This window comes from Mytilus californianus, unplaced genomic scaffold (genome assembly GCF_021869535.1).
Source record: "Mytilus californianus isolate M0D057914Y unplaced genomic scaffold, xbMytCali1.0.p SCAF_7, whole genome shotgun sequence".
Classification (NCBI taxonomy): domain Eukaryota; kingdom Metazoa; phylum Mollusca; class Bivalvia; order Mytilida; family Mytilidae; genus Mytilus; species Mytilus californianus.
Genome location: NW_026262723.1, coordinates 92,307,524 through 92,595,881, shown reverse-complemented (window position 1 = coordinate 92,595,881; position 288,358 = coordinate 92,307,524). Strand labels below are relative to the sequence as shown.

The window sequence follows — 288,358 nt, the reverse complement described above, 5'->3', positions numbered from 1 at the left end:
CACAATAATTAGCAAAAAACATAAAAAAAAAATTTGGCAGTTGATATGTACAGTTTGCAAATTTCAGTGGTTAGGAAACCAGGCAGTTGTCTCAGAAAAATACAATTCATATATATATATAAACACAAAGCTGAAAACACAAATCTTGAATTAGGAACCAAACTGAATTCTCTCTGTATGTAAGTAATTGTTTGAGACATCAATCAACTTTTTAATGAACCAGTCTATCCCAATTTGAAGAACTTTATCTCTACTTTCACAAATTTTGAATAGAAAAGTTTAAAATTCATAAGCATTGTCAGACTAAGCATTAATCATGGGATTTTGGACTTTAGGGCTTCTAAAGCATTTTTCACTCCAGTTCTAAGTTGGATGTTGGTTTTGAGGACTGTGTCATGCAGTGTCATCTGCATGTAACTCAATTATTTTTCATACTGCCTTTGTTTTGCTTTGTCAAAGTTTTTAGCTTCTAATTATTTTGAAGAAAAAAATCATTTAATCTTGTGAACCACAACATCAGCAACAATCGTTTGAAAGAATATCATGGGTTTATGTTGGTTGCTATTCCAACCAATAAGGAATGGTCTTATTTAAGATTTTGGCAAGTTTAATTTTAAGATATTCACTTAAATGACTGCAGGGACTTTCTCAAAATAAGCTACTTTCAAACAAAGAAGAGTAAAAGTTTTTACTTCCCAAGATTTTAGTTTTTCTTGCATTGGTGAGTAGGGGAGCACCTTATTGGAACACTGATATGTATTGATCTATAGTTTTCTTGTAGTACTGGGGTTTGTTGACAGTGGTCTAAGTAGGTCATTTGCAGTGCTCACTATATAAAAATAAGGAGATGTGGTATGATTGCCAATGAGACAACTATCCACCCAAGTTCGAATGAAGTGGATGTAATCAAGTAGCCTGTCAACACTGATGTTGTGAGTTCAAACCCACTTGTGGCAACATGCATTGGAATCTGATCTTAATTAACTAGGATTGCCAGTTTTCTTGCAGCTGGTTGTTGATTCTCTCAGTTTACTCCGTCTTCCTCCACCGATACAAACTCCCATCATGATAAAACCTTGAGTACTGATAGTGGCTAAAAACAAGTATCAATAATTTAAACACGTTCAGTCTTCCATCCATCACCCTGGACCATGGTTTTAACTGAATTTGTCATTTAAAGGATTTTAGCTTATAGGCTTTGTGGCACTTCATTCTTGCATCCAGTCTTCACCTAACAATGTCCAACAGTCAAATACTTAGCAGCTTTCCATCAATTTGAATTCTTCAATTTTGATTCAAGCATGTGTAATAATCATAGTTTTATATGTATTAAAGGAAAAGTCTAGGAAAACAATGTGACCCATTGATCATTAAATTCAACGTTTTTGCCATGGCCATTATTGAAATGTGTGCAATTTCTCAAGAATTCACAGTGAGTTGCAGCTCTGGATCAGGAACATATATTTTGACTAAATATATATTGTTAGATATACTGTTCCAAGTCTGGATATTTGATTTATTTTGCATTTTTAAATTATTTCCCCTGCAGATTTAGATTTTTCATTAATTTTAAAGAAGTCAAAAAGTACATTTTGAATAAACGGCATTCATTAAAGAGAATTAACAAAATATACTGGACTAGACCATGCTTTGTAGATGATGTAAGCCATTCTGCCATAAGAAAAGCTAGGATATGTGATTATGTATACTGACATTGCATTATTTAGGCTATCATCACCAGAGACATATTAATATGACCATTTCAACTTTCCAGCTTGTTTAACAAAGTAATTTTGGCATGCAACATGTTTGACATGTTAATATTTCTTTGTTTGATATGATCCATGACCTAGTTTGAGTATCTCATTCATAGTGAAGGGAACAAGATGTAATTTGGAAATTCTGTGAAGAAATGCCATTTTTTTCTGAAAGGCCAAAACATTTATAGTTGTGTTTCCTGCCAACCTGCCTAGCATAAGTTTTCATGCTTTTTCTTACAAATTTTATGGCATTTTTGGTAAAGCTCAGTTAAAAGAAGATACATTTTACCTACCTACCCATCCTATTTGTTCTGCCAGGAGGCAAGTTTCAAGTTAATTTATGAAGTATATTATTTAGCCTTCATAAGAAAAAATATGTAGGACCAGCAATGGATATATATAGTCTAAGTTAAAGAAAACTGTTTTAGAAATTTTACATGGACAATATATAGGAAACAAGATATATATTCTCAACATTTTATATTGACTGTATTTGTTATGTTGAATGAAGCATGTTGGGGCATAATCCTGTTACTTCTTCCTACATTTTATTGCCTGGTCGTCATTTCAAAATTTATACTGATCTTACATTTGAGAAAATATGCCTGATGTCAAGAGCTGTATATGCTCATAGCTTATGCAATCATTTAATGTCTCCATAATGTTCTGCCACCAAAAAAGGATAATTGACTATTCATAGTAACTTTATTGAAGAAAATTGAGAATGAAATGTCTTCAGTCAGGCTTTTTTGTTTTAAAGTCTTAAATGGCTATATATGCATCCTGTTTGCATGTGATGTCTGTCTGCCTGTCTGGCTCACAGTCCATCCATTTACTGTGCTACATCAGTGGTCACTATTGAATGTGGATAGATTTGGAACATCACTTGCAATGTCAATATAAAATTATAAATACTTGAAAATTTCAAGCAAAGTTACAATATTGTTTCTGGTTAGGGTTACATGTAGAGTTAAATGTAATCCTGTAAGCTTGTTAGCACATTAAAAATCTGACTCAGAGTGTCAGTCTAGTACAAAGCACGGTTCATGCTTATTTCAGCATGTCCGCATGTCATCGGGGTTTTCACTGGGTTGTCTGATGTATACTCATTAATTCAACATCTTTATTTTATAATATACATTTTGATAAATGAACATTAAATTAGCATAATATTTTCTATTTAAATTTATAGATGAATGCAATAATACTTTCTTACTGTTCCTTTTTTGTGGATTTCTGAGCGCCATTATTTATATTTGTATCTAAAACATTAGCAGGCCGGATTTGTCTTCAATCAGTTTATCTGATTTGCCATCTAGTTGAAGGTCTCTAAATAAAATCAGAGATTTTTCTTAGATTTGTCGGAGTGTCTTAAAAAAAACACCCAGCTTTTTAAACAAAAGTTAAAGTTGAAACATAAAACAGGAGCGCAAAAACAATTGTGAAGTATGTACCAACTTCAAAACAATATTTGTCATTCTTGCCTCCGGAAGTAAGACAGCAGGCCAACATATGCATATCACAGATGATTATAATTATAAAGAGCCACTTAAGCCTCTTATAAAATCCTTTTATATCTTTATTCTATTGGTAAAGTTTGCTTTTGACCAGAGTTATTGTTCTTATTTTCTTTAAAAATCAGTATGTTTCAAGACAATAATAAAGTACAATTCCACTTGACCAGACATTTGGAAATGTAGGCAATGCTGATGTTCTTATATCTGGATCAACTGGAATCAGTCCAATGCATTGTTGTATGCTTCTACAAAGGGACACTGTCCATGCTATTAAAGGGAGTTGGGAAGTGCAAAAAAACAAACATCCTAAAGCAATTTATAGATCATAATTTCTTAAATTTCAAATAATTGGTCAAGCTGTACATTTATGACCTGCAAAAGCGCTTGAGATTAAGGTCAGTCTGTATACTTAAATCAAAGCTTTTCCTGACGGACCTGTTAAAACGTTGAATTTACAATGTACTGGTAATACTAACAGGCCGAGATAGCAAGACTTTGTTTTGAACCCCCTTCATGTATATCTATGCTTATTCCTTCATACAAGGGAAGTTCAAAAGGAAGCTGGTTGCTGTCTGTTATATTTGTTTTGTCATAAATCAATCTGTTTTTGTTTTTGTTTGAATCGGTCCACATTTTGTCATATCTTGGCCTTTTATAGCTAACTGTACAATTTGGGTTTTTCTTGTGGAAGGATGCGCTGTGAACCAAAGGTTCCAATCAAGGCGATTGGACTCTGTTGGAGCTAATCTCATTGGCAATCATATCAAATCTCCTCATTTTGTATTCACTGTACTGGACTTCACAATTACTATATCTCCTTCTAGCCAATAGAACCTTAGCCACGTCATAAGACAACCAATCAGAATAGATATGATTTAAGTACACAATGTAATAATTTCAAGATGACATGAATATGTAAAGTAACATATAGCTTTGCACTGTGAAGCAAAACAAAAATATTGGTATATAAGAAACAACTTGGCCAATATGCACTTAACATATCATTGCCATTTATGTTAAATGTTTATTTGCTCCTGTGAGGCTCGTTTATTTATGTTAAAATTCAATTTTGTTTTAGATCATTTATAAATATTTTATTTTAAAGATTTAATTAATTTCATCATGTGATTATAGTGTTTACTGAGCGTAACACATTTCTTAGCAAGTAATAACTATGAAATCAGTCAACAGAAAAATATATATGTAGTATACTTGAACAATGGATTTAATATACATTGATTTTTGTGTGTCATCATGTAATGAGAGTATTGCTGAAGAAAAAAAATCTATTCAGATGTTATAAAACCTGCTAAAAAGTTTAAATGAGATCACTTTTCAAATATAGAAGAAAAGGGTTTAGAAGACTCAGAAGGCAATACTTCATTTCTCATTTTATTTGCTTTCTTGGCAAAAACATTTTATAGACATGATGTTAGGTACAGATCACTTCAATTTTTCTTCCAAATTTTTAAATAATCTCTATAAAGTAAAAGGAGGTTGATTGGTCAGATAAAAACCATTCTAGTGCAAAGATTCCTGTTTTTTATTTCATTCTCTATCCCCTGGTTCATGTGAGGACACATTTTGAATGTAATATGGCTTCTAGGATATAGGTCAATTGAAGAATCATGGTCAGTAATTAGATCAAAGAAGACATGATTATAAAGTCATTAAAACAAGTATTAAATTATGAATATTTATAATTCATGAGGAAATTTGTGTGGCTACATCAGTACCCCTCTGGTGAAAGGTGAAAGATCAAAGGTCTTGACACTGTGACATAAATGACCTTAGGTCAATTGTACCATTGTGAAATATAAGGACATTGTTAATATCCTACACCTTATTAATAAAGATACTGATTTAATGACTAATGTAAACCTCTTCCTTAATATTTAACATGTACACATTACAATGTACACAATTTATATAGCTCCTTATATGTAATACATGCCTTAGATGATTCTACTAAACTAAACCTACACAAGTCATTTTAAAAGGGAAATTTTGTTCTTTCTCACAATTATATGTTGAAAAGTAAAAGTACAGAGTTTTAACCATTAAAAGTTTTTGCTGCTTGGTTGATTCTTATGTTTGATGCCAGAGGACTATCACAAGCTATGTACGTTAGTACTTTAGCACCAGGATGTACATATGAATATTGGTTTAGAGAAATCAGCATTGATCATACAACTCAAGACAAAGCTCATCTAGTACAAAGTCATTGAAGGCATACATGTATACTGCTGCTGCTCCTGCAGGTTTGGTTCTATATGGGCACTATGGCTTCTTCCACCAATAAAAACTGACTGCTGCTGCTAAAAGTGGAGTTAAACACCAACAATCAATCGATCAATTTAAACACCAACAATCAATCGATCAATTTAAACACCAACAATTAATCGATCAATCATACAGCCAATAGTGCTGAAAGTGGTGTTAAACACCAACAATCAATCGATCAATCATACAGCCAATAGTGCTGAAAGTGGCTTAAACACCAACAATCAATCGATCAATCATACAGCCAATAGTGCTGAAAGTGGCTTAAACACCAATAATTAATGATCATATATTACTGGTGATAAACATTAACAAATAATAATCCTAACTGTCACCTAGGCACCCAAAGTTTGTTTCAGTTAGTCTATAAAAGGAGACCTTGAGAGCCAATGATTTTAACTGACCGTGACCTCATTTTAACATTTCAGTGGTCCTGAGAACAGTATATCTAATATACATGTTCCTGAGTGGTCAGATAAAGTTATCAGGATAGGATCTGCTGGACTACCTCAGTGGTCAACAATATTTGGTTATTGAGTTGTGACAAGTTTATGTCTGTCTGACATAAAGGGTCTTGACCTCATTTTCATGCCTCCTGATGTTAGGCAGGCTCCTGGAAATATGTCAGAATTATCATCAAAATTAGTCTGACATCCATTCTAGTGGGTGGATAAATATTGGTAACTCACCTGTCCAAATGGCTGGTAAACAAAAATGGGAGATCCCATATTGTGAAACCAAACTAAATTAGTAAATATTTCATTGTCACCATCATTTTGATTTCACCTTAAATATTGTACCTGCTTACATTTTATTTTTAAATTTTATTATGACGAACACAGCAAAATTCTATGAAACATTGCGATTTTGTGTTTTTTTCTTCTGAACATGTGCTATACAGGCTGGATGCGGACTTGAATACTGAACTAGTTTTGGGGAAAACAGGCATTTTTCTGGATTTTTACCAATAACAGATTTTTCCCCAAAATTTGACTAAATGTTTGAATGTTTTTGGTTGATTTTGGTGAAGGTACAGTTTATAGGATTAGATTTTGTTCTTCACAATATCTACTTGTAATATGTGAATAGTTTAACTAAAGTATTTGTCTCCCTATAATATGTCATGTGACCTTGACATTAAATGATCCATTGTGCAGTTTAAGTTTCAGAAATATGTGACAATGTCATTAGTGCATTACAAGACCAAGATATTAACAGTTGCAATAACTATTGTGGTCTCATGGTACCTTGCTGCTTAAAGTTTAGGAGGTTGCAGTTTGATCCCTGGCAGTATTAAATCAAAGACTTGAATATTCAGATGCAGAGACAGATCTTGAAAAAGGCCCACCCAGCAATCTTGGGAGTTTTTTCAATAAGAATAAAGAATATAGACTCTCAGTAAGATCTTTGTGTGCAGGTAGGGTTACATATCTTTCTGTAGACTGATATCTTGTAAACTATTAATTTTACATTCTCGTCCTAATATGCATGTTATATTTGCCACTGGATATTTAACACCGATCCATCCATCCAAATTTGGACTGATGAAAAAATTGATGAAGTAGACCTTTTTCAATGAACTGATCTTATCTTAAAAAATTTCTATGATGGAATCTGTTTCCAGTTGAGTAGATTTTGGTATGTTTAGGTATATATTGACCTTATAAGAACACAGTACTTTTATTACTACCTATTGGATTAAATAACTCACTAAGTAAATATGGAAATATCACTCATATGAGACAGATATAACTAAATAAGTGGACATGGTCATTCCATTTAAATATTTATCAGGTGTGGACATAGAATTTCAATAGAAATTTGATTGGGAAAATGAAGTCAGTATCAATAAAAAGGTAATTGTCAGGTGATACCAGGTAGATAGCACACCTTTCCTATTTGTTGACTCATGGTTTATTGTTCACATTATGGTACAAGATGGTGGAATGGAATTTTTAATTAATGAAATTGAAAAAAAGTTTAATGAAGGAATATTTGAGATTTTGATAGTTACCAAATGTCACGAAAATTTAGATTGAATTAAAAGTGGTATATTGTTCAATGTGGGACAATATATATTTCTTTGTTAGCTTTGGGATGAAAGCAGGTCATTTGTTTTTTCACCCTCTTTTTGCAGAGACAATTAAAAATTTACAAATTTAACCAATATTTATTTTAGAATTCTGCATCATTTTGAAATTTCTTTGTCCATGCAAAATCTTCGAGAAACGATAAACCTCTTTTCTTGAATAAGATAATTTAAAATGTGTATTCAATTTGTTGGTTAGGGAAAAAATTGTCATGTTTGTCAGTTAGTTTTCAGATGTATTTTTCAGATACATGTGCATAGTTTAGTTCATACAAAGCATGTACATTTTGAGGTAACAAGCTGCTTGAAATGATAGTATTTTCGTCAGGAGGCTAGTGATGTTTGTTGGTGTTTACATCAATTTTCCTCTCATAGAAGTCAGAGAAAACTATTGGTAAGGTAGATTTCATAGTGTCATTTATTATGATGGAATACTTATTGTCATGTCAAGATAAACGGGTCGAGTATTTTTATATGATATTATTGCTGCAGCCTACTACAACAATGAGCAATCTTATGTATTCATGTATACATGTATTAAGTAAAAGAAAGGATATTTTGAGTTTCATTATTAGATCCATTGACATATGAACATTCTGTGGGATCAATGTTTGGTCTATTAAGGTCAAACTGTGATGTGTATCAACATACCATCGTTAAGTACCTATTAATTAAAAATGTCTCTGTGTGGCAGATAACCGTCCTGTCAGTGATATGCACCCGAGAAAAAAAATTGTATTGAAGAGGTTACTAAATAATTTGTAAGCTTTCAATTGATCGAGATAAAGTAATGATTGGACCTTTTTCTTGTGTATCTTTGTCTGGGGGTGATATTGTTTACCTTAGGTGGATAATAAAGAACAATGTCACAGGTTATGTTGGTATATATGATCCCCTTGGTCTCATTCATCGGGTGACTGGTCAAAGTAAAAAACCTCATATTGTTGTAACTTTAAACCTTACTTTGCAAATGGAAGTTTAAAAGATGATCAAGTTTCTTGTAATGTTTATTTTGTTAATAGTTTTTACTGGTTATTGACTAAAATTTGATATTTCGTGTTGGACTTGAAATGTTTGAGTAAATAGCTTAGGCCGCTAACAGTTCTGTATTCTCAAATATTTAGCATTTAATTCATTGGCATTTTCAAGTTTTCTTTCTGCAATCTTGTTATTGGGTCTGCAAATGTATTTATGTGGAGCTATAAATACTCTCCTGTGTATATGAGAGATATAGGGACCCATTTTGGTAAGACATTTTCTACTCAGGTTTAGATAAATTAGGACAAGGCCTTCATAAATTTATCTGAACTTCTTAACAAATATGAATTGCAAAATAAAAGGAAATGAATCAAAACAGTTTCTCTTCCAATTTTTCAAGCCAAAAAAAGGTGAGTTATAAAGGGAAAATGCCAAAATTTTAATTACTCTTGATCAGAAATTTTGATATTTAAAAGATATGTAATATGAAATTTTAACCATGATGAATAAATAAGCATATTGAAAAAAAAAAAAAAAATCATAAAAATAAATCAGCTGATGAAGAAAAAAAAAATAACTAGTCTAAGTGCAAGTTTTAAGGACTTCTTAAGTTTGTTTATTGCTTAATATCAAAATCACTATAAAAAAGGAAGTCACCCAATCATAGCGTGTGACTGTATCATGTAGAATTGGAGGACTATGTTTAGAAAGTGTACTATGTGACATACAGGATAATGGTCCATTGATTAAGTATTGTTAACTTATAATTAAGGTGGAGATGCACGAAGCTTATTGTTTATTTCCTCTCTAAACAATGGCCAACACCTAAGATCAATATAACTACACTGAGCACAACATGGTACAAGGGCTAGAAGTCTATTTCAGAATCTCAAGATCTAGGAAATCATGTCATGATCCGTCGGATGATCACTTTCTGTCTTGTCCTTTCCTTGTTCCTGGTCATAGTTAAAAAGAGCAAAAAAACATCCAGGCTTTATTTGATCGGTCAAAATGAAAGAAGCGGCAGCTTGTTTTTTACTGCCTGACAATAATTTAATGTTTATAATGGATCTCTCTTTAAATGGTAAGGGATTGGCATGGAATATTTACTTGCATGAAAATTTATGATGTGGATCATTTATATTTGCGCTTTGTGTGTTTGGACTTTGAACAAAGATTTTTTTCTCGGTAAAATTTAAACAAACCAATTTCATTACAGTATATTCAAATGATGTGTATAGGATATACAAAAAGGTGCATTTATAATATGTTTATTTGAAAAAATAATAATAAATATTACAAATTTCATCGATTTTTAATGTACTTACTCATATAAAGATTTTGTCATGCCTGGTTAAATTTTTGTTATGCTTAATTTTCAAAATTTTCTAGTGATTTTAAACATACAACATACAACAGATGTAATAAATCAAAAATATAAGGAGCTTACAATCACCTTCATTTCATGACATCACATGTACATTTTTTACTCAATAAGTCGGCATTCATCATTTCATGGCGGTTACAGGTCATAACATATTGTATAGATACCTGTCTATTGTTGAAAACTGTATGTGTGGACTCTTAGATGTCATTTGGTTATATTTTTTTGTTGGGTTGCTGTCATATTCAACTCTCATTTACGTTTACCCCACATCCCCTGTTATTTATACTAGGTTCTGTTATTAATTTTCAAATGTGTTCATATAAGACTTAATTTTGTTTATAATTTTTATTGTTTGAAGATTTTACTTTGAAATTTTATGTTTCATGATTTTTAAAAAGTTTTATCTGTACACTGTATGTAAACTTGTGTTTTTAAAATATTTTTTTGTTTGTAGTCTTTAAATGTTTGGAGTTAATATTATAAAGAAAAAGAGATGTGGGGTATTCATCAATGTGACAGTAACAAAACATGATAAAAAGACAAGCCTTCATTGTCTATAACATTGGTTAGAGCTTTATCTTATTCAGTTGATAGACGAACAAGATCGACAAAAGGTCTATTCACATCATTTAGACTATTTCAATACTAGAAGAGAATGTTTCAATAGTGCCAAGTCAATAAACTCTTTAAATACACATGTAAGTAAAACTTAATGCTGGATATCTGCCAATGTACCAGCAACCCAACAACACAACAAGGCAAAAATTTATATTGAGCTCTGGTCGGGAATTTGTTTTGGTTGGATTGGGAAATACTCTTTTTTATGCCCCCGCCGTAGCAGAGGGGCATTAAGTTTTACCCTTGTTCGTTTGTACGTCCCAAAGTTGGTTTCAGTTCTCTAACTTAAGTTTGCCTCCATCAAATGTTATGAAACTTATACAAAATGCTTATTACAACAAAACACAGATCAAGTTTGAATTTTGGTGGCATCACTTTAACCATTCTTGAGTTATGCCCCTTTACAAATGGAAAAATTGCTGAATTATTTGTTTCAGTTCTCTAACTATAGTTTGCCACAACCAAATGTTTTGAAACTTATACACAATGCTTATTACAACAAAACACAGATCAAGTTTGAATTTTGGTGGCATCACTTTAACCATTCTTGAGTTATGCCCCTTTACAAATGGAAAAATTGCTGAATTATTTGTTTCCGTTCTCTAACTATAGTTTGCCACAACCAAATGTTTTGAAACTTATACACAATGCTTATTACCACAAAATACAGATCAAGTTTAAATTTTGGTGGTGTCACTTTAACCGCTCTGGAGTTATGCTCCTTTACAAATGGAAAAATTGCTGAATTTTTCGTTTCTGTTCTCTAACTTAAGTTTGCCTCAACCAAATGTTATGAAACTTCTACACAATACTTATTACCACAAAACTCAGATCAAGTACAAATTTGGGTAGCATCACTTTTCCCGTTCTTCAGTTATGTACCTTTATAACTTTATATGATATGCAAGCGGGGGCATCATCTGTGTCCCATGGACTCGTTCCCCTTTTATTTTAAATTAAGAATTTGTTTCATGTGACATATGCTTATACTTTTATTCTGTTTGCTTCTCTGGACATATTTGATCACACAGTTAAAAGATTATTTTTGTCTTGCATAAGATGAGCATAAGTTTAAAAGCTTATCTACTAATTTTTTTTCACATTGTTTTAAAATCACAAATATTTTATTAATACTGACCAAACGATTTAATGCGTGCTCGTACATGAAAATGAAGCACAGGTCTATTGTCATTAAATTAAGATTTCCTTCATCAACACAGCAAGGAAATCAATATACAGGTACTAATTAAAGAGACCAAGTGATCAATATTACCTGGCTATGTCACATCAAAAGAAATTTTATCACCTGTCAGTTTCACTCTGAGTACCACTGTCATACCTGAAGAAATGTGGGGGTTATGCAAATTATCAACATTTCATTGAAATCTTATTAATTCAGTGTTATCAAAAGAATTTTCTGTGGTTTTATTTGATTATCATAATCCATTTGTTTTTTCTTCGTTTGTTGCAGAAATCTTTTTGTTTGTGAACACATTCTTGTATGCTGATTAAGACCGAGGTTACAGATGTGATTCCTTTTCCTCTTGACAACTGATATGCCGATTAATATGCTTCAAACCAAAACATGATTGTCTCAAATGTACATGTAAAAGACCATTTCATTTGCCGTTTCTTGGAATGCAGGGGTACCGTACCTTATGATGTTTCAAAATCTTCAAAGTTAAAAAAAAATCGTAGCTTGTATTGAAATCTCCTCAACCCTTACAAGATTTTTGCTGTATTGAAATTTCCAACTGTTGGAAGCAAGATCATATTGTGCTAGGTGCTCTATTTGTTAAATAGATACATGTATACCAAACTCAAATAAAAATCAGTGTTTGTAAACAAGCAGAATGCAAAACTAGGATGATGGATGGTATAGGAATGTATGTTAAATTATTTCTCACTATGGAGCTTGCTTAATTCAATAAATATCAACTTTTATTCTCAGTTTCTTTTACAACTAACCGATTATTTAAAACGGTCAGTCTCATATGGTAATATAGCTCCTAACATTTCTACCTATTTCTACATCCCTGCCTCCCTGGGTTTAAAATGTTTGGCTGAGTGTTAAATCCAGAAAAATGAAGCACAAAAAATTATAAGTGATAGTTTCCTTTAAAGTAATAAAACAATTGGATATATGTATTTTTGTTAAGCAAACTTCAGCAACATTTTTTTTCCTTTTCAAAAAGATACTTTAATGAATTTCTCCTGAAACATCAAAAATGTTTTTTGAATACTGTTTCAGCATATAAAACATGTTGCAAACAAATTCTTTGCTCTTTGAATTGTAAAAAGGTGATTAGAACACCAGTTGCCAAAATTTGTTAAGTAGAAAATAATATTCTTCCATCACATTATGGAAAAAAGGTATAAGAAAAAGGTGTGAAACTTTGTTTCTAGAATATGATAATTGGTTTAGACAACTAACAGCATGCCCCTCACATACATGTTCATAGAAGTAAAAAATATGAAATAATTAAAAATTGTCTATAATAAATGTATATTCTAATTATCTTGAATTTGATTTAAAAAAAAAAGTATAAACAAAGTTTAATGTATTAATGAAACAAATTGACTGAAAAATTCCTCTACATGTACCTAATTGAACCTATTGTCTCAATTTGGCTCACACAAGGCAAACAATTGCCTTTAAAAATAACAGTTTTAATAAATGTACTTATAATAAATTTATATCTTCAAAAGAAAATAGTGGAAATAATATTGAAATATTTGTTCTTTGTTAGATACATTAGTTGTATAGAATGTCATATTAACTGAGAAAAAACAAATAATTAAATATCATTACTAGTGAAAAAATCAATCTAGTTTTTTAAATAATAGTATCAGCTTTGAAATTGAAATATCAGTTTTTTATAAATAAAACATTCACTAGTTTCTTTATTATTACTCTCTACCCATTATGCAATCATAATGCAAAATTCTTGAAAAGATGAAAAACAGCAAATCAGTTTGGCTCCAGCCATCACCACTCATTTGGAAAGCTTGTGTTTCTTTGTAGTTTGAAATGTTCTTTGATCTTGCCTTTGATCTAGTTGTTTGCTAACTCTGATGGCCACACATCTAACAAAATTTGCTGCTGAAATACAGATTAGATGATCACAGAGTTTGTATTCTTGGCTTTATGTTTTTTAGGGTCATGGGTAAAAAGTAAGGGAGTCGACCTGGCATATTGCAGTCTCATGCATTGGTTTTGCAGTTTTTATTGCATAATTAGTTATGTATTTTAAAGTACTTATTTCGCGCTTTGATGTATACAGTGTAAAGTTATCTGTATATATCATTGAGAAACCTTTCCAAGTGGTTGATAGAATTAGGAGTCTACTTTCGGTACAGCATGGGGACAATACAATTATAAGGTAAGGAGAAAATATTGTTATATATTCTTGTAAGAGGGGGAGAAGATGGGGACGCAATTTCAAGGTAGGATAGACTTGTACACTTTTTCAGAGGTTTTCTCATAAATTGTAGGACTGTTGAATGTTTTTATATCTATAATTTCATTAGACTTGTACACTACTGTTGGTCCAACAATCTTTGAAGTTCCAGGAGTCCAAATAAATGTATTTTGTGTTGATAGCCTATTACAAAGAGTAATATTTCACACGTTTGTAGTAGCAATATTTGCAATGGGGCGATTCTTATTTTAACATTTGTAATAGAAACGCTCAAACGGATAATTTGATATTTCTGCATTTAAAAAGATGTGAAATTTTTCTTTCTCAAGTCACAGAGCTGACACTTTCAAAAAAAGATCCTCATGTCGAAATTTTTGGCAGAGCTAATATATTGAAATTTATCAAATCTGTTGAGATATAATGTTAATGAAGGGAGTTTCATTTTATTTGTTAAATGTATGAAAGGATATGTTTTGGGCAGCCTCTACAGATTTAGTGATAAGACATCTTGAGAAAATAACGAGGGGTTGGTCATTTTTGGGATATAAGTTCAGACGAGAAAAATAAATTTTTCTTGCCATTGAGATTTATCATCAATGGTTTAACTTTCATGTTTCTAAAATGTTTGTTTAAATATTTAACTTGAAGGAAGCTGCGAATGATTTAATGATTTACTTAACTCAGAGTAAAAAACATATAAATTCAAATCATATGCATATTGCTAAAATTGATGTTTAAACAAATAAAAATGGATTAAAGGTTGCCGAAAAATAAATTATTTATATATGTAACTCAATAGAAACCTCTGATTTTATCGATGGTACAGTTATTATGTAAGATTTGAATTTAAATGAAATATGAAATTGATTGTCAAGTTGCTGTTTTATTTGTAGTAGGGTTAGGGTAGAAAATGGTAATGCTGGTTAACGATAGGTAAAATAGAAAGGACTGGTCATTGTACATTTTCATCGAGTTCAAGAAATACTTTAATTATTTATATAATAACTAAAGTCTTAATTATTTGTTTGCATTTTTTCAAGGTATATAAGAAAACATACTTTTTGTAATTAAAAAAAAAAGGTGTTTTTATGATGCTAATATTGAAATATATGCTTATACATGTTATATTGATATATATTCTATCAAACCTGCATACTTGAAATCTATCAGTGGGATCTATAAACAGCAAAAATATGCTATTTCAGTGACTGAAATTTGATACAGATTTAACTATTTTTCCCCTTGGCAAAAGTTTACAAATCATGATTTGCATTTAAAATTGAAACATTATTTCGTAGGTCACAGATATCTTGCAGCAAGTCAGACTTCAAACGATTCACACTTGTGAATTTAAATTCATTAATTGCAAGAAATATTGGAGTTTGAATAGGGCACAATTGGACTGTGACATCCATGAAAGTATATTTTTCGGAACATTAATAACAACATTAATTTTTTGTGTTGGTTTTATATGACTCAGTTATATGAATTCACCTGACTTGAGGGGAAATGTGTGGTAAAAGATTAATATGAATTCAAAAGACCACTTCAGGGCCTTTTTTGTTATATGATTTATTTCATTCAAGATTTTTTGTCACGGTATAAAACAAAGAAGAAAATTACCTCCCTAATATAGAAATGATTGTATTCTTTGTATATAAATTAGTTTACGTTTTGATTATATTTTTTAATAAAGATATTTTAGTAACAGTATCTTGAATATAAATTCTACATTTTGAAGGGAAATATATTTATAAATAAAAGAATGTGTGGTTGGTTCAGAATGTATTACAATATATGATTACATATAAATATCAGGATATATGTTTAACTACCATTTTTATATGAAATATATTTGCACTTGAATTAAATTTGTAAATAAATCTGTTTAAAGTATGAACGCTATAAACACAATTTTCAATAATTTAATTTATATTCAGATAGAAAGGCTCTTCATTTTGAATTATATATTTTAAATTAAGAACGAAAGAACATAGATCTAAAACATTCAATTCATAAAAAATGAAATATGTATCGATTCCTTTTCTCTTATTCACATTTCTTTCTAAAATTTTAATTGTTGAAATAATAAACACAGTTTTGAAACCAAATAATTAAAAATGAGTGAATAAACTATTCAATACCCTAATAATTAAAAAATCATCCCAACTCTTCCAATAATTGCATATTATGTGGATACAAAAACTAGATTTAATGTTGAGACATAACTCTTTTAATAGTATTTTGCAATTATGTAGGTATGAAAAATATCACTACTTTGGGAAGTAATTTGGAAAACACGCAATGACCATATTTTATTTAAAAGATAATTTTTTTTATAAAATTTTTAGGATTTATTACATTCCTTCACAATGTTTATTATCTTTCCTATACAGGAATTGAGAGCCATGAACAATAACTTTCATGTTTGAGATTGATGGTACACCAAGTACACTTTTAATTATCAGTTTTAGAGTATATATAACTAATAGTCTATAAAATCCACCAGACATAATCAAATATTTATAAATATTTGTCTTTGAAATAATAAAAAAATATACAAACCATGTTCAGGAAACACTTTTTTTTTAAATGAGTACTGATCTATTGGTTTATTGCAAAAATTCCTAAATTAGTTAAAAGCTGGATTTTATAAATGATGGAATAAAGTAATTTTAAAAACATGATTTTATAAATGTCAGATTAAAGTAATTTGTACAACTGTTTTGAATAAAATATAATATATAAATTGTCAAAGATGATATTTAGTAAACATAGTATAAAAAAGTGGCTGCATTTTAACTGGCTGCGTTGTAAGGGTCTTGTCCTCTTGATCCACAGAGTTCATCATCTTTATTGTTGAGGAGTAAGTTTTTTGTAAAGGTAAACAATATTTTGTATAGACTGCATACTATAAATGGTGTAGGTTCCAGTATCCTAAAGTATGTCTTGTTTAACATGGTTGTTGAAATAGTCCCGGCATCATCAATGGTCAATTCTGTTGGATTTTGTTCATAAAAATGATATTTGTAGTCCAGAATTTTGTCTAGTACTATGGTTATGAACTGTTCAGAAAAAGTAAATTAACAAAAATACCTAACTCCAAGGAAAATTCAAAATGGAAAGTCCCTTATCAAATGGCAAAATCAAAAGCTCAAACGAATGGAAAACTGTTCAGATTGTTTCTATCTTTAGTTGATATAGTAGATTATCAGGTGTTTAATCCTGTTACAGTCAGTTTATACTCAGACTAGCTTCCCTATATGTTCATTGTTATGATATTTATATCTTAAAGACAAAGTTTAGGGTGGTACACAGGACTTATCCTGTCTGGATGTTTATCTGTCTGCCTGTGACACATTTTTATCTGATTTTTCTCAGAAACTCCTAGCTCTTCATCTGGTTAATTATCATGTGACACCTTTTCGGTTCCTTTCCATGTTCTTCTCTACTTCCTGTTTGCAGAAAACTGGTATCTTAAAATGACATGCACATATATGAAATTTTCTTTACATTTTATCACGTTTACAACCTGCATAGAGGAATAGAAAAGTTTGGGGATTACGGAAGGAGTAGGTTGATAAAGGGTCAATATTGGCCCCCATTAATTTCATAAAACTTAATTTCAGTAATAATAGACCAGTAAAACACTTGATGAATATCTAACAAATACAAAATCAACCAGCTCTCACCATTACAACAGAAATGATGTCATAATTTTTGTGCCCTCTTCTAATGAAAATCAGAATTTTAACTAATTTTTGACTTGATAGTTAGTTTCACATGACATTGGCCACATGCATGGACCAGAATATTTTTTAGTTCACCCATATATATGAGGGGCCTGATGGGTTATTTTCGTTCTTCGTGATCGGCACATTTTCGCTATCGTGATCCGTTTTTCTACAGATTTTTTTTTTTTTTATATTTTCGTGATTCGTGATCATGGAAATTTATTTTCTGTGAATCGTAATTGACAAAAAAATCAACTTGTGAATCGTGATGAGACCCCCCCATCAGGCCCCTCATATATAATTTAAAAAAAAAAATATTTTGGTGGTACGGTGTTGCCAATGTTTTTTAGAAGGACATATATATATATATACACCCTTAATAGCATTTAAACAGGGAGTATGGCTTAAAACTGGCAGAATATCATACGTTTGAAGTTGTGAACATCATCTAAAACAAACAGTATGGTAGACAGGAAAAACTTCTAGATTTTCTAAATTTACATATTTTAGATCATAGATACAGGTTAGATACATTAATTTAAAGTCCAATTTTTAAGACCAATGTCAGCTTTTCTGGCCCAATTCCTTTAGGGTTTACTGCTAATACCTGCCAATCCTTGTTTAAAAGAATGCATTATTTATTTACATATTCCAATGAAAATAACACAGATATTGTAGAGCACTAAAGTATTATTATGATAACAGAACGTCTAGTCTGCAAAGCTAATTTCAATTGGTTGGATCATTAGTTGCTTAGTATGAAACAATGATATAAAAATTTTTATTTACATATAAAAAATGATTTTAAAGATGATTTTTTCATTAATATTAAAATTTTTGCTGTTCAACATAGCTGCCTACACACACAATACAAATGACCCTTTATCATTTTTGTTGAAACAGGATAAGATTATGTACCTTTGTTGTCAATTCAGGAAATTAGGAAATTTTTTTTTTATATATTTCTCTTAACATCTTGAATGTAATAGGCTGTTAATTATTTCAGTTTACTAAATATTATTGAAATAACTTCAGTTTACTAAATATAATCGAAATAACATCAACATAATTAATGTTAAAATGCATTTTGCATTGTTTCAAAGTGTTGATTTCGTGATTTGAACAGAATGTCTATTTGTTTCCTTTTTGCAAAACTCAATCATCATCTATTTTGACTGACAATGAAACAGTAATACTAAAGAAAAATAATCCATAGATAGAATATGCCATTTTCAAGGGCAATTTTGTTTGGGAGAATAAGATATCAGGATGTATTCCTTGATAGCAACAGTCTGTGCCAAAAACTTGTATAACTACTAGCATGAAAGCTCATTTCAAGAAAATACTTCTATATAATGCCTAATCGAGTTATTGAAAATTTCACTAGCATGAGCCAATTTTTACAAAGGGCAAGTGGTTTCTGGCACAGACTGTGACGATGATACATCATGCATGCACTAACCATGAATTCAAGGGTAAACGATGTTTCCTTAGGGTCTCTATCTATTTGAAATAGATTTGTAACAGACAGTTAATTGCAATGATTCTTGTCATTTTAATTGAAATGGTCAGTAATTTAACACTAGTTATATCATAATTTGTTGCTGGAAAATAAGTACATCTATGCTTATGTTTGTGAAAAGAAACATCATAGAAATCCCATTGTATAATAGATCATGTCATTTATGAGAATATAAACAAAAAAATATAACATTGAACTTCTAAACCTGTCTATTTAGTTAAAAGTGGTAAAACAGCTAGAACTCTGGTCAATTCAAAAATAGGGAAAAGAATTTAACAGAAGGACTTTCTGACACACCCTTCAAATACACAGCCGTGCATGATTGTGTCCCTCTAGTTTAAAAAACATGATACAGGTTGAATGTACACACACCCTTCAAGTACACAGCCGTGCATGATTGTGTCCCTCTAGTTTAAAAAACATGATACAGGTTGAATGTACACACACCCTTCAAGTACACAGCCGTGCATGATTGTGTCCCTCTAGTTTAAAAAACACGATACAGGTTGAATGCAGGTACACAGCCGTGCATGATTGTGTCCCTCTAGTTTAAAAAACATGATACAGGTTGAATGAAAGTACACAGCCGTGCATGATTGTGTCCCTCTAGTTTAAAAAACATGATACAGGTTGAATGTACACACACCCTTCAAGTACACAGCCGTGCATGATTGTGTCCCTCTAGTTTAAAAAACATGATACAGGTTGAATGTACACACACCCTTCAAGTACACAGCCGTGCATGATTGTGTCCCTCTAGTTTAAAAAACATGATACAGGTTGAATGTACACACACCCTTCAAGTACACAGCCGTGCATGATTGTGTCCCTCTAGTTTAAAAAACATGATACAGGTTGAATGTACACACACCCTTCAAGTACACAGACGTGCATGATTGTGTCCCTCTAGTTTAAAAAACATGATACAGGTTGAATGTACAATGTGTAACATATAATGAAAAAAAGGCAGACCAATAGTACCAAGTGATTGTAGAAAGTCTGGAAGATAAATTAAAAATATAACTTCAGAAGTATTTGCGTGTTGTCTAAAGATATTTTTACCAACACCTAGCCTAAGTAGCTCAGCTATGGAACAGTTTACATGCAGTTTGTTTATTTGATCAAGTCAGTTTCAGCCCACTTCTAAAATTGGTCTTAAATTTTCAATTTCAGGAAAAACAAAATGGAATTTTTACTCTTTTTATGTTAAAAAAATTTGGTTTAAATGATTTTTATCAGCGTTGTTTTGAATAATTATTATATTCCTTAAAACCTTCCAACCAGATAAATTCTGCTAAAAACTACCTGTCCTGTAGTCCCCAAAATTGAACTGCTAGCTCCATGTGAAGGGTTAGTTGTATTCTTAACCATTGGTAGTCAGCTTTAAGTTTATCAAATTATATGGAAGATGAAATTGCTAGATTGTTTTTTTTGTGGATATATATATAAAGTATGTGGCATTATTTAAAACTATCCACATTGGAAAAAAAAACCAAAGAAATTCACAACAACAGGTCACATTTTGCCCAAAACTACTGCCATATGGAATGCTATAACATGCTCCTGTTTAGCAAATGTGAAATATTTCAAAAGGGAACAACTAACAGCCTGATTAAGTCAAAAATGTATTGCATAAAACCTTGGTAAAAGTTTGTGAGAATGATCCAAGCTAGTGCACACCCATCATTATTTCATGTCTGGTTCACAGGAAAGACAGTTACTACCTAATAACATGCGAATCATTTGATCTTTTGTATGACATATAACCATCAGAACTTTATTTGAATTCCATAGAAAAAATAAAAAAATCTAGTTTTGTTGATTGGTTCCATCTGTTAGGGTAATGTATAGTTTTGATCTCGGCCATAATACTTCTGCTGGATTTTTACATGTGAATATTATTATATTCTTTTTACTTAATCATATTGGTTTCATAAAACCTTCTCCGACTATTGTAATTTTACAAACATTTTGTCACCCTAACAATTTTCTTGTCCAAGATGATGGCATTTCTTTATTGGTAATATTATTTAGGGAGTGACAAATTTTTGATGGAAATGGTGGGAAAAGGGAGACAAATTCATTACAAAAGCAAATGATACAAGGGAGGTAACTTCAATGTTTTGAAGAAATAGAAGTTGGTTCCCTTCAATGACTTCAACTATACAGAAGGAAATGTTCTGAAAATGTTGCAGGAAGAAAGAATCATAGAATTTAAATCACCATATGTCCCAAATTAAGATTCAATGATAGTAAACATTAGGACATATTGACCTTGTATAAATATTAAAACAAATCAGATCAAGTTCTCTTTGTTCACAAGTGGTGGCAATACAAACTGATCAAAAGATAAACCTTTCCTTCATTTGATATTTTTAAGAATGTTAAAAACACATGTTAAAAATGACCATAAATTTGAGGTCGTATTTATCGATCAGCTGTTTGCAGCATCACCAAGTAATTAGTTGGATAAAGTCAATAGACTAGTTATTCCTTAAAGATTTTCTCCTGAGATCAAAAACATAAGATCAAAGGGTTGTAGTTAGTCTTTAACAAACCATGATATGTATATAATTTGGGGTCTTGTGTCAGAATGTTTGTTTGAATTGCAAGCCGCAGGCTGTTGAGTTTTCTTTGAATATTTTGCTAATTTCCCATCGGTTGTATAACTTCATAGATTGAAGCTTGATCGGTAGAAAATTTGAATCATATTTGAATTTCCATGATCTATTATAAGACCACCCAGGACATAATGATATTGGTGTAAAATTCACCATCTGTTTTACAATGCTAAATTCTTCAGCTATCAATTTTGTTGAATTTGATAAATTTAAAATTGGTTTATTTACAGAATTGCTAGAACAGCATTTATTTTTGGTTTAGATGCAGAATAACGAGTACAACATTTATTCTTTATTTTGAAACTTAATACATGCATACTTACATAGTCCAAAGGTTTTATTTGATGGTTCTAACTTTTATTTAAAGCTGAAAAAAAGTTGACTGCTTGAGGTAGATAGTCTGTTTTTCGGTCTTTACTGTATGTACTGTACAAGACCAAATATTTTGAAACTGTGTGAGAACAATTATTTTGAAAATCTGGAAGGCAAGTTATGTTACTCCTGACTCAAATTTTTAATTGTAAAAATTAAAGGTGCTCTTGTTGACAACTGTCTGGAATTAGAACTCTTGATAACGTTTGAAACAAGGTCTGAAATCGAACTTTTGCTACTTTTGATATAATGTCCAAACTTCCAGTTCTAAATTGATGACAGAATGTTTTCTTTTAGTTCATTAAACTTAACTTATAATACAGCAGTTGTTACCAAGATAGTCATCAACATATGAAATATGTTACAAAATCAAAGATTAAACCTTAAGATAGGTTTCTGATTTATGACATAAATATACAATGTTTAATTACAAATGAATTTCTTGGATTTATGTCATTTTCTGACCTAATTACATTAATATACAATGTTTGGTTTCAAATGCATTTTTTTTTTAATCTAACAAACTGACCCTTCTTTTTAAACAGGTTTGTAACTAAACACAACATATTTTTTGGCCTTGCTTATGTTTATTGGAAAACAGTTTGCTAGGGTATGGCACGGAATCAGGGTCAAAAATACTTATTTATGTATATACATAATTCGATTTACGAATATACAAATATAATTACGTTTAAACGTAAATTGAATTACGTTTATACAGAAATAATTCCGTATACACAGACTTTTTTTACCCTGATTCCGCGCCATACTAGGGGGACACTTGCAAATGAATTCTTATTGAGGTCTCTTCAAGTTTTGTATTTTCACCTATGCAGTGGTTTGACTTGAATATAAGTGATTTACAAATGAAAGGAAGATCATAGAAAAATCCTTGTTCATTTAAAACAAAAAACCGTTGTCACTAAGCAAATGATTTTGCTTTGTATATGAGTTAATGTTGAACAAATACTAGTATTACATTTACTTTTATTTCTTCAGCTCACACCTTACTATAAATATATGAATTTGTCAGCCAGTCATAGTTTACTGGCTATGACTTGTTTTACCTCTCGTGTTAAAAATTATGCATTACATAATATTTTTGTCCTGTTCTGTGGATTTGGCACACATCTTTCTGTTTGTTATAAAAGTTGGTCATCACAAAACATTCAGTAAACATTGTAGTAGGATAAGACTTGACAGATTAATTTAATATGATGTGTGGTTGTGCACTATCTAATTTCTTTTTATTACTTTTGCATTTTGTAGAAAAGGGGGGGGGGGGGGGATTGAGAATATACACATGGAGATCGTCATACATGTATGTACAAATTTCATATGGGGAAGTTTGTAAATGTGAAATTACAAGCAGTTAATAACATTGCACTGAATGGAACCAAGTGTGGCTTTGATGTGAAAGTTCCCTGCACTCAGATAAATTTCTTCAGAGTTACTGCACTTTGAAACTTAGATAGGACAAAAGTTAAGGTAGCCTTAGAAGTGTGTAACATTCAATGGTTGTTAAATTATTTGAAAGGTCAATAATCTGAGATGTGAATTTCTTTGAAAGATGGTATCTCCATCTGACAATTGTCACTTGACCTTAAATTAATCTTGTGTTCGTCTTTTTAGTTCTGTTAAAATGACATAAAAATGACATAAATAGCCAAGATAAAATCCTCCAGTCAAGCATATTGTAGGTATGATTAGGCCTCTGTTTTCTTGTATTTTTTAGGATTCATATATATATATATACATTTAAATATTATATTGCATTTTGTCTTTTTCAGGAAAACCTCCAGTACAAGACAGAAATGCAGGACCTTTTGGTTATGGAATGCCTTCTTATCCCCCATACTCAAACGGATCTCCTGGTCTTGTAAGTTTACAAAAACCTGATAGTCAGGCCCTTTTGGTTATGGAATGTGATCTTATCTCCTGTACTCAAACAAATCTTCTGCTCTTGTATGTTTATAATATCGTAATAATCAGGACCTTTTGGTTATATCGCAATAGTGGGGACCTTTTGGTTATATCGCAATAGTGGGGACCTTTTGGTTATATCACAATAGTGGGGACCTTTTGGTTATATCGCAATAGTGGGGACCTTTTGGTTATATCGCAATAGTGGGGACCTTTTGGTTATCAATTGCCTTCTTATCCCCATACTCCAAATCCCCTATGATTAAATAATTTTTGATAGAGGTACTGTACTATATAACCTTTAAGCACGAGTAAGGTGGGTACTTATTTGTTTTCTGAGAAAATATCCCTAAGAGCTAGTCTTATTTTGATCCCGTCTAAAATGCTTGACCATTTTCAACTGATTTTTGTGTCCCCTTTACGGAGTAAAAAGCGAGACATAGGTATGCTGTTTCCAGCGTCGGGGTCAACAATGTATTAGTTTGTGATAAGTCTAGTTTATGATGAACCACTAGTGGTAGGTCAATGATATTTGGTATGCAGTTGTATTAGCATTGGCACATCTCATTTCCATGGAGATTATTTGGCCCTGCCCCCCTCAGTCATGGTCTATTGACTTTGAAACTTTTGCTTAGTTTACATGTATTAGTTTGTGATTAGATCAGTTTAAGATGAACTGCTAATGTTAAGTCAATGATATTTGGTATGCAAATTTATTAGCATTTGCAAGTCTCTTTTCCATGGAGATTATATAGCCCCACCCCCTCATCATGGTTCATTGACTTTGAAACTTTTACGAAGTTTACAAGTTAATGTTTGTGTTTAGGGAACGACTTATGATAAGTCAATGGTATTTGGTATGCAGTTGTATGAGCATTGGCACATGTACTTTCAGTCATGGTTCATTGACTTGAATATTTGCATAACTTACATGTTAAAGTATTGCTATTTAATTTCAACATTTGCATTTTATACTATCAAAATTGCAAAAAGGCGAGACATATCTCTGTGTTAACAGTTTATTATAGTTTGTTCTTAGGTTGTGCTGTAACACCACTGTCCCAGGTTAGGGGAGGGTTGAGTGCTCACAAACATGTTTAACCCCGCCACATACATGTAGTTCAGTAGTTGTTGTTGGTTCATGTCTGTCATATTTGTTTTTCGTAAATTGTTTTGGTATAAATTAGGCCGTTATTTTTTTCAATTGAATTGTTTCATATTTTTCATGTCTGGGCCTTTTGGAGCTGACTGTACGTATGGGTTTTTCTCAATGTTGAATGCTGTATGATTGCCTATAATTGCTTATACCCACTTCAATTGAACTTGGGTCACTGGATAGTTGTCTCATTGGCAATCATACCACATCTCCTTATTTTTATATTGAAATATTTGTCATTTGAAGCAAAGTTAACACAAAGATGGATTTATACCTGCAGATGTTCGCAACTCATTCTTAATAAGGATCTGATCTGCAATGAACAAAATAATGTTCCTTGGGCACATAAAACTTCCCTGAAATCTGCTCAAAGTAAGAAGGTAATTATATGCTAAAAAAATGTGCCTTGCTTTGTCTTAAATGGAAATCAGCAAATAACTAAAGAGATTCCTTCATTTAAATGAAATAATTAGCATCTTGGAGGTTCAAGAAAAGTAGTCCATGAAATGCAGAAATATACTCTTGGGGTGTTAGTGGAGTCCTGAATACAAATTCTTTCTACTTTGAGAATATCTGCCTAAGTACTATGTACATGTATTTTGAAGCTTCTCCAGTTAGAACTAGATGAGTTTAAGGGAAGAGGCATTCAGGTTTTACACATACAAACACTAATGACCATCGAAGCTTATTATCATAATTCTATTCAATATTTATCAGGATTTAACACCAGTTTCAGTGACACTAGCCACAGGCAGAGTTTCTGATTCAATACATTTGTTGGGCATGATAATACTTCATTACACTGCAGTAGGCGGGCTGTATATTCTATGGAGAAAATCCTGAAAACATTGTAATCAAACAGATTAGGTGTATTTTATAAGATGTAGTAGTATTTTCTACTTAATTTTCCATTAAAATAAGCACCTACTTGCTCACTGTATTGAAATTCATATTAACATGTCAAAAGATAAGACCTGCAAAATTGTGGCTTTCAGCCCTTAAGTAGTTATGATATTTTATCCAGTGGAGCTGTCATTAATCTGAAGCTTTGACATTCATTAAATATAAATTGTAGTGGTTCTTCAGATAACAATGTATTATGATAAATTGCAGCACTTGCTGAAGAAGAAGCAGTTCTCAGTCAAACTGTCTTTTCATGGAAAATGTACATACATGCTATTTTGCTACAGTAATTGATTTTGCAAGACAATTTTGTTATATTTGATGTTGGGGCATCAATGCCCACTACTTTAAAAAATCTTTGAAGTTGTTTGAGGTTTTATGAATTCCTGTCTTGTCCTTATTTAAGTTCACATGTATTTACAACTGTATTTTAAAAGTGCAAAAACTACTGGACTAAATTAGCTGCAATAAAAAAATCTTTGTCTTTTTTGGAACTAGTTGACAACCAAATGATTTTAGTCTCTGTTGGACTAGTATACCACACATATTTGTTGGACAAGGGGACAGTAAAAGCTGATAGTCAAAAAATTCACCATTTCTGTTTGTCCAAGTTAAGTGTCAAACCCCCTTTAATTTGTACTGTGAGTTTGACAGTTGAAAACCTTGTAGTTTCTACTGTAGACAAATTGATACCCAAAATGTTTAATTACAAAGGGTGGTTACCCTTGGAAAAACTTGTTTTGGCTAATATCCTGGCCTACTTATTAACCCTCAGTCCAATTAAGTGCTGGGGTACAGTTTTTTGTGTCCTCCTCAGAGAGTGGTCCTAATGGGGAGCAAAAATATCATTGGAAGAAAACCTCCCTTGCTAGAGTAGTCTATGGAAGCTAACAGTAGGCTATTCTGGTAAAAAGTGACTAACATAGTGAATTTATACCTTTTTTGACTGAACATGGTCCTCAACCTAAAAGTAGCAAGTACACTGTCCTGATCTTCTGAAAACACTTGAAGTAGATGTAATTTTGCATATTCTTGACTCTTCACTGCCTTGACATGTGTGAGTGCAAAAAGTTCAGCCCACCCCACCAAACATGCTTTTTTTTGACAACTCATATTTCTAGGTCTGAATTTATGTTCCTTCAGTCCTTAAAAAACACTCAATGCCATAGAAAATAAACTTACACTTGATTCAGATGTAGAGTCTGTGAAATGATATCAGACAAGATTCCCTTTAAAACTATGGAACACTGCGGATGCAAAATACAGGAAGATGACACCTAAGCCTGTCAAATGAGGGGACCTACATGAGAAGGGTTAATGCTGTTCCAAATTAAAGATTAAACTCCCTTAAGCAAAGTTTACCTCAGAGATTTTTAAGTGTTTGTTGGTCCCTTTTTGTTTTGAAGCTAACAAACTTATTTGTATTTTGTCTTCCCAAACATTTGGTCTTCAGCTTAACAGTTGAAGGATATTCAAAAAAAGTTGTTTACACTGAACCTGGTATTACAACAAGCTTATGTTGCTATCATTTGGTTGATACCACTGCTTCTGAACTGTAGGGTTCCATCTACCCATTTGCCAGTTATTTGTTTTAAAGTTGAGTTAATGCACAATTAAAAATAAGTAGTTTTTTATGCCCCCGCCGTAGCGTCTTGTCCGTCTGTACGTCAGTACATCCCAAAGTTGGTTTCCGTTCTCTAACTTTAGTTTGCCTCAACCAAATGTTATGAAACTTTTACACAATGCGTATTACCACAAAACACAGATCAAGTTTGAATTTTGGTGGCGTCACTATAACCGTTATTGAGTTATGCCCCTTTACATTTTTCGTTTCCATTCTATAACTTTATTTTGCCTCAACCAAATGTTATGAAACTTATATACAATGCTTATTACCACATAATATAGATCAAGTTCGAAATTGGGTGGCGTTACTTTTACCGTTATTGAGTTATGCCCCTTTATAAACATAAAAATTGCATAATTTTTCGTTTCCGTTCTCTAACTTTAGTTTGCCTCTACCAAATGTTATGAAACTTATATACAATGCTTATTACCACATAATACAGATCAAGTTTGAAGTTGGGTGGCGTCACTTTTCCGTTCTTGAGTTATGCCCCTTTATAAACATAAAGATTGCTGAATTTTTGGTTTCTGTTCTCTAACTTTAGTTTGCATCAACCAAATGTTATGAAACTTATACACAATGCTTATTACCACAAAATACAGATCAAGTTTGAATTTTGGTGGTGTCACTTTTACCGTTCTAGAGTTATGCCCATTTACAAATGGAAAATTGCTGAATTTTTCGTTTCTGTTCTCTAACTTAAGTTAGCCTCAACAAAATGTTATGAGACTTATGGTAGCAATACACAGTTAGAAAAAAAACTTAAAATTGACACTCATAATTTTTAAACACCCTCTTTCCCTTCCTTTCTAACAAATAAGGCTTAATATTTGTGTTATGCATGTGTATATTTATAGAAAGAAAATCTTCCATAGATTTGATTTCTAATGGTTATAATGGTGAAATATAATCTCTTTTGGGTGTAACCATGGCAACAATCTGCATTTCTTTGATACAAAATATTGCAAAAAAAGGGGGTGAACATGTCACAAAAGTCTCCAAAATTTGGTCCAAAGGAAAATTTCAATCAATTACAGTGATACCTTTCCTGAATCCACAGACATATATCTATCAAGAGGTCTAAAAAAAATCATATGCATTTCTGCTCGTTTTTCCATAAAATTGAATTGAAAAGATCGAGCGCAAAATCTTTGTTGATAAACACTACAATAATTTATGGACCTATGGGCGGTACGGATAGGAAAATACGGACTGTCAAACAGAAAAATGGCCTATAAAACATGCTAAAAACAATCTAAATGTTCATATAAACCCACTAAGAAGTCTATATTATTCTTCAATTATCTCAAAATCAATTTTATTGTACAAAAACTTTCATATTTAAAAAATTCACCATGACCATAATGCGAAACTAAACTTCTAACTGTGTATTGCTACCTTAAGGATAAACATTTTTTTTTTCCAATTCCATTTTAAATGGATTTCTGTGTTCTGCTAGCTTAAACGAGCAAATTGGCCTGCTAGTTTTGAAAATTGGTTCAGAAATAAATATTTTATGAAGGTTAGCAGTTGACACTGAAATGCAACAAAAAAGTGATTTGGTGAAACATGCCATGTCAAAGTGTAAATTCTCCTTTTTTAGTCAAATTTCTAAAACTATACCTTCTGTGCTTGTCTTTTCTTGTTTAAAAACTTAAATTAACCTTAACAGTAGACAAATTTTACAAGTTAAAGCTATTTTAAGGCTTTAGAATGTCAATTTTGTTGTGTATTAGCATACCAAAGCCTTGGTTTAAATTTAGCAAATACTGAATTAATTTATAACAGCGGGAACAAATTTAGACTTAATTCATGCTAAATTGTGACTTTATACTTGCTAAAATAATAAAATTGATTTAGTCGCATGAAAAAATATAAAGCGTTCCCTTCTGAGGTTTCTACATAACGTGCATTGTTTCTTTTCCAAGGTGTAGCCAATAAAGTATCAATTTATGACCGAACCAAGTCTTTGTGTCAAAATGTCTATATTGGTTGCTAAGGACAATAAACAACAAAACTAACATATATTGTCATACTAAAAGATGTTTCCCCCTCAGAATTGTATCTATAATCTAAATATCAATAGATTTGTGGTTTGATTTGTCTAAAAATAAGCAATTCTGTGCTTTGTCAAATGCCATAAGGTAGCAATACACAGTTAGAAAAAAAACTTAAAATTGACACTCATAATTTTTAAACACCCTCTTTCCCTTCCTTTCTAACAAATAAGGCTTAATATTTGTGTTATGCATGTGTATATTTATAGAAAGAAAATCTTCCATAGATTTGATTTCTAATGGTTATAATGGTGAAATATAATCTCTTTTGGGTGTAACCATGGCAACAATCTGCATTTCTTTGATACAAAATATTGCAAAAAAAGGGGGTGAACATGTCACAAAAGTCTCCAAAATTTGGTCCAAAGGAAAATTTCAATCAATTACAGTGATACCTTTCCTGAATCCACAGACATATATCTATCAAGAGGTCTAAAAAAAATCATATGCATTTCTGCTCGTTTTTCCATAAAATTGAATTGAAAAGATCGAGCGCAAAATCTTTGTTGATAAACACTACAATAATTTATGGACCTATGGGCGGTACGGATAGGAAAATACGGACTGTCAAACAGAAAAATGGCCTATAAAACATGCTAAAAACAATCTAAATGTTCATATAAACCCACTAAGAAGTCTATATTATTCTTCAATTATCTCAAAATCAATTTTATTGTACAAAAACTTTCATATTTAAAAAATTCACCATGGCCATAATGCGAAACTAAACTTCTAACTGTGTATTGCTACCTATACACAATACTTATTACCACAAAACTCAGATCAAGTACAAATTTGGGTAGCGTCCCTTTTACCTTTCTTCAGTTATGTCCCTTTATAACTTTATATTACATGTAAGCTGGGGCATCTTCTGTGTCCATGGGACACATTCCCCATTTTTTTTTTATCCATGACAGCATTGGTATTTTATAGCTGACTGTATTGAATTGGTTTTGCTCATTGTTGAAGGCTGTAGTTTGATATATAGTTTATTAATACATCCTTGTCATTTGGACTGTGGTGGATAATTTTCTAATTAGCAATCTGACCACATCTCCTTATTTTATAAAGATAATTATCTTTAAAACAAGGAATTATTTGAATCTGGAATAATTTTGAATTCTGGAAAATTGAAAATAAATGTATGATGATAACTAACCTAACTAAAGAGGGCTAGCCATGCAGGCATGGCTAAGGTTAAGTTTACCTTCACTGATATTTTAGTATGAAATAACTAACCCCGTTATGCATGGCTAACCCTCCTAAATTGGGTTAGTTTATCATATATTTCTTATCAATTTTCATGAATTCAAAATTATTCCAGATTTGAATAATTCCTTGTTTTAAGCTAAAATCATCCTTACCCCCCCTTTCTCTCAGTTATTATAGTCCTGTAAAGGACTTATTATGGTATACCATGGTCTGATCATCTATTATAGACCTGTAAAGGACTTATTATGGTATACCATGGTCTGATCGTCTATTATAGACCTGTAAAGGACTTATTATGGTATACCATGGTCTGATCGTCTATTATAGGCTTGTTAAGGACTTATTATGGTATACCATAGTCTGATCATCTATTATAGGCCTGTAAAGGACTTATTATAGTATACCATGGTTAGATTGTCTATTATAGGCCTGTTAAGGACTTATTATGATATACCATGGTCTGATCGTCTATTATAGGCTTGTTAAGGACTTATTATGGTATACCATGGTTAGATCTTCTATTATAGGCCTGTTAAGGACTTATTATGGTATACCATGGTCAGATCGTCTATTATAGGCCTGTGAAGGACTTATTATGGTATACCATGGTTAGATCGTCTATTATAGGCCTGTAAAGGACTTATTATGGTATACCATGATTTTATCGTCTATTATAGGCCTGTAAAGGACTTATTATGGTATACCATGGTTTGATCGTCTATTATAGGCCTGTAAAGGACTTATTATGGTATACAATGGTTCTATCGTCTATTATAGGCCTGTAAAGGACTTATTATGGCATACCATAGTTCGATCGTCCCTTTATCAACACTTCCTGCAATAACTGAAATTTACTTTGAGTATACTGGGATCAAAATACTCAAAAGTTTTATACTGTTGGTGAAAATGACACAATTTCAATATGCCAAAAAATATGTATAATGCACTTTTGATGCAGCCGTTTACTAAAATATGTATTTGTGCCGAAACCATCATCAGGTGATTTTTACCTAAGTTGTTTGAATCTGTTGTATTTAAAAACCCTTTAGTAAGTCTTAATTTATTTCAAAAAAATTTTCATCTTAAGGATAGCTGATGAAGATAATCACAGATACATGTGATGTGCAGTACAATATAGCAAGTAGTAGTTTGAATTCTTATGCTGTTAGAAATTGATTTTGACCTGTCCACAACAAACATTCTAGGAACTGTTTAGTTAACATACACATTTTTTGGGGTGCTATGAAATATACAGTTGTAGCAAGAAAAGCTAAATGGTGAAATGTTGAATTGTTGCAAATCATTGAATGAAATAATTCATGTAATTATATTTGTTTGAAGTGAAAAGGGTAATCACATTTCAAAAGGTTCACTACAGACTTGGTATGGCACAAATTTCTTTGTTGGAAAAAAATATAAGCCCCTGTAAGAGGTGTAATATGATTATTTGTTTTTACTCACACCCAACATAATTAGATTTGTCTCTTAAGACAAGACCGATTACCAACAGATAAAGACCTTGTGTAATGACTTCAAGATTTGCAATCTCCTGTCTGAAACTAATGGACTAAGGGAGAATACTCTTTCTTTCTTCAAAGTTTTCTTGTGAAGAAAGCAATCTTTTGGAATAAGGGAGGAAACTCAAACTGTTTTCAGAATAACTAAGAAAATAAAACATAAGAATATAAAGAGAGATAACTCTGTCAGTCTTATAACAATTATGGTTTCATTAAAATTGTACCAGAGGAAACCAGAATTGTTATAACTAATAAGAAAAGTTAAATAATGAAAATTGCAAGCACAAATGGTTTTCAATACATTTGTGATATTACAAAAAGTATTTTGTTTAAAGAAAAAAATTAAGCTGTAGGTTTTTATTAAGGCTGACATTTATTATTTAGCAAAAAATATATTTGGATACAATCTTATTGATTTTCCACAAGCTGAAAAAAATATCAACAAACATTTATTTCTTATATTATGATAAAATAACTGTAAATTCCTGTGTTGGTTTATGCCTACTTGTGGTTGTTTAGAAAATAGGAGGGAGGGGGGATGGTGATGAATAGTAGAACTCTTAAACATATTATTTTATGTTTGTTTGTTGTTTTTTTTTTTTTTGGGGGGGGGGCAGAAGAAATCTATTGGGTTGAGAAAAAAGTTAAAATTAGTGTAGTATTAAAGCTAAGCTACTTATTATTAATTTACGTATCTTGATTGCTTCATGAAGAACATGCCACTGTCATCTTTGAATTTGTATGATCTTACAAAAAGAATATGCAATCAATAAACTTTATAGGGCAATACTCTATCAATGAGGAGCATTATGTATTCTCATTATATATATATATATATAATTTTCTCAGCCTTTGGAATTGCAAGATTTTAATTAGATAGTAGGATATTGAAGTAGAAGTCATCGTTTATAGTTATGATAATTTTTTGTATGACTTTATAATGGTAAACCATTGATTTTCTCTCTATCCTTCCGAAGGTTGACAATAACTAGAAATACTTTGCTCAAATGTCATGAAACATGTATGGAATACATTGTATTTTAATCTGAAAGAAAGCCCCTTTTTGGTTTGGCTGTTAGATTTTAGTAAATTTTGCACATGTTGCTCACACTCTTTAATTATGCTAAGGACAGGGTGTGATAAGGGTCTTATTCTTCTTTCTTATTTTTCGCTAAAATTTAAACTTATAATTCAAGATTTCTATTTATGTCTTTTCATGATGAAGTAATACAAAATTAGAAACAGGTAGTGAATGATCTACCACTTCACAATAAATGTAGATTCAAATGTCATGGATAAGGCTCTTCTGTGTGTTTTTGTGAAAATTAATATATTTTAGTCAAATTATCAACTACTATTTGGACCAAAAAGTATGAATAATTTAGAAGTGCCTGCTAAATAATTTACCACAATTTTTTTCTTTATGAACAGCACCTCATAGGAAATATTTATTTTGTACTTGCATGTGTGCAACTTTTCCTTTCGGATACATAAATATATGTCAAAAAATGCTTCTTTTTATGCCCCTGCTACTAGGCGAAGGGCATTAACTGTTACCCTTGACCGTCCTTCTGTCCGACCTATTTTCTTTCTTACTCTAACAAGTTTTCCGCGTCCAAATTTTTTATGAAACTCTTACACATTGCAAAGAACCAAAACTCATAGAAAGATTTTGAATTTGGGGCAATGAGTCACTTACCATACTAGAGTTATGCCCCTTTATAACTTGGAAAATAGAAAAGCTTGAGTGTTTGGCATTCTTGTCCGACACATTCTATTATTTTTTTAAAAAAATTTGTAGATGTTTTGGGAGAAGTCAGCTACCTTTTGATTAATAATGTTTAAGATCTGTTAAGTTATTTCATTCTACTTGACCTCAATATTGCATGATTAGTTAGAGGCAAAATTTTGCTGGTCCACAGGGCTTATACCTGTAATAAAAGTTTCACTAGCCCTCCTTGATATTTAGAAATCATTGGTCTCAAAAATTAAAATTCTATCTACATGAATACCATACATACATATAGTCAGTGGAATCTGGAAAACCAGCCCAAAATAGAAATGGTAAGGGAAGATGTATAAGCATGGATTATTGAATGGAAAACCTCACCAATAAGATAATGATCAACATGCATCTGTTGAGGGTTTCATTGTTTTGAAAGGAGGAACATATTTTTTGTTGCTTTGTTTTGGATAGTTTTTTTGTTTTTTTGTTTGTTTGTTTTGGTTAGTTTTTTGTTTGTTTTTTTTTTTTTTTTGGGGGGGGGGGGGGGGGGGTATTTTTTAAAAGCTGTACAGAGAAACAATCTTGGACATTAATTTTAAGAAGCAAAAAATGTTAAAGTCAATAAGGTTGGACACTGAGAGTAGGGTAGGTCTGGAAATCTGGAAATAGGTTTACACATTTTTTTATATGCAGAAATGACTAGCTTATGGTTTCTGTCTTCATTTTTTACTGATCTTTTTATACCCTTACTGGACATTGTCAAAAGTGATCCTTATGTCCATCTATTCTTCAATCTGTTCATCACACTTTTGGTTTTTCGTACATAATGATTAAAAGTGATGAAATTTATGATGTTGTTTTTTTTAATGTGAAAACACGCCAACTTTAAGATTTACATTTGTCTAAAATTCAACATTTAAATTTAGCTTCTATTATTAACAAAGCTATTTAGTACTTATTTTTATTTAATAGAACAGCTATAATTGTTTGTTAATTATGGATTCAAATTACTTCTATTGTTTTTGTAACAATCTTGTCACTGATATAATTATAGGTTTATCATTATAAAGATATTATCATTTCAAACTAATAACCGATGAATAACTTTTTACTGTAGGAATTTTCATAGTTTAATGTGTTTATCAATATGTTCAGCACGCATGACAATATCCTCTGTCAGGTGTTTGGTTCAGCCCTCAGTCCATTCATAACTGCTCATCCCCTACCATTGTAGACCAATTATACATTGGCTTGCTACAAAATGTGGGGCTGTTTCGCTATCAATCTGTCAAGTGTCATAGCCTAGCAACTGGCATGATATATTGGTTGAGCCGTCAGTTAGGGTCAGGGTCAAATAGCTTATACTACTCTCTAGACTTAGTCAATCAAAACACTACCTGGTGAATACACATGTTAGAGATTGTACAGTGTATAATGATATCTAAATAGTAATTAGTGGTGATCAGCTCAATACACTGTGATCACAGGACTTTAACTGAACTGACGGAAGGACAGCATGTGGAGTGATGTGGGAACCCCCCTCCCGACCAACATCCTCCTCTTCCTCGCCACCCACCCTTCATAGGCCAATACCTCTACCATTGAGTGTAGCACAAGAAAAGGACTATTTATTAATAAGGACTAAAATGCCTGTCTGTATTTGGCCAGATACATGTCTTTTAGGATGTGCTCTTGCAGATGTTGCGGTGAGTACTTTTTATCAACGTTAATAAATTATTTTTTTGTAAAATTTGTTTATTTGTATAAATTTTATGAAATTTCTATCAGTTTTAGTTTTGTTTAAGGAAATAAAAACCTATATTTAAGGATTTGACAACAACTATTTAACAAAAAAATCCAAATTTTTATAAATTTTCATCTATTGAAAAGATTGGTGATTATAAAGATGAAGAGAATAAAAACATTTGTTATTTAAACGTTTTAAAGTGGACATAAGATTTTTTTTTTATTTGTTAAATAAATGTAGCCATGTTATACAAAGTGAAATATTGTAACATGTTTTATGTTGAGTTATTTATTCTCATTTTTCAACATATTTTGTATTTTAATATATACAGCTGACTAAAGTGCCATATGTCACAAAAAAACTGGGAAAAAATATTCATATGAACAGAAAAAAATGGTTTTATGAAAGGTTTATTTATTTGAAATAATGAATTAATTAATAATTAATAAGAAATAAATGTAAGAAAAGATATATATGATAACAAATTGATTTTCTCATCATCAGAATTAAACAACCTTTGTCACCATCCCTTGAAATTTGAATAGAAAATATTTGTTTGACATGCAATTATTCTCAACTGCCATGATGTAGGTAGAAATGACAGAAAAAATAAGTTTAAATTTTGACAGAATTCATAGCTCATTTTATCACCGATAGCAATCGGCCATAATGAGGGTGTCATTTGAGCTATGATGAAAAAATAAGATAATTGTCTCAAGTTATATCATGATATCTAATTCTACAAGAAGATTTATGTCGGCTTTCTGTCTAACCTATTGTCTTCCTTTAGTTAAAATACTGTTAGATGAGATTGAAAGATAGGATAGAAGGCTTTTAAAAAATGAGATGTTTCAGTATAAAACAAAATGCCACCCGAGAGGAGCCTAGTATTGAATATTCTCTAACAAGTGTCAAACATTTTATAATGAAGTGAAGCCTAAACTTGCATTGGGTTCTATTGTGACATAAAATCACTTCACCCCTTCTTTTTATGTTTCTTTGACATGAGAAGGCTCTATTAACCCTACAATCATCATTTGCAACCTCTCCACAGGTTTAAAGGTATTATGATACCTGGCATTTCCGTGTGTCCCCTTATGTTCCTTTGGGAGAACAGACAAAAGATTTTTATCATTATTTTCAAGTGTTGGATTGTCCCATGTCTTGACACCCAAATTAAATTTACACAATACCAGTTTTGTAAGGAAGTCTGGTATTGCATACTTCCATAAAATTATGCTTTAATCAGCCAATTTTACCTTGTGAAATCAGTACACATTAATTTTTCTATCAGATCTCTGAATGGGCCCCTGCACTCATTTTCTTTGATAGACGTGTGTCACTTTGGCTCAGTCTACTTTATAGGGGAGAACAGGATAGTATGACTGAGCAATTATGTTGATTAAAATTGATAATTTATAATTATTTATCATTTTTTACAATCTCATTATAAAGATATGTTTACTAGAGATTATTTTCACCAAAATCTTTGTTTATATGGCTCTATAAATAGATTTCTCTCGCCAATATATTGTGTGGTATGTATACTGATATCCACATATGCAGACTGATCCAAATGCCAACAGTTTTCATTTTTGTCATGCTCACTGAGGCTGACTTGTAACATCAATAAAAGTAAACGATTAAAGTGCCACAAAAAATATTCAAGTGAACTTTAATAAACATTCCCTATGTATAAAAATTTGAATTGTCTTACTCATATCAAAGAATATGGCCCTTCAGATAAAGTAAATCAAATATTTGAACATTAATAATTACCTGTACACCCAATCTCACCTTTTGTCCAAATATTTTAATAAAGAGTTGTAATCAATTCGCTAGAAAAATTTAATTGTGGTATTTTTTAACTTATTTATTCTTGATAAAAAATGTAGACAAATAAGTACAAACATTTGACATTTTGCATCAAATGGTTGGATCATGTGAAAAATATTGACACGTCCCTCAAAGGAGATATCACTTTTACATGAAACAGTAATAAATTTTATGAAAAAAAGATTATATTAAATTTACCTAACCCATGTATGTCCAGAACAAACAAGTAATTTATTATATCAAGTAAAATACAGTGACACAAGCCATCATATTTAATTATTCATACCTCATTTTATTTTATTTTCAACAATGTTTCAATGCATCATGAAATAAAACATTTAGGCAAGATACCAACAATACAAAATACCATATTTTTTTTAACCTGAATTTTGTGATGAATGTTTATTTTATACCTCTTATTATTAACATCTCCCAACAAGGTATTAAAATTTAATACTAATATCTTTTTCCTATCAGATATATTTTTGATATCCATTAAAGGCAGGCTAATTATTTCATAAAAAAGAGATAAAAATACTAAGATGGCTAAGTGTTACAAAAAAGATCATGCTCTTCTTGAAATAAAAAATATTTTCTTACAAGTTACAGAAGTATCATATTTTTAAACAAGGATATTGTCATTTGACGAAAAAAGATCAAGACATTAAAAAGACTATATCAATGTCTAATTATATCAGGAAAGGAAGCAATATTGCAAAAAAATGTAAAAATATACATGTTTCAAGACAGTATGGAAAAAAAATCCTCTATTAAACAGATTTATTTATGTGGTTTTGCCTTTTGCTGGCATCCTTGGAAGTAGAAAAAGTCTTTCTTATGGTTGAACATGCAGCTTCCAGTTGTTCTCCAAAAGTCTTTCTGTGACTGTTGTCAGGTAGGCTGTTTATAATGTCTTACTACTCATATCTGTTTAACAGTTTTGAATCTCTAGATTTCTGCCATAACGAATATTTTGGCATAATTTTGAATTATTATTTTGACTTCTTTTTTTTTTAAAACTTTTTAAGAACTAGCAGACATCTTGACTATGATCCAAACAGACATGTTAAAAATAAACTTGAATCTAACTTCTAATATGAACTAGCAGATAGCTGAATCTAATATGAACTAGCAAATAGCTGGACCTTTTAATGAATTGACATGTTTATAAAAGAGTCACATGTCTTAACTGCTATTACAAACCGATATCTTATTTTTACTATGAACAAGTATATTAGTGTCCATTATAAACAACAGTATACATTGAATCCTTCTGATGGACCAACTTGTAACTTATCCACCTAATGAACTGTACCACCAGGCGTTTCTTATTGACAGCTGAGGTATCTGTACATCATAAATACCCACAGGTCCTTGACTTCTTTATGGACTGCAAGGGACACTGACGTTATTGGAACCATAAGATATCTTGGCCTTATGGACTGTCAGATCTTATACATCTTAAAAATTCACAGATATCTTGACTTTTTGATTGCGAGGTATATTGATGTTGAAGGAACCACTAGGTATCTCCGTTTTCTGACCATCAGGTATATTGATGTCAAAAAACACCAGCTGACATTTGTATTCTTTTTGGGCCACTGGAATCTTGAAAGTCTTTTGAACCATCAGATATCATGGCTTCTCATATAGACCACCAGGTATTTTGACATTATCTTGAACTTCTTGGTTGGACTTGGGTATATCTTAAGTAGACTGAGGAAGATGATAAGTGAGAGAGGCAAGTGTTTAAAGCAAGGGCACCTACAAGGTTTTTTTGTTGTTGATTAGTTGTGTTAGGGGTTTTCATGGAGTTTGAATGACAGAAAATTGATTTTCTGTTTACTATATGTTTTATAAGTTCTTGACAGTGGTAGCCCCAGGGCATTTTCTGACTTTTTTTCTATGGTGTGGGAAAATATGGAATGCCCAAATGGTAATCAGCATTTAAACAAATTAGGACGATCTAACTAGAGCTGTACATCCAGGATGGAGGCTTTAGTATCATGTGCTGGAGAAAACATTGAATCTGCATATCCCTTTAACCCTGGGTGTTGTGAAAATGTGATAGAAATAGATCTTGGAGGTAGCATTGTTTTTCTTCTCACTGTGTGCCTTACATAAATGCTGATAATCAGATCAGAGAAAGAATGAAAGTAGGAAGTGATGACTATAATCAAGGGTTTTTATTCCCTGTCTTCCGTAGTAAGGACAAAATGTTTTCCATATTAACGACTTTGGTGGCCAATATTGTTGTAAACATAGGCGGTCAGTGTATACATAGTATATTAAATGAAAGGGTCAAGGCCCAAACAAACTGACAACTCTTGTGATATTGAAGTTTTTTTGACATTGTATCTTCATGTTTGCTACATAGAAGTTCTGTCATTATAATGAGAAGAACACTGCTTACAGACTAATTTTAGCTTTCTACTTAATATCTCACAGTTATTTAACCACTTAGGTGGTCAATTTAGACCTTTGTTTTACAACATATCATGAAAGGAAAGGACGCATTCACCTTCCCCCATGTTTGGATTATGACAATTCTGACACGTTTCTTGTCTTGTTAAACACAAATCTCTAATTATCGAGTTATGTTGTCACAATTAAAGCACAAATGGAAGCTTTATACCTACAAGGGCTGTATGGGTTTTCATCATTTCTCTGTCATTAATTACAGCTTGTTGCATGCAGTACTACACGAAACATTAAATACAATTTGATCCAAAACTTATAGATTTAAGTTTCATCATTTTAGATACCTACCTAGTAAATCGATAAAAAAGAACAAAAGATGAATAGAAAAATGAAGAACAGGATTCATCAATTATTTCTAAGCATTGAATTCAGATCAGTGGAAATGATGCTTTCCAAAGGAGGGAAACACGTCTAATTCTTTTGTTTTATACACTGTCATTGTACAACACTTGTATAAGTATTGTTCTAACAGAATTTGTAAGCAGACATGCTGTAAGCTTTCAATAGTAATAGATTGTAAATTATTTTGTATGAACAATCCAAAGTTTTAGACTGGAAGTTGTTTGAACATGACCGATTACGTTAATTATTTGCATGAAAATGACCAATTAGGTGAATTATATGCAAGTTCCTCTGTCTTCTTCACTTTTTGTAATTGACAAACGAAAGGACTAGTCCTTGCTTTATATATTCACATACAGTTAAACTGATTTGTACATTTTGTCATATAATAATTTCACACACATTTGAAACATTTTCATTGTAGGCCCTTTTTACAATGAGCCATTTTTAACTGAAATTAAATGTATGAATTGAGTTACAATTAAATCAAAATTATCTCTTGAGACAAATTAATTATTTAAAAAAATATTTGGCATAACCCAGTGATTAAGTGTATACCTTTTAAGGAATAGCTCTTTGAAATGGAAGGAGTTGGGGTGTCTTCATGAAATCATAAGAAAAAAAATGCCAGTACAGATATTTTTTTCGTAAAGTATACTGATTTTCTAATTTTACGATGAAGGAACAGATTATCTGATTGTGAAGATTTCTAAAGAGCCTCTTCTATACAGGAAAAGGACAAGCTTTATCCCCCTTAGTACAAGAAGCAAACTTCGACGAGAAAACCAAAGAAAGAACTCTTTTCTTTTTTTTCTTTCATATTAATTTCAACTTCCGTTGGTTTTCTTTATATCAAGATAAAAGTGTTTATTTACCAGGAAAACACTTGAATGTCTTAGAAATGCTTACAGTTAAACCTTACTTGTTTTTGTCTAAAATGAATTTCATTTTATAAATATATTATTCACTGTAGAAGTGTGTGAAATGATTTCAAGCGGATTTGAATTAAATTTGATGCCATCACTAAAATGACTTTATACAATATATGTATAGTACCATGGCAGGGTATAATATACAATGATATTCATGTTTCTCTTTAGATGGGGGATTCACAAGGTTGATTGGATGTATGGTTCCCTGGATTTCTCCCTTCAGACAGTAAGACCCATGCTGAGGGAATATCCTTTAGGTTGTCCAAGATGCATAAATTTGTATCTTGCCCATTGGGAATAAAATTTGATGTCCTTAGTAGCAAGAGTGCAATTCTCTCTGCACATCAAATAACATTTGCTGGTCCATTGGTGGCCTGTTGCAAGGCAAAATGTTTGACCTTGCCCCACATACTCTCTTTTTCCAGTGGCTGTCTAAATCTCTAATGCTTTTCAACACAGTTGAGCAATTTTTGTGAACCTACATATATGATATGTGAATAATCTAATTTCTGAATAGACAGGAAATATCTGCAAATGAATGTGAAACAAACAAAGAATCAATCGTTAAATTTAATAGGTTAAAACAGATCTTTGTAACAGAAATGCATGAATATATATGTTTTTGCATTTATATGGCTTTAAAAAATATATAATACAAGGAGAGGATGAACTGTAGGGAAAACAGTAAAGTATTCAGTAAAGTGAGTCAGTAAATCAAGTAGGTTCCTTGTTCATACGGAAAACCTATTGTATTACAATTAACAACTGTTTGCTTCCTACTTTTTATTGCATAAAAGGATGCTGATTACAAAGGCAAGTATGACATCTGCAGATTTCTTCATTAAAAATTATGAAATTTACAAAAAAACATATACCATACTCATGGATTGCTTTATTTTTCAGGGCAGCAAGTTTCAGCCGCCTTTGGCGGGATTGATGATGTACAATAATGAGCATTTTGCACAACCCCCACCCGCACATATGGGCATCCCTCCAGTTCATATAGACCCTAAATCTGGTAAGTTTATTCATGTGATTGTTTTATTAAGATTTTACAGGTTTGGTGGAAATGTTTAATTTTATACAATACAGGTGTTTCATAGAATTTGTCAATTTTTCAGTGTTGGTAATTTGAATGAAAAAATCAATGAAAATTAATGGAAATTGGATAAGCTATGTACAAATTATAAATGCTTTGTAGTTTGTCAATTGGGTTAAAACCATACTATGCCATGTGGAATTACAAAGTTTTTCTTTTAACAGTAAAAATATATGCTTGGTTTCTGTCTCGTAGACAAATATGTATAATCTGACAGTCTACCAGCAGTATCAAAAGAAAAGTATTTGAAAAAATAAATTCACAATGTTTTAAGAATACAATTTTTAAGGATAAATTTTCACCTGTTACCAGATTTAGATATGAAAAAGGCAATGCCTAAAAATGAAATTTAGCAATGGTTTGTATTTGGAAGCAAGCTAGACATAGGCACCTAGTAAGATCTTTAAACATCCATATAATGTTGAAAATATAAAACTTTACAGTAATGATAATTAGCTGAACATCAAAAAACTAGTTTAACCCTGCCACATTTTCCTATGTATTTCCCAAGTCGGGAGCCCCTATAGTGGTTGTTCAATGTAGTGTCTTTAATTTTTTGTTTTGTCAGAATTTAGTTTTGATAGCAGATATTTGATTATATAATTAGTCATACAATTTGGTTTTGGGGTGATTTAAAGCCAGGTTGTCACTATCAAATTTAACTTAGTCCAAGAAGTCTGTTGTCACTATCAAAGTTTTCTATAAAAACATGGTCAAAGAAAAAAAACTGCACTGTGATTGGATAATTCCCATCCAAATCCATTCAGGTTTCAAGAAAAATAAGATGAGATTCTTTTCCATCAAAGTCTGTCAAAGTTTTTGATCAAAGTTTTCTTTGAATGTTGCCACTATAAAAAAAATCCATCAAAAAATTTGACCTTGAAAACTTTGATATTGACAATGGGCCATAAAGCTTTTACATGTATATTATCTAAGACTATGTTGTCTGAATGTCTTTCGGTTATTTTTTGTTTTTTGGGTTGCTGTCTCATTGACATAAACCCAACATTTCCATTTATTCATTGAAAACCTTTATGGTGCAATTGATCAGAAATTATGATAAAATTTTAAATTTTGTATTTTTCATTATGTCAATTTACATTAATATATTTACAACAGATTGCAAAAATTTATTGAAATTCCATTATTAATGTGGAAATGGAAGCCAACTTCAGTTTAACTGAATATCAATATACCGGTACTTCTAGCTGTCTGCAGATCAGTAATGACGCACCATTATAACCTGATCATCATTCAGGAATAATAATTGTGGTCAAATTTCTTTTCATTTCAAAATATCTTTTTTATCCACAAGCTTGTGTATATCTTATTGCACAAATAACAAAGTGTTTTATTGTAATTTGATGAACTGAATCCATTATTTTAATGAGATTTATCAACGTGTCATATTTTTCCAATCAAGAATTCAGAATCACAGGTAATTCTTTGTCTCCCACTGCTTTTTGGTATTCAGATGGGAGAAAATTTTAAAATTTGAATTGCAAAATTTGGAAAGACAATGACAATTTTTATGCCTCCGCCATAGCTCTGACCTTAGTTTCCCTTGACCAAATGTTATGAAACTTATACTCAATGCTTATTTCCATAAAACACAGATCAAGTTCGAATTTGGGTAGCATCACTTATACAGTTCTCTAGTTATGTCCCTTTATTACGTTTTATGCAAGCGGGGCATCATCTGTGTCCCCTGGACACATTCATCCTCCATTTATTTTTTTATTGAATTTTAGGTAGCTCATTTCTTAATCTCAATTATTACTTGGTTTGTAATTATAACTTGCAGACAATTTAGTAAACAACAATATTTTCCTCCATAAACAATTTCACAAGTTTGGTAAAATAAAGAAATAGGCAAAAAATATCAATGTCTATATTGCTATAATTGATAGTGAGACCATTAAAGTAAGATTAAAAGCAATAAAATCAAAATTTGTCATTATATGAAAATTTGGAGTTCAGCCCTGTGGTTTCTTCCTACATATACATGTACAACCAAATATGATAAAAGATGAATGATTATACTTTGGGGGAGTACAAAATGAATGCTAACAAATTATTTTTATGATGAGATCTCATAATATTGGACCTAAAATTAAAAATCGTAGATGTAAATAAATATAGATTTACCACTCCATCAAGTATGATGTGTTATTTCTACACTGGAGACAGTTGAAAATTTGTATTTGAAACATGAGGCTTGCTGAGAGTGGAGAAATATCATATTGAACAAGATTAGGTGGTTAAATTTGTTTCTCTTATGTTTCTTTCCAATGATCTGCAAAAAGATGTGTTCTTTTTATTTAACATCATCAGGCATGGTAGCCTTTTTCATGAAGTCACAATAGCAAATTCAGGGGAAAGCAATAAAATTTGACTTTATAAATTGAATTTTTTTTTTACCAATGAAGAATTGTGATAACACGAACCACACATTAATTATCAGCTATGAATTACAGAAACATCATTTATTCATTGTATTATGTTTTGAAAAATTTGGCACATTGAACATTTTTATAGTTTAAATATTGAATTTCAAAACTCTTTACTAGAAATGGTGATCAGATATCCTTGTCTTAATTATATCCTTTCTTTTCTCCAAATCAATATTATGCAAGAAGGTTACTGATTACTCCAGTGGAAGTTAAGACCAATTAAAAGTCCTATTTAAAAAAAACAGATAATGCAGTATTTTTTATAATATAAAAGATAAGAATAAAAGAAATACCATTAAAACAATGGAGTAGTAGAAAATCTTCTGGAAGTAAAAATGTAAATCATGAATAATATCCATTCCGTAACATTTCAGTTAATACATCATGGAGAAACATTCATGAGAAATTTATATTTTCAGGTTTACCCAGACCCCCTGTGTACCCATATCCTGGATCTGGTCAGTTTCCTCCTAGTCTTTATGGACCAGACATACCAGTGCAATGGTAAGTAGTTAAAGTCTTGTGTACCCAAACCCTGGATCTGATAGTTTCTGGTCTGTTTTAAGTTATTACAGTCATTGGTAGCCATAATTTCAAGGTGGTTAGTTTTTCAAAGCCCATATGGATGACACATTTCAACAGTACATAAAATATAGTCCAAAATCTGGTAAAAAAAAACGGTGAAGTTTCACTCCTGTAAGTATAAATTTTATAATTCTGTTTATAAAAGTAAAAGTCCAAAATCTGGCAAAACCAGGGAAGTTTCAGTCAAGTGGTAGCATTTATGAAATATAGTAAAAAAAATCTGGATTTAAAACCATTGAAGTTTCAGTTATTAGTATTTTATATAAGATATAGTCTGACTTATGGGTAGTAATAAATATTTGAAATTAAGTCCTAAATCTGGCAAAAATTTAGGAAGTTTCAGTTTTCCATGATTTTGTTACAATGGCTCCCAGATAAGAAAAGACAATTTAATTAACTATTAATTATCAGCTGTGTATTTACAGGATTATAGTAACACACTTGTGCTGAAAATTGTTCATTAAAAACAGTAAATTTGCTGTTTTGACCTAAACCACCAGTTTATTTGGCCAATTATGACGAGAGTTATATTGGCTATTACACAGTAATAAAACGATTATAAAATGGGGAATTATGGGATAGCAGTGTCATAATCTAATGTCCAGCCTACCATTCAATGATCATTAGCTGGGTTTATTGTAGACAAGTGGAAATCTGATGTTTTTATGGACCATAAAACGGATTATGATGCTAAAGTTCAGAGGGCACTTATTATTTTGAAGTATGCATGGTACAAGTCCTATATTGGCTTCTTGTAAATGAGAATTTTATGTTTTTTATTGCACTGAAAGAGTTGAAGATTCTTTTAATGGCTATTGTGGGCTGTTACTGTTGCATTTTAAATGGGAGTAAATGCATTTGATAATGATTGTTGTGGAAGATTTATAGCAGTTCAAATAATTCTAAAACAGCAGGATGATATAATGATGTAGAAAAAAAGAAGAAAACGGAATTTTATGATTGCTGTTGATAAAATAGATATGAGCCAAGTGTTAGATTTGTAGTATTCAACTGGTCAAAATAACCTGAGCTGTGTTTGTAATGTTTTGTCAAACATGAAAAATACATTTCATTTTTAATGTTTTCAGTAAAACTATCACTTTGAATTACTGCAGAAAATCTACACATCTTCAAACCATATATGAAGAAAATGTGCATTTTGAAAGAAAAAAAATTTAAATGTAGTTGTTTTTCATTTTCCTTCAAAATATATAGTCATGACAACTGAAATTTTCAGACATTTGTCATAAAAAAGACATTTAGTGAAAAATCTACATTGCTCTTCTGTGGTGAAATTTCAGTTTTGACTAATAGATGTCTAGTAAAGTTCTTTGTTTCTTTACATAGATAAATGCATATTTGTTTTCCTCAATTATGACATGAAATGGTTAATTTTGGAATTTGCCAAAAAATAAATAAAAAAGGTTCTCATATATTCAAAGAATAAGTGAAAGCACTTTTCTTGAACAAATAATTGAACATGATTTATGAATGGAAAGAAGGATCATACAATTTGATAGGTACTACCTGAGACAACTAGTTAACTTTTTATACATTGTGACTTAGATGGAGAGTTGTCTCATTGGCACTCATACCACATTTTCTTATTTATATCAGGTACTACAACAGCGGTACAACCTGCCAAATGGGGAACTATTCCCCAAATGAGTAACAATCCCTCATTTGAGTAATCATTTGATAGTGCTAAAAATGAAATATTCTTAACTGGGTCTTTTTACTTAAAATGGCACAAATTTATAGAAAATGTAACAACTCCTTCCAAAGAACCATATTTTAAAAAGTTAGTAGCCTTTGAAGTAGCCTTTGAAATAGTCAATTTTTTCGAAGTTTTCATAGGCTTGTAAGTTCTCAGTAAATCAGGTTAGGGCTATTCATCTTTTGGAAAATTTGCTGTATTTTTTATGAATATATGCCATTTTAAGTAAAAAAACTCAGTTAAGAACATTTTTGTTTTTAGCACTATCAAATGATTTATACTCAAATGAGGGATTGTTACTCATTTGGGGAATAGTTCCCCATTTGGCGGGTGGTTGTACCCAAACCTGTACAAGGTTTGGGCAGTATTCATGTGTTAAATGTCATTGTGGTTTTTTTATTGGTTTACTATATTATGTGAAAAGTCTACAGTGTTATTACTCTTCTGTGGTGAAAATTACAGTTTTGACTAATAGATGTCTAGTAAAGTTCATTGTTTTCTTTACATAGATAAATGAATTTGTTTTCCTCAATTATGAAATGAAATGATTACATTTTCATGCAAAGGCACCTTTGTTTCATAACCATTCTTTCATAAATAAACATTCAGACATCAAAATAACAAATTAAACTAACCATCTGAAATCTGAAGTGTTTGCTATTTTTTTTAATAGTTTTGTGTATCCAGAAGTAAAAAAAGTTCAATAATGATTCCTTTTAAGTCATAAAAATTTTGGCAGAACTTTTGATCAGTTTTGGTTGTAAAATATTTTGTGATAAGTGCTCTAGAAAAATGAAGTCAACAGTTCAATCTCATGCATTCTTGCTTTCTACATTAGGATATCATATGGAGAATTTTTAAATTGTACAGATAAAATTGCCAGAACTGTTGTACATACAAAATTGATAGAAAACTTCTTGTGACCCTTCATTGCTAGGGTTATACACTGGAGATTCTATAGCAAGGAATAGGAAAGCACATATTAACAGAATCATATTTTTTTTTTCAGGCAAAGACCTCCAGGGTATCCTATTACCTCAGGTGCCTTTTCTGGGCCTTACCCACCCTCATTATCTAGTTCATCATTTAGATTTGGTCCACCAGGACTATTTCATCCTCATCATGGTTTACATCATCCAGGCATGCCTCATCCAGCCTTAATGTCACCCGGACCAAAACAGGAGCCACAAGATAATCATAGGTAATGTATCCTGAATGACAATGCCTAGACATAATTGTTTATGGCTAGATCAACTGTCAATTCGTAAATTTGAAATAAGTTTTCATGGAGTAATTATTAAAGAATGTATGCAGATATAAACTGAAAAATTTAATTCACTTTTGAATAATGCAGACTGTAATTTGATTTGAAATCTGAATTTGGGAGAAACAAAAATTATAGAATTACTTTGGGTTTTTCCTGTTTGCTGAATTTCGTATTTAACACCACACTTGCATCTGAAGGAAGGAGAAATGTTTAATGTCAGCAGAACAGCAACTTCCAAAATTTGTTTTGACAAAATTAAAGACAAACTTCTTATTGTTAATCATGTTTTTGTGATCAGACCAATTAACATGTGTCAGAACATGATATTTACATTTTTAATGGGAGGTGTGACAAGTGTCACTGTCGTTTAAATCATATACATGCTTTTATGTTCAAATAATTGTTTTATATACATGTAAGTACACGGAAAGAATCATTGTATAATGAATGAAATAAATGTTTAGCTTTTATTATGGTTCACATAGAATAGAGTTTTAAAATTAAGGACATTATTGTTATTATACTATTGATAAAAAAAAAGAAAGAGAGAAAAAAAAAGAAAGGTTCTCATACATTTAAAGAATTGGTGAAAATATTTTCCTTGAACAAATAATTGAACATGATTTATGAATGGAAAGAATCTAATAGGTACTACAAGGTTTGGGCAGTACCCATGTGTTCTATGTTTTTTTATGCCTCCGCCGTACCGGAGGGGGCATTAAGTTTTACCCTTGTCCGTCTGTACGTACGTACGTACGTACGTACGTCCCGAAATTGGTTTCCGTTCTCTAACTTGAGTTTGCCTCAACCAAATGTAATGAAACTTATACACAATGCTTATTACCACAAAACACAGATCAAGTTTGAATTTTGGTGGCGTCACTTTAACCGATCTAGAGTTATGCCCCTTTATAAAAGGAAATATTGCATAATTTTTAGTTTCCGTTCTCTAACTTAAGTTTGCCTCAACCAAATGTTATGAAACTTATACACAATGCTTATTACCACAAAACACAGATCAAGTTTGAATTTTGGTGGTGTCACTTTAACCGATCTAGAGTTATGCCCCTTTATAAAAGGAAAAATTGCAAAATTTTTATTTTCTTCTAAATATCAAGTTTATATAATATATTTTTAAAATTGGAGTTATCTTCCTTTGACCATGATTATAGTTGAATCAACTACAATCAATGCTTTATACAATGCAATGTTTAATTTTGACTACCACTGATAAAACACAGATCAAGTTGAATTTGGGTAGTGTCACTTTAACCATTATTGAGTTATGCCCCTTTATAAATAGAAAGATTGTAAAATTTTTTAGTTTCCATTCTGTAACTGAAGTTTTCCCCAGCCAAAGATTGTGAAACCTATACACAATATTCATTCCAACAAAACTCAGTAAAGATCAAGTACATTTTTTTTGTTTCAGTTCTCTAACTTGAGTTTGCCTCAACCAAATGTTATGAAACTTATACACAATGCTAATTACTACATAATACAGATTAAGTACGAAATTAGGTGGCAACACTTTTACCATTCTAGAGTTATGTCCCATTATAAACATAAAAATTGCTGAATTTTTTAGTTTGTCTCATCCAAATGTTGTAAAACTTATACACAACCGTTCTAGAGTTATGCATCATTACAAATAGAGAAATTGCTGAATTTTTAGTTTCTGTTCTCTACTTAAGTTAGCCTCAACCAAATGTTATGAGACTTACACACAATGCTTATTACCACAAAACTCAGATCAAGTTCAAATTTGGGTAGTGTCACTTTTACCGTTCTTCAGTTATGTCCCTTTATAACTATATGATATGCAAGCGGGGGCATCATCTGTGTCCACATGTGGACACTATCCACATTTTTTTTTAATGATTTACTATGTTATGATATATGGCAATAAATTGACACTGTTTAACTTTCTGCTTTTCTATTACAAAACACACAAAAAATAAGTAAAAATCTCTCCTGATATGTACATTGAACCAGATTTGTCCTGGTTTCAGTGGTTATTAACCCTGATATCAGCTGACATTTATAGAAATTTCCTACAGAAGTTCATAAAACTTTTTCTTGACATTTAAATAAATTCTCATTGATTTTCAAATTCTAAACAGGATTTTCAAATTCTAAACAAAAGCATTTTCACAATAGTTCATGGATTACACATGTTTTTTTGTGCAAGAAAGTGGCTTACTTTGAATGATGCCCATACTTCGGTCAGTTTTAGATCTCTATCCCTTGAGAACTAATATATTTGAATTTGAAAAAGTCTTATGATGTTGAAAAGCTTCTTTTAGTGTTAGGATATACAAATACAGAAATTGTAAATTGAAATAGTAAAATACTGCTATTGTTGTGAAATGTTCCATATCCTAGGTTAATGAAGATTTATCAGAATACAAGGATGCTTTCCAATCAGAGAGAATAATTTTATAGAGATGATCAGTATTAAGATTCAAGTTTTCAATAAAAAGAATCATCTTAAGGAATAATAGTTGTAATACCTTGTAGGAAGAATGTTGTTGATTTGACAGCCTTTTTTTATTTTCACAATAAGACATCCAAAATCAATATAAACCATGTATTTTGGATTAATTTTGAAAGAAAGAAAAATCCAACGAAATAACCCAACGAGTTTTGCATTTTAAAAAGTTCAGCCAGAAACAGGACTTTAAATAAAAAAAAAATAGTAAGAAGTATTTATTTCATCAGGATAAAGTATGATACAAACTAAAGTTTTGTAAAAAGAGTGAAATAAAAATAGCCTGATGCACTATGAGAAATCTACCTTCCTGTTTGCGGTCAATTGAAGTATATTTTAAGGAACTAAAATATTGTATTTTTATCTCTTATTAGGAATATGCACGATCAAGGCCCACCAGAAGAAACCGCAGCCCAGAAGAAAAAAAATCATATTAAAAAACCTTTAAATGCCTTTATGTTATTTATGAAAGAACAAAGGGCAAAGGTTGTAGCAGAATGTACTTTAAAAGAATCGGCAGCAATTAACCAAATTTTAGGTAGAAAGGTAAGGATGAAGTAGAATTACAACTAATGATAATGTCTTGGTCTTCCTTTATTAGGGATTATCATAAGGACTGCCCACAGCAAGAATCGCAGAAGAAAAAAATATTATGTTAAAATGTCAAATGCATTTATGTTATTTATGAAAGAGGAAAGGCAAATGGTTGTGAAAAAGTGTACATTAATAGAATCGGCAGCTATGAACCAAAATTTAAGGTTGGAAGGAACATACTGAAAGAACTTCCAGTATTTTTTCTGTAATTTTTCACAACAAATAATTTTGGTGGCAGTATATTAATTTAAGGTTGGGAGGAACATACTGAAAGCACGTCCAGTATTTTTTCTGTAATTTTTCAGAACAAATAATTTTGGTGGCAGTATATTAATTTAAGGTTGGGAGGAACATACTGAAAGCACGTCCAGTATTTTTTCTGTAATTTTTCAGAACAAATAATTTTGGTGGCAGTATATTAATTTAAGGTTGGGAGGAACATACTGAAAGCACGTCCAGTATTTTTTCTGTAATTTTTCAGAACAAATAATTTTGGTGGCAGTATATTAATTTAAGGTTGGGAGGAACATACTGAAAGCACGTCCAGTATTTTTTCTGTAATTTTTCAGAACAAATAATTTTGGTGGCAGTATATTAATTTAAGGTTGGGAGGAACATACTGAAAGCACGTCCAGTATTTTTTCTGTAATTTTTCAGAACAAATAATTTTGGTGGCAGTATATTTTTCAAAAGCTGTGTAAAATTATGTTGTTGTTTTATATTATCTTTAGAAGCATGTTTAATTTACTGTGAAAAACTTAACACAAGTGTTCTATGAATTCATAAAAACTTTCTCATCTGTGGAGACAACAGGTTTTGTTGACATGTTTTTAATTTATAGATAAATAGGCCAAAGTGTAGAAGAAGTCACTTTTTCATATCAAATTGTCATTATAGGACACTGATATTTATATATGGGTTTAATGTGATAAAGAAAAAAGAGGTTTACAAGTATTTGAGTTCGATTAATTGTTCTTCACATTTTCTGTGGACCAAAATATTATAAACATTCAATGAGATTTTGCACACAAACATAGAATACAGTAGGTTAATAAAAAACATCTTTCTACAAAAATGAAAAGTGATAGATTAATTTTGACAAATAGTTGCTTGTGAGATATTTCAAGTTCATGCAAGTATGGACTAGATATTGACATGAGTGCTGTTGCTCATATAGACAAATAAAGTGGTAAATTTTAAGTTGATACTAGCATGTGCTTGATGGTTGGGGGTTAAAAGAAAAACATTGGAAAATTGAATAAAATCTATGCATTTTTCATAAAGATAGGTAGAAGTGTTTTTTTTTCATGAGCTCATAACGGCAATGGATCCTAAGCTACATATTTTTTTCTTTGTAATACCTCAACATTTAAATATTCATGAAAAGTAAACATTAAAGTTAAAATTGAAGTGAAAAAATAGGCCAAATGGGTCCCATTAATGCAACAATGTGTAATTATAACAGAATATTGTTGATGGAGTACAGAAGATCTACTAATGTCCTCCCATGTGTCTGTTGACACAAAATTTTGTATTTTTGCAATTATGATTACTGCCAGTAAAAACAAAAGAATATTGTATTTTTTATGATTGGTCCTGATTTAATTCTAAATCAATTTTGGCTGTTACATTGCTGTCAGATTTGAGAGTTATTATAATGTCTGTTTCAGTGGCATGCCTTAGATAGATCTGAACAAGCCAAATATTATGAAATGGCACGGAAAGAAAAGGAACTTCATCTGCAGCTTTATCCTGGTTGGAGTGCTCGAGACAACTACGCAGTTCATACAAAAAAGAAACGAAAAAAGAAGGATATCCATGGTGGAGAAAACAAAGGTATATATGTTTTTATGTCCGACACTGTTGTGGTAGTGGACTATTTTCACCAGTTTTTGCACCTTCATATACAGAAACTGTTGAAATGCTAAATAAGATATTTGTTCTACACATATTGTCTATTACAGTTTCTCATTCTCTATAATGATCTATGAGTTTTAATGCACACGGAAACATTAATGTTTAGAATTTGTTAGTTTTACACACTAAGAATAGGAATAGTCCTTATAAATGTTGTTGTTTACACTTTACCCCACTCTCAATGATTGTGCGAATATAAGAAAGGAGATTAGTTAATTGTTACTGTAATCTTGAGAACAATAATTTTGTTTCCAAGACCATTAATTCATTTTATACATTTAGTCCAAAGGAGGAGAAGAATACTGAATTATTACATTTTCAGTTCTTGTGAATTTCCTAAAAAATCCAGATATATTCTTTAAAACATCTAGTAAGATATGCCTCATTATTATGTTAACTTGAGTATACGCTCATCTGCACTGATTTTAATTTGTTTTCTTTAATACTTAATATCAAGTTAGTGTGGTATAAAGAATACTGTAAATTCAGAAATTACTGCAAGGTTTTTATTAATTTGAAAAATACGACTGGGTTATTATCACAATAATAAGAAGTCACAATCTGATATCTGGTACTTATATCTGTATGTAGCTTTTCCTGAAATCTCAATAATTAATCATGAATTTTGATTGGTAATGTTAAAATATCATTTCTGAATTTACAGTATGTAAGAACAAATTAAAATACATTACCAAAAAGAAAACTTCAAACACCTTAAATAATGTTTTAATATTTTCTGTTGTGTATGTATATTAGATATATATAACTTAATACTGTATCTTATTCTTTTCTATTCTTAACTAATTCTGAACTTTTCATCTAAATAATTATATAAATCTAAGCCACATTAATTTCATTTAATTGCCTTATGGGAACGAAGATCAAAATCTCCCAAGAATTGAAATACAGTATTAAACATTGTGCAGTAAAATTTGATTTTTTTCAAATTTAGGCTGCTCGCCCATAAGTCATAAAATGAAATTGATGTGGCCAAAGGATGGACAGGAAAGTTATTCTCCTCAAGGTAAGATTAATGTTGTCAGGAGTTTATATTGACCATGATATTTATGTCGTCATACTCAGCTAATTCTGTTATTTTGTTGCTTGAAAGAAGTGCTTGTAGAATACTTAATATAAGAGAGACAACTCAAATTTAATTGTCAAACATTGAAAGAAAATTTTTTTATGGAACATTTTATAGCTTTTCTTCTTTAAACTCTCTATCTTATTTTTAGATATGTGGGTAACAGATTGTTCCAGTGCAAAAAAATGTAGGGCCCGATATGGTGTAGAGCAACAGAATCAGTGGTGCAAGCCTTGTCGGTAAGTTACCCTTTTCCTGGTGAAGGGTTTGTGGTTTCTTGAGAAAAGTAAAAGGCTTTATTGAAATGTAAATTGTGACATCTTTCTTTCCTCAGAGATTTTTTTTGTTGCGTGAATTTTTACATTTTATTTTATGATTATGAAAAATGTTAAAATTTTAAATTGAAAATATTTGACAGCTGAATTCTCTGAGGTATTAGAAAGATTTCACTTTTACATTAGTTTCAGAGAGGTGATCACTTGCATGGGATCAGGGATCAGGTCCCAGATATTTCTGTTTTACAACACTAATATAACATTTTGTTTGCAGTGACTGGCAGTATGTGTTTTATCTGTTGTATGACCTTCATTTGAATGGATCTCTTCACTGGACTTTTTCTGCAGGGTCATGTTATCTATTTTTCAGATCTTCGCTTGAACAAACGTCCGATCCGACTGCTGACATTAAACAGAGCAATTCTCCGGAGGTACAATAACACTATGTATAAGGTACCATGTCAGCATGCTACGCCACGGAATGCTTAACATTATATATTGTTTGCAAATTCATAATTGCTTGAATTTATTTTGAGAAATTCCATCTTCACAGGAAATACTTTTGCCATATTTTTGTTTATTTGCTTATTACTTTAGTTGCATTTTTTTGTTTTTTGTCAAATAAAAATTAAAGTAGCAATTGCATGTTGCTATGGCAATAGAGCAACAACCATTTTAAGCTTGTGAAGATGGTTGTTTAAGCTCTGTAGCTTGCTGCTTATTTTATTTACACACTAGACATGCTTCAACCTCATAATTGCCAGATGCTTGAATTGATCCCCTAGCATGAATTAACCCTTTCATCCCCATATGGATTGTAATAGAAATCCATTTGGGATAAAGGGGGGTGAAAGGGTTCTAACAGCTATGATTGTATGAGTCAGGTAGAATAAAGGCCTGCATAACATGTGCATAAAAAATGTTTGAAACATTATAAAAACCCTTTCACCCCTTCTGATTTACAATGAAACAAGCATTTTACACTGTTACTCTTTTTGTTTCATTTTATTGCAAGGGGTGGCAGGATATCAGACTAATGGATTAATCAATTGTATTTTCACTTTGTTTTCAACATAGATGATAAAAGTATTTTTGAATTTATATACACACCAAATTAAGTTTTATTGCATGTTAATTTCAGATAATAATCCAGATAAACTGACCAATGCAAACTTTAAGGTCATATGCAATGGTAGTGACATAGTTACTTTTCAAAATATTTTTTTCTTCATATTTAGAATTACTACTTATTGAAAATTCAAAGAAATCAGTTCACTACAGTTTTTATATTTTCTCATTCAATTTTCGGTATTTTTAACCCATTTTTTCGAATCGGTTAGGATCTGGGCTCTGGATTTTGTGAGCACCTACTCCCTGTTTGCTGATACTTCCAATTGCAAGTTGGAGTATGCTTAGTATTACAACATGTGCATTCTTCTGTGTATTGGCATTCTTTTCTACTGTTCTACTACTAAGAACATCTGTTGTCTATATAAAATGTCTTTAATGAATGTATCAAGACTGGACAATATAACAACATTAAGTACTACCAACTTTTGTCACCCATATGTTAATATACAGAATATGTTATACATTGGACACAGCTATTCTTCTTTTTATGTCTCTTTAAACTGATGTAAGCATCAATATTACTTCACTATGTAAATGCAGGTTTTTTTCCTAAATTTTATGCCTCTAATAATATTTCTTAATGGTACATATGATGTTTAACATAAGATGGAAATAGTGACACATGTAGAAAAGATAAAGTTTATTTTCTTGACCAAGGGACAGTCTGAAAACCTATGAAAGTATTTGTGTTTAAAAACCTTTGCATATGATCTTTAGTTGAAATAGAAGAGAAAAAAAATGTAAAAGAAAATGTCGCATGAAACAAAAACAAAGTGACCTTACAGTGTAAAATTTATTTCAGAAGTTAATATATATATATATAGATTTAATTACAGGCTTTGTTTTACTACTCTACTTACATACACCATCTTTGAAGTTTTTGTGATATGTTACTGATCTGGCTCTGTTTACTTGGCTTAACCTGAAACTATGTTGTCCAAATGTCATAGCTGATATTTTATCATATGTTGGAAATGGTCAATTATATGTTTTTGATGTCGATAACAAAGTCAATAATGATTCTACCTTAAATTATTATATTGTATTACTTTCAATAACTTCAAATAAGTAAAATAAGGTTAAATTTAAAAGGCTGAACTTTATATATATATGACCACAAAAAATTGGTGTTGTCTGCTTACTGTTCCCAATCATACATTTTAATAATGGCGGATGATTAGCATTTTAATTCAAGGGTGATTAAAAAATTAAGCCCAACTAAGGAATAGTGTTGCATAAATTACAAATACTATATAAACTAGTCTGATTTTTTTTAAATTTGAATGTTGACCTTAAGATATTTTATGTTTTTTGTACGTTGTTAAGCTGCTGTCTCTTTGATATATCCTCACATCCTTTATTCATATTTTTAAGTGGCAACATTTCAAATGAAAATGCTATAGATCCTCTTTTTAAGTTAAGTGGCCTTGAGGGCTAAGTAGTTTAGATAGCTGTTAGGCATCTTTCTTTACACACTGGACTAAAACATCAAAATAGAAACAAAATAACACAACTTGAATATCCCTAAATCAAATGGTTAAGATATTGTAGTGATAATGGCATATTAGAATATAAGCAGTAGAATGCTAGTTCATTTTATACATTTCATCTGTAAACTTAAGCAGTTGTATCATTCTAAATGAAAGATGAAATAGAATATTTTGTACAACAGATAGCCAGAGTAATAGTCCTGCTTATTAGTTCATCTTTCACCTTTTATCAGCTTGTACACCTGAACCTAGCCTATATAGTATATGCTTTATCTGGCTAGATTTTAGCTTAAGCTATATATTGTAATATGTAGTAAATTATACTATATGTATATTTAAATATATATGTAGAGATGCTTTTCTTTAATTTTAACAAGTTTCAAAATAAACTTTTAATGGTGAAATCATACAAACCGTCTACAAATCTACTTTTATGAAACCCCTCACATTTTTAATTCAGAATATAATACCAGAATATTTTTTTGTGTTGGAATAAAATTTTGCTTTGATAATTGCATAATACATAACGTTAAATATTTTTGTCTCAAATTTATTAACTAATTGAAACTTTCTTTGAAACATTTTTTCCTTGTAATTAGTTTGAACTGTTTAAGTTAACAAAATAAAGAAAAAAATCGAGCACAGGGGGAAAAGAGAGCATGCAGTTGAATTATTAACATTAAAGATAAAATTTAAATTATATTAATGGTTGATAACATTTTGTATTCTGATTTCAGACGGAAGAAGAAATGTATAAGGTATTTGATGGGTGATGAAGGAGGGGAAACTGATGGAGATGAGGGCCACATTAGTGACAGCAATCGTACTGGATCATTGCATGACAGTGATTCAATGACTGGTAGTCCCATGCATTCGGTTACGAGTGACGATGCCTTTTCTACACCATCCAAGTCTTTCTACCGACATTCTCCCTCGCCTTTAGGTGTAGGAAATTCGGACCTTGACTTAACGTTAAAAAGCGATCATACTCATATTGACATTGAATCAGGGGAGATTGATGTGTGTTCACAAGATAATGACTTGAATATTACACTCACATCAAGTCCGCTGAAATCCTCGCCATATCGTAATCACATACCGGTCACATAAAGGGATCAATCTTCATTCACCTATTTGTACATAATATAGACAGTGATTCTGTACAGCATAATAATGATCTCCAATTTCACCTCATTAGTTGTGATCAAAAGTACACAAAATTTGTATGGGATGTGTTCAGTTTATCATCGTGTTGGTGTGCGCCAAAGGACGCTTTGCCAACATTTCTTGTGCCGTCTGTGATGTCAACAAATAACTTCATTTGTACCTCAAATCAGTTTTGGCAATTACTATACCTCTTTGTCAGAGGTTTAACTACTGGTTAATATTTACAAAATGGCATTTTGCCCCTTTTTGATTCGAATAAAGTCTTTGTCTCAAAAACAAATACAGGAGCACCACTTAATAAAACTTCATTGGCTAAATAACTTTTTATTTAAATTTTGAAATCAAAATTGATATTTGTAGATTAAATTTTGATGATGAATTACAAAATGATATATCTGTTTCAAAATATGGTAATTCAGTTCATAAAGAAGTAGAATTTAAAAAAAAATCTAAAAGTTTAATCATTTCTGGTCAGTTGAATGTAGCTGCCAGCTGTGTGCTCCCTTCATGCCACTTTTTATAGAAATTTGGTTGTATTAAAAATATTTTATGTTTTGAAAAAAGAATTATTCTTGTTATGTAATGTTAATTTGGAGAATTGTATTTGAAAACTTGTATTTTAGTATTTAATTTTTTATGATGAAATCTACAATTGAAATATTTTACTTATCACATTTTCATTGTTTTTGTTTTTAATGTCCAGTGTTATGTTTGAAGAAAAGTTTATATGAATATAAAATATAGAGTATATATAATATTTCATCCGGTTAAAAACAAAAAGTTACGAGTGACCAGCTCAGTACTCATTTTACATGATCTTACTCTCCAAAGTATTTTTGAAAGGCAGATTTTAAAATTAAGATTCTTTTTAAGTAATGAATTTTATTTTTAAATATTAAAATGATAATTAGTATAGTACTGCCTTATAAAGTCAAAAAACTTAATTGGTTGTATAGAATTTTCAGTCTAAATAAACTGGTCAAATATTGTTGTTATATTACTTAGGAGATACTGGACTACACAAGAATTGCAATGTGGTATAAGCTGCCCATTTATAATTGGTGCAAATTTTTTACATTTATTTTAAGGGATCTAAGATCATTGATATATATTTATTTGTAAAGAGCTTTTGTGTGTGTATTTGTCTCACAATACAGATATATATTTGTAAACTAGTCCTGCCGAAGTGAAAATTCTATTTGAATATTTGAATGTCTTTTTCACTTCTTTTGCTATAAGGGTGATAATTTCTGACATTGTGGCAAAGCATTTTACACAAGCACCTTAATTCAGTGATGGTATACAACTAGAAACTAATATTATGATTTCAATTAATATAAAGTTAAATACCGGGGTAATCTGTTCAATGCATCCATCATAGATGGGACATTTTATGGTATAAATGTATACTGTTTCCATCCACACATTATACAAAAGTTAGAGAATGCTTCTATCAAATTACATATTTGTATAGAATATTTGAATATATGAAAGAAAACCCCTTTTGATTTTAGAATTGTTTGGTTTCATTGCATAGTAACAGGCCTTTAACCATTAGCTCTTAAACAAATTTCACATATCCTTCAGTATGCTTGGATCAATTTACTGAATTGATGAAAGTAAGTTCCCTTCTGCTTTTGTGATATTTTTATGCCCCCGCCATAGCGGAGGGGGCATTAAGTTTTACCCTTGTCCGTCTGTACGTACGCCCTTCTGTACGTCCCAAAATTGGTTTCAGTTCTCTAACTTTAGATTGCCTCAACTAAATGTTTTGAAACTTATGCACAATGCTAATTACCACAAAACTCAGATCAAGTTCAAATTTTGGTGGCGTCACTTTGACCGTTCTAGAGTTATGCCCCTTTACAAATGGAAAAATTGCTGAATTTTTCGTTTCTGTTCTCTAACTTAAGTTTGCCCCAACTAAGTGTTATGAAACTTATAAACAATGCTTATTACCACAAAACTCGGATCAAGTACAAATTTGGGTAGTGTCACTTTTACAGTTCTTGAGTTATGTCCCTTTATAACATTACATGCAAGTGGAGGCATCATCTGTGTCCCATGGACACATTCCCCATTTATTTCTTATTTGTCATATCAGAGATATGACTATAACTGTTAGATTTAAGGTATTGTTTCACATTTCTACCACAAGCTTTACCATTGTTAGGTTTGGTTAAAGCAAGCCCCCTTTTGATTTTGAAAACTTTATTTGCTCCTTGAGAGTTATGGGACTTGCACAGTCAAAATTTAAGCAATTGTGATAGAGCCTGACTTTTGATTTGATGCCTTCTAAAATATTCCATTTTATTTTTGAAACAAATTAAATACCAATATGATGTGCTCCTGGCACAGCTGTTTATATTTTTAAAGGCTTCGTTGTCTTTAGCCCTTACCATACTTGAAAGGACAAGGTATTATTTATACTGACAATTTTCTTTGATAACATTCCATCCTCTGATTACTTCTCCTTGTTTGTACAAATTATAAATGTATTGTGATTCAGATCGTATAAACGTGTAATATTGTGTGATTCCAATGTGTGCATGTGTCTGATGAAATGAGGAGGATGAACATGTTTGATGTAATATTTTGCTCCTACATTTATAAATGATGTTAGAGTGTTTTCTAGAATATAGATTTATTTTTGGTCAGTTCTCCATCAAATGGTCACATACTGTTAGGATGTAGAAATAACAGTATGGTAGCTCATAATGTGCATGAATGTAAATTTTCAGAAAATATTGATGTGAATTGAGTATCATGTGCCTAATTATTATAATTAATTATCGTTGTTCAAAAAATATTATTGAAGGAGATTAAATGTGGCTTTGTCTATTTATTTCCGATTTTAAAAATCTTTAACAATTAATTTCAAACCTTAAAATTTTTAATTTTTTTTTTAATTTTGTTAAATAGAAAAAGAACCTTTAATTTTTTATTTCAAAGTAGCCTTAGAACAAAAATGGAAATTAAATGATTTTATCCACAACTAGATTTAATTTTATTTTACTAAGTATATAACAAATATTTTACTACCAATAAATAATTGTTGCCAATGATTTTCTTTTTAATGTCAACAAAATTAAATTTAGCATTGTTTTTGTTTCTGTTGCATTTTTTTTTTTAGAGAACTTTATATTCAAACATTTTATTAAATAAGTAGATATTACTTATTATTTTTTATTGTTCTACAAATCTACAAAAATATTGACGTACAATAAAGATCCTACTGACGGAAGTTAGATAGATGTGTCATGTGTTAACTTACAAGATGGAGACATGTATGAGAACATTTTATGCCATTGATCATATTATTTATGTTTCTAGCTTTATTGTATACGTTCCTCATGTTCACCATGTGTTATAGTGCTAATTTCAGGGATTCCTGATTCAATGTATAGCGTGCACTGCCAATACATTATTTATATCATGCTTTGTATTTATTTTATACACTGTAATATCATTGTCTTGCATCATTAAGCAATTTTCAGCTTGTTTTCTATGACAGTCTACTTTGTGTATCTAACCTGCATCAGTAATTTGATTTTTAATGATTATTTAACATTTATTATGCGACTTCAATTCAATTTAAAACTTTTAATATGTGTATTTATTTCCAAAGATGCAAAATTTTTTTTTATTTTGAAACAATTTCTACTTATATGATGTCATCTATGGGTGATATGGATGTCATAAGTTTTCCTTAAAACAAAATCTACACATTGGAAAAACATTTATTGAAATAACTACAGAAAGTTCTGTAGTATTAGAATGGAAGGTTATTTTAAAACTTCAAGTACCTAAACCAATTAATGAGATCAGAATTTATAGTCAACATTATTTCTGCTAATTTATTTTGCAGATGTGTATGTTGTATGATATGATATTTCTGTATGTATTGTATTGTCACATACATATTAGATATAAAATTAAATTGAAAATATTAGTGTAAATCTGGCCTACAATGAACTCTGTACTTAATTCAGAATGCATTTCTATAAGCAATCCTAAATCAGAAATGTTAAAGGTTTTATTTGTATATATTATTTACTATATTTATCCTTATTGGCTTCTAAGCATTTCAACTTTTCTTAACTGTGAAAGAGATTATTTCATTGTATAATCTTTAAAAAGTTATCTAAAAACATATAAAGAATTTTGAACTTTTTTTTCCAACAGCTATTTTTGTACTGCAATCGTTCCTGATATCTGTATTTTCAAATTCTAATGTAATATTTGATTTATATAAATCTTATATAAAATAGAAAATTTGGTAAAAAGGGATTTGTAAGTTCCAAATTACATAATATTCTGTAATATTGATAAAACGTTCCTAACTGAAAACAATTATCTAACTAACAAAATAATCAATTTCAAGTAAGCATTCTAGGTTCATCCTCCCACCTTTCAATTTTGTTTTGTTTATTCATGTTTTTTTTTTTCCATTAATATTAAGTTGCACAATATTTGTGTACAAAATACACGTGTTAATTTACAATGAATTTTAAGCGGGTCTTTATTTTCTTATGGTGCTTTATTTAGATTAAGCAATGGCTGAAATGTTCTTTGACATGTCTCATGGACTATAATTTTACTGTGTATTTTCTATGTTACAGCATTCTTGTTTCTGTAATAAACCTCAGTTAAATACTTATTTCATTATTGTTTATTGCCTAAAAACAAAAGAAACATGTTCCTATTGTTTATTTTCCTATCCTTGAAGATAATGTCCTATTCCAATTGAAGGCCAGAGAACCTCTGGCTGTCTTTTGTTTGTTTCAAGCTCACCTTACCGTATTTGCAATGTGAGCTATTGCCTTCACTTGGCTCTGTCTTTTTAACCTTTAAAAAAAATCTTCACCTCTGAAACCACTAGTGTTTTGTTCCAACAAGGAAACCTCGGAGTACAACAAAAATTTGGTTTCCAGACAAAAACTTGAGCATAAGTCTATGGATTGCTATGAAATTGTACCACAAGGTTCCATACCATAAAAGGAAGGTTGGGATTGATTTTGGGGGTTATGGCCCTAACCATTTAGGAAAAAAGGGCCAAAAACAAACTTTTCTAATACAGTTCTTTGTATAAATTGCTTATTTTTAACCAATTTCAATGGGATTTAATTCAAAGTCTTGAATTTGTGAGGTTCTTTGATATGCTGAATCTTGACATGTATTTAAATTTTTGATGTTTGGTGGCTTTGGCCCAGTTTTTCAAGTTGGTCCAAATCGGGGTCTAAAATTAAACTTTGTTTGAGTTCAACAAAAATTGAATGTATGGGTTTTTTTTGATATGCTGAATCTAACTGTGTGGATTTTGGGCCCTTTATCAAATTGGTACACATTGAGGTCCAAACGATCCAAAATTAAGCTTTGTTTGATTTCATCAAAAATTTAATTCTTGGGGTTCTATGATACCCGGTATGCAGAATCTTAACCATGTACTTAGATTTTGGATATTGGATCATAAAAGGTAATTGTCCAAATTCAAATTTTAAAGTTCTTAGACCACATTCATTCTCTGTCCAAAACCTATGCGCTATACAAGCTGAAACCCAGCCTACATCTATTGATTGCAGATGTCCATCTTAATTACAATGCTTGAGCAAACATTTATACAAACAAAGCAAGCAAGGAAAAAAGCTCTTAATCACAATCCAAATTCAGAGCTGTATCAAGCTTGAATGTTGTATCCATACTTGCCCCAACTGTTCAGAGTTCGACCTCTGCAGTCATATTAAGCTGTGCCCTGAAGAGCATTTTATTGTATCTATTAGACACACAATTTATGTAAGCGTATTTGCCTATTATCCTGAAAACATAAATAATTATCTAGACATCTATAAACAAAACAAATGGCAGAAATTTTTAGTTGACTCCTTATTCCTACCTATTATTTTGGAAACTATAATAGAGAGAAACGGCCCCGAAATGACAAATGTAAAACAATTCAAACTAGAAAATTAACAGTGATTTATGTATTAATCAATTAACGAAAACAAATATTTTATACAGCAACAAATGACAACCACTGAATTACAGGCTCCTGACCTGGGACAGGCACATACAGAATGTGGCGGGTTAAACATGTTTGCGGGCCCCAACCCTCCCCTTACCAGGGACAGTGGTGTAACAGCACAGCATATGAAGAAACTATAAAAATCAGTTAAAAAGGACTTAACTCATCAGATCTATACAAAGCAGAAAAACAAGCAACAAAAGCAGACTGGACATGGCAGGGTATTTATACATCCCCACAACAAAATAGACATTAAGTACAGATCTGAGAGTCATCACAGTTACTGACAGCTAGTTCAAAGCCAATAACCACCAATAAAAAAAATCATGTATCAAAGACTAAAATATCAATCAGCACACATCCAACATCCAATGGATTTAGTGTAAAGACATCATTAATAGTCAGAGAAAAAATATTACCTTGTGCAATGCCAACATACAGGTAAACTGAAATATCTAAATCTAGGAAAGGACAGTTTTTTTCCCGTTTATATTTGATTTATTAAAAGTCAGTTTCTTTGGGTAAATTTCAGTAGATTTAGAAAATTCTTGATTATTTAAGAAAAAATATTGTCAAGATAAGTGTTGTTGAATTTTTTAATTTAAATGCAATTTAGATGGGTCTTAACTGAGTTTGGCCATAAACTGTGATTCATAACGGTACAAAAACAAGTCTGCTATTAAAGGGGCGCAATTGGTGCCCATAGGAATATCTATAACCTGTTGATACACCATATTGCCGAAACGTACATAAAAATGTTTTCAAGGAGAAAATTAACAGCTTCAATCAACTCATCATACCTCCAGTAAGTATAAGGGCCTTGATGGCCAAGTGGTCTAAATAGTCTAACTACTGTATCACTAGCCTGTCAACACTGAGGTTGTGAGTTCAAATCCCGCACATGGCAGGTGCCCTCGACTACAATCTTATTTGACTAGGATTGTCAGTTTTCCTATCGAACGTCATGGTTCTCTCCTGGCATTCTGGCTTCCTCTAACAACTAGAGGCTCTCAAGAGCCTGTGTCGCTCACCTGTATTTACTGATGCTTTGGAAATCATGTAAAATAAGGTTAAAATCATAATTAATAGTATTAGATATTAGATATTATAATGATATCTAAGATAATAACAAAAAACTGCAAAATTTTTGTAAAATTACTAACTCAGGGGCAGCAACCCAACAACGGGTCGTCAGATTTGCTCTAAATGCTTTAGTTTCAGAGATATAAACCAAAAACTGCATTTTACCCCTATGTTCTATTTTTATCTAAGTTGGCCATGATGGTTGGAAGGCGGGGTCATCGGACAAATTTTTTAAACTAGATACCCTAATAATGATTATGGCCAAGTATGGTTAAATTTGTCTCAGTAGTTTCAGAGAAGAAGATTTTTGTAAAAGATTACAAAAATTTACGAAAAATTGTTAAAAATTGACTATTAAGGGCAATAACTCCTAAAGGGGTCAACTGACAATTTTGGTCATGACAACTTATTTGTAGATCTTACTTAGCTGAACATTATTGCTGTTTACAGTTTATCTCTATCTATAATAATATTCAAGATAATAACCAAAAACTGCAAAATTTCCTTAAAATTACCAATTCAGGGGCAGCAACCCAACAACAGGTTGTCAGATTTGTCTGAAAATTTCAGGGCAGATAGATCTTGACCTGATAATCAGTTTTACCCTATGTCAGATTTACTCTAAATGCTTTGGTTTCAGAGATATAAGCCAAAATCTACATTTTACCCCTATGTTCTATTTTTAGCCATGGCGGCCATCTTGGTTGGTTGGCGGGGTCATCGGACACATTTTTTAAACTAGATACCCTAATGATGATTGTGTTTAAGTTTGGGTGCATTTGGCCCAGTAGTTTCAGAGGAGAAGATTTTTGTAAAAGTTTACGGACGACGGACGAAGTGATGAGAAAAGCTCACTTGACCTTTCAGGTCAGGTGAGCTAATAAAAACTGACAGCCACGAAATAGAACAATAGATCAATAGTGCTGAAAGTGGCATTACACACCAATCAATCAGTCAAGTATGTATATCTAGCATATTTACCTTTCTCATTTCTCATCAGGGCTTTAAATGAGTTGCAATCAGATTTTTCAAACGACCATTTAATCAAATAGGAAAACTATGTTTGATAAGATTGTGTGGAAGTGTAGAATAAAGAGTTGAAAAGACATAACTGTCAACAAAATCAAAAGCACATAATAAAGAAATTTTTACACTCCATAAATAGTTAATTCAACCATTTTCATATGTTTTATTACAAAAGTAAATGTAAATAAGTCAATATTGCTGAAATAGTTGGTAGACTACTTACAGTAGTTTTTGTCCTTAAATGTCGATTTTTTTTTACCCAATTTTTTATATTTAGGTAAACAACTATAGTAGGTAAAGAGATATTGTAAAATAGTTCAAATAATCAGCAAAAAAGAGATTTTAGTCATGAATTTTATTCTATGTTTCGAATTTTGGTGTGGTGTCCATTTCGCTGAACTAGTATGCATTATTGGTTAGGGCTAGCAGAAGCTGCCTCCGGAAGTAAAAGAACGTTATTAAAGTCAAAGAACAATGCCATGGCTGAAAGAGAAATTACTAAAATTCAAACAGTCCAAAAAACATCCAGAAAAACTAAAAGTCCAGCAAAATAGCCCCACCAAAAACTTGATGTAGTTGTATGATTGTGTTCTTCAACTATAAAATTGACTAAATACAGGACAATACAGTAGGTAGGATTTCTTTTGAGAGTATTTGTGTCATACATTTTTTTGCTTTTATTTCATTCTCAAAATCCAGTGGTTTGATTAGAATTTTTAGATTTGTTTTCTGTATACTAGGAGTTATAGATAACTGGATAAGTGTGACATCTGTATGAACCTAGGGTCTCCTACTGATCAAGGTTTTAAAATATTTTGACCTTCAGAGATGGAAACATTTATAAATTGTCCAATTCAACATTAATTCTAGTGTAACCTCAAACTAAAATGTAAGGCATTGATTTGCCAACCTTCAAACCTTCCACTATAAAGCACTGTTGTGTTAAGTAATCATGAAATATGGCCTATACATGGTCTAATCGCCAATTAGCCATGTTTTGTCAGCCATAAATCATTTCTGATTTTTGTTTGTACAACCTAAATACGGAGGGAAGGGTTTTTTTATTCCTAAAAACCCAGCTGTTTTTATGGCTATAAAAAAACCTTTCTAACTTTCATGTGTGTCTTATATCATTTTTTTTATTGTCAAAAAGCTAGTTTCTGGTTGATGGTTAATTTTGCTGTGGTGTCCAATCAAGTCATTTATCATAAATAAGCAGCCATTTAATTGACTGTTTGGCTGTATTGATTTGAATTGCAATGGATGTGGTATGGTTTTTAACATAGAATCATAGATATAGAAGGCATGAAATTAATGAACACATAGTTTACCAAACTTCAAAGATCTTTAATTTTCCATATATTGAGCATAAAAAATTAATCAAAACAGACAAAATCAATTTAATAATAAATATTATATCATTTAACCATCAAACATTTTATTGTGACACTTCACTGTAAGCTGAAAAGACAAACATTACAAAGGCACTTCACACAAAATATATTACTGTATGCAGGTTTTATATTTATATTATAATGTCAAATCTAAATATATAATCAGTTCATTTTCCACATCTACCATACAATAGAATAGATAAATACATTTTCATTTAAACTTGTTTTTATGCGACTTCAATGGTCAAGCTGTATTGCGTTTTTACTAGCATACTGGTATTCTTGTACTAAATATCTAACATCTTTAGTATATGATTTTAAAATCTAATCTTTAAATGGAGACAATTTTTCAAATCCGAGATAAAGCCTTTTATTACATGTTTGATTAAATAGTTAATATTTTACCATATCAATATTTTCATTGAAAAAAAGATAATAAATCAGATTTCAACACTTTAAGCAACAAAAAAAATATAATTAAAAATAAGCTTGTAACCAAATAATAAAAGTAATGCTTAATCAAAATATTCAGGTTTGCAGTAATGAAAGGTGTACAATAAATTATCAATTTAAAAGGTTAAAAGATAATAAAGTTTGATTATAAAGAAATTGATTTAGTTCCTGCATCAAAAATCCAATGCAATATACTTTTTGGCCAATAGATTATAGGTAAATGTTTAAATCGTAAGACTACATTTTAAATTTCTTCTAAAAAATTAATCTATCACTAAACTTCAAATTAAGAACAAAACTGAGATTTATTAACAAACAATAGTTGGCTATGTGGTAGGATAAATAAATAAATACTTTCTTCCTCTACTTATCACATGATCCCTGCATAGTAATGACATTGTATTGATATTACAAATTACACTTTCCATAAACATCGGTAAAATTATGCTGCAAATTTGGTGGGTCCTTTTCAGATTACATACAATAAAGGATTTCTTAGTACAAAACATTCCTATTTAAAGTACACACATGATCAATTCAATAAGTTTCAATTTGAAAAATTTTGTAAGGAATGTTTTTTGATTACACATAATACTGCACATATACACATAACCCTCACAAAATTAACAATCTATCTAGACAAATAATAACAGACATTAATGATCTAATGCTAAATAAGTTGTCATGTGGCTGAAAATTGTAAAATTTCCAAAAAGTAATTGCTAAATATAAATCAAAATGACAAATTATATATAGATAAAATGTTCACAACTAAATCCACAGATATGTTACTAGTTTGACAAATTAAAATAAGTAGAGATAAAGATGAGCTGGCTTTAAGAACTATGTAGAATGTCTCTCACAATTTTACGTAGTACCATTTGTCAACTGAAATTAAAAAAGATTATATAAGCATCTTCATCCTCTCTCTATTGAAAATTCTGATTTTTAAACACATGATTATCCTATTAATGCATGATTAATACCAATTAAGAGCGAAAATTATTTTGTTTTCAGATTTTTATCTTTTATATTCATAGCTAATAATAAATGTATTCTTCCTTATTGTTTTTTTTTTTGTCTCTGTCATCTTTTGTTGATAGTTATAGTCAGTTTAATACCATTGTTTCTTGCAGTTTCTGCAGTTCATGAATTCTTAAATTTGTGCACATTGGAAATTTGTATTTGATTTGGTTTTGTACTGAACCATGAAACAATTAAATAACAAGTGAAACTGCGAGCTACTGCTCACTGATGATACCCCCAGCCCAAATACTTGACGGTAAACAGGAAGTTATTGAGTGATGAATCTGAAAACGCATCACACGGTATATAAACCATGAGTCCAAATTTCAGAAATCCTTGTAATGTAGTTCCTGAGAAAAATGTGACGAAAATTTTCAACTTGGATGTTATGTGTAAAATGATGTAAGTGTTCGGTAAACAGAAAGTTGTTGAGTGATGAATCTGAAAAACGCATCACACGGTATAGCTGACTTATATAAACCCTGAAACCAAATTTCAGAAATCCTTATGATGTAGTTCCTGAGAAAGATGTGACGAAAAATATTCATGGGATGGATGGACGGACTGACGGATGGATGGACAGACAGAGGTAAAAAAGTATACCCCCACTTTTTTAAAGCGGGGGTATAATTATTAACAATCTAGTCATTGAATATTAACACTTTCAAAGTATACTGTAACACAGATTGACAAAATTCATTATGAAGGGGAGATAAATCTTATTTCTAATGTTAATCAGAATCAGTATTGCAGATTTCTGTCTATGATATTAATGTTTAATTATCATCTGAACTATATAATGTATCCTTCAAATTAACCTTTATACACAACCACTAACGTAATCCTATTGTATCTTATTGTATAAGGAATCAGAGACAAACTGGTGACATAAATAAATTACTAGTAATAAATGCATTATGCATACCTGTATCTGATATATCTTTTGCTGATCCTGGCTCTGCACTCTGTAAAATACATAAATATTTCTGTACTTCATAAAATCTTATGGATAAATTCAGCAACAATTGCAATTTATAAATGACCACCATTTAAAATAATTTCATTCAATAATTTTTTAATCCAAATTCCATATTTTCATGATATCAGAGTCTTAAATTTTATCGCAGACTACACGATTCGTCGGACCGTCGGACAAATCCGGTGAATAATGGATCGGTCTGGTAAAATTTTGTTGAATTCCGGTCCGAATGTCAGGTGTTGTTTATTTCATGGATTTTTCAAGCATTCTAGCAAAATCCCAAACGATCTCAAAATTAATTTTCATCTTTATTATTCATAACAGTTATGTTTATTTTGTTCAACTGCAAGCTTTATGCCGAAAATCGCCAACAAGTAATGTGTAAATCCGGGAAAAAACATATCTGACTGACAAAAACAACAATGGCTGCCATCAACCGGAAATGTAGACAATACCGGATCAGATTCTGGTAACGGATAAGGCTAATTCCGGGTTTGCCGATCAAATACATTAAATAAATAAAAAAAAATTCAAGCAGGTAACAAAATACAGCTATGAGTATGAAATATAAACACTAGAATTGAAAACCAAAAGATATATGAAAAAGAAAGAAGAAACAGGAAATATTTTATACAGAAATTCTAAATTATTTTTAGTTCACAAATAATTTTCATGTCAAAATCCAATAAAATGTGACATTACTTTTCTTTGTCACTGAAATGCATTCAAGCATTTGTGCACAACTTTCATCAAAATATACACTCTTGTCACACGATTTTGTTTTTGTGCATTTTGGAGAGGAGTACGGCACAACAAGTCATAAGTTTGTTGTATTTTGTTGGATAATATACAATTAGATGTAAAAAAAATTGGTCTGGTAAAATTTCATTCGGTCTGGTAAAGCTAGGTTGTTTACCAGACCGAATGTCCTGTAAAAATAAAATTCATTCGTGTAGTCTGTTATCATATATCTTGATATCACAGAAATGCCTCATTCATTCTAACCATCAAGCTAATTGTATAATCGTTCATCCTACATGTATTACACAAAGTAATTTATATTAATTAGTCTATCAACAGTGCTGTTTTTAAGAGCAGTAGAAAGGTTCCAAGTTGCAATGTTAACTTGAACACAGTGGAAACTGTCAACAAATCAGTAACCTGCTTACTACTAACACCTGACTATAAACACAATAAATTCTGTCAACTTAACCTGTCTAATTTGAACAAAATATTCATTTCCAAAGGGTAAGGCTTAACAAGGTACAAATAACAAACCTTTTTAACAATTGCTTCAGCATCACTTTGTTCTATTTTAAATGGACTGCCTGCTACTGTTGTGTTTTCACTGAAATAAAAGAATTCACCACTTAATAACATCATTACTCATTCAATAATTTTAGAATCTGTTAGTTTAATGCTTTAACACTAAATATAGTAGCAAATCAAACTTATAATCAGGGTCCGGAATTTTTTTAATGCTATTTCAATTAATTTTTGAGGACTTGAAAACTGGAACTTTTCTTTGGTTCAAACTGTCAAATTCATATATAGTACAAACCTAACAGCATAAACAAATGTATTAAAGATTTTGCTGCATGAACTGAGTGAAACTTGTTTTCCTATTAAACAGTAACTTGTAGTACCATATTATATCACCAATATATACTTACCATGCTAAATCATTACATTCTACTTGTTTTCCCATTTAACAGTAACTTGTAGTACCATATTATATCACCATTATATACTTACCATGCTAAATCATCACATTCTACTTGTTTTCCCATTAAACAGTAACTTGTAGTACCATATCATATCACCATTATATACTTACCAGGCTAAATCATCACATTCTACTTGTTTTCCTATTAAACAGTAACTTGTAGTACCATATCATATCACCATTATATACTTACCAGGCTAAATCATTACATTCTACTTGTTTTCCTATTAAACAGTAACTTGTAGTACCATATCATATCACCATTATATACTTACCAGGCTAAATCATTACATTCTACTTGTTTTCCTATTAAATAGTAACTTGTAGTACCATATTATATCACCATTATATACTTACCAGGCTAAATCATTACATTCTACTTGTTTTCCTATTAAACAGTAACTTGTAGTACCATATTATATCACCATTATATACTTACCAGGCTAAATCATCACATTCTACTTGTTTTCCCATTAAACAGTAACTTGTAGTACCATATTATATCACCATTATATACTTACCAGGCTAAATCATTACATTCTACTTGTTTTCCTATTAAACAGTAACTTGTAGTACCATATTATATCACCATTATATACTTACCAGGCTAAATCATCACATTCTACTTGTTTTCCCATTAAACAGTAACTTGTAGTACCATATTATATCACCATTATATACTTACCAGGCTAAATCATTACATTCTACTTGTTTTCCTATTAAACAGTAACTTGTAGTACCATATTATATCACCATTATATACTTACCAGGCTAAATCATCACATTCTACTTGTTTTCCCATTAAACAGTAACTTGTAGTACCATATCATATCACCATTATATACTTACCAGGCTAAATCATCACATTCTACTTGTTTTCCTATTAATCGCTGCCATTGTTCATTACATTCCTTTATCACTTTTTCTGAAAATGCCTAAAAAAGTAGAACTTTTATTATTGTAAATTCTCCTTAAATGAATACACAAATGTCAAATGAAATGTTTTATGTTTGTCAAGCTTTCCTTGCATAATAAAATATTTGAATTGCAATAGTCTAAAATAATCCTATTTGTGCATATCAATTGTAATACATGGAATAACCATACTGACCACATCCACCATTTATTTTATACTTTGGAAAGTTATTGCATGGAAACAATAAGAGCCACCTGCCCAAGGTACTATCCCAATTAATTATCACATTTTGCTATCAGAAAAGACTGTCTATTTTAATGCTATGCTAAAGTGAACTCAGATTCATGTCACCACCCCAGCCTTGGTCAATAGCACCAAATATGTTCAGCGCTACCTATTTCAACATATGATATTGATGCAAATTCAAGCAATAATGCAGTGCAAGGTGTAGTCTGGACACCATTTAAACATATGCAATTATGCATCAGAAAACATCTGGACTTTTAAGATATAATCATAAGACAAGATCATGAAAAAGTCAAAGGCAACAACTGTGTGAAGTAAGACCAATTACTGTGAAGTGGGAAATTTTCTCAAGTCTATTCTTATAATTTCGATAAAATCACGGAAATATCACCTTTTATAAATTTGATCTTGGAGTTGTACAAGTATTCGAGACTAAAAACACGAAAATAATACCTGACAAACAGGCTTGATGATTGAAATCATGAAACTTAAACTCCACAAATAAATGGAGAATGTGTCCCTATGGACACAGATGATGCCCCCACTTGCATACAACATAATAAAGGGACATAACTCAAGAACGATAAAAGTGACGCTACCCAAATTTGTACTTGATCTGAGTTTTAAGATAATAAGTATTGTGTATAGGTTTCATAATGTTTGGTTGGGGCAAACTTAAGTTACAGAACGGAAACTAAATATTTGCAATATTTCGATTTATAAAAAGGGGCATAACTCGATAATTATTAAAGTGACGCTACCAAAATTCAACTTGATCTGTGTTTTGTGGTAAAAAGCATTGTGTATAAGTTTCATAACATTTGGTTGAGGCAACTTAAGTTAGAGAACGGAAACTAAAAATTTTGCATTTTTTTCCATTTATAAAGGGGCATAACTCGAGTATGGTTAAAGTGACCCCACCAAAATTCAAACTTGATCTGTATTTGGTGGTAATAAGCATTGTGTATATGTTTCATAAAATTTGGTTGAGGTAAACTTAGTTAGAGAACAGAAACTAAAAATTTTGCATTTTTTACATTTATAAAGGTGCATAACTCTAGACCGGTTAAAGTGACGCACCAAAATTCAAACTTCATCTGTGTTTTGTGGTAATTAGCATTGTGTATAAGTTTCATAACATTTGGTTGAGGCAACTTAAGTTAGAGAACGGAAACTAAATTTTGCATTTTTTTCCATTTATAAAGGGGCATAACTCGAGTATGGTTAAAGTGACCCCACCAACATTCAAACTTGATCTGTATTTGGTGGTAATAAGCATTGTGTATATGTTTCATAAAATTTGGTTGAGGCAAACTTAAGTTAGAGAACAGAAACTAAAAATTTTGCATTTTTTACATTTATAAAGGTGCATAACTCTAGAACGGTTAAAGTGACGCACCAAAATTCAAACTTCATCTGTGTTTTGTGGTAATTAGCATTGTGTATAAGTTTCATAACATTTGGTTGAGGCAAACTCAAGTTAGAGAACGGAAGTCAATTTTGGGACGTACGTATGTACAGACGGACAAGGGTAAAACTTAGTAGTGGAGGGGGCATAAAAATAAACTCCTTTACACAAAAGCAGACTTTCCAAGAATGGCATGGAAAAGGTTATTGAATTATGAATAATTGAGATATAAATTTAAATCATTTTGTTCTTGTATATTTTTTTATCATATTATTTTATGGTAAAGTCACTAACAAATTTTTTGATATAATACACATATAACTAGTACTACACAATAAACCTACCCTATTTTTACATTCTCCATTAAATCCAAAATTATTCTTGGGTTTACCATCTGGCATCTTATAAATTGCAAACCATTCGTTTGTAGCCTGAAAACGAAATACAGAACTGTAAATTCGGAAATTAATTGAGTGATTTAAATACTGTGCAAAAATTGCAATCATCAAAACTCCCATTCTAATTTTAACTAGTAATATTTTACCTCATGTACAGGAAAAGCATAACATGAAATGTTTGATGATTTGCCCTAAAATATCCACATGTATTTAGTCTTGATAAAATCTACTCATAGCAGTTATCAATGAATATAAGTAAAAAAAGCTTCAAATCTAGGCAACAGATAAGTCACTGCACACATTCTTATATATGGTATTTTGAGTAGAGTACCGATTTTGTTTAACTTTTACCTGTGTTTTAATATCTAAAATTAAACAGTTGAGTAGTAAGTTCAAAATAATTGAAATATCAAACAGTAAATGAAAGTATGTACAACATATGTACGGTCAATTGTAAATAATCACACCTTTGTTCTTTGGTCTATGGATAGTTGTCCCATTGGCAATCATACCACACATTCTTTTAATAAAAAAAAATCTAGGAGGAACTGTTTTGGCAGATGAAAACATAATTCTTTACTTCATATATAGATGTTACACAGGTAAAGGAAAGTTAAGGAAAGACACAACAAACACATTTAAAAAACAAAATCTTGTCATAGCAAATACACTCAAATAGACAGTGCTAAAAGAGATAAAATACTTATATCCACGTATTTGAACTCTGGGGGATAGTTGTTTTATTGGCAATCATACCACATCTCCTTTTTTTAAATGGAATTGCAAGTGAACTCACAAAAAAAGTTTTATTTTTTTTGGTTGAAATATGTAGGAAGAGCTGATAAATATAAGTACCCTATTTTCCAAGCCCACCCAACTACCCAAATTCAAGAATACTGTAAGCTGGATTTGCACTTTGTGAAACAGGGCTAAGATTCAAGAGCTCAAACCTTTACCTTTATTTAGAAACTTTTATCTTACTTGTAAATTCCCTTTTAATGCCAAAATCATAGATTTTAAATAGAAGATGTGATTAGAGTGAAATTTAGTTAAAAATAGGCTACCCAAGAGGTCAGGAAATATTCTATTGTTGACAAAAAAATTTTTTTTTTTTATCAGAATTCAATGCACATTTTGTGTTTTTGTCCAAATCATATTTTACTGAATTTCACGCAACTGAAGACAGACCTCCAGAATGTGCCCTAACTAACAACTTTTTCGCAAGGCAATACATAATGAAGTTGTCTTTTAGATTCATTTGTATCTAAAGCCTCCCGCTTTTTGTCTATTTTCAGAAAAATAACTTTATTTACATCTGTTTGAACAGTTGTAAAGAAGGGAAGGAGATCAAGTCAAGGGAGGAACTATCACCAAAAATCAATAATGCAACTGTCTAAAATGCCTGAATTTGATTGTAAAATCATATTTTGAGCTTGGATAAAAATCAGCAAGGATAAATTTCTGACCAAATATTATACATAAGTTCACTAACATTCAGGCATACCAAACTTGATGGCAAGAATTGTTGGTTTCCACTGCACCAGTAAATATTTGAAAGCCAGATATGCATTGTGCCAATTAATATGAGGATTAAATAAAAACAATTTGATGACCTATTGACCTTCAGTCAGACATTGAAAGAGCATTTACACCAAAATTTCCTAAAATCTGTGAAAAATTTTGCTATGATGGTTTAAATCTTTAAGTAAATAATCGCTACACATTGAATATTTAAAAAAGTTTACAAATAAAGATAAATCCTTCAGAATACAAAAAAAATGTTATCAAACTTGAATTTTGCATCCATACTGAAGAGTTAGAAGAGGTTAGGCCTTCTTAAACTTAAACATTTTTCAAAATTTTGGTTCTTTTTATTTTACAGTTGAACAAAAATTTTGGTCATGTTAAAAATGCATTTTTATCATGGAGTAAAATTAGTAGATAAAATGAGGGTTGTATAGGTCTTTTTAATCTATATTTTTTCCTATTGACCCACATAGCAAGAGTTATGGATATTTTCTCTTAAAGGAATTGTCATGATCATACATAATTCTAAACTCATAGGTTAACTATTTTTCTCCTTTCCTTTTGACAAGTTCTAATACAAATGCAATTTTTAATATATTATTCAAATCAACCCTTATTACACACCCACAAATCAAATCCTGCATTAATTCATTGGATAAAACATGACAGACAAATTGTTGAATATTTCCCCCCTGTACAACCCTCTAACAGAGTGACAAACTGGGTTACATACTGAGTATTTCCACCCTGTACAACCCTCTAACATAGTGACAAACACAACAATCAAGTGTATTTAGAAATGTAAAGAAGAGGTAATACAAAATGTCTACCCAAATAACATACAAGACAGCAAATGGCATTCTGAAACAGAAAATATAAAACTCTTTTGTCTCCATATCCTATGTTCACGTATCAGTGGTTTAATTGCTGTCTCCATATCCTATGTTTATGTATCAGTGGTTTAATTCCTGTCTACCATATTTGTTTTTAGCATAAGTAAGGCTGCTTGTTTTCTTTATTGAATTATTTCACATTTTGTCTAGCCAGTTTCTTTTATAGCTCATTAAACAATAGGGGGTTTAGCTCATTAGTTCATTGTTAAAGGCCATACAGGGCTATAGTTGTTTACATCCTGATCCTTTGGTCTATAGTGGATAGTTCTCTCATTGGCAATCATACCACATCTCCAGACAGTAAGGGATGGCTTGGTCTATAGTGGATAGGTCTCTCATTGGCAATCATACCACATCTCCAGACAGTAAGGGATGGCTTGGTCTATAGTGGATAGGTCTCTCATTGGCAATCATACCACATCTCCAGACAGTAAGGGATGGCTTGATTTATAGTGGATAGGTCTCTCATTGGCAATCATACCACATCTCCAGACAGTAAGGGATGGCTTGGTCTATAGTGGATAGATCTCTCATTGGCAATCATACCACATCTCCAGACAGTCAGGGATGGCTTGGTCTATAGTGGATAGGTCTCTCATTGGCAATCATACCACATCTCCAGACAGTAAGGGATGGCTTGGTCTATAGTGGATAGGTCTCTCATTGGCAATCATACCACATCTCCAGACAGTAAGGGATGGCAGAGCAATAAATACTAATGTTCTGAATTGAGCAGATGAGAACAGTTCAGTTTTAATGTCATTTTTTCATACAAACCTTTAAAAATCCTGGCATAAATTTTTCTACATCATCAACATCTGTAAAAAAAATAACAAATGGTCAATTTTAACATACCAAAATATATGAAATAATGAGGAAGCATTCAAAAGTTAGGTTATGGACTTATGGCTTTGCTCTGTTTCATTAATATTCAATATCTGGTTATTGCAGGTGTTTCATTTACAAAATGTAGATGACAAACAGAATATACCTTTGGTATACAACTTGCAAAAAATGTGTGTAACTTAGGAACTGTTAAATTATATGTAATTCACAATCGTCACACGTGATATGAACTCCTATTCCCTGAGCTATCAGACAAAGGAGATATAGGGCACAGATAGGGAATACGAGCCCATATCCCATGTGAAGCCCAAGTAACAATTATTTTATACTAGAGCGTCCAGATTTTAACTTTGTTTACCATTTTGAAATTTTTTACTAACACAGGATATGGGCTTATATCCCCTGTCAAGGTAACCAATCAAATTTCATGATTATCTGGGATATTTCACTCCAGTATCATATAAGATATTCCCTATTGAACAACTTTTTTGACTGTCTTACCATTTAAATCTTTGGCTAATGGATCTGTGACATCTATAGCTATTATTTTCCAATCTGTTTCACCTGAAATGTAAACATATGAAAACTTACTTTTCTTCTCTCAACATTAAAGTTCAACTCCCTCTTCTTCTCTCAATATTAAAGTGCAACTCCCTCAACACTTTCACACAAGTTTATATTTTGTAATGTAATAGACCCTTGATCAAATTGAAAAAAAAGATTTCAATGAAAGTATGACATTTTCTAAGAAAAGAGCTTGGGTATAAGTCAAAGAGACAGCAATCCAATGACAACAAGAGTGCACACGCTGAAATGTCTCGCCTTCTTTACTAACCATTGATTTTATGTTGATAGTCCTAAATATAAAGCTTAACTACAAGTAACACATAAACTTAACATGATCCAAGAAAATGAGGTCAAGGTCAGATAAACCAAACGAGAAATACATGTACACCTTACAATCATTCAATAAACCAAACATAGTTGACCTATTGCTTATATTTTCTAAGAAACAGTCTTAACCAAGAAAACTTAACATTGACCAATGAACCATGAACATGAGGTCAAGGTCAGATGAACCATGCCAGACAGACATGTACACCATACAATCAATTTATGCATTAAATATAGTTGACCTATTGCTTATAGTATCTAAGAAACAAACTTAACCATGAAAACTTAATATTGACCAATGAACCATGAAAATGAGGTCAAGGTCAGATGATACCTTCCAGACAGACATATACACCTTACAATCCTTCCATACAACAAATATAGTTGATCTATTGCTTATAGTTGAAGAAAAACAGACCAAAACACAAAAACTGAGAAATGAACCATGAAAATGAGGTCAAGGTCAAATAAAACCAGCAAGACTGACATGTACATCATAAAATATTTCCATACACCAAATATAGTTGACCTTTTGCATATAGTATTAGAAAAAAAGACCAAAACTCAAAAACTTAACTTTGATCACTGAACCATGAAAATGAGGTCAAGGTCAGATGACACCTACCAGTTGGACATGTACACCTTACAATCATTCCATATACCAAATATAGTAGACCTAATGCTTATAGTATCTGATATATGGACTTGACCACGAAAACTTAACCTTGTTCACTGATCCATAAAATGAGGTCGAGGTCAAATGAAAATTGTCTGACAGGCATGAGGACCTTGCAAGGTACGCACATACTAAATATAGTTATCCTATTACTCATAATAAGAAAGAAATTAACATTACAAAAAATGTTGACTTTTTTTAAAGTAGTCACTGAACCATGAAAATGAGGTCAAGGACAATGGACATATGACAGACGGAAACTTCGTAACATAAGGCATCTATATACAAAGTATGAAGCATCCAGGTCTTCTAGCTTCTATAATATAAAGCTTTTAAGAAGTTAGCTAACACCGCCGCCGGATCACTATCCCTATGTCGAGCTTTCTGCGACAAAAGTTGCAGGCTCGACAAAAACAAACCAAAAGACATTTATGTCATGTTGAATTATAATATAGTAAGTTGAAAACTGAATTGTTCATTGAAATGCAAACTATGAAATACAAAACATATACTATGCATTAAGTGGAATAATAAACAGTGACAGATTTATCGAAGAACTAAATAGTCATTTCGTCCTCGATACAACTAAACATAGAAGTGCAGGAGTGGGGATGTCAGCAACACTTTTTGTTCTTCTATGCAGTGTACTAGAAATATGAGGATATTACATCCCCTCTCCTTCTTTAGGAACAATATAAAAACTGGTCTATATTAGTGGTGTATACCTCTCTTAATCAAACTCAAACAGACAGAGACTATTCAATAAGAATTATAGGTGAATCGGTGATTTCTAATGTAAATAAATCAACATAAATTACACATCAACTTTTTTGCCTGAAATATATTAGCTAAATATATAACTAAATAATCCTTTAAAAGTGTTTTTATGTTGATTAAGATTTTGAACATATTTATGAATGAAATTGCAGATTTTTTTGTTGAATGCTTCATTTGAAAATTTGAAAGAAAACCCACAAATCATTGTCTAATAACTATTGAATCATTAATAAATTGTGTAACAGCTGTTATGATTTGCAAACATTTAGACCAGTTTTATGATGGCATTTGTGATTAATACAGCTCATAGATGTTCCTGAATGAAACAAATATGTTGACTGTTATCCAATAGAATGACTTTAAAAAGTATAATTATATTCTAATGTAATAAAATAAATATTGATCGAATAAAAAAAACTATAAATTAGAGATAATTATTACATGATTATGGAATAACATTTTAGTTTGCAAAACTTATATGTGTAAAGTTGACAATAATGCACTTCCTGCTGTTAAATGAATCATAGTAAAACTTTCATTTGAAACATTGCTAACATATTGCAGTTAAGGGAAATAACTCCCACAAAAAAAGGACAGCCAATTTTAGTTAATATAAGTTTTCCACTTAATTCAATGCTTTACATAACTTTCATTAAAATCCCCCTTGAATGCCATTATATTTTCACCGATTAAACCCCCCCTCCAAAAAAATCAAAGCACTGTAAGCGCTGTAGGCAGTTAACCAAAAACCAAGGCAAACATAATTATGAAAACTGTGGCTATGTTGCTTCATTTTTTTTAAGATTTAAAAGAACAAACATTAAACATTCATATATTGTGCATTTATGTTCATTTTATGAATTAATTATTAAGGCAAATAATTCATATTTTATCAAGGTTTTCAAAAGCAACGCATATATCAAGTATATTTTTAATGGTCATGTGTCTGCAGTGGTACAAGTTCGAAATGATTGCAGTTGTTCTAGTTGATAGTTAACGTTGGTTATTAGTTGACTGTTAGTAGTTCAAGTTGACTTAGTACCAGCTTGTAATAGTATGCATGGACTTGCTTCCCTGGAAAGAAAACTGAGTTTGTGTTCTACAGTGCAAAAGTTATGAGACACAAATCAGACAAATGTTTACTACTACGGGGATCAAAGGTGAGGTCTGACTGACCTGCCCATAGTAAATGTAAATGACCCCCGCCTTCACCCCAAGTCCATGATGTCTAAGTTTGGAATAAAATGACAGATGATTATAATAAAGTTGGTCAAACATTCTTGGGCTTGAAAGATATGTTTTCTTTAAAATGAGCCATATTAAAATGAATTTTTTTATAGAACCAGAAATTATTCAAAATATAATTAAGGTAAATTCTTTAAACCTACTCATTTTTTGCATCAATAAAATTTTATAATAAACAAGAAATAATTGTAACAGAATGCTGTTAAGAAGTCTCCCAAACAAAGCTCCCATAATTATTCATTCCCATGGTCGCCTGACATTGGGCAAAGTCTAGTACACATTGATTAGGTCTAGTAAAGTGATATGCATATGTGATGCCTATGAGATTGACCTTGTATGTCATTCAAATCTGTTTGAAATGACGAACAGGAATGAATATGGTTTAGGAGTTGGTATCTCAAACTTTTACAAGTTCTTAAAACACACACAAGAGGGGATGGGGTGACCTTAGGGACTACCCCTATATTTCATTTGATTTTTTATGTTGTCCCATACATGAATATATATATGGTTTAGGGGTGGGGATCTCGGCCGTTATCAAGTTTTCAAACAGGAGGGGGTGGGGTGACCCCAGTGACTTCCCCTATATTTCATTTGATTGGTTATATTGCCAAATACATGAGTATATATGGTTTAGGGGTGGGGATCTCATCTGTTTCCAAGTTATCAAACAGGACAATATTTCATTTCATAAGTTCTGCTGTCCCATACATGAATATATATGGTTTAATTTAGAGGTCGTGATCTCGACTGTTTCCAAGTTCTCAAACAGGAGGTGTGGGGTGACTGCAGGGACTCCCCTATATTTCATTTGATTTGTTATATAGTCCCATACATGAATATATATGGTTTCGGGGTGAGGATCTTGACCGTTTCCAAGTTCTCAAACAGGATGGTTTACAGTGACCATAGGAGCTGCCTCTATATTTCATTTGATTTGTTATATTGTCCCATACATGAATATATATGGTTTAGGGTGGGGATCTCGACCGTTTTCAAATTCTCAAACAGGAAGGGGTAGAGTGGCCCCAAGCACTCAACCTATATTTCATATGATTTGTTATATTGTCCCATACATGAATATATATGGTTAAGGGGTGGGGATCTCGACCGTTTCCAATTTCTCAAACAGGAGGGGTGGGGTGACCCCCAAGGACTCCCCCTATATTTCATTTCATTTGTTATATTGTCACATACATGAATATGTATGGTTTATGGGATCATTATTTTTTGTATGCTCCAATGAACAAATTATGTCTTTAAGAGAAAGGTATATACCTACATATTACACACAAAATCCTTCCCAATTGAAACTTACTGGTCTATTATCACACTGTAACGTGCCACTGCTAACAAAAGTGTGCATGTTTCTAAGACATATTGAAAAAATATTTTCATAATACAAAGCATGTTACAATAACTTCATATCCACGTTGCAATTAAGAATTTTGCAAACAAATCAACCAAATATGGTTTATTTCAATTTTATTGTATGATATCACTTATTTATTTATTGTGTGTCTTGCTTGTAAATGTATAAGTATATATGTAATTGTTAATGTATAATTGTTATCCTCTTGTAGCACCATACGTGTGCTTAAGTCAGTTTAAATAAATTATCTTGTCTTGTCTTGGGATCTTGACCGTTTCCAAATTCTCAAACAGGAGGGGTGGGGTGACCGCAGGGACTCCCTCTATATTTCATTTGATTTATTATATTGTCCCATACATGAATATATTTGGTTTAGGGGTTGGGATCTCGACCATTTCAAAGTTCCCAAACAGGAGGGTTGGGGTGACCCCAGGGACTCCCCTGTATTTCATTTGATTAGTTATATTGTCCCATACATGAATATATATGGTTTAGGGGTGGGGATCTCGACTGTTTCCAAGTTCTCAAACAGGAGGGTGGGGTAACCCTAGGGACTTCCCCCTATATTTCATTTGATTAGTTATATAGTCCCATACATGAATATATATGGTTTAGGGGTGGGGATCTCATCCGTTTCAAAGTTATCAAACAGGAGGGGGTAGAGTGACCCAAAGGATTCCACCTATATATCATATGATTTGCTTACATTCAGGTATCATATAATCTAGTTGCACTATTTGTGAAAACAAAGTAAGAAACTTCCAGCTATTTTAACTGACCCTTCAAAATTGAGAAAAAAATTGCAGTAATATGTTTACACTTTAAAAGCATCTTACATGCATTATCAACATTTATCACTGATAAAGAAGATTTATACTGTCACCAGGAACATATATATTGTTAGATATACTGTTCCCAGCTGTCACATTGTATTGGATTTTGACATTAAAATTTGTCAAAAAGTAATTTTGAGTTTCTGTATCAACTATTTTTTGCTTTTTCTTTCTTTTACATATATCTTTTGGTTTCCATTTCTAGTGTTTATATTTATTTACCATGCATAGATGTATTTTGTCACTTGCCTGAAATTGTTTTTTTGTAGTTGATCATCAAAACCCGGAATTACCCTTATCCGCTTCCGGAATCGGACCCGATATTGTAATTGTCTACACGGCATCCATTGTTTTTCAATGTTGTCTTTGTCAGTCAGATACGATTTTACTCGAATTTACACATTACTTGTCGGCAATTATCTGTATAAAGCTTGCGGTTGAACAAAATGAACATCGCTGTCATGAATAATAAAGATGAAAATACGTTTTGAGATCGTTTATTTAGAGACTTTGGTAAAAAGGTTTGCAAAGTTATTTTTAATTTCTTTCAAGTGAAAGGTCCGTCGGGCGTAGCTAGTAACCAAGTCGAGAGTCCGATTGCAAAAGTGGAAGGTCGCGGACCTCGGACCACCGCTAATTTGAACCCCTGCCTCCAAATTGAAAAGATACGAAAATTTCGTCTTCTAATTTGAAATTGCCGCCAACAGCATGAACAGTTGAACTTATTAATAGACTACTGACGTAGTTGTACCACGTATTGACGACAAACAATATTCCTACGATTTTTGCCATTTGGGAAATCTAAACTACTTGTCTTTAAAGATTTTCGGCGATTAAATATTTCATACAATTGTTCTTGGACATCTTAGCCAAAAGCACAGGGGATAATAAACTACATAAGGATTCCTAATGTGCTCTACTTCCTATGTGCAACTTCAAAACTTTTGGGTGGTTCGACGATCATTTAAGGTTTTTTCTGGTCATATTTTTGTAATCCAGAATTAAAAGTATGAAAAAACTATTCAATTAGTTATAAATAACATTATATCCAGCTAGATAATAACAATGGCACGTATTTCAGCATTTATTGGGTAGAACACAAATCTAGGGTGCTCGCATAAGGCAGCTTAACTGCCTAAAAATTACAGGTCTCGCCTTGTAAACTTTCCTGAGCAAAAGCTTATGCATTAATTTTATATTGTACAGAAAGATCAAAATCAAAATTTGCATTATGGGTGTAGGAATAAGAATAAACTACATAAATTAGGTCATCTTATTCTGCCAAACCCAACAATCAATGTGCTTACAAGCACTAAAGAGAAAAGGCTGCTTTCATTTTTCAATGTGAACTTAAAAGTATCTGGCAATGGAACACATTTTGGCAAATAATATCTTTTGAATTGAGTTATCTTACTTTGTTCATAGTTGAACACTATTTTTATAACATATTCATCAATATGCCATGCAAAACTTATGTGATTTTTAATAGAATAGTTTTCTTGACAAGTATGGTTATTCAAATACACATGATTTTGTAACTTGAATATCAGAGTATAACATATCATCAATAAATTGCATGACATTGGCTGGATTGGATATAAAGAATGTCCACCTCACTGCACTATGTTGTTTTAACTATCAAAGGTAATGATAAACCCTGGACGATATAGATATCAAACCAGTGGCTTTTCATGCAATCTTTATCCCAAAAAATAACCCAATCACCTTAACATCACAGAACATAAAAAATGCATAGGCTATCTATTATTATTACCTTCATCAACTAAACACATGGTACCTAGAACCTTCACTTGTATCACAGCCCCTCTTGGGTGTACCTAAAAAAATAGGTTTTATATTTAATGACATACATGTATAAAAATGAGAATAATAAATCTGTATCACATATCTTATCAACCAGGACATTTTCCTTTTTAAGTCTGGTCCAATTTATCAATAGATCTGTAATTTATATGGGGCAGCTATCTCATGAGACCAAACATAGATTGCCTACATTTTGGTTGGAAGTGATTATAGTATATGTTGGTGTGTAAAAATAAGATGCTTTTTACTCATCATTTAAAACTAGATCTTCAGCTTTGTGTTACCTAGAAAATACCATCAGACCTTCATACCTTATATCCTATTTCACAGACATCTAATGGATCTTTGTCTCCCTTTGTTCCAGTTTCCTCTGTTGTATGGTCTGGATCTTCCCATGTCTACAAATAAAAGATTCTAGTAAACCATGTTTCCATTACAGATTGTTTTAATCTATCAAGATAATCTTTTCAATTTGCTTGATCGGTTAAAGGTTTAAATTGTCAATAAATGAACCAACTTTTTTTTTCCTGTATTAAAAAGTGGATTTTGGTTAGCTTTTTTCTTTCAATGCAACTGTACTTAATCATGTAACACTTCAATGCATAACTTCCTCCTGCACAAAACCATTTTTTATTTATCCAATGTTAAAAAAAAATCCAGTTATTTGCACAAGTGGCCTTTTGATTAACTGCATAGACAAAAATTGCCATTTTTAAATCCTCCTTGCATGCATTCACATTTTCAGTGCAGATAACAAATACATGTCCAAGAAGATTACCAACTATCAAAGTACACCTTGTTAGGATATTAGCTTTTATCAATGTAAATAAAACGAGACAAACAGAATCGTTACTTCACCTGTGGGAAAGCTCCGTAATTCCAGATATAACCATGATGTGGGAAAACATTCTTTACATAGCGTAGTGCCCCTTTCTTCACATCTTGTCTTATTGGATTTAATTTTTCTTCTTTATTTATCTGTAAAATAAAGATAAAATGTTACATGTTAATCTTCCTACAAGACAGGTTTAAATGGTAATTAGGTTACTTATAATGTAGTAAATACATGTACTGATAATTGATTATTTTAAGAATACTTTTATCCAAAATTCAAGAACAGTAAAAATCAATACAAACATATAATATTATTGATTACATTGATTCGAAACTATAAAATTCTCCTTTCAGTCTGAAATAAGTAAAACTGATCTTTTATTCATGTGTGATATATTTTCAATTGATGAATTTTAATATTTTGGTTTATTTTGGTCAGTGTTATTCCCTTATAATATATAATTTCCTTTGTTCAAGAGCATAGTACACATGTATAGCATATACATTTTTGCATTTTTGCAAGTTAAATACAAAACATTTGATGTTCTGCTGGCAAAATATTTATTTTAACAGTCATCCATTTTTGTTTCATTGTTACCTGAAAGAGATTTTTTTGCATATTGCACTGAAAATATTTATTTAAAAATTGGGAACATCTATATTTTTTAACATTACAAGAGAACTACTTGCATCTTTTTTGTTTGTTTTTGTTTAAAAGGTAAAATCAAGTTCACACATGTACAATTATTTAACAATTTTAACATTTTAAAGATAGTATGGAATGCAAACCTTAAACTTCCTGGAAAATTAATAAAAGTTCTGAACATTTGTAAATATATACTGACAGAGTAACATGTATCTCCAGTAATTTCAATAACACAATGGCATGGGGTTTGAAGTAGCACTGTTTTCCTAAAACTATAGTACCACATTTATAATACATTCCTGTAAAATCTATACAGATATAGTAAAAGTGGTAAAAATTATAGCACCATGATACAAAGGTCTCTTTACACATTGAACCAGATGTGCACTTCAGCAGTTTGTTTTTATATAAAAAACAAAAAAAGGATCAAATAGTATTCAGGCCAAAAGGTCTATATGCTTTAAAATTTAATCAACACATGTGTCCTACCAAATCTAATTTCAAAACATATGGGTAAGTAAAAATTTAGAATTTGGTATAAAGTACACATGTAAAACTGATATATAAAATTTAATGGAAATAAGAAGCCAATGGGAGGCACTAAAACAAAAGAATCTAGAAATCTTATTTCAAGATTTTTGTCTTAACTTAATCTGTATATTTGTTTTCCTGTCTGCTATTTCATACATTAAACATGATTCAGACCATATCTTACAAATGTACTACAGATCTTGTGTACATATTAATGTCGGGATAAGCTTTCAACCTATCAAGTTATTCTTAAGCACAGAATGGGTTATGGTAACCTTCCTGGTCTAGTTCATTTTTAGATTTATACACTATCCAGTAGTATAGGGATTTAAAAACTTGAAATATAAAAATATGAAGATGTGGTATAATTGTAAATGAGACATCTCTGCACCAGAGACCAAATGATGTAGAAATTAACAACTATATAGGTCACAATACGGCCTGATTTATGTACAAAACACATACTACATAGTAAGATCTAAAAGGCCCTGAAATGACAAAAAGTAAAAATCCAAGAGAAAACAAACGGCCTGATTTATGTTAAAAACAAGAATGTGTCCATCATGTCCATAGTACACGGATGCCCCACTCGCACTATCATTTTCTATGTTCAGTGGACCGTGAAATTGGGGTCAAAACTCTAATTTGGCATTAAAATTAGAAAGATCATATCATACACATTGTCATAGGGAACATGTGTACTAAGTTTCAAGTTGGATTTCAACTTCATCAAAAACTACCTTGACCAAAAACTTTAACCTGAAGCGGGACAGACGGACGGACAGACCGAAAAACATTAAGCCCCTAGATGGGGCATAACAATAAACGAAAAACATATACGATATATGGCAATAAACAACAACCACTGAATTACAGGCTCCTGTCTTCAAAAATTGCCTTTTTTTTTTTATCCTATACATGTACCATTTACCTTCCACTTAACATTTTTGAACAAGCAAGTTTAATTGGCATTTGGAAAAAAATATATATATCCTTTTTACCTGATACCATTACCTACCTCCATTTTAGCATTAGACCACCTAGGAATTTCCACCACCATGTTGAGAATTTTTTTGTCTGCATCAGCATATAATGGAATGTCATGGAAAGGAGAGATAATATTGCCATTTGGTCCATCTGGAATTAATGTAATCAAATATTTCTTGTTTATAAAAAATAGTTTTGATGACTGATGTACAATTTATTTTTTTATGATCTATGTGAAATTAAGATTGTCAAACATAGATACATAAGCTGAAACAAATGTCATTTCAGTTACAAATAATTTAAGATGTGATACATGTAGGATTGTTACAACTGTAGCTTTATATTAGACAAACTATTGAACAGAAGGATAAAATACATGCATTTTTGTGTTCTTAAAATAAACTTCAAAAAATTAAAAGGTTTTTAATACAACCTTCTATTGTGTTGTTAAGTACATGCAATACTCTGGTTATGTGGGTTCATTTACCTAAAGGAGGAAATCCCAACTTCTACACTTTTATTCCAAATTCCTTCCTTTAACTATTCCAAAAGTGAAATGAAGAAAATGTTATATTTGTCATGAAAATTCAAGTAGTTACAAATCTTTATATTGTAAAAAATACTTGTAAAAATTCAAACTGTAAAATTAATTGTCACTTATTCAATATAAAAACAAGGAATTTAGACAGCTTCCTAAGACATGGACAATTCAACAGTTAAAGGAAGGGGAGTTGAAACAGTTTCAAAGTATATTGTAGTTTAGTTTGATTTTAAGATATATGTTTTAGATTGAGATATCATTTTTGAACAAGAATGTGTCCATAGTACACAGATGCCCCACTCACACTATCATTTTCTATGTTCAGTGGACCATGAAATTGAGGTCAAAACTCTAACTTGGCATTAAAATTAGAAAGATCATATCATAGGGAACATGTGTACTAAGTTTCAAGTTGATTGGACTTCAACTTCATCAAAAACTACCTTGACCAAAAACTTTAACCTGAAGCTGGACAGACGGATGGACGAACGAATGGACGCACAGACCAAAAAACATAATGCCCATCAATGGGGTATAAATATATTGATTTAGATTGAGATAACATCTTTGAAAAATATTAAACAAAACATTCATTTGTAAGTTATAGTGCTTGTTTACAATAAACAAAATTTGAAAACTGGAATATTTTGCAATTTTGCAGAAATTTTTAGACATACAATGTATGTGCGTGAAACTATGGTACTGAAATAGTACAATAATTTCAAAGAAATGAGAAAAAAAATCCAAAATTATTATGGTGTTTTCAGTACTTCAAATTTATAGTGCTACAAAAGTATGCATGGAAAAAATAGCTCCATACATGAGGGTAATAAACTGCTTCGCTGAGCGCAGCTGGATACGCCCGCAGAGGTCCAACCCTGAACAGTTGGGGCAAAAATGGACACAATATTCAAGCTTGATACAGGTCTGAATTTGGATTGTAATTAAATATTTGACATATTATAGGTTTCTGAATAAATGTAGTCAAAAATTAAAGATTTCTTGCTGTTGTGCAATACACTGTGCTGTTGCGCAATACTTAGTAAATCTGTTGTCAGACTATAAACAAATAAAATTCAATTAATTCTCAATGTCATATTAAAAATTTATGAAAATGTAAAGAGAGCTTACATCAATAGATATAAACAATTCACCAAAGTTTCATGAGAATTGCTGACAGCATTTTTGAGTTATTGTCCGAAAACTTGAAAATCCCCCCTTTTTTAATGAATAAAACCCTATAACTCAGAAATGTAAGATGTAAAATTTAAAAAATTCTAAAGGGAGCTTACATCAATAGATATAAACAATTCACCAAAGTTTCATAAGAACTGTTGAAAGCATTTTTGAGTTTTTGACTGAAAACTGGAAAATCCCCCTTTTTTTATGAACAAAACCCTGTAACTGGGAAAAGTAAAATCTAAAATTTATAAAAATCAAACGGGAGCTCATGTCAATAGATATAAACAATTCACCACAATTTCTTGCAAGTTGGTGAAAGCATTCTTGAGTTATTGTCCAAAAACTGGAAAATCCCCCCTTTTTAATGAATAAAACCCCATAACTCGGAAACGTAAAATCTAAAATTTATAAAAAACGAAAGGGAGCTCACGTCAATAGATATAAACAATTCACCAAAGTTTTATGCAAATTGGTTAAAGCGTTTTTGAGTAAATGTCCGACATGTTGACGACGGACGGACGGACGGACGGACGGACAGACGGACAGCGGTATACCATAATACGTCCCGTAAACGGGCGTATAAAAAATAAATTGCATGTCAGCAGTATTGTTTCACATCAAATATTTATTGACTTAGTATTATATGCCAAAATACATCGAGCTTTACACTGCCAAACTTTGTAAGATTCCCTTATATACCAATTATAGTTATCATATAACACTTTTTTTTAGTAAGCGAGACATGCAAATGATAAATAAAATATAGATTTTTAAGCACTCGCTGGACCAGTCCCTGCTCAAGAAATATTGCACCCTCTGCCCTTGTGTGATGCCACTTTCCCCTTTTCAAGTAAAAAAACAACTACAAATGTATTTCCCTCTTGAAGTCAACCATTTACCAAATGTCTTCAAGCTAATTTCAGAAACCTGCTTTAAATGTGACATGTGTACCTGTTCATTAAGATAAATTTCTTGGATTTTGCTTAATTTATGACCCTCACTTATCCCCAAGCCCTGAAGCCTTCGTCTTCAAAGGGATGATATTAAATTTACAACAAAATATACATCGTTGGTTTATTTCCTTTTTAAATTTTTTTTTAGTATTGTTCAAATTCAATTTTATTTCACCTGAGAATAAACCATTACAGTAACAGTTGTCTCAGTTTATGTCATTTATAGTTATACAAATATTTCTCCACTCAAAAAATAAGGAATTACCAACTAAATATCTAGCACTGATGCATATTTATAAATTAAGAGAAAAAGTTCAGTGAGGAAAACTAGTCTGTTTATGATTTTCATTGTTCTCATTAAATTTTTTTTAGATCTATTCACCTTATACCTATTGGGATTCTGTTTCCTGTCTGATTCACTGATTTGGTAGCTGCTGAACCGTCACTCTTATGGTCCATGTGATAATTTTGTAAATTTGCAGAGCCACAGCTACTGATTTGGCCGCCCACTAACTGTTGTTTGATGAGTGGCTAAATTGGAAAATCACTTCAGACAGGATTCTAATAAGGGATAATATTAATAGACCTTATCGCGATATGGAAATCTGCGCCGCTTGACCTGAGAATCTGCGCCTCTTGAACTATTGACGTCATACAACAAATCACTTTTCCATTGTGGCATCGAAATTTTCTATTATGACATCAAAATTTTACGGGAACCTGTGATGTCCAGTAAAGGCGGACAAATAGTGATAAGGTGTATTCAACTACCTGTTGCATGCTATAGTATATGGGAACAAAAAGTACAGGTTCAAAAATATAAGTTATAACTGATATAATTTAGTTTTAATCTTACTTTATCTCCTCAATTCTAATGCTTTATTTTTTTAAAAACCACGGGGTGTTTTTAAGTGGGACAAAGCTAACACTGCATATTATTATCAAACTGTAAAACTTACTGAAAAACATTCGGTACTCCAAAGAATTCGGACATCCTCGCTCAGTTACACTGTAAGACATCGTTGCAAAGGCTGACTTAGAATAAAATATGCCACAGAAAGGAGAGATACGTGTCTGCTGTAGGGGTAATTTTAAGGATCTTTGAAGTATGCAGCAGTTATTCAAAGAAACCGCTAGTTTGGCAACTTGTCTCACACGTTGCATCGAGCGGAACTAATGACATCTAACCAGTGACATGCGCATGTGCTTGTCCGAACGATACATCCAAAAACCATTTAACAAACACAAAATGAATGAACTACAAAGTACAATAACTGTTTTACGTTGATTTAGAACCAAAATTAATGTCTCAAATGCGGATCCAGGATTTTGAAAAAGAGGGGCCCAGATAATTGGAGTGGGACATTAAAAAGTTTATGCATATCACGTCTCCTTATTTTTGCTTGATTTTTAAAAAACTTTGCGTATTAAGGGGAAGTAACTCAGAAATAGTACAATTTATAAAGGAAACTACAGGAAATTTTTCTATTTTTAATGTAAAGGCAGGAAAAAATTGACGGTGACCCCATTTTTTTTTTCATTCAAAAAGCATATAATAATAGCTATCTTCTCATATTTTATTTCAAAATTCTATCGTTTAGTTTGTCTTCTATTCACATTATGATGCTTTTTCTCTGTATAATTCATACAGAATGTGTCATTTTTTCACCATTTGTAGCTTGAAAACAAACTCGGTGACCTAGCACTTTGATTATTTTTTGAACATATCACAATATATACTACATTTTGACAAATTATGAAAAATTTCTATCAGTTTTAGTTTATACTCCCATACAACCTTAAGTCACCTCGGCCTATACAACAGAGGGATTCAGGTGTGCTCAGCCTGTATATAGTTTTAATTGTACATTGGAGATTGTTTTATTGTAAATAACTTTGAGAAGACGAGCTGTGTTGCCCGGCACTGCGCAAATTTTTCGCGGGACCATGCATACATTCATGGTTGAATTAGATTCCTTACTTGGAATAAGAAGAAGCTTGATCACTTATCAATAAAATGGTTTAAAATAGTCTAATTTACAGCAGAGATCTTAGAAAGTTGTAATAGACGGTAGACGGTTATATTTTACCACTTTTTACGACTGTTGCTCTATATGAGGAGAAATCGCTGCTTTAAATAATGAAACAAATTATAAATTACAAAAGCGTGTAGCAAGAATTATTCCTAATGCTGAACATGATGTTCTATCATTAAAACTATATTTCGAAAACTAGTTTGGTTAACAAATCATAGTAGAATAGAAAATCAGAAGGAAGCTCTAATGTTATTTTTATGAATTTTATATATATATGTGACATCTTTACTCAATGTGACTGCTAATTATACAAAATATTCTTTGAGATCGTCAAATAAAGGAAATGTATTTGTCCCAAGACTCCATTCAAATTTCATGAAGAAAACTTTCTATTATACAGACACCACATTATGGAATTCTTGAACATCTAGTATAACAAGCGAAAACCATTGATACATTTAAAGAAAAGTAGTTGTAGCATATTTAATGAATAAATAAGAAACCCATAGAAACATTTTATTTCCGACAAAATGTATATATAGCGTAGATTTGTTCAATGTATATAATTCATTTCATAATTATTGACTGGGGCTCCAGCTAGGAAGATTGGCTTTATTGCTGTTACGCTGTGCTACCCTCTAGCTTAAAATAAAGTACTTACTTATTTACCTTTTCACTTACTTACTTCTTAACTTAATTACTAACTAACTTACTAATAGTTCAAACAACGATCAGAATAAAGTATACATTTTAACATGATTTTGATAATACTGTTAAGGTATGTGAAAATTAAGATCAAACTATAAACTAGGACCTTATAAGGTAGTGCGGATTATCCCACCATCTTGAATCACAAATGACTGCAAATGATCGGCATTTATTTTTTTTAAATAGGCAAGTTTTGCTTCAGAAATACAATTTTTTATAACATTAAGAAGATGTGGTATGATTGCCAATGCGACAACTCTCCACCCGAGACCAAATAACGTAGAAGTTTACAACTATAGGCCACCGTATGGCCTTCAACAATGAGCATGAGATTATATTGGTGATACCTATTATTTTAATTTTTAGTAAATTTATTCATTTTGTTCTGTTGCAAAAATCTTGCACGGTAATTCAATTTTTTGAAATCATACTTTAAGAGCTATATTCTCATATTTTATTTCTTAAATATTAAAAATTCAATCAGTTGAGTTTTCTTTTTAGTTACGGTGTATAATCCTTACAAAATTATAGAATTTTACACAACCAGTAGCTTAAAAAAAGCTCGGTAATTCATACTTTTAATAAGGGCGGATCCAAGGCGAGGCGGCATAGATGACCCGCCCATAATGGCTAAAAAGTTGCGTTATCTTAATTATTTGATAAATTTTTTAATGCCGTGCCTTGCCCCTACTTACCCAGCAATTTTAGAAAAAACATTTTCGTCGGACCACTTTTTCAAATCCAGGATCCGCTACTGTTTAATTGAATATATTTTTTAATAGTATTTTTTGAACTACAGCTTGACAAAGTACAAACAAATATTTTTTGTTTATAAAGAGGGTGAATATATATAATGAAAAACAAAAATTCGACGAAAACTAACAACACCTTGACAGAAATGAATTTCGACGAAAGACAAAAAGTCCACAAAACACTGAACAGAAATCTAAAGTTTGAAAACGAACCGGAGGTGAACGCAGGTTATCCGACAGGCTAAGCAGTTCCTGTTCCACTAGTGGCAAACTAAAACATCGTTTTGCTTTATATGGCAAGGACAAAACGGCGATAAGTTGCATTCGGCGATGTCACAATCGAGAAAAGGGGAAGGGATTGTCACTTAGAAAACTGGAACAATTATCCCTGACACAGATATTCCATCATGGTCAATTACTAGTAAATTAAGATAGCGTCCGTAAACCTGAAGGGATGACTTCAATTTAACGATATGGAACCCATGGGACGTTGCCATACAGAAATAAAAAGTTCAAAATTGAACACAGCCACATTAGTCAGGAGCCTAGTCACTAATGTTGCTATAACTTGTGTCCAATCCCTTTTGCTACTTTTGCAAATAAAATATGTTTAAACTAAGCCTATAATTCAGTGGTTGTCGTTGGTCCATGTCTGTCATATTTGTTTTTCGTAAATTGTATTGTTATAAATTAGTCTGTTATTTTTCTCGTTTGAATTGTTTCCCATTTCGTCATGTCAGGAACTTTTTTTAAAACTATATGTATGGTATGAGTTTTGTTCATTGTTGAAGGTGTACAACCTTATAAACGGTGACTTATGATCGCTTGCATCCATGTCATTTAAACTCTTGTGGATAGTGGTCTCGTCGGCAATCATACCAAATCTCCTTATTTGGCTGTCCTGTTTTTGACTCTTAGAATTGATCCTCTCAACATTGTATATCTTTGGCTTCCCGAATATACAAGTTAGTTATCAAAGTTTATTTTTGAGACACGCGTGTTGCACCTTAATATGGGTATCATACGCAATGTATATGGGTTTGCTTATTATCATGACTACTAACAGGTTTGTAATGTTGCTAGTGGACCATCTGCTAAGCAGCCTTTACTTCGGTACTGGCATTATTCAAATGATACATTTTGCCTTTAATTTCAAATTTATACAAATTGTATATACTCAAACTACGATTACAAATTATATAGACAAAGTTGTTAAAGCCCTTTTAGTTTTGATTCTCTGAGTGTTCTGTGTGTTTGGCTTCACAAATTTGTCTCGTGCAAATACTGAAATTTAAGATAAGTTAACTTACTACCATGGAGTTACCTATGGAGGTTCAGTAAAACTGCCGGTGAACTCTCAGTCGTCAAAATACCATTTCCAATTAGTCAGCACATCAGTTAAAGCATGATTTAAATGGTACATTTGTCTGTAATTTTTTCTAAGTTGTGTAATTACACAGAGTGTAATTGTAGGCTAAATGTATGGTTTCAAAGTGAAAACACTCGATTGCATCTCGATAGTTACAAGACAAATTGTCGGAATTAACTTATTTTTAATCGGGAATTAAACAACCAATATATTATGACTAATACTTTTATGAAGATGCAATCTTTGAAAATGAGTTAATTGTTGCCATTTTCCCCATATTTTCTGATGGCAATTTATTAACAGAGGTCTATTGTTTACTCAAAAACCATACTGCAGCAGGTTTCTGAGGAAGAACCACTAGACCAGAAAAGTAGGTTTAAGTCCAACTAGTTCTTTTGAGCGCAACTAGTATATCATCGAGCGAAGTCTGTCTTTATATTTTTGCAAACATTCCGCAAATGCCCCAGTTGAGTAAATATGAAGTAGTCGATCAAAAAAAAATCGGAACTTGAAATTCTTTTAGTCACGGTAAAATCAAATTGCAGCTTTAACATTTTGTTTCTGTAGTTGATAAATTCAAAAAGTTTTACACTGTTCTGTTAATATGAACTGTTTTGAAAAATAGAAAAAGGTTAATTACTATGCTTCATGCAAGATCATGCAACAATTTGTGTGTATTTTGAGTTCAAAACTTGTTGGCACTTTAAGTTAAACTTTTCAAGCTGCAATAATAAACAAATATTTTGTACAGCAAAACAAAACCTTCGCATGCATACACTTACTAGTACACACACTAATCTAAATATATACATAATGCATTTAATGATTCATAACCATTATGCATTTAATGATTTATACAATTATGCATTCAATGATTCATAACAATTATACGTTCAATGATTGATACAATTATGCATTTCATGATTCATACAATTATGCATTTAATGATTCATAACAATTATGCAAGTAAACAGCATTTGAATACACAGATCCATAAAATAAACAGTGCTTTATAATACACATCCTGAACAGATTTTGATGAGCCGTTGAATCCAAGTACGAGATGTAGAGTTGATGACGATACGACACTTTGTGATTAATATCTAAGTATCTATGTCCTAGTCATATCATATAATGCAATTCTTTGATCCCGTTCATCTTCCCATTCCTTGGTATGATCTTCACCTAAAATAAAACCCATAACCAGCTTCATAAGACGATCACAGTCACCATACACTCGAGAACCAACCTGTTCTCCACGTTCATCTATTTGAGTGCAATAGTCATCATAGGGGGTAGATTGTCTGAAAAGTATAATAGAACTTATTTCTGAATATTTCGAAGTTAATATATAATATACAAATCTTATTCTATAAGTGTATGGTAAGTCTGGACCAAGCTATTCGCCATGGATCCCAAAAAATTAAAGGGGGCTTAATCATGCATAAATAACAACTTTGCACAGATTAAGGTTTTCTTTACCATTGTCTTTAAGCATTATATTGCTAAAACAAAGTCAGTATAGTGAAGTTTGGTGTAACAACAAAATTAAATGAATCCTTCTTGTCACAGTCAATGAAGTGTAGGACAGAAGAAAGGGAATATTTTCAAAAAAGACATTAAAAGAAATAGCTCTCCATGGTCTTAAGTATGACAGCAAACAGTTCTCTATATAAAAGTGCAAATAAGATCGATTATCTGACCTTAAACACCTATTAAAGATTATGAATCAAAATTGTCAAATTCAATGCAATCGGAATATTATTTATGTTTACGATTACCATATAATCACCTGTTACAAATGACGAGTCTATTAGGTTTTTTGCCGAGTGTAACTAGCTCATCAGCTGGTGAAACTAGCAGTGTTGTACCAAGACAAATGACAGCATCAGCCTTTTCACCATTTTCTTTAGCAGACGAATAAACAAATTCTTCAAGAATATCTCCAAAATTGATAATGGTGTTCATCAGATATCCATTACAGCCCTAAATAAAAATTGTTATTTTAGTTAAATTCATTAATGTATTTAGTTTTGTCAGGTGCAAGTCTTCATTTATTTTTGCCACTGTTCTTTGAACAAGGGCATGGTAGTCCGAGATTGCTCTGACGACTGACTGTCTTTTTAGGAATTAATGGCCTACAACCGGGTCAAATTTTAAGAAACTTCCTCAGGCAATCTCGCACTACAGCATAGCAGAGTTTAAAATATTATAATTTTACTGTAATTAAGTATATTGTTTTACAATTACTAGTAATATGACCCCAAAGATCAAACTAATCAAATGGCACGTGAAGCTTGACTAAAGATATGGTATGTTTTTGCAGGAATCACTTCACGGCGAAATATATTGTTATTTATATTATACCGTCGGTACTTGAAGTAACAATTAAATGGATAACCATTGAATATTTATCTCATCCGCTTTAAGTTAAAAGCATAATTCAATTAAACAAAAATATCCATCGTAACAAATGTTGATAAAACAAGTCTTTTTCTAGTCCAATTATTTTGTGTGTCTAAAGTTTTGCTGGAATGGGAGCATACGATATAACAAACATAGACAAACACAAGAGAAAGGCAATGGTTTCACTAAAGCTTGTAAAAACTACCGGAATTTCACATATATTTCCCGTTCTGTGATCACAGCCACATCATCAGGCTACAGCATTCTTGTGGAGGTACTCTCAGGTGTTGGACTGTTGATTGCCTTCGCATATGCCTCGACCCACACGTGTCACATTTTTCTTCATAACCATTCCCATGTAATTCTGATATTTTATCCGATGGAATTCCAGACAACTTGTGTAGTCCATCAGTGTTCTGACTTATTAAATATTTGATTAAACCCATGTCCATTAATTTATAAATAGCTTCATGTGTATATGTTGGAAGAAGATAGTCTCTCTGTGACTGCACGTTTAGCCCAAAACTAGCTGATGCAGGACCTTGAATATAAACCATAAATTATAAATAAACTTTATGACTGGCATTACGGTATGGGTATTACTCAAGACCAAACGATAACCTATAGTTGTTTATCTCTTTAGATTATTAACAAAAGTCATTAGGTATCATCTAGTTTGGGATACAAGAAGATACATTGTTTCAAAGCATCAAAGCAAAAAAGACCAAAACAGAACAGTCTATGGTCAACATTTCCTCCAGTAAATTGCATAAAACATATTGCGTTTATGTTGGCTTTCTCGACATTATTTAAATTAATATGAGCGCCTTTTCATTATAAATCTCACTTGAAAATGGCAAATAGGAATATTACAATACAAACATTCAAAATCTACCAAAATCAGTACTTTTATTGGAAAACATTGTGTTGGTGCGGAGGCTAATGGACTTTTAAAAACCTTTTCAGTAGTCAGCTAGGTTTTTACACTTTTTAAATCCGTTTCTGTGCCTCGATAATAAAAAAAACAATGATACACAAATTTATAACCATTATTACCATATTCTTTGGTTTTATCGTTGTTAGTCCATTGTCCATGTATGCCTCGATAATCTCCAATGCCAGCTGCAGTTGAAATTCCAGCACCTAAAATATAAACACATTCGTACATTTTGCGAAGTTGAACGTTTTGAAAATTTGAAATGTAGCATTATCAAAAATACAGGAAGAGATAGAAAACTAAAGAAAGACATCACAAAATAATATCCCACACCTCGTTTGAAATTGAGAACTTTCAGTGGCATTGTAACCTGGGGATTTTGTGAAAGTTTCATTTATCCATGGATTGCTGCCTTATTTAATAAACAATGACAAAGTCATTTTTTTTGGAATGGGAAAACCACACCAATAATCTGGAACAGAAAAAAAGAAATGTGTAACGACAGTAGTGCTAAAAGTCTCTGAAGCGTTTATTAACTCCCAGCAAACATAATTTTATTTAGATAGTTTGCAGATACAATGACTGGATGGACGAATGGACACCACAATCACTATATACACATCTCTAAGTGGGTGGGAGTTGGGATTAAGATGAAAGTAAAATTGCTTTGCCATAAATTTCCAATTTCCTCGAATTCGTTTCCAGCTTTGCTGCCTTGGTAAATATAGATGAAAATAGATATAAGAATATATTCAGGCTTAAATTGATTCTAAATAAAAAGAATGGTGAAGGTGTTTTTTAACATTGTTTCACATAAATGTAGATTATTAACTAAATAATGTTTACCTGTAAATCCTATGCAATAAGCTGAATCTCTTAACAATGCAGCTATTCGTGAAGCCTCTTTCTGAAAGCATTCTTCTGAATCATGAAACTCTACTGTTTGTTCTGCTTCATTTATCAAGTCCTTTTCTTTCTTGCACAACTTGATGTTTGGAGATTTGCCCTGTGCAAGTTCACACACTTTCTGCCAACAAATCACATGGAGAGAGGCAGAGCCATCATCTGTCCAATCTACCACCATTCCTTTCAGAAAAAGATGATTGAAATGAGTGTTTAAATTCTAGAGTTATATCTTTAATAACATCTTGCCTTTATCATTATTGCTTTTAAGGTGCTTACATCATTTTTGCTTATTTTTCATTCTGTCCTGTTTCTTGTCTTGTAGTATGTCTCTTTTATGTAACTAAACTTACCACTCAACAGAAGTTTTTAATATTTTTTTTACATAAAAGCTTATCATTATTCTTGAACTGCATAACTTGTTTCTTATTTACTGTCCTTCAACAGATCCAAGATACCAGGCTTATAATTTTGTATGCCAGACGCGCGTTTCGCCTTCAAAAGACTCATCAGTGATGCTCAAATAAAAAAGTTAAAAGGCAAAATAAAGTACGTAGTTATAGAGCATAGAGGACCCAACTTTCCGAAAGAATTTGTCAAATACAACTAAGGTAATCTATTCCTGTAGAAAATCCATAGTATTTCGAAAAATCCAAAGTTTTGTAAACAGTCAACTTATAATTATAACTGCAAGTTATATAGTTAATTGGGACCGCCAAAAAATAAAAAAAAAACAAGAGGCTGTCGAGTGACAGCAAACCGGATTTTCCTGCAGAGGTCGAACCCTGAACAGTTGAGCAAGTATGGACACAACATTTAGGTTCTGAATTTGGATTGTGATTGAATATTCAAAATAGATTATTATCTAATTAATAATGAAAACGATATTTGCAAATCTGAACCCCCAAACAGGATCATGTAAAAATTAAACATTAACACACAAAACAAAAATAAAATACCACAGAACAACTGTGACATCTACCTTCATAACACACATGACTTAAAAAAAATAGTTATAAAGAAATTTTGACAACTAATGACTAAAATTATTTGAACAGAATCCATATACTTATGTTATCATTACTGGTTCATAGAATAAGTTTGAGTTATTTCCCTTTGAACAGAAATGGTTTAACTAATAAAGCAAACATAGTTCTCTAAAATGAGATATGATTTAACCACTAAAACTAGTTCTCTAAAATTAGATATGATGTTACACAATGTATATCAATTTTCAAACTATAATCAAATATAATTGATAGTTCCAATTATTTTTTCTTTCATTTGTCACAAACTAATATAGATCTGCAACTTATCTATCAATAGATATAAGAAGATGTGGTATGAGTGCCAATGAGACAACTCTCCATCCAAGTCAAAATTTATAAAAGTAAACCATTATAGGTCACAGTACGGTCTTCAACACGGAGACTTGGCTCACACCGAACAGTAAGCTATAAAGGGCCCCAAAAATTACTAGTGTAAATTTAAACCATTCAAACGGGAAAACCAACGGTCTAATCTATATAAAAAACTAGAAACGAGAAACACTAATGCACCACATCAACAAACGACAACTACTGAACATCAGATTCCTGACTTAGGACAGGTGCAAACAAATGCAGCGGGTTTAAACGTTTTAATGGTACCAAACCTTAACCCTTTTTCTGAAACAACAGTGTAACATCACAACATAGAAAGACACACTATAAAATATCAACTGAAATAGCTTAACTCAATCAAAGGACATATTAACACCATTGAACATACACTGAACAAATAAATTTGACCTATGATACAATGTAAATACAATGTCAACAACTTTATCTACACAATGTAATGTAATGAAATATATCCTTTAATAGAAATAGATTATTATCTAATTAAAGGAGTTCACTTCATAAAAAAAAAATTATATATAGCATTCAGAAAATTAGTTTATACAGAATAACAAACAAACCTACCACAAAATTCTTCAAACAATTACCCAAAGTAAAGAAAAAAAATCCAAAATGTCATTTATCATTAATACAATGTCTTTTAAAAATCTTTTAAAAAATGAGCCATTTCCCTTTGAACAGAAATGGAGTAATTAATAAGTATTTCATCAAAAATTGAATTCTTGGGAAAGAGCTATAACTCAACAACGAGAAAAGCTAAAATCGTGAAAATTGAACTTGACCTTCATTTAGTCACAGGAAACAACATATCTAAATTTTAAAAGATTTTGTCAAAGCGTTTTCATGTTAATGAACGGACACTGTTTGGCAGCCGCCCGCCCGCCAGCCGTACATTCCCAAATCAATAACCGATTTTTCCTTCGAAAATCCGGTTAAAAATGCATAAAATGTCTTTTTGTAATAATCTATATAAAATTATTTGAAAGATATACATTAATTCTAAAAGGACTTTCATTGTACACATACCTTTTCGTTTCGATTTAGGAACGTGAAACCCCCTTACGTCAACTCTAGCTGACCATGGTGGTATAACATGTCCTTGATCACAGTATGCAAATGAACATATCATATTTTCTGATGCCGTTGACATCACTATTTCCTCTTCTTGGAATTAGAATTTAAATTGAAATAAAGAGATTTCACAAAATAAATATATCAGCAGGTTTTATCTGAAATTCTTATTGATGCTGTCGTTGAATACAATACATCTGAAACAATAAATTAAATCTTATGATAATAAATTCACAACAGTGGTAAAAAATATATTTCAAATCTTTCTATACTAGATTTGATACTTAACGGAAAAGTTGAAAATTGAACTATTATGATTTGAATGACAGTTATGGAATATCTGTGTGAACGGATATGTTCCATTTGTTGCAGCTAAGTCATTATGAAACTGATGTTCAATACGAATAGTTATGATGCAACTTATTATTTTTCATGTCGAAGTGAGTTCAATATATATCAACTGGATAAATGAAACAGAATTTTTGAATGACTTCTGAAAGAACTTAAAATGTAAGGTTGTACAACCAATACTGTATATAAAATAAGGCAATTGTGATTACCGATATTCAAATATCGCAAATCATTTAGATGGAGACAAATCAAGGTAGCAAAGAACAAGAGGCTGTCAGAGTAACAGCAAACCGGATTTTCCTGCAGAGGTCGAAACTTGAACAGTCGAGCAAGCATGGACACAACATTTTCGCTTAAAACAGCTCTGAATTTGGATTGTGATTGAATATTTGACATAGTATAGGTTTGTGACACAAAATGAATGTGGTAAAAGAACTGAAAAATTTGAAATTGGACATTTACCTTTTATGGTCCAATATCCAAAATATAAGTACATTGTTAGAATCAGCATATCAAAGAACCCCAAGAAAACAAAAGTTTAATTTAGGACCCTTTGGACCTCAATGTGGACAAATTTGATAAAGGAGCCCAAAATCCAAAATCTCTAAATACCTGGTTAGATTCAGCATTTCAAAGAACCCCATAAATTCAATTTTTGTTGAAATCAAACAAAGTTTAATTTTGGACCCTGATTTGGACTAACTTGAAAACTGGGCCCAAAAATCCAAAATTTAAATACAGGTTTAGATTCAGCATTTGAAAGAACCCTATACATATTTAATTTATGTTGAAATGAAACAGTTTAATTTTATCCATATACTTATTAATTTTCTGTTCAAAGGGAAATAACTCAAACTGAATAAATGATCTACAAATAGTTCTCTAAAATTAGATATGAATTAACCACTAAAAATAGTTCTCTAAAATTAGATATGATGTTACATCTACTTTCAAATTATAATCAATTAAATATCTGCTTAGATTCAGCACATCAAAGAACCCAAACCATTCATTTTTTTTTTAAATTCAAACATAGTTTAATTTTGGACCCTTTTGACCTTAATGTGGACCAATTTGAAAACAGGCCCAAAAATTAAAAATATAAATACATGATTAGATTCAGCATATCAAAGAACACCAATAATTCAATTTAAAATAAAAATCAAACAAAGTTTGATTTTGGACCCTTTGAACCTTAATATGGACGGTAAAAGTTAAAATCATCAATATCAATCTTGACCTCCATTTTTTCATCAGTCACAACATATTAAAATTTGAAAAGCTTTGGTTGAACGGTTCATGAGTTAAAGCACGGACACGACTGGAAACACCATTTTTTAATCTTTCAAGAACCATAACTCCTGAACATTGAGAGTGAAAATCGTCAATATCGAACTTGACCTCCATTTTTTCATCAGTCACAACATATTAAAATTTGAAAAGCTTTGGTTGAACGGTTCATGAGTTAAAGCACGGACACGACTGGAAACACCATTTTTCAATCTTTCAAGAACCATAACTCCTGAACGGTGAAAGTGAAAATCGTCAATATTAAACTTGACCTCCATTTTGTCATCAGTAACAACATATTAAAATTTGAAAAGCTTTGGTTGAACGGTTCATGAGTTAAAGCACGGACACGACTGGAAACACCATTTTTTAATCTTTCAAGAACCATAACTCCTGAACATTGAGAGTGAAAATCGTCAATATCGAACTTGACCTCCATTTTTTCATCAGTCACAACATATTAAAATTTGAAAAGCTTTGGTTGAACGGTTCATGAGTTAAAGCACGGACACGACTGGAAACACCATTTTTTAATCTTTCAAGAACCATAACTCCTGAACATTGAGAGTGAAAATCGTCAATATCGAACTTGACCTCCATTTTTTCATCAGTCACAACATATTAAAATCTGAAAAGCTTTGGTAGAACGGTTCATTAGTAAATGCATGGACACTGTTTGGCAGCCGCCCGCCCGTCTGCCGTACATGAACAAATTAATAACAGATTTTTTTTTTAATTAAACAAAAGTTTAATTTAGGACCCTTTGGACCTCAATGTGGTATTATCTTATTAATAATGAAAAGCTAGACCGTTTCCAAGTTCTTAAACAGGAGGGGGGTGGGGGTGACTCCAGGGGACTCGCCTTATATTTCATTCGATTTGTTTTATTGTCCCATACAAAAATATATATGGTTTCGGGGTGGGGATCTTGACCATTTACCAGTTTGCAAAAAGAAGGGGGGTTGAGGGTTACCCCAGGGGACTTCCCCTCAATTTCATTTGATTTGTTTTATTGTCCCATTCAAGAATATATATGGTTTAGGGGTGGGGATCTCGACCGTTTACAAGTTTTCAAAAAGAAGGGGGTGGGGGTTACCCCAGGGGACTTCCCCTCAATTTTATTTGATTTGTTTTCTTTTCCCATTCAAGAATATATATGGTTTAGGGGTGGGGATCTCGATCGTTTACAAGTTATCAAAAAGAAGGGGGTGGGGGTTACCCCCATGGACTTCCCCTATATTTCATTTGATTTGTTTTATTGTCCCATACAAGAATATATATGGTTTAGGGATGGGGATCTCGATCGTTTACAAGTTCTCAAACAGGAGGGGGTGGGGGTGACCCCAGGGGACCCGCCTTTCATTTCATTCGATTTGTTTTATTGTCCCATACAAGAATATATATGGTTTCGGGTTGGGGATCTTGACCATTTACCAGTTTTCAAAAAGAAGGGGGGGGTGTGGGGGTTACCCCAGGGGACTTCCCCTCAATTTCATTTGATTTGTTTTATTGTCCCATACAAGAATATATATGGTTTAGGGGTGGGGATCTCGACCGTTTACAAGTTCTCCAACAGGAGGGGGTGAGGGTGACCTCAGGGGACTTCCCCTCAATTTCATTTGATTTGTTTTATTGTCCCATACAAGAATATATATGGTTAAGGGGTGGGGATCTTGACTGTTTACAAGTTTTCAAAAAGGGGGGGGGATGGGGGCTACCCCAGGTGAGTTCCCTTCAATTTCATTTGATTTGTTTTATTGTCCCATACAAGAATATATATGGTTTCGGGGTGGGGATCTTGACCGTTTACAAGTTTTCAAAAAAGGGGGGGGATGGGGGCTACCCCAGGTGAATTCCCTTCAATTTCATTTGATTTGTTTTATTGTCCCATACAAGAATATATATGGTTTCAGGGTGGGGATCTTGACAGTTCACAAGTTTTCAAAAAGAAGTGGAGTGGGGGTGAACCCGGAGACTCCCCCAATATTTCATTTGATTTGATCACCACCTCTAAACCAATCGATGGTTTAGAGGTGGTGATCATGACCATTTACAAGTTCTAAAACAGGAGGGGGTTGGGGGTGACCCCAGGGGACTCGCCTCATATTTCATTTGATTTGTTTTATTGTCCCGTACAAGAATATATATGGTTTTGGGGTGGGGATCTTGACCGTTTACAAGTTTTCAAAAAAGGGGGGGATGGGGGCTACCCCAGGTGAATGCCCTTCAATTTCATTTGATTTGTTTTATTGTCCCATACAAGAATATATATGGTTTCAGGGTGGGGATCTTGACAGTTCACAAGTTTTCAAAAAGAAGTGGAGTGGGGGTGAACCCGGGGACTCCCCCAATATTTCATTTGATTTGTTTTATTGTCCCATTCAAGAATATATATGGTTTAGGGGTGGGGATCTCGACCGTTTACAAGTTTTCAAAAAGAAGGGGGTGGGGGTTACCCCAGGGGACTTCCCCTCAATTTTATTTGATTTGTTTTCTTGTCCCATTCAAGAATATATATGGTTTAGGGATGGGGATCTCGATCGTTTACAAGTTATCAAAAAGAAGGGGGTGGGGGTTACCCCCATAGACTTCCCCTATATTTCATTTGATTTGTTTTATTGTCCCATCCAAGAATATATATGGTTTAGGGATGGGGATCTCGATCGTTTACAAGTTCTCAAACAGGAGGGGGTGGGGGTGACCCCAGGGGACCCGCCTTTCATTTCATTCGATTTGTTTTATTGTCCCATACAAGAATATATATGGTTTCGGGTTGGGGATCTTGACCATTTACCAGTTTTCAAAAAGAAGGGGGTGTGTGGGGGTTACCCCAGGGGACTTCCCCTCAATTTCATTTGATTTGTTTTATTGTCCCCTACAAGAATATATATGGTTTAGGGGTGGGGATCTCGACCGTTTACAAGTTCTCCAACAGGAGGGGGTGAGGGTGACCTCAGGGGACTTCCCCTCAATTTCATTTGATTTGTTTTATTGTCCCATACAAGAATATATATGGTTAAGGGGTGGGGATCTTGACTGTTTACAAGTTTTCAAAAAGGGGGGTGGGGGATGGGGGCTACCCCAGGTGAATTCCCTTCAATTTCATTTGATTTGTTTTATTGTCCCATACAAGAATATATATGGTTTCGGGGTGGGGATCTTGACCGTTTACAAGTTTTCAAAAAAGGGGGGGGGGATGGGGGCTACCCCAGGTGAATTCCCTTCAATTTCATTTGATTTGTTTTACTGTCCCATACAAGAATATATATGGTTTCAGGGTGGGGATCTTGACAGTTCACAAGTTTTCAAAAAGAAGTGGAGTGGGGGTGAACCCGGGGACTCCCCCAATATTTCATTTGATTTGATCACCACCTCTAAACCAATCGATGGTTTAGAGGTGGTGATCATGACCATTTACAAGTTCTAAAACAGGAGGGGGTTGGGGGTGACCCCAGGGGACTCGCCTCATATTTCATTTGATTTGTTTTATTGTCCCGTACAAGAATATATATGGTTTAGGGGTGGGGATCTTGACCGTTTACAAGTTTTCAAAAAAGGGGGGAAGGGGGCTACCCCAGGTGAATGCCCTTCAATTTCATTTGATTTGTTTTATTGTCCCATACAAGAATATATATGGTTTCAGGGTGGGGATCTTGACAGTTCACAAGTTTTCAAAAAGAAGTGGAGTGGGGGTGAACCCGGGGACTCCCCCAATATTTCATTTGATTTGTTTTATTGTCCCATACAAGAATATATATGGTTTAGGGGTGGGGATCTCGACAGTTTACAAGATAAAAGCACATTCTCAAATTTAAAGGGAGTGGGGGTAAGAATATATATGGTTTAGGGAGACTTAATTATCTACAAAATGTCTAATAATGAACAGTAAATTTCAAACATCATTTATACAGTCCTACTAGTAAATTTCAAACTTTATATATACAGTCCTACAGATCTTATCAGGAAACAGAAAATTTTCAAATATATCTGTCACTCCAATGATTATCATATAATTAATTATATACATAATAATTATATACATAGCTTATAATCATCACCACTTAGGAAATAGAAAATTTTCAAATAAATCTGTCACTTCAATTTTTATTGTGAGAAAAGACAAGTCATAACATGATAACAAGAGTAAAATATTTAAAAATTCCACTTTTGGATATTAAAAATGGCGATAACTCAAAAATGAGAAATACTAAAATCTTGACAATTGAACTAGACCTTCATTAAGTCCCAGGAAACAACATATTTAAATTTGAAAAAAAATTGTAAAATCGTTTTCATATTATTGTACAGACACTGTTTGGCAGCCGCCAGTCCGTCCGCCCAGCCGCCCGCCGTACATCACCATTTTAATAACCGATATTTCCTTCGAAAATTCGGTTAATTAAACATTAACACACACAACAAAAAGAAAATACCACATAACAACTGTGAAATCTACCTTCAAAACACACAACTTTAAAAAAATAGTTATAAAGAAATTTTTGACAACTCCTGACTAAAATTAATTTAACAGATACAATCATTGATAGACTTATAATTTACACCATTTCTGTTCAAAGGGAAATAACTCCAAAAAAAAAACAAGAGACCAAATGACATAGAAATTACTTATTAATTACACAATTTCTGTTCAAAGGGAAATAACTCAAAATCATATAATAAGAATCACTTTTGCTACTGAAAGGTCTACAACTCAACAACGAGGACAGCTAAAATCGTGAAAATTGAACTTGACTTTCATTTAGTCACAGGAAACAACATATCTAAATTTGAAAAGATTTCGTCAAAGCGATTTCATGTTAATGAACGCACACTGTTTGACAGCCAGCCGCCCGTCCGCCCGCACGTCCGCCGTACATCCCCAAATCAATAACCATTTTTTCTTTCGAAAATCCGGTTAAAAATTGAGGGAATCGCATGAACTCCAAAAGGAACGAGATCGGGAGCGTCGACATCGTAAGCTTCTCCTAGATTGAATGCATCACCCGCCATGCAAATGAACACTCAGTCAAAATGTCACACAAATAAACCGGTAGAGTTACAGATCAATCGACTATACTGGTATTTAAAGATCCGAGACCGCGAAAACATGTTGATAGTGAGTTAAGATACTGACACATCGTATCAGTCAACCAATTCGTGATGGCGACCGTAAAACTTATGTTGTGTCGATCTTAGTCGTTGTTCCTCATATCTCTTTTGGAGCACACACATCCTTACAAGTGAATTCCGTAAATGCGAGCATACACGAGCTAACCGTACCAACTGGGATATGTAAACGCCATACGACGGGACAAAGAGTATGTTAATGCTGAGAAATGGGAAGTTGATAATCGGTAAGTTGAAATCACCTGTTTGTCATATATTCTTGTTTGAAGTCGTCCGTTTGTGTCAATATTGAGGAAAAAATCAAGATATGAAGCAGGCCTTGTAGTTCTTATAGTATCCTTAATATCAAGTTAACTGGGATATACGATGTAAGCACTTATTGAAATGTGGGTTAATTATTGAGTGAAAGGACATCATGCATATATCTGACACTGAAATTTAAGAACTTTGCAAGATGCTTTTCTGTTTTGTCTTTTATAAGGTTCTATATGAATTCTGCTTCATATTAGTTCAAAATATGTCGGTAAATGATTTTGCACAAGTAGTACCAATTGGAATACCGACTGTCTGTTGAAATGATAATCCACCAAACTCACAAAAATGTTGTGTTGTCGATCACAAAGTCCAGCATTTTGATGATATCATCTCCGGTGTATTTGTATGAATTCTGCTTCATATTAGTTCAAAATATGTCGGTAAATAGTTTTGCACAAGTAGTACCAATTGGAATACCGACTGTCTGTTGAAATGATAATCCACCAAACTCACAAAAATGTTGTGTTGTCGATCACAAAGTCCAGCATTTTGATGACATCATCTCCGGTGTATTTGTTGTGGAAATCAGTGTGGTTCTTCACAAAGTAAAATATTTGTTTTGATGATCTAAAACAAGGAATTTGTATCTACGTTTTCCATTTTTGCAGAAAAATCTCTTTTAATGAGACACAATTGTCGATCTTTCAGTGGAGTATGGAGAATAGTATTGTAAAGCATAGAATAATCTAAAGTTTTGATATAACTGCAAAAGTCGTAAAGATTGTGATTGCAGATTTTGAGTTAATTTAGAATTTTTCATCTTAGCTTGTAACGTAAATCTTATTGTTTTCCACTATTGAATAATAGAGCGTAAACAAATGTAATGTACTGTAATTATAAACCACATCGAAAAGAGAATGAACCCATTAATCCAGAAAAGCGCTTCGGACTAATGAAATTTATAACTTGTTGTTTTCATTTTTTAAATAAATGATAATAAGTTAAAATATTACAGAATATTTCCCCAAAAAAATAATTAAAACATAAAACAAAATATTTACAAAAAGGGGGGTCCATTCCCAAAGCGCCTGGGTTCTGGATCATTATCACATTGTTTGTTTTATTATCCAATCCGTTCAATATTGAACTTCATGCATTTGAATAAAAAAAAATCGCGATTGTACATTTTATAATTATTTGTACAATAACGTAATATAAATGGTACTTTTATATAAATTTACTGTTAAAAATCGACTAGCCTGATTAATCATTATAATTGTTAGTAGTCTTTCCCGTATCAGTTCCCGTCGAGTTACGTGCAATTTTGCCGGTATTTGACTTTTTATAGTCTGAATAATCCTTAGCCACTCCCTATTTCTAATACGTAATTACTATTTATATCTTCAAATGTAGGCCGGTTTTAACCAGGAAACGAAATTTACGACTGCGACAATGCCAGAAATATTTCTATGACATCACATATAAATTAAAATAAACATATCGTAATTTCTATTTTATAAATATTGTTTTGCGTCCAATTTAACAATATCACGTGATTCACCTTCTATTACTTATGTACAACATTACGACAACATAGTGTTCTATAATGCAAACACAATGATTCTTTAAATATAGTTTTAAATTGAGTATCCATCGATCTGCAGTTAATTGTGCTCATTGTTGATTTCCGTTGTGTTTTTAATACTACAGTTTGTCTTGTTAACAACAGTTACTGCATGGCCTTATATATCATATAAAATAATAAAAGAACAGAGTTTCAATGTCCCCCGCGTTGCACATGTTTTATCTATCCAAGGTACAAGGGAAATAACAATATAAAGCACTTTTTATTAATATCTTAGAGAGATGAAGGCTTCAGAGCAAATGCAATGTGATTTCCAGTATAATCAATATTTCCAAGGGGCATAACTTTTTTTAAATATTTGATCAGCACTTATTTTCAAAAGTGTCAAAGACCGTCATTGCTGATATAAACCTATGATATAGTTTTTATAAAATTCTGGCAATAATTGTACACATGAGAATGCTGACAATGTAATTTTCCATATAATCAATATTCCCAAGGGTCCTAACTCTTTTAAAAATATTTGATCGGCACTGATTTTTGAACTCGTCAAAGACATTGATGATATAAACCTATAATATAAATTTCATAAAAATCTGGCAAGAATTGTACACATTAGAGCGCTCAAAAGGCAATTTTCCATATAATTAATATTTCCAAGGGCACAACTCTTTTAGAAATTATTGATTGTCACTGATTTTCGAACTTATCAAAGACATTACTAACATAAACCTATGATATAAGTTTCATAAAAATCTGGCAAGAATTGAACACATGAGAGTGCTAACGATGCAATTTTCCATATAATTAATGTTTCCAAGGGCCATAACTCTTTTAAAAAAAAATAATCGGCACTGATTTTCGAACTTGTCCAAAACATTGCTGATATAAACCTATGATATAAGTTTCATAAAAATCTGGCAAGAATTGTACAAGTGAGAGCGCCAACAAGACCGGACGGACGGACGCCCGGTATTTCTATGTCCCCCGCAACGCGTTGCGCGGAGGACTAAAATTAAAAGCAAATATAATCATATTACTAAAACTATCTTGGAATTGTATGCCCTACAGTTCAGCTTAATATGTTTAGCTTTGTTAAAACTTCATTTTTCTCTCAGAAGTTTGCTCTTGCATTGTGACTTGAATTTATAAGTTTAGTGTATAGTTTGTTCACTCATTTATATATGGGTATTTTCTATTGCTATATTTAAACTATATATCATTTTCTATTGCTTTATTTAAACTATATGTCATTTTCTATTGCTATATTTAAACTACATGTCATTTTCTATTGCTATATTTAAACTATATGTCATTTTCTATTGCTATATTGAAACTATATGTCATTTTCTATAATTGTTCTTCTTGAGCAAACTAAAGAATATACTTCGAAAGCAAACTTACAAATTTCTTTAGGTATATGCTACAGAAGACGAGCTGGAAAGAAAGCCACGCTCTTAACTCAGTATTTCATAACTTTTTTGTGAGTGCATACATTTAACCATTTGGTAACATAAGGTTCATTTGCATTTTGCAAGTGCGAAACTTTTAGATAATGCCATACTTTTTAAATCTATTATATGCACTTTGAACACCAAGGAAGAACACGTACAGAAATTTGGTGACACTCTGTACGTGTTCTTCCTTCGGCAGCTATTTGAAAAAGAGGCTGCATATTAAAACATGTACTTGAAGTAGCGCCCCCATATCAATTACCAAATTCCAGAGTTTCAAGTCAGATAAGCACCTATGTACTGTACAAAACTATTTTCTACATATTTCTAATATTTCTAACATTTACAAAACATGATATCAAAAGACTTAATACAATTAAAAGTTACAATCTTTCATTGTACCATAAAGTCACTTATGCTGCACATAAGTGTATATATTGACAAGGTTGTATTTTGAGTAGGTACAATGGTAAACACTGGTTTGGGAGGGGTATTTGAACGCTGAAATGATATAATTACCGTTTCAGGGGAACTTTATTCCGAAACAATATAGACCATATAATACTGTGTTCAAACAACAATTTGAAAATGAAAGAAATGAGAGTCGAAATTATTGACTAGCGATGGAAAGTAAGTTCGCATTAAATTAGACGAAATGGAAGAAAACAATAGAATAAGACATCAAAAGCTTAAATAAAAGACACGTGGAAGGCGGATGGTTATGAATAAAGTATAAGTATTATGAAATGACAATTGCATGAAAATAAAACAGAAGTAGCATAATGTCTTGGTGTTCAAAGTGCATATAATAGATTTAAAAAGTGTGGCATTATCTAAAAGTTTGATGCAGGTTTACTTTAGGGCAGCGATTTTAGCTCCATTAGAGCTTCATACGTCATGGCGGTATCTGCTCCCAAAAGTTGAGATGTTACACTATTATTAACAAATTTAGAGTCAAGGGGAGATAACTCTGAATTGATTGACTTTTCAAAAATTTCAATTTTAATAATTGATGACATTTGTCTTTTCACTTATTACATAATATGCTCATTGGTTCAGATTGTAATGAAAGTATTGTACATTTAAATTCACAATTGGTACTTATAATTGTAGTGTATGAAATTTTATACATGTATCTTTTGATATGATTGATTTTGAAACATAAACTGTCACATCTGTGGCCTGCATCATCATAACATGTGTTAGTTTTTATTTTGACTTTAGCGGACCATAAATACACTTATGTGCAGCATAAGTGACTTTATGGTACAATGAAAGATTGTAACTTTTAATTGTATTTAGTCTTTTGATATCATGTTTTGTAAATGTTAGAAATATGTAGAAAATAGTTTTGTACAGTACATAGGTGCTTATCTGACTTGAAACTCTTTGGAATTTGGTAATTGATATTGGGGCGCTAATTCAAGCACATGTTTTAATATGCAGCCTTTTTTTAAAATAGCTCCAAAGGAAGAACACGTACAGAAATTTGGTGACACTCAATTTCATAAAATATTTTAATCCCCTCCTCCATCCCCTACTTCCACATTGAAAAGAGTTTCTTTCATTGTTTGAAGGTGACGAAAAGAGGCGGTATCTGCTCCCAAAAGTTGAGATGTCACACTATTATTAACAAATTTATAGTCAAGGGGAGATAACTCTAAATTGATTGACTTTTCAAAAATTTCAATTTTAATAATTAATGACATTTGTCTTTTCACTTATTACATAATATGCTCATTGGTTCAGATTGTAATGAAAGTATTGTATATTTAAATTCACAATTGGTACTTATAATTGTAGTGTATGCAAATTTTATACATGTATCTTTTGATATGATTGATTTTGAAACATACACTGTCACATCTGTGGCCTGCATCATCATAACATGTGTTAGTTTTTATTTTGACTTTAGCGGACCATAAATGTAAGTAAATATATTTACTCTTTGAAATCTTGGAAATATGTGATTTTGGTTTTCTGTTCTTTTGTGTGTGGGTTTATTTTCATTGTTTTTTTAATTTTTATTAGTCATCAGTTTGTCTGGGTTTTTTTTAACTTATGTCGTCTTGTTGATCATATATATGTATCTTCAAACTTTTTTTTCTAGGAATCCAGACATTATGTTTTATAACATATCTTATAATACAAAATAGTAGTGCGATGACCGAAGAGGGAAACTTTTCCCGCCTAACTTGCAGTGTCTATACACCATTTGAATGGAAAATCCTTATATTTCAGTAAATTTCTGTCGTGAAATTGAGAAAAAGGCAACAATAAGGGCAAATTAAATCGACCGCGATTTACTGATGTTCAAATCTCGTAAAACTCCAAAATGAGGCAGACGCGTCGACAAAGCGTTTCATGGTATACATGCATCACCTGCCATGAGAATTCACAATCAATCAAAATGTCACAATTGGGAATAGGACACAATCGGTAAAACAGACCAAACGACAACACTGATATCTAATGATCTGAGACCGAAAATATGTCGCTAGTAAGATGAGACACTGACACATCGTATCGGTCAACATTTTGTGATGGTGAACGTAAAACCTATGTAGTGTCGATTTCTGTCGTTCTTCCTCATAAGTCTGTAAGGGCAGTTTTTGCGTAAGGAGCACACCCCTGTTCATGACGTCCGTTTTGAACACACACAAGCGTAGATATGTTAACAATATATGATAAAGCAGAGGGTATGTTACTGCAAAGAAACGGGAAGATGACAATTCGAAAGTTGAAATCATCACGTTTGTCAAAGATTCTAGTTTGAAGTCGTCCATCTGTGTCAAATTCGAGGAAAAGATCAAGACATGAAGCAGACCTTCTTCTTTCGGTATTATCATTAATTTCATGTTCACATATATGAGATGTAAGCATTCATTGAAATGTGTGTTATTGATTGCCAGAACATTATCAATATATACCTGAAGTGAATTAAAGAACTAAGCAAGATGCTTTTTCTATTTGTCTTTGGGAAGAAAAAGAAGAGCAACAACTTATCTTCAATTGAGATCATTACCTACAAATTAATGGAACTGCAATGGTAACCAACACTTTCCTGGTTCAGATTCATAGATGATATGGGTATGAAATGGAATAAAAGTAGCGATGATTCAGATACATTTATCACTCATACCAACAACATACACCCCGGTAACAAATTTACTCATGCGATATCGAAACCCAAAACTACGTTCCATGCTTCTTCCAGCTCTCTACCAGTGGCCTGAAATCATCGGAATTATAGTATAAGCCTACTAACACTCACCAAAACCAATCCTCTAAAAGTCGTCATCCTGTCCACTGTACTAAAAGCATTCCGTACAGTCAAACACTCGTAGTCCGTAGTCAATCACAACCAATGAACGACTGAGTCAACTGAAATCCCGCTTGAAGAGACGGGGTTATAAACACAAGACTACTAAAAAAAGATCTCAGAAGCGAAGAGTATCCAAAGGAGCAAACTGCTAGAATACAAAGATAAAAATATAATAAAATGACTGCATGCGTTCTAACTTAGCACCCAACTGTAATAAAACAGTTTTTGAGATATTTAAGGAGCACCTCACTCCGCCACCTCGATAGCTTTCAGGCAACCAAATGAACGGAAAGACATATGCATTCATTAGAGTTCATTAGACCCACATACATATTTTTGTCTTTGGTTAACATTATCACACGAATGTTACCAGGCTGAAGCTGTCACGTTCTTTAATCAACTATGACAACGTGCATACAATTCCGTGCCATTTGATTCCCAGCCTGACCGTTTTGCACTTATACCTTTAGTTTTACGCAGTTTGTTTTTGTAGTTCATTTTAGCTACACCACTTCTGTTGCTTTTGAGTCGTTAATGTACTGTTTTCTTTCATTAAAGGTATTTGTCATTCTACAGCAGCGGAATTGACAGTAAATTAGTATCATTTGTTTATGTCACGACCATTGCGTCGGTATTGATACTGGTAGACTGTAAGTAAACGACAATATCATCAGGGGCGTTTCTAGGATATTTGAAAGAGGGGGGCGTAGAATCAAATCTTTCGCCGAGCGGAGCAGGCGTAAAATTTTTTGGACCTTTTTTTTTGCTAAAGAACATAAAATATGATAAATTGCTATATTCAATACAATATTAGCAGATTACGATAGTTTTTTTTTGTTTTTTTTTTAAAGGGGGGGGGGGCGTACGCCCATTACGCCCTCACCTGGGCCCGCCCCTGATCATCTATAACCTACCATTGCTGGGTTATGATCGGTTATGACATGATTTAAATGTATATTTGGGTGTCTATTTATAGCCTACAATTAATTTCATTGTTCATAAACTAAGCCTTCAATTCTTACATCCAAATTGTCCGTAGATGGTTTTGGCTATATGTATTTTATTGTTTGTTTAATGCTCTATAACATTGTACATTTTTGGTCTAGCTCGTACAGGTTATTCCAGTAACAATAGTCAGGCGGACGGAATCACACCTTTTTTTATCAGAATTATCTCTCTTTTACTGAAAAACATAAAAAACAAACATTTGGAAAAATGTCAAGCAATATACTCGAAAATAGATTGCAATGATGCAAGTGAATTTAAAGCTTGTAAAAATGTGATGATAAAAAAAAATGCCAAACATTGGAACTATGTAACGCCGTAGAATCAGGTACATGTATAACTTGTGCTATTTCATGAAAACAGGATCTAGGAATCTAGAAAAGTATTGAAGTAAACTGTGAAACGTAAAGAATAGTTAAAAATTCAATACAGTTTGCGCATAAGAATTCATAGGCAAATACATATATATACATATAGCTGACAACACTGAGAAGTAAATAATGTGTTTGTTACCTTGATTTGTCACTTCCTAATCGATTTACGAGATTTGAACATCGGTAAACTACTGTCGCCTTAATAAACTAATACACTTACCATACATACCAGGATGTTTCGTTTCATCTTCAAAAGACTCATCAGTGACACTCAAATAAAAAAAGTTAAAAAGGCCAAATAGAGTAAAGATTTAAACGGTGGTAATCCGGTACGGTAGACATATCGTATTATATTCTGCATACGGTATATGTTACGTCATGTATATATCTGGTCCGGTGTTTAAGGGAAAGTTATTTGATGTTACAGTTTCATTCAGTATGGATTGGAATACAACTGAAGCATGTTGAACTTCACAATGTTTCTAAATTTTTCAGTAAACATGTGCACGTTTTATGCAAAATTTAATTAATGTCTGGAGCAGCACCCTTGGCTTTTCCTTTATCTAGAGGATTTTGTTTTGTTGAGGTCAGATTACAAATACGAATTTGCAGCATGTGAATTTAGATGTTGAGGACTAATAATAAGTCTCTTCAAGTTTTAGGGGGTAATTTTTGTGGAATTGTTTTGGTCATTTGTGTTCTCCCTTCGCTTATTATGGTACACTTATATAAGACAGACAAAAATGTCAACCGAGAAGCAAACAGTAGTCCACAGAAAACATAAGTCAAGCTTGAGTAAAAGACGAATTACTCTAATCACTAAAATTTCTCAGAAACTTCTAACTTACAATTTATATAAAAATAAGTAGATTTGATATGAGGCGACTCTCCTCCAGAGTTAAGATGACGTTCATGTAAACAACTACAGATCACCATACGACCTTCAATAATAATCAAAACCCATACCGTATAGTCAGATATATGAGGCCCCGATATCATCTAATAAATATATTCACAAAAAGTAAAATATCAAAAATACCGAACTCCAAGGAAAATTCAAAATGGAAAGTCCCTTATCAAATGGCAAAATCAAAAGCTCAAACACATCAAACGAATGGAAAACAACTGTCATATTCCTGACTTGGTACAGGCATTTCCTTATGTAGAAAATGGTGAATTAAGCCTGGTTTTATAGCTAGCTAAACCTCTCACTTGTGTGACAGTCATATAGCATTCCATTATTGTTACACCTCAATATTACTTAAAAAGACAACATCGAGTTCATGTAACCAACTTTTCACATCGAGCAACAACCTTAAAACTGACCAGAATATACATTAAACCTGTCTTTATCTTTGAATGTTAAACATATTAAAATAACCAGAAACTTTAAGTGTTCTTCAGTGGCGACTTTATGGCCATAGATAAATAGCACTAATTAATTGCGACAGTTCTATAGAGTTCATTCAGATGCTAAGAAAATATAACTATTTAACGGCCCCTAATTCCTAAAATTTTGAGGCAATTACCCCCAAAATCAATTACAGCCTTCCCTTTGTGATATGGAACCTTGTGGTACAATGTCAGAGAGATCCATACACTTACACACAAGTTATTGTCTGGAAGTTACAAAAATGCTTATTTTTGGCCCCTTTTTGACCCCTAATTCCTTAACTGTTGGTACCATAACCCCCAAAATCAATCCCAACCTTCCTATCGTGGTATTGAACCTTATGGTAAAATTTCATGGAGATCCATTCACTTAAACTAAAGTTAGAGTGCGAAAACCAATGTGTCTTCGGACGACGCCGGACGACGCCAGACGACGACGACGACGACGACGACGCCAACGTCATACCAATATACGACCAAAAAATTTTTAATTTTTGCGGTCGTATAAAAATCACTGATAAGTCATATCAGCTACATAAGCAATAATCCTACGATAGCACCTATATCCTTTAGGAAAATTACACTTATAATCCACTGCAGAATAATTGATATCTTAAATTAATTAATCCTTTTCCGCTGCCACCATTTATGTTACACCTCAATATTACTTAAAAAGACAACATCGAGTTCATATACAATATTTATATATTGCAAACATGTAACCAACTTTTCACATCGAGCAACAACCTTAAAACTGACCAGAATATACATTAAACCTGTCTTTATCTTTGAATGTTAAACATATTAAAATAACCAGAAACTTTAAGTGTTCTTCAGTGGCGACTTTATGGCCATAGATAAATAGCACTAATTAATTGCGACAGTTCTATAGAGTTCATTCAGTTGCTAAGAAAATATAACTATTTAACGGTTAACAGGTGTCACAGTTAAAATTTCTTGTAATGTCTATTACACAAATAATATTAAAATTGGCCTTTTAACAATTATATTGACAACAAATGAGAGTTTGATACATAACAAAACACTCGTTGAAGATTGCTTACAGGCTGCTTCATGCCTTGTTGTTTAGGTAGGTATACATCCTTGGCTTTCGATGATTTTGGTATGAGCGTTCCTTGTGAAGATAAGTCCGGAAAAGCGTAAGGACACAACACATTTGTGACGTTTTGTTTTCAGTTTTAGGAATTATTGTTTAGTTTGGCTTTGTGTCAATAATGCCTTCCCTAATTTTTTTCTGATTATTATATAATTATATTGGACAGACAGAATTGTCAATAGAGAAACAAACAGAAGTTCAAAAGAAAGCCAGGGATGTATAAAAACCGAAACAGTTGAACAGCTATATGACCAAAAAGGACCTTTAATAATAGCGAAATGCACCACAGGTCAATTTTGCCTGAGGAAGTTGAACCTTAGTTTCTTAATAATTTCTAAATTGATAAACGGACAATTTAAGAAATTTTTGTTATAAATAATATCAGCACCGAAGTACTGACTACTAAGCTGATGATACCCTCGGAGACTGATAGCCCACCAGCTGCGGTATCGACCTAGTGCTGAAAAAGGGAAACGCCACATTATAAAGTTCAAGCTTTCGAAGCGCTTTTCTGGATTTACCTTCACCAGAAAGTCGAAAATTTGAAAGGTAAGAATGTATAAGAACAGAAGCAGTTGAAGAGCTATATGAGCAAAAAGGACATAAAATAATAGCCAAAGCCATCCACGGTCAACTTTCCCCGAGGAAGACGAACTACGCTAATCAACAAATTAAATTTAACTCTCGATTGATATAAAAATTAGGTTATGTGCTATAATTGTTAATAAGACAACTATCCAACTGTCGTAGATGTATGCAACTATATGTAACCGTACGTTTTAACATTGAACAAACGTCATCGTATAGTCAGTCATAAAAGGCCCGCACATGCTAAAATGTGAAACAAAATCAAACGACAAAACCAACCGCCTGATGTATGACAAAATAACAAAAACAATAAACGAAAAACGAATATGACAGACATTAACCAACGACACACACTGAATCACAAGCTCCTGACTTGGAACCAGCTCATTCAGGTTCACAGTCCTCCCTAGTCCTGGGATAATGGGAAAATGGTTTGACTCATCAAATTGGGACAAAGCATAAATAACAACTAACAAAAAGACAAAAGACACAAAGTACCGATCTAGGAGTACTCGCAGTAACTGAAAGCTAATTGATAAATCAATGCCAATTACAACTAATAAATAAAACATGTTTTCCAAGATTTCAAAATCAATAAATATACATCCAACGGATTTAGTATGTCATAATCAGTCTTTGAAAGGCATGACTTTGTGCAATATAAAAATAAACGTACAACGTATCGATAGGATGTAGGACAATGTACGTTTTCATGACTGTACATATATAGTAATGTTTTAATTTATCAAAAACAAAATCAATAAAATAATATTGAAAAAGACCTTATTACGGTGGTTAATTGATATCCTTTAATCAATGAGTTTACATGGATAGTATATAAATCACGGCCTCTGAACAAAATAACTGTAAAACTAGGATGTGATTACCCGTTCGAAATGACAATTCTACAAGTAAAAAACGAAAAAAAAAGTATTTATTCAGAAAAACAAACAATGGCTTAACAGAAATTGTGTTATATTTCACCTTTGTAAAATTGAACTAAAACACATACAAAAAGTATGCAATATGAATATAATTGAGATAACAACCAATGAAAATTCATCTATCAAAATTTTGGTAAGAATCTTTAACAAAATCTATCAATGAGAATCGAACAAATAGAAAAAGCTATATTTTACTCTGATTTGATATCGAAATGATTTGAAAATGTGTTATTTTGCAATGCCAACTTTAAATATTGAGTGGAATGGAGAACTGAAAAGAATCATTAAAAAAAACAAACCAGATTGTTGATTGTTGCTTGCATAGCTTCCAGTGGCAAATAATTAACTAAGATCATGCGAGTTCAATAAATATTTCAAAAATGATTTGAAGTTTCAAAGGACTTAGAATAATATCAAAAAACGCATTTGTATGAATATATGTATATTTATAATTAAGATCCATTTATTACATCGGTGATCCGTTTATTTGGCAATCACCAATGGCAGTCAGCAGGGTTTAAGAACATTTGTTGTTCGACCTGTTAGTCAAATGTGTTTTGTTAAAATATACTTTTTCACTTTTTTGGTCTTTTGGAAAATGTTGTTTGTGCTGTATTTAGACCCCTCTAACAAGAAATTTGTTTTGCATGCACACGTATAAAAATTGCGGTTTTTATCAAACGCAATCATAGGTTTGAACGTTGTTTTCAATTTAGACTTGTATATATATATATATATATGACAAGGTAACACTTCGACTATTGAAGTTATATTTTTATATAGGGGATGTGGTCGAGTGGTCTAGAGCGCTGGACACGAGCTAAGCGATTGGTGCTGTAGTGTATCAAAGGTGTGAGTTCAAATCCCGTTCAAAAATTTGTCAGCATAAAAATCTAATTCTAACACAGTTGGGTTTGATTTTCAGACTAATATAAATATTTGTATTACCCTGTATCTCAAACACACTGAGATCCAGTGGCCATATAGATATTGTATGATTGTCACTTGCTGAGACCTGTTTGTATGATATACTTATTTCTAGTGACTGTATAATGAATTGAATCATTATCCCATACGGTATATAAAAAAAATGTTGAGTTAGATTGCTGACAAATAAAAAATACATTGTGTATAAAAAATAATATAACATCTTCACATACTTAAATCACATGTCTTATGTCTTTCTCTAGATTCGCCTTACGTGACAAGGTAACACTACGACTATTGAAGTTATATTTTATATAGCGGATGTGGTCGAGTGGTGTAGAGCGCTGGACATGAGGCTAAGCGATTGGTGCTGGAGTGTATCAAATGTGTGAGTTCAAATCCCGTTGAGGGACAAAAATTTGTCAGCATAACATCTAATTCTAACACTGTCGGGTTTAATTTTCAGACTTATATATATATATATATATATATAACATCGTAACTGTCGTCACCTTTTAAATTTTAGAATTGTGCCAGTTCATATCGCACCTTACTTTTTTTTATTTGAAGCATATCTTTGCAGTCTCTGTTGTAAATAGCTATATAACCTATGTCATGTTTAAAACTTTTAGAATTGTACAAGCGTCTAAACTATGATGTTCGGTTTAACTGTTTTATTGTATAAATTTCAAGATTGTTATAGTTTAATCAAAGTAGATTGATATGATTCATTTGACATCCATGATCATAATCATACTGATAAAGGATATCTGTTATCCGAAATATCTATAAATAATTACATTTATAGTTTTCTTTTTTGTTTATTGGTGTTGTTTTGTACACTTTTCAGGCGTTTATATAATTTATTTATTGTGTACATGTATCGTTACTCGTAACGATCCAGCACCCTCGTGGGAAAGATCGTTGACTATTATTCAGACGTTTTATATTAAATCTACAAACTTGAGGAAGCAAATTTTTGTTCTTCCCTCACCGGGATTCGAAGACCACTCGATATCCCAAAATGTCCAGCGCTCTAGGTGTTGTCTCGATATCCCAATAGCATGAGTTCGATTGCCGGCGAGGGAAGAACAAAAATTTGCTTCTGCAAATTTGCAGATTTAACATTGTTGTGCTGATATTTAGAGTAATTATGAATATAATATGTGTTTTCAGCCGTGTATCACCTTTACTGGTGACCCAATGGATGGATATGTCGTAGAGTTGTCACTTGTTTAGACGTACTTATCAAAACAATTATTTCTGTGACTGTATCATACGATCCTTTACGATAGATATTTAGTTAATCTACAATCAATTCCATCTTCATGCCTAATATATCATGAAATGTGTTACAACACTAGATTCTACTGACGAGGAAAGGTAACACTAGGCCACCGAAAGCTGAATTATGAGTTCAGTCTAGGTGGTCGAGTGGTCTAGAGCGCTGGACACAGTGCAGGCGGTGTTGTCTCGATAACCCAATAGCATGAGTTCGAATCCCGGCGAGGAAAGAACAAAAATTTGCTTCTGCAAATTTGCAGATTTAACATTGTTGTGCTGATATTAAGGGTAATCATGAATATAATATGTGTTTTCAGCCGTGTATCACCTTCACTGGAGATACAATGGATGGAGCTGTCGTAGAGTTGTCACTTGTTTAGACGTACTTATCAAAATAATTATTTCTGTGACTGTATCTTACGATCCTTTACGACAGATATTTAGCTAATCTGCAATCAATTCCATCTTCATGCCTTATATATCATGTACTGTGTTACAACTCTAGATTCTACTGACGAGGAAAGGTAACACTAGGCCACCGAAAGCTGAATTATGAGTTCAGTCTAGGTGGTCGAGTGGTCTAGAGCGCTGGACACAGTGCAGGCGTGTTGTCTCGATATCTCAATAGCATGAGTTTGAATCCCGGCGAGGGAAGAACAAAAATTTGCAGATTTAACATTGTTGTGCTGATATTTAGAGTAATTATGAATATAATATGTGTTTTCAGCCGTGTATCACCTTCACTGGAGATACAATGGATGGATCTGTCGTAGAGTTGTCACTTGTTTAGACGTACTTATCAAAATAATTATTTCTGTGACTGTTTCTTACGGTCCTTTACGATAAATATTTAGCTAATCTGCAATCAATTCCATCTTCATGCCTAATATATCATGTACTGTGTTACAACTCTAGATTCTACTGACGAGGAAAGGTAACACTAGGCCACCGAAAGCTGAATTATAAGTTCAGTCTATGTGGCCGAGTGGTCTAGAGCGCTGGACACAGTGCAGGCGGTGTTGTCTCGATATCCCTATAGCATGAGTTCGAATCCCGGCGAGGGAAGAACAAAAATTTGCTTCCGCAATTTGCAGATTTAACATTGTTGTGCTGATATTTAGAGTAATTATATATATGTAGATATTAAAGTTAGGGGGAAATTTCAATACTTTAACATCATTGATGACGTCACAGAAAAGTCATTGCCCGTGTTCATTTTTGATGCGTCACAGATTAAACAAAGTTAAATGATGTCGATTTTCCTTGCAATCTAATTTTGTTATTGCTTCTCAAAAAGTAATTGAACATTTGTTTTTCATTAAGTGCATTTAATTTGTTGTTTCCCTCGACCTACTAAACTGAAGGAAACATTCGAATGAATATTATTTTGAACAACTATTGAGTTTCAAAGAGGTTGATTTGAGTTCATATGTGCATGTACAATTAATCGCTTTCTTAATGTCAACATGAAATACACGTGCACAAAAACACCACACACACACATCCCAAACAAGAGGGTTGAAAATGGAGAAAATTCAGTACATATTTAACAGATTTAGTGTAAAGACGTCATAAACACTGCTTGAGAAAAACATTACCAGGTGCCATGCAAACATATATGTACATTGTACCGACAGGATGTAGGCCAATATGCTTTCCTAACTGAAAAGCCATATATTGTTAGTTATGTTTTAATTTTATAAACAAAATCAATGTACCCACCAACAGAAACAAAGTTCCTGGCACACCAAGTAAAACAATTATTTCACATCATGATGCAGGTGTAGGTGAAGATGCATCGGTACAGCAACAGCCATATCGAGTCAATCCCATGGCATAACGCCCCCACCCCCCACCCCAAAAAAAAAGCCAAAAAAATAAACATTTGATTGTATGCTACAAAATGATTTAATCAAGGATAGTGCTATTGAATCAGTTCACCTTCTATTTTCATTGCAAATCATGGCAAGTCTTACAGATTTGTTACACTAATAATTAGGAAAGTTAACACATTAATATCCAATTCTTATCCCATCGCAGATTTGGATTGCATAGATAAAAAGACAATTTGGCCCGTTAAATTCGAAAATCAAAAAAGTATTTTTAAATATACAAATATAAAATCCTTAATATGTTCAGAAGACTTTAGTCTGTCAGCCATCAGCATTTATGGAAGTAAGTGTAAAACTGCAAAAACTTTCAAAATAACCTCAAACTTGTTAAATTTTTTATAGTGTATAACTGAAATTTTGATTAGCTGAATCCTATTTTGCGTATTACATGACAACGTGACTTTTGTAGATGTCGATTTCTAAATACCTTTGCGTAGTAAACCATTCGCAAAGTAAAAGTTTTATCAAATGCATTACACTATTCGATATTTCAATTTCATGAGACATGAAGTACCTTTGTAAGAAGATAAAAATGTTCAAAGTGTAATGAAAATCGATTCTTAATCAAGGAATAACTATTAGTTAATTACATTGCCTCATGGAATTACATGCTATTTTGAAACTATGTCGTACTGTTAAGAATATTTGATGTTCAATTAGTTTTTTAATCAAACAAATGTTATTTACAGTTCGTCTGTAAATGGACATGCAGGTGCTTTTCAGTACAAATTTATAACTTTGTATGCAATTGTGAAATTCTTATTTTTATTGTCAATCATACGAAAATATCATTCATTCTTAGAAAAATTATTCTTAATAACTATTATTCAGACTGTTCGTTCTGCAAATAGTTTAACCATTGTACATACAATAACGCGATGTATAATTAGTTCTTTAGCGCACATATTCATGTTTTAGATTTTGTTCTTTCTTATAACTTATGTTAACCATTATTTTAAAGCCACCATGCAAAGATATCCGACATTCTTCAGAGTTGTCAGTCTGCAACGATTCCATGTTGTGTTTGCGCTTTAAATAAGTTAACCGAGGGTTATATGAATATGGACTTGTTTTAAAAGATTTTTTTGTCTGACTGACAGAAATCGAATTTATTGATAAAAAAATGAATTTTCATAAAAAGAACGTTACGATTGGCACCAAAATACCTTTCATTCGTATTTTATATACATAATCTACTATATTCTTATAAAATTCTTAACAGCAAAATGAATAGTTAAATTTATTTACAGATATTCTATTTCAAAATTATAAAAAAATGATTCAAATTTGAAGAATAACAAGTTTGTCCTTGGTCAGGTACGCTCACCTAATGTTACAATGTGGTACCCTATAAGCTACAACTTCCTCAAGATAATACAATACGAACATGATGAGCTGCAACTTGTACAAGTCCGTTACTTTATAACAGAAGTAATTCTATGTAAGAAACTTCAATGTCTAACATCCACGTACCATGTCTATGTTTTCGTCTTCCTTGACTTCTGACAAATGACAACCAACAAAAAATCACAGCTGCTTAAAGTCGACTATGCTATGCTCATACCACTCCTGGAGATTGGGGCTTCCCCTTAAGTTCCTCATTGCTCATATTGACGTTACCATTTAAACACGCAATTATGGCTGACCTTATAATAACCATCCAAAAATATTGTTCCTTTTGACGTTTTATTTTATTAAAAATAAATACGTAAAATAAAGTTTCTACTTCACGTTACTAAAGTATTAATTATACCAACTTTACTAGACCAGATTCTCATTTCGATAATTAATGCATTTTTAGTGATGTTGCGGCCGTAATATTTTTTTAAAAAAGAAGCTAAACCGTACATCAACGTTGACAGGCTGATAAACCAGAAATAGAATGTAGCAAAAACTGGACAAAGAATAAGAGCTTTTTACGAGGGAGAAGCATTTCTTGAAAATGCATAATGTAAGCAGACTATCCTAAAGTTTTGTAATCATCACAAAGTATAACACTGGTTTTAGTTTATACCACACAAGATTTAGTACTATCTGCTATCTGGGACACTAAAGAGCAAGGTTCATGAATTAAATACAGACGATTAGTGGAACATAATATACATATATATAAAGTCGACGAAAGACGGATAACACCATGGCCAACAGAAAGAAAGACGATAAGTGAGTGAACATTTATGATGCAAAAGTGTAGCAAAGTCTGTGTGTCAGAAATCAAGCCTTAAAATAGCAAATTATTGCATAGCATATTCAACATACATTAAGTTACATATACACTCATCAAAGATACCAGGAATAAAATTTTGTACACCAGTCGCGCGTTTCGTCTACAAAAGACTCATCAGTCACGCTCGAATCAAAAAGTTAAAAATGTTAAATAAAGACGGAGATGAAGAGCATTGAGGACCCAATATTCCGAAAGGTTTCACGAAATACAACTAATGTTATCTATTCCTGGTGTAGAAAATCCTTAGTTTTTCGAAAAATTTAAAGGTTTGTTGACAGTTGATATATGGTTACATATGTTATAAATAAGAGTCACAGTATCTACCAAAAAACAGAATGAATCACGACGTGAAAGTGTATTTCTATAGTTTGTACTTCGATATATTTGCTCATTCGGTTGGACCTAATTGACAGGGTAGTGGGATGGAGAGGATAGAAAATAAAACCGATTTGAGTGTGTACCATACAAGTTTTAAGAATAATCTTAACATAATATGCTTGGAACAATTATGCAAGGAGAAAATAGTCTATACATTAGAAAAAGGCATTCGCCAAGAAGATATCTAACCGGCAGTTAAAAACCACAAAAGAGTGGATAGGGACAGAAATAAAATTTTTAGTTCACAATGTTTTGAAATCGAAGATTAAAAATAACACTTTATAAATTCGTTGCGTCCGAAACACTTTTCTAGAATTACCTACAGAAATGCTGATACCGAAACAAATGCAAGCCAATGATGCTATATAGTAAAAAAGGGCATGCAAGAATAATCAAACACAATTACCGAAGATTATACAATGTAGCTTGTATCATATATTTGAAATAGTACAAACCAAAATCTTATAAAATACCTTTAATGAAAATCACACAGCAAGAGTTATACACAGTTATCATAAGTTTAAGTTAGCCGAATTTATTAGAATTAATTAACATCATGGATGTGTCCGTTCAGTCTGTATTGACAAGAAAAGTTGGATAAAACATCCACTTGTCAAAAGATCATCACATCCTTTTGATGTTTAGGTTCGACTTATATGATTAAAGGGTCCCTTTTCACAAAGTCATTATAGATTAAAATCGCTGAATACAATACTAAAATGTATATATTCTTATTTTGATAATGAAAAGAAAATCCTGTGACTTTGCAAAATATATTTTCATTAATAATAATGATGATATTAACACGTTAAAGGGTACTTTTTCATATTTTTTTTTTGGTAACTGCTGGCAGAGGTAGCTTTCACCCATTGCACACGTTTATGATAAATTAAATATATAATCATCTAACCTTACTTTTCTATATCTATATTTTTTCAATGTAATGTTTCATATTAATGACAAAATGTTCAAAATGTATTTTATATTAGTTTTATGTCATAATTACGGACACGTGGAATCTGATGATTTCTCAGAGCTATATACCGGTAATTGAATCGGATCAAGGTCACCACGCCATTACGTTAACCTCCGCTTTCAATATAAATCGGAACTTTCCTATGAAGTTTTACCACCGGCTATCGGATCATTAATTGGCTTTCTTTAATGTAAATAAAGATGATCGATAAGGTTTGCAATGCCTAGAAAGAAATTTAATTGCCGTCTTAATCCCGAGAAACTATAAATGGATTCTACTGAAAGTAAGTGATTATAGGAATAAAATGTTTATAGGAAACAGGTTTTCCAAGTTAGAACAATCATTCCTCAAAATCCTTTAAAGAAGTTAAGTGAAAAGAGTCTAAGTTTGAACAAACTTTACATTACACTAATATAAAAATAAGAAGATGTGGTATGATTCCCACCGAGACAACTCTCACCCAGAGACCGAATGACGTAGAAGTAAGCAAATAGTTTAAAAGTTGACCGTACAATGAGCAAAACACAAAAATAAAAAAGCAAGCTATAAAAGGCCTCTACGTTTTATGCGTTCTACTAACGAATTTAACAAAAGGACATGCAAGTTTAGATTGGTGAACACTTTAAAAGGTACTAGGAGAAATCAGAACTGTTAATTGACCAAAAGAGTGAATTATGTGGACAACACATAAAACATATAATTCAAATTCTGAACAATAGGTACCCCAGTTTAAACCCAATGAAAAGAAGCTAAAAGATTGGCCGAAGAACCTATAACCTGAAAAATTCAGAAGTAGAAATGACTCTGCGATTTAGTATAATGTCCATAAAGGGAATGGAAAAAAGGATGCTAAATATACGACAGTAATATATTGAAATTTCCTATCCAAACGTTATAACATGGACAGATCATAATTAATCCCATTTCTAATATAAAGTATATCAGTGGTTTGATATTAAATTTATTCTTTTTTTTTCTTCTTTTAAGCAAATTAGAGATATAATATACAGGTTTTGTTATGTAAGAGTGAATCCCCTATCGTCATATGGTGACCATGAAGAAGTGATTTGTCATTTTAGGCGCCATTGTGATGTTATCATGTTAATGCAGATCTAGGCAATATTTCACAGAAAGAATACCCATGTAAAGGTTATATTTTCATTTTCCCAGATATCAAAGTATCAAATGTTGGACATATTCTCATACGATAGGAACTAGGGAAAAATAACTTTTTAGCCCGAACGTCGTTGTCTAAGGGACAATTGATTTGATATGAGTAAAAATACTAATTGCTCGAAGTATTTATTAAGACTGGAGTTTTACCTTAAATCTTATTTCAACGAAACACATCCGAGTGCATCAAATTGCCTGACCTTTTATAGCTTTACATAATAAAATTGAGAATGGAAATGGGGAATATGTCAAAGAGACAACAACCCGACCAAAGAGCAGACAACAGCCAAAGGCCACAAACGGGTCTTCAACGCAGCGAGAAAATCTCGCACCCGGAGGTGGTCCTCAGCTGGCCCCTAAATAAAATTGTGTACTAGCTCAGTGAAAATGGACGTCACACTAAACTCCAAAACATATAAATGAACTAAAATTAAAAACAACATACAAAACTAACAAAGGCCAAAGGCTCCTGACTTGGGACAGGCGCAAAAATGTGGCGGGGTTAAACATGTTTTGTGAAATCTCAACCTTCCCCCTATACCTCTAGCCAATGTAGAATAAAGAAACACATAGCAATACGCACAGTAAAACTCAGTTCAAAAGAAGTCCGAGTCCGATGTCAGAATAGGTAACAAAAGAAACTAAGCAAAATGACAATGATACATAAATGAACAAAGGACTACTAGCAGTTACTGACATGCCAGCTCCAGACCTCAATCAAGCTGATTGAAAGATTATGTCTTCATCATACAAAAATCAAGTACAATCCCTCCCGTAAGGGGTTTAGTATCATACCATCATAAATTATATGAAAAGAACATAACCCGTATCATGCCAATAACTGGTTTTAGAATAAATGTGTTTATCTCCGATGCAAAGACCCTATGAGTGAATTAATATTAATACCAAAATATGCAATCCTTAATGACTTGACAACAGTATCGTAACTATATCCTTTCCGAATAAGTCTGTTTAAAGGTCTGGTTAGCTTTTGAGGTGATAATGTATGGATTTGCTCGCTGTCGAATGCCTTACGGTGACCTGCAAATGTTCACATATTTGTTCTTTTGGATTTTAAGGTAAACTTGTGTCATTGGCAATCATTTCACATAATTATCCTTATTGTTCTACTATTATCAATGTTAAATCTCATGATCTTCTATTTAACGATGCTTTTTCTTTGTTATAGAGTAAATAAGGGAGAGGTTTAAGTAAGTTTTTTCTCAATTAAGTCTTTTGGTTACCGGAGAAAGTAGAATGGTAAATTTATATGTTGTCTTTGTGTTGATTTTTGTGATGATTGAAGCAAGATATTGTTGTTAAACGTAAACTGGAAAGTACCGGAGCGTAAAAGTGGCAATAGATACCAATGAAAAAATTAAAAATCATACGTCGAAAACAAAAGGTAAAACGACGAAAGATAAACACTAGTCAAAACAAATACTAAACAGAAAAACAAAAACTGAGCCCCAAAAAACAAGGGGTTATCTCTATTGCTCCGAATCGGTAAACAGATCCTGCTTCACTTGTGATATGGTCATTTTTGTATTCTTGTCTTTCATTTTTGCTTATGTACTTTGTCTTAAGAGTGTCTATATGCCATTTTGTTTTTTCCTTTGTTGAAATATTTATTTGATTTTATATTGATTAATGTTGACTGCTGTACCCCAATTATTTACATTTCTACCTATTATGTCTGTTTGTTTTGCTCACACATTGTTGTCACTTTAATGGAATTCTATATGACTGCCATACAAGTGAGAGGTTAAGCTACAATTAAACCAGTTTTAATCCACCATTTTCTACACAAGGAAATGCCTGTACCAAGTCAGGAATATGACAGTTGTTTTCCATTCGTTTGATGTGTTTGAGCTTTTGATTTTGCTATTTGGTAAGGGACTTTCCGTTTTGAATTTTCCTTGTTTTGTCATTTTACTTTTTATATTGGAATGCTGACTAAAATTTCACCAACTGTTGCATCGACAAATGGGTTATAAAACTTCATCAATGATACCAGGCTTTTGGGACGTAAGACACGCGTTTCTCCCCATGGAATCGTCAACATTAGCTGTATTATTCCACACTTTTCGGAATGTTTGGTCATTAATGCTTTTCAACTTCGTTCTTTATTTAGCATATTATAATCTTTTTGATTCTAGAGTCACTGACAAGTCTTTTGTAGACGAAACGAGCGTCTGGCGTCCGAAATTATAATCTTAGTATCTTTGAATATATTTTTTTGTGCAAATAAGACTGATCCTGTCCTCATACACTGTTAGTGAAAGATGTCTCGCGATTCATGCGATTTCCTCTGGTTCTTGTTTGTACCTTGATTTTTATCTTCTTTTTCGATTTATGGGATTTGAACATCATTAAACTACTATAGCCTAATTTATTAGTACGACAAAAATTCTTGTATGATGCATAGACTTATTCGAAGTCGTCGATAATACATGATACATTTTATCTTAATAAAATCAGAAATTATGTTGGTAGATAAATTTGTAGAACCGTTTTTTTTTAATGTCAATTTGTAGTCAAGTCAAGTTCTTGCCTTTTTCTTGCGCAATCAACATTTGGACATAGTATATTTGAGAAATATAATAAAATATTCAATATTATTTATTTGCAATTGTATACATGTCTTAGATGCATGGGAAATTTCATAACAGTTTTATTACAAGTTTTCAATCTTAAAATCCCACTTGCATCCAAACCTTGAACACAGAAATGTTTACTAAATTTCGTTCTCACAACTTTTAATTGTACTGCAATATTTTAAATAATGCTTTATTCTTTTCGTATTTTTAGAAAATCAAGTAAAATCTAAAATAAATTTTGATTTAGATAGACTGATGAAAAAAGAACAGATCTGTAGGAAAATACGTCCCCAGTCATTAGACAGACTTAATTATGTATAATACGTACGTAATTTGAAAAATCTGAGACAGATTGTGTCGTTCCGTTCTATCAACAAGAACGCTATTCGTGACTGATAGAAAAATAAAGGCAACAGTTGTATAGGTTGCAGTCTTGTAATTGGCTGTTCCTTAGGGTTACATGCAAAACAGCTGATTTTTTAAATTATTTTACAATAAAATGCTACATAGACATTTTTTTCATGTACATATCATGTATGTAGTAATGTGAAATTGTGATTTAATGGAAAACAAAGTGGGTCATGCCACGAAGATTAAAAAGATATGAAACCCTGATGTCAAAACTACTTTTTTCTACTTTCTGTTTGCGGTTTTACTAGACCGCACCACTTCCAGTAAACATGGTATCCTTCCACTTTCCTGGTTTGATATCCCCAAAACGATGCAATATTTTTTAATCTAAATAGATGTTTCAATTCAGCATTAACTTTTAATCAAACAGAAAAAAATTGAGTCCAGAAAAAAATTCAGAAAAAAATGGACTTTTTTATTTCACTCTATGTTTTGACATGCACCGGAAACTGGAGTTGTAATACAAGACTGGTACCTATACCGCTGTTCAAAAGTCATAAATCGATTAAGAGAAAACAAATCCGGGTTACAAACTAAAACCGAGGGAAACACATCAACTATAAGAGGAAAACAACGGAACAACAAAAACACTGAAAAAACACATGAACTGCAACAAAAACAAACGCCAACATACATAGAAACGGACTATTTGATAACAACTGCCATATTCCTGATTTGGTACAGGACATTTTAAGAAACAATGGTGGATTGAACCTGGTTTTATGGCTAGCCAAACCTCCCGCTTATATGGCAACGTTAAAAAATATCGCTAAAATGCACAGAGAAATGCTTAAATAAATAATATAATAGTACATTACAACATGTAAACCGCAGAATAACATCTCCCATTAACGACAGCACAGGACACCACAAACTGCGCGTCACATGAATGGATCAACGCCACAAAAAGTGACGTATTTTTGTGGAGTATATATAATCTTGACATTCATACAATTATATGGAACGAGATCCAAAAATTCACAATTAATACTGGTCCAAATGATTATAATGATTATGACGGTCTTGAAAGGCTATTTTAAAGAGGGACGAAAGATACCAGAGGGACAGTCAAACTCATAGATCGAAAAACAAACTGACAACGCCATGGCCAAAAGTAAAAAGACAAACAGACAAATAATAGTACAGATGACACAACATAGAAAACTAAAGACTAAGCAACACGAACTCCACCAAAAACTGGGGGTGATCTCAGGTGCTCCGGAAGGGTAAGCAGATCCTGCTCCACATGTGGCACCCGTCGTGTTGCTAATGTTATTACAAATCCGGTAAATAGTCTAATTCGGTAGGTCACATTCGTGAAAAGGGAAGGGTATTGTAGTTACGAAATAAGGAACATATCCGATATCATCTGTGAAACGGTTATTCCATAACGGTCAACCAACTGGTGATGGCGTCCGTAAAATTTACGTAGGGATGATTTCAACTTCACCATTTGGAACTCTTAGTTTTTAAATTAATGATGTGACGACGTCATAATTATTCTAAATAGAAACCCTTGGATAGTGAGTGAAAAGCTAATTCAATTGGTATGAAGGAATGTATATTGTAAATGTTGAGCATTTAAAATCACCATGCGTATTGGTATAATGTAGTATTCAATTGTTACTTTTATATCAATTTGTATGTCCAGTTACCAGCAGATGATCACTTATTTAAACAATTAGATAAAGACGACATATAGATTCGAAAGCAGGATTACAATGTACTCGATTCAACAGGAAGCAAGGTGAGGTAGCTACATTCTTTTACTAAAATACTCGTCAGATTTGGTTCAATACAACAGAAAACAAAAATCAGGTTCAACACTACTAACACTTTTCATGCAACGTCATTGGAATACTGTCATTGTTAATCAGGTAATCAATATTGAATAATTGGTTTCAATAAGTACCACGATGATCATTTTAAAATTTTAAAAAGAGACAGAAAAGATACCCCCCCCCCCCCCCCCCCCCCCAAAAAAAAAAAATAAAAAGATACCAGGCATATAAACAGAAACGGTCTTTTTGATCTGAACAGCTCTTAAAAGACTGGTCAGAAAATTTGCTTTCGGTCAATTATGTTCTGATCAATCTATTTTCAGATTTTAAGTAGCTTTTATTTACCTGTATGAAATAATAACATGCTGGAATGTCTGAAAAGTTTCTGAATAAAACTGGATGGACTGGAGGTTAAGGTCTGAACAGTACTGGATTTATAACATATGATTTTTTCAAATGATGTAAAGATCAGAGTGACCGTTTAAAACTAAAACTCATTTACTAGTGGAGGCAAATACATTGATATTTCTTTTTTATCGCTTTAGATTGAGTATAATGTTGAAAACTTTTAAATGATTGTCTGCTTCTACAGAAAGAATGTAGACGATTGCTCTGAAGTGACATCATGAATATATACAGATTTTCTTGATTTGCTACACTCCTATTTTCTTCTTTTCGCCTTTTTTGTTTTATACTTGCTCCTATGTTATCACCTACATTTACACAAACATATTAGATTTATTTTAAAGAAAGATACTTATACATATCGAATCGTTCGTTTATTTTCAATTATAACCTTAAAATATTCGATAGTTAGATTACATCCAGTTGAGTCAGACTGGTTCTAGACAAGAGACTGAATACAAAGGTTCATTAAATCATTAAAATTGTAAATGTTGTAATAAGGAAAACATTTCAAAATCCATTGTAAAAGTCATTGCAAAGTCGAAACTATTTCATTTCTCAGGCATGGCAATGTCACTTACAAGTGTATTTCGCGAAGACCACAGGAAGTAACACTGGATTCGAAGGCTAGATTATTATCGCATTTTCACAAATATAAAATGTGTAGTTAATTAAACAAAGGTGTAATTAGTGCTATTTTATATTTAACTGTTAACAAAACGTAGCATTTTTGGAAATACAAAGGATTTTCTACTCCAGAAGTAGATAACTTATCTGTATTTAGCAAAAGCTTTCGGAATTTGAGGTCCTCAATGCTCTTGAACTTCGTACTTTATTTGGCCTTTTTAACTTATTTAAGTCGAGCGTCACTGGTGAATCTTTTGTAGACGAAACGCGTGTCTGGCGTTAACATGTTTAATCCTGGTATCTATGATGAGTTTATTGTCACGATTCAGTATGGAACATTTACCGTCCTGATATTTTGACTGACTGCAATTAACCGAAATCTACAGATTCGAATCGTTGAAGATAGATTAATCAGTCGGAATTTCCATCAAAAGAAAACTGATTTTGCAAAGACGATTAGAAAAAGAACTGGAAATTAATGATATGATTTGCATAAAAGGATTACTACAACTAATGGATAATCTACTCTAAGCATGATATAAACATGTCGTGATATGGTAGATAACAGATTTCCTTTTGTACTCGCAAATCACATTAGAATTTTATGGCAGTAAAGGTTTTACGTAAGTGGAGATAGTACGTAGCTTTAGATGATACGTACATTGTTTTTTCTTCTTCTGAGACAATCAATATAAAGAAATATTTTCAATGTAATAAAGATGTTCCTATATTTTAGCCTTGTTGACATATGTTATTGGGATGCGGCAATCAATATCTGTTTTAGCTTTGAGAAAATTGTAAATAAAAGACCATTTTATAATGGTACAATTATGAACTAGATCTTTCATTTTATCTTTAATTAAAATCTGATAAAATGGCCCATTAATGAACAATGGTGTATTTTTTTCATTTATTTACAATGAATACTATAGTATGAGCTACTTTAGTAACACAATACAAGTACTGTTTGTTTTGGAGACCGCGTGTCTACAGCGTAAAAGGAAGCTATTAAACCAAGAGTTTAAAGCGGTGAATTTGAAATTCCCCCTATCGAAAATTTACGGACGCCATCACGAGTTGGTTGAACATTATGAACGTTTATTCAGTGAGCAATTCTTTAAACCGACATGGTTCGAAGAACAATTCAGGGTATATATATTTTGGTTTGCTAACGATAGGGAAAGTTCAGACTCTATCTCAATCTGATCTTAGCAACAAATCACTTTACTGCAACCTTGATTTAATGATTCAAACCAGAAAAACAGCCATTGGTATTTCTTTGTTATACAAGATCCTAAGTATTTCTCCTTTTCATCTCCCATTTAAAGTGCTGTTTCTCCTATATTAAACATTTGTATAATATGTCTTTTTTTCAATTTGAAAAGGAAGCTCTTTGTATTCTTAATATTTCGTTCATATTGGGATTTGTGTATTTTTTGTCTATAATATTAATCCTTTCCGTGTACCAATTATTTAGACATTACACTCATTATATCATATCAGGTTCAGGTACCTTTAATACTTAAATAGTAGTCACCACAAATCACGAATCGAAATTAATAAAATCAAAGAAATCAAGAATGAAAATCTTCAAAAAAAAAAACGAAATTGTGAGGGATTACATTTTAACTATTGCTGTTTTATGAAATGGGAATACTTTTATTTGTTTCAAAAATAATAATGCTGTTGCAGTCTTCAACCTTTTCAAAGAAAATAAGAATATATATTTTTTTATTTATGCAAATATCAGAGAGCTAACAAAATGTCTTTTTTTGATAATTAAAAGCTTCAACTGATATTTAAATGTCTCCTAGCATGTTGTCACGTGTGATTTGTATTGTTTCCATGCCGATCGATTCCACCTTATTTACATGTTATAACATCCATTGATCTTGTTCCCTGCTTCAGATTGTTGATACCAGCAATAAGGTTAATTTGTTATTATAACAGTCGTATGAACAGCGGTGGAAGAAAAAAGTAACAAATTGAAAGTTAAAAGAATACAAGGCGTAGAATATTTTTGGAGAAGCTAATATATGTTTGCAAGTTTCAGTTGGACCAGTAGATGAAATGTAAGTATATATGTTTGTATATGTTTGTAAATCTTTATTGTTTGTTTTTTTATTTTCTTATTTATTTGACAATTCTTTGTCGTAAACATTTTATTGTATAAATGTTTTATTGATCAACGAAATTTCTTTTTTGTAATGGTCATATATGATGTTGTTATCAACAGATATAGTAAGCACGGGGGAAATTAGAATGTTTGAAAAAGAATCAACTTGATTGTCTTTTACTATCTCATTGCATTTCTTTTGAATAAAAATGTTTATCTTTTTTTCTGAAAGAGCAATTCAGTATATATCAATGACGTGTACTCATATCGTTAATATGTTGAAATGCTTTGAATTAACAACTGACAACTCTCAATGTCGATTTCATAAAGTTGTTAAAACATAGTAGAATTTAAGTATTAAAGAGTGAATATTAAACATAAAGAGTTTCCCCACAACCATTTTTGTTAAAAGTATTCATAAAAATCATTTTCTAGTATATTGTTCAGACATAACTATTATTGAACACAAATTATAAAAAATGTTTTACATCTTTTTGGATTAATAGAAACTGAAACCAAAGTGACTTCTATTGAAAGATCCTTCATAGGTATATTTAGAAAGTATTTTGATTTTAGTATTGGAATATTTTTCCATTGATTTTTGACGTAAATACTCAAAGTGTCAAAATCTGTCAATGTGCCGAATAAGATAAAATTGAGAATGGAAATCGGGAATGTGTCAAAGAGACAACAACCCGACCATAGAGCAGACAACAGCCGAAGGCCACCAATGGGTCTTCAATGCAGCGAGAAACTCCCGCACCCGGAGGCGTCCTTCAGCTGGCCTCTAAACAAATATGTATACTAGTTCAGTGATAATGGACGTCATACTTAACTCCAAATTATACACAAGAAACTAAAATTAAAAATGATACAAGACTAACAAAGGCCAGAGGCTCCTGACTTGGGACAGGCGCAAAAATGCGGCGGGGTTAAACATGTTTTATGAGATCTCAACCCCCCCCCCCCCCCCTAATACCTCTAGCCAATGTAGAAAAAACAAAGAGTATACGAACGCTGTCACATTATTTCAGTCTTTTTGTTTCAGTAGCTATATAGTTGTCCATAAGTTCTATTGTTAAAATTTTCTTAATAACTTAATTAAAAGGAGCTCATGCATTGAGGGTAACAGCGACTGATTTGGTGTTATATTCATAATTGGAAACAACATATATGAATAAATATAAAATTAAGGAGATATGATGGTATGATTGCCAATGAGAGAACTATCAAGCAGAGTTCAAATGAAGTGGGTATAAGTAAGTATAAACCACTGTATAGTCGGCTATAAAAGATCCCGACATGAAAAATGTGAAACAATTGAAACGAGAAAACTAACGGCCTTATTTATAACACAGCAATTTTTTAGTCTTTCATTTGTATTTCATTGAATGCAACTTCTAAGGAAAGTTGAGTGGCTGTAGTGTTCATAATCTGTACTTCCCTCTATATCGGTGGGATTGTAATATATAATCACTATAAAAACATAATGGGCAACTTTTTTATTTATTGCCTAAAAATTTGAAGAAAAAAATGTCAGAATTCGTATAACATTTAGAAAAATATAGAATATAATTCAGCTACAACCTATGAAAGTGGATTTTTAATTATTTATTTTGAAAGATTTGTCTATTATTTTAAGGTCTCTTTTGGTAATATAGCTCCTATAGTTTCCACGTATTTGTACACCACTGCCTTTCTAATGTTTAGATTTAAGCATTCCTGGTGAAGATAAATCCTGAAAAGCTCTTCGAACGCACGACATTGGTAAAGTGTAATTTTCATTATATGGAACTCAAACTGACTGTAATCGACGTTATTTGAGGCTCTTTAATAACATTACGTGAACATGTCGACATATCAAAAGTAATCAATTTTAATAAAGTGGTAACATGGTCAATATAAAACTAGTGTCAGGATTTGAAACAAAGGTTTTGCTCTGACAAATAGAAACTAAACAGACGACAATTATTTAAACTTATTACTCAGTATTATTTGCTTACAATTAGGGGAGACGGATTAAACGTCACAATAAGTTGTCACTTCAGTACCATATTAATCTATAATGCAGTTATACTGGTTTTTCCAACAGAGTATTGCTTCACCTTCAGTATTGATTTTCTATATTTATAATTAATAAGTGCTGTTACATTTCATAGGATAATATGATAGCTGAACTTTTATATACCAATATATGTATAATATAAACTGGTGTTTCCATTGATGTCTCAATCGGTCTCATTTTTTCTAATTGTTGAAGGCCGTGCAGTTGCCTATAATTTCTTACATCCACTTCATTTGAACTTGGGTGGATAGTTATCTCATTGGCAATCATACCACATCTCCTTATTTTTATATCAACAGATTTAGTTTGAATCCCGGTGAAGGAAAGATAAATTGCATGTTCAAAAAATACTGTACTTACATTTTAACGCTAGATTCAAGAGTAATATATATATAGATTTTTTCATAATATAATCACAATGTCATTGAAGAATACATGAACCATTAGTTATACATATAGAGATAACTCTGTTATAAAATTTCAACGGAAAGATAAATCCAGGTTTCACTCTCTATCTAGTAACAAGCTATCTACGATTATAAAGTTCGCCTTTTCCTCCAAAAGAATTGTTAACCATGCAGTTTATAGAGTTCGTAAATTAAAAAAACAGACAATCTATATATAAACTCCTTGTTTCTTTGAACAAATTCATTCCTAAGGGTTTAAATTGAACTTTGAGCGAAGATCTCTAAATATTGTCTTAAACGGTACTAACATTGATTTTTTTTAATTTTTAATAATTTGATACATAACTGAACCATTCATTGACATCCAGGTATTAACATTTCCAGCCCTACATCATTTTGATACTCATATTACAGAATAACAACATGTCATACTTTTCCCCTGACAGCTAATTGCCTATTTTCACTAAATCCGTCGGAGGTGTACTGTTTAAAATTTTAGTCTCGAAGAACATGGTTGATTCATAACCGTATAGTCATTATAAAAGGCCCGATATGACAAAATGCGAAACAATTCAAATGAAAAAATTAATGTCCTCATGTATGACCAAAAAAAAGAGAATAATGAATATAACAGACAGCAACCAACGACAACCACTGATTTACAGGAATCTGACTTGGGACAGGTATATAAAGTCGGCTTTGAACTGGTGTTAAAAAGTCAGTACTCTTAGATCAGTACTGTGTGTCTTTTGTCTTTTTAAAATTTGTTCTTGTTAGTACAGAAATGACGAGTCAAGCCCTTTCCAATTCGCTTTTACGGTTTGTTCATATGTCGTGTTGTCACACCACTATCTCAGGTTAGGAGAGAGTTGAACGCTTATATACCTATTCAACTATGCCATATTTTTCATGACAATGAGACTAATCATTCGATTTATACTTGCATGAGCAACGCGACTGGAGCACATATGAAGCAGGAACTGCTTACCGTTCAGGAGAACCCTGTCCCCCTCAACCGGGTTTTGAGTGGGTTTGTTTTGCTCAATATTTTCTATGTAGTGTATTGTGAAATTTTTGTCGTTTTTCGTTTCGTGCGTTTTAATCTTTCCTACGAATTATTAGTTTTGAATGTCCCCTTGGTATCCTCCGCCTATTTTTATTTGCATGTCCCAAGGTAAAACTTGTTATGTCACTTGGTGGTTGTTATTTGCTCTCTGCCATAATTTAATTGTTCATTGTTAAAGTATTATTCAGGTTGTTTTCACTTTGTATTTGTTTACAATTTGTCACATCGGAGTCTTTTACAGCTTAATGTACGGGATGGGTTTTGCCCATTGTTGAAGGTCGTACAGTGATCTGCAAATTTTCACATTTCGTCCCTTGGTCTTTATTAATAGTTGTCTCATTGGCAATCATATCTGGTTGATAAACCAAAATGGTCATCGAAGTTGATGGAATTTAATTTCAGTGAGAAAAGACCAAAATAGAGTCACTAAGTATCTTACAAATAAACTTAATGGTTTATATTAATGCAACTTAATGAATCATAACACATAGGTAAGACTGGAATAATTTTCGTGAGGGATAGTATTTCTCTCTGGAATGTTTTGTTTATATTTATATGATTATAGATCGCTTAATATCTGAAAAAAAATTAATCGTAAAACTAAATTGAAATTGTTGACACAAAAACATAAATAGGAGTGACCTGATTTTTTTTTTGGAGGAGCCTGATCTACAGCAATTACAGCATGATATATGTGAATAGCTCATGTAGCATCTTTAAACTGAAATTCAACCTACAAAATTATGAAGTTATCAAACTTTCTTAAAATAAGTAGGTGAAAACGTGCACGCGGACGATGACGTAAAATAGAAAGTGCTCAAATAGTCCATCTTAGATTGAAATTGAAATGTGAAGTCACATTCTACCAATTGTCAATGTCAAGAATGGCCACACTCCAACCAACTTAAACTCATTGTATCGTTTGAGGTATTGACAAATGTACCTTCGATAGGATTTTTTATTTAAAAAATTAAATTAATGAGGATTAAGAATTTCTTTTGACTATCAATTCTATCATTAGAAGGAAAATAGGACTTCTGTAAATGACCTTATAACAGTTTTAGGGAATGTTTTGTTCAAAAAAAGAAAAAGTGATTTCTCATTCTTTCCCAATGTCATTCGATGGAGATATTGTGGCATCACTGCCACCATGTTTGCGACCCGATCGACACCAATATAAATCGGAGCTAAGAGTTTCTGAATCATCGTTCATGAGAAAAATTAGGAACGATATACACTTTTAATTTCAGAGGAAAAGAAAAGAAAAAAAGACCAGTCATGATCAAGAATTATTCCAGGCAACAATGTTTTTTTTATTTAATCTAACTGAAGAAATTTCATAGATTTTCTGCTTAGTCTGCTTTAGTAAGCCTGGTAGCATGGCGGGTGATTCATGCATATCAGGAGACGCTTATTTATCTGTCGACGTACCCGGTCTTACTTCTTGTGGAGTTCATCCGATTCCCTCTATTTTTGTCTGTTACCTTGATTGGTTTCCTAAATCGATTTCTGAGATTAGAACATCAGTAACCCCAATTATAACAAGATACGAATTATTTGTAAAGGTCCTCGATATATTATTCGGTCAAGTTTAATTTTTCAAAGCAGCAATTTTTTACAAGATATAATGAAAATTTGATAGAATTAAGTACAATAAACAATGTATTTATATTTTTGACTTTAAATAAATCTACAATGAAGAAAATCCGGGTTTAGAATTAAAATGTGATGCCATCATTTAACATTCTGCAATTAGGGAGCATCTGAAAAACAGATGACAGAGATAGAAAAACAGTATTTTAGTAACTCCTTGACCCATATGTATTAGATTTTTTTTCCATCCATCACTAAAATGATAAAACTTTATTTGCCAAATTTATGTGATTCGATACACGCGTGCAAATTTAAATTGTGTATATAATGCATATTTTGTATATAATCATACAACATAATCCCCTAGAAATTGCTTTGAACATTTAAAAAATGAAAACGACACGTTATTAATTTCATGCGTCTGAAGCGCTTTTACCTTCATCAAGAACGCTCAAAGCCTAATATTTGAAATTTGGATGCATAGGAACCGAAACAGTTGAAGATCTATATGACCAAAAGGTACCTAAAAAAGCCAAATTCATATAAGGTCAATTTAAAACCTTGCAAATTTGATGCATTTCTGAAAAAAATACGATAAGATTACAAAATATTAAAATATTTGTACATTAAAATTTTTTTATTTTTTTTTTAATTTCAGTCTAGATTCTTTTGATTATTTAACATAATCGACCTTATCTGCTCGATTTAATATTTAAATATAAGATAAGTTTCGTGTTCATTTGCACCAGCAACTGAATTATAAAAGTGCCAGTCTTTGTCAAATACTACTAGTAATCGATTTTATTGCATTTTTGTCCCGAATCACTTTGAATAAGCTTCATACATACACGAGTTTGGCAGAATTACTATGATACATACAGTCATTAGAGATATAGATAAAGGTTAAGTTAACTACATCACGAATGCTCAAAGCCAAAAATTTAAAGCTAATGATGTGTAATAAGTACTTGAAAACGTAACGAGTTATATGACCAAAAAGTATCTAAACAGCTATATACTGTTTTCAGAGAAGGCACTCTCCTTTTCAAATGTCCATTGATCAGACAGACCTGTAAGATTTACATTCATCAATCAATGATCAAAAAGTATTTTGCTGTGAAAAGTTGCAATTTAATGATTATAGTATGCAGAAAGTTAATTTACATATTTTGACTTTATTCGTAGTGATACCCCACTATGAACCTTCTATTAAATGTGTTATGTAATATCTAGTTGTTAACACGCCCTCCATCATTCTTTGTCTGATAGTCTGCGATCCGAACATCTTGCCCATCAATATATGTCAAAATTTTTCAGGGAACATTATTTCACATTATTGCTACGAAGGCTGATCTTTTATATTGTAATTTATCTATTTCTACATAAAGACACCCATTAGTCATTTTGTTATAAGAAAATATTGTAATAAAGGAACGCTAATAGATTATCTCTCAGTGGAATTCTTTTCATATTTATTTTAGAATTTTAAAAATATATGGATCGTGAAAAGAATGGGTTGATTATAGATATTACAGAGAGTTTTCGCTTGAGATTTGACTAACATTTCGCCAAAGCTTCTCTTTAAGAACTTCTTAAGCATGAAAGTATAGTTGAATGATTTACTAATTAATGAATTAATAGTTAAAAACTTAAAGGTCAATACTCGGTAAAATGCTCAGGGATGTACTTTTACAGACATGACGAGTAAATGTTGACAAAAGGATAGATAGATGGTCATTACACATGATAGATAATAAGACATGAGTAGAAATATTTAAAAAAAAAAAAGAAGTAAAATCACAAAAATACCGAACTCCGAGGAAAATTCAATCGGAAAGTCCCTAATCACATGGCAAAATCAAATGACAAAACACATCAAACGAATGGACAACAACTGTCATATTCCTGACTTGGTACAGGCATTTTCAAATGTAGAAAATGGTGGATTGAACCTGGTTTTATAGCGCTAAACCTCTCACTTGTACGACAGTCTCATCAAATTTCGTTATATTTACAACGATGCGTGAACAAAACAGACATTATAAATAAAAAAGTCAAAATATGGGCACAGCAGTCATCACTGTGTTACAATATCAAAACAAACAATTATTTACAAAAAAACACAAAAGCATCTATCAAATTAAAAACCACATTCATTGCTTCGCGTGTCTGACGTCAGAAAATGTAAACGTCACATAATAAGAAATTTTGTCATTCAATGTTTAAAATATACATCCACTGTTAGTATTTCTATCGGGTTAGTAGTTTGTTCAAAAACTCTAACAAAGTCATTCATTAAAACAGAACAATAATTTGTTGAAAACAACTGAATAATATCATACAAGAATTTATCAATTAAGATTTTTAAGGTCAATCTGTGGCTACTTATATGTTTTGATTCAACCAGCATTTAAAACTTAACCCTCACCCAATCCGATCCGCCGTTTATTGCCATCATAAAGCACTAAAAACCAAGATAGTTATCACACTCAGATACTCCATACTTAGTGAAAGCCCAAAATTGTCCGGAGTTTTACTAGTTTCCCGGTCCTAAAACCTCAATTACAGCACAAATGATGACAAAAAAGTTTGAACAAAGACATTTAAAGGAAAACATGGCTAAGGGTTAACTTTTGTTATTGTAGGTCAAAATTTAGAAACAAATATAGTTTTAAACAACGAGATGTGGTACATAAACATCAATAAAATAGTGTTATGAAAAAAAGACAACGGTTAATAACCGATAAAAAGGGAAGGGTAACGATATAATCAATTCTTAAACTTATTTCCATACAGTTAAATGTAAGATAGTTTTTTTGGTATATACAATTACATTGAAATTGCAAATGGCTCATTTTACAGATTTTATAACATTTTGAAAACAACTGCCGCATGTCAAACTTGAATAAAAAACCAAAACAAATAATACGTTTATCTCTTTTATTTCCTGAAATGATTTTTTTAATATACATATTCGTATAGAATGCAAAAAAAAATCGACGAAAAACGTTCTTAGAATTGGATAATCATTAAACTCCAAAACCAATCCTTGAAATGTCCTAAAAAGTTATATGATGTTGCAACATAAACTACAGATTGGTTGCTAGAAATTATCATATAGGATCCAAGACTGCGATTCAAGTCCAACGACGACTGGTTACGCTTTTTCGACGTTTTGTGATTTTTTTTTTTCATCAAGAATCGTAACTTTGACTGTTGTTGACAAACAATCGAAGTCGATGACACTATTATTTTATTAGATTTTGATAAAACAGTTTGTTTTAAGATTGTTTACCTTAAAGATTTCAATTCAATGATTCTTTTTTAGAACATTCATTTACAGTTTAAGCTGTATACAAAATCTAACAAAAATCTGACATAGCTCATTTACAGTTCTGTGATCTTCACTTTTAATCGATATCATTAAAATTTATAAAAACTTTATAATTAGTTTACAAAAATATTTTAAAGGACAAATAAATACAGCAACCATAAGCACAAAATGAAATTACACATAAACCAGAAGCAAAAACGAAACACAAAGCAGAAAAAGCAAATTACACATTAACAAAAAACACAAACGACACAAAACCAAAAATTCAATTCTGATCCCAGAATGAAGTCCGATTTGTTTAGGAATTATTGGGTGTACTAATGTTTAAATTTCAATCGGAATTTGGAAACATTAAGAGTTTCAAACTGATCTTGGGCCACCTGAAGTAAATACTAAAATTATAAGCTTGGTATCTGTGATATATATGTATGTATTATTATTTACTATCATTTCATCTCGCAGAGATCTATTAATTATTTACAATTTATATTCTATAAATCCGTGTCTACATTATAAATAAAGAATTGTTAAAGTTACTTATAAACGTTTCTCTAATTCTTTGACAATTTATACCTTTCTGCACTCATTGTATAAAAAAATTTAATCAACGTGTGGTTGCCGGTGATCTCAGAAGATGATTGGATGAATTTAAGGGTCATAACCTTTATCAGCTCAAAATATGCTAACAGGTGTTAATGAAATTGACAACTTTGTGAAATGTGGAAGGCACTCGAAGGGAGTTTTGGTTTAACAAAAAATGAAAATGTATTTTTTAATCATTAGAGAAACAGATTCTTATATAGTTACTCGTGAATTATCGGATTTATCCAATCTCGATAGTTAAATTATAAATTTTAAAGTCCTCGCCAAGGCTCAGACTTTAAAATTGATAATTTAACTATCTCGATTGGATAAATCCGATAATCCACTGGTATCAATGTAAGAATCTATATTTCCAAATACAAACCGACAAATAAAGACAAATAATGATACACTAGTATAAACCGATAATCGTGCAATTTCTATGAAATATTGAGTCATTACAATAAAAGGCCACATCTTTCCCATAGGACGATTCCAATTTATGAGATAGTTTTATAATGCCAAAAGTAGATTAGTAGATTTAATGATGTTGTAACGTCAGTTTCTTTTGTTTGATTCAATGTAAAAAGATAAGCAGATATTGCCCCATAAAGCATAAATAGATATCAGAATCAGATGGCAAGAACTATTTGTATTCTATATTTACAGAATAGCTTTTAAGAAAGATAATTGTGAGCACGGATATTCCCATACACCTCAAACGAAGATTATAAATGAATGAAAAAACAATCTTATAACCTTCATAAGACGTACTTATTTTCAATTTTCATTTTCAATTTGCTTTCTTAAAGGCATACGATCAATAAGTAGCATGGGAAGATATTTACGCATCCAAATAAAATGCGTAGTTTTCGCATCATTACTATTGATAAGCATACAAAATTCGCGGAAAAATGACTAATGTCATCAAATCGGTTACGTGTATCTGAAAGTATTTGTAACGGAAAACAAACTTGTATATCTAAACACTCAAGATATAATGCAGGGGCATACAATTCAAGGCAAATGAAGACAGTTTACTTTTCTATCATCAATTAATTGGTATATGACAGTAATTCGTATAATGCTTTGATGAACGATGTCTTACACTGAGGAAAATAGTTGGACATGGTAGCTGCATGATGATGTTGTTTTAAGAATACATTGCGACGTAGATAAGCGCCAGAAAAAGGAAATGCAGACTCCAGCATTTTAAAACAGCGTTTTTTTTTATATTCCTAGCTGAAGTAAATGGAGAATATCTCCATGACTCGAGAACTGTAAAAGTAACGCCACCCAAATTCGAACTTGAACTGTGTTTTTTGGTAATAAATTCACACAAATGTTATCCAACTCGGCTTGTTTTTCTAATGACTCACTAAAAGGCCTATAGATTAAGGAACACTTTACAAAAAAACGGGGGAAAATATCTCTTCCCGTTTGAAAGTTATTTTTCGAAAAAGTATTGAAAAATGAGATATTGTGTTTTTACATAAAACAAGCAAACAAACTGAAATATTTAAGAAAAGTAAGTTATAAAGTTATATTTTTGAAATTTTGATAGTGAAATAGACTTTTTGTTAAAATTCTAAGGAGAAATCAACGAGATATCTGTTTCTGTATTTTATGCCCTTAAAAAGCTGTTACAATTGATACAGAATCTGCTGTTTTCAGCAGGATTGAATACGGTACAAATCTTAAAACCTATATACCACCGTATGCAATATAAAAGACATATTGACAAGGCTGTGAGTTCATCCGAAATAAATAGACGTATGTGGTCAAAAGTAGTGGTGCAGAAATCTTGACAACTATTGAGACGCATGGAACGGAATAGAAGACAGTAACTTTTAATGTCACAATTGGTATGCCAAAAGTCTTACGCATATGATGTAATAGAAGTTTTAGGAACTGTATGTGACCACAACTGTTACAGCAGAAATCTTGAGAACTCAAAAGATATGGGATGGAAAAGAAGTCTTTATAAGCATTAATCCACAAGTGGTTAGACAGAAATCATAACAACTATGTAGACGTATGGATAGAATATAAGTCTTTATTACTATATGTGGCCACAAATAGTAGGGCAGAAATCCTGACAACTATGCAGACGTATGGGATGGTATATAAATTTTTGTAAGTGTATTTGGCAACAAGAAGCAAACGTTAGAAAGAAAATTAAACTTGACTGCTGTAGTATACGTAATATCAATTGTCGATACCGCTGATGGTGGACTCTTAGTCCCTGCGGGTATCATGACCTGATTAGTCGGTGTCTCGGTACTGACATGATTCATAACAACTACTTATACATTTCCCATTGTTAAATTAAGAAATTATTAAGAAACTAAGTTTCCAACTCCCTCAGGCAAAGTTGACCATAGATTAATTTAGCTATTGTGTTTAGGTCCCGTTTGGTGATATAGCTTCTTACGTTTCTACATATTTGTATTTCCCTTGCTTTCAATTGTTTAGGTTTGAGCGTTCCTGATGAATCGCTTCGGACTCACGAAATCTATAAAGTCTTACTTTCTTCTTTTTTTTATAGTGTATGATCGGTGATCCAATAGGTACCTATTGTGCATCCCTACTGACCAATTTGTTTTTGTACTCATATGTAGCAGAATTCGTGCTAAACCGCCTTAAAGGTTAATAGAAAAAGCTACTTCCCTAGTTCTTTATTTTCACTTTCAGGTGTACTGACGATGGTAATTCGCTAAAAAACGCACATTTCGGTGAACTTGACTTTAAGGATATTGCTCAAACTTGAAGATTTGCTTCATATCTGGATTCTCTTTGTCGGTTATGCATGCATCCGTTTTCGTTCTGTTTGTAGTTTATGTGATTTCCTCCGTTTTAGTTTCTTTTATTTTGATTTTTGCGTTCTAAATGGATTTACGAGATCTAAATATCGGTAATCTACTGTTGCTTCAAATTTATTAATTTGACCAATTTATTCTTTATCAAAGTTCATGTGCTTGACAAATCCTTGTTAATGTTTTGATAAAAAAAATCCTTTTTTACCAATTCGTTTGGTCACGATGATTGATTAAGTAAAATATATCTTAATGGTGGGGTTCGTGTTGCTTAGTCTTTAGTTTTCTATGTTGTGTTTTGTGAAATGTTGTTTGTCATTTCATCGTTTTTGTGTTTTTGCCATGATATTGTCATTTTGTTTTCGACTTGTGAGTTTGAATATCCATTTGGTATCTTTCGACTCTCTTTTAATGATTATAAGAATGCATATTGGATACAATTAAAAACTATTTGCGGTCACATATAAAGCAGAAATGTTGATAATTGTGTGCAAGAAATGGGATGGAATTAAAAAAATCCCTACCATTGTTATAGTTGAGTGGCAAAGAGTTAAAATCATGGTTAAAAAGTATAACAAAAAAACGAAATCATGATAAAAAAGTATAAAAAAAAACAAACTCAAAGGCAAATTCAAAAAGGGGAAGTCCATAAAAACTCACGTAATCAAACGCCATCAATCAACGGAACAAATGATAAACGTAAGTTATCACATAAACAAAATGAAATATACAGTTGAAAATACGTTTTTTTTTAAATATAAGATAAAAACCAAATGGTAGTATTTTGCATACGTACAAGACGTGAATCTAAACATATTTTTTTTGTATGTGAACATAACAGTTGAATGGTATATAGTACAAGTGATAGCATTATCAATAAGTGTTAACAGTGCAAATTAAAGACAGAATTAACGCTTCCTCAATCTGTTCTATCTTAAGTCTAATAATAATAGAATAATTCCTTCTGTTTCTAATCTCTCATCAAGACTAAATTGGCAGTTTGTCTAATCATTTGGACCGTCTTTTCTGTCCAAATTATGATCATGTCAAGAGATAGAAACTGATTGGTCGGTGATAATGCAAATAGATTAATGTTCCGTGAATCTTAACATTCTAAAAAAAATGGCTTTACAAGTCAGGCTACGTAGGTGTTATCATCTGCTAGACTGTATTACTATACCTCTTATGAATACTTAAGTTATATACAGGAATCATAGAAAAAATGTAGTTTTAAACGAAACTACCATTTCATTGGTCAGACTGTTACAAATTTGGGTCGAAGTAAATATTAGCCAAGGCGAGATAATGAAAAAGGCGACAGTAGTTTACAAATGTTCAAATCTTGTAAATCTATTGAGAAGAGACAAATCAAGGTAAGAAACAAAAACCGAGGGAATACGGAATAACAATTTTCGTGGTACACATATAGAATATCTGAAATAATTTGTTAAAGAACAATAATAGTTGAAAGAAGAAGAAAAACCAAATGGTTGTAATTTTGTCATACAAGACGTGTACCTAAACAAAGAAATTTAGCTGAACAAAAGTGTGGAAAATCAAATATATAAAATATTTGAAGAGATTAACCAATATTGGCTTAACAGAACAGTCAAACCCGACGAAGTTCAATTTTGCCTTAAAGAGTTGGAATCTACGTTTTAGCACAATCACATAATTCTATGAACTGAAAATTTACAAACAACATGTATCATTTAAGTAATACCAATGTCAAGGTAGTGGCCTCTCAACATATGGTATACATATGGTCAGTAGCGGTACCAACCCAGTGGGATTAAAACACAGACATATCAATCTTAAAAACGTATCCACCTCAATAGAAGGACAACTGAAATATGAAAAAATAATATTAATTCAGGAGTTGTGTCAAAGTTTAAACGTTTAGCAGCAAGCTATTATCATTTAAAATATTCGCTTAGGTTATAACAGATTTTCTAGAAACATCATAGAGCTGTTTAATTTATTTACAAGGTGTACATGTCTGTCTGGGAGGTTTCATCTGACATTGAACTCATTTTCATTGTTCACTGGTCAAAATTTAGTTCCCTTTGTTACTAGTAGGTCCTTTAGTTCATGCGATTCCCTCAGGTATTTTTTTGTTACCTTGATTTGTCTCTTCATAATCGAATTTCGAGATTTGAACATCAGTAATATACTGTCCCCTAAATTAATGTCTGTTTCACAGATACTATAAGCAATAGGTTAACTTCATTTGGTGTATGGAATAATTGTAAGGCAATTGTAATTGCAAGGGTAATTGATAATGTTAGTTTCATGTAATACTTGCTGTATAATGTTTTTTTCTAAGTCAAATATCGTACAAGAGAAAAAACTTGGTCATTCAAAACAAATAGTAAATTGAAAAGGGAGACATAGTATCGTTTTGTAAAGTTCTTTTTACATCCACGCATGGTAATTATTGTTTTTAAATTACTTTCTTTTTAAATTCCTAATTGCTAAAATGAAATTTCACAAATATGCAAATTTAACATGCAGTCGATTTCTGTAACTTACTTTTGCGTTATTGTTTACAAATGGTGTATTGACAAACAAGGAAAAAAATGTTCATCACTCAGATAAATGATTTTTATTCATTAGCAGTGTCGGTCACATAGAAATAATTTGATTGCAAACTGATATTCATGTAAATTAGAATGACAATACATTCTTGTATTTCTAAAATGTGCTGTAATCAATCCTTCCTAAACAGTTACTGTCGTGTTGACACGGATGTAATTCATTTATTGACCATATTTAAAGATGTGATAGATTTTATAATGAGGCAGCAACCAATTATGTATAATATGGCAAACGTCGCACAGCTTAAGGTATCTGCGCAATCTCCTTCATAACATCTGAAAAAGCAAATAAGAAGCATTGTCAGTTATACTTCTGGATTATAATTTTAAAATGACGCTTAACGAGTAGTTTCTGAGACAGCAATTTCCATTCAGCAAAAATGTTGCCGTACTTGAATATCAATCGTGAATGTAACCACCGTTAAGAAGACGTGAATATTGATTATAAAGTCGAGTTCATTTTTAGGATATTAAAACATTACGTTTTTTGTTCTTTCATTCTTTATTGGCTATTATGAGGTATAATTGAGAGGAGAAATTGTATTATCTGTGGTTTCCGGATTCGGTTGATAACAAGGCGTGTAGAAGGCCATTTAGGACCTAGCAAACATATGAAATCTAACTTCTTCATTACAAATTTTCAATTCATTATAAAGGATGAAATTTGTTATTACGAATTTTTCATTTAGGACCTAGCAAAAATATGAAATCTAACTTCTTCATTACAAATTTTTAATTAAATAAAGAGGATGACATTCGATATAACGAATGTTTTAATCTTCAACTAGGAATTAAATTGTTTATTACACGTATTCTTTCAGCGCGCTGTCGGATTCGTGAACATACAGATGTTTGTTACATTGACATAAGCATGTGCAGTAAATGTTGCACTTATCTTTCGAAAGATTTTTAAAATTTATTACTATATATCATATTTCCCTTTTTTTGTTACCAAAAAAACCTTTGATTTGAAAGGTCAATTTGAGATTACACTGCAAAAATAAATAAATTTATAGCTAAGCCATTAAACGAGATAAATTTCATAACCGATATGTTTTTGCAAAGATAACTTTCAAAAGGTCATATGTTTTTTTGTGACCTAATCGAATATTTTTTCATTGACAGAACACTAGTACATATCATAGTAGATGCATTTTTCCACGTGACACTTCATCGGTTATATTTATGTGAAACCTAATAACTGTATAACGTATTTCTCTAATTTTCCCAAAACATTTCCAAATAATCTTGACTGTTAGATAAGTTAAAAGTATTGGTAAAATTTTTAAGAATATCTCTCTACTCACCGTAAAGGTTTTTATGTATTGTTTTCAAAGGAAAACATATTATTTCACAAAGGATATCTTTAACGTGTAGAATGCGCGAAACTTTCCCTTCACGAGGCATCGGATTTAACGCCCGCACTCTGATTCTGACTAACCCCTTTGACAAGGTATTTCTGCTATACGTGAGAGGTCAAGGGATGACCATATTTCTATGCATTTAGTTGAATATGGAAAGAAACCGGAATTTCATGTTATCATCTTGATGTAAATAAAATTTCACGATACACTATCTTAACCAAGAACTTTATTTTGTCACAATTCGTCCATTATCCCTTAAGGTAAAATCAAATTTGAATTTTATGTCCCGACTACCATAAGAGGAAACATTATGTTTTCTGGGTTGTGCGTTCGTCCGTTAGTCCGTCCGTCCCGTATCATTATAAGTTTTTGGTTAAGGTAGTTTGTCGTGAAGTTTTATATTTGCATCAAAATGCTTATTACTACTAGTATATGACCTTAAAAATATATACGAAAAGTTATGGTTTTACCTCGATTTCAAGGTTCAGTGATCATAGAAATGTGATAGTGAAATTTTACACTCTCAGATTAATGACTTTGGTTAAAGTAGTTTTCCATGAAGTTGTTGTCACTACAACTTGAAACTTAGCTCATGTGTTGATTGTCACTTTAACGTTTAAAACTAAATGCCAAATTATGATTTGACCCAAATTTCATGGCTCACTGAACGAAGAGATGTATATGATAGTGATATATATGGACACATATTATCTTTTATACCTGGACTTGTGAGGTATTTAAGTTTTTATGGTATACTTGAGTCAATGTTTTTTCTGTTCATTTTCAATTTTTGATTGCATGTGAATCCGTTTGGTTTCACTAGTCATTTGTCTGTTTTATACCCGGACTTATAAGGTATTTGAAAATCGGAATACTGCATGTATATTGAGCACATGTTTTTGTGAAATTATGTTACTCTATCTTGGGAATTGTGTCTTTTTCTAATTGCCTCTTGCACCCTCAAAAATGTATTGTCGTCAAAAAAGAATAGCGTGGTTATAAATAAAAAGTTTCTTTCGCGTTGAGAATAAGACATACCCACAAACAACGTTCTCTTGAAATTTCATTGTAGAATTTTCCTAGAAAGTTTCGATTTACAAAACAAACAAAAAAATGTCCATCATAACCTGCTCTAAATATAAACAAATATATCATAAAATACAAACTTGCATCAGATGTTACAGATAGAAAGAGGAAAGTTACATGATTAGTTGAATTAGATAAACAAAAGATTTAATCCATCAGGTCATAATTAAAAAAATAAAATCAATGTTACTATTGTTATTGTTGACATTGTATAATAAATAGGCATCAATAAAAGAATGATATAGCCTCAACAGTTGGCGGATCTAAGATCGATATCAACATGTTCTCATGGGTCATACCGGGGACATTTATAAATAAAAAATACAGACTATAGGATCAGTTAATTATATGAGGTAAGAACACTTCTTGATAGTATTTCTTTTGAACAAACAAAGATTGTGATGTTTGAAATGTCTTAGACTACTTCTGTCATCCCTTTTAACAAATGCCAAGGTTGATACACGTTTGTAATTTATAAAAAAGATATATATATATATATATGAAGAAAACCAAATAAGTATTGGACAATCTATTATATGGTTGAAATGTTTGGTACTTTTTATTGAACACAATCTTTGTTGTGTAACATTATGTATTTAGTGGGGGGATTTTACTGACTATTTATTTATAACTTGCTTGGCAGGCTAAATAATTCGTTTAACATATTGTTGGGCAAGTGTTCAAGGTTGATTTATTGGTAACTGTTGTTTCACATAAAGAAAAATTGTTTCTTTATCCTGCAATCAAGGTATAGTTGTTAATTTCTGTGTCATTTGGTCACTTGTGGAGAGTTGTCTCATTGGCAATCATACCACATACTCTTATTTTTATATATACATACTCAAACGACGAAAAGACAAGCATAAGCCTGTAAAACACTACATAGAAAACTTAAGACTGAATAAAATGAAACCTTTAAAAACCGGGGTTAACCGTGTGATCCGGAAGGGTAAATTTATACAACAGTAGCTTACCTTTGTAAAAATCTCAAAAATCGTCGTTTGAGAAGACAAATCAAGGATACAAACAAAAAACATATTCGCACAATCCATATTAAAAGTGTACTGTACTTCAACTGTGCTATTTGAGCAGTCAATATGTATTGAAAAAAACAAAAATCATTAACTCCGAGCGTCCGAAGAGCTTTTCTGGATTTATCTTCCTCAGGAACGGTCAAATTCAAACATTTGAAAATCAAAGACGGAGACTAAAACACTTAAAGAGCTATATGACCACAAAAAGACCTAAAAATAGCAAAATTCATCTAAGGTCAACTTTGCCTCAGGGAGTTATAACTTTATTTTCTTAATACTTTCTCGATTTATCAACGGAGAATTTTCGAAAAGTTTGTTATAAATCGTAACGTTACTGATCACTGACTACTGAGCTGATAGTACACTCCTGGGTTAACAATTCGCAAGCAGTGGTATCGCCTCAGTGCTAGTGAGTGATAAAAAAAACCTAAAAACTGTTCGTGCGTCCAAAGCGCTTAGCTGATTTTACATTTAGCAGGAACGCTAAAATACAAATATGTATAAGCCAAGAATGTACGAGACCAAAATACGAGAAGAAGATATCAACAAAATGGACCTATAAAATAGCCAAATTCATCCAAGGTCAACGTTGTCTGAGGGCGTTTGAACCTTAGTTTCTGAATAATTTCTTAACTTATCAACGAACAATTTAAGAAAAGAATGTTATAAATCATGTCAGTACCGAAGCACTGATTACAAATCTGATAATACCCTCGGGGATTAACAGTCCACCAGCAATGGTATTTATCCAGTGCTAGAAACTGAAGAAAAGCACACTTATTTTAGTGTGTCTGTGGCGATTTTCTTGATTTATTTTCATTAAGAATGCTCAAACCCAGACATTTTAAACCAAATGATGTGTAAGACCTAAACACACGAAGAACTATATCACCAAACGGACCTAGAAAATAGCCAAATGCATCTGAGGTCACATTTTGCCTGTGGGACTTGGAACCTTAGTTCCTTAATAATTTCTTAATTTATCAACGATGAATTACCGAAAATGTTAATAACACTTTCAAAATAAGGTGCGTCTGAAGTACTTTTCTGGATTTCAATTCCTCAGGAACGGTGAAATGTATAAACACCTAAAATATGTGAAGAGCTATGTGCTCAAAAGGAAATAGACATAGCAAAATCCACAAAAGGTTAACTTCGCCTGATGGTGTTAGAACCTTAATTTCTTTTAAAAAATCTATCAATGGATAATTTAAGATAAGTATGCTATTAATCATGATAGTAACAAGGCACTGACTACTGAGCTGATGATACCCTAGGGAACTAATAGTCCACCAGCAGCGGTGTCGACCCAGTGTTATAAAATGATAATAACACGTTATAAATTCGATGTCACCGAAAGGCTTTTCTTGTTTTACCTTCGTGAAGAGTTATATAACCGAAAGGGATCTAAAAAGTATACCCAAATCCATCTAAGGTCAACTTTGTCTAAGTGAGTTGTAATCTTAGTTTTTGAATATAGAATTATGGTTATGCCACTCTATCTGCACGCAAAAAACTTTTTTAACAGGTTTTTATGATAGCCGTAGGTAATATAGTGCAGGAAAAACTTTATAAAATAATTCATTTACATATAGATATCAAAACACTTATTTATTTTTGTTGCGTTGCAAAAAAAAATGGCTAGTCTAAATAATGATAGTAATAAAAAGATACACATTAACTACTCATGAAAGATACCAGCCTTAAAATTTTGTACGGCAGACGCACATTTCGTTTACATCAGTGGTGTTCAGATTAAAATAGTTGAAAGGCTAAATTAAGTGATCCTTTTCAATTATATAAGACAAAATATAATTGTTCATTCTGTTCCCGTAATAGATTACCTTAGCTGTATTTGGCAAAATCTTTAGGAATTTTCGGTCCTCAATGCTCTTCAACTTTGTACTTTTTGGCCTTTTTAACTTTTTGATTCGATCGTCACTGGTGAGTCTTTTGTAGACGAAACGCGCGTTTAATGTACAAAGTTTTAATTATGGTAAACCTATGACGTGTTTATTCCAATTATGTGAGACAAAATAATTATTAAATTATTTCCAAAAATGTAAGAAAACTTCAAATATATATATGATAATATGACAGAATAATGTCTTATGGAGATCTGATGGATGTCTCTTGGTATATTACTTTGTGATTTTGAATTTTAAGGGCACAAACACTCGCCTCTTCATATCTTCTCTTTTATAGGACGTTACTCTTTGAGGTCATTAGTTTCTAAAGACTGTAGGAAATAATTTCATATTTTCAACAAATGTAAAATTTTCCTATGTACATTTGAGGACAAGATTGGTGATTGATTTGTATACAATAATCGTTAAATATTTTAATTAACTGTTGAATATTTAAGCTTCTTACACATGAGGACTATTGTCGTTGTTTCTGAAATTCAATACTTAATTAACTAAGAACAGTAGTACAAATGGATACCTTCAACATTGTTAAGTCTTATAAAGCAATTCCAGATATAATAAACTCTTCTAATCTGATTCAAATAGGTCTGTCAAACACAACATAGGTGAAGGTCGAAAGGTTGATTTAGCCGTCAGAATGACAGTAGACAAACCGGAATATGTTTACTGGCACTGCAATTTTATGTAGTTATTGTGGTTTTTTTTTACCTTGGCATAATTGTTCACTGAATATATATAATATTTTGAAATGCAAGGTTGATAAACTATTTTTTTCAGTTGCAATGATATAGGTTTTTTTTTCTCTTTTTCTTTCAATCAAATATTAGGTATCATACAATCATGACAGAAAAGCAGGGAAATCTTTACAATGTTGCTTCAATGTCAACGTAAAACTCTTTTTCTTATCAGCGATAAGTAGAAATATAAAAAATAATAAAAAAAAATGCATATAAGAACTGATTCAATTATCAGCGCAAAAGAAAAAATCTCGTAATACATAAATATTCATGAAACTTTAGGCATGTACTAAAACGTTGAGTGGAGTGGAGTGGAGTGTTAGAGTGGAGTGGTGGAGTGTTGGAGTGGAGTCATAGAGTGAACACATGGAGTTAGGAAATGGAGTGGAGAGGAGTAAAGGATTTTGGTTAAATATTGAACGAATCCATAAATCAATCACACTTCATATCAAATGAAATTGTTAACGAATTCAAATGAAAATCTCAAATGAAAATCATTTATAATTGTTTTTTTTTTTCTTCTTTTTTATTGAAATTGCAAAACACGATGATTTTATCTTATTTCATTTGTCATATTTGATTATTCATCAAAGTTGGACAATGTTTTGGGTAGCATTTTATGACAGCTCAGTTAGAGGTGTGATGATATTGTTTATCTAGTAATAATTTTTACTGTTCGGAATTGTAGTGTATTTCTAATGGCAGTTTTTTCTGGACTTTGTTTATCTTAATCATTATATAATGTCTCATCACAAACAATTAAAATGCATCAATCAATTCACCTTGAAGGGTAAATAATTATCTGATGAAATGAAAAACCCATCATTGTTTCAAATATCAGTGAACGAAAACGTCTGCATTCAATTGTCTCTAGACACTTTCAATTGAAACAATAACAACACCCATAAGTTATACAAATTAATTCATAAAATATATTTCTTGTAATATTCATTTCATGCGTCCAAAGCTCTTTTCTGCTTCTGTTTGACTCTGACAGACTTTGCAGGGAATAAGACATACATTTTTTTAACTAGGGGCTAAACCTGCCACAATGTGAAAATTAACAAAAGCACTATGGGCATTTCAATAAAAGTTTTGTGAGCTCGTCCAAAATTTTAGTAGCATAGGCTACTGGGCCCTTGTTAATCCTTTTCCCTGCTTAGTATATCGTATTAAATACATGTTGTCAATGTTCAAGTTTATTATTTCCATATAATTATGTATGATATCTGAAACTTCAATATTGTGTATTTTATTGCTCTTCCAATTCTTATAATTTTATGGAAATAATAAACTTGAACATTGACAACATGTATTTAATACGATATACTAAGCAGGGAAAAGGATTAACAAGGGCCCAGTAGCCTATGCTACTAAAATTTTGGACGAGCTCACAAAACTTTTATTGAAATGCCCATAGTGCTTTTGTTAATTTTCAAATTGTGGCAGGTTTAGCCCCTAGTTAAAAAAATGTATGTCTTATTCCCTGCAAAGTCTGTCAGAGTCAAGAGCTTTGGACGCATGAAATTTATGTAACGTATTGTTTTCATTTTTTTAATAATATTTGATAACTAGTGACTGAAAAATCATCTAGTCAATAAAGATATTAAAATTATTAATATTTTTGTTAACAAGGGACCAATATATAATAAAACTTAATTATCAATCAACATTTTCACTTTGATTTTATCGTGTTAATTTAATGACTGTACTTTTTAAAATATTTTGTTTCTTCCAATTATAAATAGATAACGACAATGTCTCTAACCACCGTCACCTGTCAATAGAACCCATAAAACTGTCATTACTATAATATTACTATAACAGTATAATTCTAATTTTCGGACGTGACCTAAATGTTTAAAAGATTATCCCATGAATCTGATGTGCTACATTTCATGTGAATGACAAGATTCTTAAATATTGAAATGTATAAAAAAAATCATTAATTGATCATCATCGAATAAAACTATATAATTTATGTCAAACAGACAAATTTTTCATTCTTGATTTAAAATTAACTTAAATGAATGCTATATTGATCTCCATAGATAAATAGATCTTTTACCAAATAAGCAAATTCATATCTTTCGCAAATGAAACATACAGAAACCAAGTGTCGTTTTTCTTGCAAAAGACTGTTCTGTTTATGCTGTTGTTTTGTATATACTTGAAGTTTATAACTTAAACTTTGCTTTGCAAGTAAATATATTTACACCAGAATGTTGTTAACTAAGGTAAAATTGCTGAAAGGCCCCCTCCTAAGTTATAGATATCTATCATTTAACATTAATCATAATATTTTGGGGTGTAAATTAGATACACCTACTCGGGCTAACGCCCTCGTGGTGCATCTTACACATTTCAGGACATCTTTAAATGTGTGTGCGACCTAGACTGCATGTTTGGAGATATAACCTTAAATCATACCTATGACACATCCAAGGTGAATTATATTGGTACAATGTACATGAATGCAGTTGGACGTTGTCGAGACCAAACATCCAAATTCATTCTATGATTTTTAAAGCTATAAAAACATATCTTACAAATTGGTTTAATTTTAAAACTATGGACCCAACAACTCAACTACACTCCATTTTCTAACTCCATGTTTTCACTCCATGACTCCACTCCAGCACTCCAACACTCCACTCCACCACTCCACTCCACTCCACTCAACCTTTTAGTACATGCCGAAACTTTATGTATATTTTTTATGAAAAAGTATACTATGTTTCTATGCGGATTATATAAAGGTTTATCTGCTTTGCAGGTGATAAAGTCCTATATGCATGTAAGACATACCTTTCTTGTCAAAACAAGCATATTTCTACTGGTAAATATTTATTTCACATAAATTGCAAAACTGGTAAAGCTTGTTTGAAAAATACTATAAGAATATCAATCATGGTGGTGTCAGCAGCCGGAAAAAATGACAATTGGCTATAAGTTCGTATAATTTTTGAATGAGAATTAATGTAAAGTCATTTATTTTTCCATTGACATAATTGCCCTGTCAAAAAGGTCTGTCAAACACAACAGGTTTATGTCATGCATATATTTTATCGTCAGAATGACAGGAGGCTTACTGGTACTGTGATTGTAGATATGAAATTGATGTAGTAATTGGTTTATTTTTCCATTTACACGAATGTTCACTGAATACATATACTTTTTCGAAATCGATAGATGAAAAACTACAAATTGTGCAGTTACTAATAAGATATGATGATATTTTTTTTTCTTTTTCATGGAATCAAATAAATATATTTCTATGTTGTGATGTTACACTATTGAGTCAGAAAAAAGGTGAAGGTTTGGTACCATTAAAACGTTTAAACCCGCTGCATTTGTTTGCACCTGTCCTAAGTCAGGAATCTGATGTTCAGTAGTTGTCGTTTGTTTATGTGGTTCATAAGTGTTTCTCGTTTCTCGTTTTTTATATAGATTAGACCGTTGGTTTTCCCGTTTGAATGGTTTTACACAAGTAATTTTTGGGGCCCTTTATAGCTTACTGTTCGGTGTGAGCCAAGGCTCCGTGTTGAAGACCGTACTGTGACCTATAATGGTTTACTTTTATTAATTTTGACTTGGATGGAGATTTGTCTCATTGGCACTCATACCACATCTTCTTATATCTATATATCTAATAATAATGAAAACAGAACTCTGTACAATGTTGCATAAATGTTAACGTTAATCCACTTTTTTTTATCAGTCAACGTAAGTAGAAATATTGAAAAGGATAAATATAACAAACAATTCATAAATAAGGGTTCATTAAAATATCAGCGTTAAAAAAAAACACCTGTAGCAATGCATTACTCTCGAGGCATTACTGTTTCTCTTGTTATATAAAAGGTTATCTGCTCTGCAGGTCAGAAAGCGCTGCATGCATGTAATACATACTTTTAAAGCTTCCTGTTGATACAAGTATTGAGGTTGATTGTATGAGTATTTTTGTCTATTGCCATGTATAACTAGAGCACCGTCCCTTGGTACCTGTTGCAGCTAAACAATCAATTATATTTATACATTTCCAGCAAAAATGTTATAAAATAAAAACAACAGCAAATAAAATCAAGTGAGAAAAACGTTTGCCACATCTCTGGAGTAGCAACTCTTAAATACTTTTTTAATTTAACATATAATAGCCTGTATAACTTTATATCAATATTTTAGGTGTATTATATGAATGTCATGTAAAATACTGTATGTTGTAACGATTATATTTGTTATGTGTGTATGCTTCCCTGGGAACCTAGTTTGGAAAATAAAATATCTTATCTTATCTTTTATTATCTTATCTTATCTTATATTTATTTAACATTAAATTGCAAAAACTGTAAAAATTGTTTGAAAATATCATGTGAATATCAACCATTTAGGTATCAGCCGCCGAAATACCTGGCAACCGAAACTTCCTGCGATTTACTAATTACAAACGCTAGTGCCCAGTGTCTCTTCGATCAACATAATTTGTGGATATACTTTTTAAGAAATTGGAATAAGACATAGAATATTTTATTGGTTCAAGGATTGCTACCAAAATCTTTACAATATACGTTAGGAAAACATAAACACACAAATACATATCTATTATTTTTGGTCCTCAATGCTCTTCAACTTCTTTCTTTATTTGGCTTTTTTTTAACTTTTTTTTATTCGAGTGTCACTGATGAGTCTTTTGTAGACGAAACGCGCGTCTGGCGCAAATACAATTTTTCAATCCTGGTATCTATGATGAGTTTATTTATTATTAACCCTTTTATATATATATAAAAGAGCATTTTATATATATATATAAGAGCATTTGTTGTTCGACCTGTTAGTCAAATGCGTTTTGTTAAAATATACTTTTTCACTTTTTTGGTCTTTTGGAAAATGTTGTTTGTGCTGTATTTAGACCCCTCTAACGAGAAATTTGTTCTGCATGCACACGTATAAAAATTGCGGTTTTTATCCAACGCAATCATAGGTTTGAACGTTGTTTTCAATTTAGACTTGTTTATATTTTTTCGTTTGGGCTTGTATTATATTTGCCATCGGGTTTATATGATCCGTTCATCCTATTTTGACTCCTCAAAATTCGAGAGTCTATCCTAAATTGAGGTAAATTGTATGGCTTTCCAAATACCGTTTCGATTCCTAACATCACTGAAGAGACATTAATTGTCGAAATCCGGATATGGTGTACAAAAACCTTTGCACCTTTTGTTTGCGGTATACCATCTTTTCCGCGAGTTTATTGTTTTCTGTTTAGTATTAATTTTATAATTAAGATCCATTTATTACATCGGTGATCCGTTTATTTGGCAATCGCCAATGGCAGTCAGCAGGGTTTAAGAGCATTTGTTGTTCGACCTGTTAGTCAAATGCGTTTTGTTAAAATATACTTTTTCACTTTTTTGGTCTTTTGGAAAATGTTGTTTGTGCTGTATTTAGACCCCTCTAACGAGAAATTTGTTTTGCATGCACACGTATAAAAATTGCGGTTTTTATCCAACGCAATCATAGGTTTGAACTTAGTTTTCAATTTAGACTTGTTTATATTTTTTCGTTTGGGCTTGTATTATATTTGCCTTCGGGTTTATATGATCCGTTCATCCTATTTTGACTCCTCAAATTCGAGAGTCTATCCTAAATTGAGGTAAATTGTATGGCTTTCCAAATACCGTTTCGATTCCTAACATCACTGAAGAGACATTAATTGTCGAAATCCGGATATGGTGTACAAAAACCTTTGCACCTTTTGTTTGCGGTATACCATTTTTTCCGCGAGTTTATTGTTTTCTGTTTAGTATTAATTTTATAATTAAGATCCATTTATTACATCGGTGATCCGTTTATTTGGCAATCGCCAATGGCAGTCAGCAGGGTTTAAGAGCATTTGTTGTTCGACCTGTTAGTCAAATGCGTTTTGTTAAAATATACTTTTTCACTTTTTTGGTCTTTTGGAAAATGTTGTTTGTGCTGTATTTAGACCCCTCTAACGAGAAATTTGTTTTGCATGCACACGTATAAAAATTGCGGTTTTTATCCAACGCAATCATAGGTTTGAACGTTGTTTTCAATTTAGACTTGTATATATATATATATATATATATATATATATCTATAAGAAATCGGTGCAATCCATCAAATAAATCTATACCACTTCAGCTTAAAGATACATATTTAGCCTGGTCAATAACATTGTTGAGAGTGGCTGAGTATATATGGCACATTTGATCCAATTTATTTTTCTATTTAAGTAGAAATGACGATGTCTTCTAGTAACACATGGAGTTAAACTACACTTCTATATCACAAAGAGAAGTATTTACTATAATGTCAAAACTTGTACAATTACATTATTACTCTGGATTCCATAACAATTGTATTTACATGCTCTGTTTGATTCCATCAAAGGTTTTTTTTATCTTTCTAATAACATTCCATATGATAAATATACAAATTCACGTAAAAAATAACGTTTAATACATTTCACAATAATTTTGAAAGGATGCTATTGAGGCTGTATGCAGTTTGTTAATAAAACCACACATTTATCCCATTTAAAGACCGTCATTGTTTAATATTCTTCCAATGCATATTTTTCATTGTTTATAAAGAGGTTACTAACATAATCATGTAATTGCACTTTGTTCAAGGTATGTTGACCCTATAGATAATTCCCTGTTGAGACCCTTGTCGATTTTGACGAATCTTCATGATTTATATATTTGTCTTCCAAAGCTATTGGTCTCAAGATTACTATATACAGATGATGAAACAATCACTTTATAAATTTCTTGCGTTCGAAGCGCTTTTCTTGATTTGTCTTCATTAGGAACGTGCATACCTACACATTTGATAGCCATGAATCGTAGATATGCATGCCGTCTTAGGAGCTATGTGATTAAAAAGGACCTAGAGAGAATAGCCAAGATCATCTTGCAAATTGAAGTTTTGTTGGTTTAGAAGTACTTTTAAACAATTAACTCGGTATCATATGTATTTTTTTTTCAAAACTTGATAGGGTTGTTATCATGTGTAAGATTGTACTCTTCTGTAGACAGATACAACTTATTCCATGAAGGCAATATCATATTATATTTTAAAAGACATACATATTATAATACCTGTTCAATATTATTGTATGACATCGTTCATGTCGAATATTGTACCATAGAATAGAATAGTTCTATCCTGTATGAAATACCAAGACTAGCAACATGACAAAACAAGTATTAATTTCAGAAGAACTGGACACAATGGATCAGTGACAGACTAAACTGGTGTTAAGAATATATCTCTAGGTATACAATCACCATATTGAGAACATATAAGTGTCAATATTCTGCTAATTGAACATTGGTAACTGCACTTCTAAACCCATTTTTTAATTGTTTCTAATTGTATTCTTATTAGCGCTCCATGCCTCGTCAGGTAGATTATAATTGTGTACTAAGTAACAAAGTTGTCGCTATTTATGCTTTCCTATAAATCCTATTTACACTTCCAACATGGTGAGATCCTCACCACATCATCAATTTAAAATAAGAGATTGTTCTCCAGGCTTAAGTGCAATGATTCCATTATCTCGTGCTACATAATTAACCGTAATTACATCAATAAATGTCAATTATGTTATACAATTGTTTTCTCGATTTTTCCCGTTCATATACGATACGTCGTGCTAGGATTTTTCATGGAAAAATAGTTATCTATAGTCCGGTACACCATAGAGGATGGAAATAATTATATGTTTCTCTCTGAGGGATTTTTAACTATACAATCGGGTATATGATAATAAGAATAATAACATTAACGGTACTATTGTTAGTGCATCAGATGCTCATTTTGACAATAAACGAATCTTCATAGTGTATAAAAAAATGGAGGAGATACCAAGTGGAAAATCAAAAAGTTTTCCTGTGACAGCATTGTCAACTATCTTTTGCTTCAATTCATATAATTCGTCCTAAACATGCATGGAATCTTTACCACTGGGCGTTAAGCAAACAACAACCAATCAATCACTTCATATGATATCAATTCTGACTTTTTAATATTTAATACTATTTCGTCTTACAATCAATCTAAACCATCCATTGACAAAATAATATATGTACACTCTGCGTTGTAATTTCAAACTATAATCTTAAAGCAAAGAAAGTTGCACTCTTTAGGCATAAATTTTAGCACGGAGTTTCCATTGTAAAACACAAACATCAAAATCAAGACATGGGTTCTATTTCGAGTAATCTTGATCTTATCTTTGCTCCAAATTAATGAGCGCAGTTCTAAACATAAGATTTCAAACTTTGTTTTACCTTATTTTCAATAACCCCCAAAATATTTGGTCTTCATATCTGAGCGAATATACGGAAGCCCATTTAGGACCTTTCAAAAATATAATTTGAATTCGATATCACTAATTAAATTCGTTATCACGGATTAAATTCGTTATCACCGATTAAAATCGTTATCACGGATTAAATTCGTTATTACGGATTAAAATCGTTTTCACGAATGTGTGTAATTTGTTATCACAGTTGTTTTTGTAATTCGTGACTACTGATTAAATTCGTCATTACATATTTTTGTAATTCCGTACGAATACACTGCTTTATTTGCTCTTAGGTGTAGTTCATCAAATCTTTTCCTTTTTTTGAAGGTGTTTTTTTTTTTAATTCTTTTACTGATGATTTTTTGTGAATATATATTTCAGAATGGGACATTTTTTAAAGAATTTAAATAAATGATACCGCTATAGCCTGAAAATGAGACCGGCAGTTATTGCCAGTGTTGCCCGGAACCGGAAACAAGGGGCGAAGCGCATCCGGTTAATGTCTCCACAGTTCTCAGGAAGGAGATTCATTGTGATGATTTTTGTTGGAACATTAATTTTTGCCCCCGGTGTTGCAATGACAATATTAGGCATAAGTAATGATGAGGATATTGACAATTTGTCTCCAGCACATGGTGTGTAAGTATGAGTTGAAAAGACATTCCCTCAAGCAATATATATATTTATATTATTTATTCATCCCTATTGGGGTATAACTGTGCATTTAATTTAAATGAGATATATTATCTATTTTCACTGTACTTTTTATTCATGGGCTTAAGCCCGAGTAAAATCAAATGCACCTACGAGTTGCTAGAAAATCAAAAATACAATAAAGCAGTTGTCTCATTGGTAATTATACCGAATCTCCTTATTTCTATATTAATTCATATAAGAATAAGAAGATGTGGTATAATTGCCAATGAAACAACTCTCCACAAGAGACCAAATGACACAGAAATTAACAACTATAGGTCACCGTACGGCCTTCAACAATCCGCATAGTCAGCTATAAAAGGCCCCGAAATGAAAAATGTAAAACAATTCAAACGAGAAAACTAACGACCTAATTTATGTACAAAATAATGAACGAAAAACACATATGTTACACAGCAACAAACAACAACCACTGAATTACAGGCTCCTGACTTGGGACAGGCACATACAGAATGTGGCGGGGTTAAACTAGTTTGAAGGCGCCAACCCTCCCCTTAACCTGGGACAGTAGGGTAATAGTACAACATAAGAACAAACTATACTGAAAAATCAGTTGAAAAAGGCTTAACTCATCAGATGGATACAAATAGAAATACATCTAAGAAAAATACAGAGTGGACGTAGTAGGGTACTTATACATCTCACAACAATTTTACCATATCTAGATTTTCCGTATTAAGCTTATAAATTTTATAACTGCTTTCAAACCGACCAATTACAAGACCTAATAGAACATTTAGCAATGAGATGCGTGCTGAACAATAATCCTGATTTATGCAACTGTCCTTGATATGAAGTTTTCAAAAAATGTAGTCATATGGGATCATATGGCACTTTATTCTTAAGAAAAAGTAATTTCGTTTGTAATTGATAAGGAAATAATTCCTCACTGGATCAAAGCTTTTCTATAGACTAGTCGATAATTAAATATATCTAGTTCTAGATTTTTCAGACGTATTCGTTTAAGTGACGAACATTTCCATTGTTTGCCTTATGAATAAGCTGGTTTTTTTATCTTATTTTGTTGACAACCCTGTATCACTTCTAGAGTAATGCATCGTCCTAGATTGGCTAACGACAATTTAATAATTTCAGGCTATACAAAGTAATTGGCCCTGCAGCTTGTGGTATAGGAATCTGTATTTTAATTGCAGCTGTAATGTATTATTTTTGCTATGGGTTGGCAAATACTACAAGGCCACGTCATCAATCGGTAAGTTATGGTCAATTTTTTTAGAATTTTAAATTGATTGATTGATTGGTGTTTAACGCCACTTTCAACACTATTGTGCTATTTCATGGCGGTAAGTTTTTATTGGTGGAAGAAGCCGGAATCCCCGGAGAAAACCACCACCCTTCGATAGGAAAACTGACAATCCTAGTCAATTAAGATTGGAGTCAAGTGCACCCGCACGAGAGGGGTTCGAACTCACAACCTCATTATTGACTGGCTAGTGATAACCGTAGTTGAACTACTAAGACCACTCGGCCACCGAGAAATTTTAAAAGGGACATACAAAATAAACAGTCTTAGACCTTGACCTTGATAGACATTTTAGGGAAAAAAAATATTTTAAGTGTACAATGTTCATGACACGCGATTCTGGAAGAGCCTTCATCAGGTACGCTCGAATACAAAAGTTTTAAAAGACAAATAAATGTTGGGAGAGCATAAAAACTATAAAGACTTAAACAGAATAGCCCAAACCATCAGAGGTCACCTTTGCCTCATGGAGTTTCAGTTTTAGATTTAATTTAAATTCATAAAGCTAATAATTTTCGAACAAATTATAGCATTTAAAAATCTTACCAGTATCGTACCAGAGCACTGATTACTAAGTACCTCGTACACTTTGGACTGACAGTTCACTAACAGATGAACTGACTCATTAGTATCATAAAGATAAGAAGATGTGGTATGATTGCCGATGAGACAACTCTCCAACAGTCTAAGAGATGTGATATGATTGCCAATGAGACAACTCTCCACCAGAGACCAAATTGACATGTAAGACAATGTTTTTATGACACTTAATAAATTTTGTCCGAAGCGCTTTTCTTGTTTTACCTTCATCAGAAACGTTCAAATCTAAAGTATTGAAAGCCAGGAATTAAAAAAAACCCGTAGAAACGTTAGGAGATATTTGACGAAAAGGGAACTTAAAAGAGTAGCCACATTCAGCTATGGTAAACTTTTCCTGAAGGAATTGGAGCTTTGAGTTTTTTATTATTAATTTCTTATTTTATCAACAAAGAACTTAGAAAGATGTGTTATAAATCATGTCAGTACCAAATCACTCACTACTGAGCTGATGATACCCTCGGGACCTAGTGCTAGTAAATGAAATTAACACTTTATGAATTTCGATGCGCTAGCGATAATATAAAACCATGAAACATTATATTAGTACCATAGCTCACAGTGATTTGTAATCATGGCAACCTTTATCGGATCTGTCCTACTTTAAAGGTGGGGTCTTAATATATTCTAGAATTACATAATCGGTTTGTCTCATGTTTTATATTTTGAATAATGTCTGAGATTCTTTAGGGAATGTAGATAACATTAAGATATATGGCAAATAATGTTTAACTCTACAATCAGATAAGATAGGATTTTCCCATTAAATTTGTGTTATTATATTGATGCGGGATCATCATGTGCTAGCTTACGTGTAATCCGGCAAAATGTTGTTCGTTATGTTGGAAATTAAAACTCACAGCTCTTTAGAGTCTATGGTTGTTCACGTGGTAAATTTAAAGTACATCTGATTTTATATTATTATGATTTGTGACACATTCTATTTATCCTGCGTTTAAAATACCATTAAAAGTTAAATATTAATGACAGATCAGTATGAATGTTTGTACTTTTACCATTTGATCCCATGGTAAAAATAAACGAGTTTCTTTATCTTCTGTTGATGTAAGTCTTTCGGTAAAAGGAGATTTTGCGTGAGGCAAAAACCCAACAGTATAAAAAAGAACACAAAACATATAAAGGTCAACAACAATATACAAGTGTCTTACAAATATGCCTAGCTCTAAATCGCCCCCCCTTCCTCCAGTCTAGAAAAGATCACAGAGACTATAATTTGCCATCACCAACAATTTCCAACAAGACAAAGATAACTATTAAGAAATTCAATTTAATCGACCTCATATTTAATTTACGTGACTCGATAGAATATATGCCAATCAATTACACGCTGCAATAGGGACTCGATCGAAATTATCGAAAACATATTATTCTGTCAATCAATATTTACCGAGAACATCTGTAAATAAAAAACAGACAATAGAAACTTGATCGATATTATCGACAACATCATATTTTGTCAACAAACGATCCATATAAGCGAGAACATATGTCAGTCAATTAAAGACATGAAAGAATCGATCGATTTTATCGAGAACATATGTCAGTCAATTAAAGACATGAAAGAATCGATCGATTTTATCGAGAACATATGTCAGTCAATTAAAGACATTAAAGAATCGATCGATTTTATCGAGAACATTCGTCAATGAATTACAGATAATATAGATCGATTGATATTATCGAGAAAATTTGTCTATCAGTTACAGAAAATAAAAACGATCGATATTATCGAGAACATCATATTTTGTCAATCAACGATGCATATTATCGGAAACAGCAGGCAATCATTTACAAACTATAGAAACTCTATCGATATTACATATAGTTAACATGTGTGACCAAAATGTAATTTAACAGTTTAGGTATACTAATCTTTGATGAGATAATCATCTTTAAATCGTATCATAAACGCGATGTATATGTATCTAACAATGTGTTCAATTCTCAAACTAAGATCTGTGGTGGCTGCGATCTTAAATTTCAGGTTGGTACAAAATGGCAAATTTTACTATCGTGGCATCATTTATGCATATAATATTAGACCGTTTACATGTATTTCCAATTAGGTCAAACGATGAACTAAATTCTGTTATTGCCATGGCGGTCGATTATATCGAAACCTTTCAGGTCAGGATACATTGAATTTACGGACAAATTGACGACAGATTAACCAGTGATGCGTACGTAGTCTTGTTAAATAAGAATATATGTAGGACTCGGAGGAGCGATGGTCACGCTGAAGTGCGATGATCTGCACCGAAGTGCGATGGTCCGTTCGCTGATGTGCGATGGTCTATATGACGCGTGCTGGCTAATTAAAATCTGCAGATGTGCAATTATTATGAGAAGTAGATTTTTTTAATAGTTAGTAGATTAATTTGCATTATTTATTGTCAATGTATGTCCTTAGTTACAGTTGCATACTAAATGAGAGATCGTCCTCTTTGATTTTATGCATGTGGACCTAATGCTGCGCAAACATTTTATCTTTACTTTGTTCCCTCATGAGTATCTCGTTTACCGTAATATAATAACACGAAGAGTCTGTCTGTAGACCCGTGTGTATTAAGACAATGCCACGCTCCATCGTACGTAAAAAAAAACTTTTGTAGATTTCGAAAAGAAATCCGCTACAGAAGTTTAACTTTTCCTTCTCCACCAATTACTCCCAGTTTCCCATAGTATTAAAAGTTTATAAGTCCCATATTAACTTAAAAACCCGAAAAACTGCTTCTAACAAACAAATGGACTTCGACATGAAAAGCATTGAAACTATAGTTTATGAAGTCCATCGAACTTCAGCATCACTACCAACGCACTTCAGCGTAGCTATCAACAAGATTGCGTCACAATGCCACCATCGAACTTCGGCGTGAACAAAAACGCACTTCAGCGTCCAACCATCGCACTTCAGCTTGACCATCGTGGTTCGGAGTACCATCGCGGTTCAGAGTCCTACATATATACAAGTAAATCGACTAATCTATTGTTTATTATAATTCTAATCTGGACAAATATTTACATAATATACAGTTTACAATTCAAATCACATATAAAAATGTTGGAGAAACTATACAGACTATCGGCACATATCTTCCAAAAATGAATTGTATTTAACACAACACAATACAACGGTTTCATTACATTCCGTAATATAACAAATATGTGCAACAGTGTCCAATACTGTGCAACCAAAAACCACGCAACATTGTCCAATACTGTGCGGACAAAAACCACACAACAGTGTCCAATACTGTGCGGACAAAAAACCACGCAACAGTGTCCAATACTGTGCAAACAAAAACCACGCAACAGTGTCCAATACTGTGCGGACAAAACCCAAGCAACAATGTCCAATACTGTGCGGACAAAAATATTAAAACACAATACAAATGAATAGTAATAAAACACAACTTTCTCCGAATATATCAAGGTTTTTCCAAGATTTGCCTAGAATTACAAAAATCTTTTTAACGTCTCATATTGTATCGTTCCTTTCTTGCCTTCAGTTATCCTCAACACTGAAACAGAGGGCCCTTATATACCCATCATCTCAAAAATTTCTCCAACTGACCTTAATATTCTCCAAATATTCTCCAACTAACCTAAATAATCTCCAAATATTCTCCAACTGACCTAAATACTCTCCAAATATTCTCCAACTCTTTTTTACAAAAACAAAACATATAAATCATATGTATTTACTACGCCTAGAGAACATGCTATGCTAATCTCTTATTGCAGGATAGCCATTTGACTTAATGACTTGAACAGACGATAACAAAAACTTTAATATGACAAAATTGATTACAGTGGAATATAAAATAACACTCTAACTCTTACGGCCATCATTGTTATGAGATATGCTTCAGAATTATGAATTATAAGGAAAACCATTTTTTCATCATCCATGTAGGCTATAGCCTCAGTCTTAGCAGTGGTAGTTAAAAGTAAAACTTTTGCACGTTTTCCATTATGGTCTTATGTTAGATTTCAAAATTAATGTACCACCGTTTTGGTAGCCATCTTGCATTTTGAAACGTTATCACAACTTTGAAAGAGTACTAAAAAATTCAAACTATATAAAAACTTAACAAGATCTCTCTTCATTTTTTTCACTCTCCATTGACTGATTTGTTTCTGTTCTTTTAAATCTGAAACTGAATGTTTTCCATTGATCGGGATGTCGCTTTAACTAGTCTTGGATTTAGAAAAATGGATCAGTAATATAATGTTTTTTCAGTTTAGTAAAATAAAAATCAGAAAAGAAACAGTTTAAAAAAAAAAAAAACGACAAACCATCTAATAGGGAATTTCTTAAGATATTATGAAATCAACATTGTAACACAACTTTTCAATTTGAATTCGTACTAACTTTGGAAGCACGCTGACCTTAACTGACAACCGAGCTGCAAATTGCATATAAATAATATATCGATATACTTGTTGACATTTAATGCATGGCAAAGCTGAATTCTCTTGTGATATGTAAATGCATATTATTAAAGCCTGTTATGTATATAATTATCTTGTCAGCAACTCTCGTTTAAAAGCAATATTTGCAAAGGCATGAAAGCTGGTCGTAAACATCATTTTTAGCAATGTTGATATGAATAATGAAATTAATTTTGAAGTAAATCATGCCAATTCAGTCAACGGTTGAAGCATGCATAATGACGGATGAAAATGTTTGTTAAAAGATGATTTCCACATTGTCGATGTTAAAGCTTATTTCTTAAATCGGCTAAGTATCTGTATTTTTCCTATATAATTTGAAATTTAAAAAAATCTGTCAGACACATTTCTAACCCGATCGATTTATAAAAAAATGATATGTTAATAACATTTAAGCTGTAATTAGATATACAACCGAAAAGATAGCCAAGAATGGTCCAGACGACATTCGGGGAATGGTAACACCATCATCCCGTCATTGTAGACCACGTGGTTACTTAATGACAAGAAACAATGGGACCGAAACAATGAATCTGTTTCTCCTATTTTATTTTGTCTTCGTAGAAAATGCCTCGTTAGTCTCGCAATATATCGAAGATTTAATTACATTTTTGCATGATTTTGACATTTTTGCCGACCCAAATAATTATGAAATCAGCAATCAGTTCCAAGAATCGTGATTTGTACATTATCATCTCAGACTAAAACGCCTTCTAACTTATTCTATTTTATAAAAGTATCATTCCAGTTTCTGGTTTCAGTCATAACCCATTTACCATAATATATGCATTTTATTCATATGTTTTGTTCTTTGAGGAATTTCATGGTGTTATGACAATTTTGTGAAAAAAATTGTTGAACAATTCGATGCTTTTCAGGGCGATAAAGGGCTTGAAGTATTGTTTAACGCTAAATCTCGTCTATATTATGACCTCTACTTTCTCAATACGACGCATGCCCCACATCTCCTTTTTTACATTCTTTGAAACATTGTTAACAAGTTTAACTTTGCATAGGCTTTTACACATTATTATTATCTTTATCATATTGTTACTTAGATATACATTTGTGAAACAGAAATAATTTATAATGGTAAATAACAGTTAAAGAATATTGAAAAAAAACTAAGAATATTTGTAAAAGTCATATTTGGAAAATCCAGAAGACCTGTGAGACAGCATCCCTTAGTTTTAAAGATTTCTATTATAGTTCTGTGTCGTCTGTTTGCTGTCTCATTGACGTACATCCCACACCTCCTTTGGAAAATGTTAATTTTCTGTCATTGAAATTTGGTGCAGGAGTAGAGCACAATACAAATGATAGTGATCTCGATAGTTTAGGCTGACATGATCTGGTTGATCTCTTGACTTTACATGTTTTGTTTATTTGGCCATTGTCATCTTGACTGAATAAGGCATGTGGCACTTGTCATCTTTACTGGATAAGTCATGTGGCAGTTGTCATCTAAGTCTTTACTAGATAAATCATGTGGCAGTTGTCATCTTTACTGGATAAGTCATGTGGCATTTGTCATCTTTACTGGATAAGTCATGTGACACTTAGTAGCTGTTATAATTACTAAGGTTACTAGTAGTTTATCATTTTTTTGTTTAGATCATTGTGAAATATGATTTGAGATATTTAAAACTATATATTACAATGTCAATGCGGTATCTAAATCAAAAGAAAGATACATTCGCATGAGACGAATTTAGCTTAGATAACGATGTGGAAAATGTATAAATCAATGTAATATTTACAGACTGATTTTATTGGTTTTCTTGCGTTTTATTGTTATTAAAGTGTTTTATATAACGGTTAGTTTTAATGTCAGAAGTAATAACATGAATAGAATAACGACATTTCATATTTCTGATAGAATACATAATCAATTCCCATTTCCCCTAACCTGTATTCCGTGTTCTTATACAATATAATTATGTGCTTCCATACTGTGATAATAATAATAAATTACCAATTCCTTACCCTTATAAAGCCTCGCAAAAATTATAAGTTTCTAATTACACGTACATCTGTCAGTGCTGACGTTGATATACAAAAAAGACACGCTCAGTTCTTGAAAGTGTGAAATTCGAGGTTTAGATATTATAATCGTTGTGGCCATGTTGATACAGGTGACCTTAACAAATCTCCTTGCAGAAGTGGAAAAAGCTGATAAAAAACCATTGATTGTTTTCTATAAGAAATGCATGAAAGTGGTTGATAATCGAATTTAGTATTGAAAAAGTAACTCCATGCAAAATCATCCGCTTAAAATATCGATACTGAAAACAAATTAAGTGCATCTCGGAAAGAATTGTGTGTGTGTACCAGCTGGCAATGCACCTTACATGTTGTTTTTTTATCTGCATCCTGAAATTGTTCAACTAATAATATTCTGTTCTTCTGATAAATGCTCGTTAACTGATGATTAAGGAACTCGTTATCAAATATTGTGTCAGGGTTTATTTTAATAGCGGTTTAAACTATTTCTGGAATTGACAATTCTTTGAAAGTTCTGGATTAGCCACGATTCTTACGAGGTCAGTTTTCTCAGATTACAGTTGTCACATATCAACTATATCTATATGTAAAACACATGTACTGTATTTTTTCAAACAGAACTTTCGCATTTCGTGAAATAGCATCATGATTACTCTGGGTATAACTGTATCTGTCGTAGTCCTTCCAATACATTTTTAGTAATAAAACTTACGAAAACAAATACACTAATTGAATATACACAAAGGAATGTTTAAAGATATTTCTTGTTCCTTGATAATATTGCTATTTATTTTGGAAATATAGTAAATGGTCAAGTGAGTGTGGTATTACGACGGGAACTAACAATGTCCTATCGCAATTCTTTTTTTCAGCAAATACGTTTAAGTTGTAAATAAATAAGGACACAGCAAAAAGGACGATAAGTTATCACTGTATCCTTTAAGTTTTTTTATGTTACTCATTCGAAAATAAGTTTTGATAATGGTTAACTTCTGTCATTAGCTTCAGAATGACCATAGAAAGTAAATGATAAATAACTGTAAATATAACAAGAAAATACACAAACCCAGTGGGACATCAATACAATCATTAACCAAAATGAAGTCCGGAAATTAAAGAATTCCATAGTGGATTTGAAAGATGGTAGTATCATCTGTATTTGGGATGAATCCTAATTGAATTGGTTTTTTTTTCGGTTATCCGCTTTATCAGCTACAGAAATGGACTTCTGGCTTTATACATTGTTTATTATCTATACTCGAAGTACACATTGTGTTGTCATCATCAGCATGTCAACAATATTGAAAATAATCAATCATTTTGATGTTTGTGCATAGCATTTGCTAATTGTTTATATAAAAAAAAATCAGTTAAAATCATTGCAGTTATAGATAAATATTTCTACATCAAAGTTTATGATATATCTTAGAATGTCTAATTGCTCTTCCATATATACAGTGGTCAATACATTTCACAAGCACCTTCCACTTCCCAATTATATCTCAAAATAATATCGAGGCAATGTATTTGATATTATTTATGTCTAATTTAAAATGTAGATAATGCAGCCACATTACCAAAGGTCAATTGAAAATAGTGAAGTTTAACAAAAATCAATATTTAAACTTTATTTTACTTTAATTCAAATATAATTCTTCATATCACTGTTTTTGGGTTTTTTTAATTTTTTTTTTTAATCAGTCAACTTCATTTATAGCGGAAAAGATAAGACGTTTTAATGTTTCAGTTCAAATTGATACTGGATTATGCCGTACATTATACCAGAAATTTAAAAAAAAAGTCTTCACAGGCCTTTTTAGAGATCTAATGATTATTTTCAAGCACATAGCATACTGAAAGAAACTATTGTTACATCATATCATCTTTTATTGATATGTCTACTAAGTATCTCAAGTGTTTATTGCCTACCTGTTGGTACTTGTTATATCTTTTGTCAAATATTGTACAAATATAATTCATGTTTTATTATTATGTATAGGTAGTTCAAAACCATCATAATATATGTACCTTGTCGTACAGCGAACAGGTTTGTTCATGTTCAGTATAGTGGAAGGGTGACATTTTTATCTAACTGATAATTTCTATTTTTGTATTATGTAACGTTTTGTCCTTTGCATGATGGAAATTCCTCATTATCCATTCCAAGTAAATTTTCCCTGGTGGATGATGTAGAGCATACCACTATTTATAATTGATAAATGTTCATAATAGTTGAACTGGTGTCATGCATATGGTTGGTTTATTTTATCATTATTTTTGTAACCTTGAAATAGATGATCAACAACATGAAGCTTTACTTTAAATAAAACAGGTAAAAACAAGTTATGCAAGTAAAATTTTTGGACAAATCTGTCCATCCTTTTTAAAAGGGCTATACTATATTTGGGACGTCTTTTAAAAGGGCTATACTATATTCGGGACGTCTTTTAAAAGGGCTATACTATACTTGGGACGTCCTTTAAAAGGGCCATACTTTATACATTTCATTTTAACCAAAAATATCATACAATATATATATTCAGGCGAAATGTTGATTGGATGTTCCCTGTCTGACGATCATTTGATATTCTGGGGGGATGGGGATTTTGGAAAGGAATCAGTATTCTGGTCTGGTAAGATCTGAAAATTAATTATTAAGCCCAAGACTTGGTAAATATGAATATTCTGGAACACAAAATGCAGTGAAAATTAATAGTCCGTCAGAAAATATCAAATGCTCGTCCCCTTATGTTGCAGGTGTGAAGAGGTTTACCCTTGAGGATTTTTAGAATTGACAAAAAAATATCCTTGTTTCATATATTTTTATAGCATGTCTGGATTAGCTATTTTGATCAAAGTTACATTTCATCACATTACATCTAAAAAAAGACCCCATAAACGAAACCATGCTTATAATCTAATAAGCCAGACACGCGTTTCGTAATCACGATGCAACCTTATCATTATTAAAATATTTTTTCTTCTAAATTTGATGACTTTGAAACTGGCGATTGTGGGAGTTTGACCTTTCCAAACCCTATGAGAAACAAACTAGTAGAACAAATGTCAATAGTTATGTAGTAGTTGCATGGTAAAAGATCTAAACTTTGAAAAAAAATCATGACATGTAGTGATAAAAAAAATAAATTTCTGTCTGTTTATGAGAAAGATAATTCTTAAGTCACAGACTGTGTACAAAGTTCTGGCTTTTAAACATCAGCCTACGCTGACTTGAAATACCAAAATCATTCAAAGAACAGAGAACTTATAATATTATAAGAACTGTCCAAAACCCAGGGCAAGTTTTGTAAGCAGCAATAAGAAATGCCTATGTGCTATATATACCAATCTAATTAAAATATAGACCTCTGATTTCGTTACCCGTCATAAGAGGCCTCTCATGAGGGTAGCGAAATAAGCCTCTTGTGAGGGTAACGAAATCAGAGGTCTATGTTTTAATTAGATTGTGCTATATACGTTTTTATAAAAAAGTAAGTTTTAAGCATTTACTATGACAAATAAGATTCATGTAATATATTTTTTTTCCCCAGTTTTTGGTATATTTATTTCTTGCTAATTCTATATGTATATTAAGTTTTCTACGAATTTGATAATTATTATTGAATTTTATTTCGTTTATTGTGTTGTTTTTTCAGACAACTTCCTCTGGAAGTCATCATAATCGTCAATCGTCACATTCTAGTAGTCATAGCCATAGTCATAGCCACCCACAACAGGATGCCTTAATAGATAACGAGAAACAACACCGGCATAAACAGCATCGTCATCATCATAGTAAACAAAAGTAATTATAAATTATACCAAGCAACTTATTGAGAGAGAGAGAGAGAGAGAGAGAGAGAGAGAGAGAGAGAGAGAGAACAAAACTGACATAAACAGCATCGTCATCATCAGAGCAAACACAAGTACTTATTAATTCGTGTTAACGATGGAATTTGTAAACTTAACAAAGCACCACCAGCAAAATCTTCAACGAAAATGCGCAAAGGCATAACATAGACTAGATAGTCTCCAAATAGGGGATGTTTACAAAGGGATAGAATTGGCACTAAAAATTACGATATTACTATAAATTCAAAGGAACTTCTTTTTTGCTCCTTACAGTAAAAAGTACGAAGTTATAATCTCTTAATCATGCATTAGTTGTATTGTAATATTTCTAGTTTTGTCAGCTTGATTCAATCAATACAGTAACCAATTTGGTTATTGGCAAATGTTTTTGATACGTAAGTTTGGGAACTAAACCGCTAAACATTGTTTATATCAACTTGGTATATAAAGGTATAAAATATAACGTATAGGAGAGAGACAAACACAAAAACAAAGCAGTATTAATAGCCAAAGAACATTGATTGTTACTAGTATCAAAGGGTTAAGGATATTAAACCATCAGTACATTATGAAAAGGTTAAGGATATTAAACCATCAGTACATTACGAAAAGGTTAAGGATATTAAACCATCAGTATATTCTGGAAAGGTAAGGGGTATTAAACCATCAGTACATTATGAAAAGGTTAAGGATATTAAACCATCAGTACATTATGAAAAGGTTAAGGATATTAAACCATCAGTACATTATGAAAAGGTCAAGGATATTAAACCATTAGTACATTATGAAAAGGTTAGGGGTATTAAACCATTAGTACATTCTGAAAAGGTTAAGAATATCAATCCATTAGCACATTCTAAAAATGTTAAGGATATTAAACCATCAGTACATTTTGAAAAGGTTAAGGATATTAAACCATCAGTACATTCTGAAAAGGTTAAGAATATCAATCCATTAGCACATTCTAAAAATATTAAGGATATTAAACCATCAGTACATTTTGAAAAGGTTAAGGATATTAAACCATCAGTACATTCTGAAAAGGTTAAGGCTATTAAACCATCCGAGTACATTTTGAAAAGACCTAGAATAGTATCATATGATATCAATAGGCAGTATGATTATATATGGTGTAAAATTAACAGAAACTAATTTGAATAAAAAATAATGAACATACGGTCAATAAGAGCAACATGACAACGACGATAGATTTCTATTTGGGGGATAAGGCGAGATCTGGGGTCCAAGATCCATCATAATTTTATCATTGGACTTCAGGCTCCACATTATGAGCTCTGTGCTCTATTGAGCAATGTTTTTGGCTCTGGCACCACTGATAGAGCACCGGACTCCAATGATAGGGCTTCAGGTTCCAATGGTAGGGCTCCCATATCCGTCCTAAGAAACCGTATAGTGCGTGTTTTCACCATATTCTGTGTGTATAGAACGAACAGTGCATGAGCTAAACCAAGAAAAGATTCAAAGACTGAATAATTATGGTGAAATTGTTATGTAAGGGCATTTGTTAGATTAGCTAACACCATGATACATGGAAGAAACAGAATAAATTTATCGTTTGATTTAATACAATAATTGGTTTTACTCCTTTGGTTCAATAACTGTGTACGAGTATGTATAATGATATATGATGTATCAAAATACCATTATTAAATCAATGATATAATACACTGCTGATAATTAAATAATTAATTTCTCTGTTTTTCTGTTTATTTAGTCTATTTATTTTTTATATGAAAAACAGATGTCCAGAAAAAAAAACCTAAACACCAGAAGGTCGTTAATTGCTAAAATTTTCGAACCTTAAAAAATATAGAAAATAAAAAATGGTTTGCTGATAATTTATTAGAATATATGTAACTAAAAATAGCATGTGCCGAAAAAAAATACTTCTATGTGGGAACTTTCTATCAATACGGTGACAGCCAATCAAAGTCAAACGAAATAAATTACAACGTTCGAAGTTAGTTTTGTGATTTTTACCCATAACTCTAAAAGACAAAAGTTTATGTATATTTATATGTGCAAATATTATTTGGCTAAAAACCCGAAACAGACATAAAAACATTGTGAGCTCAATTTTTCAGAGGAGACTTGTACATTACGCTTTTGTAAAAAAATATAAATGCAAAAAAAAAAGAGAATAAATCAAGATATCTGTAAAAGTCATGGTAATTGAAGTACTGACTATCTTTCAGATGCCATCCTTTAGGACTAATGGTCAACCAGTAGTGATACTGTCCTAATTATAAAATGGTTCTAAGAAAATTTGCAGAGGAGGTCAGCACTGATATATCTACTCCTTTACTCAGTGATGGTTATCATGTATTTGATTGAATGTTGTCTTAATTCTTCGGTTGATACTTTAACCAAAACTTACATCTGTGTTTCAATAGTAATCTGTTTCTCTTTATTTTTTAGAAAAGTTACGAAGGAAGAAACAAATGAATGTTGAACTACTGACCTTCAAACAATGTTGTAACAATTGATGAATTATAACATTTTGACTAAAACAACGATGAACTATTTTTGAGGAAGAGAAAAAAAAACATATGAATATTATAGAATAATCGAGTTACGTGTTTTAACAGTGAGGATTTAAGTTCATCCAGATTTTATATGAATTTTACCGCCATGGACTATCTGCAGAAGATAACATGTCAGAGATGGGAGTCAATGTAGAGATATCTGCAGATGGCGGGAAATTTATACGGAGAAGAGTTTTAATGAAAATACATCACTACTTTACTATTATGAGAGCTAAAATGTAATCATTTCACAATGGCTGTGTTGTAGAAAGAGAACAGACCGTAGGACTGATGTTTTTAAAATGTTTACATTGATGTAAAAGAGCTTCATGACTGCATTTAATATATTTTCTTTATTGTTTGTGGAGCTTTTGTCAAAATACTGTAAATATGTCAAAATCAACAACTGAACACATATTTTCCCCCTGTAATTTGTTTGTATGGTGTGACTTACAGATGTTGTTAGTCAGTCTTGTTGTTTAGAGTGAATGTTTTTTAATAAGGTTGATTGGATATTTGATATTTGAGTGTTGTATAATTAATGAATTTTATTTTTTGTTAATGGACCAAAACATAAATATAAACTAAACATTATATTATATGTTAATCAATGAAACCGTTTAGTCATAGAGTTGAGCTTAAATATAAAGGAAAAAATACTTGAATTCCGTGACTTTGGGTATCAGGTTAGCAAAAGTTTGGAAATCAAAATACATAATTTGAGAGCACAAAGAGACAAAATAGAACAGTCAAAATTGTCTAAGGAGAACATTATCTGAAGGAGTTACATCCTTAGAATTAGCATAATTACATAATTTCATGAACTGGAAATTAAACAAAATGTATCATTTAATTCATACCAATACTAAATCACTGTTTACTGGGCTGATGGTACCTTCTGGGACTGATATCACACTAGCTGTGGTACTAACCCAGTGTTACTAACCCAGTATTAGAAAAAAAATTCGCGTACATGTGTAACAATCGACTAGACGATTGATCGTATTGAGTATGTTGTATACTTACCGACGCTGCAACACTGTACACATTTCAATCGCAAAACTACTATATCGGTTATCAAAGAAAGTACATTCTAACTAACATTAACAAGGATTGAATTCTTACAATGAGCATATACACGACTGCCAATCGGTATATAAGACAAATGACCTTGAACGAATATAAGTTACGGTCGTCAAGTATTCTAGGCTTGTTCGATCGTGAATGCAATTAAAGACTATGTTGAACATTCATGTCGTCAAGTATTCTAGGCTTGTTCGATCGTGAATGCAATTAAAGACTATGTTGAACATTCATGTGACGAATATTATAGAGGATACCGGGGTATATTACCCAGCCTCATGACTTTTGACTAAATTGTATCTTCACTGATTCGTGCCACCGATTCTAGTTTATCGTTACATTACAAAATATCCAATATAATTCATTTATTTTACACCCAGCTAGTATAGTAAATACAAGCAAACTATATATATACATATGTGTGTAGTACAATCAATGGCAATCGTGCTGTATCAGCTATTCGTGGGAATATCGATATCAGTCACGGTTGCAAAGACTTTATCAAACTACTAATCTATATTAAAAAAAAAAACATCCACTTGATTATATAGTATATAATAAAGCGTATATATGGTATGTCTTTTTCAATATCCCACTCCGTGTTAACCCTCTACCATTATAATCCATCGAGTTGAGCTCTTGGTATTATTTTAGTGTCTCGGGTTGAAACGGGTGTAAAATTGTTTAAGCCATATCAAATTCTGTATTTTTACTTTTTTGGTTTGATTGAGTTTTTGGGTTGGTGTCTCTATGATGTACACCCCCACATCTCCTTGTTTTGGTTTTTGGAGTATTTTTTTAATCAATTCTAAAGTAGAACTAACCTTTCAGGAATGTGTTAGGCCAAATTAATGACAAACTTCAAAATGAAGTTCAATTTAAAAAAATGCTTTGAAAACAACCACTTTATAATGAATTTATACTACATGAGTTGATAACACAAGTGGCGAATTATTAGTCCCGAAAGGTATCACTCAGAAGTCAGTTCCTCGGCTCTAAACAAATTTATTGCATATAATTTCATGGATTAGAATTTGTAATTGTGTAATTTTAATAAAATACAAGGTTCAATATCTCTCAAGTAAAGTTTACCTTGGACACATTTGCTTATTGTTTTATTCTAAAGTTTCTTTGCTCCAAAGGTATTTGTATAATTTCTATTTTTTCGACGAAAGCTTACTCAAGAGAAAAGAACCACTAAATATGCTTCGAAAATTTACAAAATTTATTTTTATAATTTTCTTGTTATAATAGAAAAACAAAGGATATGGTGGATCTTTAAGTAATTAGATACTTTTGTCTTTGTATTCAAAGTATTTAATGCATACACAAGCAAAGGCTGGACATGATGACACTTTAGAATTTTTTTTTATATGTAATGATTGTTGTTTAACTGTTAGCCATTTTTTGTATAGATATAGGAAGATGTGGTATGAGTGCCAATGAGACAACTATCCATCCAAGTAACAATTTATAAAAGTAAACCATTATAGGTCAAGGTACGGCCTTCAACACGGAGCATTGGCTCACACCGTACAGCAAGCTATAAAGGGCCCCAAAAATTACTAGTGTAAAACCATTCAAACGGGAAAACCAACGGTCTTATCTATATAAAAACGAGAAACGAGAAACACGTATGAACTACATAAACAGACGACAGCCGGATTAAACGTTTTAATGGTACCAAACCTTCTCCCTTTTCTGAAACAATAGTATAACATCACAACATAGAAAGACACACTATAAAATATCAATTGGAAGGCTTAACTCAATCAAAAAACGTAAATTAACACACAATGAACGAATAAATTTGATCTGTGATACCTGAATGCAAATACATAGCTAATAAAAATTATAAGGGATAAATAATTAAGGTCAAAAGTAAATAAACAGGTTTAAACAAAGTTAAAGTTGTATGTATTTTTCATATCTCACATTTTGAAAGAATTCCATGCAGCATTTTTTTGGTAATTTGATTTAACATAAACTATAAAACGTAATACTTTTTGAACGCAAAGTAAATGAATTTTCATTTTCAAAAGTTCTATTCAAGGTTTGGTACTTCTCCAAAGCAGGTGGGTTTCGATGAATTATCCACAGACAAAGGACCAACAATACTTAATTACAGCTAATCATTCCTGTCTTGATTTCTGTTCATTGAATATCGAAGTGACCACAACTATAATTTTACTATTCTTACATAATTAGTAGCATACGAGTTGACTATTATTATCTACAACTGTTCCAAAATCAATGAGAGGAAGTAAGGAAAATCTTCGTACGAACTTAAGTACTGAATGCTACTATAACCTTTCATTTCAGTATTGGTCATAGTAATTGAATGTTTCCAGTAACATATCATCAACCTGGTTTCCAGTAACAGACCATTAACCTTGACTTTTTTCTAATTAAACCATAGCGTATGAATAAAATCACATAATGTGGTATTCCTCAATGTCTTGGGACAGATACAACATTTAGCTTGGTTAAATTTAGTTGTTTTAGATCTCAACATTCCCACTTTTAATTCTAATTCAGTAGATTTACAAAGGGTACACAAAATAACATACATGTATATTGCGTATTTTGCAACTTACTTTTATATTGGAAACTTCACCATTTCCCGTTTTGTGTGGACTTCGTTGACCTGACATGAAAACAAGAATTTTTTTAAATATCCAGAAAACAAGAGTGCACACGCTTAAATGTATCGCCTGCCTTATTGATCATGAATGATTTTTTGTTGATTGTCATTAAGATTAAGGTTTTACTAGTATCACATACACTTCACATTATCAATGATCCATGTTAAAGAGATCGAGGTCAGATGAACCCTGCCAAACGGACATGCACACCTTATAATCATTCTATACACTAAATATAGTTGATCTACTGCTTATAGTATCTGTAAAATTGAGTAACTTGACCACTTAAATAAATTTCATTGACCAATGAACAATGAACATGAGGTCAAGGTCAGATGATCTCTGCAGGACAGATATGTTCACCTTCCAATCATTCTGCATACTAAATAAAGTTGATGTATCTGAGAAACGGAAAAAACCACGAAGAAATTAACATTGAACAATGAACCATGAACATGGGGTCAAGGTCAGATGATACCCGCCAGACTTACGAATTATGGTCATTGCGTACACTTACAATTTCGTGTCCTTACAAAAACCATTTCGTACTCTGAATCTCATACCATATGGTAGATACATGCAAATTCGTACTTTAAGGAAGAAATATATGTATGCCATTTCGTACCATATGAAAGATTTCTATGTGTGTCATTTGGTATCATCATCGAAACATTGAAATGATAATGGCTTCCTGCTTGAGTGAATATCAGCTTGTGTACCTTTTCACTGCATTTCCTGGCAAAAACAACTGTTAATGACTACAAAAGCTGCTACATACAATTATTCCTTTGTTGGGTAATTAACCTAATAATTTAAGAGTTGTACACCGTGCAATCATTTAATACACCAAATATAGTTGACTTATTGCTTAAAACATCTGAGCAATAGACAACTAGAAAAACTTTACATTGACCAATGAACCATTAAAATGAGGTCAAGGTCAGATGATATCTGTCAGAACTCCTTACACTCAATCCATAAACCAAATATTGTATAGATATTGTTAATAGTATCTGAAAAAGGAAAAAAAACACAAAAACTTAGCATTGACCAATAAACCATGAGAACGAGATTAAGGTCGGATGAAACTTGCCAAACAGATATGTTCACCTTACAATCATACCATAGCAAACCTAGATGACCTATTGCTTATAGTTTCTGAGAAACAGACATAATCACGTAGATTTTGCCTTGATTTCTGTACTAGGAAAATGAGGTTAAGGTCAGATGATTTCTGTTTGATGGACATGTAGACCTTGGAAGGATCCGCTACGCCAAATAATATTATCATATTACTCCTAATGAGTGAGAAATTTGCATGAAAAAAAAACTATTTAGTTTTAATTTTAAATTTGCTGACACATGAAAATGAGATCAAGGATACTAGACATATGAAAGACGGAAACTTCCTTACATAAGGCATGTATACACAAGGTAAAAGACATTCAGATTTTCCACCTTCTGCAATATAAAGTTTTTTCAAATAGTTTAATTGAATCCCCATGTCTTGCATTCTGTGATTTTTGTCATAGGCAGGACAAAAACCAGTTTACAACAATCGAAACAAAAGCACCATATTAAATAAAAAGCGTATTGAAATAGTTTTCAATCGAGGCAAGCGTCATGACATCATTTTGAATAGCTTAAAAATTATATAAACAGTTGGTGTGGGGTCAAAATTCTAAATATAATGCATGCAAATTCCAACCAGTGATACATAACAGACAATTTGATTTTTCATCCCTACTAAAATTAACAAGTGTTTGGTTTGTGTCTTGATTTTCTACCATTTAGCTGGATTTTAATCTTGCTTGTTATTGCTGTTTATATATTTGCTATGTTTTTTTGTGTGTCTATGATATTAGTTGTGCTTTCACAATGCTGCATGCTGTTATGTGCTTTGCTTTTATAGTGCTTGTGTGTAGATAGGCTCCACTTTATTTTGACTTTAAACGTTTTTGATTCGAGAACCACTGATGAGTCTGTTGTAGATGAAACGAGCGTCTGGCTAACAAAATTAAAAGACTTGTATTTTTTATGATTTTCTTTAACTGCATATGAAAATGAAATGTTTAAGGAAAAAATAAATGTATAACTTCAACATTTATATTTCTGCAAATTGCATGAACTTGTATGGCCCTAATTCGGATTTCTATCTATTCCATGCAACACTTATCAATAATTTTAAAAATGTATTGTCCATCTTTTTCTCTCTCTACAAATGCATGAGCTGAACAACAGAGCAATAATCTTTCCGTCCATTCATGATAAGATCTGAACTACAAAACGAACATAAATAATTTACAGGTAATAACATTAACGGTACAAATTGTTTTTTTGCACCAAATAATGCGCAATTCCATAATAAATGTCTCCTCAGTAATGCTCGGGGCTAAAATGAAACAAAATCTCCACTTTATCTATTAAAATCAGTTATAGGGGTAAATATGTACAAAATTGTTCATTCTCAAATATTTGTATAAGACATCGAATAAATACTCGGCTATATGAAATACTGACAAACAGGCAAAATCATGACAATGTTTATGTTAGAGAAAGATATAAAAATACCCTTTGATTTTTACCCAAGTCATTCGTATTCAGCATTCAGCCTAATGTTAACCTGATCCCACCAAATCTTATGCTGCCCCTTATCTTGATGATTTTCAATGAACTAAAACAGCCAACCAGACTATTCTCATGGTTCTAAAGGAAGTTTGCCATGATTTTTTTTTAATTCTTATATATTCATTCCGTTTCAGTGAGTGAATAAATCACATTAGAAAACTTTCTCCTGGTTCTATTCTGTCACAGTATAGATATGGATAGCCAGATTGCATACTATATTTACATCATTATTGTTGAACTGCATACAAGTAATTTTAGGAAATGATTTTTTTTTCCCGTATATTTAGAAAATGCAATTATCCCATGGATTTACATTATAACAATTGGTATATTATGCATATCAACAATACCCCCATGGTCTTAAATTATGAACAAAATGGTATATTTTGACATCAACAATATCCCAAAGTTCTGTCAATATTACAATACCCCAATGGTCTTACATATCTTCAAGGTCTTACATTATAACAATTGGTATATAAGTCGTATCGACAATACCCCATGGTCTTTCATTATTATACTATCCCCATGGTCTTTCATTATTATACTATCCCCATGGTCTTACATTATGACAAATGGTATATTATGACATCAATAATCCTCCCATGGTCTATCAATACCCTAATGATCTTACATTAAGAAATTATCTCCATGGTCTTACATTATGACAAATGGTATATTATGCATATTAAAAAATTAAAACAACACGCTATAAATTTCATGCGTTCGAAGCACTTTTCTGGATACCTTCATCAGGAACGCTCTGAGCCAAATATTTAAAGGCCAGGGATGTATACGAACCGAAACAGTTGGAGAGCTATATGACCGAAAAGGACCTCCACATAGCAATTTTGCCTGAGGAAGTTGAAATCTGAGTTGCTTCTTTATAATTTAAAAATTTATAAACGGACAATTTTAGAAAAGTTTGATGATACCCTCGAGGAATGATAGCCCACTAGCAGAGGTATCGACCCAATGCTGTAAAAAATGAAAACAGCACGTTACAAATTTCATGTGTCCGATATCTATGAATAACCCGTGGTCTTTCATAATCACAATTTCTTCATGGTCTTACATTATGACAAATGGTATATTATGCACATCAACAATGCCCCCCATTGTCATACATTATGACAAATGGTATATTATGCATATTAACAATACCCCCATGGTCTTACATTATGACAAATGGTATTTCATGCATATGAACCATACCCACATGGTCTTACATTATGAAAAATGGTATATTATGCATATCAACAATACCCCCATGGTCTTTCATTAAGACCAATGGTATATTATGCATATCAACAATACCCCCATGGTCTTACATTATCACTAATGGTATATTATGCACACCAACAATATCCCCATGGTCTTTCATGATCAAAATACCATCAATGGTTTTACATTCTGACAATATCCTTATGGTCTTAATTTATGACAAATGGCATATCATACACATCAGCTGAACGTAGATTCTTCCACCATTATACAAAAATACGGACCAAAGACTCAAATGGCTGGATTCCACAGATTGTTTGTTAAACAATGGATAATGGTATGTACGTTAACTTAAAGATGTATTCCTCTGACGTTTCAGTCTCGTTGAAATCTCGTTCTGGAATTATTTCCAAAACATGTGATACAATTGGAAAATATCAATGAATTTAAAAAAATATTATAATCAAACTTAACTCTGTGAAAAAATTGTGTATTTACAATGAGCAGTTTTTGAGTAATAAAATTTTCAAATTTTATAACCAATCAAGTCAGTCTCATTAGCCAAAATGTTGAGAAAAAGGGTGAGGGGTACAAGAAATTATTTTACCAGAAACATGTACATCCCATATCAATTTTTTTCTTTTTAAATTTCTTAGATATGTATTTTTTTCAATCATTTATAAAAAAGAAGTTGAAATAATAAGCTTTTTGTTCTAAAAAGAGAGAAAAATCCAAAATTTACAAAATTGACAGCATGGTAAATTTGACACGAAAAAGCAACAAAATTTTATAAAACTTTCTTATATTAACACCTACCTATAGTTTTTTTAAGTTAAATTTATTCAGATTGGTCAATTCATCTTTAGTTAAAGTGTGAAAAAAAGTTTAATTGTGAAACTGTGATCTTTTTCATGATAATAGCCCAAAAATGGGTAAAAATTGATGAAAATTGGGAAAATCATCAAAATTGGGTACTTTCAACTGGCCGTAGCAAAAAAAGAAGTGCTCCACCATATGATTTTTTCTTCACCAATTATTTTTTTACAGTCGTATAAACCCAAAAATCAGGGTAAGAAAAAAGTTTAATTCTAGAAATTTTTGGCTCCTCAGAGGTGTACATCCTTAACATGTAAATATATGGAAATACAAAATGGGAAAAATATTAGTGTACAACTCAATCATGGAAGATAAACAAAAACCTCAATAAGTTTGCAAACACTCTTTGAAGTTCCTAAGACCTTGGTTAAAAACAAACATTATGTATGTGCCTCTCCCAAGTTAGGCGCCTGTAATTCAGAGGTTGTCCTTTGTTGCTGTACATCATATGTGTTTTTCGTTTATTGTTTTGAACATATCTAAGGCCGTTAGTTTTCTCGATTGAATTGTTTTATATTTGTCATTTCAGGGCCTTTTATTGTTTGTTATGTGGTATGGGCTTTGCTCAGTGTTGAAGGTTGAACGTGACCTATATTTGCTCATTTCTGTGTCATTTGGTTTTCGGTGGAGGTTTGGTAATCATACCACATCTTCTTATTCTTATATTGTAACTATCTTTTGAACATTTTTGCCGAAAAATCACAAAGTATCTAAGAAAATTTTCAAACAATTCCGTAATAGCAGGTGCACAACTTTCATATATGTGCAATCCTTCTATGAAGTTTCAGGGTAATGGGTTGAAAACTGTAGTAGGAGTTGATTATACAATCCAGGTACCATCTTTCGTAAATTTTGCTTAAAACGACTAAGTTCTCAAGTCTGGAAATTAACTGAAAATAACCAGTTTCCATGCTAAAAAAAAGGAAAAAAATGGCTAAAATATTCTATAACAAAAGGTGCACAAATTCAACATTAGTGCAATCAATCAATGAGTTTTCAGGGATCTGGGTTGAAAACTGACGGATGATTGACTACACAAATTAAATACCAATTTGCAAGGAGAAATGTACAGTTCTCATTGGATGAACTATATATAGGACAACAGCTATTGTATTCAATCAATAGAAAAGTTCACTTTCCAAGAAATTAAATACTCTGACCAACACCAACATATTCTTATGAAAGATTTTATTTTACAATAATGGTTCATGAGAATAAACCCTCAAGCAAACTTAAATGGCTAAATTTATTAACATAGTGAATCAACAATTCATGGGTTTTGTTATACTGTATATTAGAATTGTGATGCTATTATACACAAAAATGTGTTTCTGACACATATTTTAACCTTGTCACATGCATTGAATGGTATAATTTGATTAGGTACTGCTTTAAGCATAGAGACTATGTTTTTTTTCATAATCATACATATTTCCTACAAAGTTCTTAGTTCCAGTTTTTTCTGAGACAAATCAAATACCTTGTATATGACAGATGACTTTTTATACACAAAAATGTCTGTGTAAGTAAACATGTAAATGCCCTAGCACACTGGCATCATAAATGTTTCTTCCCAGTGCATGGTAGATTTATAGCCATGCTATTTCGTACCATATGGAAGATTTATATGTATGCCTTTTCGAATTATATGCAAGATTTATATGTATGCAATTTTGTATCATATGCAAGATTTATATGTATGTGATTTCGTACCACGTGGAAGACTTATATGTATGTCATTTCGTATCAAGAAACATAATGGCATCCTTTTTGAGTGAACACCATCTAGTGTACCATTTCATTGCATTTCCTGGCAAAAACAAATGGTAATGACTATACAAGCATTTGCTTATAATTATTCCTGTGATGGCTAATTAAACTCATATTTTGTACACCTTACAATCATTCCATACAGCAAATACAGTTGATATATTGCTTATATTATCTAACAAACAGACAAGAAAACTTAACATTGATCAATGAACCCTGAAATTGATGTCAAGGTCAGATGATACCTGGCAGACAGATATGTACTCCTTTTAATCATTTCATACACCAAATATACTTCTAGTATCTGAGAAAGAGACCAAAACACAAAAACTTAACATTCAGCATGAACCATGATAATGAGGTCAAGGTCAGATGAAACCTACCAGACAGACAAGTACACCTTAAAATCATTCCATACCCAAAAACCTAATTATATTTATATTATCTATATACAAGGAATGATGCATCAGGGTTTTTTTACTTCTGAAAAATAAAGCTTTATACAAATAGTTTACTAGCATTCCTATGTCACGGATTCTGCATCTTTCTTGGCATGCGAGACAAAAACCAAAGTCAACAACTACCCAAATAAAAAATACCATATCAAACCAAATGCTTATTAAAAGTTTCATATGAGGCTTCAGTCATGAGCTCATTTGACTAGATGCAAGACTTTTCATAAAATTACTTACTAACTTAATACTAGTAAATATATTTTTTGAAATATACTTTAAGGATTGATGAGCAAAATCATCGATTTTTGTTAATGTCTTGCAGATAATACTGAGTTTCTGTAAACGTAAAAATTAAGCTCTATTTTCTGTTTTTGCTTTTGTATAAAAATGGATCAGTATATCTGCTCAGTGTTGCTGAGACATCTTAATAATATTTTCTATTTAAGTGAATCTCAGCTGTGATAAACAATGCTGAAGGACAGACATAGACGGTCTTCTTTATTCATAGTTTGCATGTTTCAGATTCATCCAACACCCATTCTGGACCAGATAATGGTACCCCAGATAATCAAACTGACATATGATGTTATACTAGGATTACTGTATTCATATTTACAAAATAGCTTAACTGCTGTAAGTCAGACTGGGTGATAATCGCAATAAGGAGAACTCGCATTCTGATATCTGATACATGTAAGTGTATGCAGATTTTCATGAAATTGCAATAAGAAATCTTACATTTTTGTCCTTTTCTTCAAAAATTGCAAAGATAAATGCACGCAATAATTTCTGAATTTACAGTATTTGTAGATCTTGTCTTTCTGATCATTTTTTCTTTTTAAAGTGTCTATCCGTCTATAAAGTTTTCAAGATGATAGGCAAAAACATAAACTATTTGTAAACTCATCATTAAAGAGCAAGAACTCCAATAAGGAGTCGACTGACGATTTTGGTTTGTGGACTTATTTGTCAATGTAGTCTTGATGATCATTTGTGCTATTTTAAGTGTCTATCTTAGACCTATAATGGTTTACTTTTACAAATTGTGACTTGGATGGAGAGTTGTCTCATTGGCACTCATACCACATCTTCTTATATCTATCTATCTATAATAGTTTTCAAGATAAGAGGCAGAACACAAAAAATGGGTAAAAATCGTCATTAAAGAGCAATAACTCCAACGAGGAGTAAACTGCTTTTGACGGCCAGTAGACTTATTTATCTTGATGTATAGATTCTGCGTACTGACATTGTTTATCATCTTAACAACGTGTTATATTGTTCTTGTATTTGTCTTTGTTCAAATATTAATATTACTTTTACTGTTTGGTCTGTTTTCTGTGATATCCATTTGACGTGGCTTGGTACTTATACATCCCGTCAATGTGTTTGTATTATCTTTCATTTTTGCTGGTGTGTATGTGCGACTTTTTGTGTTTCTTTGGTTCATATGACGTGACTCTGTACTTTTAAAGATCCCGTCATTATGTTATTGTTCTATTACATGTCATTTTGTTATTGTTCTATAATAAATTTGAAAATACTTTGAACGACAAACGACAAAATCATTTTACTCGCGTAGTGGTATTAACCATATGTGGATTCTTAAAAATTCTAAAGAACTTCTGGATAATTTTAAATCTCTGTCTGTTTCTGAAATTAGTTCTAACACAACTTTTGATTTTTTAACCCTGTATACCACCATTCCCCATGTGAAATTATATATATTTTTTTTTTTTTTAAATACTTTGAACGACAAAATTTCTTCCTATGTGACGTTTACATTTTCTGATGTCAGACACGCGAGGCAATGAATGTGGTTTTTAAATTTTATAGATGCTTGACGATGTTGTTGTCCATTCGTTTGATGTGTTTTATCATTTGATTTTGCCGTTTGATTAGGGACTTTCCGTTTTGAATTTTCCTCGGATTTCAGTAATTTTGTGATTTTACTTTTTTTGTGCTTTTTGTTAAATATTTGTTTGTTTTGAGATTGTGACACAGTGATGACTCCTGTACCCATATTGTGACTATTTTACCTATTATGTCTGTTTTGTTCACGCATCGTTGTAAATATAACGGAATTTGATGCGACTGTCATACAAGTGAGAGGTTTAGCGCTATAAAACCAGGTTCAATCCACCATTTTCTACATTTGAAAATGCCTGTACCAAGTCAGGAATATGACAGTTGTTGTCCATTCGTTTGATGTGTTTTATCATTTGATTTTGCCATTTGATTAGGGACTTTCCGTTTTGAATTTTCCTCGGTGTTCAGTATTTTTGTGATTTTACTTTTTAGCAAGTGTTTAATAACATACGAAAATAAATTGCTTCGCCGAGCACAGCTGGATATGACCGCAGAGGTCCAACCCTGAACAGTTGGGGCAAAAATGGACGCAATATTCGCGCTTGATACAGGTCTGAATTTAGATTGTAATTAAATATTTGACACATAAAAGGTTTCTGACACAAAATAACTGTAGTCAAAGAACTTAGAATTGGTTATGATTTGAATTTATATTCAATTTTTTGCTTTTTGTGCAATACACTTTGCTGTTGCGAATTGACCCCCCCTCCCCCACAAAATAAAATAAAAAATTCCCCCCCCCCTTTTTTTTTGCTTTTGTGCAATACACTATGCTGTTGCGTAGTAACCCCCCCCCCCCACACACACACTTTTTTTTTGCAAAAAAAATAATATTTGAAGAATTTTTCTTTTTAATTTCTGAAATCTGAAATGAGAAAAAATAGACACCCCACAATTTCTTTTTATACCCCCCCCTCCCATAATCTCAATTCAAATTTCCAATGGAGTTTGCAACCATAATTACCCATTTAAATTTACCATAGAGCTAACTTAATCTATTTTATAATAGAATTTAAAATATGGTGTCAAATCTTTCATATGGATTTTTTTGTAAAAAAAAAAAAGATGCAACATTTGCAGATATTTTTACTGGTCTTCCTTTATAAATATGCATTTCTTTAAACATAATATAAAATCAATGTAAGGGAGGTAATCCAAACGTTGTGTTTGGATTACCTCCCTTACACTGCTTTTAAATTGTCTTAATTGTTCATTAACCATTACTTTATACATAATTTAAAAGCAGTGTAAGGGAGGTCATTCAAATGATGTATATGAATGACCTCCCTTACACTGCTTTAAATTATGTTTTGTACTAAAGTATTTGTCCATTAACCAGGACACCCTTGTTTTTCCCCCTTTTTTGCCCCTTATTCCTAAACGGTTTGAGCCATAACCCTCCAAGGCAAATCCTAACCATCCCTTTGTGGTATGGAAACTTGTGGTATAATTTCAGAGAGATCCATACACCGTTCCACAAGTTATTGTCTGAAAACTAGACAAATGCTTATTTTTGGCCCCTAATTCCTTAACTGTTGGTACCATAACCCCCAAAATCAATCCCAACCTTCCTTTTGTGGTATTGAACCTTATGGTAAAATTTCATAGAGATCCATTCACTTAAACTAAAGTTATTGTGCGAAAACCAATGTGTCTTCGGACGACGACGACGACGAAGAAGCCAACATCATACCAATATACGACTTTGCGGTTGTATAAAAATGTTAACAATATAAATAGGTGCATAGATTCAACATTCATTATTTTGTCAATTGCAGAATTTTTTATTTAAATAAATTTTATTCAAGAAATAAATTTTCCCTAATTAAAACTTCCATCTTTTCCATACAACACGTATCGATAATATTTATTACCTGAGGTACATTATAATAAATATATATCAAATATAAATAACAAAATTATATCAAAAATGAACTGCCTATCTTTCTTTCTCTCTCTCTACAAATGCATTAACTAAACAACTGATCATTCATCTTTCCATCAATTAATGATAAAATCACAGCTACAAAACAAACATCTAATTATTCACATGTAACTTAGTCATTCAAAATCTAAATGTGACGTATAAAATTTAGTTGAATAAAAATTAAAAACAAAATATGGCACATATTGCACAATTTAAAACGAAATCTCCACAAATCTATTAGGATCACAATAATAGGGGTAAATTTGTACAAAATTTATCATTTTCAAATAATTGTATAACATCAAATGGTATATTATTCACATCAACAATCCCTGCATAGTCTTACATTATGACAAATGGTATATTATTCACATCAACAATACCCTGACGGTCTTACATTATAAAAAATGGTATATTATTCACATCAACAATACCCCCATGGTCATACATTATGACAAATGGTATTTCATGCACATCAATATAAATGCCTCCATGGTCTTACATTATGAAAATTGGTATAAAAAAATTATTATGCATATTAACAATCCCCCCCCCCCCCCCCCCCCATGGTCTTACATTTTGACAATACCACCATGATCTTAAATTTTGACAATAGCCCCATAGTCTTAAACTATGTCAAATGGTATATTATGTACATCAAAAATACCCCCATGATCTTAAATTATGACAGTATTACCCATGGTCTTAACTTATTACAAATGGCATATTTTGCACATCTACAACTGAATGTAGATTCTTTCTCAGTTACCGGTATACATAAAAATGGATTAAAGAGACAAAGTGCTGGGCTGCATGGATTGTTTCTTAAACAATGGAGAATGTTCTGTACTTAAAATATAAATTTATGAAAATATGAATAGTGAAAAAGGGAAAATATACACTCTATAATGGAAGATGCAAAACCTTATTGGATTTGCAAACTCTCTGTGAAGTTCCAAAGATCTGGGTTAAAAACAATAAAATGCTTCGCTGGGGCGCAGCTTGATACGACCGCAGAGGTCGAACCCTGAACAGTTGGGGCAAGTATGGACACAACATTCAAGCTTGATACAGCTCTGAATTTGGATTGTTATTAAATATTTGACACAGCATAGGTTTCTGACACAGAAAGAATGTGGTCTAAGAACTTGAATTTTTTTAATTTACCTATTATGGTCCAATGTCCAAAATCAAAATACATGGTTAGATTCAGCTTACAAAGAACCCCATATATTCAATTTTTGTTAAAATCAAACAAAGTTTAATTTTGGACCCCAACTTGGACAAACTTGAAAACTGGGCCCATAATCAAAAATCTAAACACATGTTTAGATTCAGCATATCAAATAACCCCAAGAATTCAATTTTTGCTAAAATCAAACTAAGTTTAATTTTGGACCCTTTGGACCTTAATGTAGACCAATTTAAAAAACGGGACTTAAAATTAAAAATCTAAATACACGGTTAGATTTGGAATATCAAAGAACCCCAATAATTCAATTTTTGATGAAATCAAACAAAGTTTAATTTTGGACCCTTTTGACCTCAATATGAACCAATTTGATAGCGGGGCCCACAAATAAAAAATCTAAATTCATGGTTAGATTCAGCATATCAAAGAACCCCATATATTCAATTTTTGTTGAAATCAAAAAAAGTTTAATTTTGGACCCCAACTTAGACCAACTTGAAAACTGGGCCCATAATCAAAAATCTAAACACATGTTTAGATTCAGCATATCAAAGAACCCCAAGAATTCAACTTTTGTTGAAATCAAACAAAGTTTAAATACTGGACCCTATCTTGGACCAACTTGAAAACTGGGCACATAATCAAAAATCTAAACATATGTTTAGATTCAGCATATCAAAGAACCCCAAGAATTCAATTTTTGTTAAAATCAAACTAAGTTTAATTTTGGACCCTTTGGACCTTAATGTAGACCAATTTAAAAAACGGGACCCAAAATTAAAAATCTAAATACACGGTTAGATTTGGAATATCAAAGAACCCCAATAATTCAATTTTAGATGAAATCAAACAAAGTTTAATTTTGGACCCTTTTGACCTCAATATGAACCAATTTGATAACGGGGTCCACAAATAAAAAATCTAAATACATGGTTAGATTCAGCATATCAAGGAACCCCATATATTCAATTTTTGTTGAAATCAAACAAAGTTTAATTTTGGACCCCAATTTGGACCAACTTGAAAACTGGGCCAAAAATCAAAAATCTAAATACATGTTTAGATTCAGCATATCAAAGAACCTCATATATTCAATTTTTGCTAAAATCAAACAAAGTTTAATTTTGGACCCTTTGGACCTTAATGTAGACCAATTTGAAAACTGGACCCAAAATTAAAAATCTAAATACACAGTTGGATTTGGCATAACAAATAAATAAATGTGATCAAAGATTTTACAAATCTAATGCGCCATACTGTGCAATTAAAGATTTCTTCTTGAAATTTTTCAATATTTGAAATTTGAAAAAAAAAAAATATTTGAAGAATAATTTTTTTAATTTCTGAAATCTGAAATGAGAAAAAATTGACCCCCCACAATTTCTTTTTACCCCCCCCCCCCTCCTTTTTTCCCCCAAAAAATTCTTTCCCTCAAGATATGGTCATAATCTCAATTCAAATTTCCAATGGAGTTGGCAACCATAATTACCCATTTAAATTTACCATAGTGCTAACTTAATCTATTTTATAATAGAATTAAAAATATAGTGTCAAATCTTTCATATGGATTTTTTTGTAAAAAAAATGATGCAACATTTGCAGATATTTTTACTGGTCTTCCTTTATAAATATGCATTTCTTTAAACATAATTTAAAAGCAGTGTAAGGGAAGTAACCAAAACGTTGTATTTGGATTACCTCCCTTACACTGTTTTAAATTATCTTTATTGTTCATTAACCATTACTTTATACATAATTTAAAAGCAGTGTAAGGGAGATAATTTCAATGATGTATTTGATTTATCTCCCTTACACTGCTTTAAATTATGTTTTGTACTAAAGTATTTGTCCATTAACCAGGACAACCTTGTTTTTCCCCCTTTTTGCCCCTAATTCCTAAACGGTTTGAGCCATAACCCCCCAAAGCAAATCCTAACCATCCCTTTGTGGTATGGAAACTTGTAGTATAATTTCAGAGAGATCCATACACCGTTCCACAGTTATTGTCTGGAAACTAGAAAATGCTTATTTTTGGCCCTTTTTTGGCCCCTAATTCCTTAACTGTTGGTACCATAACCCCCAAAATCAATCCCAACCTTTCTTTTGTGGTATTTAACCTTATGGTCAAATTTCAAAAAGATCCATTTACTTAAACTAAAGTTAGAGTGCGAAAACCAATGTGTATTCGGACGACGACGCCGGACGACGACGCCAACGTCATACCAATATACGACCACAAAATTTTTTTGCGGTCGTATAAAAATTGAAAACCATCTTTTGAAAATTTTTGCTAAAAAGTCACAAAGTTCCCAAGTCTGGAGAAATGGGAAAAATTATTCAAACAATTCATAATATAAGGTGGATAACTTCAGTATGTGTACAATCCTACTGTGAGGTTTCGGAGCTCTGGGTTGAAAACTACAGTAGGAGTTGATAACACAAATTAAGTTCAAATTTTTCAAGAAGAAATTTAAAGTTCCCATTGGATGAACTCCACAGATACTAATAGCTATTGTGTTCATTCAATGGAATAGTTCACCCTCCAAGAATTTAAATACCCTGACAAACAACAACCAGTTCTCATGAAAGATTTTAATTCATTTACAATAATGGGTTCATGATCACAGTGAATCAATGATTAATGAATTCTATTGTACTATATATATGAGGATTGTGATGTTATTATATACAACATGGTGTTTCTGACAAATATGATATGTGCAACTTTTCAAATTCATTGAATGGAATAATTTAATAGTTACTGCTTCAGAAAATTAAAGCATAGAGACTAATTTTTAATATCATACACAGTTCTTTCAAAGTTCTTAATTTCAGTTCCTCCGAGACAAATCACATATTTTTATTATATCACAGCTGACTTTTTATCCACAATAATCTCTTTATAACTATAAATGTACATGCACTAGCACTAGCACACTGGCAGCATCAATGCTTCCATCCAGCATCATGTCCACCTTCCATCTGAGGCTCTAAGAATCCTCTAAATGATGAGCCATCTGCTGTCCATCTGGCCCCATAACCTAATCAATTAAAATGTATCACAGTTAAGTCCCAACTATCTCAGACAATTTATACCTTAGATGAATTTGGAAATACTTTCTAGGTTATATAGCTCCTCCCATTTAAATGTTTAAAATATCCTTGACTTTAAAATGTATATGTTTGAGCATTTCTGTTGAAGGTAAATCTATAAAAGAGCTTCAAACCCCTAAAAGTTATACATATTATTCTCACAAAACATGTTTAACCCCTACGCATTTTTGCGCCTGTCCCAAGTCAGGAGCATCTGGCCTTTGTTAGTCTTGTATGTTTTTTAATTATAGTTCATTTATATGTTTTGGAGTTTAGTGTGACATCGATTTTCATTGAACTAGTACACATTTTTGTTTAGGGGCCAGCTAAAGCCCGCCTCTGGGTGTGGGATTTTCTCGCTGTGTTGAAGACCCATTGGTGGCCTTCGGCTGTTTTCTTCTCTTTGGTTGGGTTGTTGTCTCTTTGACACATTCCCCATTTCCATTCTCAATTTTAGTGTTATTTTTTGTGAAATACTTGTTAGCACTTCATATTCAGGGTTTCTATGTAAACATTGCAAAAACTGGATTCATTAATGTTTTTGGAGGTACCAATTTACGTTGTTTGAGAAAAATCATAATTTCGACTATTCTTAGTTTTTTTTTGTGGTTTCAACATTTACTGCTGTCATGTATCTAAAAATTAAGTTTTTATGAGTACTTAATAAAATGCTTCGCTGAGCGCAGCCTGATACGACCGCAGAGGTCGAACCCTGAACAGTTGGGGCAAATTTGGACACAAAATTCAAGCTTGATACTGTCTGAATTCGGATTGTGATCAAATTTTTGACATAATATAGGTTTCTGACACAAAATAAATGTGGTCAAAGATCTTATAAATCCATTTGCAATTGAAGATTTCTTCTTGAAACTTTTTAAAAATTCGAAATTTTAAAAATTTTGAAAAAAAAATATGAATCCCTTAAAAAAATTGGGAAAAAAATCCCCCCCCCCCCCAACTTTTTGAAACCCCCCTTGGAGCCATAACCTCAAAACTCAATCTCAGCCTTTCCTTTGTAGTATAGAACCTTGTAGTACAATTTCAGAGAGATCCATACACTTACACACAAGTTATTGTCTGGAAACTAGAAAAATGCTTGTTTTTGGCCCTTTTTTGGCACCTAATTCCTACATGTTTGGGGCAATTAACCCCAAACTTAATCCCAGCCTTCCCTTTGTGATATGGAATCTTGTGGTACAATATCAGAGAGATCCATACACTTACACACAAGTTATTGTCTGGAAACTAGAAAAATGCTTGTTTTTGGCCCCTTTTTGGCCCTTAATTCCTAAACTGTTGGCCCCATAACCCCTTAAATGAATTCCAACCTTTTACTTGTGGTATTAAACATTGTGGTACAATTTCAGAGCAATCGAAATACTTATACACAAGTTATTATCCTGAAACTAGAAAAATGCTTGTTTTGGGCCCCTTTTTGGGCCCCTAATTCCTAAACGGTTGGGACCATCATCTCCAAAATCAATCCCAACCTTCCTTTTGTGGTATTGAACCTTCTTAAAAAATTTCATAGAGATCCATTTACTTAAACTAAAGTTATTGTCCGGAAACCAATGTGTCTTCGGACGACGACGATGACATCATACCATTATACGATCCCAAAAATTTTTTTGCAGTCGTATAAAAACCTTTTTTCTGAATCCCACAAACATAAACGAATCCACAGTATCATACAAACTGTGCCATAATACAATAAAATGCTCTATGGGCACAGATTGATATGACAGCAGAGGTCAAATCCTGAACAGTTGGGGCAAGTATGGACACTACATTCAAGCTTGATACAGCTCCTAATTTGGATTGTAATCAAAATTTGAGACAGCATAGGTTTCTCAAACAGATTTAATGTGGTCAAAGAGCTGAAAAATTTGAAATTGGACATTTACCTATTATGGTCCAATATCCAAAATTTAAATACATGGTTAGATTCAGCATATCAAAGAACCCCAAGAATTCAATTATTGGGGAAATCAAGCAAAGTTTAATTGTGGAACCCTGTGGACCAATTTGATAAAGGGGCTGAAAATCCAAATCTAAATACACAGTACCATTCAGCTTATCAAAGAACCCAATATATTCAGTTCTTGTTGATATCAAACAAAGTTTAATTTGGACCCTAATTTGGACCAACTTGAAAACTGGGCCCAAAATAAATAAACTGTTAACACAGAGATATGTCTCGCCTTTTTGTAATTTTGATAATGCAAATTTTGAAATTAAAATAGCAATACTTTAACAAGTAAGTTATGCAAATATTAAAAGTCAACGAACCATGACTGAAGGTACATGGCTAAACAATCTCCATGGAAATGAGATGTGCCAATGCTAATACAACAGCATACCAAATACCATTGACTTAACATAAGTCATTCACTTTAAACAAACCTAAACAAAAACATTAACTTGTAAACTATGTAAAAGTTTCAAAGTCAATGAACCATGATGAGGGGGTGGGGCTATATAATCTTCATGGAAACGAGACTAGCAAATGCCAATAAAAGAACAGAGTTCTAATGTCCCCCATGTTGCACATATTTTATCTATCCAAGGTACAAGGGCAATAACTTAAATAAGCACCTTTTTTTGTTCTTTAAAACTTTTTATTAATATCTTCAGAGAAATGAAGGATCAAAGCAAATGCAATGTGATTTCCATTATAATTTATATTTCCAAGGGCATCATAACTAGTTTAATATTTATAAAATATTTGATCAGAACTTATTTTCGAAAGTGTCAAAGACATTGCTGATATAAACCTATGATATAAGTTTCATAAAATTCTGGCAAGAATAGAACAGATGAGAGCGATAACATTGTAATTTTCCATATAATCAATATTTTCAAGGGGCATAACTCTTTTTTAAATTATTGATAGGCACTGATTTTTGAACTCTTCAAGAACATTGATGATATAAACCTATAATATAAATTTCATAAAAATTTGGCAAGAATTGTACACATTAGAGCACTCTTAAGGCAATTTTCCATAGAACTAATATTTCCAAGGGGCATAACTCTTTTAGAAATTATTGATTGGCACTGATTTTCAAATTCGTCAAAGACATTGCTAATATAAACCTATGATTTAAGTTTCATAAAATTCTGGCAAGAATTGTAAATATGAGAGCGCTAACAATGCAATTCTCCATATAATTTATTTTTCCAAGGAGCATAACTCTTTTAAAAATAAACTGCTTCGCCAAGCGCAGCTGGATACGACCACAGAGATCCAACCCTGAACAGTTGGGGCAAAAATGGACACAATATTCAAGCTTGATTCAGGTCTGAATTTGGATTGTAATTAAATATTTGACACATTATAGGTTTCTGACACAGAATAAATGTAGTCAAAGAACTTAAAATTGGTTATATGATTTGAATTTATATTCAATTGAAGATTTCTTGCTTTTGTGCAATACACTGTGCTGTTGTGCGATACTTAGTAAATCTGTTTTCAGCCTATATACAAAGAATTAGCAATGGTGACCCCCAATTTTTCTTTGGAAAATTAACAATTTCTTAAATCTTGAAGAAAAAAGATTGACACCCCTCCCAATATTTTTTTTTATCCCCCCCTTTTTCCAAAAATATTTGAAGAAATTTTCTTGTTAATTTCTTAAATCTTGAGGATAAAAAATTGTCCCCCCCTCAATTTTTTTTTACCCCCCCCCCCCCCCCCCCCCCCCCCCTTTCCCCAAAAAAAATAACATTTGAAGAAAATTTTCTTTTTGTAAAATGTGGTACATTTTAAGAGACATCAATACACTTAAACACAAGTAATTGCTGAAAACTAGAAAAATGCTTGTTTTAGACCCTTTTTGGCCCCTAATTCCCCAACGGTTTGGACGATTACCCCCAAAGTGAATCTCAACCTTCGACTTGTGGTATTGAACCTTGTGGTACAATTTCAGAGCAATCAATATACTTATACACAAGTTATTGTCCTGAAACTAGAAAAATGCTTGTTTATGGACCCTTTTTGGCCCTTAATTCCTAAACAGTTGGGACCATCACCCCCAAAAACAATCCCAACCTTTCTTTAGTAGTATTGAACCTTTTGGTAAAATTTTATAGAGATCCATACACTTAAACTTAAGTTATTGTCAGGAAACCAAATGTCTTCAGACGACAACGAAGCCAACAACATGATAGCAATATACGACCCCAAAATTTTTTTGCGGTCGTATGATAATTGATTGGCACTGATTTTCGAACTCGTCCAAGACATTGCTGATATAAACCTATGATATAAGTTTCATAAAAATCTGGCAAGAATTGAACACATGAGACCGCTAACGATGCAATTTTCAATAGAATTTATGTTCCAAGGGGCATAACTCTTTTAAAAATAATTGATCGGCACTGAATTTCGAACTCGTCCAAGACATTGCTAATATAAACCTATGATATAAGTTTCATAAAAATCTGGCAAATGAGAGCGCTAACGATGCAATTTTTCAATATAATTAATGTTTCCAAGGGGCATAACTCTTTTAAAAACAATTGATTGGCACTGATTTTCGGCCGGTATTTCCATGTCCCCCACAACGCGTTACTCAGGGGTCAATAAATGTGCATACCAAATATCATTGCCTTAACATTAGCGGTTCATCTTAACCTGATCTAATCACAAACTAATACCTGTAAACTAAGCAAAAGTTTCAAAGTTAATAGACCATGACTGATGGGGTGGGGCCAAATACTCTCCATGGAAATAAGATGTGATAATGCTTATACAACTGCATACCAATTAACATTGGCCTACCACTAGTGGTCCCCCATAAACTGACCTAATCACAAACTAATATGTGTAAACTAAGCAAAAGTTTCAAAGTCGATAGACCATGACTGAGGGGCAGGGCCAAATTATCATGAAAATGAGATGTGCCAATGCTAATACAATTGCATACCAAATATCATTGACCTACAACTAGTGGTTCACCATAAACTAGACCTAATCACAAACTAATACATTGTTGACGACAACACCACAGCTGCCGCCAGAAAGAGCATAAATCTAGAACGGTAAAAGTGACGCCACCAAAATTCAAACTTGATCTGTGTTTTGTGGTAATAAGCATTGTGTACAAGATTCATAACATTTGGTTGAGGCAAACTTAAGTAAGAGAATGGAAAAGAAAAATTCTGCAATTTTTCCATTTGTAAAGGGACATAACTCTAGAAAGGTAAACGTGACTCCACCCAAATTTAAACTTGATCTGTGTTTTGTGGTAATAGGCATTGTGTATAAGTTTTATAACATATGGTTGAGGCTAACTAAAGTTAGAGAACGGAAACCAATTTCCAAACGTACGGACGGACAGACGGACGGATGTACAAGGGTAAAACTTAATGCCCCCTCCGCTATGGCTGGGGCATAAAAAATCAAACTAAGTTTAATTTTGGTCCCTTTGGACATTAATGTGGACCAATTTGAAAAACAAGCCAAAAATCAAAAATCTAAATACACAGCTAGATTTAGCATATCAAAGAACCCAAGAATTCAATTTTCGTTGAAATCAAACAAATGTTAATTTTGGACCCTTTTGACCTTAATGTGAACCAATTTGAAAATGGGGCCCAAAATTTTAAATCTAAATAAAAGGTTGGATCGGCATATCAAAGAACCCCAATAATTCAATTTTTGATGAAATCAAACAAAGTTTGATTTTGTTTGACCCTTCGGACCTCAATGTGGACCAAATTAAAAACGGGACCCCAAATCCAAAATATAAATACACGGCTAGATTCAGCATTGTAAAGAACCTCAAGAATTAAAGTCTTTGAATTAAACCTGATTGAAATTGGTCAAGTAATAAGGAAATTAAACAAAGTATTCGAAAAGTATTATTTTTTTGGCCCCTTTTTCCTAAACAGTTAAGGCCATAACCCCAAAAATAAATCCCAACCTTTTTTTTTGGTATGGAACCTTGTGGTACAATCTCATAGAGATCCATTGACGTATACTCAAGTTATTGTCCTAAAACCAGAAATGATACGGATACTCTATATGAGAGCTATTTCCCCTTCTGTATTTTACATAGTGATATATAAATGTTTCTTATGAACTGTAAGTTATAGAGACCTATGGTATTTTGATTTGATGTCCTTGGTCCACCAAAAAAAATTTGAGGTCAAGGTCAAAGGTCAAGGTCATGATCTAAATTTTAACTTTTGATTGTTTTTCGCTTTTCCTCACAAACTGTAATAAATAAGGACAAAAAAATTTACCAAATTGTTCCTTTCTACATGTCGTAACTTTAAAATTTTGGTTGAAGGAGTACCTTCCCTATTAATAGTTTTCTCCCCTGGAAAGTTTAAAATAAGTTGTATGGAGATAGAACTCATGAAGCAAAAATAGTAGAGACCTAAAGTATATTGATTTCAGATCCTCCCTTTAAGTCCTTGAAATTGAGGCCAAGGTCAAAAGACAATTTGGCGTTCTAGATTTTGACCTTTGATATAACTCCATACTGGTACATGATAAAGCCATAGGATTTTGTGCATTAGGTTTGGAGACTGCTTACCTTGAAACATGTCAACGGGAGTGACCTTGAGTCAACCGGAAAGGGCAATTTCTTTACTTCTTTCATGGAAAAGTACCTAGATACCATATTTTTTTTTTATCAACATGATTCAACCTATCATTTGAGACTGGGCGTGACCTTCTATAAACTGGAAGTAGCAAATTATCTCTCTTATTTCCAGCATAAGTATATCAATTATCAAGACCATATATTTTTTAAATCAGTATGAAGAAACCTATGATTTGACGCCAGCAGTAACTTTCAGTAAAACGGAAATGACTTATCAATGATTTTTTTGCATATGATATTTTAAGGTTTGTACACTTTGCTCCTCTCCAGTAAATTTTTAAATGCATATGCATGTAAATGTATTGAATGTTACATTTATTCTATTATTGAGTAAAGCTCACCTTCGTTATGTCTGGCTTCTAATATGATGATATCTTGCTGAAGAAAAAGAGAGAAATATTTTATTTTCAAAATTTCCTATATTTTACCAATTTTCAGATCCTTATTTGGTTAATTTTTGTTGGAATTAATTCATATTATCCAAAGCAAACTGATGCAGATATAATTTCCCTTTTCTTTTTGGACACAAATATTTCTTTTATATTATTTCTTAGTTTTGTAAAAATGAGTACAATAACCCTATTTTAAAAGTTCTTGTTTCTGACAAATCTTTACAAAAACTTACTGGTAGCCGGTGAGTGTTCTGACTGGTTTATAATCAAATCTTTATAATAACTTACCGGTAGCCAGTTCTGACTGGTTTATAGTCAAATCTTTACAATAACTTACCGGTGGCCAGTTATGACTGGTTTATAGTCAAATCTTTACAATAACTTACCAGTAGCCAGTGAGTGTTCTGAATGGTTTATAATCAAATCTTTACAATAACTTACTGGGAGCCAGTTCTGACTGGTTTATAGTCAAATCTTTACAATAACTTACTGGTAGCCAGTTATGACTGGTTAATAGTCAAATCTTTACAATAACTTACCAGTAGCCTGTTATGACTGGTTTATAGTCAAATCTTTACAATAACTTACCAGTAGCCAGTTATGACTGGTTTATAGTCAAATCTTTACAATAACTTACCGGTAGCCAGTGAGTGTTTAACCAGGTGGCATTATCTAAAATCTTGTTCATTATCTTCAAGGCATGCTCATTCTTTGCCTCCTCAGCTGAAAAATGTTTAGCTTAAGTTGTAACAAGGTCAATATTTAGACAGTTATTCAAATCTAAAGCAGATCAAATAAATACAAAGGAAAAGATATACTGGGAGGCCAACATCATCCCATACCTATCTGATAGTTTCTCTTGAAAGATCTGTTCAGACAAAAATATCTAAGACAAGTTTAATATATAAAATAAATGTGGATAGTGTCCACATGTGGACACAGATGATGCCCCCGCTTGCATATCATATAGTTATAAAGGGACATAACTGAAGAACGGTAAAAGTGACGCTACCCAAATTTGAACTTCATCTGAGTTTTGTTGTAATAAGCATTGTGTGTAAGTCTCATAACATTTGGTTGAGGCTAACTTAAGAAGAGAACAGAAACTAAAAATTCAGCAATTTTTCTATTTGTAAACACGCATAACTCTAGAATGGTTGTGTATAAGTTTTATAACATTTGGTTGAGACAAACTAAAGTTAGAGAACCGAAACGAAAAATTCAGCAATTTTTATGTTTATAAAGGGACATAACTCAAGAATGGTAAAAGTGTCGCCACAAATTTCGTACTTAATCTGTATTATGTAGTAATAATCATTGTGTATAAGTTTCATAACATTTAGTTGAGGCAAACTAAAGTTAGAAAACGGAAACAAAAAATTTGTACTTGATCTTAGTTTTATGGTAATGAATATTGTGTATAGGTTTCATAATGTTTGGTTGCGGCAAACTTAAGTTACAGAATGGAAACTAAAAATTTTGCAATCTTTTGATTTATAAAGGGCCTAACTCAATGATGGTTAAAGTGACACTACCCAAATTCAACTTGATCTGTGTTTTATCAGTGGAAGTCAAAATTAAACATTGATTGTATAAAGCATTACTTGTAGTTGATTCAACTATTATCATGGACAAAGGAAGATAACTCCAATTTTAATAAACTGCTTCGCTGAGCGCAGCTGGATACGCCCGCAAAGGTCCAACCCTGAACAGTTGGGACAAAAATGGACACAATATTCAAGCTTGATACAGGTCTGAATTTGGATTGTATTAAATATTTAACATATTATAGGTTTCTGAATAAATGTAGTCAAAGAACTTGAAATTGGTTATATGAATTGAATTTATATTCAATTATAGATTTCTTGCTGTTGTGCATTACACTGTGTTGTTGCGCAATACTTAGTAAATCTGTTGTCAGACTATTAACAATTAAAGTTCATTTATTCTCAATGTCATATTAAAAATTTATGAAAATGTAAAGGGAGCTTACATCAATAGATATAAATAATTCACCAAAGTTTCATGAGAATTTCTGACAGCATTTTTGAGTTATTGTCCAAAAACTGGAAAATCACCCCTTTTTTAATGAATAAAACCCCATAACTCAGAAATGTAAAATGTAAAATTTATAAAATTCTAAACGGAGCTTACATCAATAGATATATAACAATTCACCAAAGTTTCATAAGAACTGCTGAAAGCATTTTTGATTTTTTGTCTGAAAACTGGAAAATCCCCCTTTTTTAAATGAATAAAACCCCACAACTCGGAAATGTAAAATCTAAAATATATAAAAATCAAAAGGGAACTCATGTCAATAGATATAAACAATTCACCACAATTTCTTGCAAGTTGGTGAAAGCATTCTCGAGTTATTGTCAGAAAACTGGAAAATCCCCCTTTTTTTAATGAATAAAACCCTATAACTTGGAAACGTAAATTCTAAAATTTATAAAAAACGAAAGGGAGCTCACGTCAATAGATATAAACAATTCACCACAATTTCTTGCAAGTAAGTGAAAGCATTCTCGAGTTATTGCCGAAAACTGGAAAATCCCCCTTTTTTTAATGAATAAAACCCCATAACTCGGAAAAGTAAAATCTAAAATTTATAAAAAACGAAAGGGAGCTCACGTCAATAGATATAAACAATTCACCACAATTTCTTGCAAGTTGGTACAAGCATTCTCGAGTTATTGTCCGAAAACTGGAAAATCCCCCTTTTTTTAATGAATAAAACCCCATAACTCGGAAACGTAAAATCTAAAATTTATAAAAAACGAAAGGGAGCTCACGTCAATAGATATAAACAATTCACCAAAGTTTTATGCAAATTGGTTAAAGCATTTATGAGTTAATGTCCGACATGTTGACGACGGACGGACGGACTGACAGACGGACGGACAGACGGACAAATAACGGTATACCATAATACGTCCCGTAAACGGGCGTATAAAAATTACTTGATATTTAGAAGAAAATAAAAATAAAAAAGTTTATCCATTTATAAAGGGGCATAACTCTAGAACAGTTAAAGTGACATCACCAAAATTCATACTTGATCTGTGTTTTGTGGTAATAAGCATTGTGTATAAGTTTCACTACATTTGGTTAAGGCAAACTTAAGTTACAGAACAGAAACTAAAATTTTTGCAATTTTTCCATTTATAAAGGGGCATAACTCTAGAACGGTTAAAGTGACGCCACCAAAATTCAACCTTGATCTGTGTTTTATGGTAATAAGCATTGTGTATAAGTTTCATAACATTTGGTTGAGGCAAACTTAAATTAGAGAATGGAAAAGAAAAATTCTGCAATTTTTCCATTTATAAAGGGGCATAACTCTAGAACGATAAAAGTGACGCCACCAAAATTCAAACTTGATCTGTGTTTTGTGGTAATAAGCATTGTGTATAAGTTTCATAGCATTTGGTTGAGGCAAACTCAAGTTCGAGAACGGAAACCAATTTTGGCACGTACGTTCGTACGTATGTACAGACGGACAAGGGTAAAACTTAATGCCCCCACCGCTTCGGCGGGGGCATAAAAATCATAATTTGCCAGAACTGAAATTCCTTTTTAGGCCCCAAAATAAAGACTTGTTCCCTGTCTCCTGGCAAAAAAGGGTTGGTAGGTAGGTAAAATAATTTTATTCTTGAAAAATATTTTAAATTTGAATCAAAGGAGATGCATCAATGAAATAACAACCCAATGAAAAATTTACCAAAAGACATGTAGAGGGCAGCATACAGTCTTAAAAAAATCATAGGGAAATGTTCTGACCTGAAATAGTGCTTCTCTTAAGATATCAGGATTTTAAGGGTGAAAAACCAAATATGTTGAAGAAATGTGTTTTGTTAGGCATGAACATTTCGGTTAGGGAAGCAGGGAGGAAACAGAATTATACTTTTTTTGCTCTTAGTGTCTACATTAATTTTGTTTATATCCTAGGTAAATATCACCTTGAAAAAATTATTTGGCAAAAAAATATCAGGGACAATAACTTAGCACTATTTCAAGACATTGTAAAGTATTTGATCTGTTGTGCAAACTTACTAAAAAATTTTAAGCAAAAAAAAACAGTAAATCATTTTTGTGTCATTCATTGTGATTATCCTCTCATCTTGGACAAATCATAATGTCAACATTCCAATACCAACTATGGCTTATTATTTGGAATTGAAGGGATTAGTTGTTTGTTATCATAAATTATGTTTGTCAAACATTCATAAGTCTCCAGGAATTTAGAATGATTAACCAACTGCACTGCAATTGTAACCTTTCCAAAAACATGAATATTATGTTTGAATAGGTATCTGGAAATGCCTAATTTTTATTTGCCCTTATTTGTACTTACTTCCAGTACACACACCCCACCAAGATGTACTCATATCTCTATGAGAGTGCTTGGCTAATGCCCTGGCACCAACTGACAGCTGGGAACTTGAATTTGGCCTGTCAAAATAAATATAGAAAGTTGATTTTCATTAACTTGATGTAAATGTCATAATACTTTGACGAAAGTATATATTCTATATCTAGATTTCTTCAGACTTTTAACTATAAGGGCTTTGCAAATGCACACAGTTATGTTATACAAGGAAATTAGAAAAAGCAGGAGATAAGTGCTTTCATATCTGCATAAATTATTTTCCCATTTTTTCCCCATCCCATCAAAATGTTTCAAGGATCTTGAAGAAGGTAAGCTATATTGTAACTGCCATACTCTCTTTAAATGAGCGTGAACTTACTAGCAACAATATAAAGGTTTTTTTTTAAAGAAGATTCATTTCATTTGTTTGACTTAAGTACACATTTTCTTATAATAACATCTATCTAAACTGTTGACAAATTTACAATTTTTTTAAAATGTACTTTAAAGTACTTTTTTAACTTACGAATGTTTTGCTGCAAAACAATCCTCCAACACTTTCCTGGAACATGGCAAGATCTCCTTTGTTCCCACAGTCTTCCGAATGCCCAATAGATCTAATATTCCTCTCTTTCCTAAAAGCTATTAAAAAATAGAATTAAAACAACTGTATTATCATATATACTGGTATCCTAATATAAAGTTCACCTTCATTCTACCTACATTCATAATAAAATAAAATGCTTCGCTGGGGCGCAGCTTGATACGACCGCAGAGGTCGAACCCTGAACAGTTGGGGCAAGTATGGACACAACATTCAAGCTTGATACAGCTCTGAATTTGGATTGTTATTAAATATTTGACACAGCATAGGTTTCTGACACAGAAAGAATGTGGTCTAAGAACTTGAATTTTTTTAATTTACCTATTATGGTCCAATGTCCAAAATCAAAATACATGGTTAGATTCAGCATATCAAAGAACCCCATATATTCAATTTTTGTTAAAATCAAACAAAGTTTAATTTTGGACCCCAACATGGACAAACTTGAAAACTGGGCCCATAATCAAAAATCTAAACACATGTTTAGATTCAGCATATCAAAGAACCCCAAGAATTCAATTTTTGCTAAAATCAAACCAAGTTTAATTTTGGACCCTTTGGACCTTAATGTAGACCAATTTAAAAAACGGGACTTAAAATTAAAAATCTAAATACACGGTTATATTTGGAATATCAAAGAACCCCAATAATTCAATTTTTGATGAAATCAAACAAAGTTTAATTTTGGACCCTTTTGACCTCAATATGAACCAATTTGATAGCGGGGCCCACAAATAAAAAATCTAAATTCATGGTTAGATTCAGCATATCAAAGAACCCCATATATTCAATTTTTGTTGAAATCAAAAAAAGTTTAATTTTGGACCCCAACTTGGACCAACTTGAAAACTGGGCCCATAATCAAAAATCTAAACACATGTTTAGATTCAGCATATCAAAGAACCCCAAGAATTCAATTTTTGTTAAAATCAAACTAAGTTTAATTTTGGACCCTTTGGACCAAAATGAAGACCAATTAAAAAATGGGACCCAAATTAAAAATCTAAAAACACGGTTAGATTTGGCATATCAAAGAACCCCAATAATTCAATTTTCGATGAAATCAAACAAAGTTTAATTTTGGACCCTTTTGACCTCAATATGAACCAATTAGATAACGGGGTCCACAAATAAAAAATCTAAATACATGGTTAGATTCAGCATATCAAAGAACCCCATATATTCAATTTTTGTTGAAATCAAAAAAAGTTTAATTTTGGACCCCAACTTGGACCAACTTGAAAACTGGGCACATAATCAAAAATCTAAACACATGTTTAGATTCAGCATATCAAAGAACCCCAAGAATTCAATTTTTGTTAAAATCAAACTAAGTTTAATTTTGGACCCTTTGGACCTCAATGAAGACCAATTTAAAAAACGGGACCCAAATTAAAAATCTAAAAACACGGTTAGATTTGGCATATCAAAGAACCCCAATAATTCAATTTTCGATGAAATCAAACAAAGTTTAATTTTGGACCCTTTTGACCTCAATATGAACCAATTTGATAGCGGGGCCTACAAATAAAAAATCTAAATACATGGTTAGATTCAGCATATCAAAGAACCTCATATATTCAATTTTTGTTGAAATCAAACAAAGTTTAATTTTGGACCCCAATTTGGACCAACTTGAAAACTGGGCCCATAATCAAAAATCTAAATACATGTTTAGATTCAGCATATCAAAGAACCCCATATATTCAATTTTTGTTGAAATCAAACAAAGTTTAAATACTGGACCCTATCTTGGACCAACTTGAAAACTGGGCCCATAATCAAAAATCTAAACACATCTTTAGATTCAGCAAATCAAAGAACCCCAAGAATTCAATTTTAGATGAAATCAAACAAAGTTTAATTTTGGACCCTTTTGACCTCAATATGAACCAATTAGATAACGGGGTCCACAAATAAAAAATCTAAATACATGGTTAGATTCAGCATATCAAAGAACCCCGTATATTCAATTTTTGTTGAAATCAAACAAAGTTTAATTTTGGACCCCAATTTGGACCAACTTGAAAACTGGGCCAAAAATCAAAAATCTAAATACATGTTTAGATTCAGCATATCAAAGAACCTCATATATTCAATTTTTGCTAAAATCAAACAAAGTTTAATTTTGGACCCTTTGGACATTAATGTAGACCAATTTGAAAACTGGACCCAAAATTAAAAATCTAAATACACTGTTAGATTCGGCATAACAAATAAATAAATGTGATCAAAGATTTTACAAATCTAATGCGCCATACTGTGCAATTAAAGATTACTTCTTGAAATTTTTCAATATTTGAAATTTGAAAAAAAAATAATATTTGAAGAATAATTCTTTTTAATTTCTGAAATCTGAAATGAGAAAAAATTGGCCCCCCACAATTTCTTTTTATCCCCCCCCCCCCCCTTTTTCCCCCAAAAAAATTCTTTCCCTCAAGATATGGTCACAATCTCAATTCAAATTTCCAATGGAGTTGGCAACCATAATTACCCATTTAAATTTACCATAGTGCTAACTTAATCTATTTTATAATAGAATTAATAAAAATATAGTGTCAAATCTTTCATATGGATTTTTTTGTAAAAAAAAAAGATGAAAACATTTGCAGATATTTTTACTGGTCTTCCTTTATAAATATGCACTTCTTTAAACATAATTTAAAAGCAGTGTCAGGGAAGTAACCAAAACGTTGTATTTGGATTACCTCCCTTACACTGTTTTAGATTATCTTTATTGTTCATTAACCATTACTTTATACATAATTTAAAAGCAGTGTAAGGGAGATAATTTCAATGATGTATTTGATTTATCTCCCTTACACTGCTTTAAATTATGTTTTGTACTAAAGTATTTGTCCATTAACCAGGACAACCATGTTTTTCCCCCTTTTTTGCCCCTAATTCCTAAACGGTTTGAGCCATAACCCCCCAAAGCAAATCCTAACCATCCCTTTGTGGTATGGAAACTTGTAGTATAATTTCAGAGAGATCCATACACCGTTCCACAGTTATTGTCTGGAAACTAGAAAATGCTCATTTCTGGCCCCTTTTTGGCCCCTAATTCCCTAACTGTTGGTACCATAACCCCCAAAATCAATCCCAACCTTCCTTTTGTGGTATTTAACCTTATGGTCAAATTTCAAAAAGATCCATTCACTTAAACTAAAGTTAGAGTGCGAAAACCAATATGTATTCGGACGACGACGCCGGACGACGACGACGCCGGACGACGACGACGACGACGACGACGACGACGACGACGACGCCAACGTCATACCAATATACGACCACAAAATTTTTTTGCGGTCGTATAAAAATATACTATGTTTTTATCGTGTAGAGTAAAAGTTGATTAATTTTGAAAACATTTAGTATTTCAAAGTTTCAAGGGAATAATAAATAAAGCAATCTACATCAAGCATTCTTCAGTTGGCAACAGTAATACCAAGTATCATTAATACCTTTCGAAGAATCTAAAGTTTTGATCCAGATACAATGTACTAAACCATGGTAAACAAAAAGTCAATATTATAAATCCTAAAGTCATTGTTTTATCAGTTTTCATGAATAAATTTATGAATAATAATCAGAACAGTCTCTATATAGAACACTCAAACTTGCATCTCTTATTTATCATTTAAAATAATTATCTCAGAATTAAAAAGAATTAGCAAATTACCCAACTGCATGAACATTTACTTTAACCCCTAACCACCCTTTTAATTGCTGATTGTAAACAAATTAATAATTCTGGTCTTTTTCAAACCTTCTTAAAAGGAATACACTTTATTTATACTAAATACCTTATCTTTGCTAACGGAGGGGGCCAGATTGTAATATTTGGCTAGGGAGGATGCTTTTTCCTATGGATTATTCATTAAAGGATAAGAAACCTCACTAGTGTGACCAAGATAATTCTTCTAACTTCATAGTGTCAAATCAATTCCTTATTTTACAATTACATTGAAATTTAACACTAATACAATACACAGTTAATAAAAAATTGTAAAAATAGAAAAAAATCTTAGTGACCTTTATTTTTGCTCAGCTTTATCATTCTTTAAAAAGTTTAAATTATAAAGGCTTACTGTCAAAATATATCTGATTCTGTATTTCCTTTCCTCCTCACCCCAGTGATCCCACAGTGAAGTCATACCATCCAACAATGGTGTAATGGTGGCAAATGTTGCTGTCCTGTAAAACAAAATACACATTTGTGTTTTAATCTTTTTATCCGATTAACTTTTGGTAATAATCAGATTTGGAAAATACTTATTATAAAACCTTATTTCAACTACCAATATAACCATCAATCTCTAAATTAAAATACTAAAAACTGGTTCATATGCACATGACATACATATACAAGGTACTGTGAATGTACATTTATTTGTGGAGATCTTGTTTTTGGTATGGACTAATGAGAAAATTAGTAATATGTAATCAACTTAAATATATTTTGTCTTTTCTTTTGATGATTTTTGTGTTTTCAATTTCCTTTTTGTAAACAGCTGTCTCTTATATTCAAATTTATCCATTTCATGTACAACAGTTAGTACATAATCATTTTCAAATGCAAAATATATCCTCTTAGCTGACATCAGTCAGTGGGTTGACATTGGATTCAGGTGGTATGCATAACATATTCTCTTGGCTGAAATTAGTCAGTGGGTTGACATTTGATTCAGGTGTTACACAAAACATATCCTTTTGGCTGACATTGGTCAGTGGGTTAACATTTGATTCAGGTGGTACACAAAATATATCCTCTTGGCTGACATCAGTCAGTGAATTGACATTTGATTCAGGTGGTACACAAAATATATCCTTTTGGCTGACATCCGTCAGTGGGTTGACATTGGATTCAGGTGGTATGCATAACATATCCTCTTGGCTGAAATCAGTCAGTGGGTTGACATTTGATTCAGGTGGTACACAAAACATATCCTTTTGGCTGACATTGGTCAGTGGGTTAACATTTGATTCAGGTGGTACACAAAATATATCCTCTTGGCTGACATCAGTCAGTGGGTTGACATTTGATTCAGGTGGTACACAAAATATATCCTTTTGGCTGACATCGGTCAGTGGGTTGACATTTGATTCAGGTGGTACACAAAACATATCCTCTTGGCTGACATCAGTCAGTGGGTTGACATTTGATTCAGGTGGTACACAAAATATATCCTTTTGGCTGACATCGGTCAGTGGGTTGTTTTGATTCAGGTGGTACACAAAACATATCCTCTTGGCTGACATTGGTCAGTGGGTTGACATTTGATTGAGGTGGTACAGGGATATTTTCAAAGTATCAACTACTTTTTTTTTCACATGCTTCCATGACTGAAGACTGTAATTCTAAATTCATAGCACACAATATTATTTGCTTTTTTCAAAAGATAAAACATATTTTTTAATCATGGGGAAATTCAATTTTAATTTATGTATTTTGGCACACACCTACCCCCTTCATGCCAATTAAGTCTTTCTTTGATGTAGATACAGCAAAAACTTACCTTGATTCCACATACACTTTCTCATCCAACAAATCATACTTAGGTAGATCTACAACTGGACATTCTCTGTAATCATAACATTCAGATGAATAAGTATTGTATATTATATATTTCTAATATTATTAATTTATGTTGTTTCACCAGGATCATTGGTTTTTATTGTGGTGATGTACACATTAAAAAAATATAAGGCAGACATATATAATAATATTTCACTTGTTTGCGTACTAATTTTACGACAAGTAAATAGAACAAAGCATGGACACGGGATCTGTATTTATATTAGACTGTTGATTTACTTTTTTCAAAAACAACAAAAATCCAGTTGTTTATAAGGGGTTTTGTTGATTTTTACTTTATGTTTTATTTTCATACCTTATAAATATTAATAATTATTTTATTGGTACTATTTTAGCATTTTTGAAGTACTGTGTAAGTAGTGAATAGACTTTTACAAGACCTGATTTTGAGTATTGTATTCAGACCTGCTAAATGATGTACATGCAAATATAAAATTGTGTATCAGTCTGAATTTTTCTAACATTGAGAGATCTGTATCTAATTAACAATAACTGCAATCATAAATCTCAAGCACGCCCTGATATAGCCTTTTAGTGCTGATGCAGCATAAGTTAGCAAACATTAATCAATCAATCAGTTCTAATAGTACCATATTAAAAATAATATTTATCTGAAATTTTATTTGTATTTCATAATTCTATATACAATGTACGCAATCTGATAATATTGCATCATTTATCTGTTTGATATGAGAGATATAATTGTACAAACTCTAAAAAGAATTAATATTTTCATCACAAGCAATTAATACGAACTAACAAATTATATATTATGTTCATACTTGTTTTCTAACCACTGATAAAGCATATTTCCTATTTCTCTGTATAATGGGTAAGTAGGGTAACCAACAATTGTCTCCCTTGGTTTTAAGCTGCTTTTATCATCCACCAGTAAAGTGTTTAAATCACTGTCACATAAAAATTGGTCATCTGTTCCTCTTTCTACTTCATCTTCTATAACCTACAAAATAAGTACAATTACAAACAATATTTATATATACGTTAGAATCTATTTAAAACAATTGTCGGTTCCGAGAAATTTTGCATCTAAATAATCCTAACAAGAACATCGCCGTCTTCATTATATGGTGTATATTTGTAGGACTCTAAAGTGCGATGGTACTCTAAAGTGTGATGGTCACGCTAAAGTGCAATGGTCTACGCTAAAGTGTGATGGTGTCAAACGCTAAAGTGTGATGGTGTCAAACGCTAAAGTGCGATTGTTCTTTATTTTTTTTAATGCGATTATATGACACGCTAAAGTGCTATGGTATAACACGCCAAAGTGCGATGGTATAACACGCTAAAGTCACAGTTCGATGGTGTAACGGGATTGGGGTTCAGGCAATGGTTTTCGTTTGTTGCTGTGTTCCTAGTAGTTTTTCGGTTATTGTTTTCTTTTCAATTCAAGCTGTTGTCATTCTCTTTTGAATTGTTTTACATTGTTTATTGTGTGGCCATATATAGCTTGCTATGCAGCGTGGACCAAGGCTCCACTTTAAAGGCTGTACGTTTATTAGTTGCATACATCACCGACATTTGGTCTTGGGTGGATAGTTGTATCATTGACAATACCACATTCTCTTATTTTTATTTAAATGACGATAGTTATTTAATAAAATGCTCCGCAGGGCGCAGCTTGATACGACCGCAGAGGTCGAACCCTGAACAGTTGGGGCAAGTATGGACACAACATTCAAGCTTGATACAGCTCTGAATTTGGATTGTGATTAAATATTTGACACAGCATAGGTTTCTGACACAGAATGAATGTGGTCTAAGAACTTAAAAATTTTAAATTGGACATTCACCTATTATGGTCCAATATCCAAAATCTAAATACATGGTTAGATTTAGCATATCAAAGAACCCCAAGAATTCAATTTTTGATGAAATCAAAGTTTAATTTTTGACCCTTTTGACCTCAATGTCGACAAAGTTGATAACGGGGCCCAAAAATCAAAAATCTAAATACATGGTTAGATTCAGCATATCAAAGAACCCCATATATTCAATTTTTGTTGAAATCAAACAAAGTTAAATTTTGACCCTGATTTGGACCAACTTGAAAACTGGGCCCATAATCAATAAACTGCTTCGCTGAGCGCAGCTAGATACGCCCGCAGAGGTCCAACCCTGAACAGTTGGGGCAAAAATGGACACAATATTCAAGCTTGATTCAGGTCTGAATTTGGATTGTAATTAAATATTTGACATATTATAGGTTTCTGAATAAATGTAGTCAAAGAACTTGAAATAGGTTATATGAATTGAATTTATATTCAATTAAAGATTTCTGGCTGTTGTGCAATACTTAGTAAATCTGTTGTCAGACTATAAACAAATAAAGTTCAATTAATTCTCAATGTCATAATAGAAATTTATGAAAATAAAAAGGGAGCTTACATCAATAGATATAAACAATTCACCAAAGTTTCATGAGAATTGGTGACAGCATTTTTGAGTTATTGTCTGAAAACTGGAAAATCACCACTTTTTTTAATGAATAAAACCCCATAACTCAGAAATGTAAAATGTAAAATTTATAAAACTCTAAAGGGAGCTTACATCAATACATACAAACAATTCACCAAAGTTTCATAAGAATTGCTGAAAGCATTTTTGAGTTTTTGTCCGAAAACTGGAAAATCCCCCCTTTTTTATGAATAAAACCCTGCAACTCAGAAACGTAAAATCTTAAATTTATAAAAATCGAAAGGGAGCTCATGTCAATAGATATAAACAATTCACCACAATTTCTTGCAAGTTGGTGAAAGCATTCTTGACTTATTGTCCAAAAACTGTAAAATCCCCCTTTTTTTTAATGAATAAAACCCCATAACTCGGAAACGTAAAATCTAAATTTTATAAAAAATGAAAGGGAGCTCACGTCAATAGTTATAAACAATTCACCAAAGTTTTATGCAAATTGGTAAAAACATTTTTGAGTTAATGTCCGACATGTTGACGACGGACAGACGGACGGACAGACGGACGGACGGACAGACGGACAACGGTATACCATAATACGTCCCGTAAACGGGCGTATAAAATCTAAATACATGTTTAGATTCAGCATATCGAAGAACCCTAAGAATTCAATTTTTGTTAAAATCAAATTAAGTTTAATTTTGGACCCTTTGGACCTTAATGTAGACCAAATTGGAAACGGAACCAAAAATTAAGAATCTAAATACACGGTTAGATTCGGCATATCAAAGAACCCCAATAATTCAATTTTTGATGAAATCAAACAAAGTTTACCGGTAATTTTGGACCCTTTGGACCTCAATGTGGACCAATTTAAAAACGGGGCCCAAAATCCAAAAACTTAATACACGGTTAGATTCAGCATATTAAAGAAGAACAAGAATTCAAGAATAAAACCCCATTGAAATTGGTCAAGAAATAAGCAATTTATACGAAGTATCTTCTTTTGCACAATACTGTGCAATTGAATATTTCTTGCTATTGTGCAATACTGCACAATTGACAATTTCTTGCTATTGCGCAATATTGTGCTATTGGATATTTCTTGCTATTGCGCAATACTGTGCAATTAAAGATTTCTTGCTATTGCGCAATACTGTGCAATTGAAGATTTCTTGCTATTGCACAATACTTATTATATAATAATTTACACATCCTGTTTGGTGTGTATCTCCTACCATATCATTATTATTTGCTTTTAAATATAAATCAGAAATAACCAACTTAAAATGGAAAATTTAAAAAAAAAAAAAAAGGAAAAAAAGAAAAAAAAGGAAAGAAAAAAAAAATCCCCCCCCCCAAATTTTTTGAACCCCCTTATGATTCATCACCCCCAAACTCAATCCCAGCCTTCCCTTTGTGGTATGGTACCTTGCAGTACAATTTCAGAGAGATCCATACACTTGAACACAAGTTATTGTCTGGAAACTAGAAAAATGTGTTTTTTTGCCCCCAATTCCTAAACGTTTCGGGCAATAACCCCCAAACTCAATTCCAGCTTTCCCTTTGTAATATGGAACCTTGTAGTACAATTTCAGAAATATCCAAACACTTACACACAAGTTATTGTCATGAAACTAGAAAAATGCTTGTTTTTTCCCCCTTTTTTGGCCCCTAATTCCTAAAATTTTAAGGCAATTACCCCCAAAATCAATCCCAGCATTCCATTTGTGATATGGAACCTTGTGGTACAATGTCAGAGAGATCCATACACTAACACACAAGTTATGTCTGGAAGTTACAAAAATGCTTATTTTTGGCCCCTTTTTGGCCCCTAATTCCTTAACTGTTGGTACCGTAACCCCCAAAATCAATCCCAACCTTCCTTTTGTGGTATTGAACCTTATGGTAAAATTTCATAGAGATCCATTCACTTAAACTAAAGTTAGAGTGCGATAACCAATGTGTCTTCGGACGACACAGGACGACGCCGGACGACGATGACAACGACGACGACGACGCCAACGTCATACCAATATACGACTGCAAAATTTTTGCGGTCGTATAAAAAGTGTAATGGTTACATTGCAGTAGCTAGTATATACTTTATGAACTTGTCTCATGCCAGGAACCTGTAATTCAGTGGTAGTCGTTTGTTGCTTTATTCCATATTTGTTTTTCGTTCATTGTTTTGTATAGAAATCAGGCAGTTTTTTTCTCATTTGAAATGTTTTACACTGGTCGTTTTGAGGCCATTTGATCTTTATAGAATACTTTAATTATATGAGGTTTAAGCCAATGCTTCCTGTTAAAGGCCATGAGTTAACCTATAGTTGTTTACATTAATGACATTTGGTCTTGGATGGAGAGTTGTCTCATTGGCAATCATATTATGATACTACACCTGTAGTCGTTAGGTTACTGTCTAGTTAACGAATATCCATCTCTTTAACAGAAATGACGAACGATATTGTAAAAAAAGATGTTTTATTTAGAATAATTCAATTAGAATTACGCAAGTACATGACATGGGATTACAAACATAGAAGGAGTTTCTAAATTTTTTTAATTTTTTTTTGGAACTCCAGCGGTTTTGATCAAATTTCTTTTTACAAATAAAGTTAACCTCTTCCAGTGCCGTCCAAAAATAATCCGGATTGGAATCATTTGTTTCTCTCTTCTTTCTTTTCTTGTCTAATAAAAACCCTTCATATAGACAAACATTCTCGTTTTCCGGCATGTCCATTTTTGTGTGTACAAACGGTATGTGACGTTGCTAACGTCCATACATTTGCGATCAAACGCACTTTGGCGGAAAAATGCACTTTAGCGTATTGAGGCAACAAACTTTAGCGTATTCCATTGAATAGCCCAGACCATCGCACTTTAGAGTATCAAACCATCGCAATTTAGCGTAGACCATCGCACTTTAGCGTGACCATCGCGTTTTAGCGTCCCCATCGCACTTTAGAGTCTTACATATTTATTTATCAAACAAGCATCTGGTATTTATTTCTTTGAAAACCTATATATTCCTTCTGACAATATCAGGCCACTGAAACATGGACAATGAGTAAGTAAATTGTCAAAATGTTTTATTTGTTGAAAAGAAGGAATATGGTGTTTATTCAACCCATGCAATGGAATGGAAAAGAAGTAATTCATGATATAAAATCCCTACACATACTCGACAAAATCTAAAGCCAAGGAACAGTACTATCAGTCAGGGGTACTACTTGTACAAGTAATCTTTATTTACTTGAAGAAGTAAATAAAATATACTTATATAAGTTAATTATAATGTTTGAATAATCTCCCCTTAATTTTCTCAAAAATTTACTTGTATAAGTAATTTTTTTTACAGTCCCACAAAAATTCTCAAGTTTTGAGATGTAAAACATGCCTTTAACAATTTTTCTCAGGTTAGCTCATAATTTTTGATTATAGTTCAATGTTTCTTCTCATTAATTCAACAAAGAAACTGATTGAGCAAAGATCTTAAGTATTTGCGCAAGGCCTTCAAAAATTGCCCCTTGGGGGCTTGTAAATGGGCAGTGTTCTGAAGATAACAGACAAAGGAGATTTTCATTGTCCATGAAATTACACATAAATGATTAATAAAGACATCTGCAAAGGACAGACAATTAAAAATTCTATTAGAGCAAAGAAGTCCAAAGAATTCAAGAAAAGAAGATAGGATGACTTTTTTACTTGTATAAGTAAAAAAATCTGAATGTCTAAGGGACATAACTAAGCCCAATTTTTTTTTACCTATACAAGTAAATAAAATACACTTGTATAAGTACAATGTATCCTACAAATTTACTTATATAAGTATATTTATATTTACTTCTTAAAGTAAATAAAAATTACTTGTACAAGTAGTACCCCTGACTGACTATTGTTGCTGGTCTTCATCTCTAAGTCACAGTCATGAACACAGACATGACAGAGCAAAAGTTCACACCTGACATTGAATTTCAAGTCCCTATCATCACTGATTTTATTGGAATTACTTTAAACGATGTTAATCATGCTACATTGTTTCTTTGTGCATTGATGAACACAGATGCAGGGTTATATGAACAACTGATGACTATAATCCTAAATGTGCATAAAACCTTCATCTTTACAAATGTACCACTTAAGTCTATGGTTGGTTTTTTTCCCCATCTCAAATGGGAAACCTTACCTAGGGATCAAGCAAAATTCAATAATAATATCTACAATGTACAATGTCTATGAAAATGGACATGGAAACCCTCTACTTTAATTTTTCTTTTACCTATAAATCTTAAAACTTTAAAAATGTGTCCATGCCTCAAGCACGTGGATACAGAAACCAAATAATGATCTTCAAAGAAAATTACCATAGAATATTAAATGCTGGATTGAATCACCAAAAAAGTGAGATTATTACCCTACATAACATTTATATATATAAACTTTGTCAACTGCAAGATTATTCCTCTGAAAATCCCCATCTTCTAATGGTGCAAGGTCATGTATACAATGACATTCGGTAGTCATCCCATCTAACTCTTTTAACTAACACTTAGCGGTGCACCAGTGTCAATTTTTTTGTAAATAACTGTTCAGTGTGCTTTTATGAATGCTCAATTCTATCAAAATTGTAACGTTAAATCAAAAACAACCTAACATAATCCCAAAATTTACAAAACAAGTTGGCTTACCATCAAAACCCCAAAACAGGCAATTGTGCCTGCAGGAGTTGTCACCTTAGTAGAAGAACACTTATAAAATTCAATCATCATGATCATATATCATGGTTCAGATATTGGCAGTACTAAACTTAAGCACTAGCAACTGACACCCTTTCGAACTGACATCAGATTCAATACCAAATCGGGTAAAGTCCAAAAATTCACAAAACAAGTGGGCTTTAAATGTGTTTTTTCTTCTTTTTTTTACTTTTATTGGACAGCCCGGCGAATAATCTTCAATAATTGAAGGATCGCTTGAAACTTAAAGAAGAAGACAGTTGTAAACAATGACTTACCAGTTTTACGTATTCGGTCACTGCTGCTTTATCCAACATTTTAAACTGTTTCAATCACAAACTTAATAATGAAGAAATAAAACCAATTTTCTTTTATATAACACATTAGTTCGATTTTTCTAGACAAAAACCTTGCATGAAATGTTGTGAAACTCTCCAATTTTAAAGTGAAAGTAAAAACCGAAAGTACAAGGTTAGCAATGTGTTTTTTCTCGAACTACTATAACTAAAACCCGAAGAATGACTACACCACAACGCACAGCTAAATCCACAGGCACATGTCTCTTAAAAAATACCAGAGACATGTGTAATATATATGTCTCTGAAAAATACCTATATAAAGTATAAAGGTTTTTTTTTAACAGTTGGCTGTAGCTAAATCCCATCTGTTGAAAGCTAGAGGGTCGGTAAAATAGCAGTAGCATATAAGAAATAATCTGCAATAATACAGATTTTTTTCCCCATTTAAAATATCTATAACACCATAGACATAATAGCCAGGATATTATATCTATGATAACACAAACGACAATAAAAGGGTGTTCATATTCATAGCGTATGTGTAGAAGAATATCACCTCTTACTAAATAAAATGTGGATAAACACGAATGAGACAACAACCAAACAGCATAATAATACAAAAGGAAAACAGAATGAACAGATCTATCTCTGTGATCTAGAACATTGCATGAATATGCTACATCTTAATCTTGGGAAGCCAAGTATTGTCAAAACAAACTGACAAAAATATCAATTAAAACACAAAAACGCCAAAAATGTCACAGGTCAATTTTGCCTTCAGATTTCAACCTTAGTGTAAGTACAACGATATAATTCCATCAAATCAACGTTTATATATTAACAGTACTGTCAGCACTATCTACTGGCATTTGGGGCTGACATCAGGTTGGAATCCGAAACAGTGATAGAAACGGATGATAGTCCGTTTTCGTTTAATAAATCTTCAACTTGTTCACCATTTCCTTGTCTGTAGTCGCGTTTTAGATGTCAATGAACGCAGTTTAAGTATAAATGGTAAATTATTAAGTCAGGGATTTCGTTACCATAAATTATTTAAACCTTTACCGAATTCTTTCATGAATACAAAGATTTGGTTAGGAAGCTTGGCTGTACCTGTATAATTCTTATTAAAAACTGGATATCGCATCCTAACTTTTGCGGTGATGTTGTTTATAGAGTCCACAAATTTAGATACGATCCATGTAAACTCATTGATACTTTGGGTATACTTATTCTTAAAGGTTGTCAATTTAACACAGTAGTACAATCTTTAAATATTGTTTTATCGGTACCGTAACATTGGATTTGTTTTTGAAAAATTAAAACATAACAAAATATTATATATTGCTATATATAAGCAGTGATGAGAACGCATGATCCTACAACCAGTCGATACTGTTTACTAGTGTTTTGATTTACACAAGCTAGGCCATGTGTTTTTCAGATTGTTTGTGACGTCTTTACACTAAATACGTTAGATGTCAACTGATTGATACTTTATTCTTGGAGAGCATGATTTATCTATTAGTTGTAATTGGCTTTGAACTAGCTTTCAGTAAGTACGAGTACTCTTATTTCTGTGCTTTGTGTCTATTTGTGTTCTATTAGTTGCTATTTTGCTACGTACCAATCTTTTGAGTAAAGCCAATTGCGACTGATTTTACAGTTTGATCTTATGTTGTGCTGTTACACCACTGTCCCAGGTTAGGGGGGGGGGGGGGGGGGGGCGCTAACAAACATGTTATAACTCCGCCACATTTTTTATGTGTCTGTCCCAAGTCAGAAGCCTATAGTTCAGAGGTTCTCGTTTGTTCATGTCCGTCATATTTGTTTTTCGTAAATTGTATTGGTATAAATTAGCCGACTATACGGTATGGGTTTTTCTCATTGTTGAAGGCCGTACGGTGACCTATAATTGCTTATATGCACTTATTTGAAATTTAATGACTATTTGTCTCATTGGCAATCATACCACATCTCCTTATTTCTATATTTTCAATTGTCACCAACAGTGACGTTCATTGAAATACTTACAATAGATACAAAATTGTGATAACTCCTTTGATATTCAAATTGTATTTTGTAGGAATGTGAACATAACACCTGATCAGTTGATGTCACAACCCGTTCATGCACCCCATCACCTGTTTTTTTTTCAATACTGAATCCATCACCATTAGACATAATGGATACTTTATCAATTACTAGAACAAACATTTTGAAATCTATTCTCAGACTTTAAAAACTCTAAGATTACTATAACATTGCGTTATAGCAACTCCAGAAAAAGTGTATAGATAAATCTTTACCGCAAAATAAACAACGTTATCCCCAAAACAATAATAATTTCATTTTTTAAGATTTCGGAATTTCAAAACGACTCTTTATACCAAACTAATTGCACAAAATATGCACCAACTATTCAAAGAAATACAGGATTAAATTGCATATATTAAGTTTGCTAAATCTCACAGTATAATGATCCAATCCCTTGCAACACTGAAAATGATATTATATAAAGTATCGAGGCAATGCTGATACAAATGGTGCATAGTAGTACCATTGCACAGAAAACGAGGAAATTGGAAAAGTATAACGAATCCATGACAGGAATCTACACATCTCAATGGGACTTTGTCATAGACAAAAGATTGACCGCAAAACTTGATTAAGACAAACGTGATAAAAGCATAAAATGAAGACTAAATATTTTCTCTCAGGAGAAGCAATGTATACCAGTATTGCAGTTGGCTTTTTCAAGTAGGTGTGTCCATGCAATATAGGATCCTAAATTGACTTCCTTAAAGAAGCTACATCATTTCAGCCAACTGTCATGACTTGGTCGATCGTTATCAGGGATTATAATACAAATTACCGTATACATTTTCCTCTGGGTGTTTCAAGTTCTTTTATCAATTTGATCCTTAACGAATTAGACTTTAACCGGCTTTGGTCTATGAGCAAGACGCTGGGGTCGCATGAAACACGATTATCCTTCAGAAGCACCTAATTTAATCCAAGTTTTTGTGGGAACTTATTCGTACTACCAAATTAAGATTTCAAAGTTTTAAGCATTCGTCTTTACTTGTTTGGCCGTAAATCTGTATTGTTGCTCTTGATATTGTCCGGTTGGTTTCGATTGTTGATTCCCCTTTTAACACCCGGTGATTCCGTATCTGCTTTTTTTTTTAATTTTGTTATTTCTGTGTTCTGCTTTAGAATTTTTTTCCTTTCTTATATTTCTGTTACCTCCTATAACTATTAAATTTTTAACGGAGACTATATAACACACTGCGTTATAGTAGTCTCAGTCTTTAATGAACCGCATGCAGAGAACATTTTGATTGTATTGAAAAGTTTCTCCGATATCTCATGCAATGAAAATACTAGTAATCGTATACTTTGGTCTGGTTTAATCTTGTATTTACTTCTATAGTAATTGCACAGAAATAGATCGGGAAAATCATGTAATACACTTTAACTTAAAGCTTGTTTATTTCGTACCCTTATAACCAGTGAGACTCAGTTTTTCGTTTATAAATTAACCCCCCTCCACAATCTTATCACTATAAATATATGTTATCTATTAATGGACCTAATAATCTGCTTTTTGTGTTTCATTCTTAAATAAAGAATAATATTTAATACTATATATGTCTCTGGTAAAACAGTCTTTTTCGTTGGCTTTCTGGTGTGAATTGTTTTACATTTTATAGTGTCGAGACCCTTTTATAGCTTGCTATGCGGTATGGGTTTTGCTCATTGTTGAAGGCTGTATGTTGAACTATAGTTTCTAACATCTACGTCATCTGGTGGATAGTTGTCTCATTGGCGATCATACCACATCTCCTTATTCTATTTTTAAATTGTCGATAATTTCTCCTTTTACACTGTTATATTTGTTTTCTTTAAATTGGAAAGCATTTTTTAAGAAAATGTATAGTCCCATTTGATCTAATTAAATTTGCTCTCTATATTCCATTCATTGCTTCTTTACTGGAAGATTAGTAAGTAGTGAAACTTTTTATATTTTCATCGTTAATTTACTGTTAAACATTGACCGAATGAATAATTTCTCGTTACAGACTATACTGTTATAATGTTTTCAATGGTATACACAAATATACAAAAAAGTACAAAAACACTTTATAAACAAAGAATCATGAGCAACGAAAAAGACTGACTAAATCTTTGCGAAATTTCAAGTCATAATAACCGTATATCAACGGATTAACCACGTGATTGATCACATAGAATCTTTGTAAAATAAAGTAGATTATCATCTCTGTTGTAGAAATATTGTACCAAAGTTCATGGTTTAATTTACTTATGATCAGAAAAACACAAGTTGGTGTGTAAGAAACGAGATAGAGTATAATAATGGTCAAAAACATGCTGTTAAAATTGATTTTGCTTGCGTGCATAGATTTCTTGCGAGTAATTTCACCTGTGCTTCCATCGCTTGGTTTGTTTTCCGATATAGATTCAAATTGTGTAGAAGCGATGTCCATGCTTGGCCGTCGTAAATCCTTAAGTTTTATATGTCGATATAGCTGAAGTCCAATAGGGATATAGAGAAATGCAATAGTGAGTATGTTTGCTACCATTAAAAAGAATATAATGTAATAATAAATTGCTTCATAGTTTGGGTATTTCCCAGAGCCAGTAAAACACGTCCATCCGGTTACGTTCAAGCCGTTGAATTCTCCTTCGATATATTTGTTTCCAGAAAAGAGTAAAACAGGACACGAATTAACAATAGAAAATATAACTATAGCAGCAAGACATATTTTTCGTTTTGCTTCGTCCATTTGGTCTGCTAGTGGCTTGCATATTTTCAGATATCTTTGGACGGCAATGGCTATAAGAAGCAATGCCGACAAACTGGAAGTGCTTGTCATTGCAAAAAGAAGACCTTTACAGAGTCCTGTTGATGGAAAATCTACAAAATATATTGATTCCAATACGTAAAACACAGATGCCACTGTACCAGCTACTAGGTCAAAAACTGCCAAGATCGGAATGAAATAGCGGTCGTCTCGATTTGCTTTCATTCGAAAGAAATATACCATAAGAACAATTATGTTTCCAATAAATCCAAATAGGAAGATAACACCTTGAAGAAAAACACTCGGAAGAAGTTTGTCGTAATAATCTTGATTCCACTGTAGAGTTAGATTATAATTAGAACCCATGTTTAGTATATTCCAAAAAAGTTCCACAAAATGTTACAAAATACTTCACAGACAGAAAAGAAGGACAGACCTAAGTTAATATAAAATAATGTTGTACGTAGGGGTAAACTTGGTCATCTGACCTAAGAAGTGAAATGTAGGTAGTATTACAAGCATTAAGTATGTATGAAATGTGTATTTAATTATTTTTTCATTTAAATTGTTATATCTTGACCATGTACCGTAAAATTATAGAAACCTCGAGGTGATTATAACCAGCTACTGCTGTGATTAAAGAGCATTAACGATCATTACACGACAAAATAACATAATATTCTCATAGTCCTTTCTAGGTTAATAAGCGTAGACAGGTCATTTTGCAGTAATCATATTATAGATTGGACAGGCTATTACAAATTGACCTAGAAATTGAAATATCTGTATGTTTACACCTATTTATGAGATTTATTAATCATATATCAGTCGACTATAATGAAATAGAGATAGTAGATTGAACAGGAGGAATTGAAAATTACGTTGTCCTCACATCTCGGCGAATGAAGATATAGCTACTGCTACTTTCTATATATTAAGCAGAAAACAATTTACAGCAATGTCAAATTGGACCCAATGTGCATCTTTAGAAAATTTTCTGGACAGGAACGACTTAGAATCCAATGTCATACTTGAATGACTACCTTATTAAGAGCAATCATTGCATAACTAATTATAGGCAAACTTGATCAAAATTGACTGGGTATAGAAATAATGTATTCTGTACTTCTCCCATCAGGCAGTAGGGGGTATCCGTTTTAATTGTTGTGCATGTTGTTAACTAGTATTTACGCAACTTTGGGACGTAAAATCCTATGCCTCGTATTTGGAGAGTCGCCTTTTTGTGTGTAAAAGAACCATTACAATTACTCTTTTGCCAGGTAATATTTTTTGTCTCCTTCAGTTTTCTATAGTGGCAGTCCAAGTTTGTCGCCTTTTATCATGACAGAATTTGCAGATCACACTGAAGGGGTTTAATTACTGTTTACCAGAGGTGACAGCATGTATAGTTACCACTCTATTCCGTCCGTCTGTAGGAAACACACATGATCCACGGTAGGCTAGTTTCTGTCATAATTACGTAGCTCTAACACCTTTCCGTTGACATTATTTAAACTTTGCTCAGTAATAGCAAATAGGTTGAGAATGTGCGCCTAGCTCAAACCATAGATGTAATACCCATCTATGCTAAAATCTTGGACAGCATTGAATTATTATTTTGAGTTTTCCGTTGTGTAGAACTTAATCATTTTTGTCATTGAGTATTATAGGGGTACCAAGTTTTTCCAACTATATTTCAAATTTATTGCCTTCAACATTATTCAAACTTTGCACACAGATTGAACACATGTGGGAAAGGAGCAAACTTCTGAAAGTGAATTTTGATTGGTTGCAACTTTAACTTATTATTAAATTTTTATACAATCTTTATAGCACTGTTATATGTTCTTCCAAACAGCACGATACAACGCAAGCCGAGACACGGCATTGGTCTTGTTTGATGTTTTTCTCATCCTGTATTTATCACAGGGTGTCGAGCTATAACAATAAAAAAATATTATAAATCATTAACAGTAAATTTTAATCAATATGTACCATTTAGAGCATTTCTTATTAGTTTGTCAGATACATATTAATTGCCATTAGTTATTTGATTTAATCCTATATGGGCTATATGTTTTAATTAGAACAATCATGGCTTAAACTTTTTTGATGACACATTTATTTTAATGATCGAAGCGAAGGGTCTTTACACTTTATATGACTTGACATCAGAATGAAATATTTTATTATTTTGTATAAGACACGGGCCTGGAGCTATAACATTGAATATCAAGTGCGTAAACATCTTTTATCAGTAGTTGAATTAATTCATCATGTGATTGTCCGGTAAACGTTTCTTCATTTCCCTCCAGTCATGAGTTGTTTATACTTTTATATTTTTGTCATACATTTTTTTCAATAACATCTTTGACACGATAACTGTTTGCTCTACTGCTTGTCGCATCTTATTATTTCTATATTATTGAACTTGTGTTTTAGGAGAGGAGGGACAGTTTTCTGGCTTGTCCTACGATACATGTGCTAAGGTGAAATACATGTATACGTAATCGTGTGGTATTTCGGATTATAAAGGAATTTTGTATGCACATTGAAATTGATAAAGTACATGTGAATACGGGAAAATGTTTATGTAGAATTTATACTTCTAGGGATGGATGAGAATAATGAAATAAAGACATACATGTATGAAATGCACATACAAAGCCTAAAAAGGATTTTTTTAAGTTGCAATTTATTTAACTGGTTTCTTAGACTTACTTTACCATGCTCCGCTCGTACTATTACATTTCCATATTCAGTAAGCAGTAAAATCTGGATCACAACTCTTATTTGATAAATGCTTTTTTTTTTTTTTTTCATAATGAAAATGTACTAAATTCCAAATTGATTTGACCACAAGTTCATTGTAAACTTCTATAAATCCAAGACGTGAGTGCTTTACGTGTGCATATCTGCATGTATCTTTATCTGTATGGGTATGTTGTAGAACCCCCATGGCTTTATTACAACGGGGACGTAGCACAATTAGTCCCGGTTACAGCTATATAGTGCCGCTTTAAAGCCTTCGGTTGACTTTACTGTCATTATTCTGTCTTCAAGTATGTTCCAGTCGACAGCAGTTCTGATTAAAAATGACTTTTTTTATTGGTCGGTGCATGAATGCTGGATTTTGATTGTGTTTGTATTTGTGTTTATGCGTGATTGCTTCTTTTGTTAACTTTTTTTCGGTTTATTTGGAGTCTTTTGTGTCGTCGTCATTCGTCCGTTTACAAAAACCTTCTTCTCTAAGCTACTGAACCAGATGGAACCCGCAAACTTGGCCACAATCATCCTTATGGTATTTCGTTTAAAAAATGTGTCCGATGACCCGGGTTAACCTGCCAAGGCTAAAAAAGGAGAAAGGATAAAATTCAAGTATTGTCTATTATCTTGTAAACCGTTATAGCTTTAGAAAATTTGACAGGACAGAAATGCTCAGAATGTCAAAATCTGCCTAACATTCATACGGACCAAACTGTCAGACGACATTTGATTATGAATTATTGCCCTTTAATGACTATTTTCACCTTTTTTAGCTCACCTGGCCCATAGGGCCAAGTGAGTTTTTGTCATCACTTGGCGTCCGTCGTCGTCGTCCGTCGTCGTCTGTTAACTTTTACAAAAATCTTCTCTGAAACTACTGGGCCAAATTTAACCAAACTTGGCCACAATCATCATTGGGGTATCTAGTTTAAAAAATGTGTCTGATGACCCCGCCTGCCAACCAAGGTGGCCGACATGGCTAAAAATAGGGGTAAAATGCAAGTTTTGTCTTTTATTTTGAAAACCGTTATAAATAGAGAAAATCTGACAGGGCAGAAATGTTCACAATGTTGAGCTCTACCAATTGTTCACATACGTCAAAACTGTCAGACGACTTCTTATAGGAGTTATTGCCCTTAAATGACAAATTTTACCATTTTTTTCATTTTTGCCTACTATCTTGAAAACTACAATAGATAGAGAGAAACTTTAAATTGCAAAAATGATCAGCAAGACAAGTTCTACAAATAAGTTTAATGGTTGAAATCGTCAGTCGACTTCTTATTAGAGTTATAGCCCTTTGATGACGATCTTAACCAATTTTTGCGATTTTGCCTTATATCTTAAAAATTGTAATCGATAGATAGAAACTTAAATAAGCAAAAATGATCAGCAAGACAAGATCTACAATTAAGACAAATGGTGGAAATCATCCGACAACTCCTTATTGGAGTTATTGCCCTTTAATGACGATGTTTACCATTTTTTTTTTCGTTTTGTCTTATATGATAAAAATTATAATAGGTAGATAGAAACTTAATTAAACAACAATGATCAGCAAGACAAGATCTACTAACAAGTCAAATTTTATAGATTTTTTACCCTCTTTTTTGTTTTGAGCAAAAACCAAAGAAGATAGAGAGAAACTAAACAGACTAAATGATCAGCAATGCAAGATCAACAAAACAGAGATTTTTGTCATGAATTCTATTCTCGTCTACAATGTTGGAGAGTGTCCTTTGTTGAATATGCATATAGACGAAAGTGAGCGACACAGGCTCTTTAGAGCCTCTAGTTTGGCTTTTATCTTTAAAACTATAACAGATAAAGGGAAATCGCAATACCAAAAATAATCAGTAGGACATAATCTACAAATAGATTAGCATGGCCGAAATCGTCAGTTGACTCCTTGTAGGAATTATTGCCCTTGAAAGAAGATTTTTGCTCATTTTTGTGTTTTAGCAGAAATTGAAGTAGGTTGAAAAAAACTGCAAAACTGACCAGCAGGACAAGTTCTACTATATAGTCAACATGTCCGAAATTGTAAGTTGACTCCTTATAGGAGTTATTGCCCTTGAATGATGATGTGTTACCATTTTGTGTTTTTTTTTTTTTGCATAAACTATATCCACGTCATTGGAACTCTGGTGGAAATCTTAGCACAGCTCTATATCTTTTTTTTTATAGGAGATGGAGAGAAACTGTAATAAGCTAAAATTTTCAGGTGGACACGAACTACAAATCAGTCAACATACCTAAAATTGTCAGTCTACTACTTATAGGAGTTATTGACCTTGGAGGATGATTTAACACTTTTTTGCGTTTTTATTGAAGCTATTTGAAAAATTCGCATTGCATAATCAGCCTTGTATCACTTTTATGCAAAATTGACAGGTGAGCTATTCAGGCTCCTTGGAGCCTCTAGTTTGTATATGGTATTAAATGATATTTCATGATTGATCCTACTAGGAATATTTATGCGTTTTCCTGCATATTCTGTTACTTTGCACACAAAAAGGAGAGTGGGTCTACTTTCAGTACACTTTTTTGAATTCGGTATTTTTTTTTTATGAAACATACTATTAAAAATGACAACATTCTAATCCACATCGGACCCTTTAAACATTTGGAGTCTATTGGTTATATTATCACACACAATTGCGTAAAGTTTCAGATGCATCACCTTAGCCGACAGCACTGTAGATTAGGTGAGGAAGTCAAAACCTCTGTTTATTTATCATATTTTAGGAAAATTCATTTTATTATCCTTCTATTATCAATCTAAGGTAATAGTCAATGGTGACAAAAAGTGGAATTATATGTGTACATTCATAGAGAAGTCCGAAAACTTGATTTTATTGAATCACACTCATTGAAAATGTTATGTAATATGATTGAAGCCTACCATATTTCTTAAAGCAATGAATTCGAGAATAGTAAAAAAAAATCTAATTTCAATTAAAAGTAAGTAAAATTCAAATACAAGAAACTGACCTCTGACGTAAGTGTATAAAGATATTTTCTGATTCTTTGCTGATGTATACTTTCCTTGACTGGTTGATTTTTTTGTGTAATCAATGTGTGCTTCGTTTAATTTTTCAGAGTTCTTCATTGGTCAAAATTTAATAATGAAGTCAAATTTGGTGGTTCTATTCGGAATTTGCTATTATGACGTCTTGAAAAAGTTGAGCATGTCCGATGACCAAATAGAAAGAACACGCCTTTTGTAGATCATTAAAAAAAACCAGATTTCACCACCAAATCTCGTACAATACGATGTTCCTCTACTCTCGACATCGAAACTCTCGCCAAGCCTCGCATTTCGTTTACACTGTCGAGAGATGTGAATTATCGTAACATTCGATGCAATGATTGGTTAAGAACTAACTTGTCTAGAGCCTCTAATGTTTTAGCCATTCTATCTGATTGAAAAACTTTTTAGATTAAAAGTAAAACCAAATCCACTGATAAATCGAACCCGAATTATGATAATAGTAGTGCTTTGGATTCTTATAAATTTGTTATGGTATTCGGACAAACCTTTTAGATAAGCGGTTGTATGATAAAGATTTAGTATGACCAATTACCAAAAAGGAAAAGTTATAGTGTACTTTTAGTTTTGGTCCTGGTCCTCTGTTACCGTTTAAAATATTGATAAAATTTTATTTGACATTCAAGGTCTGTATTCTTACCTTAAAACCAAATCTTTAATTATTGTTTTACTTCTATTAATATGATCGTCCGATTACGAATATAAAGTTAACAAGTCAAAATCATAAAACATTAACAAAATTCACAGGCACTTATTTATGTCAACGGGGGGTTTACTATCCACACCTGTGGACAGTAAACCCCCCATTGACAGAAACAAGCGACTGTGACAAAATTGCACAGGCAAAGACTGTTGCTACACATGTCCCACCAAAATGTGGTGTGATCTCAGGTGCTCCGGATGGCTAAGCGGATCCTGCTCCACTAGCCATATAATAATGCATATAATTTTGTGTCTTGAAATATATTCTGATTTGGCCGCCTTCAGAATCCTTTGTCAATCCCTATGGTCAGATTATATACAAATTTGAAGGAGATTAAATGGTCCTTTTTGGTAATCCATAAAAAACACTTGGTGTAATCAGATACATGGTATAAATACTGAAATATTTGTTAAAACCCAAGGTATAAGGGCACAGTTAAAAATTCTTTCTTCCTGGAAAATTAAAGTTTATTACATGAAAGTACATATACTTCAGTTCCAAGAAAGTCTGTTTTACTGTGTCCAATTTTATTTTTACACACAAAAGTCACCTGATAGCATCATGAATTTATGCAGTGTTGGATCAATACAACAGCGTCTGCTTGAAAACCTCAACATGTTGGCGATGTCACCTTACGGTGTGGTCGACATTTCAAGTGGAAATCTATTTAAATCATTACATTTGCTTAATACACCTGAGTAAACACTAGCGCTTGAAAATCTTAAAATAATTTTTGTATTATAAATCATTTCCTTATTTTAATGTTATCTTTACTATAATAAATTAAATATCTAGTGAGCACTTAATTAATAGGGTGACACAATGTCGCTATACTCCGTTAAATATTCACATGTCATAATTACATGGCCTGGGGGGGGGGGGGGGGGGGGATAATTAGAGAATCAAAGGATTTAATTAAGACAATCCAAGACTGCTATCCCTATATTTTAATATTTTATTTAATACTCACCTCAGTCTTACAACACATTTACATAAAATTACAACTTCACATAAAAATTACACGTTTCTCATCATCTTCAATTGTATTATTGTTACAATTAAAACAAATTCTATAATTAATCGGTAAATTCAGATACCTGCTGAATCTAAGCATATTGCAAACTCTATTTCCACATCTGTATCTAGTGCTCAAATCTTTAGCATCCTAAATGAAAACTGAAACCCACCTAGTTCTTTTCCTTTTCCAAAACGAGAAATGTACGGGCTAAAAAGATGTTTCAAATATGCGTGGCTGCACTATTTCCCATGGATTGTCTATCCAACTTCACAGGACGGGATTTACTGCAAATTTTGCATTTTGTTCGCTACTGGCATGACTTGCCGCAACCTCTATAATGTTCAAAAACGCTTCTCAAAAAACCACCCCGCTTTAAGCTCTGGATCCGCGCCTGGTAAAAATAACTAGGCATGTGCATAGAAAAATGTCACGTGATACGACTTTTTCAATATCCACATTGAAGCAACAACTATCCCGGAACTCTCCTATTATGTTTATGAATAAACCTGTTTTTATACCACCGCCGTAGCGGAGGGGGCATTAAGTTTTACCCTTGTCCGTCTGTACGTACATATGTATGTCCCAAAATTTGTTTCCGTTCTCTAACTTTAGTTTGCCTCAACCAAATGTTATGAAACTTATACACAATGCTTATTACCACAAAACACAGATCAAGTTTGAATTTTGGTGGTGTCACTTTTACTGTTCTAGAGTTATGCCCTTTACAAATGGAAAAATTGCTGAATTTTTTTATTCCGTCCTCTAATTTAAGTTTGCCTCAACCAAATGTTATGAAACTTATACACAATACTTATTACCACAAAACTCAGATCAAGTACAAATTTGGGTATCGTCACTTTTACCGTTCTTCAGTTATCTCCCTTTATAACTTTATATGATATGCAAGCGGAGGCATCATTTGTGTCCCATGGACACATTCCCCATTTATTATCATTTTAATTTTGTAAATAGAAAAAAAAAATTTGAAGGGTTCAAAATATATTTTAGTGCTGACATGATATTCTTTTGAAACACAAATGATAGGGACAGGAATATTTATAAAGATAATTTCATTAAACCTTATTTCAGATCTTTATGTTGTTTGGAAATGGAGAAGAAATGAAATATTCCACATCACTTCAGTTCTATAATGTGACAGCTGTGCCAATATTATGGACAAAGTTTCATTTGTTAATAAGGTACCTGTTTTATTAATTTTAGACTAATTTAGTTAAATAGGTAAAATATATTGATATACATGTACATTTCTAAGTATTTGACACAGGCGTATCTGTGTATGACTTATGAAGGAGAAGGTAATTTTTGGCACATAGGAGTAGTCGAGTAGGTCTAGGAAATTGATGAGTCACTGTACACACGTCCCCCCTTGAATAGGGACAAAGTTGTCTGAAAATTAAAACTTTTTTTTCAAATGTCTACAATTTGCAGAATTAAATCTAGTTCCTTTATTTATTTTAATCATTGTTATTTGTGTTTAAATCGTTTATGTCAATAACCTATCCACCTATTAAGTGACAGTTTAAAATACATTAAAATGGCATTATTGTACAAATAAATTTAAACATCTGCCTTTTTTTATTCTGAGAAGTAATAATCATGTGATAATACAGAACAAAACCTTTGTCAAAAAATATTAGCACAGTGAACACTACATGGCTGATATCACAAATTGTCAGGTAAAAAATTGCATGCAACACTGCTTGATTTAACATGAACATAGTTGAAAAATCATGGAATAGAATTCTTTAAAGAGCTTTACATTTGTATATAAATGAACCAAAGATGGTGAAAAGTGTTTTTAAAATAAACTTAAACAAAATTCCATTTTTGTAAGATAAATTCCAGAATCAGCAAAAGTATGTTAATTTCTCTATGATTATTTTACATCATTTAAATGGATATCTGGCAACATCATATGAATTTTTAAGACAAATTTTGGAGAAATGAAGATAATTTGCATGTTTTTTATTGAAATGACACCTATTTTTAAAAGAACTTGCTTTCTATTTACTGCCCATGGGAAGAAGACCAAGAGTGACCATATTTCTATTCCCCAGTCACCCTTGGGGATGACTTAAAAGTTAAAGTTTAAAAAGATGTGATAATTATATCTGGCATCTTTTTTAGCCAATTTATGCCTTAGAATGTCATGTACTTTTTTGTTTACCATTTAAATTTTATTTTATGAAGTTGATGAGATAAGCCCTTATGTCAAGGACTGATTCAAGGAACCTGATGAATAAGTATGTCATAGGATAGGTTTTTATGGTTAAGTACTAACTTCAACTTCAACTTTATTTTATCAATCAATCAATCATATACTATGTAATAAGCATTTCCTTATAAAATGCTTTATATCCACACTTAATAATTGAGTACTGTTTTCAGATAAGTATATTGATGAAAGCTACCTCAGATGATGCAAACCCTATACAAGGTTATCTATATCAGGAAGTCAACAGTATCCTACATATTGTTATAAAAAATTATGACATTTTAAGGTAAAGAAAAAGTAATTGAATGCAGATATTATATTTATTTATTTATGAATTAAACACATTTTGGTTTTAATGTTAAATTACTCAATATTTAGATAATAACGTATATGTTTATGGAATAATCTTCATCAGGTAAAGTCAAAGTTTTGGAGGTCAAATTACAAAATATTTGCTACAAGTTACACATCCTAAAAAGGACTTATTAACACAGAGCAGCCAAATTCATCTATGACCATTTTGTAACTGCAACCTTCAACCTTATTTTAAGTGCAATTAAGTATTTTATAAACAACAAAAAAAGAATTGAAATATACCATATTAATAACAACAGTAACAAAGCATTGGTTGTTGGGACGATGGCAACCTCAGGTATTAACAGTAGCAGCATCAACAAAGGCAGGCATATTTTTCCAATTAAGGGAACTACTTTCATCTGTTTACATATAATACATGACATATCATAACAGAAAATATTCCAATATTTTTTTTCTAATAATGCAAAAACAAAAGTAACTGTTCCTGTATGTCATTATGAGTTTATGTATCAATTTTGCAAGCATTGTTATCATTGTTTTCTTTAACATCACAAACAGAGATTACATTTGAGTCTGATGGTTACCGAGAGAGCACTTTAGAGTTTCTTGTAGACAGACTTAACAAACAATCTTGTCATGTTAAATTTAAGGTAAGATCAAGGGAAGTAATCTAGTATTCAATACAATATAAAATAAAATTTAGAACCTTTCGTCTTAGTCTATGTTAAATTAATGCTTTATTTTCAGAAATTATTGAGTGCATTTGTTGTGGTATTTTTGAAGAATGGAAAAAAATATGAGATTAATTATTGCGATTTCAGGTAAAGCAGCATATAGATATATGTATCAGATTGTGAGTTCTTACTATTGTGATACTCACTCATTCGTATTTTCACATTAATAAAAATTTCGATATTAGTTCTGCAATTTGCAGTATAACAAAAATTTACTCTTATCCATTTATATTTTATTGTTAATAACCATATAATAATGTATCATGTACATAAAATATATTTTTGGTTAATATATACTTCATTTTAGAGGCTACATCCTTTGATACATAGTTTATTTATGTTTAGGTGCTGAAATTGCTAAAGTACATAGTAGAGAATGGACCAGCAGAATTCAGACTTGGGTTGATGAAGACTTCTCATGGCATCAGAGAAGCTACAAGTAAGTAAAAAAAAAGATTATATTGAGATTTTAAAGATTTAGGGATGTAGATGCCCTATGTATCATAGTGACTGTTTGTCCAGCTGTCATCTGAAGAAGAGTAAAAACAAGAATTTATTATAAACATCAATACAGAAAAATAACTTACCTCTATAATATCAGTATAATAGATAACCAAAAAACAACAACACAAGTACAAATAAAGAATGATAATCATTAATGTACCAAATAATGCTTGTAATTACTTTAAATAAGCCCGAAATACTCAACCTGATAATAGCAATTATGTTGTTTTACACTATCAGTGTTTACCCTAAGAACCGGCCGCCGGCCAAATTGACCGTTCAATCGTTATCAGCAAAAAAAATATGGGTGCATATTTTACTTATTGAATTATTTTGCGCGCAACAATTATTATTATTGTTCTTGTTAGGCCAAAATGAATGGAAAACCCTGCTATTATATTGGCAGTCATACTTGATTACATACCATTGGTTTATTAAGAATAACCACAGATAGCACAGATGCTATCAAGACTTGTATGATTTTGAATTTTCAGAATATAGTGGTCCAGAAGATCCACTGCATGGCAATGTACCAAATAAAGCTGTTAGACAGATAGCACAGGTACTGTAACATGTGTTAGACAGATAGCACAGGTACAGTAACATGTATCAGACATGTAGCAAGGTTTTGTGACATGTGTTAGACAGATAGCACAGGTACTGCAACATGTGTTAGATAGATAGTACAGGTACTGTAACATGTGTTAGATAGATAGTAAAGGTACTGTAACATGTGTTAGACAGATAACACGGGTACTGTAACATGTATACAGATAGCACAGGTACTATAACATGTATAAGACATGTAGCACAGGTTTTGTAACATGTGTTAGATAGATAGCAAAGGTAGTGTAACATGTGTTAGACATATAGCACAGGTACTGTAACATGTGTTAGACAGATAGCACAGGTACTGTAACATGTGTTAGACAGATAGCACAGGTACTGTAACATGTATCAGAGATATAGGACATATGCTGTACCATGTATTAGACAGATAGCACAGGTTTTGTAACATGTGTTAGACAGGTTAGCACAGGTACTGTAACATGGATAAGACGTGTAGCACAGGTTTTGTAACATGTGTTAGACAGATAGTACAGGTACTGCAACATGTGTTAGACATATAGCACCGGTACTGTAACATGTGTTAGACAGATAGCACAGGTACTGTAACATGTATTAGACAGATAGCACAGGTACTGTAACATGTGTTAGACAGATAGCACAGGTACTGTAACATGTGTTAGACAGATAGCTCAGGTACTATAACATGTGTTAGACAGATAGCTCAGGTATTGTAACATGTGTTAGACAGATAGCTCAGGTATTGTAACATGTGTTAGACAGATAGCTCAGGTACTGTAACATGTGTTAGACAGATAGAACAGGTACTATAACATGTGTTAGACAGATAGCTCAGGTATTGTAACATGTGTTAGACGGATAGCTCAGGTACTGTAACATGTGTTAGACAGATAGCTCAGGTACTGTAACATGTGTTAGACAGATAGCACAGATACTGTAACATGTGTTACAGATAGCTCAGGTACTGTAACATGTGTTAGACAGATAGCACTTGTACTGTAACATGTGTTAGACAGATAGATCAGGTACTGTAACATGTATCAAATAGATACCTCTCCAGAAGGAAGTATAACATTGGTTGGATAATTGGCACAGAAATGTAATATGTCCCAAATATTGTTTCTGACTGTAACAACTTTTAGATCGACTAAGCATGTAATTTTATCTGTAAGTTACATCCAAATTAATGTTCATACTAGGAATTGTTATAGGAATTAAATTTTCTAAAAATGAGAAAAAGTGCAACTAGCAAATTTAAAAGGTAAAAACAAAAAACCTTAAATAACAATAAACAATAAAAGCTTAATGACTGAAATGGGCAACGAAATATTTTCACCTAAAAGGGTTTGTCAAGGGATGTTGAACACAGAAGAGATTCTATTGAAGATTTTGGTTTATAATATGTTCACCCCGAAGAAATTATAAAAAAATGAGTATTCATAAAGTTAATATTTCAACATCATAATATGCATTGGGGGCAAATTTTGTTAAGTTAATATAGTGTTTGCAAGAAATTCAGATGGAATTAAAGATTTCAATAACTTTTGTTACAATTAACAGAAATACAGAAAGATCTTTAGGGCATGTGCCCACTGAACTTGCTCTCATGAAAATGAAGAAAAACTTACAAACATAATTATTGAATGCATAGCAGTAGATTTGTACATCATAATGTTTTAATAAATTTTATAGACAACTGCCAAAAGCTTGATCACTTCAGACATGCTTTCTATCTTTAGGAGTTATCACAGTTGCTATTTGACACAGAAGTAAAACAGAGCCCAAGAAAGCAACAAGAATGGTCAGAACAAGACAAGTCTAGAATCACAGGTATCAAATTTAAACTTATTATAATAATTCTCTCTATTTAGGTCTTTATATTTTCAGTGTACAAACCGAAAGAAATACAAGCTCATTTATACTGAAAAATGTTCTTTCAATATTTCATATTTATATGCCCCGCCGCATCAGAAGGGGCATTAAGTGTAACCTTGTCCCTCTGTACGTCCATATGATTGTCCCAAAATTGGTTTCCTTTCTCTAACTTTAGTTTGCCTCAACCAAATGTTATGACACTTATACACAATGATTATTACCACATAACACAGATCAAGTTTGAATTTGGGTGGCGTCACTTTAACCTCTTGGTTTATGCCCCTTCATAACGTTATATGCAAGTGGGGGCATCATCTGTGCCCCATGGACACATTCTCCAATTATTAAAATTTGTTGTTTTAAAAAATGTAATACTAATTTTACTTCTAAATAAAGTTAAATGTGACTAATTTATCCCCAAAAGAGACTAATTGGATATGCTGAGTGTCCATATGGATAAAAAAGATGTAGGTTATACATGAATGAGATAGCAACCCAACATCTGAATAAAAATATCCACAGCCAGTTCTCAAAGAGTGACATATAACTTTATGTGCAGGTGCCCCTTGGACTGGCTTGGAGATTATAGTACATCTATGACTTACAAATTTTGAAGTTTTATCATTCCTTGTGAAGGTGAATCCAGAAAAGTGCTTCAGAACATGAGATTTATAAAGTGTTCTTTTAACTCTCATGAAGAACATTTGACCTTACATCAAATTGATAATACCTTAAATTTCATCATCATCACTACAGGTAGACAAAGGTTTCTGAAAGATTATTTGTTACAAATAAACACAACCATAATTACTTCATTCATGTTTTAAAATTGTTAAAATAGATTCATTATTCTGATTAAAAAACACACTCTACAGTAATCAAAGGGTGATATTCCTGGTATTGCAATTGTGAAAGGAGTTGGTTCACTAACTCATAGTTTTGGCCCTAAAAAACTGATTTTTATACGACCGCAAAAATTTTTGCGGTCGTATATTGGTATGACGTTGGCGTCGTCGTCGTCGTTGTTGTCGTCGTCGTCGTCTGGTGTCGTCCGAAGACACATTGGTTTTCGCACTCTAACTTTAGTTTAAGTGAATGGATCTCTATGAGATTTTACCATAAGGTTCAATACCACAAAAGGAAGGTTGGGATTGATTTTGGGGGTTTTGGTACCAACAGTTAAGGAATTAGGGGCCAAAAAGGGGCCAAAAATAAGCATTTTTGTAACTTCCAGACATAACTTGTGTGTTAGTGTATGGATCTCTCTGACATTGTACCACAAGGTTCCATATCACAAAAGGAATGCTGGGATTGATTTTGGGGGTAATTGCCTCAAAATATTAGGAATTAGGGGCCAAAAAAGGGGCAAAAAACAAGCATTTTTCTAGTTTCATGACAATAAGTTGTGTGTAAGTGTATGGATCTTTCTGGAATTGTACTACAAGGTTCCATATCACAAAGGGAAAGCTGGGTTTGAGTTTGGGGGTAATTGCCCTAAAAGTTTAGGAATTTGGGGCCAAAAAGGGGCCAAAAAACACATTTTTCTAGTTTCCAGACAATAACTTGTGTTTAAGCGTATGGATCTCTCTGAAATTGTACTGCAAGGTACCATACCACAAAGGGAAGGCTGGGATTGAGTTTGGGGGTGATGAATCATAAGGGGGTCCAAAAAATTTGGGGAGGGGGATTTTATTTTTTTCCTTTTTAGCTCACCTGGCCCGAAGGGCCAAGTGAGCTTTTCTCATCACTTGTCGTCCGTCGTCCGGCGTCGTCCGTCGTCGGCGTAAACTTTTTACATTTTGAACTTCTTCTAGAGAACCACTGAATGGAATGAAACCAAACATGGCATGAATGTTCCTTATGAGGTGCTGACCAAGTGTTGTTACTTTGTAGCGGATCCATCATCCAAGATGGCCGCCAGCGGGGGACTTAGTTTAACATAGGACCCTATGGGAAATACATACAAATGTCTTCTTTTAGAGAACCACTGAATAGAATGAAACCAAACATGGCATGAATGTTTCTTATGAGGTGCTGACCGAGTGTTGTTACTTTGAAGCCGATCCATAATCCAAGATGGCCGCCAGCGGAAGACTTAGTTTAACATAGGACCCTATGGGAAATACATACAAATGTCTTCTTTTAGAGAACCACTGAATGGAATGAAACCAAACATGGCATGAATGTTCCTTATGAGGTGCTGACCGAGTGTTGTTACTTTGAAGCTGATCCATAATCCAAGATGGCCGCCAGCGGGGGACTTAGTTTAACATGGGACCCTATGGGAAATACATACAAATGTCTTCTTTTAGAGAACCACTGAATGGAATGAAACCAAACATGGCATGAATGTTCCTTATGAGGTGCTGACCAAGTGTTGTTACTATGAAGCTGATCCATAATCCAAGATGGCCACCAGCAGGGGACTTAGTTTAACATTGGACCCTATGGGAAATACATACAAATGTCTTCTTTTAGAGAACCACTGAATGGAATGAAACCAAACATGGCATGAATGTTTCTTATGAGGTGCTGACCGAGTGTTGTTACTTTGAAGCCGATCCATAATCCAAGATGGCCGCCAGCGGGGGACTTAGTTTAACATACGACCCTATGGGAAATACATACAAATGTCTTCTTTTAGAGAACCACTGAATGGAATGAAACCAAACATGGCATGAATGTTCCTTATGAGGTGCTGACCAAGTGTTGTTACTATGAAGCTGATCCATAATCCAAGATGGCCACCAGCAGGGGACTTAGTTTAACATTTGACCCTATGGGAAATACATACAAATGTCTTCTTTTAGAGAACCACTGAATGGAATGAAACCAAACATGACATGAATGTTTCTTATGAGGTGCTGACCGAGTGTTGTTACTTTGAAGCCGATCCATAATCCAAGATGGCTGCCAGCGGGGGACTTAGTTTAACATTGGACCCTATGGGAAATACATACAAATGTCTTCTTTTAGAGAACCACTGAATGGAATGAAACCAAACATGGCATGAATGTTCCTTATGAGGTGCTGACCGAGTGTTGTTACTTTGAAGCTGATCCATAATCCAAGATGGCCGCCAGCGGGGGACTTAGTTTAACATGGGACCTATGGGAAATACATACAAATGTCTTCTTTTAGAGAACCACTGCATGGAATGAAACCAAACATGGCATGAATGTTTCTTATGAGGTGCTGACCAAGTGTTGTCACTATGAAGCTGATCCATAATCCAAGATGGCCGCCAGCAGGGGACTTAGTTTAACATTGGACCCTATGGGAAATACATACAAATGTCTTCTTTTAGAGAACCACTGAATGGAATGAAACCAAACATGGCATGAATGTGTCTTATGAGGTGCTGACCGAGTGTTGTTACTTTGAAGCCGATCCATAATCCAAGATGGCCGCCTGCAGGGGACTTAGTTTAACATGGGACCCTATGAGAAATACATACAAATGTCTTCTTTTAGAGAACCACTGAATGGAATGAAACCAAACATGGCATGAATGTTCCTTATGAGGTGCTGACCGAGTGTTGTTACATTGAAGCTGATCCATAATCCAAGATGGCCGCCAACAGGGGACTTAGTTTAACATGGGACCCTATGGGAAATACATACAAACGTCTTCTTTTAGAGAACCACTGAATGGAATGAAACCAAACATGGCAAGAATGTTCCTTATGAGGTGCTGACCAAGTGTTGTTACTTTGAAGCTGATCCATCGTCCAAGATGGCAGCCAGCGGGGGACTTAGTGTAACATAGGACCCTATGAGAAATACATACAAATGTCTTCTTTTAGAGAACCACTGAATGGAATGAAACCAAACATGGCATGAATGTTCCTTATGAGGTGCTGACCAAGTGTTGTTACTATGAAGCCGATCCATAATCTAAGATGGCCGCCAGATGGGGACAATGTTTAACAAAGGACCCTATGGACAATACATACAAATGTCTTCTTTTAGAGAACCACATACTGAATGGATTGAAACCAAACATGGCATGAATGTTCCTTATGAGGTGCTGACTAAGTTTTGTTACTTTGAAGCTGATCCTTCATCCATGATGGCCGCCAATGGGGGGACTTCCTTAAACATAAGACCCTATGGGAAATACGTACAAATGCTTCTTCTAGAGGTGCACTGAATGGAATGAAACCAAAACATGGCATAAATGTTTCTTATGAGGTGCTGATTAAGTGTTGCTACTTTGTTGCCGATTTACTGTTCAAGATGGCCACCAGGATTTTTTTATTAAATTACAGGACCAATATTGAACCAAATTTGGCCTCACTCATTATTAGGGTATCTGTTATGATTTTAATCTATTTTTACATGATTTCCAAAACCAAAGTAGAATCAGGTGAGCGACACAGGCTCTTGAGAGCCTCTAGTTTTTCTTTTTTTTTTTTTTTTTTTCTTTTAAAATTTTCCATTTTAAGTTGGTTATTTCTGATTTATATTTAAAAGCAAATAATAATGATATGGTAGGAGATACACACCAAACAGGATGTGTAAATTATTATATAATAAGTATTGTGCAATAGCAAGAAATTTTCAACTGCACAGTATTGCACAATAGCAAGAAATCTTCAATTGCACAGTATTGCGCAATAGCAAGAAATCTTCAATTGCACAGTATTGCGCAATAGTAAGAAAATCCAATAGCACAATATTGCGCAATAGCAAGAAATTGTCAATTGTACAGTATTGCGCAATAGCAAGAAATATTCAATTGCACAGTATTGTGCAAAAAAAGATACTTCGTATAAATTGCTTATTTCTTGACCAATTTCAATGGGGTTTTTTGGCCCCGTTTTTAATTTGGTCCACATTGAGGTCCAAAGGGTCCAAAATTAAACTTTGTTTGATTTCATCAAAAATTGAATTATTGGGGTTCTTTGATATGCTGAATCTAACCGTGTATTTAGATTCTTAATTTTTGGTTCCGTTTTCAAATTGGTCTACATTAAGGTCCAAAGGGTCCAAAATTAAACTTAGTTTGATTTTAACAAAAATTGAATTCTTAGGGTTCTTTGATATGCTGAATGTAAACATGTATTTAGATTTTTGATTATGGGCCCAGTTTTCAAGTTGGTCCAAATCGGGGTCCAAAAAAAAAATTTGTTTGATTTCAACAAAAATTGAATATATGGGGTTCTTTGATATGCTGAATCTAACCATGTATTTAGATTTTTGATTTTTGGGCCCCGTTATCAACTTTGTTCACATTGAGGTCAAAAGGGTCCAAAATTAAACTTTGTTTGATTTCATCAAAAATTGAATTCTTGGGGTTCTTTGATATGCTGAATCTAACCATGTATTTAGATTTTGGATATTGGACCATAATAGGTGAATGTCCAATTTAAAATTTTTAAGTTCTTAGACCACATTCATTCTGTGTCAGAAACCTATGCTGTGTCAAATATTTAATCACAATCCAAATTCAGAGCTGTATCAAGCTTGAATGTTGTGTCCATACTTGCCCCAACTGTTCAGGGTTCGACCTCTGCGGTCGTATCAAGCTGCGCCTTGCGGAGCATTTTATTTTTAAATGCGATGAAGTTGTGAAAATTATGCGAAAACAAAGTATGTAAAAATGTCCAATTGTTTTGGTAAACAAAGATGTTTGACCAATTATGTCATTAGTGATGTATTTCTGACATTATAAATGTAGGAGAATTTGTGAATGTCTAGTTTTTGGCATAATTTGGTGAAATTTATGTCAGTTTTCTGAAAAATTAACAGTGGCGCCAACCCTCGCCCACAAATATTCTTGCTGTAATATTTTAAATATACCATATTCTTTACTTTTCAACCAAAATTTCAATGTACGAGGAGTGGCGCCACATATGAAATTATGAAATTATGATGAATTTCTAGAAAAATGGACTATTAAAAATGAAATCTATACATATTTTAGGCTAATATATTTATAATATATGAGGAAGATATACATTTTTTCTTATTATACTTTCAAAAAATTATACATTTAGCAATACATACAAGGTAAATTTACTCGAACAATTAAAGTTTTAATAATGCACCTTTACAGGGCCGTTTATTAGTGTTACTGGTTTTACTCCTTTACTCATAGAAAATTGGATTTAATATTTGCATTACTTTACAGTCAAACTTCAAAACTTTTATAACAGGCTGGGCCATATTTTGTTAGCTCACCGGGGCCCTTCGTATGTGAGCTTATGCCATCACTTGGCGTCCGTCGTTGTCTGTTGTCTGTCGTTGTCATCTGTCCTCGTAAACTATTTCAAAAATCTTCTCCTCTGAAACTACTGGGCCAAATACCTTCAAACTTTAACTAAATGTTCCTTAGGGTATCTAGTTTATAAATTTTATCCGAAGTTTTGATCCATCGACAAACATGGCGGCCATGGCTAAAAATAGAACATAGAACATCTGACGTGGGGTAAAATTGTTCAATTGGTCAAGATCTATCAGCTCTGAAATTTTCAGACGAATCGGACAACCCATTGTTGGGTTGCTGCCACCGAATTGGTAGTTTTAACAAAATTTTGCAGTTTTTTGTCATGATGTATGTGTATTTACTAATATGCTGTGACAAAAATTTTCAGGTCTGGGCAATGCTAATGTAAGTCCTAAAGGAAGCATGCAAGGATTTGGAAACTCCCCAACCAAGACAAAAAGTTAGTATCCTATGTGTAAAAAAAATTATTTGATTGTATCTTTAAAAAAAGAAAAAAAAATATGAATTGAGATAAATTTAAGGTACATTTTTTTGTACAATAATGATGGGGTATATCAACCTATTTTAAAAATTAATCAATGTTTAAGCTGAATCCTGAAGTAATTTGAAGGCACTTATATTTGAATAGTGCAGCAGTTCAAACAATTTCAAAATTGAATAAACTATTATAAATATGTCAATGACTTGGCTTAGAAAATATTGCATTCAAAGACCCTCCGCCAACAAAAGAATTCTACTCAAAAGTTGTAACCTACCTGTTCACCATCCTAAACTTGAAGGAAGACTTCTCATTTACACTTAATATACATAGTTACAATGATACCTGCAGGTAGTTTTATGGACAAATTAAGTAAATTTGCCAGTGGATTTCAAGACAGAACCAAAGAGCAACAAGCAGCTATTTTGTCTTCTATTGAGTCATATGGTGATTACAAACCACCACCACTTCCTGTGGTATATGATGAAATGTCAGCACCACAGCAAGAAGAGAAAGAAATCAAAGGTCATGAAGGTGAGAATCAAGGTCATTTGATCTACTAACAAATGTCTTTGTAATATTACAAACCTCAGAAGCTTACTATAATGCTAAGGTGTATGTACCATTTTAAGGATAGAAGACAAAGGCCATAAAGGTCCGTAATCTCAAGTCAGATTGTCTTCTTCCTAGCTCTTAGGATGATCTGTGGTGAAATTCCAAGCTTTCACTGCTTATTGTTTCATAACATGTCTGTACAACTGTAAGTAAATAATGAAATTCTAATTTTATGGTTTGTCTGCTTGTTTGATGATGTGAGATACATTATATAGGCATCAAATTGATTTTATTTAGACTTTTTTAACAGTGAAAAATTTGCATTGAAACACACTTGATTTAAAAAGTAGAATTTAAGGAATATTTACAATGAAACACACTAGATTTATAAACTGAAATTTATTGATTTTTTTAGAAAATGGCCACTTATATGGAAGATGTACATTTGCCGATCATAAATATGTCCTGATTTGTTTTTTTTCTCTCACTAAATTAAACTCTCTGAAATGTATGGTAAAATGTTAATGATATTACATCGCAAAAACCTGTGATGTCCTACTTGAAGAAATTTTAAATGTGTTGAAAAAGAGTTTGCTGGTGCTAACAAGATTTCTTGATTTTTTTAGGGATTTTATTAGTTGTTGTTTTGCTAGTAAGAAATACTTTTAAATTATAAGTACTAAAACAGTAAGTTTTCTCAGTAATAAGCATTCATGAAATCAAAATTAATCCACACAATTCCACCACTTTGAAGAAAACTGTCAGCATTTTTTGTTAATTAATGATGACTTATCATAAAATTTAGTCAAACCAATTCAGCATATCCAAGGAAAGGTCGGTGGTGGCTGGGATGAAGAGGATGAAGAAACTGGTAATCAGACAACCACTGTTTCTAGTCAAGATGGTGATACAGTTTTTGATGGGTATCCTTACAATTTTAACCAAACTTGGCATAAATGATATATATTTTGTTGTATTTTAAGATCTTCGTAAGTTATGTAGTGCTGATTAGCTACAATAAACTACATAGCATGCATACTTTACCCTACGGAACTTTTATACTGTAGGGTGTAATGTTTTTGGTCCCTCTGTCCATCTGTCTAACAGTCTGTTCGTCAGTTCGTCAGTCCTTTTTTTGTCATCGCAACTCCTCTGAAACCAAACAAAAATACTTCATGAAACTTTGTACAAATTGAGGACATACTGATAGTATGTAGATGTGCATATCGACAGGAAAATGAGAAATTATGATTCAATTTTGTCTAGGAGTAATGCCCTTTTGAAATTAGAATTTTGGCCTAAATATACTACTGCAAGTTTGTCATCACAACTCCTCTAAAACCATACAACACAATTTTATGAAACTTTGTAGGTAATAAGGACATAATATGAAGATGTGTATATCCACAAGAAATATTTATCAGTTGACTTTTGAAGGAGTTATGAGTCTTTGAACTAAGGATTTTGGTGAGATTTTGTTTCCCCTGTGACAATATGGGTGCGTTGGGTGTGTGAGCATGCTCACAAAGGTTCTTGAATTATCTTTTTTACTAAGAGAATATTTATCACTGCACAGAAAAGTTTGTTTCAAAATTTAAAGTTTTGTATGGACAACAGCCATTTTATTTATCACTAACATCTTCGTTCTTACACTGATTTTAGGTAACAACAAGAATTTTTTTTAGGTAAAAAACCATCAATTAAAATTAACTGTTGCATACTGAAAATTCAGAAATTTCTTGTGGGGTTTGTTAATTTTGCAATGAAGATAAAATTGCAAAAATATCATGTCTCAAGACTGGTATATTTTATCTTTAGAGAAAATTGAAATTAAGAAGAATAGGAAACACAAAAATATAACCTTGAAAATATCTTGGGTCCAAGAAATGTGAAAATAAACCTCTTTAAAGTAAAGCTGTTTTGTAATGCATTTTCACTTTACAATGTTCTTTTACTGTCACTTCTATTTTATTACAGAACTGATCATGCAGACAGTTGGTGTGAAGAAGAAAACTTAGTAGAACAAACATTAGCTAGTAGTGATGATACATTACTGACAGTAGGAGAAATTAGAAACTTTATATCATCTTGTCAGAACCTTAACTGTGAAAAAGTTATAGAATTGTTAAATACACAACTCAAATCTACTACTCAGTGTGTTGTTCTGGTAAGTAAAATAAGAAAGTCCCCTTACCAATCTTTTATTCATGGGTTATCCATGGGCAATAAAAGGAGTAGATCATCCTCAACTTAGTGTGTTGTTGTGATATGTAAAACGACAACACCAGGATTCTTTTCCTATCTGTTGCAAAATGAGAAAATATTCTACTCAGTGTGTTGTTATGGTAAGAAAAATAACAAAGATAAGTTACTTTCATTGACCAAGTATTCTAGGAGAGATGATGGGTTTTGCATGGTCTAGTTCACTACTTTTTGACATATTGTTGAACAAACTATTATAACTGTTATGTATATTTTGTGTATAACAGTTTAATAGATTTATTATTTTGTCTCATCTAAAAAAATAAATTAAATACTTCTATACATTACTTGATGATTTAAATGGTGATCACTTAGAAACAAATCATATCTAAAAATGAAACTTAATAAAATGTTTCAAAAACTCAACAGATTTACACTAGACAACAATGACTAATTTTGTAAGGATTCATTTACCCTGATTAGTTGACACATTTGCACATGATTTTGTAAACTATCACTTGTGAGACTGTATGATACTGTTTATAAGGAGCAAAATTCCATTGTATTTTTTTTTTGCTGTTGATGATATGTGACAATATCTCTATTAATGAAACTTAATAATTTTATCATAAAGTTTTTAGCATATTTTCTTTTTAAATCTTTAGTGGTGTAGACAAATATCGTGCAATTTGTTGACTACCGAAAGTAAGTTTTTATAGCTTTTCTTTTCTCAAAGTAGTAACTACCTTTTCTATTTTGAAGATTTTGAATTTGTTGTTCTAGAATTATAGAATTATGGGACTTTAACCTGCTTTAGTTCTTGAAAACACTGGAAATGGTCACATGAATCAGTTGTTTATTTCATAGACCAAAATCAACATTATTGTATGAATAACAAAAACATGTCCGTCTTTCTCAAAATTGTTATTTGTTTTTCAGAAATCACTTTTATTGATAGAATATCTAGTCAATACTGGTTTAGTTAATTGTGATTTCATTTGTAAAACCTGTCAGAATCAATTATTACAGCTTTCTACAGAAGAATCGTCACTATCCTCTACCAAAGCTAACAAGGTATGATCATAGATATATAGTAAACAAAAGGGAGGGATACTGATTATAGATCTAATTGTCCGCAGTGAAGGTTGTGTAAAGCTTTATATTTCAGGAAGTATAAGACCTGGATGCTTCATACCTTTTATATAGTTGCCTTGAGTACAAAGTTTCCTTCTGACATGTCCTTGTCCTTGACCCGATTTCATGGTTCTGTGACTACTCAAAATAACTTTCAAGTTTTTTTGTCATGTGACTTTTTTATGTATTATGAGTAAAAAGATTATTATATTTGGTATATTAGATCCTTGCAAGGTCTACATGTCCATTAAAGAAGGTCACATGCCCTAGGCCTTATTTCATGGGTCAGTAATCAAAGTTTAAGTTCAATGATTAGGTTGGTTTCAACAATACTATAAGCAATAGGTCAACTATATTTGGTGTATGGAATGATTGCAAGGTGTACATGTCCAGCTGGCAGTTTCATCTGACCTTGACCTCATTTACATGATTCGTTGGCCTGTTTCTCAAATTTAAGTAATAGGTCAACTTTATTCGGCATATGGAATAATTGTAAGTTTTACATGTCTGTCTGGCCTTATATCTGCTGATCTTGACCTTATTTTCATGGTTTGTTGGTAAATTTTTAGTTTCCATTGTTTGATCCTTTTCTCAGATACTATTAGCAATAGGTCACTTATATTTGGTATATGGAATGATTGTAAGATGTACATGTCAGACTATCAGCGTTAATCTGACCTTGACCTATTTTTTCATGGTTGATTGTTCAATGTCAAGTTTTTGTGTTTTGGTCTATTTGATACTATAAGCAATAGGTCAACTATATTTGGTGTAAGGAATGAACTTCCTATCCTAGAATCAGACAAATTTCCTATCCTAAAACAGAAAACTTTTCTGTCCTAGAAACAGAAAATTTCCAATCTACAATCTAACAAATTTTCTATCCTAGAACCATTAGTAATAGAGTCAGTAAATAATGTAGCAGTTTGTACCTTTTTATTTGAAAATATTTAAATATATAAAAGCTTGTAAATAGCAACATATGACATACATTTATATCTGAGTGTGGATACATCTGTACACATATATATATATATATACAATTACATAATTGATATTACAGATTGTCTAACAAGGTCATTTTTAAGTGGGGTATACATCAATAAGACAGCAACTCAAGAAAAAATTAAAGGTCAACCTACAGTTATAATGACAGACAAAAAATTAAGGTTGATACTCTATGACATGTGAAGCTGTCTACAATTTACATAGAAATGAGAGGCAGCTTGACAGAAATACTTACATCACACCATATATTGTTGTGCCTCTCCATATTATTATCAGATAACTCTTTAGATTTACCTGGTAAGCAATAGCACAACTTAGACTTTACAACTTCTACATATTCCTATGAAATTGGTATGAAAGTTTTGTGCTGGTAAAAGAATATTTTTGAAAATTGCTGTTCTTTGGAACTGAGACAGGATAAAGTTGGTAAAGTTTGTTCTTTAAATTTGTTATTTGTGTTTAACAGTTATCAGTATTTATGTTCTTTCTTCAGAAAACAAAATACTGAACAAGATGTATGATTTCTCTTAGCCTGAAGTATATCTTAACTTGTTTTCTCTGTCTTTCAGATTTTATTGTGTTTTGAAAAGCTGTTGAATATAAGGTTACTTCCCAAAGATGATACACAGCTAATGTTAATGGAAGACTAGCATGTCATAATTATATTGATCAGATCACTTGTTCATTCTATCTGTATTATAAATTATTAAACTTATGTTATATTATATTTTTTAAGAGCTAGACCTGTGGCATGAATACAGACAATGACTTTGTTATAGTTTTTAACTGATTTAAAGCACAGATTTTATAAATCAAATGATAGAAATCCCTTATTTATTTACCCATTGCTTAACAGTTTTCTTCAAAAAAAATAAAAAATTCTGTATTTTCCTGATAAATGTTTTTGGCAATCAACATACTTTTACACTGACAGCCAGTGGTGTAGCTTGAACCATATTTCTAGTGAGGCAATTACGGTAACAATTTAAGGCTTGATTTTGCCTTGAAAGCCTAGCGATGGTTTTAAGATTAGGAGTGTGAATTGTGATACTGTATATACCATATGGGTTTTGCTCATTGTTTTAGGTCATATAAAGTGAACAATACTTGCTAACATCTACATCATTGTGGCTCTTCTTGGCTATCAAAATACATCTTCCTATTTTCATATCATGGTGCAAATTGGTGCAAAAGAGTTTTCAGCAATTACAATAAAGTAGAAATAAATCTGCACGAAAGACAACGGTAGAAATATTGCCTTGTAAAAGAAGAGGTGTTGAAATAATTTTCATATGACCGTGTAATTGTATGACATTGTGGTTGTCGTCTGAAGACATTTGGTTTCCAGACAATGACATGAGTATAAGTGTATGGATCTCTATGAAATTGTTCCACAAGGTTCCATACCAAAAAAGGAAGATGGGAATTGATTTTGGGGGTTGTTGTCCTAACTGTATAGGAATAAGGGGCCAAAAACAAGCATTTTTCTTGTTTCAGGACAATAACTTGTGTAACAGTGTATGGATCTCTATGAAATTGTACAACTAGGTTCTATACATCAAAAGGAAGGTTGGGATTGATTTTGGGGGGAAAAGGGGCCAAAGCAATACTTTTCTAATAATTTGTTACAAGAGTGCACACTCTGAAATGTCTTGCCTATTTAACTGACCATTGATTTGATGTTGAAAGTCTTAAAGATATAGGTTTTGCTACAAGTATCACATAAACTTAACATTTTTAAAGATGCATGACAATGAGGTCAAGGTCAGATAAAAACTGTCACACAGACATGTACACCTTACAATTATTCCATACACCAAATATAGCTGACCCATTGCTTATGGTAATTGAAAAACAGACCAAAACACAAAAACTTAACATTAACCAATGAACCATGAAAATGAGGTCAAGGTCAGATGACACAGACTAGACAGATATGTACACCTTTCAATCATTCCATAAACCAAATATAGTTGACCTATTACTTATAGTACTTGAAAAACAGACCAAAACACAAAAACTTAACGTTAACCAATGAACCATGAAAATGCCAGTCTGACATGTACCCCTTACAATCATTCCATACACCACATATAGTTGACCTGCAGCTTGTAGTATCTGAGAGTACCTATAGTACCTGTAGTATCTGAGTACTCAGCTGCCGGATAGTAATACCTATGTCTCGCATACGTCGCAGGCGAGACAAAAATTGGTTATTTCTTGACCAATTTCAATGGTGATTAATAAAGTCTTGAATTCTTGGGGTTCTTTTTTATGCTGAATCTATTTGTGTATTTGAAATTTGATTTTGAGCCCCGGATTTAAATTGGTCCACATTGAGGTCCAAAGAGTCCCAAATTAAACTTTGTTTGATTTCATCAGAAATTGAATTATTTGGGTTCTTTGATATGCCGAATCTAACTGTGTATTTAGATTTTTAATTTTGGTCACTGTTTTCAAATTGGTCCACAATAAGGTCCAAAGGGTCCAAATTAAACTTTGTTTGATTTCAACAAAAATTGAATTCTTGGGATTCCTTGATCTGCCAAATCTAACAGTGTATTTTGAAATTTGATTTTGGACCCAGTTTTCAAATTGGTCCACATTAAGGTCCAAAAGGTCAAAAATTCTGAAACTTTGTTTGAATTGCTTATTTCTGACCAATTTCAATGAGGTTTAAATAATCTTGAAGTATTGGGGTTCTTTGATTTACTTAATCTAAGCATTGAGACAACACACCACCAAAGTTCAAATGAAGTGAATAAAAGCAATTATAGGCAACCGTACGGCCTTCACCAATGAGAAAACAACCATACCGTATAGTTGGCTATAAAAGGCTCCGACAGGAAAAATATGAAACAATTCAATTGAGAAAACTAACGGCCTAATTTATAACAAAAAATTTACAAAACAAATATGACAAACATGAACTAACGACAACCACTGAACTACAGGCTCCTTACTTGGGACAGGAACATATAGAATGTGGCGGGGTTCAACTAGTTTGCTGGCGCCAAACCCTCCCCCTAACCTGGAATAGTGGTGTAACAGTACAACGTAAGAACAAACTATAAAAATCAGTTGAAAAGGGCTAAAATCATCAGATTGTTACAAAACAGAAAACATTTAAAGATCTTAAAATGTTTGGTATTATTTGGCCCAGTAGTTTCAGAGGAGCAGATTCTTAAAAAAAGTTTACAATGACCAACCCAATTGATTGCAACAGCTAGCTTCGTTAGGTGTGCAGCTCTCCTTTTGATTGTCCAAAGGTATCCGAAGTATCAAAATTTTCAGCTTATCACAATTTTTTTAAAGTAGACGCAGTTCACATTTTGATGTGCAAATAGTATGGTTTCAGGATTCATTTCGTTTGCATTTAAAAAATGTTTGGTTCCAGAGTATGTCCACTGGAGTCAGAAACTAATATCCCTTCTTTAAATGGTTTGTCCCAATTAAGGTTAACTCAGCAAAATTTTAAGTGCTCTTTGGTTTTGTATTTCAGATCAAACTTGTTATGAACTTTGTGTCTTTAGTCCATCATTAGGTATTTTACCTTAATATCCAACTGTATTCATAGTCATTTCAGTTCATATTTATAAGGGGGGCCCACCGACTACCATAAGAGGGGGCCCGCTACAGTCATGCTTCAGTGATTCCCTATATTATCAACCAAATTTTTCCCATAAAAGGGCCCCCCCCCCCCCCCCCCCCCCCCCCTGGATCCGCCTATGCAATCATCAGATGTTTTACCAAATTACCGAAATTGTATTCATAGTCCTTCATCAGATATTTATCAAAATACAGAACTGTATTCATAGTCCTTTATCAGATGTTTGACCAAAATACAGAACTGTATTCATAGTCCTTCATCAGATGTTTGACCAAAATACAGAACTGTATTCATAGTCCTTCATCAGATGTTTGACCAAAATACAGAACTGTATTCATAGTCCTTCGTCAGATGTTTGACCAAAATACAGAACTGTATTCATAGTCCTTCGTCAGATGTTTGACCAAAATACAGAACTGTATTCATAGTCCTTCGTCAGATATTGGACCAAAATACAGAACTGTATTCATAGTCCTTCATCAGATGTTTGACCAAAATACAGAACTGTATTCATAGTCCTTCATCAGATGTTTGACCAAAATACAGAACTGTATTCATAGTCCTTCGTCAGATGTTTGACCAAAATACAGAACTGTATTCATAGTCCTTCGTCAGATGTTTGACCAAAATACAGAACTGTTTTCATAGTCCTTCGTCAGATATTGGACCAAAATACAGAACTGTATTCATAGTCCTTCATCAGATGTTTGACCAAAATACAGAACTGTATTCATAGTCCTTCGTCAGATGTTTGACCAAAATACAGAACTGTATTCATAGTCCTTCGTCAGATGTTTGACCAAAATACAGAACTGTATTCATAGTCCTTCGTCAGATGTTTGACCAAAATACAGAACTGTATTCATAGTCCTTCATCAGATGTTTGACCAAAATACAGAACTGTATTCGTAGTCCTTCATCAGATGTTTGACCAAAATACAGAACTGTATTCATAGTCCTTCATCAGATGTTTGACCAAGCTACAGAACTGTATTCATAGTCTTTCATCAGATGTTTTACCAAAATACAGAACTGTTTTTATATTCTTGGTGTCTTAAGTCTGTCATCAGATGTTTTACCAAAATACAGAACTGTATTAAAAGATTTGAAGCAAGATACATGATACACTTAACATAAGAGATAAAGTTGTCTGACAATTTCCTATATGTTTACTTATTTTCACATCTTGTCTTACTGATCATTTTTGCAATTTAAAGTTTCTCTCTATCAATTATAATTTTCAAGTTAATAGGCAAAATCGAAAAAGAAAAATTGGTAAAATTTGACCAATGGTAGCAACATTCCAGCAGTGCCTAGTATATATCTCCCAGTTGATACGATATTCCAGGGCTTGCATTTCCTATCATGATTTCCTTGATGGAGAGTTGCTGCTTACAAGGAAAGTATTAAACCAAGAGTTTGAAGTGGTGAAGTTGAAATCATCCCTTCATAATGAGTTGGTTGACCCTTGTGGAATATCATAGATGACGACAAATATGAAACCACAATCATGTCCGAATTTCGCTGAATGTGACCTACAGAGTTAGACTTGTCACTGGGTTTGTACTTACATGAGCAACACGACAAGTGCCAGATGCGGATCAGGATCTGCCTACCCTTCTGGAACAATCCCATGTTTTTGGTGGGGTTCATGTTGCTCAGTCTTGGTCTTTTTCTTTTTTTGCTGAGGTGTTGTCAGTTTATTTTCGACTTATGAGTTTGAATGTCCTTTTGGTATCTTTGGTCTCTCTTCTAACACCAATAACTCCTATAAGAAGTCATCAGACAGCTTTGATTTAAATAGACAATAGGTAGATCTCGTCATTCTGAACATTTCTGCCTCCACTCCCCCCCCCCCCCCCCCCCCCCCCAGTCAGATTTTCTTTATTTATAGCAGTTTTCAAGGCCACTCCCAAAATATGAAATGGTAGGCATCTTAATCATAAACATAAACCTAAATATTCATTTATCCTCAAGCAAAAGTGATGTTTCTGTCCATGAAGTGACAATTGTTAGTATATTACCTTGTTATGAACATCTTTTTAAAAACAAACCAAGAAAACACTCAAATACTTACACCATAAACATGAAAATAAAAGTGCAGTACTGTAAACTTAGGTCATCCCCATGATTTCCAAAAAACCTGAGCAATACATTGTTTTATGGAAATCAAACTATACCGTAAAATGTCCAATAAAAATTAATATCGCTTGCAACTATATAGGATGAGAAAAATATGGTATGGATTTCAACATCAAATTTGCAGAGAATCAACTTGAGAACAGTGTTCGTACTTTTATGATTAGTGATTATTAAAAAAAAATGGATCTTTATATTCTACCGGTTTATGTTTTACAAAATAAAAAAAAGGAAATGTGTTATGATTCAATGAGAAAACTATCTACACGAGTATATTTGACAACATTTCAAAACTTGAAATGGTATGGTCTTATAATTAGCCTTTATGGTCCTTCCCTTCACCCATATCACCCTACTTGGTTCTCCATAATTCTCATATCATGGCTTTGAGATCTGAGCAAAACTAATCAGCAAGGTCAGAATGTGTGAGGAGAAGTTATCAGTGACATCACAATGTCTGAGGCGATTTTATCATTCTAAAAAATGTCTAAGAGAGAGAACGGGGGGGGGGGGGGGGGGGGGGGGGGGGGGAGAAATCAGTAATAGCATGCTGCGCTCACAAGGTTCACATTGTGGCTTGCTATTTGTGTAGAAAACCCAATAATCTAAACTACATAACTATTGAAGTGAAATAATCAATACTGACCTTATCAAGAAAATTAGAGATCTTTAGAAGGCAATCATAATTTGAAAAAAGACTAAAACATGGTCAAATAAAGTCTACTAACAGAACAAAAGAAACTAAAAACTAAGAAACATTCCAACAGAAAGCAGGAGGTGATCTCAGGGCACCAACAGTGACTCCATCATGTTGCTCAAATTAAGTAAAAACCTGATGACATGTCATTATCTGTGATGTAGTCATATATCTATTCATCTATATGATCTAGGACAAAACGGAGTAGTGGTAACAGCAAATGAAACCCATCCAAGGTACTCTGTGATACTAATGACTGTCTTGATCTCTTTTTATATGTTCACATTATTATGCACCCAGAAAAAAAATTATGAAAAATATAGTCATCACCCTGTCTTTCAACCACTTGCTTGTAAATTACTAGTAATTAAAATGAAACTTACATCACTAGAAGATATAGACAAATGGATGAAGACTACTGCATTAGCAGTCAATAGTCAAAGTTCAAGGTTGCTGGTATTAATTTTTTTTCTTTCTAAAACTTAGAAATATAGGTAAAAGTTGTCATTTGTTAGTGATTACTTGAAAAGCATTTGTTGGATTTTAATAATACTTTCACAAATGGTAGATAATAGGAAAGGGACAAAGCCTGTAAATATTGAGGTCAAGATGTCAAAGGTTAACATCACTGTTACAAAAAGTAAATCTTGGTTTCTGGATACAATCTCTAAATCATTTGCTTTCCATTTTTCAGGAATATATCTATATATTGGTCATTTGCCTCACATACCTGGCAGGTTAGTCAGGATCAGGGACTGAGGAGGGGGGGAACCCATGCTCAAATTTGTTTCAAAGGGTCCCAAAAGGGTTTCTATATTAAGGCTCTTCAGTAAACATTTTCCAAAAACAATTACTGTGTTGATGATAACATGTGTTTTTGGAATAACCTTCATTGACAACTTTCCCAAGTTTTACTTACATATCTATTAGGGAAAAACTAACTTCAACCCAAAAGTCAATAGGATAGCTCTGTTGATGTTAAGTTTTCTAAAGAGTATAAAAGAAAGTGGAAGATCAAGGTTATGTCATACTTTATTATTTTTTCTGGTCATGATCCTGCACAACAATGTTAATTCCCTTTTGTCAAATACATGATCAAATTATTTCAAAATATTTACTTGATGAGACCTGATTACTATATCAACTTTCTCCCCAATAACTACTGGTAAGAATGAAGAGAAGTTTTCATGTAAATTACAGATAACTATAAAATCAAAGAGAATTAAACTTATATACAAAATCACAATCTGAAAAGCATTTTACAGTCCATATTTGTCCTTGTTGATGGACTAATCCTTCTTAATCATTTATAATGGTAACTGATACTCCTTCACCACTGAATCATTGTCATAATTACTACATTCCTTCACCACGGAATCATTGTCTTAATTACTATTTTTATCTGGAATATAATGATCTTTAATAATGTTAGCATTTATGCAAGTCCTAATTTCAGTGTACGCCCAAGCCTCCATCTATTCTGACACACTCCCCAGTCGTCATAGCACTCTTATCACTTAGAAGGAAAATTACACTGTTTACTACATCTTCAACCCCTGAAAAAAAAATGTTAATTTTTCAAATTTTACAACATAGTTCTTACAAATTAGATGATTTGAGTTGCTGTCATAATATCAAACGCTGAAAAATAATTAACAAGTTTTTTTACGCACCAACATTGTTACATTCTCATTTATCAGACATTTAAAGCAATTTCTATGATCCTAGGTATGTATATGTTCTTCACACTTATGATTGTTGTGAGGATATGTTTTTTTTTACTTTTGTCATGTGTACATATCAGAGATACAAATATAAATTTGTATACAGATATATAAACTGAACCCTACCATAAAAATTAATGTAAATTGATATAAGACACATTTTGTCATCAATTTTCCTGAAAGAAAAAATAAATGTACATAAAAATATCAAAAAATTTGACTTAAATAATAACAATCGCTGTACTTACCTTTGCAATTTTACCAAACATATTTTTTTCTTATTTTTGCATAGACTTTAGAGATTATATAGACCAAAAACATCAATTGGAATAAAGCAAAAGTTATTCGATTAAATTTCGAAATTTCAATGCACAAAAAATAAATTTTTATTTTGGAGATTTTTGTACTTTTTTCTAATATTTCACAAATGGTAACAGGTGGATAGTTGTCTCATTGGCAATCAAACCACATCTCCTTATTTTCATATTGTACCAAGGTTAATTATCTCCCCTGAATTTGATTTTTTTTTTTGCACAGGTTTTTTCTTTGGGCAAAATCACAGTTTCATTGAAGTTTTCACTTCTGATTAACTTATAATATAAAAACTAATTCTAAAAGTAATGATATAAAATAGCAATTTGCTTGATTCTTATTGTTATCTTTCTTTCTATTACGTTTTACAGGAATGATCAAATTAACACTTTTTCGTAGGTAGGGTTAAGTAATGTAAATAAGAATACAAAACTGCCTGTACAATTTCAAGCTGCCACAATGACTTTGTCAGTTTAAAAATGCTGGGATCCAGTTTGCCCATATAACATGTAAATGACAATAAAAATCAGCTTAAAGTACAAGAGTTTTTCTGGTAATGCAGATGATATGAATCAAGCGTATTGAATTTCCAACAAAATTATTAAAAAATTCTATAAATTAAACTCAGCATCTAAAATAAAAAGAAGAATGTGTGAGGACATGAATGCCCCCCGCTCAAGCTTTGCAATTTTCAACGTTAAAAAGGGGCATAAGTCTAGAACGGTAATTGACTCACTGTCCAAATTCAAACTCTGTCTGTGAGTTTTGATTCTTAGCATTGTGTAGGAGTTTCATAAAATTTGCATGAGGCAAACTTAAGTTAGAGTGCAGAAACATTTTTAAAGTTATAAAGGGACATAACTCTAGAATAGTAAGTGACTCACTGTCCAAAAGTTAGAGTACGGAAACCAAAATGGGACGAAAGGAAAGACGGACAACCAATAGTAACACTTAATGCCCCTGTTGCCCGCAGCGGGGGCATAAATATCTAATTTTTACCTATGAATTTGCCTAAAGGTATCTTAGCCAGCATTGGTTCACTTTTTGCAGGGTCACTCCAGTGCATTTTTGCCATATCTGTCCATGTTACTGTTGGGTTAATACTATTGACTCGGATCTGAAAAGAAAGTATTAAAGAATTAGTCATTTACTGTCACTGTTTTGTTCATATCATACCATTTAGTAATTTTATAAAATCAATTAATATTTTAAAGATATTTAAGGATATATTGGACATTCAAAAACTTTTGTGACAGACAGCAAGATGGGCATGACAAAAGCAGTGTCTACCCATAATGACATGTATATGATTGAGCCTTAACTTCTTAGAAAGATATTTGGACATTCAAAACTTTTGTGACTGACAGTAAGATGGGCATGACAAAGGCAGTGTCTACCCATAATGACATATATATGATTGAGCCTTAACTTCTCAGATGAGGAAAACCATTAATAAAATGCTTTATCTTCAAATTTAAACAGATTGATGTATACTTGTTAAGAATGCAATAGTTTACCATTATCTCTAATTTTGTTGAAATAATTTACTAACAAATAAAACTTTACTGAATCACATGACACAACTGATCATTCAAACTCTTTGACAAGTATTACGGCAATTATTTTTTAATACAACAAATACAACAAATTGTATGATTAGATACAGGTAAGATCATAGCTAAACATGATAAGGAACTAAACAATCAATAACTGCACAGGGTCTAGACTACATGAAGTACCGGTAATAGGTACAATCAAAACTCTTATTCAGTATAAAACTGCTACTTTATAACCAAAATTTATCAACATATAACAAAGATTACTTTATGAGGCCCTAGCTCCAGGGCCATGCATTTTGTTAGCATATCAACAGCAGCTTTACTTGGACAGTATGCTGCATGATCCATCAAAGCATCTTGTGAGGCAGCACTTGATATGTTAATTATGCTTCCTCCTTCTCCTCTCTCCACCATTGCTTTGGCTACTACCTATAGAATAAAATGGTGCCTTAGACATAAGGACAGACATTTTCTGAGAACATAGGAAACTTTTCAAAATCCAAATCGAAAATAGCCTTAAGTAAATTAAGGGATAACAATCTGCAATTGTTTCATGACCACTTCCTCTACTGTATTTTTTTTTTCGGAAAGACTTGTTGCTTAAATTGTAAAATGGTTTTCATATCCATTATACCCTGGCTTGAGGCAGGGGATTATAGTATATAGGTTATACTGGTTTATCCCTGTCTGTCTGTCTCATTTTTCTAAGGAACTACAAATCAGAGCTGCCTAAACAATAGTAGCAAGTTTCTTGTGATCATGCTTTTCTGTGTGAAACCTTTCCACATTTATCGCTCGTCAACTTTCTGTTTACAGAATACTTGTATATTTTTACATATAATAGCCATGTTTGAAATTTTTGTCACATTTTTCTCAGGATATATAAATAAGAGCTTCCTGAAATTTTGTATCAGCTTCATGTGAGCATGCTTTTCCCTGCGATGAGTTTTCACATCCATCGCTTATCAACTTCCTGTTTACAGAATACTCATAGTGGGGGTATCCTTAAAGAGCAATAACTCACAGTTCAACTTGTTGTTTAAGAAATAATTCTTAGCAACACTGAGCAAAATTAACTGATTCATATATTGATGTGAGTAACTAAATCTCCAATGCACTGAATTATATTTATCTTCCCGTTAATATGGATGCAAGGATTAGGATGAATGATATAAATTGATGTTTTTTTTTTTTATATTACAATATATCATGACGAAATGTTCTTGTTGCTGTGGTCTCCTTGTAAATGTTATATTCACATAAGATCAACATAATGATAGTATCCATTGGGCACATATAGTTTACAAGAGTCTTTCCTGGAAGTTTACCATAAATATTTTTTACAAACCAGCTCACTATTTTCTTTTATATAATGTGTCTGTCGAAACTGTTCAAAAGATCAAATTTAGTAGCAGACTGTTTACATAAGAAAATTTACTTGAAATTAAATTCATTTACCAGTCAGAATCAAGGTTAATTGTGTTTTTAAGTGTACTAGAGCCAAGGCTCCGTGTTGAAGGTTGAACTTTGACCTATAATTATCAACTTTTTATACATTGTGACTTGGATGAAGAGTTGTCTCATTGGCACTCATAACACATCTTCTTATTTCTAATTCTGGTAATAACCAATTAAAAATCCATCACTTAAGCAGCAGTTTAATATCTAAAGAGTCTTTGAAACACTGACCTGTGATACATTGAAAACAGCATTGAAATTGACATCCATCACACTGTAAAATATGATTGAATAATTAAATATTGCAGTTTTTTTCATTGTTTTTTGTACATTATGTAATACTATACATTAAATCTGTATTAAAAAATCCCTAATTAACATTTGAAAATTTTATCAAATTGCTGATGCTGATATATCAAAAGCTATTTAGAACAAGCATTTTGTGAGTATTGCATGGCAATACATAGTCCCCTACCGGTTAAAAATACATTGTAATGGAATGAAATTCTACCTTGATCTATAACTTGTCATGGTGTAAACTACATAAAATAACAAACAAACCTACCACTAAATTCTTCAAACAATCTACTAAAGAAAAGGAAAAAAATCCAAAATGTCATTTATCTTAATACAATGTCTTTTAAAAATCTTTAAAAAAAATAAGTTATTTCCCTTTGAACAGAAATCTAATAAGTATTTCATCAAAAATTTTAATTCTAGGGAAAGTTACAAAATGAGTTATTTCCCTTTGAACAGAAATCTAGTAATTAATAAGTATTTCATCAAAAATTTAATTCTAGGGAAAGGGCTTTAACTGAACAAGAAGAAAAGCTAAAATCGTGAAAATCTTACTTGACCTGTAACTTGTGATGATAAAACAATACACTAAATATCAAATCAATATCTTCAAGCATGAAAAGTCTGGAAAACTGATTTGCCGGACTGACGGATGGATGGACAGACAGACAGACAGACAGAGTGCAAACCTAAAGTCCCCTTCGACTTCGTCGGTAGGGGACTAATAACAGAGTTTATGAATGCATGATTTCATAATCAACAGACTTACATGTAATACTTTAAAATTGCAACAGTGGATTCATTTATTTTTGTGGATACATGTTCCAATTTTCGTATTTGATTTTATCGTCTTGTCCATGTCTGCATACAAGCCTATAGAAAGTTTATATTTCATTGTACATTTAAATTTGTGGTTTACCAATACCCATGAAATCCATTAAAATTGGTATAATAATGAATCCACAGTATAAGAGATTGTGTGCATTCTTTCATGGGATATTACACAAAATGTATATGTATGTACTATTTTAATATTCTGTTCAACTAATTTATTTGATTATTTACTTTTTACTTTTGATTTGTAATAAACATTTGTATGCATATATCTTTTGTCTTTTCACTGATCGAGATAAATGACAAAGGGCTGAATATTTACAAAACTAAATTAACCCTGCATATGTGCCTTAAATTTTCCATGTCAAGAATTTCTCCATTGATTGTGGCTATCTCTTCCTAATTTTAGTCTAATGCAGATCTAGTATGGCTCACTCTGATGAACTGATGTTTATTCATTGATCATTCTTTGATATTTTCCACTTGTAGCAAACAATTTTTTTTCTGGATTTTTACATCACGATATGCAACTTTTTTACAAAGCGACAACAGAGCTTCCACTAGAGCACATGAGTTCACCCCTGCTTTTTATGGGGTATGTGTTATTTAATCTTTATATTTTTGTGTAGTGTTTTGTGGACTTTTGTTCTCTGTTTTCATGTTTTTTTCTATAAGCCATAGTGTTGTCTGTCTGTCTTTCTTTCTTCAACTAATGGTTTTGATTGCCCCTCTGATATCATATTTCCTTATTTTTTACATCTGTTTTTTTTCATAGTTGCAAAACAGATTTTATAGTCCAAATAATTTAAAATGCTTACTAATTCAAATCTTCTTTTTTCATTTCTGTAAACTTAGCCAATTTAGATACACCAGCATTATTGACTAATAAATCAACTGGTCCTATCTTAGCAATTGTCTCCCTTGATTTATCCCATTCTTGTAAGTCAATTTGGATCACATGCATTGAGGGTACCTGTAAAAGATGCAAGTACCTGCTGATGAAGACCAAGATTTTTTGAGATTGATATAGTAGAATCTATATTCATATAATAACATTACTTGTAAACTTCTTACAATTCTGACATTCTGATTGGTCAATTGTTTTATTGTTTGAAGTTTTATTACCCAATAAAATTCATAACTTTTGGACAGGCTCACATTTATCTGAACAACTTTCAATCAATACTTATGTAATGAATATGCAAATACCCATATGATGAGAATACAGCATTTCTTCCACATATTTTGAAATGTGTAATTATAAGCACTGAATGCACACTTTTGCAGTTTTATTGGAGTGTGAAAGCATATACTGTGCACATGGTTTTAAATGAAGCCAGAACAAAATGTGCTTCTGTCAATGCTTTAACACATCATCAAAATTAACCAAAAATTGCATTCACTAAGATTTTATTGACAATATGCATTTGTAACCCATGCTACTGCTGGTAATGAAAGGGGAGATAATTTGTATAGACATCACCACATATAATTTCAATATAAATGATCATATATGATATAGCAAAAGGAAATATATTTTATCAGTGTAAATCTCTAGTGCAGTACAATGGTATACGTAATCATTTACCCTGATCCACTCAGAAATATAAGGTCTTCTAAAATTGCTTTTACTTTCATTTAAAATTCTTCAAACAAAGACACTTTTTTAATGTATATGATATTTACGACGAGGTTTTTTTTTAACGACCTTGACTACACATGAGGGCTTGTGCTTATAAAAGGGCATTTAAATAATTTATTTTTACCTTATGGTAATCGATAAAATTTTGAGAGACAAAAAGAAAAATAAATTGTTAACACAGAGATATGTCTCGCCTATTTGTTATTTTGATAATGCAAATGTTGAAATTAAAATAACAATACTTTAACATGTAAGTTATGCAAATATACAAAGTCAATGAACCCTGACTAAAGGTACAGGGCTAAACAATCTCCATGGAAATGAGATGTGCTAATACAACTGCATACCAAATACCATTGACTTTTCATAAGTCGTTCCCTTTAAAGAAACCTAAACACAAACATTAACTTGTAAACTAAGCAAAAGTTTCAAAGTCAATAGACCATGACTGAAGGGTCGGGGCCAAAAGATCTCCATGGAAATGAGATATGCATATGTTTATACAACTGCATACCAAATATCATTGACCTACCACTAGTGGTTCCCCATAAACTGATCTAATCACAAACTAATACATGAAAACTAAACAAAATTTTCAAAGTCAATAAACCATGACTGAGGGGCGGGGCCAAATAATCTCCATGGTAATGAGATGTGCCAATGCTAATTCAACTGCATACCAAATATCATTGACCTACCGCTAGTGGTTCACCATAAACTAGACCTAATCACAAACTAATACATTGTTGACGACGACGACGCCGGAAACAGCATACCTATGTCTCGCATTTTTACTCTGTCAAGGGGAGACAAAAAACCCAGAACATGAATAAAATGTAGAATATGAACTATTAATCACTTTTTAAATCATTTTCCCTATAAAGGTCATGAAACTTTCCTCGTTATATCATATATTTGTACAACTTGTATGAAGTGGATTGATAGTACCTGTAACATTTTTTTTTATACATAACATAAATATTGGTATTCTCAGCAATCAAGATATCTAATGGGGGATGGGTAAGTAAATGAGCTCAAAACCCTCTAAAGCTTTATATATTCTTTTTTTTCAAATTTGGCAATGCTCAAAGGTGATGATTTTTTCATTTTTATCTTGAATATTAGAAAAAAATATTTAGAATAATGTACATTAAAAAGCTAAATCAGGGTGACAATCCATTTATTGCTGCAGTTTTACTATATGTATGTGAATTATCAGCAAATGTACAGATTTAGCTTAAATGTGTATCTTTTCTGGTAACATTTCAATTGCATATTTAATCTAGAATTTGTTTAACAAAATTTAATATGATTCCTTGTTTCTTCTTATCTTAATCAACACAAAATTAAGTAATGTACAACTACCAGACATGAAGTGAGTGTATTGAGTCTCATTTATTCCAATGTAAAGGGTTGATTTTGCATTGATTGCAGGAGATTTTGCATTGAATGTGTTATATACTTGATTCTTATATGGTTGTAAGAATCAGGGTGCTCTGGATTGATGTTTGTAAATAGTAACATTTAACAAGATAGACACACAAACATATAATAAGAGCAGTGAAAATTTAATTTATGAACTATTTCTATTTCATCCTTTTAAGTCCAGCAAGGACACAGCATATGGGACTGAAGGAGATTTTTCATTGACAAACTTTCTGATAAAAAGAAGAGACAAAGTCTATTTTTCCTATGCATGCATGGCTAAGGTTGAAGTTCCTTTCACTGATATTTCAGTATGAATTAACAAACACCCTGCATGGCTAACCCTCTTTAATTGAGTTAGTTTTCATCATACATTCCAGAATTCAAAATTATTCCAGATTCATATAATTCCTTGTTTAAAAGTGAAACAAAATTTCAACTAAAGATAACCAGTAATAGACAGACAGACTAAAACAATACAATCTTCTCTTGAAAAGGGAATACATTATTGTATAAAAGTAATACTCAAAATGGTTCACCAAATGGAGTTTAATTATTGTATAAAATTACCTCTTTTTTTAAAGTGTCAAGATCTGCCTGTGTTCGGCTAAGAGCATAAGTCTCAGCACCACATTCAACCAATTTCTTAGCTATGGCACGACCAATCCCTGAAAATACATGTACAATGATATCAGTTAGTGATCAATAAATTATTTCCCTTTATGCATCCATATACTCCTATAGACGACTTTTGAATTCGTGCAGTATTCTGTAAAATTCCTACGTCACAATGCTTATGTTATTACTTCACAGTAAGAACCGATTGTTTGATGACGTCGTTTACGCCAATTGACCTTGGGTCAACGGGTGTAACTCATTCATCAAAAAACAACTTGAAATTAGTGTATAGCTTTAAGCAGCAGTTGGACTTTATTTTTTTCCAATGTTGAGATTTCCTTTATTTTATAATTTGTTCTGAACCATATTTTCTGATTGAAATTGTCCAAAAAATAAATAGATATTGAAAATGAACTTTAATACAGATATGCAGAAAAATTTTTATCACAGGAAGTAAAAAATAGTAACTTCCTATTTAAAGAGTCATTTCACAGGTATCAAGAGATAGCTGTATCTTAAACCAGGGACTATTATACTAACATAGTCCCAGCTTAAACTGATTCTATGAAATAAGGGAGATAATCAGCTAGTTTCCGTTTTAAAAAGTCAATTCATATGTAAACTGATGGCTTAATTACTTTTACTGATTCCAAAAAATTTTCTGAGATCTTAACTCCAACATTAAACTATACTAAAAAGTAAGTCAATGAAGTGTAAAATGAAGTCTGAGTGACATACTTTGTGTGAAAATTAGGCCATTTAATTGACCTTCATCTTAATTCAGTGTCTCCAAGATAAGTCAGCAAGCAAATTAATTATGTAGACACACACAGGGATGAGTTAATTCATGTATATAGGCCATGTTTGCAACAATTGAAAATCTTGAGTCTGTTTGATGGACTAGCGAGTAGACTACTGTAAATCAGTCCACTGTACTTAAGAAGACAAGTCATGTGACATTGCAGCTAACAAGTAAAACAAGAATTCGCAAATCCTCTTGTTAAAAAAATTCGTAAGGGTTCCACGGAACCCAGTGTCTTGCCTACTTTTGCTGTTAATCGCAGGCTCAACAAAAATGAGGAAAAAAATTAATAAAAATATTCCTCTCTATACTATCTTTTGATTGTAAGTAGCTTCTGTCCAAGTTTGGTAAAAATCCAGGATAGTTTATGAATCTAATAAATGTTTTAAAAACTTAAACTGCAGACTGTATGTAATGTTAACTGGAAGAAAAACTAAGTCCATTTATAAGTAAAATAAGGAAAAAATGGAACAAAATTTTAACAAAATTTCCTTCTAGATACTAGCTTTTAATCATAAACAAGCTTCTGTCCAAGTTTGGTACAAATCCAAGATAGTTTAGGAAAGTTGTTAAAATTTTAAAAACTTTAACCACAGAGTGAATGTAATGTTAACTGGCAGAAAAACTAAGTCCATTTATAAGTAAAATACTGAAAAAAATAATTTTTTTTTTACAAAATTTACTTCTGGATACTATCTTATGATCATAAACAAGCTTCTTTCCAAGTTTGGAAGAAATCCCGGATAGTTTAAGAAAGTTATTAAAATTTCAAAAACTTTAACCACAGAGTGAATGTAATGTTTCCTGGCAGAAAAACTAAGACCATTTATAAGTAAAATATGGAAAAAATGGAATTTTTTTTTTTTACAAAATTTACTTTTGGATATCATCTTATGATCATAAACAAGCTTCTGTCCAAGTTTGGTAGAAATCCAGGATAGTTTAAGAAAGTTATTAAAATTTCAAAAACTTGAACCACAGAGTGAATATTTGTGGATGCCACTGATGACGACAACGACGACGGAATGTAGGATTGCTATGTCTCGCTTTTTCGACAAAAGTCGAAGGCTCGACAAAAACAATAACCTTCTGGAGGGTAGGAATGCCCTTTACTGTCAGGCATCAAACGATCATTTTTCGGCTCACATTAATCAAATTGGTTAAAATGTTATCGTGATTCGACAAAATATCCATATTATGATTCGTCAGAGGTCTCAAATAATTATCCGTTTCCTGTTATTTTTGGAAAGAATTTAACGTCATTCATCAAATCAGTCAATTATTTTATCATCATAAAGAAAATGAACATTTTATAGTCATGCACCAAAAATTACTATTAACGTCATTTGGCAAGATTTTTTACCGTTATTCGTCATGAATGTACCCCATTACGACCCTCCTTCTAGAACTCATCAGGAAGCATCTGCCACACATTGTCATAAGATTAAATTAGGGATACACATAGTCATTATTTGTCAGGTCTTTTGGGTATTTAGATATATCATCAACTGATTTATAAAATCCCTTAAGCATATTCGACAACAAACTATGAAAAAAGATATCGAAAAGCTATTGTTCAGAATTATGCGAAACGTATATTAAAACCTTTCCCGGCTCCTGTCACTAAAGCTTTCTTTCCATCAAGTTTTATTTCCATCCTCCTCCCACTTCGTAAAACGTTTTCGTGATCTGGACAACGGAAAGTGGGTTATCTTTACAATGCGTTTTTGTGACACCGAAGAAATAACAAACTGCAGAATGACGAATGACAACCAAAGTTAGTTTATCGAGCAATATAAGTGTGAAGATTCTTTTGAATGTTAATGATGAGCATTTAATAAATATTAACAATTTTTTTACGAGCCAAAATCTTCATATAAAATCCTTTACATAGAAATGCTCAAGTTGAAAAGGAAAGAAAAGGGGGAATGGGTGATATAAATTTACTGTGGCTGTGCAAATTTTTTTAAATTTAGATTTAAGGGAAAATATTACAAAGTACATATGATTACATCTTTTGGTTAGCAACTTTTCTGAATACCTAATAAAACTTTTCCAAAAACTTGTTAAAAACCCGAAAGCACCTTGATATTTAACATTTTTGACATCTAAACAGATTATGGGGTGATTCAGAAACTTAAAGGTAATTTTGTATGCCTCTTTACCTAAAATACATATTTTTGTTTTGTTGTGTTATGTTTCTCATGATTCATATTTCGTTTCTGTTCAGTTTCTTGCTTTACAGATGGTAAGTAAGTAAAACTTTATTTAGAGCCGGACATGATCATGTACAAATTGACTTAGTAAATATGAGCTCTGTAGTGCTCTTTACCGACTTGTTTAGTTGTAGATAACCAAAATTATGTCAACAATGATCAACCTGTATAAAAAGAATTTGCATACTAGACACATAAAATTGTAATCCTGAAACTAAATCATATCTCAAAATCATAGTCTATATTATCAATATTACCTGTATTAAACCATATTTGATACCCTCAAATTCTGGAAATATCAAGGTCCTATCAAGTTTTTTTTTTTCAGGAGCTTTCAGGTATTTAGGATACCAGTTGTCTATCAGGTTAAGGAAGACGTGCCAAATGGGGAAGAGTTCCCCAAATGAGTAGCTATCCTTCAAATGAGAAATAATTTTCCAGAGTCAATTTTTGTCCCCTGAGCAATGCGTTGCAGGGGACATAGAAATACGGGGCGTCCGTCTGTCCATCCATCCGGTTTTGTTAGTGCTCTCATGTACAATTCATGCAAGATCTTTATGAAACTTATATCATAGATTTAAATAAGCAATGTCTTGAATGAGTTCGAAAATCAGTGCCGATCAATTATTTTTAAAAGAGTTATGCACCTTGGAAACATTATATATATGGAAATGCATCGTTAGCGCTCTCATGTGTACATTTCTTTCAAGATTTTTATGAAACTTATATCATAGGTTTATATCGGCAATGTCTTGAATGAGTTCGAAAATCAGTGCCGATCTATTATTTTTAAAAGAATTATGCCCCTTGGAAATATTTATTATATGGAAAATTGCATTGCATTTGCTCTGAAGCCTTCATTTCTCTAAAGTATTTATACAAAGTTTTAAAGCACAAAAAAAAAAGTATTTTTTTTAGTTATTGCACTTGTAACTTGGATAGATAAAATATGTGCAATGCAGGGGACATTCATGATTGGAACTCTGTTCTATTATTTTTTTTATAATTCACATTTTATACTTCAGATGGTATTTATTCATGAAGAATGCAGCAACTTTTCAAAAGATAAATAGTCCTAAACTTATTTACTAGGAAGTTAAAAGCCTAAGAAAACTTCTAGAAATTGACAACTTTCAAGGCTACATTGTACTAACTTTTTAAAATCAAAAATATTAATGTAGTTCTTTTGCAAAAATTGTGCCATTTTCCATAAATTTGTTCCATATTAAGTAACAAGACTCAACTTAAAAGAAATCATTTTTGGCGGTATTCAACTATCACTCAATTGAAGGAGTGTTACTCATTTGGGGAATGGTTCCCTAATTTGTTTATGAGTTTGATCCCTTGGAAGATGTTTTCAATCTCCAGTGTAGCAAGGCCATAAAAAAGAATATGTTTGTTTGCCCTAACCCTACCTACCCAGAAAATACAATGTAGCTGCCTACTCAAAATCTTTTATTGTCCTGATGTGAAAAAGTTTTTTTTTTTAATCAGATAGGCATGAAGACTAAAAAACATCTGACACTTCAATTTCTCTTTGCCGAAAAAAAAGAAAATGCCTACCTACGTATACCTACCCACTGTCTATACCTTTGGGTAGGGTTTGGGCAAACCAAAATATTTTTAAGTGTGGCCCAATTGCAACTTTTAATCATTTTCTGGAAAAGTCGCATACCAAAAGTTGCTGCTTTTGACCTAAAAACAAATGCATTTTTTCAATATTTTTACTAAATTCAAAAGTTTATATTTTTGCACTAAATTTATATCCCATTTGGGCTTAATACCCCAATTGATTATTAATCCATTTTGGTGATTGGTCCCAACCTGTTTAAACATCTTGGGTCTTAATTTATGACTTACCTACATGTATCTTTATAATCATCTGGTACCAATAGAATCATTTGTCCTTGTAATCATATAGCATTTGTTTACTTTAGAACAGGGTCTTTACATCTAGATTTGAACCTACTATCTTATACTTTATCTCTATTTGTGAATTTGCAACATTTGACCCTTAAAGTTGAGACTTTTGAGCTATTGATGTCATACCCTATTCATTTTTTGTTGTTGTATCAAAATTTTATGGGAATGACTGTGATTTCCAGTCATCATGGTCACGGGGGGACAAATAGTGATGAGGAAACATTAAATGATAGAATTGGTTTAAATTCAATGAGAGAATTACTTATTAATAATAATATCAAATACTAATAGGGGGTCACAGCGCCTTATTTTCTTGAAAAAAAATCAATTTTGCCTATTATCTCAAAAACTATGTTAGATAGAGATTCTTTAAATTGCAAATAAAATCAGCAAGACAAGATTTACAAACATGACAAATAAGTTCACTTGGCTGAAATCGTCCTCAACTCCATATTGGGATTATTTCCCTTTACTTGATTGACAATTTTTACCCATTTTTTTTGCGCTTTTGTTTAGTATCTTAAGAACAATAAAAGATAGAAATTATTAATGAGTAAAATTTTGTTCAGCAAGACAAGATCTACAAATACATGTAAGTCAACATGGTCAAAATTATTCAACAACTTCTTATTGGAGTCATTGCTCTGTAATAAATATTTTTTACACAGTTTTAGTATTTTTGCCTATTATCTGGAAAACTATTAGATTAATCAACTTAAACAGCAAAAATGATCAGCAAGACAAGATCTACAAATAAATTGACAAAGGTGAAATCATCTGAAGACTCCTTGTCAGAATTGTTGCCCTTTTCTAACGATTTTTACCAATGTTTTGCATTTTGCCTAATATCTTAAAAACTACAATAGATGGATAAAAACTGAAATAAGAAAAAAATGATTAGCAAGAACAGATCTACTGAGAAGTTTTAATGGCCCAAAATCATCAGTTGACTACTTATTGGAGTTATTTTTACCAATTTTTTGCATTTTTGCCTAGTGTCTTGAAAACAAGAAAAGAGAACATGAGACACTTTTTAAAAATAGCAAACATGATCAGCAAAACAAGACCTTCAAGTACATTTGTAAGTCAAATTTTGCTGAAATTGTTAGTAGACTAGATAGGAGTGACTGCCTTTAAATGATGATTTTTAGTCCCCTACCGTTGAAGGGGACTTTAGGTTTGCACTCCGTCTGTCTGGCAAATCAGTTTTCCACACTTTTTTCTTCATGCTTAAAGATATTGATTTGATATTTGGTGTATTGTTTTATCATGACAAGCTACAGATCAAGTTCTAATTTTGTTCCGGTCTGATGATTTTGTGCAGAGTTATGGTCCTTTGACTTAGAAAATTCACTAAAATAATCAGTTTTCCACATTTTGTTTTGCCATTTTTGAACATATTGATTTGATAATTGGTATATAGTTTTATCATGACAAGTTACAGTTCAAGTTTGAATTTTGTTCCAGTCTGATGATTTTGTGCAGAGTTATGGTCCTTGGACTTAGAAAATTCACTTAAATAATCAGTTTTCAACACTTTTTTTGTCATGCTTGAAGATATTTACTTGATATATTTGTTATACAGTTTACATCATGACAAGTTATAGATCAGGTTAGAATTTTGTTCCAATAAAATGAATTTTTAACTGGTAGGGGACTATGTATTGCCATGCAATACTCACAGAATGCTTGTTTTTACCCTTTTCTATGTTCTGAACATTAACTAAAGAAGATAGAGAGAAACCGTAAACAAAAAAAATGATCAGGAATACAAGATCAACAAATAAGAAGTTTTGTCATGAATTCTATTCTAGTCCTCAATATCAGAGAGGGTCCATTGTTGAAGATGCACATAGACCTAGCAAACCAGTTATACCCCTATTCAACAAGTTTGATTGGGATGTTTATCTAAAAAAATATTTTGTCACACTATTCTCAGAAACTACTAAACAGATTGTTTTCACCTTTGGCCAGCAGCTTGTCAGTGATAAGTTCAAACATGTGAGCACTTTTTTGTTCCATGAGATACCTACTTCCTGTTTGACGATACTTTGAATTTGTCAATACAGTCGATTCCACTTAATTGCATACCGCTTAATAGCATAATTCGGTTAATTGCATACTTTTCTCCTGCACAAAACCATTTCCCATTCATCTAATGTTAAATTGTCCGGTTATATGCATAGCCTTACAAGTGGCCTTTCGGTTAATTGCATAGAAAATATTCGCCAGCTAGATATGCTTAGTTAAAACTGACGAGATTTTTGACCGGAAACGGCAATTTGGTAAGTATATTTTTCTTGAATGCATCATAATTTTCGTTATTATTTCATATTTACTTTTGTGTTATCTAAATAAAGTTTTAAAACAGTTTCTTTCGTGTTTATATGATTATAAAATAAGCCTCGATGTGTATACAGGTAAAGTTTCCCATGTTCTATTTTAAGCCTCGAGGTCATAAAAATGTCAAACAGGTGATTGTTGTAAAAACACGTCCAATCTATCTCAAAAGGTGTTAATTATTGATTGGATTTCAAACATTGTTCATAGATTACATTTGGGGTGAATTTTAAAAACAATAACCCCTGTTAATTATCGATCATTATCCAATGTGTACTCTCGTAATTCGGCTTGGAGTGATCTACACTTATGTTAAATATTACAGGGCATTTATATATGGTTGAAGAATTTTATTCATCAATCTTTTATTTTTAATATTTTTTGAATAGAAAATCAACTTCTAATTATTATATTTTCTCTCTTTCAACACTCGTGTCCTGCAAAAATCCCGTACAGGGCCCCATTACCTGTTAACTGCTTTGCATATACGAAACTAACGAGGTTAAAGAAACAGTGTTACATCACTGTGCAAGCGGTAAATACTGCATATCAAAGGCAGTTTAGTACACATTTATTGTTTAAAATGATTATAAACTGTGTAGTATTGTTAAACAGTTAATTTAATCAAAGCGTAACAATGTACATTGTACATCCGGGTCATAGAAACAAATCTATTTTTAGAACAATTAGTTTTATTTTCGTATCTCAGGTAAAGGAAAAGTCGGTACGCAAATAAACTAAAACAAAATGTGTTTATAAACTTTATTGAAAGAATACAAAATAAAATAACATGTACAACACTAGACACATAACTTTTATTAGAATAAATAAGCATTCAATATGTTGTAAGTGGATTATGGACGTTCATCTTTCTTCAGGGATTTCCTTTACTGATCTGTACTATCGATGTTATTTGACTCCGTAATTTGGCATTTCGGATATAAGCATACTCCGCTTAATTGCATAATTTTGTCTGACAAATAGGCTATGCAAATAACCGGAATCGACTGTATATAGGTTGAATGAACTTTAAAATTTTCGTCACACATTTCTCCAATATTATTGAACAGAATGACTACCCGGTACATATTTGGTCAGCAGCTCATCAGCGATGAGTTTTAAGGATCTGTTAGACACCTCCTTCCTGTTTTCCAATGCTTTTTTACGAGTAGGGGTATGTTGAGCACAACTTCATTTGCATTCTTGTTCATTTAGTATAACATTTCTTTCAACTGCAAAATGCAGCCAGTTGTTAACCACATCCTAAAGCTTTGATGACTGAACTACAAATTAGAAAATGAAAATACATATGTACCTATTTCAAATATAACTTTTTCTCACCACAAAACTTAAAAATTGAATTATAGAGACATTTTTTTAAAGTCCACTCATATTGTATGTCAGATGGCTAGTCACTGAGCATAAACAATTCAGCTGTTGATAATATTTTATTTATTCTTTTTTTAGATTTTGAAGAAAATTGATAAATGCAAGATATGTGACTAATGTGTGAAGTAATTCGGTACCTGGTTGGACGTTACACTGTTTTTTCCTGTAAATTGTCATCAGTTTTAATATTTTTCTTCAGGCTTGCTTGGCAATCAAGGATTCGTTTACCAGTTTTAATTGTAAGTTTCCAACTAGCTACAGATATGAGAATCCAAGCAGAAATCGATTTTGCTTGAAAATGTAGTTTCAAAATAACTACTGGCGTTAGCTAATATCTGTGATAAACAACAATGAGTCGTGGTGTTAGGGACTTACGTGACTTAATTTGTGTGTCTCGTTTGACAGTAAGAGATAGTGATGAGGAGTTTATATCAGATGATGACAACGTAACCAATGATTTTGATCGTCTGTCTCTAGGCAGTACGGATTCATGTGATAGCCGTAATGAATCGGGGAAACGTTTTTCTCCGGATTCTGGTTGTGTTACTAATGGAGAAACTCCACCTGAAGTGTCCAATTCATTAGAATTACCATTATCAACTTCATTAGATTTGTCAGGCAGTGACTCAAAACCAAAACGTAAAAGGAAGAAAAAGCAAAAGGTTTTACATACTGTCCCATATAGGCATGATCTGCCACAGAAACACATGCCACTACCACCTTTGCGACCATCCTCCAGTTTTGATGTAGATATATCATCTCAACCAATTGGTGTCTCACAATCTCCTAAACAAACAAACTTTGATAACATGATGTGTTATATGGATGCAACAGTGGTTTCAGCATGGTTGACCCGTGCTAATGAAAGTGTGGAAAAACTTTCCAGTTTCTGTAACATTGGTGATAATTTTGTTCGCTTTGCTCATTTTTGGTTGTCTGATTTCCCAGGTGTTGAGAAACAGGAGATATTTGAATTAGAAAATGGAATTCTCACTGAAGAACTTTCTTTTGCTTTTACTGTTGGGCGTGAGCAAAGAAAGATAAATTATAGAGATGTACTTGATTTATCTAAAGCTGTGTTCAGGGAGTACCCAAGTAGGCTGCTCAGTTCAAAGGGATCTCATATATTTCTGGACTACCTTGGAGTTCTCACTTCTGGTAAAAAAGAAGAATATAAGAAGATGTTGTCTGATGTAAAATGTTCAACTAGAAATAAACAGTATGCACAGTGGCTACTAGCCATTCGGTCATTTGCTATTGTAAGCTGTTGGTCAGCTATTGTAAACTTCTACCGGAATTTGATAGACAGACTTCACCACAGCAATCCTATATCTCACAGCAGTAATCAGGACAATGAAGACATTCATCATGTGAGACTTTGTCAGGCTATTAGATTAGGTTTTGTTGACGTTGTACATTATTATAATGTCAGTGGTCATGTTTCTCTAAAGAGCATAGATTCTCATGACAGGACAACCATCTTTACTGCTGTAATGCACAATCAACCTGATGTTCTACAATATCTTATAAACAGAGTAAGTTTATATTAGATATATGTATGGTCATTTCTGATACGGTAACAATGTACATTATGTCAAATCAATACAAGTTAATTTAATAATTAAGAAAATTTATTGGTTATTTTTTTATTTTGAAAAAAAGACTGATACATTTTTGTACTGATACTAACGAATGTCATTTGTTGTGCCGAAATATTTGTCTATATATAGATTAATTCGCTTAATTATCTTTTTCTCATAAATTATTTGCCAGTATAGTTGCACAAATTATTACTCTTGTATACATATATATGATATATATTGAAAAATTGATGCATTTTAAGAGCTAAAAAGTTCCGCCATGAAATGTAAATTATCTTTTAAATTTGATTCATACTTTTTAGGTGAACCCAAAAATCAATGTGAACCAAGCAGCTGATACAGGAAACAGTCCCCTCCATGCAGCCGCTAACAATGGTAACACAGAAATGGTCACCATATTGGTTAAAAGCCCTGATATAAATGTCAACATTACAAACCCACAATGTGAAAATGCTACTGCAATACATCTGGCTGTTATGCATGGTTTGTTTATTATCATTGTGTTTCTGATGTTGTCTATATCATTTCCGAGAATAAGTTTGGAACTTTGGATACTATTTTTTTCACACTGTTTATCAATCTTGACGGTTATCTCCTTTCCACAAATGTATGAGCCTATGTGAAACATTGATTTATATATATATAATCTTCTTTCACTTTGAATGAAAAAGTAAGTTCATGTACATGTATGTGCTACCATTATTTTGTCGATCAAGTGTTATTGCTTTTTATTCTGTTTTTCATAGACCTATTATCGTTGGTTTTAATTCAGTTGTAATTGGCAAATTTAAATCAACCTTGACCCAAACAATATTGACCATATTGCCAAATAAAGTGAAAAAGATACTATTGAAATCTAGTGTCAGTTTAATCTTAACTTCACATGAATGAAAGCAGAATGATCTCTTTGTCATTTAAAGGAATAAAGTACTGTGTGACAAGTTTGAACTAAAGAGTGCTTATATTATAACCATTGAATCTTATTATTACTTTAAATTTTTTTTTTAGACATATTAACATTGTATATGAAACATATTTTTCAGGGATCTTCTTTTAAACTACAACTTTTTACATTTCAGGTCATAAAGATGTGGTTAAGCTATTAATTCTGGCAAATGCAGACCTCAGTTTAAAGATGGGAGACCTAACAGCTGTGGATATAGCTAGAGACTTTGGTCACAGTGAATTACTTGAATTGTTTCAAACTTGACCATTTGAATGTGATGTAACCAGAAAAAGGTGATATTGGTCTATTTGAATTGTTACAGATGTGATTATACTGCTGAAATTATAGGCAAAGATACTAAGATTACTGTGACCTACTTGAGTTGTCTCAAACGATACTACTGATACCTCTAAGGATGAAGATATGTTCCATCCCAGAACCTACTGTATTTGAATCATTCAAAAACATAAATTCTGAGGAGGCAGAAATTCCTCACCATTGTTTGTCTTAATGAAAATAAATGTCTGTGCTATAGACATGAGCATTTCATCCATGGTGGAAAACACATTATTTATAATTATATTTAACCCAAAAAAAAGGTATTGAACACAGCTTGAATTGTAAAAAGATCAATTTTGTCTAATTTCCTCTTCTTTTTTTTTTAAAGTAAATACGAAAAAGAATTAGTGGATAATAGTCATGATAGTATACTGTAATTCAGGTTTTTATGCATGCATTTATTTTATGGAAATATTGGACAACTGACAGTACGTGAATTTTAATGCAATAGCTGTTAATTTGTACATTGTAGTATGCTACTATCAAAATTTAGAATGCAAGTTTTAATTATTGCTATATATGTGTTCATCTTTCACATTTTTGCAAGAATTTGATAATAATTTCTGAATTTAAAGTAATTTGATATTTATTTGAATTCTATTAATAGTAAGTCATCAGTTTAACACTCAAAAAAGAACAAGAGATGTTAAAAGTCATATTAGGCTTCAATATGACTGAAATATCAAATTTAGATATCTTTCATTTTAGGACTGAAATGGTTGCAAATTAAAAGGTTCCATGCTACATTTTTGCTTTTTTAGCAGCATTATTGAATGTATGTTCCTGAATTGATATTTTTCTAAAATGTGTTTAGCTTCAATTTTGGGCCTCTTTTAGTTGGAAATTCCATTCCTTGTGAAACTGATGAAACCACAATTTTTATATGCAAAAAGGTGATAAAAAAAAGTTATTTTAAATGTGTCATATATGTTAATTTAACAAATTGCTTGCTTACTCCAATAGAAATTATGCTTGAAGTAGATTTATGATATTCTAATTTTGAAAATTGCTGAACATTGTTTTGGTGCTATTAATTGTTTTAACATCACTAGTTTATTCTTCATGGTATCTTCTGTTGTTAGTTTGTATATGCATTAAGTTGTTTTTTATCTGATCAAATTACAGTACTTTTGATCAATTTTATTGGGAATGGTTTTTGTCTTGCCTTGAAGAAGTCACAGAGTCTGCTGTTTGATGGCAGTGTCAACAATTGTTAAAGTTTGTGATTAGCTCATTTTAAGGAGTTGTATCTCATTTTCCATGGAGATGTTTTGGCTCTGTCCACTCAGTCATGCTACTGACTGACATTTTTGCATAGTTTACAACTTAACATGTTAAAGATTCTGATTAGGTTTGGTTAAAGGGAACCACTAATGGTAAGTCAATAATCAATGTAACATTTATGGTTTACCAGATGTGAACCATAATTAAAAAATAAATTGGTTTAATTTGCTTTATATCTTCAAAGTCTTTATTTCAACATTATTTTTTAATCAGATTTAATTTCACTTCATGTTTCTTTAGTGTCAAGGATTTAAAACTTCAATGGTATAAAGAATTTTATTTTTCGACCAATTTTGATTGAATTTTATCCCTCATTCTTAGACTGCATCATATGGTTATACCTATTGACTTTGAACTAAGTCTATATGGGTGTATAAAGATCAAGTTCATATTTTGCATCTGGTAACATACTTTTTACAAAAATGTAAAACAATTTAACAATTTGGCAGTAGAAGGGTTTGGGGGAGGGGGATAATTATGGATGTGGCTATTTTTATCAAGATGTGAGTTAAAGAAATGTTAAGATTGTGTTTTTTTGGAAGTTGAATATATACCTAGTATATAAGCATATATTTACATTCATATGGATGTGTTATACTCATGTGAGAAATTTGATATTTTGTGAGATTGTACTGGTGTACTCTGTCTAGGAAAGACAGAATTTCTTAAACTTGAGGAAGAAGATATCAAAGATAATTTAAAAACCTATTAATATTTAATATGTGTTATTGATGACTTCAATCATAATTCTACGAGACAATTTATAAGTCGAGATGAATGTTATTTTTCTTGACTTGCATCACGTTAGTTGTACTAAGTTTTGTTTTGTAAATACACAGTGTGTTGAATGTCTATGAATGGTGAGATCTGTGATTAAATATTTAATAAATTATTTATTTTAATTTACTTTTAGTTCAGTATTTTATTTGCATTTTAACGTGGCCATTTTTTTTTGGCAGTATAGTAAAGATCTGTTCATTAACAAACATTTATGCTCCACAGTCTTTAAAAATGAGCTTAAGCTTTTTCAAGAATTATGATTTTGTCAAGGAGTCGTATATCCATATACTTTCTGCCAGATAAACATGCCTTTCTGCCAGATAAAAATGCAAGACATGTTTCATACAAGTGTTAATTATGACCAATGATGTGTCAGAACCTTGGCTCAAAGATCATTTCTAAAAGATCACATTCAAAGCTGATAAATATGTTGAAACTGTGACCACCTTCCAGGTCTTGGTTTATGTCTGCTTGCTTGAATTTAAGTGATTCTTTACATTTTTGTGGTCAAGGACC

The 288,358-nt window shown here is 32.1% G+C and overlaps 9 protein-coding genes and 1 long non-coding RNA gene across 18 annotated transcripts in view; 4 read left to right on the top strand and 6 right to left on the bottom strand.

Annotated features, from left to right (window-relative positions):
- Positions 1–63,692, top strand: part of LOC127708677 (protein pangolin, isoforms A/H/I/S-like) — a 65,967-nt gene extending 2,275 nt beyond the window's left edge. The window contains exons 3-12 of one of the 7 annotated variants that reach the window (XM_052213786.1): positions 24,094–24,182; positions 42,666–42,780; positions 45,734–45,818; positions 48,626–48,817; positions 51,749–51,920; positions 53,639–53,804; positions 54,838–54,909; positions 55,121–55,208; positions 55,615–55,675; positions 58,603–58,768. In XM_052213786.1, the coding sequence (XP_052069746.1) occupies positions 24,094–24,182; positions 42,666–42,780; positions 45,734–45,818; positions 48,626–48,817; positions 51,749–51,920; positions 53,639–53,804; positions 54,838–54,909; positions 55,121–55,208; positions 55,615–55,675; positions 58,603–58,638 (1,076 nt within the window). In that variant the 3' untranslated portion in view covers positions 58,639–58,768. Of the gene's footprint in view, positions 1–13,915; positions 14,016–24,093; positions 24,183–35,785; positions 36,131–42,665; positions 42,781–45,733; positions 45,819–48,625; positions 48,818–51,748; positions 51,921–53,638; positions 53,805–54,837; positions 54,910–55,120; positions 55,209–55,614; positions 55,698–58,602 lie in introns of those variants that run through there. The other 6 variants (XM_052213787.1, XM_052213785.1, XM_052213782.1 and 3 more) reach the window with 6 other exon arrangements.
- A 4,797-nt stretch (positions 63,693–68,489) lies between these two features.
- Positions 68,490–93,470, bottom strand: LOC127708707 (uncharacterized). Its single transcript, XM_052213826.1, has 12 exons — positions 93,230–93,470; positions 89,626–89,744; positions 87,455–87,574; positions 86,908–86,994; positions 86,547–86,610; positions 79,477–79,539; positions 78,907–78,947; positions 75,656–75,742; positions 73,591–73,676; positions 72,294–72,363; positions 70,962–71,001; positions 68,490–69,898 (listed from the first exon to the last, which is right to left on the bottom strand). The coding sequence occupies exons 1-12, from the start codon at positions 93,432–93,434 to the stop codon at positions 69,870–69,872; spliced, it is 1,011 nt and encodes a 336-aa protein (XP_052069786.1). The 5' UTR covers positions 93,435–93,470; the 3' UTR covers positions 68,490–69,869.
- Positions 93,471–96,888: 3,418 nt separating this feature from the next.
- On the bottom strand, positions 96,889–112,176 carry LOC127709561 (NAD-dependent protein deacylase sirtuin-6-like). The gene is made up of 8 exons (XM_052215166.1): positions 111,217–112,176; positions 103,808–104,049; positions 101,325–101,564; positions 100,598–100,684; positions 99,788–100,082; positions 99,252–99,273; positions 98,928–99,121; positions 96,889–98,439 (listed from the first exon to the last, which is right to left on the bottom strand). The coding sequence occupies exons 2-8, from the start codon at positions 103,929–103,931 to the stop codon at positions 98,247–98,249; spliced, it is 1,155 nt and encodes a 384-aa protein (XP_052071126.1). The 5' UTR covers positions 103,932–104,049; positions 111,217–112,176; the 3' UTR covers positions 96,889–98,246.
- A 27,040-nt stretch (positions 112,177–139,216) lies between these two features.
- LOC127708746 (uncharacterized) lies at positions 139,217–186,060 on the top strand. The gene is made up of 5 exons (XM_052213877.1): positions 139,217–139,412; positions 168,785–169,042; positions 170,216–170,333; positions 181,118–181,266; positions 183,753–186,060. The coding sequence occupies exons 2-5, from the start codon at positions 168,837–168,839 to the stop codon at positions 183,784–183,786; spliced, it is 507 nt and encodes a 168-aa protein (XP_052069837.1). The 5' UTR covers positions 139,217–139,412; positions 168,785–168,836; the 3' UTR covers positions 183,787–186,060.
- Positions 186,061–202,105: 16,045 nt separating this feature from the next.
- LOC127708723 (uncharacterized) lies at positions 202,106–227,822 on the bottom strand. The gene is made up of 9 exons (XM_052213844.1): positions 227,656–227,822; positions 220,988–221,166; positions 220,126–220,191; positions 218,698–218,803; positions 214,529–214,644; positions 213,988–214,085; positions 210,265–210,350; positions 209,577–209,613; positions 202,106–202,569 (listed from the first exon to the last, which is right to left on the bottom strand). The coding sequence occupies exons 1-9, from the start codon at positions 227,692–227,694 to the stop codon at positions 202,475–202,477; spliced, it is 822 nt and encodes a 273-aa protein (XP_052069804.1). The 5' UTR covers positions 227,695–227,822; the 3' UTR covers positions 202,106–202,474.
- Positions 227,823–231,765: 3,943 nt separating this feature from the next.
- LOC127709560 (neuropeptide FF receptor 2-like) lies at positions 231,766–232,871 on the bottom strand. Its single transcript, XM_052215165.1, has one exon. It carries the CDS (start codon positions 232,869–232,871, stop codon positions 231,837–231,839), a length of 1,035 nt encoding a protein of 344 aa, XP_052071125.1. The 3' UTR covers positions 231,766–231,836.
- A 5,963-nt stretch (positions 232,872–238,834) lies between these two features.
- On the top strand, positions 238,835–258,632 carry LOC127708695 (AP-4 complex accessory subunit Tepsin-like). The gene is made up of 13 exons (XM_052213810.1): positions 238,835–238,949; positions 241,134–241,243; positions 242,454–242,526; positions 243,157–243,248; positions 243,678–243,771; positions 244,331–244,398; positions 246,164–246,254; positions 252,898–252,969; positions 253,360–253,542; positions 254,369–254,486; positions 255,541–255,730; positions 256,705–256,839; positions 258,477–258,632. Exons 2-13 carry the CDS (start codon positions 241,217–241,219, stop codon positions 258,555–258,557), a joined length of 1,224 nt encoding a protein of 407 aa, XP_052069770.1. The 5' UTR covers positions 238,835–238,949; positions 241,134–241,216; the 3' UTR covers positions 258,558–258,632.
- LOC127708767 (uncharacterized) lies at positions 247,987–251,416 on the bottom strand. 2 transcript variants are annotated; one of them, XR_007985375.1, is made up of 2 exons: positions 249,905–251,416; positions 247,987–249,407 (listed from the first exon to the last, which is right to left on the bottom strand). It is a non-coding gene; the product is annotated as an uncharacterized LOC127708767 (long non-coding RNA). The 2 variants fall into 2 exon arrangements; XR_007985376.1 differs by lacking the exon at positions 249,905–251,416 and adding an exon at positions 249,573–249,648.
- A 6,735-nt stretch (positions 258,633–265,367) lies between the features above and the next one.
- Positions 265,368–276,732, bottom strand: LOC127708726 (D-erythrulose reductase-like). Its single transcript, XM_052213849.1, has 7 exons — positions 276,630–276,732; positions 274,175–274,272; positions 271,356–271,510; positions 269,638–269,680; positions 268,213–268,377; positions 267,389–267,506; positions 265,368–265,909 (listed from the first exon to the last, which is right to left on the bottom strand). Exons 1-7 carry the CDS (start codon positions 276,679–276,681, stop codon positions 265,806–265,808), a joined length of 735 nt encoding a protein of 244 aa, XP_052069809.1. The 5' UTR covers positions 276,682–276,732; the 3' UTR covers positions 265,368–265,805.
- A 27-nt stretch (positions 276,733–276,759) lies between these two features.
- On the top strand, positions 276,760–287,968 carry LOC127708684 (uncharacterized). 2 transcript variants are annotated; one of them, XM_052213798.1, is made up of 4 exons: positions 276,760–276,801; positions 283,092–284,427; positions 284,796–284,976; positions 285,573–287,968. In XM_052213798.1, exons 2-4 carry the CDS (start codon positions 283,243–283,245, stop codon positions 285,701–285,703), a joined length of 1,497 nt encoding a protein of 498 aa, XP_052069758.1. In that variant the 5' UTR covers positions 276,760–276,801; positions 283,092–283,242; the 3' UTR covers positions 285,704–287,968. The 2 variants fall into 2 exon arrangements, with proteins under 2 accessions (XP_052069758.1, XP_052069757.1); XM_052213797.1 differs by having other exon boundaries at positions 282,971–284,427.
- Positions 287,969–288,358: the final 390 nt, after the last annotated feature.

What these genes read in the sequence shown, in the direction of transcription:
- LOC127708707 (XM_052213826.1), bottom strand. Translation starts at nt 93,434, where the DNA reads ATGCAACGTGTGAGACAAGTTGCCAAACTAGCGGTTTCTTTGAATAAC. An exon ending in GGTCTAATGCTAAAATGGAG is followed by an intron (nt 87,575 to 89,625) that starts GTAGGTAATGGT and finishes TTTATTTTACAG; the next exon opens with ATAAATAAAGAAGAAAAATT. An exon ending in TTATGCCAGGATTTTTAAAG is followed by an intron (nt 75,743 to 78,906) that starts GTTTGTATGAAA and finishes TTTCGTTTTCAG; the next exon opens with GCTACAAACGAATGGTTTGC.
- LOC127709561 (XM_052215166.1), bottom strand. Translation starts at nt 103,931, where the DNA reads ATGTCAACGGCATCAGAAAATATGATATGTTCATTTGCATACTGTGAT. An exon ending in TTATTGCATAGGATTTACAG is followed by an intron (nt 100,685 to 101,324) that starts GTAAACATTATT and finishes TTTATATTTTAG; the next exon opens with GTGCTGGAATTTCAACTGCA. An exon ending in GAATGCTGTAGCCTGATGAT is followed by an intron (nt 99,274 to 99,787) that starts GTGGCTGTGATC and finishes ACCCGGTTGTAG; the next exon opens with GCCATTAATTCCTAAAAAGA.
- LOC127708746 (XM_052213877.1), top strand. Translation starts at nt 168,837, where the DNA reads ATGAGACCGGCAGTTATTGCCAGTGTTGCCCGGAACCGGAAACAAGGG. An exon ending in TTGTCTCCAGCACATGGTGT is followed by an intron (nt 169,043 to 170,215) that starts GTAAGTATGAGT and finishes TAATAATTTCAG; the next exon opens with GCTATACAAAGTAATTGGCC. An exon ending in CAAGGCCACGTCATCAATCG is followed by an intron (nt 170,334 to 181,117) that starts GTAAGTTATGGT and finishes TTGTTTTTTCAG; the next exon opens with ACAACTTCCTCTGGAAGTCA.
- LOC127708723 (XM_052213844.1), bottom strand. Translation starts at nt 227,694, where the DNA reads ATGTTGGATAAAGCAGCAGTGACCGAATACGTAAAACTG. An exon ending in TGACCGAATACGTAAAACTG is followed by an intron (nt 221,167 to 227,655) that starts GTAAGTCATTGT and finishes CTTATTTTGTAG; the next exon opens with GTTATAGAAGATGAAGTAGA. An exon ending in GAATCAGATATATTTTGACA is followed by an intron (nt 214,645 to 218,697) that starts GTAAGCCTTTAT and finishes ATTTTTTAATAG; the next exon opens with CTTTTAGGAAAGAGAGGAAT.
- LOC127709560 (XM_052215165.1), bottom strand. Translation starts at nt 232,871, where the DNA reads ATGGGTTCTAATTATAATCTAACTCTACAGTGGAATCAAGATTATTAC.
- LOC127708695 (XM_052213810.1), top strand. Translation starts at nt 241,217, where the DNA reads ATGGACAAAGTTTCATTTGTTAATAAG. An exon ending in CTTGTCATGTTAAATTTAAG is followed by an intron (nt 243,249 to 243,677) that starts GTAAGATCAAGG and finishes ATTTATGTTTAG; the next exon opens with GTGCTGAAATTGCTAAAGTA. An exon ending in AGAAATCAAAGGTCATGAAG is followed by an intron (nt 253,543 to 254,368) that starts GTGAGAATCAAG and finishes CATAAAATTTAG; the next exon opens with TCAAACCAATTCAGCATATC.
- LOC127708726 (XM_052213849.1), bottom strand. Translation starts at nt 276,681, where the DNA reads ATGGAAATAAAACTTGATGGAAAGAAAGCTTTAGTGACAGGAGCCGGG. An exon ending in TTGACACTTTAAAAAAAGAG is followed by an intron (nt 271,511 to 274,174) that starts GTAATTTTATAC and finishes CATCTTTTACAG; the next exon opens with GTACCCTCAATGCATGTGAT. An exon ending in CTGTTTTCAATGTATCACAG is followed by an intron (nt 268,378 to 269,637) that starts GTCAGTGTTTCA and finishes TTTATTCTATAG; the next exon opens with GTAGTAGCCAAAGCAATGGT.
- LOC127708684 (XM_052213798.1), top strand. Translation starts at nt 283,243, where the DNA reads ATGAGTCGTGGTGTTAGGGACTTACGTGACTTAATTTGTGTGTCTCGT. An exon ending in TACAATATCTTATAAACAGA is followed by an intron (nt 284,428 to 284,795) that starts GTAAGTTTATAT and finishes CATACTTTTTAG; the next exon opens with GTGAACCCAAAAATCAATGT. An exon ending in ACATCTGGCTGTTATGCATG is followed by an intron (nt 284,977 to 285,572) that starts GTTTGTTTATTA and finishes TTTACATTTCAG; the next exon opens with GTCATAAAGATGTGGTTAAG.